Here is a 288,358-nt window from a genome sequence, read left to right on the forward strand (position 1 = left end):
TCTTTTAGACTTGGATCACTTTCTTCTCCCCCCCTCCCCACTGTGCTCACAGTGCTCCCCCAACAAGTTCCTGACCTGCTCCCCCTACTGAGTTCCTGACCTGCTCCCCACCTCTGATCCTCCTTCTCCCCCCCCGATCCTCTCTCCCCTCTCTGATCCTCCCTTTCCCCCTCTGATCCTCTCTCCCCCTCCGATCCTCTCTTCCCCCTCCGATCCTCCCTCTTCCCCTCCAATCCTTTCTCTCCCCCTCCAATCCTCTCTCCTCCCTCCAATCCTCTCTCCCCCTCTGATCTTCTCTCTCCCCTCTCCAATCCTTTCTCCCCACCCCGATCCTCTCTCCCCCTCCGATCCTTCCTCTGATCCTCTCTCCCCCTCCAATCCTCCCTATTCCCCTCCAATCCTTTCTCTCCCCCCCCCTCTGATCTTCTCACCCCCTCCGATCCTTTCTCCCCCTCCGATCCTCTCACTCCCCTCTGATCCTTTCTCTCTCCCTTCCGATCTTCTCTCTCCCCTCTCCAATCCTTTCTCCCCCACCCCGATCCTCTCTCCCCCTCTGATCTTCTCTCTCCCCTCTCCAATCCTTTCTCCCCCACCCCGATCCTCTCTCCCCCTCCGATCCTCCCTCTTCCCCTCCGATCCTTTCTCTCCCCCTCCAATCCTCTCTCCTCCCTCCAATCCTCTCTCCCCCTCCGATCCTCCCTCTTCCCCTCCAATCCTTTCTCTCCCCCCCTCTGATCCTTTCTCTCCCCCTCCGATCTTCTCTCTCCCCTCTCCAATCCTTTCTCCCCCATCCGGATCCTCTCTCCCCCTCTGATCTTCTCTCTCCCCTCTCCAATCCTTTCTCCCCCACCCCGATCCTCTCTCCCCCTCTGATCTTCTCTCTCCCCTCTCCAATCCTTTCTCCCCCATCCCGATCCTCTCTCCCCCTCTGATCTTCTCTCTCCCCTCTCCAATCCTTTCTCCCCCACCCCGATCCTCTCTCCCTCCAATCCTCTTCCCCCCCCCCCACCTCGCTCCCCTCCTCTGATCTCCTTTTCCCCCTCTGATCCTCTCTCTCCCTCTGATCCTCTCTCTCCTCCGATCCTCTCTCCCCCACTCTGAACCCCTTTTCCCCCTCCGATCCTTTCTTTCCCTTCGATCCTCTCTCCTCCCCCTCCGATCATTTCTGAGCTTGTCTGCACAGCGCAGAGGAAAGTGGCAGTGCAGGCTACAGCCGCGGCACCGTTGGGTGCTGCGCATGTGCGACGGGATCGAGTGTGCGTGGGTCATACCCAACGGTCGCCATTGTGCAAATGCAAGTCATGTTGTCGTAAGGACATTGCTCAACATGGATCTCAGAACTGGCTCAAGGAATCCTTCGAGGTTGCAAGTGGAGACTGTTGTGTTAGAAGAACTCCATGAGACTGAGTGCTGTGAGCTAAACTTAGTGTGACCTTAGTCTTCTTTATTACAACTCCAGAGTGCCTAAACAACATGGCAGCCACCCTTTTATACTGGCCCTGCACGTATGTGCAGGTGACCATTAGGACTCCAACAGTCACGTCCTCTGGTGACAAGTATTACATAGTTACATACATAACATCACTCTCCCCCCCACTCCCTCCCCCCTCCAAAAGTCTTCGGTACAAGTTATTTACAAGTTGAGGCGATACGGAGCCCTTCGCTCCCTGGTTGATTGTCTAAGTTCAAACTCTGGCGTGTGTGAGTTGGCCGGACCATTGCTGCACTGCACCGTGGCTGGTCTGACCAGACTGTCAGGAATGGTGGGTTCATCCTCGTGATTGACAGCGAGGTCGATTGCTGGTTGGGTGTGTGTTGGTGGATCGTCGATGGTGATGTCCTCTTCAAGTCATTCCTGGTTGTCAGTAAATTGCAATTTAGTCTGATCTAAATGCTTTCTGCACGTTTGGCCATTTAACAGTTTGATTATAAACACCCTTTTCCCTTCCTTGGCCAAAACAGTGCCAGCAACCCACTTGGGACCATGACCGTAATTCAGGACAAACACAGGGTCGTTAACATCAATGTTACATGAAACAGCCGCGCGATCCTGGTACATGTTCTGCCGGTGTCGCCGGGTTTCCACGTGATCATTAAGATCCGGGTGAACTAGGGAGAGCCTGGTTTTGAGGGCTCTCTTCATTAACAATTCTGCCAGGGGAACCCCGTTGAGCGAGTGGGGCCGTGTCTGGTAACTGAGCAGAATGCAAGACAAGAGGGAGCCATCTGTCACACGTTTGATGCTCTGTTTGATTGTTTGGACTGCCCGCTCTGCTTGACCATTAGACGCGTGCTTAAACGGAGCAGACCTGACATGCTTGATGCCATTGCGGGTCATGAACTCGTTCAATTCCGAGCTGGTGAAACATGGTCCATTGTCGCTGACAAGGACGTCGGGCAAGTCATGGATGGCGATCATGGCCCGGAGGCATGCAATGGTGGCTGTGGATTTGCTGGATGACATGATTACGCATTCAATCCATTTGGAGCAAGCGTCCACAACTACTAAAAACATCTTTCCTAGAAAGGGGCCGGCAAAATCTACGTTGATCCTGGGCCACGGTTTGAAGGGCCATGACCACAGACTCAGTGGAGCCTCCTTTGATGCATTGCTCAGTTGCGAGCAAGTGCTGCACTGATGCACACATGAGTCCAAGTCAATGCCGGGCCACCAACCATGCGACCTGGCAATTGCCTTCATCATGACAATGCCTGGATGGGTACTGTGTAGGTTGCGTATAAACGTTTCCCTGCCTATTTTTGGCAAAACCACGCGATTACCCCATAAGAGACAATCCGACTGGATGGACATTTCACCTTTGCGTCGGTGAAATGGCTTAATTTCATCTTGCATTTCCCCGGGAACGACCGACCAGTTCCCATTTAGGACGCAACTCTTTACTAATGATAGCACAGGATCCTGGTTGGTCCAGGTCCTGATTTGGCGAGCTGTGACAGGTGACCCCTCGCTCTCAAAAGCATCCATGACCAGTTGCAAGTCTGCGGGCTGCACCATTTTAACCCCAGTGGTGGGTAATGGTAGTCGGCTGAGAGCATCGGCACAGTTTTCAGTGCCTGGTCTGTGGTGGATAACACAGTCATAAGCAGATAATGTCAGTGCCTATCTTTGGATGCGGGACGAAGCATTGGTATTTATACCTTTGCTCTTTGAAAACAGCAAAATGAGCGGCCTGTGGTCAGTTTCAAGCTCAAACCGGTCCAAATAGATATTTGTGCATTTTCTTAACCCCATATACACATGTTAACACCTCTTTCTCGACCATACTATAGGCTCTCTCAGCCTTAGACAGACTTCTAGACACGAATGCAACTGGTTGGAGGTTGCCCGATACATTGGCTTGCTGTAACACACAGCCGACCGCATACGATGAGGCGTCACAAGCTAGCACTAAATGTTTACATGGATCATGGTGTACAAGTAACTTATTTGAACATAGCAGGTTCCTGGCCTTCTCAAAGGCTTGTCTTGAGATTTGCCCCAAACCTAGTCGTTACACTTACGTAGCAACATGTACAAAGGCTCTAACAACGTGCTCAACCCGGGTAGAAAGTTACTGAAATAGTTGAGTCCCAGGAACGAACGCAGCTCCATCACATTCTGTGGTCTGGGTGCATTCTTGATGGCCTCTGTCTTTGAGTTCGTGGGCCTGATACCATCTACTGCAATCTTTCTCCCCAAAAATTCGACTTTTGGCTCCAGGAAAACACACTTGGAGCATTTCAGCCTGAGTCCCACTCTGTCTAGGCGACTTAGAAACTCTTCCAGGTTGTGTAGATGTTCGATGGTGTCACGACCAGTGATCAGGATGTCGTCTTGAAATACAACGTTGTGCAGAACAGATTTCAGCAAACTCTCCATGTTTCTCTGGAAAATGGCTGCAGCCGAGCGAATCCTGAAAGGGCACCTATGGTACATGAACAGCCCTTTGTGTGTGTTGATGCACATCAGTCTTTTCGAAGATTCAGCCAGCTCCTGTATCATGTAAGTTATATATGTATATTTGCATTTACTCTGTACAGCCATTAGAGGGCTCATCCCCTGGAATCCCAAGGGATCCCAAAATCCCTTGGGAGCACAGGTATATAAAGAGGCATCACAGGTTTGAGAGGCACTCTAGAGACCTGCAATAAAACACCAAGTTCACACTTTACTTTGAGCTAACAGTGTTCAGTCTGACTCTTTCTCCATACACTACAATTAGCGACGAGATACAGATAGCGAACCCAAAGATGCAGAGAACAGTGGGCATCCTGGAGAAATTTTCGGAGGGAGATGATTGGGAAACTTTTATGGAGCGACTCGACCAATACTTCGTGGCCAATGAGCTAGATGGGGAAGAGAGCGGTGCCAAATGTAGAGAGATCCTCCTCACCATCTGTGGTGCACCGATGTATGGCCTCATGAAGAATCTGCTCACTCCAGCGATACCCACGGAGAAATCATACGATGATTTGTGCACACTGGTCCGAGAGCATTTGAACCCGAAGGAAAGCGTTTTGATGGCGAGGTACCGGTTCTACACCTACAAAAGGTCTGAAGGCCAGGAAGTGGCGAGTTATGTCGCCGAGCTGAGACGCCTTGCAGGGCATCGCGAATTTGAAGGACACTTGGAGCACGTGCTCAGAGACTTTTTCTTACTTGGCATTGGCCACGAAACCATACTTCGCAAGCTTTTGACTGTAGAGACCCCAACCTTGAGTAAGGCCATAGCGATAGCCCAGGCATTCATTGCCACCAGTGACAATACTAAGCAAATCTCTCAGCACACAAGTGCTGCTATAAGTACTTGTATGATGTTGTTTTCGAATCATAACGAACAGGGCAGGTCACACATACCTGCAACTACATATCTGCAGATGTTTCAGAGTCCACCATCAAGGGTGATGAATGCAAGGCCATTAACACCTTGCTGGAACTGCGGGAATGATCATTGTTTCCATTCATGCCGATTCAAAGAGTACGTTTGCAAGGGCTGTGGAACAATGGGACACCTCCAACGAATGTGCAGGCGAGCTGCAAAGCCTGTTAAACCTGCAAATCACCATGTTGCAGAGGAGGACAGATCCACGGAGGATCACTACGAACCAGAGCCTCACATAGAGGAGACAGAGGTACATGGGGTGCACACATTCACCATGAATTGTCCCCCCGATAATGCTGAATGTTGAACTAAATGGATTCCCGGTGTTAATTGAGCTGTACACGGATGCGAGTCAGTCCATCATGGGTAAAAAGACTTTCGAAAGGTTGTGGTGCAACAAGGCCTCAAGGCCAGTCTTAACTCCAGTTCGCACGAGACTAAGAACTTACGCTAAAGAGCTGATTCCTGTAATCCGCAGTGCTACCGTAAAGGTCACCTACGATGGAGCGGTGCACAAACTACCACTCTGGGTGGTACCGGGCGATGGTCCAACGCTGCTTGGCAGGAGCTGGCTGGGAATGATACGCTGGAACTGGGACGATGTCCGAGCGCTATCGCCCGCTGACGACACTTCGCGTGCGCAGATCTTAAAAAATGTCCTTCGTGGTTCGAACCAGGCATCGGGAAATTCCAAGGAGCAAAAGTGCAGATCCACCTAACTCCGGGGGCGCGACCCATCCATCACAAGGCAAGAGCAGTACCGTACATAATGAGAGAAAAGGTAGAGATCGAGCTGGACTGGCTGCAACGAGAGGGCATCATTTCACCGATCGAGTTCAGCAAGTGGGCCAGTCCTATTGTCCCAGTCCTCAAGGGAGACGGCACCGTCAGAATCTGTGGCGATTACAAAGTAACTATCAATCGTTTCTCCTTGCAGGACCAATACCCACTACCAAAAGCCAATGACCTCTTTGCAACGCTGGCGGAAGGAAACACGTTCACGAAGCTGGATCTGACCTCAGCCTACATGATGCAGGAACTGGAGGAATCATCGAAGGCCCTCACCTGCATCAACATGCACAAAGGTCTTTTTTGTTTATAACAGGTACCCGTTTGGAATCTGATCAGCGGCGGCGATATTCAAGAGAAACATGGAAAGTTTACTGAAGTCGGTCCCGAACACTGTGGTCTTCCAGGATGACATCTTGGTCACAGGTCGGGACACAGCCGAGCATCTGCAGAACCTGGAGGAGGTTCTTAGTCGACTCAACCGCATGGAGCTCAGGTTAAAACGCTCGAAGTACGTTTTCCTGGCGCCTGAAGTGGAGTTCCTGGGAAGGAAGATTGCGGCGGACGGCCTCAGGCCCACCAATGCGAGACGGAGGCAATCGAGAACGCACCGAGGCCACAGGAAGTGACGGAGCTGCGGTCGTTTCTGGGACTCTTGAAATAGTTTGGTAACTTCTTACCGGGTCTCAGCACACTGCTAGAACCACTATGAAAAGGGGGCAAATGGGTTTGGGGCAAAAGCCAAGAAAATGCCTTTGTAAAAGCGAGAAAATTGTTATGCTCAAACAAATTGCTTGTGTTGTACGATCCATGTAAAAGTTCGGTACTAGCATGTGATGCATCGTCATATGGTGTCGGGAGTGTATTGCAACAAGCCAATCATTTCGGGAAACTGCAACCAGTTGCTTATGCATCCAGGAGTCTGCCCAAGGCTGAGAGAACCTACAGCATGATTGAAAAAGAAGCGTAGTGTGTGCCTATGGGGTAAAGAAAATGCATCAATATCTTTTTGGGCTAAAATTTGAATTGGAAACTGACCATAAGCCACTTATATCACTGCTTTCTGAGAGTAAAAAGATAAATACCAACGCATCGGCCCACATCCAGAGATGGGCGCTCACGTTGTCCGCATACAACTACGCCATCTGCCACAGACCAGGCTCAGAAAACTGCGCCAATACTCTCAGCAGGGGTGGAAATGGCGCAGCCTGCAGATCTAGCCATGGTTATGGAAGCATTTGAGAGTGAGCAATCACCCATCACTGCCCGGCAGATCAAAATCAGGACAAGCCAGGAACCCTTATTATCTCTAGTCAAAAGCTGTGTGCTTCACGGGAGCTGGTCCAGTGTCCCAGTGGAAATGCAGGAAGAGATAAAGCCGTTCCAGCAGCGCAAAGATGAAAAGTCTATACAGGCAGACTGCCTTCTGTGGGGCAAACGAGTAGTAGTCCCCAAGAAGGACAAAGAGACCTTCATCAATGACCTCCACAGTGCCCACCCAGGCATCATAATGATGAAAGCGATAGCCAGATCCCACGTGTGGTGGCCCGGTATCGATGCGGGCTTAGAGTCCTGCGTTCACAGATGTAATACATGCTTGCAGTTAAGCAATGTACCCAGGGAGGCGCCGCTAAGTTTATGGTCGTGGCCCTCCAAACCGTGGTCTAGGGTACATGTTGACTATGCAGGCCCATTCTTGGGTAAAATGTTCCTTGTGGTTGTGGAAGCGTACTCCAAGTGGATTGAATGTGAAATAACGTCGGCTAGCACGTCCGCTGCCACCACTGAAAGCCTGCGGCACATGTTTGCCACACACGGCTTACCTGATGTCCTGGTGAGCGACAACGGGCCATGTTTCACTAGTGTTGAGTTCAAAGAATTCAAGACCCGCAACGGGATCAAATATGTCGCATCTGCCCCGTTTAAACCAGCGTCCAATGGTCAGGCAGAGAGAGCATTGCAAACCATAAAGCAAGGCTTGAAGAGGGTAACTGAAGGCTCACTGCAGACTCGCCTATCCCGAGTCCTGCTTAGCTACTGCACAAGACCCACTCACTCACTGGGATCCCACCTGCTGAACTGCTCATGAAAAGAGCACTTAAGACAAAGCTCTCGTTAGTTCACCCTGATCTACATGAACAGGTAGAGAGCAGGCGGCTTCAACAAAGTGCATACCATGATAGCGCAAATGTGTCACGCGAGATTGAAATCAATGATCCTGTATTTGTTTTAAATTATGGACAAGGTCACAAGTGGCTTCCCAGCACTGTCGTGGCCAAAGAGGGGAGCAGGGTGTTTCGGGTCAAACTTTCAAATGGACTCATTCACCGGAAACACTTGGACCAAATCAAACTCAGATTCGCGGACTATCCTGAGCAACCCACCTTGGACCCTACCTTTTTTGATCCCCCAACATACACACCAGTGGCAACCGGCATCACGGTTGACCACAAAACAGAACCTATCATCCACAGCAGGCCTGCAGGGCCCAACACACCAGGCAGCCCAGCAAGGCCAGCTGCACAGCAGCTCAGCGAGGGCCCAACAAATGATTCAACAACACCAGCTTTCACACCGAGACGATCAACCAGGGCAAGAAGGGCCCCAGATCGACTCACATTGTAAATAGTTACACTAGTGACTTTGTGGGGAGAGTGTTGCTTTATATGTATACTTGCATTTACTCTGTACAGCCACCAGAGGGCTCATAATCCCTTGGGAACACAGGTATATAAAGAGGCTTCACATTTTGGAGAGACACTCTGGAGGCCTGCAATAAAAGACCAAGGTCACACTTTACTTTGAGCTCACAGTGTTCAGTCTGACTCTTTCTCCATACACTACAATGTAGGCAGAGGTTAGGTCCAACTTGGTGAATGACTTCCCCCCCTAACGTTGCGAACAGGTCATCCACCCTGGACAGCGGATACTGGTCCTATAGTGAGACTCAGTTAATCGTTACCTTGTAGTCTCCGCAGATTCTGACCATGCCATCGCTTTTCAACATTGGAACAATTGGATGGTCCATTCGTTGAACTCGACTGGCGATATGATTCCTTCACGTTGAAGTCTGTCCAGTTCAATATCGACTTTCTCCCTCATCATGAGTGGAACGGCCTGAGCCTTGTGATGGACGGGCCGTGCATCGGGGCCAAATGGATTTGTACCTTGGCGCCTGTGAAGTTGCCGATGCCTGGTTCGAATAGCGAGGGAAACTTGCTCAGCACTGAAGATAGTGCTTAGATGTCATTCCAATTCCATCTAATCTTTTCTAGCCAGCTTCTGCCGGACAGCGTTGGGCCATTGCCTGGAACAATCCACAATGATAGGTCATGCTCAGCTCCATCATACGATACCTTCACTGCTGCACTTCTAATGACTGGTATGAGCTCTTTGGTGTGTGTATGCAGCTTTGCATTAATCGGGCTCAGTTTGGTCCTTTGTGCTTTATTGCCTCACAGTTTCTTGAAAGCCTCTGGTTCATTATTGACGGACTCGCTCCCGTGTCCAACTCTATGGATACTGTAACTCCATTTAATTTGACTTTCAGCATTATAGGAGGGCTCTTGGTGGTGAAGGTATGTACCCCATACACTTCTTCCTCGGATTGAGTTGCCTGTGTTGCGTGATCCACGCCGGATCGATCATCCTCTGCCACGTGGTATGTCGCAGCACGTTTGCACATTCGCTGGAGGTCCACCATCGTTGCGCAGCCTTTACACACGTAGTGCTTGAATCGACATTGATGGGCTCGATGATTACCCCGCAGCGCCAACCTGGTGCTAATGGATTCATATTCACCCCCGATGGCGGACTCTGAGTCATCACAGGTCTTGCAGCTGCAGATGTATAGGCCCTGCCATATGCAGTTCGGCCTGCTAGCAACGTCATTTTATGCACGGTACTTGTCGGTGAGCTTCGATGTTGAGAAGATATCTGTTTGGTGCTATCGTTCATGGCCATGCATGTCTGGGTGATCGCGATGGCCCTGCTCAGGTCTAGGGTTTCGGCAGCCAGCAGCTTTCGAAGAATGACCTCGTGGCTGATGCCCAGCAAAAAAGTCCCGCAGCATTTGCCCCAACGCAGCTCCAAAATCGCACGGTCCCGCAAGGCGTCTCAGGTCGGCGACATAATCCACCATGTCCTGGCCTCCGGAGCGATGGTGCATGTAAAAACGATACCTGGCCATGAGGATACTCTCCTTTGGCTTGAGGTGGTCCCGAACCAGCGTGCACAACTCTGTATATTCCTTCTCTGTTGGTTTTGTCGGTGCGAGCAGATTCTTGACGAGGCCGTATATTTTAGGCTCACAGACGGTGAGGAGAACCGCCCTGCGCTTGACCGCGTTAGTGTCTCCTTCCAACTCGTTGGCCACGAAGTACTGGTCGAGACGCTCGACGAAAGCTTCCCAATCATCACCCTCTACGAATTTCTCTAATATTCCAATGGCAGCCATGGTTGCGTGAAGGTTCCAATTCTGTTAGTCGTCGCCAGTTGTTGTGTATAGAAGAACTCCACTAGGCTGAGTACTGTGAGCTAAACTTAGTATGGCCTTAGTCTTCTTTATTACAACTCCAGAGTGCCTAAACAATATGGCAGCCGACCTTTTGTACTGGCCCTGCATGTGCATGCAGGTGACCATTAGGACTCCAACAGTCGCGCCCTCTTGTGAAAAGTATTACATAGGTACATACATAACAGAGACTTCAGCACAGAGTTCAGATCTGGTGCTCAAAGTAATGTGCATTATTCAAAAGGGACATGAGGTTCCCAGGGTGCAGTGTGCCATTCATGGAACCCGCTGGTCATCCTCTCCAGCTAGCTCCTGTGCCGGCTTCAAAGTGTGTCCCTATTAATTCCCATCCCGCTCCCTAGCACTCCTGGCAGACCCCCAGCGGGAATCTGCAAATCAATATTCAAATTAACCGACCCTGAAAAAAACCCTTGGGGTTAGGAGCAAATTGTCCGCTGGCTCAAGAGCTACCAGGTTGGCAGCAGGCACGGGACATACAGGAAACTGAAAGTGATTGCAGGAAATGCAGAACGAATTAGAAATTCAAGTCAACAAATTGCTGTAAGTGTTGAGCCATTTATTCCAAATTAATGCTGTTTCTTTTGCTTTAGACTCAAACAGTGCTAAACTCTATCAATATATGACGCATGACGCAAGGTCAAGAAAATGGTAGTGTGCAGAAAAGCAAATCACTTTTGTCACAACTAAATTCTGAGAGTTTGAGCCCCATGCTAAATTTCAGGAAGAAGTAATAATGTTCAGCCAGATGGAGCATTATTATGCTACAAAATACAGAATAGCTACAAAAATATGTCTTATTCAGTTAAAATTATAAACTGTGTATCGCCGACCAAACTGTTAGTCTTCATTCATTTTAGCCATTTGTCTGTTTTTTATAGGGCGTACATTATGATTGATGCAATTTTGTAGAAACAGAATACTATTCACATCAGATTCCTCCTGTGCTATTTTAATGCACTCATTGAATAAAGAGAGTTAACATCTGCATTAAAATAGTACAGCGGGGAATTTAGTATGAGCTTGCTACACAAGAACAGCACCACTTGTAATTATTGCATTATAGATTTTTTGCACCCTTTCTTTTCATATCTTTTCATCGATATTACCACCATTGGTGGAAGGCCATAGTATAAAGCAACATTGTGCAGAGTGACACAAAGTGGGCAGAGCTGGTTTCTACAGCCAGCTCCCACACCATTCTCTGTCGACTCCCACACCCTCTCTGCCACCTACCATCATCATCGGAATCGAGGAAGGCTTGTTTCCACTCTAAAATTGAGTTCTCAGGTGACTGAACAGTCCAATACGAGAACCACAGTCCCTGTCACAGGTGGGACAGACAGTCGTTGAGGGAAGGGGTGGGTGGGACAGGTTTGCCGCACGCTCTTTCCGCTGCCTGCGCTTGATTTCTGCATGCTCTCGGTGATGAGACTCAAGGTGCTCAGCGCCCTCCCGGATGCACTTCCTCCACTTAGGACAGGCAGTCTTTGGCCAGGGGCTCCCAGGTGTCGGTGGGGATGTTGCACTTTATCAAGGAGGCTTTGAGGGTGGTCCTTGAAACATTTCCTCCTACCACACCCTCTCTGGCAGCTCCGACGTGCTCTCTGGCAACTCCCACACCCTCTCTGGCAGCTCCGACGTGCTCTCTGGCAACTCCCACACCCTCTCTGCCAGTTCCCTTCGCCCTCTCTGCCAGCTCCGACACCCTCTCTACCAGAGGCCGGCAGATCTCTGCTCAATGGCATCTGGTTTCCAGTGAAATATGAATGTTTGGACTGGGTTGATGGGATTGCAGGCAGTATCATTCAGAAGCACGATGTGAGACATTTGCTTCTAATTGCAGACAACTTAGCACTGCAAATATTTGTGTTGAAGCAACTTTGAGAGCTGTTCAGCACCTAGCAAGTAAGGCTGTCTAGAATTATATACATCCTGTTAAAGTTCTGCATTTGCACATTAATGAAACTCATCCCACTCGATCAACATAAAATGATCATTTATCATGCAAAGTGAACAGACAACAGGGATTTTATCTCTGGAGACAGATGGTGGAATCTGTAGGCAATACTTGAGAGAGAAAAACCTTTCTCACTCTGTGCACACACTGAGGATTACATCAGCAAAGAGTAACCCACCCCCTTCTGTTTTGATTGCTTGCCTACTTCAAGCAAGCAGAGCTTCTTGCCATGATAATCTATTGGACTTGGTTTAAAAACTGCATTAAATGTTTTGTACTAATTTTAGAAAGGGAGGCTGAACTAAACACGTTGGCTAACTTGAAGATATAAACAGCAACAAATAAGTCCAGGTAAGTCTTGTTTATAAAGGCTTAGCAATGTACATCAATTCAGAGGAGCTTCCTATACATCATTTGCATTCTTCACCTTCAGTGTCATTACCCTGTAACTGCTAAAATAGTGTCACTTGATTATAAGTATGTAGCCATAGCTGCTTGTTTACTGAGAACGAGATTGAGACTGGAAGAATGCAACTCGTATCTAGGCCCCAAACATTGTCAAAAAGGTAAGGCTATCATGGCAGACTCCACACACCATGGCCCCGATAATAACTGCGAGGTGGGAAGGGAGGACTTGCGGATGGGAAAACCGGAAAGTATAGGTCCTGCCATTTTTTCAATAGGTTTTCTGGCCACAGCCAGCCAGATTGATAATCTGGAACAAGGCAATTCCGACATGGGGGTTTGTATGAGTAGGATATCGCAGGGGTCCGATCACGTGGACATAAGCTTGGTGGTGTGGGTGTGAGTGTGGGGGGATGCACTCCGGCTCCTCCTGGCCCACAAGCAGTGCTATAAAAGCACTTACCCAATGGATCAGGCCCTTCTCGCCTCCCTTCAGCTGCCAGGTTTTCTGAGGCCCGGGAAAAGCGGCCGACAGGCATTAAAACTAAAAGTTAAATTCAATTTGAGGTGAGCAGCCTCCTTAAAATATTGTAGTGACCGACCCGCCTCCGGAGAGCTGGTTGGTCGCCCACCTCGCAGCCTGCCTCCATTAAAAGTGGACGGGTTGGTGTCGGGTTGCCCATTTTAGCATGTTTAACCTCTGAAACCAATAACATATGATCAGATCATTGAAACTCTCTTACTAGCTGTCATCAGTAAATTATGGAGTGTTGCTTAAGTGAGGAGTTATTATTCTCAGTACACACCGTTATGGTTACCACAGTGCCTGTCCCAGTTTTTTGGAGAAACTTTGATTTTCAATTCCAGATAGATGTAATTCCTTCTCCCACAATCTCCATTGGTTTGAACTCAAGTTACACAAGAGCCCTCTACGACCATACGAACAATGATGGGTAGAAAGAGACTCACTGGTCCATCCATCCTGCCCCACTAAACCACCATATACACTCCCCACCCCACCTGAAAGTTATGTGATCTATCAACAGTGGCGAAAAAGAGACAAAAACACAATTAGCGGGGGGGGGAGGGGGGGGGGGGAAAGAAAATCTGGGAAACTCCAGAGTGTTAGATAAGGAAAGACGGGATGAGGCTCAAGTGGAGCATAAATGCTGACATGGACGAGTTGGGGCAGTTTCTGCAGTACATTTGATGTAATTCGATGTAATTTCTCTCTGGCTGCCTTAGGCGATCAAAAACAGTGCACAAAAGCACTCCTGCACTGATGAATGTTATCACTGGTCATTCTTTGCAGAAGAAAACTTGGAACTTACAGATTTCTACACACTCTGTAAATTAAAGGAGAACACCTTCGTGGTTTTACCAGTTGGTGCTCCAGATCTACCTCATTTTCACCACAACTCTTTGTCTCCTCCTGCCGCTCTTCTCCATCAGCCTCTACCATAGAAATATTCCCATTCAGATACACATTTCCAGCAGCCAACAGACTTTTTTTTTTATTCGTTCCTGGGATGTGGACATCACTGGCAAGGCCAGCATTTATTGCCCATCCCTAATTCACCTTGAGAAGATGGTGGTGAGCTGCCTTCTTGAACCGTTGCAGTCCGTGTGCTAAAGGTACTCCCATAGTGCTGTTAGAGAGAGAGTTCCAGGATTTTGACTCTTTCACTTAATACAATAAGCTGTATTTTATTCTGATATCTTTTTTTCCTGTTTTGACCTTGCAACATGTAAACATTGTTTTTTTTTAATCAAGCTGAACAACTTTTTCAGAAAATTCATACAAGATTTTAAAATATATGCATCAAAGTGTTCGTTCCTCTATGATAAGGTATATATAAAAGTGCTGTTTGGAAATCTCCTGTGAATCGGATGGCCACTTGATTTTTTTTTAATGTAGGTATTCAGTCTCACTTACCTACTTTGTCACTGACTAGCTCTTTGGCAGGTTGATTCATGATGTGCTCATAATAACTAATATAGAAAATCCCATCTTGCAGAGTGGCCTGTTGGCTCAAGCAGTTCAGTATTTGACTCCCAACTGCAAGGTCGAGAGCTTGACGACCAAGGTTGCTTATCCAGCTTAAGCAGTTGAGCGATTTACTCCAAAACATCAAGGTCACAAGTTTGAGTCCCAGGCCTGTGCGTCACTTAAACTCGTTTATCCCAGATGGATGAGATTCATGAGATCTCAGCCTGACACTGTGTGCCCCGGCCTGCTTAAATAATGGTTCCTGCCAGCCAATCATTGGTGCTGATCACAGAAGAGTTCACAGAGCAGGTTGGTCTCACTCTATTAGTTACAGGAGAATATATGGAGGTAAGTAAACTACAAGGAATGAAAAATGAGTAGTACAAAGACAAATGACCACCCAACTGAAAGGAAAGTAAAGCCTATCTTTCTTGTAAGTCCAGAGACTGCTTCCGTGTGTAGAATTTAGCAGAAACAGCTAAACCAGTTGTAGTACTGATGTAGAAAGCAGCTAATCTCTGTTCAAACTTTTCATTTGATCCCTTTTCCTCTTAGGATTTCAGAAATGACCGGAGGCAGCACAGAGTTGAAAAACAGATCGGGGCAGTAATCGGAATCAATGGTGAATGTGTGCCAAGCAGCATTTGAATTATTAAGAAGACATAATGAAAACACACTGCAAGTTGCAGCAGTTTAACCTGTAATGGTAAGTTTCTGTAGAAGGAAAACATGTGAGGATGGGATTGCAATCCTAACTTAATGCATTCATCTTATTTTTTTGTACATCTCCTTATATCTGCTTGTGCCATATACAATTCCTCAGCCATGTGGACAGCTTAACTACCTGTTCCCAGGCCTCTTGCCAACCCCCCTCTCCAATCAAACTAATAAAAGGATGCAAACCTGTTGATTTGTCCTTAGCAGGAATCACCTCATTTCCACTCAGTGCCTCCCTCACCCCCAGTCCGAGAGCACTGATCGGGTTAGAATAGCTGATGTATAAGTCTGGATGTGCAAAACATCCATTATATCAGCACAAAATGGGCAGCTGGGTCAAGAGCATGGATGGAAGTCCCACCTCGTTGAAACCTTGCCCACTTTGTGCCCAATAAAAGTTCCAATTGATGGTGGTGGTGCTGGATGCACCTGTCTCAAACAGGCAGGAGCTACGTTTAAATATTAATCTGGAGAATGTCCATCCTACATGTTATTTTCCTTCATTTTGGTATGCAGGCTCCAGCCATAGATCATGATCGCTATCAAATGGGCGCTCAAGGTTGCTAAGCATTGGTAAGTATACTGGAAGTAATGGAAAGTGATACAAAGATAAGTGTATTTCTGTCATTTCTTAACCATGTTTCCTTTTTTAAAAATCCTGATGGCACTTAAGTTCTCGTGAGCCAATTAGTACAAGTCATTTTTTTTAGGCCCAGCACCATTATTGGTATCAATGGGTTTCCCAATGAGAATTCCCCTATCTGACATATTTGGAAGAACAGAAGGAACAATGGAGGAATGCTAGGCTAGTCAGGCAGCATGAGAGATGCTCTATGCTCACCTACCAATACTACACACTTGTATTTACAAACAGAGGTGAACATACCTCACACTGGCAATGATTAATGCTGTGGAGGCCGATTTGCAAATGAAGCTCAGACAGCAGAACCTATGGACATAGCACCACTATGGTTTGTGAATGATTGACTAACTGCAATGTTGAATGCTTTCCTTGGGTGCACCTCAACCAGAGTATGCCATGCTTTCAGTGGCACCACATGAAGAAAGGCAAGATGACTAAGAGGCAGCATAGCCTGATTGCCTATACCTTCCAAGAGGTCACCAACCATTTCTGATGACACCTACCATTGCCTGGCAGGAATGATACTCTCAGGATCGGGTCAGCAGAGAGATACATGCAATGCTGTGCCATCTAATGCAAGGATACCTGCAGCTCCCATGCAGCATAGGACTGGCACGTCCAGCAACAATAACAGTCAACAGCAGCCTGAAACCTGGTTCCACTTCCTTGCAGTCATTCTGCAATGCTAACCTACAGGGATGGTGCGATGGAGCGGCTCAGAGTATCACCCATCCTGCAACAGCTTCACGCAGTACCACCCGCACTTCAGCACCTATCCAGCAGGGGGTCGGTTGCTGGACTGCTCCATCAGAGCCCTCAGCATCCTGCCCACACCTTTCCCTTTATTTTTGCTTGTCTTTTTTGCCTGTTTTTTCTTAGCACCCTGCTCCTTCAGCCTGAGCAAAGGGCTAATGGTTTGAGATTACTTTTGACATTCTCCATTGCAAAATTGTTTTAAACTTAGTGTAACACACCCCTGTAATAATGTCCATCCCTTTAAATGTTCTTTCACATACAGTTTTTTGCTCCCGGCAATGGAGTGCTTTGTATATCATCCAAATCAATACCCATAACTATGGCGATCAGTTGACGCAGTGAAATTTGAGTCTGTCTTAAACCAACCAACAGCCATTTGGGCCTAAACTATACCAATAGAGGAAACATTTAGACTGTAGACTCTGAAAACACTAGAAAGGAATTAGCAGTGGAGTATCTAACCTGCAACCCATCTCTCCATGGTGCCAGAGGGTAGGGAGGAAAGAGACCTCTGCAACAAATTACATTTTCACTTTTTTCCCCTTTAGCCTTGCATGCTTACATATGTCCAATACATTGGTAGACAATCTCCTGTGGTGCTATACTCGGCATGGAAATAATGATAAGAACCTGTCTGAAATCCATTTCATTAATAAGACTCAGGCTTCTCATTTATTTCTGGATCTTTAACTTTAAACTTAATGGAGGGACAGATAACCCTAGTTACAAGTTCCAAACCATTTACATTTAATCAGCTGTACAATTAAGAAGACACAGGCGGCTAGGAATAAGGGAATACGATTCAGTTTCCATGTTCACAAAGTGCTGCTTTCAACATCTAATCTATGTACGGTGGATGACTGATCTTTGAAAGCACCATATTCTAAGCTCTGAATGGCAAAGTGCGGTCGTTTAACCTGACAATAGCAAATGGGAACAGGAGCGTTCAAATAGTCACATGTAACACAATAACAGCATTTTCAAAGGAGGTCTCAATGAGTCGTCGTGACTATTGTAACACTGCATGACAAAAAAATGTCAAGGTTAAATTTCAGTTTAAAATTGTTGAAAGCATATATTAGCATAGTGTACGATACATACCATTGTTTCAAGTTGTCATCAACATTATTGAAATGCTTCAGATAATATATTTACTATTTAGCATTTGATTTTTGCAATTTTTAAGCATTCAGATTTTACAACTAACGAGCTGTGGAGAGAGGTGGTGTAAGTTTCTGAGTAGCTACTAACACCTACAAACAACAGTGCTGTGTGGTTCAATATGTTTGTTGACTGCGGGTAGAAGCGACCACATTTCTGACATCGCTTCAAAGTCGGAATGAAGTAAATGCCACATCAGGCAGCAGAACAGATGTCATGTGTTCTGAGGGGATGGAGGAAGCTGTCATTCTTTCAGGCAAAGAGCAGGACAGTGGGCAGGTGAGACGACACACACAGGATTCTCAGGTATTCCAGAGGGAGAGTTTACAGAGTCAAAAGATCTTCCCTTGGATTGATGAAGAACAGGAGGTTGAAGCCTTTCAGGAGGGCAATTACAGAACTTATCAAGTGCGAGCAAAGGACTCAAGGGATTCTTCCATATTGATTAAGGATGATGTTACAGTTCTAAATAGAAAGGATTACTCGATGGTTCTCGGACTGAATCTATTTGGCTAGAGTTGAGAAACAGAGGGGGAGCTGTTACTTTGCTGTGAGTTTTTTCATAGAGCTCCAAACAGTGATAAGGAGATAGATGAGCTAATTTGTTGGCACATTTTAAATGCATGTATCAAAAATAGAGTAGTAATATTAGGAAATTGTAATTCCGCGAATATTGACTGGGTAAAACAGTGCTGAGGGTAGGGAAGGAGAGGAATTTCTGATATATTTACAGGGGAACTTTCTCGATCAATATATCTCCAGCCCAACAAGGAAGCAATGTTGGATCTGATTCTGGGAAATTAAGTAGGGCAAATGGAGTGTGTTACAGTAGGAGATCATCAAGCTAATCGTGACCACAACATAATTTGGTTTAAAGTAATTGTGGAAAGTCACCAGAAAATATCAAAGGTAAAAATGTTCAACTGCAGAAGAGCTAATTTCAGTGATTTAGGAAAAGACCTAGCACAGATTGTTCTACGCTGCCGTTAAGATAAGTGGCTAAATCAATGATGGAGATCGGGCATCCAGTCAGCGTTGCACACTCACTGATGTCACGATCTCCATCATGGTGAGCTCCCTGGTGATCGAGGTTACGGGCAGCTCTACCAACACCATTGATATGGCTTGCGGCGCTGGAACTGGTATTAACTGTTGTTACAGCTGTCAACATATCCAAAAATCTATCGACCTCTGTTTTGAATATATTCAACGACTGAACCTCCACAGCCCTCTGGGATAGAGAATTCCAAAGAGTCACCACCCTCTGAGTGAAGAAATTTCTCCTCATTGCAGTCTTAAATAGCTGACCCCTTATTCAGAGGCTGTGACTCCTAATTCGAGACTTCCCAGCCAGAGGAAACATCCTCCCTGCATCTACCCCGTCAAGCCCTGTAAGAATTTTGTATGTTTTAATGAGATCATCTCTCATCCTTCTAAACTCTAGAGAATATAAGCCGAGTGTACTCAATCTCTCCTCATAGGACAATCCCCCCATCCCAGGAATCAGTCTGGTGAACCTTCATTGAACTCCCTCTATGAAGTATATCCTTCCTTAGATATAGAGACCAAAACTGTACACAATACTCCAGGTGCGGTCTCACCAGGGCCCTATATAATTACAGTAAGAAGTCTTTACTCTTATACTCAAATCCTCCTGTAATAAAGGCCAACATACCATTTGCTTTCTTAATTGCTTGCTGTACCTGCATGTTAACTTTCAGTGATTCATGTACAAGGACACCCAGGTCCCTCTGAACACCAACATTTCCCAATCTCTCACCATTTAAAAAATACTCTGCTTTTCTATTTTCCTACCAAAGTGAATAACTTCATATTTCTCCACATTATATTCTATTTACCATGTTCTTGCCTACTCACTTAGCCTGTCTATATCCCCTTGAAGCCTCATTGTATCCTCCTCACAATTTACATTCCCACCTAGCTTTGTATCATCAGCAGATTTGGATATATTACATTTGGTCCCCTCATCCAAATCATTGATATAGATTGTGAATAGCTGAGGCCCAAGCACCGATCCTTGCGGTACTCCACTAGTTACAGCCTGCCAACTTGAAAATTACCCATTTATTCCTACTCTCTGTTTTCTGTCCATTAACCAATCCTCAGTCCATGCAAGTATATTACCCCCAATCCCATGAGCCTTAATTTTGTTTAATAATTTCTTAAATAACTTGTAAATCAAATTATTTTGTTTAATAATTTCTTGGATTATCGAATGCTTTCTGAAAATCACAATGCATCAAATCCACTGGTTCCCCTTTATCTATTCTGTTAGTTGCAACCTCAAAAACACTAAGAGATTTGTCAAACATGATTTCCCTTTCATAAATCTGTGTTGACTCTGCTCTATCCTATTATTTTCTAAGTGCTCTGTTACCATGTCCTTGATAATAGATTCTAGCATTTTCCTTACTACTGATGTCAGGCTAACTGGTATGTAATTCCCAGTTTTCTCTCTCCCTTCTTTCTTAAACAGTGGGTTTACATTTGTTACCTTCCAATCCGTGGGAACCATTTGAGAATCTGTGGAATTTTGGAAGATGACAACCAACGTATCCAATGGGGACCAATGGGGGAATGTGCAATAAGTGGATGGTTTGTTACAGAACTAGAACGTAAGAACATCAGAAATAGGAGCAGGAGTAGGCCATTTGGCCCCTAGACCCTGTTCCGCCATTTAATAAGATCATGGCTGATCTGATCTTCGGCTCAGCTCCACTTCCCATAACCCTTCACTCCCTTATCGCTCAAACATCTGTCTATCTCCACATTAAATATATTCAATGACCCAGACTCCACAGCTCTCTGGGGCAGAGAATTCCATAGATTTACAACCCTCTGAGAGAAGAAATTCCTCCTCATGTCAGTTCTAAATGGGTGACCCCTTATTCTGAAACTGTGGCCCCTAGTTCTAGATTCCCCCACGACGGGAAACATCCTCTCTGCATCTACCTTGTCGAGCCCCCTCAGTATCTTATATGTTTCAATAAGATCACCTTTCATTCTTCTAAACTCCAATGAGTGTAGGCCTAATCTGCTCAACCTTTCTTCATAAGTCAACCCCCTCATCTCAGGAATCAACCTAGTGAACCTTCTCTGAACTGCCTCCAATGCAAATATATCCCTCCTTAAATAAGGAGACCAAAACTGTACGCAGTACTCCAGGTGTGGCCTCACCAATACCCTGTACAGTTGTAGCAGGACTTCCCTGATTTTATACTCCATCCCCCTTTGCAATAAGGTCAGTGCTTTGTGTCAGTGGAATTGGGGGCGGAGGGGCGGGGGGGGGCGGGTGGAGAGTGGGGGTTGGAGAGTGCCTTTGCATGTAATTGTTAAATTAACTGAATCATACAGCTTTAGGGGAATCCCTGACATCCCGGGCAGCAATGTGAGTGGCTGGTGCAGTGTTGAGGGTGCCATTATCATCCTCTGCCTTCTCCTCCCCTTTACTGTATCCACCTGCAGACGATGGGTGCTCTAGCTCCAAACCTTGCTGCTGCGTACTATCATGTAGAGCACAGCACACCACGATCATTCTGAAGACCATGGCTGGCGAGTACTGAAGGGCATCTCCGGATCTGTCCAGACACCTGATGCGCATCTTGAGCATGCTGATCGCTTGCTCAATGACACAGCTGGTGGTCATGTGGTTTTCATTGTACCTCTCTTGGGCTTCAGTCAAGTTTAAAAGGGGTATCCCTGTCTCCTAGCATATACCCCTGAAGTCTGCTTGCAGGTCCGAAGAAGTTGGGGAGCTTGTACTGCCGCAGAATGAAAGCATCGTGACCGCTCCCTGGGAATCTGGCGCACACAGGCATGAACCTTTTCTTGTGGTTGCTCACCTGAACATTGATGGAATGGAATCCCTTGTGGTTTACGAATATTCCTGGTTGATCTGGGGAGGTGCAGATTGCCAGGTGTGTGCAGTTGATCACGCACTGCACCCATGGGAAGCCAGCCAGAGACGCAAACCCAAACCCCAAACTCGTTCTGAGTAATGTCATTACAGGCAAAGTTCACATAATTGCCGGCCCTGGCAAACAATCCATCAGTCAGTCATCTGTCTTATGCATTTATGTGCAGCTGACTGGGAGATCCTTGATATGTCTCCGGAGGTAAAAAGGTGTAAGGCGCTGGTCACTTTCACAGCCATTGGTAATGTGTGGCCATCAGTTCCTTCTAGGAGGCTGTAGATGTCTGCCACTAACTGGTGTGAAAATCTCAGCCTCCGGAGTAGTCCAGGAAGCTGAGCCTCCACCTGTATACCCTGTTAGTAGGTAATGCCTCCTGCGACCTCGATCCCTCCGCTGCTCCCCTCTCTGCTGACCGCCTATAGAGGTCTCGCCACAGCAGACTGTTGCTGCTCCTGATGGTCAGCTTACTCTTTATCCAAGGTTCAATCTAAGGCAGCCATAGTGCCACGCATCCTGATCTTGAATCTCAATAGCTCCAAAGTGCTAAAATTAGCCTTTAAACACAAGCACTCTCAGCAAACCCTTTCCCAGGGGGAGGTAAGAAAGCAGCTGTGAGCACTAAGCAGTTATTGGAGTATTTGCCTGACTTTTGATGAGCCCCATGAAATGCCTTTCAGTCTTCTCGCCTTGGTTTCAATGGCGAGTTTCAGGAAGCCCAGGAAACGCGTGCATCTGCTCTTAAATTTAAATGTCGGTTAAAATAGCGTTGGAACGCACTCACCTAAATCATTAACATGCCTCTCCAGAAGGGGTTACGCGCACGCAGCCAAATGCGCCTGAGTTAAACCCAGAAGTTGGCGCATTGGAGCCGGCTTCTGAACATGTTGACCATTTCACCAAATTTACTCACTCCACCCGCACCAAAACCCATGCGCTCTTCAATGTTAAAATTCACCTCAATGAAGCTTCAGAAAGCACATTATGAATGAGGAGTCTTTACAAAATAGACTTTGTACCATTTGTCCAATAAAGAAAGACTGATCTGCAAAGAGTCACGGAAATGACAAGGAATGACCTTTAAATAAAGTAGATAAAAGCACACCAGATATATAGGTAATTAGTTTCCAGGAGCACTTTATCTGCCTGTCAAGTGCAAGAATGATAGCACAATGCCTGATAACCTCATTTACTTTTAAAGTGACTCGCAATTAGCAAGAAATGCTCCAGGTTGTAAGTGAAAAACTGGGGAACTGGCAGCCATGCCTTCAACTGCCAAGGCCCTAAGCTCTGGAAATGCCTCCCTAAACCTCTCCACTTCTCTACCTCTCTTTCCTCCTTTAAGATGCTCCTTAAACCTACCTCTTTGACCAAGCTTTTGGTCATATGCCCTAATATCTCCTTATGTGGCTCGGTGTCAATTTTTTTTGATAACACTCCTTTGAAGCGCCTTGGGATATAAAGGCACTATATAAATACAAGTTGTTGTTATTGGGAATGGCTAGTAGCTGATATAAGACAATTTACTGAGAAGATAAAAAGAGTGATCCACTTTTGATAAGTGTGTGTCAGCCTACAGAAAACTTAATAAAGTCATATCTAAAACTCTTTCAGTGCAAAATGTCAAACAAATATAGCTACTTAAATTATGTTCACAGGCATTTCATAATCCAGAAATAATGTACTAGACAAGAAATATTTATTGTCCGACTGCTGCTACAAATTGAAAAGTGACATGAGTGATTTATCAAGCCTATTCCAAATATGGATTTCATTGCATTTGGTCAAATGGTTTTCTATTCATTCTAAAAGTTTTCAAAGACATAATTATATTCACATTTTCCACTCCAATGAAAAGACTGCAGGGATACATTTACAAGCCACCAAATAGGCACTTGTCATCTTCAATTTGAGCAGACCATTAGAAATCCAAACAATAGATGAAGTTCTGATTGTTGGCTGAAAAGATTAACGTTGTGTGGATTTTCTTTTCTATTACTATTTAATTCTTGCAATAAATGGTAATATTGAATGTAAAATATCAAACAAGTGCTCCAGGTAAGGTTTAATTTTTCTTTTACCATTCTTCATTTTCTCCATCCTTTTATCCTTTTGCTTTTCTTAACATTTCATTTCTTTCTTTTTTTTACTTCTTTCAGATTCTCTTCCCCCTTTAAGCTTAAACTAAAAGTTTCATGAAAACATTTCTAGCTGGCAACGTTAGGTCAGCAATGGTGTGTCAGAAACACCATTTGTGCCCTGGACAACGTGGACCATTTCCCATACCTCGGGAGCCTCTTATCAACAAGAGCAGACATTGACACCGCGATTCAACACCGCCTCCAGTGCGCCAGAGCAGCCTTCGGCCGCCTGAGGAAAAGAGTGTTTGAAGACCAGGCCCTCAAATCCGCCACCAAGCTCATGGTCTACAGGGCTGTAGTGATACCTGCCCTCCTGTATGGCTCAGAGACATGGACCATGTACAGTAGACACCTTAAGTCGCTGGAGAAATACCACCAACAATGTCTCCGCAAGATCCTACACATCCCCTGGGAGGACAGACGCACCAACGTTAGCGTCCTCAACCAGGCCAACATCCCCAGCATTAAAGCACTGACCACACTTGATCATCTCCACTGGGCAGGTCACATAGTACGCATGCCAGACACCCGAAGCAGCGCTCTACTCGGAACTCCTTCATGGCAAACGAGCCAAAGGTGGGCAGAGGAAATGTTACAAGGTCTCAAAGCCCCCCTGATAAAGTACAACATCCCCACTGACACCTGGGAGTCCCTGGCCAAAGACCAGTGGAGGAAGTGCATTTAGGAGGGTGCTGAGCACCTCAAGTCTCATCACCGTGAGCATGCAGAAATCAAGCGCAGGCAGTGGAAAGAGCGTGCGGCAAACCTGTCCCACCCTTTCCCTCAACGACTGTCCCACTTGTGACAGGGACTGTGGTTCCCGTATTGGACTGTTCAGCCACCGAAGGATTCATTTTTAGAGTGGAAGCAAGTCTTCCTCGATTCTGAGGGACTGCCTATGATGATGATGTCAGAAACAGAAAAGAAACAGTACGCTTAGCAAAATCAGGTTGAGACAAAGACAGACAGACAGACTGACTGACTGACCTGACAGACAGACAGACAGACAGACAAACTGACTGACCTGACAGACAGACTTGGATCTATATAGTGCCTTTCATGGCCACCAGACGTCTCAAAGCAGAATGTAGTCACTGTTATAATGTAGGGAATGAGAGAGGGAAGAAAGGGCATGTCCAGGCATCAAATGGAGTCTGAGCAAGAATGACTAAGGCTCGTCTGAAGCAAATTGAACTGGGAAAAAATTAGATGTAGTCTACCCAAGACCATTGTGTAAAGATCTATCACATGTTTAGGAATCAATCATTTTATTGTGATGTCAGAACAGCAAGAGAAATATCAATATTTGTGTGAATTACAGATTTCTTATTGTTGGCTGTATTAAAGGAGTTTTAGAGGACATATTTTATGTTGTTTTTTTACTCAGAGTTGCGGCAGTGCCAAAACATAGAGGGATCAAAATTCATCGACATACCGCTCACTACCATCTGCTTACCACCCGCTTACTGCCCAAAAAAGCAATTTTGGTGAAAAAACACCTACACACCGCCGGGCGGAAAATTCACCAGTGACATAGCGCCGGGCGGTATATACACCGCCCGTCCATGCAGACCGCCGGCATACCGTCCAAAAGTGCAAAATTCATGACATTCCGCCAACATACCGCCGGAACTGCGTTCCATCCTGGAGAAGGTGCTTTTAAGTGGATCTTAAGTGGGCGGTATGTACACAGAGCTGAGAGGTGTGTTTGATATTACACAGATCTTTATAGTTCTTCACAGTTTGATGTATTTTTAAATGGATTGTAGTATTTTCTAGTGTTGAGCAATAATATAAATGGTCTGCTAAAGCCTTATTTACTCCTTTATTAATTAACTATAATAAACATTTTATTAGTCTCTCACCACTCCCCCCCCCCCCCCAGTCTCTCCCACACCCCAATCTCTCTCTCTCTCTCACCCTGGTCTATCTCTCTCTCTCTCTTACCCCAGTCTTTCTCTCTCTCACCCCACAGTCCCTTCCCCCCACAGCAATCTCTTCTTCCCACACAGCGCTCTCAGGCCAGCAGTCTCTGGCCTCTCCTCGCTGTCTCTCGGGGGGCGGAGTTTGACAGCCGCGTGCGTGCGCATAACTCGGGAGCCAAAAATTCCCGCGTCAAAAGGCCTCCTCCGCTGGACACCACCCGCTGCACTCCGCTCAGCTTACCGCTGAGAAAAGTGCGATGAAATTCCCGCCCACTTGGCCCCAGTGGTACCAAGCTGTAAAAAGTGCCGCACCGCCCGGGGACCGCCGTAAAACGGGCGGACCTTGTGTTTCACCAATTTCAGCCACAGGGAGTGAAATTCATCCTGTTAATTTGACTTAAATTGCCAGTGTAGTACAATACGGAATACTCCACCCCTAACACCTCCCCTCCAACCCCTCCCCCCCTCTGCCCCCCCTCCCCAGCACCCATTAACACCCCCCTCCTGTTTGTAATCTCCATTTTGCACAATAAAGAGTAGAATCAAACTGAACATTAATCCTGTCAAGAGTGCATGGAAGACAGATGGGAGGACAATATATGGGTGACAGCCATGTTCAACCGTCGGTACAAACTCCTTTCCCAGCGCATTGAACGATGAATGTTGTGCATTATCAATGCTTTGAATGTGTTTGTAGTCAGTAATTGGAAGCCAAATTGTAAGTTGTTTGGCAATATACCCCCATTGGCAACTGTAACCAAGGTATAAAAGTATATGTTTTCGCGCAAGTTATAGCAGTTTCCTCTGTTCAATCAATAAAACCCAAAGCATAACCTGCTCCCTTGTGTAAAGCAAGGAGGAACCTTTGGGCTAAAAGCACTGTAAGGTTGAATTTGCAGTTGGATAGAATTACATTTGTTTTACTTTGTGACTTCAACATGTTACAGTGTAGAACAAGTCAATATTAATGGCCCGGATTTTGCGGTTGGTAATGATGGCGAACTGTTAATGTTCGGCATCATTAACCCTCTGAAACTGACTGCACCTTCAGGATTTAGTGCATGCACAGCTAAACATGAAAATCCTGAAGTTGCGATCAGTTATTCACTGCTCCAACACGGGCTGCGCTGTGGAGCTCCCCACAGCCGGCAATCAGTGAAATTATTGGAACTGATGAAAGCATGGGTTTTTCCACGTTAATATCACTGTTAAATATTCCATTAAATGTTGGAATAAAGGTAACTGGGGTTTTAACAATGTATTGACTGCTAAACAACCATTCAGGCCCTGAAAAATTAATTTTTATATTTGTGGCGTGTCAAATTTCTCCATTGTGATAAAAAAAATTACATGAAAAAACGTAAAAATATTTTAACGTTTGTTCATAATATTTCAGCTTCTAACTTATCCCCATGTGAAAGTCCCAATCTTTATTTTGCTCTCTGTAACATGTTTTAAAAATTCTGGATAAAAGCTGCTTTTTATTTCCTGGTTTGCTATCTGTTTGCATTATTCAATGTGATTGGCTATGTAGGCAGCTTATTGATGTCACTGCAGCTCTTTTCTGGGAATTCCTATTACAGAGCACTGCAATCAATTGTACATCGAGAAAGGCAAACGTCTTGCCACAGAGATTGCGAGATCCCTGTGGGCAGTATTTTTCGAGGCCAACGGCGAAAGCATTTGCTTCTTCACTGACTGCAAATTATGGGCCATTATCCTTACGAGAGGTGAGGGGAGGTGAGGTAGAAAGTGTTGAGTCATGATGCTGCAGCCATCAGGAAGTGTGGGACGTGCTTGATTTACCAGTTGATTTTATCCTGCCTGTCAATTCTGAAAGTTTTTAGGGAGAAAGAAATAGAATGATACAGTATGTTGATAGGGTGAGATGGAGTAAGGTGGGAGAAGGCTTGTGTGGAGCATAAACACCGACATTGACCTGTTGAGTCAAATGGCCTGTTTCTGTGCTGTAAATATTATGGACTGGATTTTAGGCTTTTCTGTTTTCGGGGCGGGGCAGAAAGTTACCAGCCAGTGAATAGTTTGCGCTTTGGGAAGGAAGTTTGGGCACCTGGGCCCTGTGTCAGGGGTCGCAGCGTTAAGGAAGACATTGTACACTTTTCATGGCACAAGGATGGCTAACTCGTGAACTAAAGTGCCGGGCCATGTGCGCTCTGAAGAGAGGTCTGGGGGCGGGGGGGGGGGGGGGTGGAATCCTTAAAAAAACACAAAAACATTGCCAAAACTTTGCCCACACCACCACAACACAAATCGCTAAAAAAAAATTAAAGGAACAAACACTCGCACTCACCTTCGGAGTCCTTTACCTTCCTCTGTGCCGCCGGCTATGCTGGACCACACTGATTTCCCAGCGGTCATTGCGGGTGCACTTCCAGGCGGAAGGGTCGGGGAAAAGTCCAGAGACAGAGCGCCGCCGCAAAACTGGACCAGAGGAGCGTGACAGGGCACAGGAGACCTGAACACTGCCTTTTACCCCACTCCGGGACGAAACTTGGATCGCAAAGGACCGGAAAATCCAGCCCTATGTATCCCACTGCACTCAGTGGCAGCGTCATTCATAAATTCGCAACTCTAAACAGGAAGGTATGTCACTTCTTAGTCAAAGAAAAAGATATGGGGCCCGAACTTGCTGGCCTTACCGCCCACTGCCGTTGGCTGCCACCGAGATTTTGGGCGGTCTCCCCACGGCGACAGTTTCCTCGAGGCCTCCCGCCGCAGGAGGGGAGGACCGCTGGGAACCGCCCGCTGACGGCCGCTAGTGCGCAAGGCGCGCAAGTGACCTCCCACCCGCCGAGCTGGCAGTTTGGTGCAGGCGGGAGTCGGCGGCAGCAAGGGGAAGGACTGCTGCGTGAAGGCAGGTCTAACCCCAATAGTAAGTAAGAGACCTGCCAAAAAAAGGGTCGTGAACTTCTTTTATGTATTTTTTTTTAGCAATTTATGTGGATGGGGTCCCCTGAAGGTCTTCCGGTGCTTTTTTTTTTGTGTAAATTTTTATTTTTAGCTGATCCCCCCTCTCCCTGGGCCCGACTCAATCCTCAGCAGCACTTTGGCGAGGAGCGCATTTTCCACCAAGTTTCGGAGCTCCCGCCCGCTGCCGCCCAGATTCACGGCGTAAGTTGTTTCTTGCCGCCGGGCGGTACTGTCATATCTTTTAAAGGAATCTTCCTGGCAAAGTAGCACCAGGTCTCTCGGCAGTCCTTTGGGTGGCACTTGGGCGGGCCTTACCTTTCACCATGTTCGGGCCCCTTGCATTTAAATATTTGTGTGGCACACCTCACCCTGAGTGTCAGTTGTATTCTCCTGATGATAAATGGTTCAGTTTTCTAAGCCTGTACTCATAGCTCAATGATGAAAATCATGAGATCACCCATGTTGCCCTTTAATTATTTCTAGCTCCTCTGTCTTCACCATTGGAGGAATGAAGTAAAATGACTATTGGTCACTTGACTTTCGAACCTTGCCAGCCAATTGCAGATCATTATTGTTGGGAACCATACAGGAATCTGTGACCCAAACTGCCCTGCCCTCACTGCTGGAGAACAATTCAAATATGGCAAAAATGGGATAAAACCTTTATTCCAGATCATTGATCAACACATAATGATTCACTATAGATGTCAAAGTAGCCATCGATAGAGCAAAAATCTAGAGGAGAACAAAAGATTCTCACTGACCCTGTGTTATTATTGAGCATTGTAGTGAGCCAAACGTCTTTGAAATTTCCTGATTAAATTGAACTGGCTCAATCCCCAGCCCAACACAAAAAAACAGTTCAACAGTGCCTGTAAATCTTCCGTCCTCTCAAAATGTCCAACTGTATGACTGAGCCAGTTCAGGGAAAATCTGAACCTAGCAGGGTAGATTGACAACTTGCTGCCTAAGTATAAAACTGGCAGTGTGCATCGAGTGCCTGTTATAGAAACCGACCAATTTATGCCCGAGTGGCAAGCTGAAATTCTACCCCAATTGGAGCTAATGTGGAGTCTTAAGGGTAGGACTTCTGAGCAACAGAGTTTACGTATAGCACTCAACACAGTACTGCAGTACTAATGCCTTTTAAACATTATCCATTTAAAATAATCTGTGTAAAAATAGCACAGATGGAAATCTTTAAGAGTGTATGAAACATTCATATCAGAACTTTGCCAAATCGGAAGCTCTACCCATCACAAAATTTCATGCAGGAAATTCAGCAACGCTTTAATTGCCATAAATTTCTATTTTTACTATTATTATTCATCTAGAACACGGAGCCAGCACTACATCTACTTCCTCCACCATTCAGGACATTGGGTACTTTTCACTTTTTAAATCGAACTGATGATCATTCTTTGATCGTGTCAATCTAATGATATGTTGTGTGGGTGGAGATGTGCTGATTCACATCCAAGTAAATGTTTTTTTATCTGTGAATATATCGGGTGACAGATCAACAGGGCACAGCCGAAAGCAACTATAATGAGGAAAGGCATCGTACAGGTTTGACCCTGGAGAGCACAGAAAGGCTCAAAGTAAATAGTATTGGGATCTCAACAGGCAAATCAAAGATTTCTTACTGTTAAATGCTTTCTCCAGCAACCCTGTTACAATGCCAGTGCATCAACATGTCACTGCATACCAATTATTTTATAAAATAGCACATTCTAACATTTACGTTAAATTTATTGATGAGTTTTACTGGGCAGAGACAAGTAAGGATGGAGGAAATTAACTGCTAAGTCCATAGAGACCTTTTTTTTGACATTATGACCTAGAAATTGGCCTAGTTAGCACCTCCCGGTATCACCTCTGGGGGGCCATGTCGGGGTGCTAACCTGATTGCAACCGGGCATGGCGATAACATCGACTCCTGCCATATTTGGCGGGAGTTTTGCGGCTGCGGTACAGCGTTGCGCCCCGATCTCCTTCTCCCGCAGATTGTGACATCATCACCATGCGCCTCGCCCCGGTAGCACCCCGGACCTGAACTTGGGTTCAGCCACCTTGCAGCTGCACCGGGCAAAAACACCGGCAGCTGCAGGAGGCGTCCATTGGGAGGCCGGGCGCTTCGGGGGCGATACTTAAAGGCGGGGTGGACGAGGTAAGAAAAAACAAATTACCTCCTCTCTTGCAGGGTTTTCTTTGCTCGCGATCGATCTTCCCGGCACTCTGCTTGATTGCCGGGCTAATCGGGCGGGATGGCGGATCATTGTGGAGAAGGTAAATTTGTTTTGCAGAGCCTAGAGTGATGGCCGTTCCCTTTAAGGGAGGGAAGGAGCCTTTCAACGTGGCCGTGCAGCGCTACTCCACTCACCGCTCCGCCCGCTGCCGATTGTGCTCCAGGAAGGAGTGCAAATGTCAAATTTTTTAAAAGTAGATAAGGTTCGCGCCTGGCGCTAATTTCTTCTACTTTCGATAGTTAGTGCCCCAAACAGGGTGCTCCTGAATTTCTCCCCCTGTATAGTTGAACCACCTGATCTCAGTCTGAACAATGGTATGGACCCAGGCTATGGAGGGGGAATAATTAGCCAGATGCCCACTCCTGATCACCATCTAGCTCCTGCTGGAATGGGCATATGAAAGCATGGACCTTACACTAAACATCCATAAGACAAAGGTCCGCCACCAACCTGACCATTAATGGGCAAGTTCGACTTGCTCAAATTGGGGCACTTGATGAGATATTCTAGCAACACAGCACGCCATCTCGAGAGAGGGACCAAAAAAAGTGGTGGATCCAGTATCGTTCTATACAAGCACTGTAGAAGTTCTATAGAAGCCATCGTCAACATCTTCACCGAGGCGTATGAAAGCATGGACCTTACACTAAACATCATAAGACAAAGGTCTGCCACCAACCTGACCCTGCCATACAGCACTGCCCCTGGTCATCAAAATCCACGGTGCGGCCTTGGACAATGTGGATCACTTTCCATACCTCAGGAGCCTACTATCAGCAAACGCAGACATCGATGACAAGGTCCAACACCACCTCCAGTGCGCCAGTGCAGCCTTCGGCCGCCTGAGAAAGAGAGTGTTCAAAGATCAGGCTCTCAAAACTGGCACCAAGCTTATAATCTACAGGGCTGTAGTGATACCTGCATGGCTCAGATCATATACAGTAGATACCTTAAATCGCTGGAGAAATACCACCGATGATGTCTCCACAAGATCCTGCAAATCCACTGGGAGGATAGATGTGCCAACATCAATGTTCTCGATCAGGCCAACATCCCCAACATCGAAGCACTGACCACACTCGACGAACCCCATTGGGCGGGCCACATTGTCCGCATGCCCGACACAAGACTCCCAAAGCAAGCGCTCTACTCTGAACTCCTACACGGCAAGCGATCCCCAGGTGGCAGAGGAAATGTTTCAAGGACACCTTCAAAGCCTCCTTGATAAAGTGCAACATCCCCACCAACACCTGGGAATCCCTGGCCAAAGATCGCCCTAAGTGGAGGAAGAGCATCCGGGAGGGCGCTGAGCACCTCGAGTCTCATCGCTGAGAGCATGCAGAAATCAAATGTCGGCAGCGGAAGGAGCGTGCGGCAAACCAGACTCCCCACCCACCTTTTCCTCCAACGACTGTCTGTCCCACCTGTGACAGGGACGGTAATTCCCGTATTGCACTATACAGTCACCTGAGAACTCACTTTTAGAGTGGAAGCAAGTCTTCCTCGATTTCGAGGGACTGCCTCTGATAATGATAGAAGTACAGTTCTTTACAGGAAATGGCAGCTCTGCTCTTTCATGTTAAGAGAAAATAACGGCAATGTGTGGCCACATCCTGGATGTAATGGGGGAGGCAAAAATTATGCAATGAAAAAAATAGATGAAGATACTATAAAATGCATTTAGTTAAGATAGTGCTCCTAGTTTTATTGAAAGTTGGAAGAAAATATCAAAGACATCACATCAAAGCTGAAGCTCCTTGAAGGGGCAAGCCAAATCCAAATTGATTGCTCTTCCTTAAGGCAAGAAATACAAGTGACAAGTACTTTGAGGATTATTTGAAATTGGTTGCTGCTTTGAGAGTAATTTCAATAGGATATTCTTTATCAAACTTTCAGAGCACGTACAATGGAAAGAAACCTGTAGATGCAAACAGTCACAAGTGCTGTAAGCTCCCTTTCCCATTCAAACGATGATTTCTGCGTGGTGGTAGTGTGAAGACTAACAATATGCCGAAAGCACATTTCAGACGGTCACGGTTGATGTTTGCGCTGCAAACGTGCTTATGCTTATTATGCCGAGTATTAAGACAGCGCAAGATAACTCCACGCAGAAAAGACCAGTGTGCTGGCTACTAGCTATTTAATCATTGCAGCTTTTGCAAAATGTTATTCCTCTTATTCCAGACCCCACATCACCCTATTGATGTTAACCTGAGGCAAGCTGACTCCACAACTGCTGTCAGCCTAGACTGACTTGTCCTCCAAACGTATCTTTGAGCTTGTTAGTATGTACGCCAACACGCTACGAGTGACCTAATCGATGCACTCGGCAAAATTGTCCTCCAACTCTCTAAAAGTTATTTATTCTGCTAACTGCGACATTTTCACAAAACAAGCCACAAGCGACATATGTTGATTAATGTTAAAATCTGCATTTTAGTATCAGATCTGCTAATGCATTCCATTCCTTTTCCCAAATTACTGTGCCTAGAGAAAATCTTTGAAATGCATGGAACGTTAAGATTACAAATCACTGAATACTAATGCATTTCATTGTGTTTTGTATTGGTTTGGCAATGTATTTTCTACTTATTACGAGGGACACAGTTGCAAGCGAATTATCCTAAGTGTTACTGAACATGGCTTGTATCGAATAGTTGACATGTAACTTTAAATAAAAATTGCCTTGAACTTTGCACAATGTATTGGACAATGGAAAAGGTACTGAGCTCTTTGCTGCTAATGCTCTAAATCCATTTACACTCAGTCATGGCTTTTAGAGGGTGAAGAGTAAACAAGCTCTAAGAGCATTATACCTGGTAATTACAATTTTATGATTATTAAGGACAGGGTGATGATTTGGAGAACAGTACTGGTGGTGACAGGATGAGAAATGCTTAAAAGATTTGAATGTATCAATTTATTTACTTTGTTGCATTATTCTGTTGTAGTTGACTTTTTATTCTTTCTTTAACTCCTCTCTTTCCTTGCATGATCATGATCTACCGAGAGACCAGGTAGTGTTCATCTTCTAGATGCCCATTGACCATATCATCCTCTTCCATTTTTTGGCCCTGCATTGTTTCATTTTTAACTGTCCCAATGAAGCCTGTAGGTTTTGCAGTTGGAAGAAATGTGAAAGATAATGCCAAAAACAAGTAAGAACATACTAACATAAGAACATAAAAATTAGGAACAGGAGTAGGCCATCTAGCCCCTCGAGCCTGCTCCGCCATTCAAAAAGATCATGGCTGATCTGGCCGTGGACTCAGCTCCACTTACCCGCCCGCTCCCCATAACCCTTAATTCCCTTATTGGTTAAAAATCTATCTATCTGTGACTTGAATACATTCAATGAGCTAGCCTCAACTGCTTCCTTGGGCAGAGAATTCCACAGATTCACAATGCACAAAAGAGACAGGGCGCATCGTTTACTGTTTCCCCCTATGTTTCTGAGGAGAGAAGTGAGATTTAGCTGAGCAGAATTTGATTTGAATGTTTACTCTGTATGTTCACTTGCTGTCTGTTAAATAAAGCAACTTAATTATTCGTTCCTGGCCTCAACATACCAACTATTTCTCAGTCTGCCTTCGAAAGGTTTGGACAAGTGTATAAGGGCACTTGTGAGACACAAGAACGGAAACTTCGCTGGCCCCTATAGGGGGTGGGATGGTGCGCTGCTCGCTTCAGCCCCCGCATCCCCGATTTCCGTCCTGAGTTAAAATTGGACCTTCTGTGCGGAATGGGATATGGGCAGCAGAGTTTTGGATGAGTTCAAGGTTACAGAGTGTGGGCGGAGAGCATTAGAATAGTTGGGTCTGGAGTAGAAAAAAGACATGAATGTTGGATCCAGCAACAGGTGGGCTGAGGTAGGGGTGGAAGTGGGAAATGTTACAGAGATGGAAGGACATGGTTTTTGTGACAGAGGAGATATTCTATAGGGTTTCACATGACCAGGTCCCTGTTCCCTCATGATGAGAAGCAAGTAATATCAGGAAGTCAAGATGAAGAGAATAGGACATGAATATTGTGATGATATATCAGTTTAAGTATTAGAATTTACAAATGCTCCCTTAGTGTTTCAATGGAACCACTGGCTAGAAGCAGACTAGAGGCACGTGTCTGCAAGATGCGAGTTTGTAAGCAGATGTTGAGCTGTTCAATTTTGTCCAATTATAATGATGTTTAAGCCATTACAAATCTAGTAAATATTCCTTTATCATTTGATTCTGAATCTTTATGAAGAAGAAAATGACAGAATACAATAAATGGTGCTAAATGAAAAGGAAAAGGTGGAAGTGAAGAATTGCTGTCGGTAACTGAAATAAAAGAGGGCCATATGGAATAAAGAAAAAGAAATATGAAAAGTAGATAAGTTGCAATATCTGAGTGACTGGCAACCTTGCAGTAAATGGCAAAAGTTTGAATAATGGTTAGGAAATGTATTTAGCAAGTAGTGGAGCCAATGAAAAAAACAGAGGAAAGCATGCATTTTCCTACATGTTACTGGGGAGAACCACTGGATATTTATAATTCAACTATAAAGGAGGAGAGGGGTCTAAATTCAACATCGCTATACCCGTTTTACTGGCATGGAATAGGCGGAACAATGTCGGATTCAGCAGAGCAGTGGCTCACGCCTGATTTGCACAAATGTTCGACCCGCAGGTAAATTCACCAGGGTCTTCTTTTAGGTAGCACTGGTGCCTGCCTGAAATGAGTACAGGCCACGTTTTAATATTGAACTGAGGGCCCTGTGTCCATTTTCAGGAAATTCGTTACGACCAGTCGGAGAATACGCTGTGAAAGCTCCAACTAGTTTCTCAGGTTCTGCAGTGGCCTAACCAGGGGTCCTTACCGAGGACCTTACTGGAGGCCGAAGTAACTGGAAGGTAGGTTATGTTTTCAAACTTACCTTAAAGTGAGGCAGAAGGAGTAGGAGTGTTTGGGGATGGAAACTGGGTGGAAAGAGGGAGAATATGGCAGGTGGGCAGCTGTGGGTTACGGCAGGATTGTCACAGGAAAATAATGGAGCCCTTTTTTCAGGCAGATGGCCTCACCGCCTGATGCCAGATTTTGGTGCATTTGTTCAGGAAAAACCAAGCCTTTAGATCTCCTAGTTAGTCCCAACTCTGTAGGCCTTCTAGAGTGTCTACACTGGCCTCATTACCTGGGCAAAATGTTTGGTAATGTGCTCAGGATAATGAATAGAAAATTCTGGTCTGTCAATTATACTTGAGCCAGTGGAATTATTCTTATGCCTCCACCAGATTTATTACCAGTTCTCAATAAGTGATAGCCCATCACATCAGATCGTGAACTAGTCTAACCTATTAAGAAAATGTATTAGCTGAACAATGAACAAGCCAATGTATAACAATGGTACAATTTATTTACAGCAAAAATTCTATCTGTTTTCTCAAATGGGATAATAACTAAAGGTCACAAATTTAAAAGCAAACTTCAATCTATATAAACTGTTATATAAAGAGCTCCCCTCCTTCTTGAGTTCTTACAAGCTGTGGGAGCTAGCTATAACCTACCTACCTCTTCCTACAAAGAACTCAGTTTGTTTCATTTAACTGTTTACAACTCGTTCGCTCCTTTTTACAACTCTCAACTTGTTGCCAAAGATACTTGCAAATTTATAACTGCCAGCCTCATTCAAAAATAACTGTAGTGTCCTTACACCTTACTATAGAATCACACGAGGCATGTACTGCAGACAAGGTCACTATGTGACTTGAACCTTTATTCCCAGGACCAAGTAGTGCTGACTCTGAGTGGGACCTTCCTTTATATACCTGGATGACCAGGTGAGGAGTGTCTCCCACAAGTTCACCCCCTGTGGTCAAGGTGTGCATTTCTCAGGTGTATACAGTGTACAGTGTTGTTACATGAAGTTTACAGTTATGTGAAGGTTACAAACATGACATCACCTCCCCCCAACGTCTTTGGGTCAAAGATTGAGTCTTTCAGGCAGTCGACGCTCTCTCATGGAGCGCCACAGTTAGGGCTCTGGTGGTTGAGCCTTGGCATGCGTCTCTGTCGCCTGAGATGATTCTGGCCTGTCCAGGCTGACCGCAGGGACTGTGCATGCTGGTGAATATCCTTGTTGCTCGTTCATTGGCAGTGGTGTGGGTAACATTTCATGATCTTCCTCAGGTTCCTCAGTGTCCATGCCGAACCTTTTCTTTACTTGGTCCAGATGTTTGCGGCATATCTGCCCATTGTTAAGTCTGACCACTATGACCCTATTCCCCCTTTTGCCAATTACAGTACCCTCAAGCCACGTCGGTCCCAAAGCATGATTGAGAACGAATACAGGGTTTTTATGCATCTCCCCACTGAGTTGCAATTATGGCACTCAATTTGGGACTGGCGCTTGCCCTCAACAATGTCTGACAGGGCTGGATGAATGAGGGACAGCAGCGTTTTAAGCGTGCATTTCATGAGTAGTTCCGCGGGCGGGACTCCCGTGAGCGAATGCGGGCGGGTCCTATAGGCCAGCAGAAGGCACGATAGGCGGTACTGAAGGGAGGGTCCTTGAATCCGGAGCATGCCCTGTTTATGATTTGAACCGCACGTTCCACCTCGCCATTGGAAGCCGGCATGAACGATGCCGTCCTGACATGTTTGATATCATTACCCGACATAAACTCCTGGAATTCATAGCTAGTGAAACACGGGCCAGGATGTCCGGCAAGCCGTGGGTCGCAAAGACCGTACACAGACTCTCCACTATGGTGGATGTCATGCATGAATTTAATATGATGCACTCGATCCATTTCGAGTAAGCATCGACAACAATCAGGAACATTTTTCCCATGAACGGGCCCGCGTAGTCTACATGAATACGTGACCATGTCCTGGTGGGCCAGGGCCACAGGCTGAGTGGGGCCTCCCTGGGGGCATTTCCCAGCTGAGCATACGTCGTGCACCTGCGAATCCAGTGTTCCAGGTCTGAGTCAATTCCCGGCCACCATACATGTGATCGGGCAATGGCGTTCATTAGCACGATGCCTGGGTGCTCGCTGTGGAGCTCCCTGATGAATGCTTCCCCTCTTTTCTGGGGCATGACTACCTGGCTTCCCCATAGCAGGCAGTCGGCTTGGATGGAGAGCTCGTCCATCTGTCTGTGAAACGGTCTGATTTCCTCGGGGCACACTCCGTGTGCGGGCGCCCAATCCCCAGTCAGGACACATTTCTTTATCAGGGATAGGAGGGGATCTCCATTGGTCCAGATTTTGATCTGGCGGGCTGTGATGGGAGAGCCTGTGGTGTCGAAAGCCTCAACGGCCATGACCATCTCCATGCTTTGCTCCGACGGCCCTTCAGTGGTCGCCTGCTGAGCGCGCCAGCGCAATTTTCGGTGCCTTGCCGGTGCCGTATGGTGTAGTCATACGCAGCCAGCGTGAGGACCCACCGCTGTATGCGAGCCGACGCATTGGCATTGACAGCCTTGCTGTCGGACAACAGGGATGTTAAAGGCTTGTGGTCCGTTTCTAACTCAAACCTTCTGCCGAATAGGTACTGGTGCATCTTTTTCACCCCGTAGACACATGCGAGTGCTTCCTTTTCAACCATCCCATATCCCCGTTTTGTCTGGGAGAGTGACCTGGAGGCATAAGCCACAGGTTGGAGTTGGCCCTCATCATTACTCTGCTGCAACCAACCCCATAGGATGATGCATCACGCATTAAAACCAGTTTCTTACAGGAGTTGTACAAGGTCAACAGCTTGTTAGAACAAAGCAGGTTCCGCGCCCAATTGAAAGCCCGTTCTTGACCGTCCCCCCAAAACCATTCGCAACTCTTACGCAGGAGCACGTGTAGCGGCTCCAGCAATGTGCTTAAGTTCGGCAGAAAGTTCCAGAAATAGTTCAAGAGTACTAGGAATGACCGCAACTCTGATGTGTTGCCAGGCCTGGGTGCACGACGGATCGCCTCCGTTTTGGATTTGGTAGGCCGGATCCTGTCTGCGGCAACCACCCTGCCCAAAAACTCGACCTCTGGGGCCAAAAACTCACACTTGGACTTCTTTAGTCGCAGGCCTACCCGGTCCAGTCGGCGTAGCACCTCCTCCAGGTTGTGGAGGTGTTCCTCGGTGTCTCGACCCATGATAAGGATGTCATCTTGGAATACGATTGTTTCAAGAATGGATTTAAGCAAGCTTTCCATGTTCCTCTGGAAGATAGCGGCCACTGACCGGATGCCAAACAGACACCTGTTGTAAACAAATAGCCCCTTGTGCGTGGTGATGGTGGTCAGAAGCTTGGGTTTTTCAGCCAGTTCCTGAGTCATGTAGGCTGAAGTGAGGTCCAACTTGGTGAACAGCTTGCCCACTGTCAGCATGGCAAAAAGATCCTCCGCTCTCGGAAGCGGGTATTGGTCCTGTAGTGACACTCAGTTGATGGTGGCCTTGTAGTCGCCACAAATCCTGACCGAGCCATCCGCTTTAAGGACAGGAACGATGGGGCTTGCCCAGTCACTGAATTCAACAGGCGAAATTATGCCCTCTCTGAGCAGCCTGTCCAACTCACTCTCAATTCTCTCACGCATCACATACGGCACGGCTCTGGCTTTCTGGTGCACAGGTCTGGCGTCTGGGGTGATGTGTATCACTACTTTGGCACCCTTAAAAGTCCCAACACCTGGTTGAAAAAGTGACTTGAATTTCTGTAGGACCTGTGAGCATGAACTTCATTCCACAGATGAAATGGCATGCACATCCCCCCATTTCCAGTTCATCTCGGCTAACCAGCTCCTCCCCAAGAGCGCAAGACCATTCCCCGGGACAATCCAGAGTGGCCGCCAGTTCTCCGATCCATCGTGTGTGACCACCAAGTTTGCATTGCCTAGTACTGGGATGATCTCTCTGGTGTACGTCCGTAACTGCGTGTCAATGCGTTCCACTTTGGGCCTGTTAGCTTTGAGTGGCTATAGTTTTTCAAATTGTTGGGCACTCATAAGTGGCTGGCTGGCTCCTGTGTCCAGCTCCATGCATACCGGGATGCCATTTAATAGGAATTTCATCATCATAGGTGGCGTTTTGGTATACATAGAAACATAGAAACATAGAAAATAGGTGCAGGAGTAGGCCATTCGGCCCTTCTAGCCTGCACCGCCATTCAATGAGTTCATGGCTGAACATTCAACTTCAGTACCCCATTCCTGCTTTCTCGCCATACCCCTTGATCCCCCTAGCAGTAAGGACCTCATCTAACTCCTTTTTGAATATATTTAGTGAATTGGCCTCAACAACTTTCTGTGGTAGAGAATTCCACAGGTTCACCACTCTCTGGGTGAAGAAGTTCCTCCGCATCTCGGTCCTAAATGGCTTACCCCTTATCCTTAGACTGTGACCCCTGGTTCTGGACTTCCCCAACATTGGGAACATTCTTCCTGCATCTAACCTGTCTAACCCCGTCAGAATTTTATATGTTTCTATGAGGTCCCCTCTCATTCTTCTGAACTCCAGTGAATACAAGCCCAGTTGATCCAGTCTTTCTTGATAGGTCAGTCCCGCCATCCCGGGAATCAGTCTGGTGAACCTTCGCTGCACTCCCTCAATAGCAAGAATGTCCTTCCTCAGGTTAGGAGACCAAAACTGTACACAATACTCCAGGTGTGGCCTCACCAATGCCCTGTACAACTGTAGCAACACCTCCCTGCCCCTGTACTCAAATCCCCTTGCTATGAAGGCCAACATGCCATTTGCTTTCTTAACCGCCTGCTGCACCTGCATGCCAACCTTCAATGACTGATGTACCATGACACCCAGGTCTCTTTGCACCTCCCCTTTTCCTAATCTGTCACCATTCAGATAATAGTCTGTCTCTCTGTTTTTACCACCAAAGTGGATAACCTCACATTTATCCACATTATACTTCATCTGCCATGCATTTGCCCACTCACCTAACCTATCCAAGTCGCTCTGCAGCCTCACAGCATCCTCCTCGCAGCTCACACTGCCACCCAACTTAGTGTCATCCGCAAATTTGGAGATACTACATTTAATCCCCTCATCTAAATCATTAATGTACAGTGTATACGAGCTATAGATGTCTGCCACATGAACCCGCTGGACTTCAACGTCCATAGTTTTGCCCCAAGCATCAACCTGCCTTGCTGACCCCTCGTCTGGTTCCTCTGCCTCATAAACTAGCCTCGCTACGGGCTTTCTGCACATTCTGGCCAAATGTGCTCTGAAGTTACAGTTTCTACAGATAAATTGGTGAAACCTACAGGTTTTTGCAGCATGTCTGCCACCGCACCTCCAGCATGAGCTGAGATTGTTGTGAACAAAGGAACTGTTACCAGGCATTCCTCTCTGATTGTCTCTTTGATTACACCTGAGCACTCTGTTGGTGAGTGTCAGTGGTCCCATCCCGGGACGCATTGTCCCTTGTGATGGTGTGAATTGCCGATCCCCCTGCCATTGTCTCTGTTGCTAGCCCAGCCTAGAATCTGTTGCTGCCTGGGCAGTGTCGAATTGCCCTTGCCTGCCTGCGGGGTTCTGAGTCGCGTTTACAATGTTAACTCCCTGGTCCCTCGCCACATTGGAACCAGGGCTGTGCGCGTAAATTATCTTGGTCTCCTCTTCCGCTGCCATGAAGGTCTGAGCTATCAACGCTGCCCTTTCCAAAGTCAAGTCCTTGGTCTCAATAAGCTTCCTGAAAATCCCGGCATGACCAATGCCCTCAATAAAGAAATCCCTTAACATCTCCCCCCTGCAGGCGTCTGTGACCTTACAGAGGCTGGCCAAACGCCGAAGGTCCGCAACGAAGTCCGATATGCTTTGTCCCTCCCGACGCCGGTGTGTATAGAACCGGTGTCGGGCCATGTGTATGCTGCTCGCCAGTTTGAGGTGCTCACCGATCAGTGTGCTGAGCTCTTCAAAAGACTTGTCTGCCGGCTTCTCGGGTGCGAGCAGGTCTTTCATCAGTAGATACGCCCTCCGCTTGTCAGCCGCTTCCTCTCCCAGCCAGTCCTTCGTGACAAAGCTCTGCTGGAGCCTCTCAACGAAATCGTCCCAGTCCTCACCAACACAGTACCGTTCCTCTGTGCTACCGGTGGCCATCCTCGTGGGTCGTTGATTCCCGTTTCTCGTCGCCAAATGTAGTGTCCTTACACCTTACTATAGAATCACACGAGGCATGTACTGCAGACAAGGTCACTACATGACCTGAACTTTTATTCCCAGGACCAAGAAGTGCTGACCCTGCACGGGACCTTCCTTTATATACCTGGATGGCCAGGTGAGGAGTGTCTCCCACAAGTTCACCCCCTGTGGTCAAGGTGTGCATTTCTCAGGTGTTACAGTGTACAGTGTTGTTACATGAAGGTTACAGTTATGTGAAGGTTACAAACGTGACAATAACAACCCATCACATGCATAATAGAATAAATCACAAAGCCCATATGTATTTGAAAGTTGTGTGGCGAGACAGTCCCTCAGGCCTGTTACCAGGGAAACTATAACGACAAATTTTGCAACATATGGAATTCTGCGATGTATGTTACAAAGTAGGCTAGGCTTGCAGCTGGCTTTTTAAAACATCGTGTCGTGTTTGTGCCTGATTTAAAATAACAGTTACCAGGCCAAAGCAAAGCAGAACTGTTTCATATTTCTCTCACACACCCTAGGCCAGATATTGCAAATCACAGGGCAGATAAAATCACAAACGTGCTTTGAAAACAAAAATTTACTTGAGGAGGCTGGGGGTGCAAGGATGCAACTGAGAGAGATTGTCTCCTGCCATTAGTCGTCGAATGAATTAGTAATAGCTTTAAACTGGTTAGAGAAACACAAGTGAGAACTGGATTGCAGTGTTGTCATGTATGTATGCTTGGGTTTACTAGCCACCAGGTGGCACCACTGTCGGAGGCCATTGGGCTGTGCGCACATGTGTGCGGCCCAGGTATAAAAGGCCAGCCATCTTGTAATGTAATCACTTTGGGCCCTAATAAAGTAGAGCCAGGTTTGTACCTGTTCGGAGTTTACAGTATTCAGTCTATTGAGTTATTGCATACACAACATTTGGTGACGAGGTAACAAGAACCTTCACATGCAAAAATAAGCATATTTGGAATTCTGGAGTTATTCATGGAGGGAGAAGATTGGGCAGACTTTGTAGCCCGCGTGAACCAGTACTTCGTGGCCAACAAAATGGAGAAAGAGGCAGACGCAGTTCGGCGCTGGGCGGTCCTCCTCACGGTTTGCGGTCTGAAAATCTATGGACTCATAAAGAATCTCCTCTCGCCCTTAAGTCCAATGGACAAGGACTATGAAACATTGTGTGCTCTGCTGCGTGACCATCTCAAACCAGATGAAGGCATCATCATCTCAAGATATCGATTCTATTCGCATGTTCGTTCTGAGGGCCAGGATGTATCAGAATTCGTTGCCGACCTAAGACGTCTAGCTGGACCGTGTAAGTTCAAAACTGCATTGGCAGACATGTTGCGGGACTTCTTTGTAACCAGCATCAACCACGAGGTGATCCTACGTAAGCTACTGGCAGCGGAGACGCTGGATTTGAGCAAGACCATCACGATTGCCCAAACATGCATGACGACGGACAAAAGCTTAAAGCAGATATAATTGAAAAATCAGAACTCGGCAAGTACTGTAAACAAGATAGCATCGTCATTTGGCAGAGCTGCATATGGCAAGGCCTACCCGACTGCATACGCAAAACCTGTGGCTGCTCATCCGCCAACGGGAATCAATCCGATATCACCATATTGGCATTGTGGGGGAAATCATCGGCATCATCAGTGTCGGTTTAAACAGTATATTTGTAAAGGCTGTTCGAGAGTGGGGCATCTCCAGCGCATGTGTCCGCAACTGAGCAAGTGTGCTGCGACACACCACATGGAGGATGATGGCCAGTCTAGCACGGATCCGGATATGCAATCCGAGATACCAGAGGAGGAAGTGTATGGACTGTATTCGTTCCTAACAAAGAGCCAACCGATACTGATTAATGTAAAACGTCATGGTGTGCCGGTATCGATGGAATTGGACGTGGGTGCGAGTCAATCAATAATGAGCCAGAGGACATTCGACAGGCTGTGGGATACTAAGGTTGTGAGACCTAAGCTGAGTCCAGTCAATGCCAAGTTACGTACGTACACTAAAGAATTCATAGCGGTGATTGGCAGTGCAATAATCAAGATGTCGTATGATTTTGCGGTTCATGATTTACCGTTATGGATTGTTCCAGGCAATGGTCCAACGCTGTTCAGCAGGAACTGGTTAGAAAACATCAAATGGAACTGGAACGAGATCAAAGCGTTGTTGTCGGGGGAGGATACTCGATGTGATCAAGTGCTAAGCAAGTTCTACTCGCTGTTTGAACCAGGCATCGGCAATTTCACGGGAGCCAAGGTGCAGATCCACGTGGACTCGGATGCAAGACCCGTCCATCATAAAGCTCGGGCAGTTCCATACATGATGAGGGAGAACGTCAAAATCTAACTGAACAGACTCCAGCATGAAGGGATCATATCACCGATCAAATTTAACGAATGGGCCAGCCCCATTGTTCCCGTGCTGAAATGTGATGGCACTGTCAGGATTTGTGGAGACTACAAGGTTACAATCAACCGAGTTTCAAAACAGGATCAATACCCGTTACCGAAGGCTGATGACCTGTTTACAACGCTCGCCGGGGGGAAGTCGTTCACAAAACTCGATCTGACGTTGGCCTACATGACACAGGAACTAGTCGACACGTCGAAGAAACTTACGTGTATCAACACTCATAAAGGAGTGTTTACCTACAACGGGTGCCCTTTTGGAATTCGCTCGGCTGCAGCCATATTTCAGAGGACCATGGAGAGTCTACTGAAGTCTGTCCCCAGAACCGTCGTGTTCCAAGATGACATCCTGGTCACAGGTCGTGACTCCGCTGAACATCTGAACAATCTGGAAGAGGTTCTACATCATTTGGACAAAGTGGGACTCAGACTGAAACGCTCAAAATGCTTTTTCATGGCACCAGAGGTCGAATTCCTGGGGAGGAAAATTGCTGCTGACTGTATCAGGCCCACGGACGCAAAAACCAAGGCCATCAAGAATGCACCCAAGCCTCAGAATGTGACGGAGCTGCGTTCGTTCCTTGGTCTACTCAACTACTTCGGTAATTTCTTACCTAGATTGAGCACCTTATTAGAGCCACTGCACACGCTGCTAAGAAAAGGCAACAACTGTGTTTAGGGTACATCTCAAGATAGAGCTTTTGAGAAAGCTACTAATCTGCTTTGCTCTAACAAGCTGCTGGTACATTATGATCCATGTAAGCATCTAGTATTAGCCTGTGATGCTTCGTCATATGGAGTTGATTGCGTGCTCCAACAAGCTAATGAGTCAGGAAAATTGCATATGCTTCAAAACATTTGTCAAAGGTGGAAAGAGCCTACAGCATGGCAGAGAAAGAAGCACAAGTCTGTGTGCATGGGGTTAAAATTATGTAACAGTACCTGTTTGATCTTCGGTTTGAACTGAAAACAGATCACAAGCCACTCCTTTCATTGTTTTCAGAAAACAAAGGTATCAATACCAATGCACCGTTCCGCATCCAGAGGTGGGCGCTGACATTATCTGCCTATAATTATGTCATTCACCATAGACCTGCCACTGAGAATTGTGCCAATGCATTGAGCCGTCTGCCATTGCCCACACTGGAGATGGAAGCGCCACAACCGGCAGACCTACTGTTAGTCATGGATGCTTTTGAAAGTGAAGGAACCCCTGTCATGGCCCAACAAGTTAAGAGCTGGATCAGCCAGGACCTGATATTATCGGTTGTGAAACGTTGTATCCTTAGTGGTGATTGGTCTGCCGTACCCAACCAAATGTGTGAGGAGACCAAACTTTATATCCGTCATAAAGATGAACTATCCATTCAATCAGATTGTATGCTGTGGGGTAATCATGTTGTTATGCCCAAGAAAGGCAGAGAGAAATTTGCATGCATCCCGGTATTGTCATGATGAAAGCCATTGCCAGGTCTCATGGATGGTGGCCTGCAATTGACTCTGAGCTGGAATCATGTGTGCATCAGTGCAACACTTGCATGCAGCTTAGTAAAGCACCAGCGGAATCGCCGCTGAGTCTGTGGTCGTGGCCATCTAAACCATGGTCCAGGATCCACATCGACTTTGCAGGTCCCTTCCTGGAAAAGATGTTCTTAGTTGTGGTGGATGGATAGAGTGTACAATGGATTATTCCAATGGATAGAGTGTACAATCATGTTATCCAGCACATCCACAGCTACCATTGAGAGCCTTCGTGTCATGTTTGCTACGCATGGTCTGCCTGACATCGTTGTAAGCAACAACAGATCTTGCTTCACCAGTATGGAGTTTCAAGAGTTCATGAAACTCAATGGTATCAAACATGTGAGGTCAGCACCATTCAAACCCGCATCTAATGGACAAGTAGAGCATGCGATCCAAATCATCAAGCAGAGTGTGAAACGTGAAACTCAAGGTTCACTGCAAACTCGCTTGTCACGCATATTACTTAGTTACAGGACAAGACTCCATACGCTTACCGGGGTCTCCCCTGCTGAACTATTGATGAAGAGAGGTTTCAAGACCAGGCTCTCTCTTGTGCACCCTGACTTGAATGATCATGTTGAATACAGACGTCAAAGTCAGCAAGGGTATCATGATCACGCTACTGTGTCACGCGACATTTCTATCAATGATCCTGTGTATGTACTGAATTATGGTCAAGGTCCTAAATGAATCGCCAGTACTGTTATGGCCAAGGAGGGTAACAGAGTGTTTATCGTTAAGCTCAAGAATGGGCAGACATGCAGGAAACATGTCGATCAGATAAAGCTGTGGCACACAAATGAATCAGAACAGTCTGAGGAAGACACAATCAGTGACCAACCAACCTTCCCATCAGAGGACTCCGCTGTCATCAATGAATCTGAACTTTCAATCACTGACATGGTCACTGAATCTGGACTTACAATCCTTGACGTGGTCATTGCCACTCCCATCAGATCAGCTACCCAGCCCCCAGTCATAACAGACTGAACGTTCACCCAAGGCTGAAGTTGAACTGAGACATTCAACTCAGGAGTGGAATATCTCAATTTGTAAAAAGACCGTTACTAATATCTTAAAGGGAGATAGTGTCATGTATGTATGCTTGGGTTTACTAGCCACCAGGTGGTGCCACTGTCAGAGGTCACTGGGCTGTGCGCACATGTGTGCAGCCCAGGTATAAAAGGCAAGCCATTTTATAAAGTAATCACTTTGGGCCCGAATAAAGTAGAGCCAGGTTTGCACCTGTTCGGAGTTTACAGTATTCAGTCTATTGAGTTATTGCATACTCAACAAGTGTAGACCTACATTGCAGGAGGATAAGGTAAAAGTGGCAGGAAACCCAAAAGCAGACCTACCTCACCATGAAAAGAAAGTGTGCTGTCTTCATTACATACTCTGGGCCCAATTTTGGCCAACCTGTTTTTTTGGCGTACTTACCCTTTATGCGCTGTTTTTGTGTGCTGGAAACAGCACTGGAAAAAAATGGCCTCAGCTTGACCGTTCTAGAGTGCCCTGGCGCGGCGCAGATTAAACAGTGAGGGGGGCGGAGCTACAGCCCTGCGCCGAAATCCGTGCCGGCAGCGCCACGCATGCGTAGTGGATTCAGGTCTGGTGCTCGCACATGTGCAGTAACGCTGAAACTTGCAGCCGTGTCCTGCCTGTGTTGCTGTTTGTATGCAAATTAAGATGCCACGTTCTGTCGCCCCCCCCCCCCCGATGGCCAGCCAGCAGCTCTCTTTCTTGCTCCCCTCCTCCCCGCGCCCCCCCCGCCCCCATCGATGCCGCATTCGGTCGTCACCCCAACCCCTCCCCGAAAGCCAGCCAGCAGCTCTCTCTCTCTCTCTCTCTCTCTCCCTTCCTCTCCCCCCACCACCGATGCCACGTTCGGTCGCTCTGGTTCGCATGCCGCCCCCCAGCCCTGGCCAAAGGGCTTGCCAGTGCGAGCCCAGCCCAGCCTCTCCTCCCCCTCCCTTCCTTCAGTCTCCCGATGCGTCTTTGCCGGCCGCCCCTTTTCCCAGGCCGAGTGGCCTCCCGTACAGGCCGGCCCGCTGCCTTCCCCGGCCGAGTTCAAATCAAGGTAGGATTTACTACAATTCTTTATTTGTTATTCAATTGTTTACCTGAGTTCTTTATTTTTAATGAGTTCTTTAAACTTTTATTTGCAATCTTTGGTGCTTGTCCTTACTAACTTACCTGCGCCGATTTCTTAATTGCCCTTCAGTTTAAGATAGGAGTTGATGCAGTACTTTTATTTGTTACTTTAATTATTTATTTCACTTCTTTATTTTTTATTGAATTGTTATTACTTTTTGTGCTTTGTTTGGTGCTTGGTAGTGCTTGAAATGTTGTTTAGGTGCAGGGTTCCTTCTATTTTTTTATTTTTTATTTATTGATTGCTTATTACTTTGATCTTGGTGCTTTATGTGCAGGGTTGCTTCTATTTTATTTGTTAATTAATTGCTTATTACCTTTCGTGCTTTGTTTGGTGCTTGGTGCTTGAAATGTAGTTTCTTGCACCAATTCCTTAACTGTAAGTAAGGTCTTTCTGTGCGGACAAAAGTGGACACATACGCTGCCCTAAGTTAGTTTAGTACAACTTTTTTCTGGCCAAATTGGCATAAATGGTGTAAGTGGCTGGGAACACCCACTTTTGAAAAAAAACTGACCTAACAAAAAACCTAACTAACTCACTTACACTGGCGCAAATTAAATGGCCATATTTGCAACTTTTAAGATACACCAGAAAAATCAAGTTACACCAAAAAAAACGGTGCACCTCGGGGAAATTTGGGCCCATGGACACTAAATAAATGTTGTCATTTATACTGGTGCCCATAGATGTTCAGGTAATTTTATAACTGAGTGATTATAAATAAGACAGTCCAGTAAAACATGTACTTGCAATACAGACTCAAAGCGGTATGGGACCAAACGATTATGCAGGAGCACAAAGGTCTATTTCAAAAACTGAGTTGTTTGACAGAGATACACTGGATCAGGATTGATCAACAAGTTATAATCTATAATCTAACATTCAATGCAAAATACCATTTGCATTGTGGGAAAAACTAAAAATGGAGCAAGGGAACCAGAGAAGTTTGGAGCACAGAAGGAGGTCATATTGGCCTAACTTGTCTGTGCAGGTTCTTAGCCAGAGTAATCTAAAATAAATCCCACTGGCCTGCTCTCTCCTTAGCCCATTATCTTTCACTGCTTTAACTATTTATTTGTTCCTCCCTTAAACCATGCAACATTCTCTGCTTCAATTACGCTCTGAGGCAAAGTATTCCATGCTCCAACGGCTCTTTACACGGCGAAATGTCTCCTAATCTCGCTTCTTACTTTCTTAATGATAATTTTTAAATCGATTAACCCTCAAAAGTGACTCCCCTACCAAAGGAAATGGATTTTATCTTTTCATCCTATCAAAACCCTTTGTGATTTTAAAAACTTCAATAAATCTTCCCTTAGCCTTGTCGGCTCTAATGGAATTAGTCACTGCTATCATTGTGATGAATCTACACTCCGTGCTCGCTAAGGCTTTAGAGTCCTTTCTATAATGGAGCATCCATCATTGTGCACAGTACTCTAACTGTAGCCTAAGCTTTGCCTCATATAAATTTATTATGACCTCTTTACTCTTTGACTCTATTTATAAAACCCAAATGGCTATTGGCTGCTTTATGATTTTATCTAACTGTACTCACAGTTTCAAAGAATTATGCATTTGCACCTCTCAGTCTTTCTGTTCCTTTATACCTTCAACAACTTTCCGTTGAGCGTATATTCCCATTCTTTGTTTATTCGACTGAATTGCAAAACCTCACATTTCTCTGAGGGCTTAGAAGACTTAAGGGAAAATAGATGAACCAAAGAAAAAGTGAACTCATTCGGAATTTTTTTTTTTTAAATTCGTAGCCAATCTTTCCAATTCTTTGTCAAATCACAAACGCCAGAGGTCACCTTGCACACATCAAGGATCACTCTGCGCCAATGCTCTTAGCCAAAAGGCCAAGAGCCACTGCACCGTTCCTGGAAGTACTGCAATACCAGGTTCGTGCCATGGAGGTGGATGGGTCAGGCCCCCCACACACCTCCGTGGAGGTGAATGGGTCAAGCCACCCCACCCACCTCCTATTTTTCATTAGGAATTGTTGACAAGAGGAATTGTGATGAATTTTCTTTTTTTCCAATGGAAATGAAAGTCGGGAGGTTTCTAGAAATGGCAGCCTATCTGCAGGGTCAGATTAACCCCCAGGCAGAAAGTTGTAAATCTGCTCCAATAGTTCAGGTTTGTAAGGCATGAGTAAATTATAGCAGAGTTTACTAATGGAAAATGTTTTAACAAGTTAGACGTGTCCAGTATTTCTTGCAATTGAAACTGACTGAAGCAAATTTCAACTTATGCAGTTAATGGTCCCGATTCAGCGCGCAATGCGCATGCGCTGAAAATCGGCTTTACCGACCTGTCAAGCTGGAGCTTGACAGATCGTAGACATCTCGGGAGCAAGGACATTTGTACGGGCAAGATTGCAGGATTTACCCATATCTTGCCCAGCAAATGTCCTCAAAAATCTTGTGCCTGAAAAAGCAGGCGCATAGCCTACTTTTACAGGTGTAAGAGTTTAAAAACCTCTAAAAAACATGATTAAAATAAAAATTTAAAAAACATATTTATGTTAAAACCCTGCCCAGAAAACCCTGTTATTTTAAACCCTAACCCTAACTTTTTTTAAAATCGGCAATTTTTTTTCTTTAAATAACAGGTATAACAACTTTAATTTCTATTAGTGTATTGTGTGAGGTGTTTTTAAAATGTTTTATGTAGTGGTTGTGCATTTTGGGGTTTTTCTCATTTATTGTAATAGGAGATTTGTAACTTACGAATCTCCTATTACAATGAATGAAAAAATGCTTACCTGTGATTGGGTGTCCAGGTACATGTGACTCCTGCGCACATTCCTACGAGCACACGCTGCGATGCGCAGGGAGAGGAGGCCTGTGGATCGGGATTTCAAACAGGCGCAACAGTTTCAGGTAAGTGCGCATTTTATGTCTATTATTTAGTGCTTTGCCCACAGGAAGTCCTCGAGAGGAATTTCTGCCCCAATATTTTTCTCGGTCTTGGAACAGAGAAGGCTGAGGGGAGACCTCATTGAGGTGTATAAAATTATGAGGGGCCTAGATATAGTGGATAGAAAGGACCTATTTCCCTTAGCAGAGGGGTCAACAACCAAGGAACATAAATTTAAAGCAATTGGTAGAAGGTTAAGAGGGGATTTGAGGGGAAGTTTCTTCACCCAGAGGGTTGTGGGGGTCTGAAAATCACTGCCTGAAAGGGTGGTAGAGGCAGAAACCCTCACCACATTTAAAAAGTACTTGGATGTGCACTTGAAGTGTCGTAACCTACAGGGTTACGGATCTACAGTTGAAAGTGGGATTAGGCTGGATAGCCTTTAGTTGGCGGCAGAGAGATCATGGGGCGAGGGAGGGGGGAGTGTGGGGAGGGGGGAGTGTGGGGAGGGGGGAGTGTGGGGAGGGGGGAGTGTGGGGAGGGAGGAGAGGGGAGAGTGTGGGGAGGGGGGAGTGTGGGGAGTGGGTGGTGGATCGCGGGGTCAGGCCAGCGAGGAAGGACTTCAATTTGTTCATGTCGGAGCAGCGGGGAATGGTGCCGGATGAGGGAGTCCCGGATAAGGGAGGTTTAACCTGTGCCGGAATTGTAAATAGGTAATAGATGAAATTGTGTAAAAAGGAAGTAAGATTGTAATACCAAAATGCTTATGTAAAGAGATGCTATATTGAAACAATTCCATAGTGAGAGTACCACCTACAGATGTGGTTTTGCAGTTACACTGTTTTAGAGCAGAGGCATTCAAAAATACTTTCCTGTGCATTTGATGGATTTCTGCCTCTGAACAGAATTAAATGAGAAATATTTGTTTTCCAACTGTCACCATTTTGAATTTATGTTCCGTAATGCACATTTGACAGCTTTTGTGATTATTAACACTCTCCTCTGTCTTTCATCATTTCGTGGCTGTCTATTACAATTTTGGATTTTTTTGCTGAACCATTTTCTTGCTCCCCAGTTCCACGCCAATGAGTCCAGTAAGTGGAACTTGTCCCTTAAAATCTGGCAGGTGTACCTTGTTGACAATCTGCCCTTGGGTACATACCCAAAGATTAACAATTGTCCCTACTTTCTGTGATCTGTTCACTGGATTCATCATGATCTGATGCTATTGTAATAAATATTCTCCAAGCTGATGAATACTATGTGTAGAATGAAGCAAATGATATATTTATTTGCAGTTAAAGAGTGGGCCAACTTGCACCTGCCAGCTACCTCGCACTATAGCGCATATGAAGTAGAGCTGCAAACGCTTAAAAGCCACTGGTCACTTTAAAACTGTACTGTGACGAAGGATAGAAATGGCTGCAGCAAGACTGGATGACAAAGAGCACCCTTTCGAGATGCAGCTTTTGAGGTCTTGCTGCGGAAGGTCCTGAAGAGAATTGTAATCCTATTTTTCTTAGAATGAAGGGGCATTCTCTCTGAAGAGTAGCAGTAGAGTAGCCTGAAAGGAGGTAGCAGAAAGGGAGAATGTGCCTCACCTGTGACTAGATCAGGGGAACAGGTTAACAACAACAACAACGTGTATATATATAGCGCCTTTAACATAGTAAAATGTCCCAAGGCGCTTCACAGGAGCGTTATCAAACAAAGTTCGACATTGAGCCTCATATGGAGATACAAAGGCAGATTGCCAAAAGCTTGATCAAAGAGATAAGTTTTAAAGAAGGAGAGGTAATGAGGCAGAGAGATGTAGGGAGGGAATTCCAGAGCTTAGGGCCTTGGCAGATGAAGACACGGCCACTGATGGTTGAGCAATTAAAATCAGGGATGCTCAAGAGAAATGTTCTGGTCTCAGAAAGATTACCATGGTTAGTGTGCTCACAATTTTACAATATTGCAGTTTGATGCCTCTTGAGGCTAAGTTTGGTGGTCAACCTGTATTGCATGCTTCTTCCAATCCTGCCCACTATCACCAGCAGATAGAGCAAGAGGAGCAGTGGAGCACACATAAGTCCTAGTTAGGCAGGGCTGAATTGCAGCTCTCTCAGCTAACACTCAAAGATGGCAGATGGCGTGCAGCTTTGAAAAGGTTTGAAAAGCTTGACACCATGAAATGTACAACAAACTCACTGGGCCAACTTGCAGCTACTTGTTGCAATTACCAACCAGACTTCCTTTTAGACAACAGAGGCTAGACTTTCCCCTGATGATCGCTGGGCTATCGTCCATCTATCGCCCAAATAGGCAGGCTATCGCCCATTTCACCTTAAAATTGGAAAGTTGGGCCGTTACATCGTCCAAAGATCACTGGCCCAACTTTCGGCACACAAGATTTTGACATCGCCGAAGTGATCTCCCACCGCAACTTTCGTCACATTGCCTACACATCGCCAGGCTGATCGCTCGCCGAGAAAATCACCAGAGACTGCTGGAGAAAAGCTGCTCCTGACTGGCACTGTTCGGCAGGACTCGGCACTACGGACGCCATTTTGAGCGTCGGAGGAAGTGAGAGGCTGCTTGAAGAAGGGACATGAGGAGAATTAATTTATGAGTTATTGACTCTTTGGCAATCATCTGCTCACATTTTTATTTATTGAGGATAAATTTAGGGCATTTATAGCAATAGTGATGGGGTCTGTAACTTCTCTACCAGTATTGGTCACTAAGCACATGTTGCAGACTGAAGATGGGAGAAGGTATATTTAAGAAGGCAGACAGCTGCAAAGGAGGAGACCTTACACCCAACGCAGTTACTGGAAAAAGCGATCATACCTGAACTTGTCCGATAACACGTTCCTAGTCACGCAGGTCCGCACCACGCCCATTGTGGCCAAAACCGGAAGTCAAATGATAATCAGGTGGGTGCATTAAAATGCCATAGACAGGGCCACTTAAATTACTTCAGTTTCCCCACACCACATCAGAGACCCCCTGCTCCCAATGCGCCTCCGAGTTAATATCGGAGCCTGTGAGTCAGTAGTGTGAAATACGTTACTTCAAACTAAGGTGAATTTAGGTAATTCTGCGCAATTGTAATTGCAGAACCCAGTAGTTGTACTATTTGTGAATATTTATCCAGTAATTATGTTATCTTTGGATGAGGAGAGTTTGGGGAATAAAGTAATTATAACTACAGCCCTGTACGGCTGTTTATTTCTGGATAATACAAGGGTTGAACAGAGCTGCATTTTATTTTGGCTGCTGAAGAATGGCCCTGAAATTCCGTGGGGTTTCTCCCACCATAATTTCGGCAGGAAATCAGCAGAATCCCCAGAGTAATGGGGTGTTGATGTTTTTCTGTGTGTTCGTCGGAGTTATGGTGAGAAACCAGCAGAACCCCCAGAGTGTTTCAGGGCCAATATCTTCTTAATTAATATTATTCCGGTTGGTTTAATGTGGGACAACCCTAACAACCCAAATATAGCATCATAGATTAAATGCTAGACATTCAATGGTGTTTCCCATACAATGTGGGCTTTGTAACGTTGAGAGTTTTCAGCTATCTTAATGGGGGAGCCAGGCTCAAGGCACACAGGGAACAGTCCTCCACGTAACTTTAGATGAAGACTTTTGGGGATGAGATTGATCTTCAGCGATAGCGTAAAACAGGCGATAGCAAACTGACTAAATGGTAAAGAGAATCGGGCCGGATGTCAAATGGAATACCGTTTCGCTATCATCCATTTTGTTAAATTGCAAAAGACCAATTTCACCCACACAAACTTTCTCCGTGTTGCTTCTCCTTTAATGTTTGTTCCAGATGGGGGAGACAACATATCGCACCAGCAATACTTTAGTGTAGGAATAGGAGGAAAGTTGCCCATAAATGGTCTAGCTGGCCCTTTAATTGCTATGCTGTTTGAGTTGAGTACATTTTTACCACTTTGGGGCTCAAGCAATGTTACATGAGAACATAAGAAATAGGAGCAGGAGTAGGCCATTTGGCCCCTCAAGCCTGCTCAGCCATTTAATAAGATCATGGCTGATCTGATCATGGACTCAGCTCCACTTCCCTGCCTGCTCCCCAAAACCCTTTATTCCCTTATTGCTCAAAAATCTGTCTATCTCCGCCTTAAATATATTCAATGACCCAGCCTCCACAGCTCTCTGGGGAAGAGAATCCCACAGATTTACAACCCTCTGAGAGAAAAAATTCCTCCTCATCTCAGTTTTAAATGGGTGGCCCCTTATTCTAAACCTATGTCCCCTAGTTTTAGTTTTCCCTGTGACTGGAAATATTCTCTCTGCATCCACCTTGTCGAGCCCCCTCATCATCTTATATGTTTTGATAAGATCACCTCTCATTCTTCTGAACTCCAATGAGTATAGGCCCAACCTACCCAACCTATCTTCATAAGTCAACCCCCTCATCTCCGGAATCAACCTAGTGAACCTTCTGTGAACAACCTCCAATGCAAGTATATCCTTCCTTAAATACAGAAACCAAAACTGTACACAGTACTCTAGGTGTGGCCTCACCAATACCCTGTACAGTTGTAGCAGGACTTCTCTGTTTTTATACTGTATCCCCCTTGCAATAAAGGCCAACATTCCATTTGCCTTCCTGATTACTTGCTGTACCTGCATTCTAACTTTTTGTGTTTCATGCACAAGGACCCCCAGGTCCCTCTGTACTGCAGCACTTTGTAATTTTTCTCCATTTAAATTATAATTTGCTTTTCTATATTTTTTGTACCGAAGTGGATAACATCATATTTTCCCACTATATACTCTATCTGCCAAATTTTTGCCCACTCACTTAGCCTGTCTATATCCCTTTGCAGATTTCTTGTGTCCTCCTCGCAATTTGCTTTCCCATCCATCTTTGTATCATCAGCAAACTTGGCTACATTACACTCGGTCCCTTCATCCAAATCATTAATATAGATTGTAAATAGTTGAGGCCCCAGCACCGATCCCTGCAGCACCCCATTTGTTACTGTTTGCCAACCGGAAAAAGACCCATTTATCCCAACTTTCTGTTTTCTGTTAATTAGCCAATCCTCTGTCCATGCTAATATTTTACCCCAACCCCGTGAACTTTTATCTTGTGCAGTAACCTTTTATGTGGCACCTTTTCAAATGCCTTCTAGAAATCCAAATACATCACATCCACTGGTTTCCCCTTATCCATCCTGCTTGTTACATCCTCAAAGAACTTCAGCAAAGTTTCTGCAATTTCACTGTTCCCCATTATTAATTCCCCAGTCTCATCCTCTAAGGGACCAACATTTACTTTAGCCACTCTTTTCCTTTTTATATACCTGTTACTATCTATTTTTATATTTCGCGCTAGTTTGCTTTCATAATCTATGTTCCCTCTCTATATTATTTTTTTAGTCGTTCTTTGTTGGCTTTTAAAAGTTTCTCAATCATCTGGCCTCGCACTAGTCTTGGCCACATTGTATGCCCTTGTTTTGAATTTAATACCATCCCTTATTTCCTTAGTTAGTCACGGATGGTTATCCCTTCTCTTACAGTCTTTCCTTCTCATTGGGACATATTTTTGTTGAGAGTTATAAAATATCTCCTTAAATGTCTGCCACTGCTCATCAACCGTCCCATACTTTAATCTATTTCCCCAATCCACTTTTGCCAACTCTGCCCTCATACCTTTGTAGTCTCCTTTATTTAAGCTTAGGACACTGGTTTGAGATCCAACTTTCTCACCCTCTAATTGAATTTGAACTTCAACCATGTTATGTTCACTCATTCCTAGAGGATCTTTACTAGGTGATCATTTATTAATCCTGTCTCATTACACAGTACCAGATCTAAGATAGCCTGCTCCCTGGTTGGTTCCGCAACATATTGTTCAAGGAAACTAACCCGTATACACTCTATGAATTCAACCTCAAGGCTACCCTGGCCAATTTGTTTTGTCCAATCAATATGAAGGTTAAAATCGCCCATGATTATTGCTGTTCTTTTTTTACAATCCTCCATTATTTCTTGATTTATACTCTGTTCAACAGTGTAGCTACTGTCAGGGGGCCTATAGACTATGCTCACCAGTGACTTTTTCCCCTTATTATTCCTTATCTCCACCCAAACTTAATCATCATCTTGATCTTCTGAGCTAATATCATTTCTCACTAACGCATTGATCTCATCCTTTATTAACAGTTACCCCACCTCCTTTTCCTTTCTGTCTGTCCTTCCGAATTGTCAAATACCCCTGAATATTTAGCTCCCAGCCTTGGTCACCTTGCAACCACATCTCTGTAATGGCTATCAGATCATACCCATTTGTATTTATTTGCTCCGTCAACTCATCTATTTTGTTACAAATGCTGCGTGCATTCAGATAAAGAGCTTTTACATTTTTTTTTACCCTTTTGTCCTGCTTTAGCCCCACTTTCGGCTTTACTTTTATGTTTATGCAGTCTGTCCCTTCCTGGCACGTTCTGGTTTTCATTTCCCCCAGTCCTACTCTGCTCTATTGCCTTCTCCTTATTCTTTGACTTTTTAAATTTCTGCTCACCTGAATCCTCCCCTCCACTAATTAGTTGAAAGCCCTCTCTGCAGCCCTAGTTATTCGATTTGCCAGTACCCTAGTCCCAGCACGGTCTAAGTGGAGTCCATCCCAATGGAACAGCTCCCTTTTACCCTAGAACTGGTGCCAGTGTCCCATGAACCAAAAGCCATTTCTCCCACACCAGTCTTTGAGCCACATGTTTAACTCTCTGATCTTATTTACACTATGCAAATTTGCTCGTGGCTTAGGTAGTAATCCAGAGATTATTACCTTTGTGGTTCTGCTTTTTAATTTGGCTCCTAGCTGCTCATATTCCCTCAGCAGAACCACTATGTTTGTCTACCCATGTCGATGGTACCCATGTGGACCACGACAACTGGATTTTCTTCCTTCCACTCCAAGTTCCTCTCCAGCCCTGAGGAGATGTCATTAACCCTGACACCGGGCAGGTAACAAAGCCTTCCGGACTCATGCTCTCGGCTGCAGAGAACAGTATCTATCCCCCTAATGATACTGTCCTCTACCACTACATTTCTTTTTACTCCCCCCACTTGAATGGCCCCCTGTACCATGGTGCTGTGGTCAGTTTGCTCACCCTCCCTGCAGTCCCTGCTCTCGTCCACACAGGGAGTAAGAGTCTTGAACTTGTTGGACAAGAACAAGGGCCGAGGCTCCTCCATCACTGCATCCTGAGTCCCCATACCTTCCTCACTCATAGTCACACCCTCCTGTCCCTGACCTCGGATCGAATTTGAATTAATTAAACTAATTGGTGTGACTTGTTCCTGGATTGTGGCGTCCAGGTAACTCTCCCTCTCTCTGATGTATCGCAGTGTTTGCAGCTCGGATTCCAGCTCCTCAACACGGAGCTGAATTTCCTCGAGCTGCAGACACTTGCTGCAGATGTGGTCGCCGTGGACCTCAATGATGTCCACCAGCTTCCACATGCTGCAGCAGTGACACACTGCTATCTCTAATGTATTTAATTAATTAGATTTAGTTTTTAATCCCGGCCTCTAATTTAAGGCCCTTAATTTAAAACAAGAAAAGAGAGAGAGAAACTCACCAACCAATCACTTCTCTGCTTCCTGTAACGTCGAATGTTGTCGCTTTGTTCTCCTTTGTCGCCCTCTCTTATACCTGCTCGCACTGCTCCCTGTGAGGGCTAGGCTGCTCGCTCTTTTAACCTCCCGCTGCCCCTCTGGTGTCTCCACACAGGTCGTGGTATCGGTAAGAAATAGAAGCAGGCATAGGCCACACAGCCCCTCGAGCCAGCTTCACCATTCAACAAGACATGCCTGAACTTCTACAACTCCACTGTCTTGCGCTATCTCTATATTCCTTGATTCCCTTAGTGCCCAAGAATCTATTGATCTCAGTCTTGAATATATACACAATGACTGAGCATTCACAGCACTCTGAGGTAGAGAATTCCAAAGATTCCCAACCCTCTGAGTGAAAAGATTTCTCCTCATCTCAGTCCTAAATGGCCGATCCCTTATTCTGAGACTATGATCCTCCAGTTCTGGACTCTCCAGCCAGGAGCCAATGTTGTTCATGTCAGGTGGCATGCAGGATATGAGCCTGGTGCCTCACTCCAAACATTGCTGGCCCCAGCTTCTCAACTGCTGTTTTAAGCCAACAACAACTTCTGGATTCTTGTAATAAAATTTCAAGCAGATATTTGAAGCATTAGATTGCATAACAGAATTCAGAAAGAGCCGCTGAATGGAAGCAAATTCCTGCTTTTTACATCTTAAAAATTAAATCTCAGCACCCTGCTGTTTCTTTTGAAATGAAATCTTTATATCAATTGAATATTGCACCAATTATTACATTGAAAATGCTACATACGGGTATGTCTATTATACAGAAGGACAATACATTTCTGACTGTGGGCATGCAATTGACATTCAAAAGCCCCATCAACTAATCAATGAAATTAACCATTTTGATCTTTGGATCAATAAATGCTGTATGTTCTTTCATTAAACTACAACAAGCAATTAAAATTAAAACAGATTGTTTACCAGTTAAGCAAATGGGGTCTTTTTAGTTAACTCGGAGTGTATTGTTACAGGCACAATGCCCTTCGATTGTCAGCAGGAATACTTCCAGTTCCTGAACCAGCTACTTGGTTTTAATTTTCATCTCCTACATTATGACACCAGAACAAATACTAATCTTACAGCAAGAAAGCAGATCAGATGCCAGGACTGGCTTTATTGCTGTAATATTAGCCATAATGCATGTTTTTAAATGGAAAAAAAACACAGTGGTTCTGCTTACACCATTTCTCTCCATTCTGTCTCTTCTAATTTTATTTAAACCTTACTTTATTGCTGTGTCAAATACTCCATTTTATCTATTCTGATCTTTTTACATCTACAAAAGTAATTCTAAAATTCTGTACTTAACGTTCATGCTCAATCTACAATGCCCTGTCATCCATTTTAGAGGTTGGAGCCGAATCCAAAAAAATGAGCTCTGATTGGCTGAAAACCAGCCCCCAATGCCAGCTAATCAAAGCCAAAGGCACGATCAGGTCAATAGTGAGAGCCACCTCTACGTCTGTTATCTCATCTGACGCCCCAACTGTGGCATTGTACCCTGCTGAGATCATTTCTCAGGGTACCAAAGAGTTAACACCATTATAATCTGGTTCAGAACTGAAAACTATGGATCTACTGTATATATCTATCAGATTCTGCAAAATAAAACAAAAAATTGGTTTTATCGCTGCCATTGGTAGATAATATCTACTCCCTGTACACTTTTTGCTATTCGTGAATGATATTAGCTGATGAATATTTATGCATTCCCATACCTAGTAAGTCAAAACACAGTGAAAAGGATTCTGTGCTGGCTCCTGCTTATTTTTCATTTTTTATGTATTCATTCACGGGATGTGGGCATTCTTGACAAGGTCAACATTTATTGTCCATACCTAATTGCCATTGAGAAGGTGGAGGTGAGCTGTCTTCTTGAACCGCTGCAGTCCATTTGGTGAAGGTACTCCCACAGTGCTGTTAGGGAGGGAGTTCTAGGTTTTTGACTAAGCGATCATGAAGGAACAGCAATATATTTCCAAGTCAAGATGATGAGTGACTTGGAGGGGAAATTGGAGGTGATGGTGTCCCTATGCATTTGCCGACTTTGTCCTAGGTGGTAGATTTTACAGTTTTGGGAGGTGCTGTCGAAGAAGCCTTGGTGAGTTGCTGCAGTGCATCTTGTAGATGGTACACACTGCAGCCACGGTGTGCCAGGAGTGGAGGAAGTGATTGCTTAAGGTGGTGAATGGGGTGTTGATCAAGCAGACTGCTTTGTCCTGGATGTTGTTGAGCTTCTTGAGTGTTGTTGGAGCTGCACTCATCCAGGCAAGTGGAAACTATTCCATCACATTCCTGACTTGTGCCTTGTAGATGGTGGAAAGGCTTTGGGGAGTCAGGAGATGAGTCACTAGCCGCAGAATGTACAGCCTCTGACCTGTTTTTGTAGCCATAGTATTTAAGTTTCTGGTCAATGGTGATCCTCAGGATATTGACGATGGTGGATTTGGCGATGGTAATGCCATTGAGTGTCAAAGGGAGGTCGTTAGACTTTCTTTTGTTGGAGATGATCATTGCCTGGCACGTGTGTGGCGCGAATGTTACTTGCTACTTATCAGCCCAAGCCTGAATGTTGTCCAGGTCTTGCTGCATGCGGGCATGGACTGCTTCATTATCTGAGGAGTTGCGAATGGAACTAAACACTCTGCAATCATCAGCGAACATCCCCACTTCTGACCATATGATAGAGGGTAGGTCTCCAAACTTGAGGAAGGACATTCTTGCTATTGAGGGAGTGCAGCGAAGGTTCACCAGACTGATTCCCGGGATGGCGGGACTGACATGTCAAGAAAGACTGGATCAACTGGGCTTGTATTCACTGGAGTTCAGAAGAATGAGAGGGGATCTCATAGAAACGTTTAAAATTCTGACGGGTTTAGACAGGTTAGATGCAGGAAGAATGTTCCCAATGTTGGGGAAGTCCAGAACCAGGGGTCACAGTCTAAGGATAAGGGGTAAGCCATTTAGGACTGAGATGAGGAGAAACTTCTTCACCCAGAGAGTGGTGAACCTGTAGAATTCTCTACCACAGAAAGTTGTTGAGGCCAATTCACTAAATATATTCAAAAAGGAGTTAGATGTATTCCTTACTACTAGGGGGGTCACGTGGAATGGCGAGAAAGCAGGAATGGGGTACTGAAGTTGCATGTTCAGCCATGAACCCATTGCATGGCGGTGCTGGCTCGAGGGGCCGAATGGCCTACTCCTGCACCTATTTTCTATGTTTCTATGTTTCTATGAAGCAGCTGAAGATGGTTAGTCTTAGGACACTGCCCTGAGGAACTCCTGCAACGATGTCCTGGGGCTGAGATGATTGACCTCCAACAACCATAATTATCTTCTTTTGTGCTAGGTATGACTCCAGCCAGTGCAGAGTTTGCCTCCCGATTCCCATTGACTTCAGTTTTACTAGGGTTCCTTGGTGCCTTACTCGGTCAAATGCTGCTTTGATATCAAGTGCAGTCACACTCAATTCACCTCTGGAATTCAGCTCATTTGTCCATGTTTAGACCAAGACTGCAACACGGTCTGGAGCCCAGTGGCCTTGGCGGAACTTAAATTGTGCATCAGTGAACAGGTTATTTGTGAGTAAGTGCCGCTTGATAGCACTGTCACTGATACCTTCCAACACATTGCTGATGGTTGAGAGTAGGCTGATGGAGTGATGATTGGCCAGATTGGATTTGTCCTGCTTTTACTGGCAGGACATACTTGGACAATTTTCCACTTTTTTGGGTAGATGGCAATGTTGTAACTGTACTGAAAGAGCTTGGCTAGAGGCACAGCTAGTTCTGGAGCATAAGCCTTTATCATTACAGCCGGGATGTTGGCGGGTACCATCGTCTTTGTTTTATCCAATGCGCTCAGCCATTTCTTTATATCGCATGGAGTGAATCAAATTGGCTGAAGACTGACATCCATGATGGTGGGAAACTCAGGAGGAGGCCAAGATGGATCATCCACTCGGCACTTGTGTCTAAAGATGGTTGTGAATGCTTCAGCCTTGAATTTTTCTCTCACGTGCTGGGCTTTGCCATCATTGATGATGGGGATGTTCATGGAGCCTACTCCTCCTCCAGTTAGTTGTTTAATTGTCCATCAGCATTCACCCCTGGATGTGGTAGGACTGCAGAGCTTTGATCTGATTGGCTGGCTTTGCGATCGCTTAGCCCTGCCTATGGCATGTTGCTTCCGATGTTTAGCTTGCATGAAGTCCTGTGTTGCAACTTCCCCAGCTTGGCACCTCACTTACAGGTATACCTCCTGGCATGCTCTTCTACACCCCTGATTGAAGCAGTGTTAATCCGTGGCTTGATGATAATGGTGGAGTGAGGGATTTGCCAGGCCATGAGGTTACAGATTGTGGTGAATACAAATCTGCTGCTGCTGTTGGTCCACAGTGCCACATGGATGCCCAGTTTTGAGCTGCTCTGAATCTATCCAATTTAGCACAGTGATAGTGCCACACAACACAATGGAGAGTGTCCTCAGTGTGAAGACGGGACTTTGTCTCCACAAGTACTGTGCAGTGGTCTCTCCTACCAATACTGTCCTGGACACATGCATCTGCGACAGGTAGATTGGTGAGGATGAGGTCAAGTAGGTTTTTCCTTGTGTCAGCTCTCTCATCATCTGCCACAAGCCCAATGTGGTAGTTATGTCCTTCAGGACTTGGCCAGCTTGATCAGTGGCAGTATTACCAAGCCACGCTTTGTGATGGACATTGAAGTCCCCTACCCAGAGTACATTCCGTGCCCTTACTACACTCAGGGGCCGAAATTTCCCCCAGCGGGAAATTGGGCAGGGCACTTTGAATTAGCCGGAAATTTACCACCCGACAAGAGTCAGAAGAAGAGCCGAAAAATTGGGTTCAGTGAATTTAACACCGCCTCCCAGCGCTTTGGGGCACAGTTTGAGGCGGTGTAGGGGCAGGATTGCGAGGGAGCGGGGCAGTGTCCAGGAGGCACACCAGGTGTACCTGTAAGTGAGGTGCCAACCTAGAGAAGCTGCGACACAGGACTTCCTTTAAGCTAAACATCGGAAGCAGCATGCCAGAGACAGAGCTAAGCGATTCCACAGCCAGCGGATCAGATCAAAGCTCTGCAGTCCTACCACATGTCAGCACAGTGGTGATGACGTGTAGGTGTTTTTCCTTCTACTGTTGCTTGTGACCGGGCGCAACCTCCAGACTATGGTGATTTGAGTTGCTATCATCAATGGACCCCTTTTCTGCTTATACCCAATTACAGCTTAGTGATATGTTTGATACCACCAATAGGTCTGAGACTGCTTATACCCAATTACAGCTTAGTGATATGTTTGATACCACCAATAGGTCTGAGACTGCTTATACCCAATTACAGCTTAGTGATATGTTTGATACCACCAATAGGTCTGAGGCTGCTTATACCCAATCGCAACCTTGACGTTTTGAGGCGTCCTACACCCCGATCTGGTTCTGACCTCAGAATTTAGGTGGCTAATGTGCTTCCCACAATAAAACACTCAGAGATGCAAAAGACAAGAAATGTTCTTGGAAAAGTCAGGGAAGTCCTCCTTTATTAAAACCCAGGTGAGCGTTTAAACAAGGTTAAGTTGCTAAAGACAACACAAAACCAATACACACATAATAAAATTGGTGCGAGCCTGCAAAGTGTGGACCAAGTGAAATACAAGGTCGACGCACTGGCTTGTTGAACCACTTTGAACTAAGGAAAAAAAAAGGTTTATGGGAAGAACGGACACAACGAAATTCTACACATTTAAAATCCTTATACCCACTCTATCACCCACCCCCTCCTTTACACCTAACTAGCCTAAGCTGACAGTTGGGAGAAGACTCCAGGGTGCTGCTCACAGTTTCCTTTGATGGGTATAGAGGGTACCACCTTAAATCGGATTTGCTCCAGTTATCCTCGGAGGTTGTATGGGCTCGCAGTTGTGTTTCTTTTTGGCCGGGTGAGTTGTCGGTGTGGCCTGTTGCCTCCCCCGGTCACCTCGGTCGTCAGTTGTCCAGTCGGTGGGCCTCGGAGCGCGGTCCTGGTGTGCGGCTCGGTTGCTTAGGGCAAGGTTGGGTGATTCGATCCAGGTAAGCTGTCCTTTACAAAATGGGCCGAGTATTCTCCATTGGTCGAGGATTTCCCTGCTTCTGGCCTGGCTCGATTCACTGATTGGCTGGCCCAGGATGCACTTTCCCGGGATTGGCTGACTTCTCAGCCTGCCTGTGGCCCTACGAATTCACATAGTGTCTGGCCACACACATCTTTCCCAACCTGCCTTTCTTCCTGCAGCTTGTCTTGGCCAAAGTTCGATTAAAAGGGTGTATGGGATGATCCCATGCTCTGTTTCCTTGTTACCGGGTGCCTTTTTTTTTGTGTAGTGATACGTCCTTACTATACAGTATAAATGCACACGAGGCCCATGCTTGAGAGAAGGTCAGTCTGTGACCTGTCCTTTATTTCATAGCACTCAAGTGCTGGAAGTAGGTGGAGCTTCCCCTTTTATATCTGAAGGTCTAGGTTAGGAGTGTCTCCCACAAGTTCACCACCTAGTGGTCATTGTTCTCACAGTGTACAACTTAGGTCAGATTATACATGGGTTACAATGCTGATTGAATACATGACATCACCTCCCCCCCAAAGTCTTATTGGGATCACAGGTTGAGTCTCTCTGGTGGTTTACGCTCCCTTGTAGAGCGCCTGAGTTGGGGCTCCGGTTTTGGGCGCTGGCCTGAGTGTCTGCTGTTTGCGGTGCCTCAGGCCAGTCCAGACTGCCCACAGTGACTGGGCTCTCCTCCCTTTGGTTCCTGTGTTCGGTCACCTGTGGAGGAGTGAACTCTATATCGTGTTCTTCCTCTGCTTCTTCTATGGGGTTGCTGAACCTCCTTTTTGTTTGATCCACATGTTTGTGGCAGATTTGTCCATTGGTAAGTTTAACGACCAGAATCCTATTTCCCTCTTTGGCAACCACAGTGCCTGCGAGCCATTTGGGCTCTGCAGCGTAGTTGAGGATAAAAACAGGGTCATTTACATCAATACATCACACCCTCGCATTCCTGTCATGGTAGTCATATTGTGACTGGCGCCTGCTCTCGACAATTTCTTTCATGGTGGGGTGTATAAGGGATAACCGGGTTTTGAGCGTCCTTTTCATTAGCAGCTCTGCGGGTGGAACCCCTGTGAGCGAGTGTGGTCGGGATCTGTAGGCCAACAGGAGGCATGATAAGCGGCATTGTAGGGAACCACCTTGGATTCTGAGCATCCCCTGTTTGATTATCTGCACTGTTCGTTCTGCCTGGCCGTTTGAGGCTGGCTTGAACGGTGCCGTTCTAACATGGTTAATTCCATTGCCTGCCATGAAGTCCTGGAATTCAGTGCTTGTGAAGCACGGGCCATTGTCGCTGACCAAGATTTCCGGTAGACCGTGGGCGGCGAACATTGCCTGTAGACTTTCTACCGTGGCAGAGGATGTGCTTGAATTTAAAATGTCACACTCAATCCATTTGGAGTAGGCGTCTACGACAACCAAAAACATTTTCCCTATGAAAGGACCTGCGTAGTCCACATGGATGCATGACCGAGGCTTGGCGGACCATGGCCAGGGGCTAAGGGGGGCTTCCCTGGGCGCATTGCCCAGCTGGGCACATGTGTTGCTCCTGTGAACACAAAGTTCTAGATCTGCGTCTATCCCTGGCCACCAAACGTGTGACCTGGCAATTGCCTTCATAGTGACAATGCCCGGGTGCCCATTGTGAAGTTCTCTGATGAACACCTCTCTGCCCATCTGGGGCATGACTACGCGGTTTTCCCACAGTAGGCAATCAGCCTGAATCGAGAGTTCATCCTTGCACCTGTGAAATGGTTTAAATTTCTCAGGGCATGCCCTGTACATGGCTGCCCAGTTCCCATTCAGGACACATTTCTTGACTAGAGACAATAGCGGGTCTCTATTTGTCCAGACTTTAATCTGACGGGCTGTCACGGGTGAGCCTTCGCTTCCGAAAGCTTCAACAGCCATGACCATCTCAGCAGCATGCTCGGTAGCCCCCTCAGTGGTGGCTAGTGGGAGCCTGCTGAGTGCATCGGCGCAGTTTTCGGTGCCCGGTCTGTGCCGAATTGTATAGTCATAGGCGGCTAACGTGAATGCCCACCTCTGTATGCGGGCTGATGCGTTTGCATTTATGGCCTTGTTGTCGGCCAAAAGGGACGTTAGGGGTTTGTGATCTGTCTCCAGCTCAAATTTCCTGCCAAACAGGTACTGGTGCATTTTCTTTACCGCATATACACATGCGAGCGCCTCCTTTTCTACCATCTCGTAGCCCCTTTCTGCCTGGGACAGACTTCTGGAGGCATAAGCTACCGGCTGTAACTGACCCTTGGCATTGACATGCTGCAACACACACCCGTCACCATAGGACGACGCAAGTTTCTTACATGGGTCATATAGCATTAACAGATTGTTGGAACATAACAATTTGCGTGCTCTATTAAAAGCTCTTTCCTGGCTGTCCCCCCAGACCCATTCGCGACCTTTGCGTAGGAGCACGTGTAGCGGCTCTAGCAGCGTGCTCAATTTGGGAAGAAAGTTACCAAAATAGTTCAGGAGCCCCAGGAATGAACGCAGCTCCATCGTGTTACGGGGTCTGAGTGCTCTCTGGATCGCTTCCGTCTTGGATGCAGTAGAGCTGATCCCGTCTGCTGCTACCCTCATCCCCAGGAATTCTACCTCTGGAGCTAGGAAGACGCACTTCGCCTTTTTCAGTCACAGCCCTACCCGGTCCAGTCTGCGTAGCACCTCCTCCAGGTTGTGGAGATGTTCTTCAATATCGTAACCCATAATGAGGATGTCGTCCTGAAAAACCACCGTCCCTGGAATCGACTTGAGGAGGCTTTCCATATTTCATTGGAAGATCGCGGCGGCCGAGCGAATCCTGAACGGACATCTGTTGTACTCAAACAGCCCCTTGTGTGTCGTGATGGTGGTCAGCTTCTTCAATTCAGTCGTTAGCTCCTGGGTCATGTAAGCTGAGGTCAGGTCCAATTTTGAAAAAAGTTTTCCACCGGATAGCGTCGCAAAGAGTTCCTCCGCTCTGGTAGCGGGTACTGGTCTTGGAGTGACACCCGATTGATGGTGGCCTTGTAATCGCCACATATCCTGACCGACCCATCCGCCTTGAGCACCGGCACAATCGGGTTCGCCCAGTCACTGAATTCGACTGGCGAGATGATGCCTTCCCTCAGCAGGCGGTCCAATTCGCCTTCTATCTTTTCCCGCATCACGTACAGCACCGCTCTGGCCTTGTGGTGTACTGGCCTGGCGTCTGGGTTTATGTGAATCATTACCTTGGCCCCCATGAAAGTGCCAATGCCGGGTTGAAATAATGAGTCAAATTTGTCCAGGATCTGTGAGCATGATACTCGCTCCACAGAGGAAATTGCATTGACATCGCTCCATTTCCAGTTCATGACAGCAAGCCAACTCCTCCCCAGTAGTGCGGGACCGTCCCCCAGGACAATCCAGAGTGGCAGTCTGTTCTCCGAATCTTTGTGGGTCACGACTACTGTGGCACTGCCTAGCACCGGAATGATCTCCTTTGTATATGTCCGTAGCAGTGCCTCAATCGGAAATATTTTTGGCCTCCTGGTCTTGGACACCCACAACCTTTCGAACTGTTTGATACTCATCAGGGACTGGCTGGCCCCCGTGTCTAGCTCCATTAATACTGGGATGCTATTGAGGAGCACTTTCATCATTATCGGTGCCGTCCTGGTGTATGAACTGTATATGTGCTCCACATGAACTCGCTGTACTTCAGCTTCCAGTGATTTCCCCCAGCATTCATTTCTGCAATTTCTGCAGGTATTTTGCTCACCTCTGCAAACTCCAGCTGAGTGTGTGCCTCCACGCCTCCAGCATGAACTGCTTTTTGAAACAAACGGTCCCTTGCCAGTCCCTGACTGCCCCTGTTATTGCTAGTGGCCATGCTCGCGTGGTTTAAATCCCAGTTTCTTGTCGCCATTGGTACGTCCTTACTACACAGTATAAATGCATACGAGGCCCATGCTTGAGAGAAGGTCAGTCTGTGACCTGTCCTTTATTTCATAGCACTCAAGTGCTGGAAGTGGTTGGAGCTTCCCCTTTTATATCTGAAGGTCTAGGTTAGGAGTGTCTCCCACAAGTTCACCACCTAGTGGTCATTGTTCTCACAGTGTACAACTTAGGTCAGATTATACATGGGTTACAATGCTGGTTGAATACATGACATGTAGCACTGGATTTTCAACCCTTACACTCCCCCATCTTGACACATCTGGAAATAAACGGAATGTGCCAAAGGACTGTAAGAAAATCCTAGGATCTGCCAAGTGTCAGCCTTCCCCAATAATTATCCTCGACTAGGGGCCCGTTTACTCCCAGGTGCACAAACAACATTCTTACTATGTACATTAACCCTGCTTTCTTGCAGGTAAGTTACAAAACAGGCACCTCTTTGTTTTAGTTACATAGAGCTTTCAAACCCAAAATTACACTATGTCGCGTGTTTATTGTGCTTCTTGCACCATGTTTCAAAACACTACAACACACCAACACACATAGTTACTGCACAGAGAATATCCATGGTATGCGAGTCCATGATGTGCTTCATGCCCGGGATAGTTGACAGGGTTGGTCCATCTCCAGGTGCGACTTCTCGGGTTGTTACGGCAGCCAGAGTGTCCTTCTTTGTTTCTGAAAAAGGGAAGAACACCTGGAAACAAAGGGCGTTCTTAATGATCAGATGAGGCTGTCTTGCTGCTGTCTCTGGAATATTACGGAATAGGCCCTCTGAGCCTGCTTAGATTTACAAGCACTGGCTAGAAGGTACAGGACAATAATTAACTGTGCAATAACCAGTGCGTGAGAGGCCATACAGAGCCAAACAGGGATGTCCACCCGGGTACCCCAGTCCCACCTGTATGTTTGCAATCGCGAGGGCTATACTCTTTGTCCTTTGTTCCAGAGTGTAATAATGCTTTTGGCTGAGTTCCACTGCCTTCAACAAGGCGGTGAGTTTCTCAGGGAATAATGGTATAGGATAACCAAAACGGACAGCATACTTCTGCAGGTCACTCGCGTTGTATTGTACCGTGAGGTGAACTGCGGAGGGTTCTGGGATTGGAATGATCCTTTCCTGGGCCACTTGAATTTCCGCCCTGGGTTTAAAGGAAAAACTGCTGTCCGGAATATCACACCACTCACTCGGGCCGTGTCTGTACCGGTGGGCAGCCATGGTGACACAATATGTCCCACTACCTACATATGCTATCTGTGGAGGTATATGGCCAGGTGCCATCACCTCCATCGTGCAATTTATAGGTTCTGCCCCAGCAGTGCTAAATCCGCACTGTGGCCTCCCGAAGGCGTTCAAGTGCTGGGGACACAGGATGACCTGTGCTCCCCGGCTACGGCAACCAGCTAAGTCTGTCCCTGTTATTGCGCGTTCCCACACAATGACATAGAGTGGGACCGTTGCGAAACAGACGTGCAACCCCCCTCGAATGACTCCTATGTTTCCACACGGTACAGGGGTGCTGGTTTGGCGGATGGCCCCATGACTGGCATCCGCAAGACTATGCCCATGATGGTGTGGTTAGATTTCCCGCAATCAACCGGGACAGGGTAGGACTCGGACGTTACCCGGAGTTGACAGGGGCTGAGGGTGCTGCTATAGGGGTGTAGTGCTTCCAGGTGCCTGTTACTGATCCAGGAGGGGACCCGACCTTGCCTAAGGTCCTCCAAGTTACTCCGTCTCTCTCCCAGCCACCAGGCCCCATAGAGTACACACACCTCATTCTGCGCAGCTTGATCGGAGGCCAGCCGGTCCTCCCTGATCAGGGCTTTTATGGTTCGGGCTTGATTCTTTATCTGGGTAATGATTTCTTTAAGGTGTACCGTGATAGCTACCCCCTCATGCAGTGAGGAATCCAATACGTGGTTCTCTTTGCCAAGGATGCTGCGCAGCTGTGATTTTAACCCGTTAATCTGTGGGCCAGCTGCACATCATCCAGGCTGTTCATGACAGAGGCCCCAGTGTTGATCCCCGTAAAAACATCGTTCATGACACCCTTGCGTTGTCTGCCTCTTTCGGTGATGTCTTCCTACCTATACAAGTCTGCTACATTGATGTCCCCAAAGTCCAGCTCGTAAAAGCTCCTGAACATTTCCTTCAGTAGAGCTTGATACAACAACTCGGTTTCTCTGGGACAGAAAGCAGGTAGGTGAACTTCTGTCAGGTTTAAAATTACTGAAGCAACTACATAATGTACTCCCTGGTATACTAACTTAGCTGTCGGTACTAACACCAACCCATTCCCAGGTCCCCTAGTGGTGGACGGACATCCATAACTGTCAATGGGCTTGGGCATGAGCAGGGGTTTCTTCACCTGAGCCAGCAGCTCGGTGGCGTTGACCGGCACCCGAAAGCGAGGGAGCACACAGTCTTCCCTGCTGCGATCCCATTCCATCCCCTTCCCCGAGTCCTTCCACCGTCTGGCAAAGGCAATGGACAAATCTGCTGGGCACACCTGGGCCGACCCCCATAGGCATGTATAGATCCCCTGATCATAGGCCCACCATTTCTCCCAACACACGGTGACCCCCCCCCCCCCCGGTGACCCCGTGATCGTCCGGTAGGCTCCCAATCTGAGCTGCTGTCCTCGATGTCCGCGCTCAGTTTCCTGAGCCACCACCAGCGTCCCAAAGGTATGTCCCTAACACACGTTAAACACACTCTCCTTCCCTCTGTCACCCTAACCTGGGACGTGGCCATCTCGATTTCGGGGTAAGGGATGGAGGCCTCGAGCCCAACCACCCCGGCCATCTCTCCTTGTGGAAGTAGATGGCCTGGCCTTCTGCCTCCATGATCCCTTCCCCCGTGGTCACGATTGGCGCGCTGCCCCCGGAGCACCCGTATGTCAAAGACATCTCGATGTCGAGTTTCTGTCCGGTGCAGGTCCCCAGGTAGGTAAATAACATCACGACGATCCAGAGCATCTTCTGGTACACAAGATTGAACACAGTCTTGCCTGAGACTCCTTCAGGCTCGACTGGAATAACATCACAAAATAAAAACACCATCTCCTCACTTTAAAATCTCCCTAAACTATATACAGAACACCGGGCTATATACAATGCCACCCGTCTCCGGGAGGCCAGGTCAGTCTCTGATACTGACTTGGCTTTGTCGGCCATCTTGCTGACCTTGCCCCAAGAGCCAAACTGACCCCTTTTGTAGGGCTTGCAGGAGGACTTCTTTTAAATGTCCTGCTTCCATTTCTGTGTGTGTCTGGGATCTTTCCCGGGTCTTTCGGTGGTGTCCCTTTTACCGCACAGAGTCTGCCACTCTTGTGCTTCGTTTCTCATCTGACTCTGGGACAGGCGGGAAGGCATCCTAGGCTGCCTCACTCTGGAACTACGCCTAACCAAGGGCGCGGAGTCCCATGTTATGGGCTGCACCCCTTGGTCCTCCTACTGGCCTATCCTTTCCTCTATCTGCCCTGTCGTTATACTGCACAGGACTCCCTTCTCCTGTGCTAAGTCCCTTTCCTGCCTATCAGGCTGTGCCACTTCACTCTGCTGTGTGATGGTCCTACTGTGGCAGTGGACTATTCCGGGTTGTGGGGCTTCGGGGCCGGGGTTGACCCCTGTTACAGCCTCCATATCCACCAGAATGTCCTCTGTCTCCCGTGGGGTTTCTTTACCTGTCGGAGCCTTCCTTTTTCCTGCCCTAGTAGGGTCGAACCGCTTGCATTGGTTTATGTGGTACCACTTTACTCGGCGGGGCAATTGGACTGCATAAACCATAGGGCTTACCTTGTCCACTACACTGTAGGGCCCCATGTACAGTGGCTCGAACACCCCCACCCTGGCGAAGCTGCGGACCATAACCTGGTCGCCTACTTCCCAGTCATGGTGGCTGTGGGGCTCCGGCAGCAGCTTGTTGCTGAAGTGCTGCTTTTCCATGTTGGTGGCTGCCTGCCAGTGAATCTGCTGCAGCTGTTCCAGCAGATTCCTAGCAAAACGGTCCCGGTTAGTTTCCCGAAGTTGCCCTTCTGTGAGGCTCGGCACCAGTAGGTGTACTGGGGTTCTCATGGGCCGCCCGGTCATTATTTCGTGAGGCGAATACCCTGTGCTTTTGGACTGACCGGCCCGGATTCCCATGAGGACTAGGGGCAGGACCTCTACCCATCGATTGGGGAAATTCCCTGTCTCCATGCGGAGTCTTTCTTTTATAGTGCGGTTGAGGCGTTCTACAGGGCCTGAGGACTGGGGGGTTGTAAGCCACATGCCACCGTGCTTTAATCCCCAGTACCTTTAAGGTAGCCTGCATCACCTGGCCGGTGAAGTGATTTCCCCGGTCAGACTGCACAAACTGTGGCAGACCCCATCTTGAGAACACTTCCTGGACCAGGATCTTAGCCATCCCCAATGCAGTAGCTGTTTGGCACAGGAAGGCTTCCATCCATTTGGAGAATACATCCATCAGCACTAAACAGTACTGGTACCCTCCCTGGGTGGTTGTTAGGGGCCCTATATAGTCGATTTGGATCGACTGCCAGGGTCCCTCTACCCGCCTGATGTGTCCCATGGATGCCTTTCTTTGCTGGGGGTCTGGGTTGTTGGCTGCACACAAATCACGGACGTCATTCCGGAGCTTTGGCCACCATGCTGCCTGTTCCACCTTCTGCCAGGTGGACTCTGGCCCGGGGGTGTCCCGCACCTGGACCCTCATGGGCCAGTTGTAGGAACTCCCGCTGGTGTTGTGCTGGAACCACCCATTTATCCCCTTTGAACAGCATCCCTTCCTTGACAGCTATATCTGCGGCACTGTATGGGCTCTCTGCCTCTCCTCCACTTAGGATGGTTGCTATGGCAGCCTTGAGGATGGGGTCCTGCACCTGAACTGTTCTCAGGTCCGGGGCCACTGCTACCCCTGCGCTCCCTTGTTTCCCTGACTTGCCTCTAGTTGCTATCACCCTGCCTTTCTCATACGGGTCCCAGAAGCGACTTGTCTTGATTCCTTCTCTGGCCAGGAGGTCCGCCCGCTGGTTACCCTCTGCATTGGGCTCTGTCTTAGAATGTGCCTTAACCTTGTGGATGTAGACTCCCAATGTTCCCTAGGGCTGCCACTATCCTTACTAGCAGGGGCTTGGTTACTAGGGGTTTCCCATCTGCGGATGTGTACCCCCCGCGTGACCAAATAGCCAGATACTCTGTACACGAGTTGTAAGTAAACATACTGTCCGAACAAATCATGTACGGGGTGGGGAATTCCTCGGGGTGTGTCACCACGTACATCACCACTGACAGTTCAGCCTGCTGGGCGCTCAGGGTGCTGGGGAGTTTAAGCGCCAAGGCTATGCCTGCCTATGGGTCCCAAACTCCGCAACCCATGAATCTTGTAACCGCGCACACTGAACTGGATCCATCGACGTAGATCTTGCGGCCTGTGGGATGTACCCCTGCCCGAAATCCAAAGTCGGTGTCCCAAACTCCTTCTACTGAGCATCTAGGTGGCTCCCCTGCATATGAGGTTAGCTGCGAGCCTGGGCTCGCAGAGGCCCCTGACCCTGATGGCCATTTGGGAGAGGAGGAGGATCCAGCAAGTGATCCTGGCACTGCTGACTGTTCCATCCTTTATTCTCCCATCGAACAACATCTGGGTCGGGATAAGATAGGTGAGGAGTGTGATAGGGGATACTCCTGTGAAAACCTATGCTCTTTTCACAGCCCAGTGAATAGCTAACAGATGTCTTTCACAGTTGGAGTACCCCTTCTCCACCTCTGCAAGGACTCTAGAAGAGTACACCACCGGTCTCAGCTGTCCGTGCCTTTCCTGTAAAAGCACTGCACTCAGACTGTCCCCGCTGGCTGCTACTTCTAAATAGAAATCCTTTCCCCCATCAATAGCCCCCAGTGCAGGTGCCTTCTGCAGGTTCTGTTTCAACTGAAGAAATGCAGCTTGGTAGCCTTGATCCCACTCCCACTCGACCCCTTTGTGTAGGAGCCTGAGTAGAGGTTGCTGCATAATCTTCTATGAAATCTCTGCAGTAGCCTGTGATCCCCAAAAAAGATCTGACTCCGGATACGGCGGTCAGTACCGGGAGTTCCTGCACGGCTTGCCTTCGGGCCTCATCTATACCTCGTTCCCCTGCTCTGAGTGTTAGACCCAGGAATTTTACTTCCTTTAACCCTATCTGGGCCTTCTTGGGGTTGACCTTAAAACTCCCCTCCTTGAGAACAGCCAACAGTTCTGCCAGCAGGGGACCATGCTCTTTACTGTTGTCAGTGAACAGGAGCAGGTCGTCCACATACTGCACCAACTGTTGCGGCTGGCTGAAGCTCTTCAAACAGTTCACCATGCACTGGTGGAAGATGCTTGGACTGTTGTGAAATCCCTGAGGGAGACAGCTCCAAGTATATTGCTGTTCCTTGAAGGTGAACGCAAACTGGTCTTCTCTCCTTACAAGGATAGACCAGAAGCCGTTGGAGATATCGAGCACTGAAAAGGTAGTGGCAGACGCAGGGATTTCCCTGATCAGGTCTGCCACTGCTGCTACTGTGGGAGCACAAGCCGGGATGTTTTTATTGAACACCCGATAGTCCACAGTGGATCTCCATGAGTTGTCGGGTTTCCTAACCGGCCACAGGGGAGAGTTTACATGGGTGGCTATGGGTCTCAACACACCCTGCTCCACCAGCGAGCTCAGTGCTACCTCCAAATCGGCTTCCGCCTCCTTTGGGAAGCTGTACTGCCTTTGAGGACGGGACATGGGATCCCCATCTACCCGGACTTCGACTCCGGTGACTCTCCCACAATCGTGCTTGTGGGTGGCAAATGCTGCGAGACTGGCTTGCACATAGGCCCTGTACTCGGCCGGGGTGTTGCTAACCAGAAGCTCCAAATCGTAACCCCCTTTCGGCTTCACAGTACATAGGGTCCTTTTGTCCTGCACTTTCTCAATAATCATGACTTCGTTATTCTCTCCCGGATCTACTGTTCCTCATAAACAGTGATTTCGTAAATCCACCAGAATCTGGTGGGCTTTTACAAAATCTGCCCCTAGTATCCCCTTGTTAGCCTGTTCCCATCGCATTAGGACGCACTTCTACTTGGTTGTAAGTGCTCCCAACTTGAGGGTCAATGGGATTGAGAAGTACCCTGCCCTCTCGTCTGCTGTGAAGCCGACCAGCTCGTAGGGTACACCGTTAGACAGGGGTGAGAAGGCCGGGTCCTCTGTGTGGACAAGGGTGCTTGAAGCCCCCGTGTCCAACAGGTAATTACCCTGGCTCCCCTCCACCTCCATCTTTACCCATGGTCTTCCCCACGAGTCGTAGTCCAGTGGACACAGGTAGGCGGGCTTGGTGGGGCCGAGTCACAGCTTCTGCTGTAGGGGAGCTGTTGGGATCTCCCTGCCTACAGCTACGTTCACCCGGCCGGAACCTGCCAGCAGCTGCCTGAGGGTTTCCACCGCAGTCTCGAATGCTGCGATGGCCCCAGGTTTCTCGCCGCCTGGGTTCCCCTCCGCGGGTGTTTTCACTTCCTTGGTGTGGTACGGGTTGGTCCGGCAGTTGCTGTGGAAATGGCCCAGCTTGCCGCACCCGTAACATATTCTCCTCTTATCGAAAGGATATCCCCCTTCCTGATGCCACTCTTTCTTGGGGGTTTGATTGGATTGCACCGTGTGTACTCGACCCTTTATGGGTTTTTCAGGCTTCTCCTCCTCCTCCACCCGCCGTGTGGCGGTCAGTCTGCCTATCATAATGTCCTCGGTGAGGTTGGGGTCTGCGGGGATAAACCAGAGGTCTGCCCTTTCCTTTACACTGGGCAGGCTGTTCGCAATTATGGTGCGAAACCAGGCCTCCCTCTGCTCTACCGTGAGATTAACCCTGTCGAGCAGGCCCCCGCAGGCTGCGCTATACACCACCCACAGCCTGTCCACATAGATCTGTGGGGCCTCTCCGGTTAGCTGACGGGCCTTTGTTATCCATTCGAAAGGGCTTCCCTCGTTCCACCCCACAGCTTCCAGGGTGGCCCTTTTCAGAGCCTCCAAGGTACAGCATCCCTCTCGACAAACAGGGGGAAGAGCCTGATAGATTCTTCCATCTTTTGAGAATTGGAGCTTTAACTGCTTCTGCATTATCGCAGGCATTGAGGTCTACTGCCTGCGCTACTTCCAGAAAATGGGCGTACGGGTCTCCTTGCCTAGTCAGCTTGGGGATGTGTGATACCATAGCCTTTAGGGCTTGTACCCCATGCGGGATAATAAACTCGCTGTCGAGCGGTCCCTGGGGTTGCACACCCTGTGGGAGGCCGGACTTTCTCTGCACAGCCGGGCACATTGGTAACCGATGCTGATGTTACTATTGACTCCTCTTGTTCTTCAGGCGTGATCAAACTGACAGACTCGACCCTTTCTACGGGTGCCCCATGCCCTTTTGGCTGGACCGACTCTCCCTGGCCGGTGCCATGCCCTTTTGGCTGGACTGACTCTCCCTGGCCGGTCCCATGCCCTGTGAACTTCTTGGACTGCACCCTCTGTTCCTCCCTGAAGCCTGCCGGACACACTACCGGCGTCTCGGGAGGCGGTCGACTGGCTTCTGCCGTCGGATCCTCCTCCACTCCCCATTCATTGGTTGCCCCCCTGGGCCCCAGCAGACACACTGTCCCCTTTACCTGGGACAGAGCCTGGAGGAGGGATTGGATCCGTTTCTGGCAGGGCGCATGATCTGCCTTCTCACGGCTGATTTCCGTGTTGACTTTATAGGCAACACGCAAATCCTCTAGCTGGCCCTGCAATTCCTGTACTTGCTTCGCATAGGTTATACTTTGTTCCCTATGTTTCTGCTCCGTAGCCCGAGACACTGTAACCTGACTCTGCAGGTACTCCTGGTGGTTACGGAAAGTCTCCTCCAACTGTGCTCCCCTGTTCCTTTCTGCTATCAGCTCCTCTGTGACCTGGGTGCCCGCTGCACTGCTGGCTGCTGAGGTTATCACTGCTTCTTTCAGTTCATCCTGTAACCTCCCCACCTGGAGGTCTAGCTCTCTAACCTGCCTTGTCAAGCAGATTAGCCAGATCGCCTTCTCTATATTCTTGCTACAGGTTGGGCCCGCAGTCCACTGGGCCGCCGCGTCTGCCGGACACGGCGCCCTAGTCAGGTTCTGAACCCAAGCCTTAGAAAAATTAACTTTAGAAAACACATAATCTTCAATTCTTTTCTCCATTTTGGAATGTTCCAGGATCACCTTCTCTGAGGTGGTCAGTTCAATCTCCCACTGAGATCCTACCTGGCTTGCCATTAGTTATAGGGGTTTTTCCTTCTACTGTTGCTTGTGACCGGGCACAACCTTCAGACTATGGTGATTTGAGTTGCTATCACCAGTGGACCCCTTTTCTGCTTATACCCAATTACAGCTTAGTGATATGTTTGATACCACCAATAGGTCTGGGGCTGCTTATACCCAATTACAGCTTTGCGATATGTTTGATACCACCAATAGGTCTGAGGCTGCTTATACCCAATTACAGCTTAGTGATATGTTTGATACCACCAATATGTCTGAGGCTGCTTATACTCAATTACTGCTTAGTGATATGTTTGATACCACCAATAGGTCTGGGGCTGCTTATACCCAATTACAGCTTTGCGATATGTTTGATACCACCAATAGGTCTGAGGCTGCTTATACCCAATTACAGCTTAGTGATATGTTTGATACCACCAATATGTCTGAGGCTGCTTATACCCAATTACTGCTTAATGATATGTTTGATACCACCAATAGGTCTGGGGCTGCTTATACCCAATTACAGCTTTGCGATATGTTTAATACCACCAATAGGTCTGAGGCTGCTTATACCCAATTACAGCTTAGTGATATGTTTGATACCACCAATAGGTCTGAGGCTGCTTATACCCAATCGCAACCTTGACGTTTTGAGGTGTCCTTCACCACTATCTGGTTCAGACCTCAGAATTTAGGTGGATAATGAGCTTCCCACAATAAAACACTCAGAGATGCAAAAGACAAGAAATGTTCTTGGAAAAGTCAGGGAAGTCCTCCTTTATTAAAACCCAGGTGAGCGTTTAAACAAGGCTAAGTTGCTAAAGACAACACAAAACTAATACACACATAATAAAATTGGTGTGAGCCTCCAAAGTGTGGACCATGTAAAATACAAGGTCGACGCACTGGCTTGTTGAACCACTTTGAACTAAGGAAAAATAAAGGTTTATGGGAGGAACGGACAGAACGAAATTCTACACATTTAAAATCCTTATACCCACTCTATCACCCACCCCCTCCTTTACACCTAACTAGCCTAAGCTGACAGTTGGGAGAAGACTCCAGGGTGCTACTCACAGTTTCCTTTGACGGGTATAGTGGGTCCCACCTTAAATCGGATTTGCTCCAGTTATCCTCGGAGGTTGTATGGGCTCGCAGTTGTGTTTCTTTTTGGCCGGGTGAGTTGTCGGTGTGGACTGGGGTGAATGTTGTCTCCCCCGGTCACCTCGGTCGTCAGTTGTCCGGTCGGTGGGCCTCGGAGCGCGGTCCTGGTGTGCGGCTCGGTTGCTTAGGGCAAGGTTGGGCCCCCTTTTCTTTCCCTTGGTTTTCGGTCGCTGGTTCAGCACACGGATGGAGTCTAGGTCCGCTGGTGGCAGTTGTCTTTAGCCGCTCCGAAGTTCTTTAGCCTGGGTCGTTCTTTTGCGAGGCTGAGTCCCTCGCTCTTCCTTCGAGGTGTCGTCAGGTCCCCTTGTTTGTGTTCTTCAAGTGCTGCCAGCTCTCACCTTTATACCTGGTTTGGTTCCGGCCTTTTTCGCGCCCAAACTGATTCAGTATCTCATTGTTTGAGTCGAGGTGGGATGAGGTGTTAAGGTAAAGCATTGTTTCTTGTGCACCTCGGTGCCTGATAGTCTGGCTGGCTATTGTGTCAGGGTCGGGATGCACCAAGGTGTTGGCCATTATGTACATGGGTAATGGGCTGGTGATGGGCCCTTCTCCTTGATTCGATCCAGGTAAGCTGTACTTTACAAAATGGGCCGGGTATTCCCCATTGGTCGAGGATTTCCCTGCTTCTGGCCTGGCTCGATTCACTGATTGGCCGGCCCAGGCTGCACTTTCCTGGGATTGGCTGGCTTCTCAGCCTGCCTGTGGCCCCCGAATTCACATAGTGTCTGGCCACAGACATCCTTCCCAGCCTGCCTTTCTTCCTGCGGCTTGCCTTGGCCAAAGTTCGATTAAAAGGGTGTATGGGATAATCCCATGCTGTTTCCTTGTTACCGGGTGCCTTTTTTTTTGTGTAGCACTGGATTTTCGACCCTTACAGACGTCAGCACGATGCAGGCATGCCGCGTCATGCTAATGCATCACAATGTCCCTCCCCTTCACTTAAAGAGGAAGGATACAGCGAGGCCCACGTGGAGCCCACTGTGCCACTAGGGTGGGTTTTGGCGGGCCAGTGGTCCAGCACCCAAGAGGGGTTACCAGGCTGCCTGTTGGCGGCCCAGCCGAACCAACAGTTGCCATTGTCGGGCCGACTCAGGAGTCAGCCAACAATTAAAATAAATTGCCGGCCGTGGCTGTGCACCCTCCCCTTTAAGGGCAGCAGCACCGCCCAGTCACTGGCAACTTCCCGCCTTGCGAAGCTGTCGGGGGCAGTGACCAGCGGCAGCCGCGCTCCCACGGGGGCAATTTCCCCCCCATGGGGCGGTAAGGGGTCACCGCCGGATGGTAAGGAATCGGCACGCCAGGTGGGATGGAAATACAGGGGCATTACCGTCCCATTCGGACCTTAAAGAAGGGGGCAATTTTCCCCCCTCAGTGTTTCTTCCAAGTAGTGTTCAACATGGAGGAGTATTGATTCATCAGCTGAGGGAGGGTGGTGGGTCGAAATCAGCAGGAGGTTTCCTTGCCCATGTTTGACCTGATGCCATGAGACTTCATGAGTCAATGTTGAGGACACCCTGGGCCACTTCCTCCCAACATTGGCTGAAAGGAATGATTGTGTGAGTACGACTATGTCAGGCTGTTGCTTGCCGAGTCTGTGGGACAGTTCTCCCAACATTGACACAAGTCCCCAGATATTAGTGAAGAAGACTTTGCAGGGTCGACTGGGCTGGTTAAGCCTTTGTCATATCCAAATCCAATGTCTACATCAATGCCAAATAGTCCAAAAGGTTTTATTCTTATTATACTTCTTTGGAGCAGTTTGATACATATGGGTAGCTTGCTAGGCCATTTCAGAGAGCAGTTAAAACTGAACCAGATTGTTGTGGGTCTCGAGTCACATGTAGGCCAGACCAGGAAAAGACAGCAGGCTTCTTCCCTAAAGGACATTAGGACATTTTAAATGGGTTTAAACCTTTGTTAAAATAATGGTCGGAGGACCGTTGTATAAATGTGTTCAGCATTCGCCTGTTAATAGTACTAACAATAATTTCTAGATTTAGGAATTCATTTGTTGTATAATGGAAGTTATTGAAATGGAAAGTGCTGAAGAAGGGGAAAGATTTCCTTTTAATGAGAAAAAAAAGAGTCGGGCACGGGAGATGGCATGTTTTATTAAGGCCATAATGAATAATCCAGCAGGCTCTGTGATAAAATGGGAGACTTTGAGCTAATTACAGCACAAGGCTAAAGTAGGTACTTTCATTAGCCGGTACCTTATTTCATCGTGAACACTTCTGGAATATTTATTATCATCATTAGTCGATACAATCCACATGAAACTGCTTTCAAAATTCAAGACTTGTCTTTGTCCACTCGTCCATTAGTTTGTGTGTTTTCATCTATCTACAGACTTTATTTCATAAACACGTGCCTAAAATTGTGCTAAAGCAGGTATTGCACCCAGGAGTATGAGCATGGAAAGCAACTCTTTCAAAGTCGCTGTGGTTCCAGGCAATTCCTGCAAGACCTTTTGAGAAGAGATTATTGTAACACTCCATCAAATTTATATGATGAGGTGACAGAAAAGAAAAAAAGAGCAACAGTTTCCATAAATCATCAACATGAGCGCCTATAAAAATACTTTATCTACGCATGAATTCTCAGCCATGTACCGCAGCAAATTCACCTCGTTCACAGATCTTCTATCAGCAACCGTCTGGAGGGAGGAATAACAATGGTGCAAGAAAAAGAGAAAATACTTTAAAAATAATTCATTCTGCTCCTTAAATTATGACTTTCTGTGATTAGGTGTTCTTTTTCAGTGCCTTGAGGGGCAATTTTAAGTGAACTCGCTGGCGGGAAACCCATGGGATTGGGTGTACTGCTTGTTTTACAGCCTGCCCAATTTAAATATCAGGTAGGATGTAAAACCAGCAATCCACCTGATTATGTGGGTTTCCGTCCCATGAGTAAGGTTCAAATGACCCCCTTCTGGTCTCTCTGCTCTGTGAAACATTCCTGGCTGAGAGAATAGATAGGCAGGCTGTTCCTAAGGCTCCTAACTCTGGGTGGGTTTAGGGCAAGCGGGTGGCAAGGTTGGAACTTAACCGCTGCTCCAGAAATCAATCCCAGGCTATGATATCCAGGACCTGATCAACATCAGGCCTCCGCTCCACTTCCTGACTGGAACAGACGGAAAATGGCGCAGCCTGGAGGCTGCCAGCAACTCAATGTAGGTGGCGGGATCAGGTTCCAGGACCGTTTCATGGGGGCTGCGTTCAGGAAGGGTGGATTGTTAAGGATCAACTGTTAGTCAATCTCCTTCCTTCTATGGTTCACAATAACACGCTTCGAGTAAGCACGAGACACTTAATGGTGGAACATACGCAACAGACGTTATTCATATACAGCAGAGGTGATCTATCTAACTATATATAGAAATGCTTTCAGTTTCTGCTTCTATCTTTCGAGCCCTCCAAATAACGGTTGAAAACCATGATCCTTTACACATCTTAGCATGCCTACATCAAAGGTACATGTCATAGATAAGATCTCCTGATTTATCTGTTCCTGAATCCTTTGAAAACAGTTGGTTTACATAAACAGTCCTAGTTGCTCACTTCAAAGATACTTCTCACAAACAAGACTTCCTGACTTAACTGTTCTGGAATGCTTTGAGGAATAGATTTATTAACCCTTACTTTTCCATACCATTCGTAATTGACCTCTTTCTGTCTATGTTCATTGTCTATACTCGGTTAAAATTGCAGTTGGGTCCCGATGACAATCAGTACCCAACATGCATATGTAAAAAAGAACCCTGGTAGATTTGGGAGGGTGTTCTTATTGCCTGCTCAGAAGAGCTGGCTAAAGTTGCATATGGCAAGATCCTGAGAGCTCCAGGGCAGGTATGTAACTCAAGGTATTTTAACTGCCTACCGGTAGGGTTAAAATCGTTCCCATGACCTCTGTCATTGTTGCCTCATAATCAGCTCTTTAGGAAGTTGCGAGCATTTTTATCTATGATGTGTTATTTCATTTTTTTTTCTTGTGGAATATTGTCAGGGTTAAACCCAAGGTCAGTTAAAGGAAGGCCTCCTATCTGACCGATAGACATCTTTGCAGGAACACAGACATGATGTAGATTTTCATCTTCAATGCCTGGGCAGTAATCAGGCAGAACAGATCACCCACTCTTTGTAGAACCCATATGATTTTTATTCCATTGAAATCAAGATTACCGCCTAGGTGGTGAAGACGGAAATCTACCCCACAGTGTTTACAGCTTGCTGTCTGGAACAAAAGGTGGTTTGATATGCTGATGTCTGTGGACTGTAGAATCAATAGCATTATTCTGTCCAGCAATATCCCTGATAGTGATGTGCCCTGAATTTACAGATATGAACTTGAAAAGATGCAAGAGTTTAATCTGACCAGCAAACATCCTTTTGTATTTGACGTCCATGGAGGTTTTTTTTAATATGTTTGATGGACAGCTCTCTCATGTTTGGAAGATATTGTTTAACTGTTCTTTAAAGATGCATCTGGGCAGATTTATGCCATTTCTACAGTCAGTCTGAAGCTATTAGGCAAAGGGACAAGTCAGAGATTACACAGTGGCAAAAAAACACGTAAGAGGCAAGGGACACAAGATATGTAATTACTATTTGTATTTAATGCTGTTCAGTGATCAGTTTAATGTTCAATAAATCTATCTGTAGTTTATAGTCTAAGGTCAGTTTTATATTAGTGTGAATGCAAGAGAATCACCTTTGTTTTGGACTTTGTGAGGAAGGTCTCCAGAAACTATACATTCACTATTTAGATTTAATACTGTTCATTTGCCTGTTTAAGTGTCAGATTGGCTCAATTGATAGCACTCTTGTCTCTAATTCAGAAGATTGTTGAAACTATATTAATGTAAGTTCTTTCTATTCCATAATGTTCAATAAATCTATCTAATAGTTTATATAGCCTTTACTATTGTATGATAGACTATATTTTCTGCCTTCTCAAGTTAAGGAAAGCACACATAATAGAGTGTGACAAAAGACAGTGACAGGGATTCTCTGCCTCCTATGCTTGTCACATTATTTAGATATTCTGCAAGTAAAGGTATATTCCAGGTTGTAAGGAGTGCTGGCACGGCGCCTAAACTGGGCCAACGTCCAGCACGCGGCCAATGCCATCGAGTCGCTAAAAACAGCACTGGGCCCTGACTCCGTTAGATGTGTCGAAGAGGCTCAAGCACATGGGGAGATCCCATCTGAACTGGTCTCCGTACGGACGGAATTCCTCATCGGCGCCAAGCCCCGAAACCTCCCTCGGGAGCCGGCGCCTCACAACTTGAGCCTCCTCGGGGAAATCCCCTCTGTGCCTTTCAGTTCTGCGCGGAGGGGTTTCCTGTACGGGCTGCTCTTGCACACTCTCCACCTTGCCGTCCCGACACGCCACGGCGCACCATCTTGCCGTCTGGAGGAGGCGGGGATCCCCAATGGAGTGCACTCTACGCGGGAGTCCTCCCTCTATTTATTGGGGACTTGACCTGGAGGGTGTTGCATGGAGCAGTCCTGTGTGATAAGTTTTTAAGTTGGTTCACGGGCTCCCAGGCCGCCTGCAATTTCTGCGGTCTGGAAGAATCCATGTTCCATGTTTTTATCGAATGTACGAGGTTGCAGCCCCTGTTCCAATATTTAAAGGGGCTGCTCCGCAAATTCTGGTTGCACTTCAGTCCCACACTCCTGATCTTTGGGCACCCTGTGCGGAGGGGAGCTGGCAGGTCGGAAGGCCTCCTCGTAGGACTGCTCCTGGGCATGGCCAAGGGAGCCATCAGTTAGTCCAGGTAGTGGACAGTCGAGAGGGTCGTTCAGCCTGACTGCCTGCCTCTCTTCCGCGGTTACATCCGAGCCAGGGTGTCCCTGGAGATGGAGTACGCGGTGTCCACCGGTACACTCGCGGCCTTCCGTGAGAGGTGGGAGCCGGAGGGATTGGAGTGCATCATCACCCCCGGCAACCAAATTTTAATTTGATGTTTTTGTCTAAAATGTAATTTATTTATTGTGCCAGTTTTAGTGCTCCCCCCCCCCCCGCTTTTAATCAGGGGGCACTTGATTATTTGTTTTCTACAAAATAGTTGTAAGGAGCGTGAGCTTGCTTAGAGGAGTCATCAGTGACACCAAACCCAAGTGGAAACCACGAAAGTAACAAGAAATTAATGACCCATCTTTTGTTTCTTTACTTGTTCCATTACCGCCCACTTGTGCTTCGCACCATCATCCCTTTTGTCGTTTAATTACCTCCACCCTATCACAGACCTTCCCTTTTGTTCTTTCCTCCCCCACCCCCTTTCCCTGCCTCTGTACTTGCTTAAATCCTGCTATATCTCTAACTTTTTCCAATTCTGATGAAAGGACATCGACCTGAAACATTAAATCTGTTTCTCTCTCCACAGCTGCTACCTGACCAGCTGAGTATTTCCAGCATTTTCTGCTTTTATATTGACTTCCAGCATCTGTAGTATTTTGGTTTTGTATTAAGAGGTTTATGAAGGTTACCTGGGATGATTTTCCTTATTGTTTTTTCTACTAACTGCATCAAGAGTTCTGGGAAAGACAAAACAGTCCGCAGAGGGATCCCTGCGACCAGTATCACTGGGCCTGTCTTTTGACACAATCTCACACTACTGACACAAACAATTATTTTAAGAACAGCAAAAATTAAATGGATAAGAGAAACATTTCTAAGGATAAGTAAACATACAAAGCACTCAGCCCCAGATCTACCTTCTCCTTTTAAACAGGAAGTTCAGCCAGTTTTAGTACGGAGGCTCACGCAGAAAACAATGCTGTTTGTACCAAGTGTCACAAATTTTCAAAACAAGTTTGCTCCTCCCTCCCCTACCATATATAAATATGCCTTCACCCTCTCTTAAAAGAAGGGGAATACATATTTTTCTCAACTCTAAAATAATAATTAGGAACTGAATGACACAATTGGAGAGCACAGGGATGGTGGGCGTGTCCATGATAAAACCGTACGATGCACTGACTGAACTGTATCTTGAGTACTGTTTACACTTGTGGTTGCCAATGCACACGTGCAGTTTTGGTCTCCTTATTTAAGGAAGGATATACTTGCATTGGTGGCAGTTCAGAGAAGGTTCACGAGGTTGATTCCTGAGATGAAGGTGTTGTCTTATGAAGAAAGGTTGAGCAGGTTGGGCCTATACTCATAGGAGTTTAGAAAAATGAGAGGTGATTTTTTGAAACGTCTAAGATTCTGAGGGGGCTCAACAGGGTAGATGCTGAGAGGATATTTCCCCTCGTGGGGGTAATTTAGAACTAGGGAGCATAGTTTCAGAATAAGGGGCCGCCTACTTAAAATGAAAATAAGGAGGAATTTCTTCTCTCAGAGGGGTGTGAATCTTTGGAATTCTCTATCCCAGAAAACTATGGAGGCTGGGTCGTTGAATATATTTAAGGTGGAGATAGACAGATTTTTGAACGATAAGGGAGTCAAGGGTTATGAGGACCGGGCGGGGAAGTGGAATTGAGGCCAAGATCAGATCAGCCATGATCTTATTGAATGATAGAACAGGCACAAGAAGCCAAATGGCCGATTTCTGCTTCTATTTTTTATGTTCTTAGGTTCTTATGTTCTAAGGGAAACATTCACCATCAAGGAGACAGTGTAGAAAAATGCCAGGACTAACATCAATCATCTTGCTGAGCAGATTTTTTTTTAAATATACAGTAATTAAGTGCTGTAAAACACACAGCTTAATTACTGTATTAAAGAAAGAATATTAATATCACTAAAACAGGTTCTCTGGTCATTATCACAATGCAGTTTGTGGGACCATGCTGTGCATGAATTGGCTGCCATTGTTCCTACATTACAACAGTGCTTCAAAAGTATTTAATTGGCTGTAAAGTGCTTTGGGACGTCCTGAGGTCATGAAAGGTGTTATATAAATGCAACTCTTTCTTTCTTTTTATATGGAGCCTTATCACACCTTTCAGGTTTTCCCAAAGTGCTGGATAGCCAATAAATTACTTTGTGAAATGCATTTACTAATGTTATGTGGGAAATTAAAAATTTTTGCATGGCAATATCTCACACACAGCAACTGAGATGACTGACCAGCTAATCTCTATTCTCGTGGTGATGGTTGAGGGAGGACTGTTGGCCCGGACACCAGGAAATCTCCCTCCTGTTCTTTTGTTAACACTGCAAGAGCTTTTGTATTCACCCGAACCAATGGAACAGGCAGATAAAGCCTTTGATGGTGAAATTGCAAAAATCAGGCACTGCGGATCCACAGAGCACCTGATCAGGGAATCTGCCGGTTTAAGTGTCAGATTGGCTCAATTGATAGCACTCTTGTCTCTAATTCAGAAGATTGTTGAAACTATATAAATGTAAGTTCTTTCTATTCCATAATTTTCAATAAATCAATCTAATAGTTTATAGCCTAAGTCTGATACACTGTATATTTTCTGCAAATTTGAACCATTGGGTCAGCTCCCTGGGCTCTTTAAACTAGTGAAATGAGGAACAATAATGCAGGCAGCCATATGAATTTTATAGAATCATAGAATATTACAGCACAGAAGGAGGTCGTTCAGCCCATCGTGCCTGTGCCGGCTTGTTGAAAGAGCTATTTGTAATGTTTTGAGCCATCATATTTGTGGGCATTGCACTGGCTGCCATTATAGTCCAGCCAACATGAGAAGAATACTGGACCATTAAAGGTCACCCCACTGAGGTCAGGACCTTCAGGGTTGTCCTCGGGAAAATCACAGAAGAGGACAATATCCCAGAATGCAGTATAATGGGCATATTGCCTGGCAGAAGGAGAAGCTACAGGCTGCAAGGACCCCTATTACAGTAATATCTCTCTCCTCAACGAACAGACAAAAAATACATGGGGAGATTTTACTCTCCTTTGCACCCAGGCAACACTCAGCTTCAAGACGCAAAGCAGAGAAAGAAAGAGTGAACTCCCATTATGCTGGGTCTCCATCCCAGGATTTTGTAGGTCATGTAACTATAAATGATATTTTTGTACTAACCCAGATATAAAAAATACCTAGCACCTTCCCTATGGCAAGCCTATAAAAATGAGGTCGGAGAGGCCTAAAAGGTTCCTCCCAAGGAACAACAAGCAGATGCCAGTTGGAGGGGCCCTTGAAGAAGCATGTTTTACGTCTTCCACCCAGTCTCACTCAGATTGGAGGATCTGAACAACAACAGCTTGCATTTATATAGCGCCTTTAACGTAGGAAAATGTCCCAATGCACTTCAAAGAAGCATCATCAACCTAAATTTGATACCGAGCCATGTAAGGAGATATTAGGACAAGAGGTAAGTTTTAAGGAGCATTTTAAAGGAGAGCAAGGTAGAGAGGTGGAGAGGTTTAGGGAGGGAATTCCAGAGCTTTGAGGCAAAGCAGCTGAAGACACAGCTGTCAATGGTGTCAAGAGGCCAGAATTGGTGGAGCGCTAAGATCTCGGAGGGCTATAGGGCTGGAGGAGGTTAGAACAGGGCATGAGTGCTACCTGTTGCAGCCCACCAGAGGATAAGTGCCTATTTTTGCAGATCATGAAGAAGATCTTCAGGGCTGGAGGCCTCCTGGCTCTGTTGTTTTTTGGGCAGCAGTCTGAAGGCCCCAAAGCTGATGCCCATTACCACTGGTGCAGGATTGAAAAACCCGCAGCAGACCTGGATTTCTGCCCCTGCTCCTGGGGCTGGGCCTGCATTGGGGACACATCATGGTCGTTCCGAACGACAGGAAGTGGAAATACAGATGGTTTCAGGTCACGTCAGGCTAAGCACACTTTGGGTGCACTCTATCGGACTGGTGCCCGGGTGGAGCGGGGCACGGAATGATGAGACATTTTAGGTTATTCACAGATGTGATCAGTGCTGCAATGATTCTGCAAGCCTGAACAATAAACAGATGTGTAGTGAGCTGGAGATGCAGTGGAGGACTGCGTTGAATGAAAATCTTTTTTAAAACAGATTTTTAAGGAAACAGAGGTGTAGTAAAAGTGAACAAGGATAGACACGCTACAAACAATTTTAATTGCTATGTGGCTATTATATTTTTGACTCAATGGATTCAGCCATCTTTGTCCAGAAATGTACAAAAAATTGCTCTTCTAAAATATTAATTACACTCAGTTGCATGCAAGAGGTAGTGAGTCCATAAAATGTTTAATTAATTTTTTTACTAACCCAGTGATAGGTTATACTGAGTACCTCTAATAAAGGTTAGCTATTTTATCATCGTGATGTACTGTACAGTAATACAATGAGGGCTGCTCTCTGCTATTCCAGTGCTTTATGTTCCAGATATTTTTCCCTGAGCAAGGACAACTAGGAAAAGGACAAGAGTGGTAATAAAGGTAAAAGAAAGCTCTTCACTTATTTAAATTAACATAAAAATTGAACTTCATCTGTCAAGTGTCAGCTGTGATTCTCAGGCTAGGCTGATCTTGTATTAAGCTGACGCAAACTATCACCACAAGCCAAGAATTTGTCATGTAATGTTTCTAAGAAAGATGTGAGGGAAAATTCAGCCAGACCGTGTTCCTGGAGGGATGGGCGTGTGATTTGGAGAATCTGGGCTTTAGAGTTAGAAGCTTATCTCTAACTCACGCTCCCATCTAGCAAGGCTCTGCTCTGAGAGTGCAGCCTTGCTGAATTCACCCCACTGTGTAAGCCCCAACCCAATCGGTAATGTGGGGTTGGTTACTGATCCATGCTGATTAAGCCATCCTCAGCTAAAATTGGTGGCAACATGGGTGATACAATTGGCTTCAGCAGCCCTGGGTTAAAGTGGGGGAGGCAGGGCCTGGAATCACCCAGAGTCCCCGTTCCTGATCACTGTAAAGCGTGAGTATGCATGTGTTTGTGTGTGTGTGTGTGTGTGTGTGTGCACTTGAATATGAAATAAGGACAAGATTAGGCTCAACTGTGATGTTCCAACAGTCAAATACCCCAATGATACTCGCTGTCTTATGAAGAACTGTCACTTGGGTGAAATCCTGATGGGTAGCAAATGCCTGTGGATCTCGACCGCAAAATAGATCATCACCTTCTTGAGAGAGGGGATAAACAATGGAGGGGAATAAAAGATATTCAGGTTGATTTTTATGAATTTTCATTCCCAGTGTGAAACATGCACTGGGAGCCATATCAGAAATGTCAGCGCAAAGTTCACTGGGACCTTCAGGAAAACTCTCAGGTGAAATGACCCCCACCCAAATTCTCGATATATGTCCTCCTGCTGTACGAAGCTCTGTGCCATGAGTACAAGTTCCAATTTCTACCCTATGATATAAAACTCCAGTAATAGTTGTTGGGGATCACACAGACAATAGTGCTTTATGGCTTGCATCCCTCAAGAGTGAAAGGCTTACAAATCAACAGCCTCACAGGGATGAGTGACTCACCACAGTTTTTTTCCACAAAGAAAGTAACTGGCGAAATGATGCAACACCATTGTGATGGTCAACTTGTATTGAGATCATTGATAGTGAGAATGTTCACGTCTATTGAAATCAATTTGGATGTTGGTAAAAAGGGTCTGATGGTAAATGATGACTTCAAATAGAAATAAAAATGGGAAGAGTTATAATTGGGCTGCCAATTCGCTGTCACCCGTTCTCTATTAACCCACAAAGTCAAAATCAACTCTGTTGGTTCCCATGCTAATGGGGGGGGGGACGAATTGTGGCGGATAGCAAGCTATGATTAATAATGGTAACGTGAGGAGTTATTCTCAATTACCTTTGAGAATGAGGGCTTATTTGTGTTGACATTCCATCAAGAGATTGACTAAATAGGCATGACAAATTATACTTAACATTATTGGCAAAAGGAATAGACGTGATGACTCAAGTAGCCATTTCTCATTCTATGCTTCCTTATGTTCTGAATTGAGCAAAGCTCTGATTTTTTTCTATTAAACCTAAATGACTTCGATTTGTATTGAAACAGACTTTACATCACATTGAAGCTTATCTCTGGCATTTGGCATCTACAGCACAAAAATAATCTGCAGAAAAAGTAGTCAGTATTATTCATGCATTTGGATTAATAGAAAGTGTAAGCAAACCAATAGATAACTCAAATTACTAAATTTAATGGACACCAATGACTTGTAGTGAAAAAAATATAAAGAGATGCTAAGTTGTAGGAAAATACACAAATCCAATTTAAGTGTCTGCTTCAATTTAATTAAACATTTTAAACAAAAATTACATTTTTTGAAAAATAAATGTAAACATTTTTCAAGGAGCCAGAAATGACACAAACTTATTTTATAAGTTTTTGAATGTTAAAATGATGTTTAAAAAATGTTATTTTAATATTTATTTTAACCTTTACGCTGGTAAAAGAAGGCCTTACACCTGCTTTTACCAGGCGTAAGAGTTTCATGGGCATTCGCTGGGCAGTGGCTGGGCAAATAGCCAAACCCTCCGCCAGCAAATGTCCATTTCCCAGGGAGGCAACAGATCATTGAAGAAGATTCTGGGCAGATCACGAGGGCTGGGTTTTCGTGCATGCGGAATTTGTGAGGCACTTACAGCCGCGTACGCATGCGGACATAGGCCCCGGAAAATCCGGGCCAGGTTTGTATCTGGCTTAAAAAGTTACTCCATCAAGCCTTTGAAGACTAAAGCAACACTGGCAGTTATCCATGTTTTTCAACACACCCAGGGAAATCAGGCATATGGAAAATATTGACCCACTTGGTTATATTGCAAGGGAAATGGTTTGCAACGAAAGAATGATCAATAAACTTATTTGTGGTAAATCACCTTTTAGGACACGAGGCGGGATGCGGTGTGAGGGGACAAAGGTTTTCTGTTCACCCAGCTGCACATTAACTCTGGTTCCACACACAACATGGGGCCACTTTGAAAACCTGGTGCAAGTGAAACAAACACCGACAAATGAGTTTTTATTGCAGTGACAAGAACTTCCCCGCGAACTTCACACAAACGTAGGTTTAGGAGGGTAAAATATGACAAAACCAATACAGTAAGGTCATATTTTAATAAGTACTAATACCATAGACAGGATTTTTTTACTTGACTGGATAAATAAACTCAAGCGCAATGAAAGTTCTAGCTGTTATCCATCACACTCAGACCTGAATCCAATAATTCTAACTGATCCATGAAAATCCCAATATTTGGTGCAAATGGAAAAGTCAGTCTTGTGAATAATAGAGCTCGCTTTCAGAAGGCCCATTTCGTTTTTTTTTGGAGGGGGGGGTGAGGTTGACCCAAAGATTATTTCTGCTACATACATCTGGGAAGCAAGACCTATGGGACTTTTAGTTTAATAACTTGGAAGAGATGGGTGAGACAGTGATTCTCAAGGAACTCTTCAGAAACTTATCTTTGTCTGTTTATTGCAGATTCATCTTTTCTGGTGAATAACTTGAGAAAACATATTGGCCCTGAAATTCCGGCCTCCCCGGGTCTGTACGGAATTTCTATGGACCCGGGAAGGCATTGCAAAAGTCGGTTTTCAGCACACAATGTGCATGCGCTGAAAACCGGCTTTTCCGATCTGTCAAGCTGGAGCTTGACAGATCCTCCACATCTCGGGAGCGAGGACATTTACATGGGCAAAATTGCGGTATTTACCCATATCTTGCCCAGCGGATGTCCTGAAAATTCTTGCATCTGATAAAAGCAGGCGCATAGCCTACTTTTAGGCTATGTAAGAGTTTTAAAACACACAAAAACATCGTAAAATAAAAAAATGTAAACACATATGGTAAGTTTATTTTAAACAATAATTTTTAAAACTTTTTTTAAAATCAGGAAACATAGAAACATAGAAACATAGAAATTAGGTGCAGGAGCAAACAGGCCATTCGGCCCTTCGAGCCTGCACCACCATTCAATAAGATCATGGCTGATCATTCAACCTCAGTACTCATTTCCTGCTTTCTCTCCATATCCCTTGATCCCTTTGGCCGTAAGGGCCATATCTAACTCCCTCTTGAATATATCTAACGAACTGGCCTTTCTGCAGTAGAGAATTCCACAGGTTAACCTCTCTCTGAGTGAAGAAGTTTCTCCTCATCTCAGTTCTAAATGGCTTACCTCTTATTCTTAGACTGTGACCCCCTGGTTCTGGAACTCCCCAGCAACAGGAAAATCCTCATGCCTCTAACCTGTCCAATCCCATCAGAATTTTATATGTTTCTATGAGATCCCCTCTCATTCTTCTAAACTCCAGTGGATACAAGCCCAAAATATATATTTTTTTAAATACATAAATAACTTTAATTTAAATTAATAAAAATATGTTGTGCATTTTTTTCTATCTTTTATTATTGGTTATGTGTGTTTTGGGGGCTTTTTCTCATTCATAATAATGGGAACTCCAACTTACGGAGGGAAGATAGACTATGAAAGTAAACTAGCACAAAATATAAAAACAGATAGCATTTCTAGACCTATAGAAGAGTTTCTATAAAAAGGAAAAGAGTGACTAAAGTAAATGTTGGTCCGTTAGAGGACGAGACCAGGGAATTAGTAATGGGGAACATGGAGATGGCAAAAACTCTGAACAAATATTTTGTATCAGTCTTTACGGTAGAGGACACAAACAATATTCCGACAGTGGATAGTCAAGGGGCTATAGTGGGGGAGGAACTTAACACAATTACAATCACTAAGGAGGTGGTTCTCAGTAAGATAATGGGACTAAAGGCAGATAAATCCCCTGGACCTGATGGCTTGCATCCTGGGGTCTAAAGAGGAGTAGCGGCATGGATTGTGGATGCATTGGTTGTAATTTACCAAAATTCCCTGGATTCTGGGGAGGTCCCAGCAGATTGGAAAACTGCAAATGTAACAACCCTATTTAAAAAAGGAGGCAGACAAAAAGCAGGAAACTATAGACCAGTTAGCCTAACATCTGTGGTTGGGAAAGTATTGGAGTCCATTATTAAAGAAGCACTAGCAGGACATTTGGAAAAGCAAAATTCGGCCAGGCAGAGTCAGCATGGATTTATGATTGGGAAGTCATGTTTGACAAATTTGCTGGTGTTCTTTGAGGATGTAACGAACAGGGTGGATAAAGGGAAACCAGTGGATGTAGTGCATTTGGACTTCCAGAAGGCATTTGACAAGGTGCCACATTAAAGGTTACTGCACAAGATAAAAGTTTACGGGGTTGGGGGTAATATATTAGCATGGATAGAGGATTGACTAAGAGAGAACAGAGAGTCGGGATAAATGGTTCATTCTCTGGTTGGCAACCAGTAACTAGTGGGTTGCCACAGGGATCAGTGCTGGGACACCAACTATTTCCAATCTATATTAACGACTTGGAAGAAGGGACTGAGTGTAACATAGCCAAGTTTTCTAATGATACAAAGATGGGAGGAAAAGCAATGTGTGAGGAGGACACAAAAAATCTGCAAAAGAACATAGACAGGCTAAGTGAGTGGGCAAAAATTTGGCAGATGGAGTATAATGTCGGAAAGTGTGAGGTCATGCACTTTGGTAGAAAAAAATGAAAAGAGCAAGTTATTATTTAAATGGAGAAAGATTGCAAAGTGCCGCAGTACAACGGGACCTGGGGGGACTTGTGCATGAAACACAAAAGAATAGTATGCAGGTACAGCAAGTGATCAGGAAGGCCAATGATATATTGGCCTTTATTGCAAAGGGGATGGAGTATAAAAGCAGGGAAGTCTTTGTTACAGCTATATAAGGTATTGGTGAGGCCACACCTGGAATACTGCATGCAGTTTTGATTTCCATATTTACAAAAGGATATACTTGCTTTGGAGGCAGTTCAGAGAAGGTTCACTAGGTTGATTCCGGGGATGAGGGAGTTGACTTACGAGGAAAGGTTGAGTAGGTTGGGCCTCTACTCATTGGAATTCAGAAGAATGAGAGGTGATCTTTTCAAAACGTATAAGATTATGAGGGGACTTGACAAGGTGGATGCAGAGAGGATGTTTCCACTGATGGGGGAGACTAGAACTAGAGGGCATGATCTTAGAATAAGGGGCCGCCCATTTAAAACAGAGATGAGGAGAAATTTCTTCTTTCAGAGGGTTGTAAATCTGTGGAATTCGCTGCCTCAGAGAGCTGTGGAAGCTGGGACAGTGAATACATTTAAGACAGAAATAGACAGTTTCTTAAACGATAAGGGGATAAGAGGTTATGGGGAGCGGGCGGGGAAGTGGAGCTGAGTCCATGATCAGATCATGATCAGCCATGATCTTATTAAATGGCGGAGCAGATTCGAGGGGTCGTATGGCCTACTCCTGTTCCTATTTCTTATGTTCTTATGGTCTTATACCTGATAGGCTGTGCAGAGCCACGTGACTGCAGCTCCAGGCCTGTGCACGTTTCAAAGTCCACGCGCTGCGACGCGCAGTTCAGGGGAGACCTCCAGACCGGGAACTCGCATGGGTGCAGCAGCTTCAGGTAAGTGCACTTCTTTTTTGTAGAATCCAGTCAAACACCCGCGGGAAGGAGAAACCGGGATTTCTGGGCCATTGATGTGCCACTACATGTACAATACCTTAAGCAAAGCCAGGGTTCTGGTGGTCAACAAACTTGGCCCAGATCAATAAGGCGTGATGAACTCGATAAGCTAGGAGCTACCAGCCTTCAAACTCATTTTCCCCATGACCTTTCCTTCTAGAGCTGAGTATGCTGAGGACACTTTTAGGTGGCCATGCCTGGGACCATAAATAAACCACAAGAATTATCTGATTAAACAGAAATCAGGAAAGGCAAGTAAAGCACGGAACAAGGCAATTAGTGTTGTTCCATTCAAGTGGAATGCTTCAAATTCAGCAATCCTTCATGGAGAAGTAAACAAAGTCTTAGAGCTATAAGGCTGTACTTCTGTTGAGATTAGGAAGACTAATTCCATCTTTATTCTTGGGAATTACAAAGCATGGAATTTCTTTACTGTGCTTTCTTGCTTCTTCAGCATGCCTGCCGTAGGATTGCTGAGGAAGCCTTAGTGTACAAACCTCCAGGTTTCCCAGCTTTGTCCATAGAAATATTCATTCAGTGTCAACAATATCCATTTGATGGACTGAGGAGATGCAAAAATACAACCATACATCATGACTTTAATTATGTACAAAAGCTTCTTGAGAAAAGCATATACAACAAAAAATATGCACCAGTAAAATAAAGTTTTTATAGATGAATAATGTTTGACTACAGGAAGTTGGAACTCAAACTATTTAAATATTGTTCCAATTGTAGTATTTTACAAAATCCATTAAATAACTTTATCCAAAGTTGAATTTTGTTTTACGATGAATTAAATCCATGCCACAAATGAGGCAATTACACTATTGAAATGGAACACACAAAAAACACATTTAATCGCTTTAAGCAAAATTGATTTTCAATTATTCTAAGGATATTCTCAGACCAGGTGCTGTATTATTAAAATGGATATTTTTTGAATTATGATCTTCCTTAACAGCCAAACGCTTTTCCTAATATTTACAATGCCCAGGGCAGATGACTGTTGTCTGTCTGAAAACTCTCAATATCCAGGCAGTGTCCTTTCACAAATGAGCCATCCATGCCAGGGAGCATAGGATCTTCACAGTTCATTATTTATGTGAATCAATACACCATAAAGTGTTGGGAAACCAGATCTACTTCTAAACATCATGTAATAATCAAGGCCCACGTCTCTGAGCCATACAGGAGGGCGGGTATTACTACAGCCCTGCAGACCATGAGCTTGGTGGCAGATTTGAGGGCCTGGTCTTCGAACACTCTTTTCCTCAGGCAGCCAAAGGCTGCACTGGCACACTGGAGGCGGTGTTGAATCTCGTCATCAATATCTGCTCTTGTTGATAACAGGCTCCCGAGGTATGGGAAACGAGCCGTGGATCTTGATGACTGGGGGCCAGTGCTGTGCAGCGAGGACAGGCTGGTGGAGGATCTGTATAGCTCAGCGGCATGGACCATGTACATCTCAAGTCGCTGGAGAAATACCACCACCACCAACGATGTCTCCGCAAGATCCTATAAATCCCCTGGGAGGACAGATGTACCAATATAGAGTCCTCGACCAGGCCAACATCCCCAGCATTGAAGCACTGACCACACTTAATCAGCTCCGCTGGGCAGGCCACATTGTCCCATGTCAGACACGAGACTCCCAAAGCAAGCGCTCTACTCGGAACTCCTTCACAGCAAATGAGCCAAAGGTGGACAGAGGAAACATTACAAGGACACCCTCAAAGCCTCCCTGATAAAGTGCAACATCCCCACCGACACCTGGGAGTCCCTGACCAAAGACTGCCCTAAGTGGAGGAAGTGCATCCAGAACGACACTGAGCACCTCTAGTCTCGTCGCCAAGAGCATGCAGAAAGCAAGCACAGGCAACGGAAAGAGCGTGCGGCAAACTTGTCCCACGCTCCCTTACCCTCAATGATTATTTGTCCCACCTGTGACAGGGACTGTGGCTCTCGTATTGGACTGTTCAGCCACCTAAGGACTCATTTTAAGAGCGGAAGTACATCTTCCTCAATTCCGACGGACTGCCTATGGTGATGATAAATAATCAAGGAGATCTTCAGGAGAAACAGAACCTACCTTTGCAACAAAATGTGAATGTTTGATTTGAGTGTTGCTTTTAAAATCATGTTTAGAAATTACTTTGTGGCAACACTTTACAACATTTTCAAAAGAATGTAAGACATTCATTTGATATCGATACATGCAGTGTTATATGTTAGACATCCTACAGAGATATATGTTGGACATCTTGGGGAGTTAAAAGGTTAATAGTCGAACTTTTGTATGTTAAAGCAACAGGATTTCCGATATACACAGGGCAACATTTATGATATCTTTATACAGCTACACAAGCACACACCCTTCAAGTTGGCTCCTTAACAGGAACTGTCATCATGTAACTTAGCCACATGACCTTTTATTGTTATTACATTGGTAGTTGCATTACATCAGTAGTCCACTATGTGGAGTTCTATTACACTTCTCACTCCTTATTAAAGAAGTAATCATAACAAAACAATTATACATAACTTTCATGGTTATACATAAAAAACGATATGAACTTATTTTTCCATATTTAGAAATCAAACTTAGCCACTGGTTTTCTGTTTCGAAGAGGATACCTTCACTCTTGAACAGAACTTTCCAAACTTGTTGTAGAACTTAGACTCATTCTAGGCTGAGCCTGAGGAGAGTTTTTCTCCAAGGGATGCCCTTGATCTACATTTGGACTCTTTACAACTTCAGATTGATTGTCTGCCTGACTCAGACTCAGACTTAAATTCTAACTTTCTCGTGGACTTGTTTCTAATATATTTAATGTAGGATTTGCTACTGGTACTCTACTTGTAACAAGACTATCTGACTCATCAGAAATAATCAAATCATTCCAATTTTTAACTCCTTCCTCATCTGTAGGTAAAATATGATCAATGTGTACAAACCTAACCTTCCCATGATTAAACAACTTAACCAAATATATGCGAGGGCCACATATCTTCTACTCTTCCTGGTAACCACTTTAAACATTTATGGTGATGGTTCTTCACTCTAACCTCCTGATTCAATTTCACACTTCTCTCTCTTACTCTGCCTCCATCATGACTCTCCTTCTGCCTTAATTGTTTCTCTTCTACTGACTGTTTGGTTTTAACAACGAGAATCTGATTCATGGCTGTCGTTTGAGAAACAACTCTGCTGGTGGTCTACCTGTAGTTGTATGAGGAGTATTATGATAAGTAATCAGAATATTTGCTAGTTTGTGGTCCAACAACAAATGTCGTTTCCTTGGATTTGGATCCAGCATTTGTTTGATGAGGGCACATTTTATAATTTGTACTGTGCGCTCTGCTACACCATTTAAAGCAGGGTAGTATGGTGGAACTTTGGTATGTTTCACACCATATCTGCTCAGAAATTGTGAAAATTTGTCTGAACAAAATTGCGGCCCATTATCGGAAACAATTTCTTCTGGGAGGCCATATGACGAATCCTTGGGTCTTAAGAGAAGTAGCGGCAGGGATTGTGGATGAATTGGTTGTAATTTACCAAAATTTCCTGGATTCTGGGGAGATCCCAGCAGATTGGAAAACTGCAAATGTAACACCCATATTTAAAAAAAGGAGGCAGACAAAAAACAGGAAACTATAGACCAGTTAGCCTAACATCTGTGGTTGGGAAAATGTTGGAGCCCATTATTAAAGAAGCAGCAGCAGGACATTTGGAAAAGCAAAATTCAGTCAGGGGTTATGGGGAGCGGGTAGGGAAGTGGAGATGTGTCCATGATCAGATCAGCCATGATCTTACGGAATGGCAGAGCAGGCTCGAGGGGCCATATGGCCTACTCCTGTTTCTATGTCTTATGTTCTTATGCTCTATGTTCTAATCTTCGCAAATTGTCTCGTGTTTTACTTGTTATTTTGCATACTGGAAGCACCTCTACCCACTTCGAATGATTATCAATCACAATGAACAATTGTTGTCCTTCTAGCTGAGCAAGATCTACATGTGACCTTTACCACATCCTGGGAGGCCATTTCCATGGCTATAATCGTACTGATGGTGGTTTCTTGCTCACCGATTGGCATGTCGTACACTGACTGACGATGTACTCTACCTCTTTATCTAACCCTGGCCACCATAAGTAACTGTGTGCAAAACTCTTGGTCAAGCACATTCCCAGGTGCTGGTCATGAAGATCTCCTAATAATTTGGACCTGAACTTATTTGGGATAACTACTCTTGCACCTCATATGATACAATATTTATCCACTGATAATTCATTCCTACGAACAAAGTGCTGGTCATGAAGATCTCCTAATAATTTGAACCTGAACTTATTTGGGATAACTACTCTTGCACCTCACATGATACAATATTTATCCACTGATAATTCATTCCTACGAACAAAGTATGGATGATTAACTTTTTCCGATACCTGGTTTGGCCAGCCATTTGCTATGTAATCATACACCTTTACATAACTGGGTCATGTTTGGTTGCTCTACCAATCTCTTCAGCTGTGACTGTCAGTTCATCAATGTGTGAAAGTAGAACACTTCTTCCCTATTGGGTGGAACTTGTGAAGGGGATGGCAACCTGGACATAGCATTAGCATTAAGTCATCAGCAATACTTAGATCTACCTTAGAGATAATGTTCTCAATTTCTAGTCTTTTGAGTTCTTGCTCAACTTTCTCTTTGAGTGCGTATGGTATGGGACATGGCTTGCAGTAAACTGGTCTTGCGTCCTTCTGCACTCTGACATTCACCTTGAAGTCTTGGATCAGACTGCCTGTTTCGCGGAACAATTTCAGATACTGCTTGATTATGTCATCTTACAGTGCAAATTTTGTTTCCACACGAAAAATTTCATTCCAATCCAGCTTCAGTGATCCCAACCAATTTCTACCTATTAAGGCAGGCCTGTCTACTGCCAGTACTATGAGAGGCAAGCTCTGAAACTGATCCTTGTATTTCACTGGTATGGTGATACTTCCTACAACAGGGATTTGCTCTCCTGAGTAGCCTCACATCTGTCACTTGTTAGACAGCTATGTCAATGGATATGGCCTACCAATACTCCCAAGAATCTTTGATTTCTCCAGTCAAAAATCTCACAACTTGTTGAGCTATAACGATTTCGGTAACACGCTCACAGATGCACCAGTATTGATTTCCATGAGTATCCTGGTTCCTGCAACATCTACTTGGATGACGATACTTCGTGAATCACTGTTAAATATCCTTGTGCTCCTGATGACGTGTATCTCCAGACCTCCTCATCCTGTTGCTTCTCTTCAATGCTCATCATCATAGGCAGTCTCTCAAAATCGAGGAAGACTTGCTTCCACTCTAAAAGTGAGTTCTCAGGTGACTGTACAGTCCAATACAGGAATTACAGTCTCTGTCACAGGTGTGACAGACAGTCGTTGAAGGAAAGCGTGGGTGGGGAGTCTGGTTTGCCACACGCTCCTTCTGCTTTCTGCGCTTGGTTTCTGCATGCTCTCGGTGACGAGACTCAAGGTGCTCGGCGCCCTCCCAGATGTTCTTCCTCCACTTAGGGCGTTCTTGAGCCAGGGATTCCCAGATGCCGGTGGGGATATTGCACTTTATCAAGGAGGCTTTGAGGGTGTCCTTGAAATGTTTCCTCTGCCCACCTGGGGCTCGCTTGCTGTGTAAGAGTTTCGAGTAGAGCACTTGCTTTGGGAGTCTCGTGTCAGAGGAGTTAAACTAATATGAAAGGGGGAAGGGAACCAATGCAGGGAGACAGAGGAAAACAAAAAGGAGACAAAAGCAAAAGACAGAAAGGAGATGAGTAAAAGTGGAGGGCAGAGAAACCCAAGGCAAAAAACAAAAAGGGCCACTGAATATAAAGGGGCTGCAGGAGGGGTCAAAACTAAAAATCATGGTTTAAAAACTAGTATGAAAACACTCTACCTAAACGCACGCAGCATTCGAAATAAAGTAAATGAGTTGACGGCACAAATTATTACAAATGGGTATGATTTGGTGGCCATTATAGAAACGTGGTTGCAGGGGGGCCAAGACTGGGAATTAAACATACAGGGGTATCTGACAATTCGGAAAGATAGACAAGAAGGGAAAGGAGGTGGGGTACTCTGTTAATAAAGGATGATATTAGGGCAGTTGTGAGAGACGATATTGGCTCTAATGAACAAAATGTTGAATCATTGTGGGTGGAGATTAGAGATAGTAATGGGAAAAAGTCACTGGTGGGCGTAGTTTATACGCCCCCAAATAATAACTTCACGGTGGGGCGGGCAATAATCAAGGGAATAATGGAGGCATGTAAAAAAGGAACGGCAGTAATCATGGGGGATTTTAACCTACATACCGATTGGTCAAATCAAATCGCATGGGGTAGCCTGGCGGAGAAATTCATAGAATGCATACGGGATTGTTTCTTAGAACAGTATGTTACAGAACCTACAAAGGGAGCAAGCTATCTTAGATCTGGTCCTGTGTAATGACACAGGAATAATAAACGATCTCCTGGTAAAAGATCCTCTCGTAATGAGTGATCACAGTATGGTTGAATTAGTAATACAGATTGAGGGTGAGGAAGTAGTGTCTCAAACGAGCGTACTATGCTTAAACAAAGGGGACTACAGTGGGATGAGGGCAGAGTTGGCTAAAGTAGACTGGAAACACAGACTAAACGGTGGCACAATTGAGGAACAGTGGAGGACTTTTAAAGAGCTCTTTCATAGTGCTCAACAAAAATATATTCCAGTGAAAAAGAAGGGCGGTAAGAGAAGGGATAACCAGCCGTGGATAACCAAGGAAATAGGGAGAGTATCAAATGAAAAACCAATGCGTATAACGTGGCCAAGGTTAGTGGGAAAATAGAAGATTGGGAAAATTTTAAACGACAGCAAAGAATGACTAAGAAAGCAATAAAGAAAGGAAGGATAGATTACGAAGGTAAGCTTGCGCAAAACATAAAAACGGAAAGTAAAAGCTTTTACAGATATATAAAACCGAAAAGAGTGACTAAAGTAAATGTTGGTCCCTTAGAAGATGAGAAGGGAGATTTATTAATGGGAAATGTGGAAATGGCTGAGGCCTTAAACAATTATTTTGCTTCGGTCTTCACAGTGGAAGACACAAAAACCATGCCAAAAATTGCTGGTCACAGGAATGTGGGAAGGGAGGACCTTGAGACAATCACTATCATTAGGGGGGTAGTGCTGGATAGGCTAATGGGACTCGAGGTAGACAAGTCCCCTGGTCCTGATGAAATGCATCCCAGGGTATTAAAAGAGATGGCGGAAGTTATAGCAGATGCATTCGTTATAATCTACCAAAATTCTCTGGACTCTGGGGAGGTACCAGCGGATTGGAAAGCAGCAAATGTAACGCCTCTGTTTAAAAAAGGGGGCAGACAAAAGGCAGGTAACTATAGGCCGGTTAGTTTAACATCTGTAGTGGGGAAAATGCTTGAAACTATCATTAAGGAAGAAATAGCGGGACATCTGGATAGGAATAGTGCAATCAAGCAGACGCAGCATTGATTCATGAAGGAGAAATCATGTTTAACTAATTTACTGGAATTTTTTGAGGATATAACGAGTATGGTGGATAGAGGTGTACCGATGGATGTGGTGTATTTAGATTTTCAAAAGGCATTCGATAAGGTGCCACACAAAAGGTTACTGCAGAAGATAAAGGTACGCGGAGTCAGAGGAAATGTATTAGCATGGATAGAGAATTGGCTGGCTAACAGAAAGCAGAGAGTCGGGATAAATGGGTCCTTTTCGGGTTGGAAATCAGTGGTTAGCGGTGTGCCACAGGGATCGGTGCTGGGACCACAACTGTTTACAATATACATAGATGACCTGGAAGAGGGGACAGAGTGTAGTGTAACAAAATTTGCAGATGACACAAAGATTAGTGGGAAAGCGGGTTGTGTAGAGGACACAGAAAGGCTGCAAAGAGATTTAGATAGGTTAAGCGAATGGGCTAAGGTTTGGCAGATGGACTACAATGTCGGAAAGTGTAAGGTCATCCACCTTGGGAAAAAAAACAGTAAAAGGGAATATTATTTGAATGGGGAGAAATTACAACATGCTGCGGTGCAGAGGGACCTGGGGGTCCTTGTGCATGAAACTCTTTTAGAGTCTACCTGCAAAACATAAACATTAAACTGTGCCACCCGACCTGGGTGACACACCAGACATTTACAAAGCCCTTTTTTGCCTTTTTTTGGGGTTTTTTTTGTGTTTTTCTTTTTTTTTTTTTTTTTTTTTTTTGGCACTAAAATCACAATTTTTCCGGTGCCCCCTATAAAAGGGAAGGGGACACTAAAAATATCGGCAATTAAAACAAATTAAACTTTAAAACGTAAAATCAAATTAAAATTTGGTTGCCGGGCGTGATGATGCACTCCAGTCCCTCCGGTGCCCACCTCTCGCGGAAGGCCGCGAGCGTACCGGTGGACACCGCGTGCTCCATCTCCAAGGACACCCTGGACCGGATGTAAGAGCGGAAGAGAGGCAGGCAGTCAGGTTGAACGACCCCCTCGACCGCCCGCTGCCTGGACCGGCTGATGGCACCCTTGGCCGTGCCCAGGAGCAGTCCTACGAGGAGGCCTTCGGACCTACCCGCTCCCCTCCGCACAGGGTGCCCAAAGATCAGGAGAGTGGGACTGAAGTGCAGCCAGAATTTCAGGAGCAGCCCCTTCAAATAATAAAACAGGGGCTGCAACCTTGTGCATTCCATAAAAACATGGAACACGGACTCTTCCAGACCGCAGAAATTGCAGGCGGCCTGGGAGTCCGTGAACCGGCTTAAAAATTTGTTGCACAGCACTGCTCCGTGCACCACCCTCCAGGCCAAGTCCCCGATGAATAGTGGGAGGACCCCTGCGTAGAGTGCCCTCCATCGGGGACCCCCGCCTCCTCCGGACGGCAAGATGGTACGCCATGGCGTGTCCGGACGGCTGGCGAGGATGGCAAAGTTGAGGGTGTGCAGGAGCAGCCCGTACAGGAAACCCCTCCGCGCGGAACTGAAAGGCACGGAGGGGATTTCCCCGAGGCGGCTCAAGTTGTGAGGCGCCGGCCCCCGAGGGAGGTTCCGGGGTTTGGCGCCGATGAGGAATTCCGTCCGGACGGGGGTCAGTTCGGACGGGATCTCCCCACGTGCTTGAGCCTCCTCGATGCACCTAACGGAGTCAGGGCCCAGAGCTGTTTTTAGCGACTCGATGGCATCGGCCGCGTGGCGGACGTTGGCAGAATTTAGGCGCCGCGCTAGCGTGTCTGGCGCCATCCAGCCCGCTCCTCCGCCATCGAGCAGGTCCCTGACCCTGGTCACCTCACCAGCCACAGCCCTCTCTTCCGACCGCCACATAAAACCTCGGCCGTGGAGGTACGGATTCCTGAGCAGCGGTTCCTGCAGGAGCCGCCACTCCAGCCGGCGGAGAGCTGCGCTTGGTGGAGACTTTGTTCCAGACCCTGATGAGTTCCCTGTAAAAGACAGGCAGCTCCCGGAGGGCGGTCCTGGCACCCCCCAAGTTCACAAACAGGAGCTGCGTGTCATAATTGAGGTCGCTCTGCTGGCGGAAGAAATACCTCGCCAGAGCGCACCACCTAGGAGGGGGCTCGACGTAAAGGTATCTCTGCAGGGTCTGAAGACGGAAAGTCGCGAGCTGGGCGCTGACGCACACCAACGACTGACCGCCCTCCTCAAGCGGGAGAATCAAGACCGCGGCAGAGACCCAGTGCTTCCTGTTGTTCCAGAACAAGTCCACCAGCCTCTTCTGTATTTTGGCGACAAACGCAGGGGGAGGGGTCAAAGTGACCAGCCGGTACCACAACATTGCGGCCACCAGCTGGTTTATGACTAGCGCTCGACCCCTGTAGGACAGCACTCGGAGCAGTCCTGTCCAGCGCCCTAGGCGAGCGGCGACCTTGGCCTCCAGCTCCTGCCAGTTCGCCGGCCAGGCTCCCTCGTCGGGGCTAAGGTAGACTCCCAGATAGAGGAGATGGGTCGTGCTCCAGGCAAAAGGCCTGAGCTCCTCCGGCAGGGAGTCCACCCGCCACTGACCCACCAGGAGTCCGGAACATTTCTCCCAGTTGATCCTGGCGGAGGACGCGGCCGAGTAAATCTCTTGGCACTCTCGCATCCTCCGCAGGTCAGCGGGATCCTCTACCGCGAGGAGCACGTCATCGGCGTAAGCCGAGAGGACGACCTCCACGCCCGGCCCTTGCAGAGCCAGTCCCGTCAACCTCGTCCGCAAGAGGCGCAGGAAAGGCTCCACGCAAACGGCGTATAACTGGCCGGACATGGGGCATCCCTGGCGCACCCCTCTCCTAAAGCGAAGGGGCGCCGTCAAGGACCCGTTAACCTTAATCAGACACTCCGCGGCAGCGTACAAAAGTCGGATCCGGGCGACGAAATGCGTCCCGAACCCGAAAGCGCGCAGAGTTCCGAGCAGGTAGTCGTGATCCACCCTGTCGAACGCCTTCTCTTGGTCGAGGGATAGGAAGGCGACCGACAGACCAGCCTCCTGGGAACAATGGATGAGGTCCCGGACCAGATGGATGTTATCGTGGATTGTCCGGCCCGGGACCGTGTAGGACTGGTCGGGGTGGATCGTGTGGTCCAGCACGGCACCAAGGCGAGCAGACATCGCCCTGGCGAAGATTTTGTAGTCCGTGCTGAGGAGGGAGACCGGGCGCCAGTTCTTAAGGAGGCGGAGATCGCCCTTCTTAGGCAGCAGGACGATGACTGCCCTGCGCCAAGAGAGGGGCATCTCCCCGGTTGCCAGACTTTCCCCCAGGACCCGCGCGTAGTCGCTCCCCAGGACGTCCCAGAACGCCCTGTGGAACTCCACGGTCAGCCCGTCCAGCCCCGGGGATTTTCCCCTCGAGAGCCGGTCGAGGGCACCGGTTAGCTCCGCCAGGCTTAGCGGAGCTTCCAGATTTTCGGCGCCCTCCGGGCTGACCTTCGGCAGGTCCTCCCACAAAACTCTACGCGCTTCCTCGCTGGGCGGATCCGGAGAGAACAGAGCCCCGTAATATTCATGGGCCCTGTTGTTGACGCCCTCCGGATCCGAGACGAGAGAGCCGTCGTCGGCCAGCAGCGTCAAGAGCTGCTTACGGACACTCTGCCTTTTTTCCAGCGAGTAGAAGAAGGGGGAGCCGCGGTCCAGATCCCGCAGGAACCGGATCCGCGACCTCACGAACCGACGAGCTGCAGGTCCTTCAGCGCGGCCTTCTTCGCTTCGTACACCGTCCGCAGGGCCGGGTCCTGGATGACTTTAACGAGACGGGCTTCCAGGTCGAGCACCTCTTTTTCTAGGCGCCCGACTCTGGCCGCCCACCTCTTGGTCGACCCCCTCGCGTGCTCTTGACAGAAGACGCGGACGTGAGCCTTGCCCACGTCCCACCATAGCCTCAAGGAGGGGAAGCCCCCCTGCTTCCTTCTCCAGTCGGACCAGAATCGACGGAACGAGTCCCGGAACCGCACGTCCTCCAGCAGCCGGTTGTTAAAGTGCCAGTACGCGGACCCCGTCCTCGCGCGGAGCGAAGTGAGCTCCGCCCACACCAGGTGGTGGTCCGAACACGGCACCGGCCGCATGGAGGCCGCCGCGACGCAGGAAACGTACGCCCGAGACACGTAAAGGCGGTCGACTCTAGACCATCCTACTCCAGGCCTCACCCAAGTAAAGGCGCTGGAGTCGGGGTGGAGATTTCGCCAGACGTCCACCAAGTCGAAGGACCCGACCAGGTCCCTCAACTTCTCCATCGCCGTCATGCACTGCGGGGCACCGGAGCGGTCCCTCGCCTCGAGGGTGCAGTTAAAATCCCCCCCGAGGACAATGCAGTCGCCGACGTCGACGGAGCCAAGAAGAGCGGACACCTCTTCAAAGAAGCGCGTTTGCTTCGGGCCGGGCTGAGGGGCGTACACGTTCACGAGGTGGAGCGGCACGTCCCCCAGGCGAACCGTTACGTGCAGCAAGCGGCCTGGCACGGGCTCCTCGACCCCCAAGATCTCCGGCTGAAAATGCGGGCCCAGCAAGATGGCCACCCCACTAGAAATGGCGGTGAGGTGGCTCATGCGGACCTCTCCTTGCCATTCCAGGAGCCACGTGGCTTCGTCTCCCGGAACGGTGTGGGTTTCTTGCAGGAAGCACACCGCATATTTCCCCTCCCGCAGGAGCGAAAAATTGTCAAATCTACGGCGTGCCCCTCTGCCGCCGTTGATGTTGAGGCTGGCTATGGTTATCTTCATGGCAAAAGCATAGTGCAACCTCTACCTTAACCTATTGTGGGGGAGGGAGCGGAGTCTTTTGTTGAACTCCGCTCCCTCCGCAGCCCAGCGAGGAGTCCCTCGAGCTCGCGCAGCTCAAGGTGTTGCGCCTTTGTCAAGGGCCCGCCCGCGGCCAAGGTTTTAACGGCGGCGTGGACGGACCCCTTGATCAGCTCTGGCTCGGACCATTTTTCCAGGGCCAGTTGGGCTTGGTTGCAGTGACCCCGGCTCTGGGCCAAAAAGTCCCGGAGTTCCTTTGCAGGAATGAGGATGGTCTCGGCGGCGGCCGCGAGCAGATCCACCGCCTCGCTGGCGGTGGTCTCTAGGTCTTCACCCGCGTCCCCCACCGAGTCCCCGTCCTCCTCCGGGAGGTGGCCGCCAGCAGCCGGCCCATCGACCGCACAAGGTACGGCAAATGACCCGGCCGCTCCAACCGGCCCTGGCTCTGCCCCGATCCCACCCCCAGGATCGTCGGCAGAGGAGTCCCCACTGGGCTCTTTTAAAAATGGTGCTGGGTCGGGAAATGACAGCGGAAGGGGTTCCCCCTCCGCCCCAGGAACCGGGGAACAAGGAGAGACCCGGCCATAGGAAATCCCCAGGCTCCCCAAGTGCACCAGCCCCAAAGCAAGGGGCGAGGGTGGGTGTTCCTCCCCCTCCCCGCTGCCACCCCCCGGCCCAGCATCTACAGTTTCATTAAAATCAATCATTTGTGTTTCTGCCGGGTCGAGCGACTCCCGGGGGAAGTTGGGTATTGGCTGGGCGGGCTCAGGTTCGGCCTTTTCGGCCCCGCCCGCCTCAGTCCCCGGGGCGCCCGGCCCGGCGGCAATGCATTCCTCCGCGGTCCCCACGCCCCCCACGACAGGCAGATCTTCCACGCCATCCCCGGGAGGCAGAGGCTGGGCAGCCTCGACTGTCTCACCCTCCCCGGGGACAGACTCCTCCCGCCTACGGCGCTGCTTGGGGGCGCTGGTGAGGAACGCGGGACACGCGGCGGGCACCGACTCCTCCGCGGAGGGATGTTGTTCCCCCTCCGCCTCAACGGAGCGGCGCCTCCTTTTGTTGCTGGAGGTGCGCTGAGGCAGGGAGACCTCCATGTCTGCCGAGGCCTCCCGCTCCGCCCCCCCCTTTTTCTTTTCTTGCCCGCGCCCGGGCCCCTCTGCGGTGTTGTTCAAGGGCTCGGGCACGGGCTCAGGGCACCCCGCGCTCGCCGGTGGCTGGGTTGGGCCGAGCGCGGTGGTCAATCTTTCTGGCGCACTGAGGGGACCCGCCTCTAGATGTTTCTCCTTGTTCCGCGCCTTCTTTCCGTTCGGACGCTCTCCCTCCCCCCCGCCGGAGGCCCCGAAAACAAAGGCCTCCGACGATGCCCGTGCACCTACGGCTCCCGGCACGCGGACGCAACTAGGGGGAGGGGTGGCGGCGGCGCCAGCCTTGGCCGCCTTCGGTGGTTTGGCGGCCTTGAAGGCGGGGCAGTTCTTGCGAACGTGCCCCACCTCCCTGCAGGCATGGCACCGCACGCCGTCCGACGTCCAAAAGACGCGGTAGGCAGTCCCCTCGTGCACCACATTAAAGTTCCCCTCCGTCGTCTCCTCCCGCGCCAGCCGGACAAAGAGCTGGCGGCGGAAGGAGAACACGTGGCGCAGGCTGTTCTCCCTGAGGCCGAGCGGTATGGGGTTGATCTCCGACCTTACCTCCCCCAGTTGGTGTCGGTGAGGGAGGAGGAGCTCAGCGGGAACAAAGGGCGGGACGTTTGAAACGATGACCCTCTGCGCGGTGGCCTCGAGAGGGTCCACCGGCAGGAACGTCCCGCCCACCGTGAGCCCCTTTTCGAGGGCCAGGGACACCGCCCGCTCCGACCCCAGGAAGAAAACAGCCTTCCCAGACATCTTGGAGGCCGCGACAATGGCCGAGGGGCCGACTACCCCAGCCATCGCCCGCACGCACTCCTCAATGCTCATTGTGGGGTGAGTGTAGCTCTTGACGCCGTGTTTTCTGGTAATTAATCTGAAAGGTGGCAGGGCAGCGGGTGGCACAGGAGGTGCCGTGGAAGCGGTTGCCACCTGCGCATACGTCTTCGCTGGCCCTGCCACCGGCGTGGATGGGGTCGCCATCACGGGGTCCCTTTAAGGGCTACACCCACCCCAAAGTCACAGGCCTTAATGGTCTTGATTGGCCTCGTTTGATTTGACTGAGCAGAGGAGCTCTTAACGAGGCACCTCTCCCCTAGTTGGCAATTGGGGAGGGGCCTTGCTCCCTCTGCTCAGTTGTCTTAATTGTTTTATCTTTTTTTTTTAATTTAGGAGGAAGGGGTCTCAGAGAGAGAGGGGAGAAACAGAGAAAGAGAGAGGGGGGTGGGAAGGGGGGGGGGAACTGCGAGGTCAGGTCTCCCCTCGCAGCTGTGGGTGGGTGCAATCCCCAGATGGCAAAAACACAAACACAGTCTTTGGGCTGGTCTTCAGGTGAGGGGAGAAGATGTCTTCACCTGGGGCAGCTAGAGCCACCAGGCACACACTCCCAACGATGTTTAATTAGGTGATGAAATTCTTGAGCCTGGTAGCTCCAGCTATCCCAGGCTAGGCAATTGGGGGGGGGGTTCAATTGTGTGTGGGGCCTAGTTGTAAGCAAGGCCCCCACACACACTTCCACACACACACACCCCCCGCGATGTTCCGGCCCTCAGTGGTCTTCTTTTCTCCCCCCACCGATTCAACAAAGTCTTTTTGGGACTGCACCAACACCCACCTGTAGAATGGTAGAGTCTCCCTCCTTCCACACTGGATGTTTGTTGGTCTTTCCCCCTCTCTCCAACTCCTTGCAGAAATGGTAAAAAGTTGAAATGTTTTCTGCTTCCTCCTCTCCCTCTGGGTGAAAGTTGGTGGTGAAGCCCCTTCCTTCCTTCTCTTCCTGGGCTGGTCTCAGGGCTCTCCAGGCAGGAGCAAAAGTTGATAGCTGCTCTCCTCTCTGCAGCTCAGCTCCAATTGTGCAGGACACGCCTCCACTGCTCTACCATTGGTTCCTTGTGCATGAAACTCTTTTGAGTTTACCTGAAAATAACCATAAACATTAAACCGTGCCACCCGCCTGGGTGACACAGCAGACATTTTCAAGGCCCCTTTCTTTTTTCCTTTTTTTTTGTTTTTTTTTTTGGGGCGCTAAAATCAAATTTTTTCCAGTGCCCCCTATAAAAGGGGAGGGGGACACTAAAAGCACCGGCAATGAAAACAAATTAAACTTTAAAACGTAAAATCAAATTAAAATTTGGATGCCGGGCGTGATGATGCACTCCAGTCCCTCCGGTGCCCACCTCTCGCGGAAGGCCGCGAGCGTACCGGTGGATACCGCGTGCTCCATCTCCAAGGACACCCTGGACCGGATGTAAGAGCGGAAGAGAGGCAGGCAGTCAGGTTGAACGACCCCCTCGACCGCCCGCTGCCTGGACCGGCTGATGGCACCCTTGGCCGTGCCCAGGAGCAGTCCTATGAGGAGGCCTTCGGACCTACCCGCTCCCCTCCGCACAGGGTGCCCAAAGATCAGGAGAGTGGGACTGAAGTGCAGCCAGAATTTCAGGAGCAGCCCCTTCAAATAATAAAACAGGGGCTGCAACCTTGTGCATTCCATAAAAACATGGAACACGGACTCTTCCAGACCGCAGAAATTGCAGGCGGCCTGGGAGTCCGTGAACCGGCTTAAAAATTTGTTGCACGGCACTGCTCCGTGCACCACCCTCCAGGCCAAGTCCCCGATGAATAGTGGGAGGACCCCTGCGTAGAGTGCCCTCCATCGGGGACCCCCGCCTCCTCCGGACGGCAAGATGGTACGCCATGGCGTGTCCGGACGGCCGGCGAGGATGGCAAAGTTGAGGGTGTGCAGGAGCAGCCCGTACAGGAAACCCCTCCGCGCAGAACTGAAAGGCACGGAGGGGATTTCCCCGAGGCGGCTCAAGTTGTGAGGCGCCGGCCCCCGAGGGAGGTTCCGGGGTTTGGCGCCGATGAGGAATTCCGTCCGGACGGGGGTCAGTTCGGACGGGATCTCCCCACGTGCTTGAGCCTCCTCGATGCACCTAACGGAGTCAGGGCCCAGAGCTGTTTTTAGCGACTCGATGGCATCGGCCGCGTGGCGGACGTTGGCAGAATTTAGGCGCCGCGCCAGCGTGTCTGGCGCCATCCAGCCCGCTCCTCCGCCATCGAGCAGGTCCCTGACCCTGGTCACCTCACCAGCCACAGCCCTCTCTTCCGACCGCCACATAAAACCTCGGCCGTGGAGGTACGGATTCCCGAGCAGCGGTTCCTGCAGGACGGCCGCCACTCCAGCCGGCGGAGAGCTGCGCTTGGTGGAGACTTTGTTCCAGACCCTGATGAGTTCCCTGTAAAAGACAGGCAGCTCCCGGAGGGCGGTCCTGGCACCCCCCAAGTTCACAAACAGGAGCTGCGTGTCATAATTGAGGTCGCGCTGCTGGCGGAAGAAATACCTCGCCAGAGCGCACCACCTAGGAGGGGGCTCGACGTAAAGGTATCTCTGCAGGGTCTGAAGACGGAAAGTCGCGAGCTGGGCGCTGACGCACACCAACGACTGACCGCCCTCCTCAAGCGGGAGACTCAAGACCACGGCAGAGACCCAGTGCTTCCTGTTGTTCCAGAAGAAGTCCACCAGCCTCTTCTGTATCTTGGCGACAAACGCAGGGGGAGGGGTCAAAGTGACCAGCCGGTACCACAACATTGCGGCCACCAGCTGGTTTATGACTAGCGCTCGACCCCTGTAGGACAGCACTCGGAGCAGTCCTGTCCAGCGCCCTAGGCGAGCGGCGACCTTGGCCTCCAGCTCCTGCCAGTTCGCCGGCCAGGCTCCCTCGTCGGGGCTAAGGTAGACTCCCAGATAGAGGAGATGGGTCGTGCTCCAGGCAAAAGGCCTGAGCTCCTCCGGCAGGGAGTCCACCCGCCACTGACCCACCAGGAGTCCGGAACATTTCTCCCAGTTGATCCTGGCGGAGGACGCGACCGAGTAAATCTCCTGGCACTCACGCATCACGGGGTCCCTTTAAGGGCAACACCCACCCCAAAGTCACAGGCCTTAATGGTCTTTATTGGCCTCGTATATTAACTGAGCAGAGGAGCCCTTAACGAGGCACCTCTCCCCTAGTTGGCAATTGGGGAGGGGCCTTGCTCCCTCTGCTCAGTTGTCTCAATTGTTTTTTTTTAAATTGATTTGGGAGGAAAAGGGCTCTCAGAGAGAGAGGGGAGAAACGGAGAGTAACGGAGAAAGAGAGAGGGGGGTGGGAAGGGGGGGGGGAACTGCGAGGGCAGGTCTCCCCTCGCAGCTGTGGGTGGGTGCACTCCCCAGATGGCAAAACACAAAAAACACAGTCTTTGGATTGGTCTTCAGGTGGGGGGAGAAGACGTCTTCACCTGGGGCAGCTAGAGCCACCAGGCACACACTCCTAACGATGTTAATAGGGTGATTAAGAAAAATCTTCAGCCTGGTAGCTCCAGCTATCCCAGGCTAGGCAATTGGGGGGGGGGCGGTTCAATTGTGTGTGGGGCCTAGTTGTAAGCAAGGCCCCCACACACACTTCCACACACACACACCCCCCGCGATGTTCCGGCCCTCAGTGGTCTTCTTTTCTCCCCCCACCGATTCAACAAAGTCTTTTTGGGACTGCACCAACACCCACCTGTAGAAATGTAGAGTCTCCCTCCTTCCACACTGGATGATGTTGTTGTTGGTTTTTCCCCCTCTCTCCAACTCTTTGCAGAATGGTAAAAAAAAAAGTTGTTAAAAAGTTTTCTTTTCTCCTCCTCTCCCTCTGGGTGAAAGTTGGTGGTGAAGCCCCTTCCTTCCTTCTCTTCCTGGGCTGTTCTCAGGGCTCTCCAGGCAGGAGCTAAGGTTGATAGCTGCTCTCCTCTCTGCAGCTCAGCTTCAATTGTGCAGGACACGCCTACACTGCTCTACCATTGGTTCCTTGTGCATGAAACTCTTTTAGAGTCTACCTGCAAAACATAAAACATGTATCCGTGCCACCCGACCTGGATGACACACCAGACATTTACAAGGCCCTTTTTTTTCTTTTTTGTTTTCTTTTTGTTTTTTGTTTTTTTTTTTTGTTTTTTTTTTTGGGCACTAAAATCAAATTTTTTCCTTTTTCCAGTGCCCCCTATAAAAGGAGAGGGGGACACTAAAAGCACCGGAAATTAAAACAAATTAAACTTAAAAACGTAAAATCAAATTAAAATTTGGTTGCCGGGCGTGATGATGCACTCCAGTCCCTCCGGTGCCCACCTCTCGCGGAAGGCCGCGAGCGTACCGGTGGACACCGCGTGCTCCATCTCCAAGGACACCCTGGACCGGATGTAAGAGCGGAAGAGAGGCAGGCAGTCAGGTTGAACGACCCCCTCTACCGCCCGCTGCCTGGACCGGCTGATGGCACCCTTGGCCGTGCCCAGGAGCAGTCCTACGAGGAGGCCTTCGGACCTACCCGCTCCCCTCCGCACAGGGTGCCCAAAGATCAGGAGAGTGGGACTGAAGTGCAGCCAGAATTTCAGGAGCAGCCCCTTCAAATAATAAAACAGGGGCTGCAACCTTGTGCATTCCATAAAAACATGGAACACGGACTCTTCCAGACCGCAGAAATTGCAGGCGGCCCGGGAGTCCGTGAACCGGCTTAAAAATTTATTGCACGGCACTGCTCCGTGCACCACCCTCCAGGCCAAGTCCCCGACGAATAGTGGGAGGACCCCTGCGTAGAGTGCCCTCCATCGGGGACCCCCGCCTCCTCCGGACGGCAAGATGGTACGCCATGGCGTGTCCGGACGGCCGGCGCGGATGGCAAAGTTGAGGGTGTGCAGGAGCAGCCCGTACAGGAAACCCCTCCGCGCGGGACTGAAAGGCACGGAGGGGATTTCCCCGAGGCGGCTCAAGTTGTGAGGCGCCGGCCCCCGAGGGAGGTTCCGGGGTTTGGCGGCGATGAGGAATTCCGTCCGGACGGGGGTCAGTTCGGACGGGATCTCCCCACGTGCTTGAGCCTCCTCGATGCACCTAACGGAGTCAGGGCCCAGAGCTGTTTTTAGCGACTCGATGGCATCGGCCGCGTGGCGGACGTTGGCAGAATTTAGGCGCCGCGCCAGCGTGTCTGGCGCCATCCAGCCTGCTCCTCCGCCATCGAGCAGGTCCCTGACCCTGGTCACCTCACCAGCCACAGCCCTCTCTTCCGACCGCCACATAAAACCTCGGCCGTGGAGGTACGGATTCCCGAGCAGCGGTTCCTGCAGGACGGCCGCCACTCCGGCCGGCGGAGAGCTGCGCTTGGTGGAGACTTTGTTCCAGACCCTGATGAGTTCCCTGTAAAAGACAGGCAGCTCCCGGAGGGCGGTCCTGGCACCCCCCAAGTTCACAAACAGGAGCTGCGTGTCATAATTGAGGTCGCGCTGCTGGCGGAAGAAATACCTCGCCAGAGCGCACCACCTAGGAGGGGGCTCGACGTAAAGGTATCTCTGCAGGGTCTGAAGACGGAAAGTCGCGAGCTGGGCGCTGACGCACAACAACGACTGACCGCCCTCCTCAAGCGGGAGACTCAAGACCGCAGCAGAGACCCAGTGCTTCCTGTTGTTCCAGAAGAAGTCCACCAGCTTCTTCTGTATCTTGGCGACAAACGCAGGGGGAGGGGTCAAAGTGACCAGTCGGTACCACAACATTGCGGCCACCAGCTGGTTTATGACTAGCGCTCGACCCCTGTAGGACAGCACTCGGAGCAGTCCTGTCCAGCGCCCTAGGCGAGCGGCGACCTTGGCCTCCAGCTCCTGCCAGTTCGCCGGCCAGGCTCCCTCGTCGGGGCTAAGGTAGACTCCCAGATAGAGGAGATGGGTCGTGCTCCAGGCAAAAGGCCTGAGCTCCTCTGGCAGGGAGTCCACCCGCCACTGACCCACCAGGAGTCCGGAACATTTCTCCCAGTTGATCCTGGCGGAGGACGCGGCCGAGTAAATCTCCTGGCACTCACGCATCCTCCGCAGGTCAGCGGGATCCTCTACCGCGAGGAGCACGTCATCGGCGTAAGCCGAGAGGACGACCTCCACGCCCGGCCCTTGCAGAGCCAGTCCCGTCAACCTCGTCCGCAAGAGGCGCAGGAAAGGCTCCACGCAAACGGCGTATAACTGGCCGGACGTGGGGCATCCCTTGCGCACCCCTCTCCTAAAGTGAAGGGGCGCCGTCAAGGACCCGTTAACCTTAATCAGACACTCCGCGGCGGCGTACAAAAGTCGGATCCGGGCGACGAAATGCGTCCCGAACCCGAAAGCGCGCAGAGTTCCGAGCAGATAGTCGTGATCCACCCTGTCGAACGCCTTCTCTTGGTCGAGGGATAGGAAGGCGACCGACAGACCAGCCTCCTGGGAACAATGGATGAGGTCCCAGACCAGATGGATGTTATCGTGGATTGTCCGGCCCGGGACCGTGTAGGACTGGTTGGGGTGGATCATGTGGTCCAGCACGGCACCAAGGCGAGCAGACATCGCCCTGGCGAAGATTTTGTAGTCCGTGCTGAGGAGGGAGACCGGGCGCCAGTTCTTAAGGAGGCGGAGATCGCCCTTCTTAGGCAGCAGGACGATGACTGCCCTGCGCCAAGAGAGGGGCATCTCCCCGGTCGCCAGACTTTCCCCCAGGACCCGCGCGTAGTCGCCCCCCAGGACGTCCCAGAACGCCCTGTGGAACTCCACGGTCAGCCCGTCCAGCCCCGGGGATTTTCCCCTCGAGAGCCGGTCGAGGGCACCGGTCAGCTCCGCCAGGCTTAGCGGAGCTTCCAGATTTTCGGCGCCCTCCGGGCTGACCTTCGGCAGGTCCTCCCACAAAACTCTACGCGCTTCCTCGCTGGACGGATCCGGAGAGAACAGAGCCCCGTAATATTCACGGGCCCTGTTGTTGACGCCCTCCGGATCCGAGACGAGAGAGCCGTCGTCGGCCAGCAGCGTCAAGAGCTGCTTACGGACAGTCTGCCTTTTTTCCAGCGAGTAGAAGAAGGGGGAGCCGCGGTCCAGATCCCGCAGGAACCGGATCCGCGACCTCACGAACGCGCCTCGGGACCCGACGAGCTGCAGGTCCTTCAGCGCGGCCTTCTTCGCTTCGTACACCGTCCGCAGGGCCGGGTCCTGGATGACTTGACCGAGACGGGCTTCCAGGTCGAGCACCACTTTTTCTAGGCGCCCGACTCTGGCCGCCCGCCTCTTGGTCGACCCCCTCGCGTACTCTTGACAGAAGACGCGGACGTGAGCCTTGCCCACGTCCCACCATAGCCTCAAGGAGGGGAAGCCCCCCTGCTTCCTTCTCCAGTCGGACCAGAATCGACGGAACGAGTCCCGGAACCGCACGTCCTCCAGCAGCCGGTTGTTAAAGTGCCAGTACGCGGACCCCGTCCTCGCGCGGAGCGAAGCGAGCTCCGCCCACACCAGGTGGTGGTCCGAACACGGCACCGGCCGCATGGAGGCCGCCGGGACGCAGGAAACGTACGCCCGAGACACGTAAAGGCGGTCAACTCTAGACCATCCTACTCCAGGCCTCACCCAAGTAAAGGCGCTGGAGTCGGGGTGGAGATTTCGCCAGACGTCCACCAAGTCGAAGGACCCGACCAGGTCCCTCAACTTCTCCATCGCCGTCATGCACTGCGGGGCACCGGAGCGGTCCCTCGCCTTGAGGGTGCAATTAAAATCCCCCCGAGGACAATGCAGTCGCCGACGTCGACGGAGCCAAGAAGAGCGGACACCTCTTCAAAGAAGCGCGTTTGCTGCGGGCCGGGCTGAGGGGCGTACACGTTCACGAGATGGAGCGGCACGTCCCCCAGGCGAACCGTTACGTGCAGCAAGGGGCCTGGCACGGGCTCCTCGACCCCCAAGATCTCCGGCTGAAAATGCGGGCCCAGCAAGATGGCCACCCCACTAGAAATGGCGGTGAGGTGGCTCATGCGGACCTCTCCTTGCCATTCCAGGAGCCACGTGGCTTCGTCTCCCGGAACGGTGTGGGTTTCTTGCAGGAAGCACACCGCATATTTCCCCTCCCGCAGGAGCGAAAAATTGTCAAATCTACGGCGTGCCCCTCTGCCGCCGTTGATGTTGAGCCTGGCTATGGTTATCTTCATGGCAAAAGCATAGTGCAACCTCTACCTAACCTATTGTGGGGGGGGAGTGGAGTCGTTTGTTGACCTCCACTCCTTCAGCAGCCCAGCGAGGAACTTTTTGAGCCGGCGCAGCTCAAGGCCTTGAGCCTTTGATAAGGGTCCGCCCGCGGCCATGGTTTTAGCGGCGGCGCGGACGGACGCGACGAGCAGCCCCGGCTCGGACCATCTTTCCAGGGCCAGACGGGCTTGGTCGCGGCGACCCCGGCACTGGACCAAAAAGTCCCGGAGTTCCTCTGCGGGAATGAGGAGGGTCTCAGTGGCGGCCGCGAGCAGGTCCACCGCCTCACTGGCGATGGACTCGAGATCTTCACCCGCGTCCTCCACCGAGTCCCCGTCCCCCTCCGGGAGGTCGCCGCTAGCAGCCGGCCCGTCGACCGCACGAGGTACGGCAAACGGCCCGGCCGCTCCATCTGGCCCTGGCTCTGCCCCGATCCCACCCCAGGATCGTCGGCAGAGGAGTCCCCACTGGGCTCTTTTAAAATTGGTGCTGGGTCGGGAAGCGACAGCGGAAGGGGTTCCTCCTCCGCCCCAGGAGCCGGGGAACACGGAGAGACCTGGTTCAGAAAATTCTCCAGGTCCACCAAGTCCCTCAGCTCCAAAGTAGGGGGCGAGAGTTGTTGTTCTTCCCCCTCCCCGCTGCTACCCCCCGGCCCAGCGTGTGGATGTATATTTAAATTTTCAGTTTTTGCCGAGTCGAGCAAATCCTGGGGGAAGTTGGGTAATAGCTGGGCGGGCTCAGGTTCGGCCTTTTCGGCCCCGCCCGCCTCGGTCCCCGGGATGCTCGACCCGGCGGCTACGCATTCCTCCGCTGGCCCCACGCCCCCCACGACAGGCAGATCTTCCACGCCCTCCCCAGGAGGCAGCGGCTGGGCAGCCTCGACTGCCTCACCCTCCCCGGGGACAGACTCCTCGCGCCTGCAGCGCAATTTGGGGGCGCTGGTGGGGGACGCGGGACACGCGGCGGGCACCGCCTCCTCCGCGGAGGGATGTTGTTTACCCCTCCGCCTCATTGGGGCGGTGCCTCTTTTTGTTCCTGGGGGTGCGCGAAGGCAGGGAGACCTCCATGTCTGCCGAGGCCTCCCGCTCCGCCCCCCCCTTTTCCTTTTCTTGCCCGCGCCCGGGCCCCTCTGCGGTATTGGTCAAGGGCTCAGGCACGGGCTCAGGGCACCCCGCGCTCGCCGGTGACGGGGTTGGGCTAAGCGCGGTGGTCAAATTTTCTGGCGCACTGAGGGGATCCGCCTCTGGATGTTTTGCCTTCTTCCGCGCCTTCTTTCCGGTCGGACGCTCTCCCTCCCCCCCGCCGGAGGCCGTGAAAACAAAGGCCCCCGGCGATGCCCGCGCACCTACGGCTCCCGGCACGCGGACGCAACTAGGGGGAGGGGTGGCGGCGGCGCCAGCCTTGGCCGCCTTCAGTGGTTTGGCGGCCTTGGAGGCGGGGCAGTTCTTGCGAACGTGCCCCACCTCCCTGCAGGCATGGCACCGCACGCCGTCCGACGTCCAAAAGACGCGGTAGGCAGTCCCCTCGTGCACCACACTAAAATAACCCTCCGTCGTCTCCTCCCGCGCCAGATGGACAAAGAGCTGGCGGCGGAAGGAGAACACGTGGCGCAGGCTGTTCTCCCGGAGGCCAAGCGGTATGGGGTTGATCCCCGACCTTACCTCCCCCAGTTGGTGTAGGTGAGGGAGGAGGAGCTCAGCGGGAACAAAGGGCGGGACGTTCGATATGATGACCCTCTGCGCGGTGGCCTCAAGAGGATCCACCGGCAGGAACGTCCCGCCCACCGTGAGCCCCTTTTCGAGGGCCAGGGACACCGCCCGCTCCGACCCCAGGAAGAACACGGCCTTCCCAGACATCTTGGAGGCTGCGACAATGGCCGAGGGGCAGACTACCCCAGCCATCGCCCGCACGCACTCTTCGATGCTCATTGTGGGGTGAGTGTAGCTCTTGACCCCGTGTTTCTTAGTTATTAGTTTGAATGGTGGCAGGGCAGCAGGTGGCGCAGGAGGCACCGTGGATGTGGATGCCGCCTGCGCATAAGTCCTAGCTGGCCCTGCCACCGGCGTGGATGGGGTCGCCATCACGGGGTCCCTTTAAGGGCTACACCCACCCCAAAGTCACAGGCCTTAATGGTCTTAATTGGCCTCGTTTGATTTGACTGAGCAGAGGAGCCCTTAACGAGGCACCTCTCCCCTAGTTGGCAATTGGGGAGGGGCCTTGCTCCCTCTGCTCAGTTGTCTCAATTGTTTTATCTTTTTTTTTAAATTAGGAGGAAGGGGTCTCAGAGAGAGAGGGGAGAATAACAGAGAAAGAGAGGGGGGGGTGGGAAGGGGGGGGAACTGCGAGGGCAGGTCTCCCCTCGCAGCTGTGGGTGGGTGCAATCCCCAGATGGCAAAAACACAAACACAGTCTTTGGGATGGTCTTCAGGTGAGGGGAGAAGATGTCTTCACCTGGGGCAGCTAGAGCCAACCAGGCACACACTCCCAACGATGTTTAATTAGGTGATGAAATTCTTGAGCCTGGTAGCTCCAGCTATCCCAGGCTAGGCAATTGGGGGGGGGGGGTTCAATTGTGTGTGGGGCCTAGTTGTAAGCAAGGCCCCCACACACACTTCCACACACACACACACCCCGCGATGTTCCGGCCCTCAGTGGTCTTCTTTTCTCCCCCCACCGATACAACAAAGTCTTTTTGGGAATGCACCCACACCCACCTGTAGAAGATGTAGAGTCTCCCTCCTTCCACACTGGATGTTTGTTTTGGTCTTTCCCCCTCTCTCCAACTCTTTGCAGAAATGATAAAGTTGTTCAAAGTTTTCTGTTTCCTCCTCTCCCTCTGGGTGAAAGTTGGTGGTGAAGCCCCTTCCTTCCTTCTCTTCCTGGGCTGTTCTCAGGGCTCTCCAGGCAGGAGCACAGGTTGATAGCTGCTCCTCTCTCTGCAGCTCAGCTCCTACTGAGCAGGACACACCTCCACTGCTCTACCATTGGTTCCTTGTGCATGAAACTCTTTTTGGAGTTTATCTGCAAAACAAAACACATTAAACCGTGCCACCCGACCTGGGTGACACACCAGACATTTACAAGGCCCTTTTTTTCTTTTTTTTGGTTTTTTTTGGGGGGTTTTTTTCTTCTCTTTTTTTGTTTTTTTTTTTGGGCACTAAAATCACAATTTTTCCCCAGTGCCCCCTATAAAAGGGAAGGGGACACTAAAAACACCGGCAATTAAAACAAATTAAACTTTAAAACGTAAAATCAAATTAAAATTTGGTTGCCGGGCGTGATGATGCACTCCAGTCCCTCCGGTGCCCACCTCTCGCGGAAGGCCGCGAGCGTACCGGTGGACACCGCGTGCTCCATCTCCAAGGACACCCTGGACCAGATGTAAGAGCGGAAGAGAGGCAGGCAGTCAGGTTGAACGACCCCCTCGACCGCCCGCTGCCTGGACCGGCTGATGGCACCCTTGGCCGTGCCCAGGAGCAGTCCTACGAGGAGGCCCTCGGACCTACCCGCTCCCCTCTGCACAGGGTGCCCAAAGATCAGGAGAGTGGGACTGAAGTGCAGCCAGAATTTCAGGAGCAGCCCCTTCAAATAATGGAACAGGGGCTGCAATCTCGTGCACTCAATAAAAACATGGAACACGGACTCCTCCAGACCGCAGAAATTGCAGGCGGCCTGGGAGTCCGTGAACCGGCTTAAAAATTTGTTGCACGGCACTGCTCCGTGCACCACCCTCCAGGCCAAGTCCCCGACGAATAGTGGGAGGACCCCTGCGTAGAATGCCCTCCATCGGGGACCCCCGCCTCCTCCGGACGGCAAGATGGTACGCCATGGCGTGTCCGGATGGCAGGCGAGGATGGCAAAGTTGAGAGTGTGCAGGAGCAGCCCGTACAGGAAACCCCTCTGCGCGGAACTGAAAGGCACGGAGGGGATTTCCCCGAGGCGGCTCAAGTTGTGAGGCGCCGGCCCCCGAGGGAGGTTCCGGGGTTTGGCGCCGATGAGGAATTCCGTCCGGACGGGGGTCAGTTCGGACGGGATCTCCCCACGTGCTTGAGCCTCCTCGATGCACCTAACGGAGTCAGGGCCCAGAGCTGTTTTTAGCGACTCGATGGCATCGGCCGCGTGGCGGACGTTGGCAGAATTTAGGCGCCGCGCCAGCGTTTCTGGCGCCATCCAGCCCGCTCCTCCGCCATCGAGCAGGTCCCTGACCCTGGTCACCTCACCAGCCACAGCCCTCTCTTCCGACCGCCACATAAAACCTCGGTCGTGGAGGTACGGATTCCCGAGCAGCGGCTCCTGCAGGACGGCCGCCACTCCAGCCGGCGGAGAGCTGCGCTTGGTGGAGACTTTGTTCCAGACCCTGATGAGTTCCCTGTAAAAGACAGGCAGCTCCCGGAGGGCGGTCCTAGCACCCCCCAAGTTCACAAACAGGAGCTGTGTGTCATAATTGAGGTCGCGCTGCTGGCGGAAGAAATACCTCGCCAGAGCACACCACCTAGGAGGGGGCTCGACGTAAAGGTATCTCTGCAGGGTCTGAAGACGGAAAGTCGCGAGCTGGGCGCTGACGCACACCAACGACTGACCGCCCTCCTCAAGCGGGAGACTCAAGACCGCGGCAGAGACCCAGTGCTTCCTGTTGTTCCAGAAGAAGTCCACCAGCTTCTTCTGTATCTTGGCGACAAACGCAGGGGGAGGAGTCAAAGTGACCAGTCGGTACCACAACATTGCGGCCACCAGCTGGTTTATGACTAGCGCTCGACCCCTGTAGGACAGCACTCGGAGCAGTCCTGTCCAGCGCCCGAGGCGAGCGGCGACCTTGGCCTCCAGCTCCTGCCAGTTCGCCGGCCAGGCTCCCTCGTCGGGGCTAAGGTAGACTCCCAGATAGAGGAGATGGGTCGTGCTCCAGGCAAAAGGCCTGAGCTCCTCCGGCAGGGAATCCACCCGCCACTGACCCACCAGGAGTCCGGAACATTTCTCCCAGTTGATCCTGGCGGAGGACGCGGCCGAGTAAATCTCCTGGCACTCACGCATCCTCCGCAGGTCAGCGGGATCCTCTACCGCGAGGAGCACGTCATCGGCGTAAGCCGAGAGGACGACCTCCACGCCCGGCCCTTGCAGAGCCAGTCCCGTCAACCTCGTCCGCAAGAGGCGCAGGAAAGGCTCCACGCAAACGGCGTATAACTGGCCGGACATGGGGCATCCCTGGCGCACCCCTCTCCTAAAGCGAAGGGGCGCCGTCAAGGACCCGTTAACCTTAATCAGACACTCCGCGGCGGCGTACAAAAGTCGGATCCGGGCGACGAAATGCGTCCCGAACCCGAAAGCGCGCAGAGTTCCGAGCAGATAGTCGTGATCCACCCTGTCGAACGCCTTCTCTTGGTCGAGGGATAAGAAGGCGACTGACAGACCAGCCTCCTGGGAACAATGGATGAGGTCCCGGACCAGATGGATGTTATCGTGGATTGTCCGGCCCGGGACCGTGTAGGACTGGTCGGGGTGGATCATGTGGTCCAGCACGGCACCAAGGCGAGCAGACATCGCCCTGGCGAAGATTTTGTAGTCCGTGCTGAGGAGGGAGACCGGGCGCCAGTTCTTAAGGAGGCGGAGATCGCCCTTCTTAGGCAGCAGGACGATGACTGCCCTGCGCCAAGAGAGGGGCATCTCCCCGGTCGCCAGACTTTCCCCCAGGACCCGCGCGTAGTCGCTCCCCAGGACGTCCCAGAACGCCCTGTGGAACTCCACGGTCAGCCCGTCCAGCCCCGAGGATTTTCCCCTCGAGAGCCGGGCGAGGGCACCGGTCAGCTCCGCCAGGCTTAGCGGAGCTTCCAGATTTTCGGCACCCTCCGGGCTGACCTTCGGCAGGTCCTCCCACAAAACTCTACGCGCTTCCTCGCTGGACGGATCCGGAGAGAACAGAGCCCCGTAATATTCACGGGCCCTGTTGTTGACGCCCTCCGGATCCGAGACGAGAGAGCCGTCGTCGGCCAGCAGCGTCAAGAGCTGCTTACGGACACTCTGCCTTTTTTCCAGCGAGTAGAAGAAGGGGGAGCCGCGGTCCAGATCCCGCAGGAACCGGATCCGCGACCTCACGAACGCGCCTCGGGACCCGACGAGCTGCAGGTCCTTCAGCGCGGCCTTCTTCGCTTCGTACACCGTCCGCAGGGCCGGGTCCTGGACGACTTGACCGAGACGGGATTCCAGGTCGAGCACCTCTTTTTCTAGGCGCCCGACCCTGGCCGCCCGCCTCTTGGTCGACCCCCTCGCGTACTCTTGACAGAAGACGCGGACGTGAGCCTTGCCCACGTTCCACCATAGCCTCAAGGAGGGGAAGCCCCCCTGCTTCCTTCTCCAGTCGGCCCAGAATCGACGGAACGAGTCCTGGAACCGCACGTCCTCCAGCAGCTAGTTGTTAAAGTGCCAGTACGCGGACCCCGTCCTCGCGCGGAGCGAAGCGAGCTCCGCCCACACCAGGTGGTGGTCCGAACACGGCACCGGCCGCATGGAGGCTGCCGGGACGCAGGAAACGTACGCCCGAGACACGTAAAGGCGGTCGACTCTGGACCATCCTACTCCAGACCTCACCCAAGTAAAGGCGCTGGAGTCGGGGTGGAGATTTCGCCAGACGTCCACCAAGTCGAAGGACCCGACCAGGTCCCTCAACTTCTCCATCGCCGTAATGCACTGCGGGGCACCGGAGCGGTCCCTCGCCTCGAGGGTGCAGTTAAAATCCCCCCCGAGGACAATGCAGTCGCCGACGTCGACGGAGCCAAGAAGAGCGGACACCTCTTCAAAGAAGCACGTTTGCTGCGGGCCGGGCTGAGGGGCGTACACGTTCACGAGATGGAGCGGCACGTCCCCCAGGCGAACCGTTACGTGCAGCAAGCGGCCTGGCATGGGCTCCTCGACCCCCAAGATCTCCGGCTGAAAATGCGGGCCCAGCAAGATGGCCACCCCACTAGAAATGGCGGTGAGGTGGCTCATGCGGACCTCTCCTTGCCATTCCAGGAGCCACGTGGCTTCGTCTCCCGGAACGGTGTGGGTTTCTTGCAGGAAGCACACCGCATATTTCCCCTCCCGCAGGAGCGAAAAATTGTCAAATCTACAGCGTGCCCCTCTGCCGCCGTTGATGTTGAGGCTGGCTATGGTTATCTTCATGACTAGAGCATAGTGCAACCTCTACCTAACCTATTGTGGGGGGGGAGTGGAGTCATTTGTTGACCTCCACTCCTTCAGCAGCCCAGCGAGGAACTTTTTGAGCCGGCACAGCTCAAGGCCTTGAGCCTTTGATATGGTTTTAGCGGCGGCGCGGACGGACGCGACGAGCAGCCCCGGCTCGGACCATCTTTCCAGGGCCAGACGGGCTTGGTCGCGGCGACCCCGGCACTGGACCAAAAAGTCCCGGAGTTCCTCTGCGGGAATGAGGAGGGTCTCAGTGGCGGCCGCGAGCAGATCCACCGGCTCACTGGCGATGGACTCGAGATCTTCACCCGCGTCCTCCACCGAGTCCCCGTCCCCCTCCGGGAGGTCGCCGCTAGCAGCCGGCCCGTCGACCGCACGAGGTACGGCAAACGGCCCGGCCGCTCCATCTGGCCCTGGCTCTGCCCCGATCCCACCCCAGGATCGTCGGCAGAGGAGTCCCCACTGGGCTCTTTTAAAATTGGTGCTGGGTCGGGAAGCGACAGCGGAAGGGGTTCCTCCTCCACCCCAGGAGCCGGGGAACACGGAGAGACCTGGTTTAGAAAATTCTCCAGGTCCACCAAGTCCCTCAGCTCCAAAGTAGGGGGCGAGGGTTGTTGTTCTTCCCCCTCCCCGCCGCCTCCCCCCAGCCCAGCGTGTATGGATTCATTAAACTTGTGCATATTTTCAGTTTCTACCGAGTCGAGCAAATCCCGGGGGAAGTTGGGTATTGGCTGGGCGGGCTCAGGTTCGGCCTTTTCGGCCCCGCCCGCCTCAGCCCCCGGGATGCTCGACCCGGCGGCTACGCATTCCTCCGCTGGCCCCACGCCCCCCACGACAGGCAGATCTTCCACGCCATCCCCAGGAGGCAGCGGCTGGGCAGCCTCGACTGCCTCACCCTCCCCGGGGACAGACTCCTCGCGCCTGCAGCGCAATTTGGGGGCGCTGGTGGGGGACGCGGGACACGCGGCGGGCACCGCCTCCTCCGCGGAGGGATGTTGTTCCCCCTCCGCCTCATTGGGGCGGTGCCTCTTTTTGTTCCTGGGGGTGCGCGAAGGCAGGGAGACCTCTATGTCTGCCGAGGCCTCCCGCTCCGCCCCCCCCCTTTTCCTTTTCTTGCCCGTGCCCGGGCCCCTCCGCGGTATTGGTCAAGGGCTCAGGCACGGGCTCCGGGCACCCTGCGCTCGCCGGTGACGGGGTTGGGCTGAGCGCGGTGGTCAAATTTTCTGCCGCACTGAGGGGACCCGCCTCTTGATGTTTTGCCTTCTTCCGCGCCTTCTTTCCGCTCGGACGCTCTCCCTCCCCCCCGCCGGAGGCCCTGAAAACAAAGGCCTCCGACGATGCCTGCGCACCTACGGCTCCCGGCACGCGGACGCAACTAGGGGGAGGGGTGGCGGCGGCGCCAGCCTTGGCCGCCTTCGGTGGTTTGGCGGCCTTGGAGGCGGGGCAGTTCTTACGAACATGCCCCACCTCCCTGCAGGCATGGCACCGCACGCCGTCCGACGTCCAGAAGACGCGGTAGGCAGTCCCCTCGTGCACCACATTAAAATACCCCTCTGTCGTCTCCTCCCGCGCCAGCCGGACAAAGAGCTGGCGGCGGAAGGAGAACACGTGGCGCAGGCTGTTCTCCCTGAGGCCGAGCGGTATGGGGTTGATCCCTGACCTTACCTCCCCCAGTTGGTGTAGGTGAGGGAGGAGGAGCCCAGCGGGAACAAAGGGCGGGACGTTCGACACGATGACCCTCTGCGCAGTGGCCTCGAGAGGATCCACCGGCAGGAACGTCCCGCCCACCGTGAGCCCCTTTTCGAGGGCCAGGCACACCGCCCGCTCCGACCCCAGGAAGAACACAGCCTTCCCAGACATCTTGGAGGCTGCAACAATGGCCGAGGGGCCGACTACCACAGCCATCGCCCGCACGCACTCCTCAATGCTCATTGTGGGGTGAGTGTAGCTCTTGACCCCGTGTTTTTTGGTTATTAGTTTGAATGGTGGCAGGGCAGCAGGTGGCGCAGGAGGCACCGTGGATGTGGATGCCGCCTGCGCATATGTCCTTGCTGGCCCCGCCACCGGCGTGGATGGGGTCGCCATCACGGGGTCCCTTTAAGGGCCACACCCACCCCAAAGTCACAGGCCTTAATGATCTTAATTGGCCTCGTATATTAACTGAGCAGAGGAGCCCTTAATGAGGCACACCTCTCCCCTAGTTGGCAATTGGGGAGGGGCCTTGCTCCCTCTGCTCAGTTGTCTCAATTGTTTTTTTTTATAAAAAATTAGGAGAAAGGGGCCTCAGAGAGAGAGGGGAGAAACAGAGTAACAGAGAAAGAGAGAGGGGGGTGGGAAGGGGGGGGGACTGCGAGGTCAGGTCTCCCCTCGCAGCTGTGGGTGGGTGCAATCCCCAGATGGCAAAAGCACAAACACAGTCTTTGGGATGGTCTTCAGGTGAGGGGAGAAGATGTCTTCACCTGGGACAGCTAGAGCCAACCAGGCACACACTCCCAACGATGTTTAATTAGGTGATTAGGAGAAATTCTTGAGCCTGGTAGCTCCAGCTATCCCAGGCTAGGCAATTGGGGGGGGGGTTCAATTGTGTGTGGGGCCTAGTTGTAAGCAAGGCCCCCACACACCCTTCCACACACACACACCCCCCGCGATGTTCCGGCCCTCAGTGGTCTTCTTTCCTCCCCCCACCGATATAACAAAGTCTTTTTGGGAATGCACCCACACCCACCTGTAGAAGATGTAGAGTCTCCCTCCTTCCACACTGGATGTTTGTTTTGGTCTTTCCCCCTCTCTCCAACTCTTTGCAGAAATGATAAAGTTGTTCAAAGTTTTCTGTTTCCTCCTCTCCCTCTGGGTGAAAGTAGGTGGTGAAGCCCCTTCCTTCCTTCTCTTCCTGGGCTGTTCTCAGGGCTCTCCAGGCAGGAGCACAGGTTGATAGCTGCTCCTCTCTCTGCAGCTCAGCTCCTACTGAGCAGGACATGCCTCCACTGCTCTACCATTGGTTCCTTGTGCATGAAACTCTTTTAGAGTCTACCTGCAAAACATAAACATTAAACTGTGCCACCCGACCTGGGTGACACACCAGACATTTACAAGGCCCTTTTTTCCTTTTTTTGGTTTTTTTTTGTGTTTTTGTTTTTTTTTTTGTTTTTTTTTTGGGCACTAAAATCACAATTTCTCTGGTGCCCCCTATAAAAGGGAAGGGGACACTAAAAGCACCGGCAATTAAAACAAATTAAACTTTAAACCGTAAAATCAAATTAAAATTTGGTTGCCGGGCGTGATGATGCACTCCAGTCCCTCCGGTGCCCACCTCTCGCGGAAGGCCGCGAGCGTACCGGTGGACACCGCGTGCTCCATCTCCAAGGACACCCTGGGCCGGATGTAAGAGCGGAAGAGAGGCAGGCAGTCAGGTTGAACGACCCCCTCGACCGCCCGCTGCCTGGACCGGCTGATGGCACCCTTGGCCGTGCCCAGGAGCAGTCCTACGAGGAGGCTTTCGGACCTACCCGCTCCCCTCCGCACAGGGTGCCCAAAGATCAGGAGAGTGGGACTGAAGTGCAGCCAGAATTTCAGGAGCAGCCCCTTCAAATAATGGAACAGGGGCTGCAACCTTGTGCATTCCATAAAAACATGGAACACGGACTCTTCCAGACCGCAGAAATTGCAGGCGGCCTGGGAGTCCGTGAACCGGCTTAAAAATTTGTTGCACGGCACTGCTCCGTGCACCACCCTCCAGGCCAAGTCCCCGATGAATAGTGGGAGGACCCCTGCGTAGAGTGCCCTCCATCGGGGACCCCCGCCTCCTCCGGACGGCAAGCTGGTACGCCATGGCGTGTCCGGACGGCCGGCGAGGATGGCAAAGTTGAGGGTGTGCAGGAGCAGCCCGTACAGGAAACCCCTCCGCGCGGAACTGAAAGGCACGGAGGGGATTTCCCCGAGGCGGCTCAAGTTGTGAGGCGCCGGTCCCCGAGGGAGGTTCCGGGGTTTGGCGCCGATGAGGAATTCCGTCCGGACGGGGGTCAGTTCGGACGGGATCTCCCCATGTGCTTGAGCCTCCTCGATGCACCTAACGGAGCCAGGGCCCAGAGCTGTTTTTAGCGACTCGATGGCATCGGCCGCGTGGCGGACGTTGGCAGAGTTTAGGCGCCGCGCCAGCGTGTCTGGCGCCATCCAGCCCGCTCCTCCGCCATCGAGCAGGTCCCTGACCCTGGTCACCTCACCAGCCACAGCCCTCTCTTCCGACCGCCACATGAAACCTCGGCCGTGAAGGTACGGATTCCCGAGCTGCGGCTCCTGCAGGACGGCCGCCACTCCAGCCGGCGGAGAGCTGCGCTTGGTGGAGACTTTGTTCCAAACCCTGATGAGTTCCCTGTAAAAGACAGGCAGCTCCCGGAGGGCGGTCCTGGCACCCCCCAAGTTCACAAACAGGAGCTGCGTGTCATAATTGAGGTCGCGCTGCTGGCGGAAGAAATACCTCGCCAGAGCACACCACCTAGGAGGGGGCTCGACGTAAAGGTATCTCTGCAGGGTCTGAAGACGGAAAGTCGCGAGCTGGGCGCTGACGCACACCAACGACTGACCGCCCTCCTCAAGCGGGAGACTCAAGACCGCGGCAGAGACCCAGTGCTTCCTGTTGTTCCAGAAGAAGTCCACCAGCTTCTTCTGTATCTTGGCGACAAACGCAGGGGGAGGGGTCAAAGTGACCAGCCGGTACCACAACATTGCGGCCACCAGCTGGTTTATGACTAGCGCTCGACCCCTGTAGGACAGCACTCGGAGCAGTCCTGTCCAGCGCCCTAGGCGAGCGGCGACCTTGGCCTCCAGCTCCTGCCAGTTCGCCGGCCAGGCTCCCTCGTCGGGGCTAAGGTAGACTCCCAGATAGAGGAGATGGGTCGTGCTCCAGGCAAAAGGCCTGAGCTCCTCCGGCAGGGAGTCCACCCGCCACTGACCCACCAGGAGTCCGGAACATTTCTCCCAGTTGATCCTGGCGGAGGACGCGACCGAGTAAATCTCCTGGCACTCACGCATCCTCCGCAGGTCAGCGGGATCCTCTACCGCGAGGAGCACGTCATCGGCGTAAGCCGAGAGGACGACCTCCACGCCCGGCCCTTGCAGAGCCAGTCCCGTCAACCTCGTCCGCAAGAGGCGCAGGAAAGGCTCCACGCAAACGGCGTATAACTGGCCGGATATGGGGCATCCCTGGCGCACCCCTCTCCTAAAGCGAAGGGGCGCCGTCAAGGACCCGTTAACCTTAATCAGACACTCCGCGGCGGCGTACAAAAGTCGGATCCGGGCGACGAAATGCGTCCCGAACCCGAAAGCGCGCAGAGTTCCGAGCAGATAGTCGTGATCCACCCTGTCGAACGCCTTCTCTTGGTCGAGGGATAAGAAGGCGACTGACAGACCAGCCTCCTGGGAACAATGGATGAGGTCCCGGACCAGATGGATGTTATCGTGGATTGTCCGGCCCGGGACCGTGTAGGACTGGTCGGGGTGGATCATGTGGTCCAGCACGGCACCAAGGCGAGCAGACATCGCCCTGGCGAAGATTTTGTAGTCCGTGCTGAGGAGGGAGACCGGGCGCCAGTTCTTAAGGAGGCGGAGATCGCCCTTCTTAGGCAGCAGGACGATGACTGCCCTGCGCCAAGAGAGGGGCATCTCCCCGGTCGCCAGACTTTCCCCCAGGACCCGCGCGTAGTCGCTCCCCAGGACGTCCCAGAACGCCCTGTGGAACTCCACGGTCAGCCCGTCCAGCCCCGAGGATTTTCCCCTCGAGAGCCGGGCGAGGGCACCGGTCAGCTCCGCCAGGCTTAGCGGAGCTTCCAGATTTTCGGCACCCTCCGGGCTGACCTTCGGCAGGTCCTCCCACAAAACTCTACGCGCTTCCTCGCTGGACGGATCCGGAGAGAACAGAGCCCCGTAATATTCACGGGCCCTGTTGTTGACGCCCTCCGGATCCGAGACGAGAGAGCCGTCGTCGGCCAGCAGCGTCAAGAGCTGCTTACGGACACTCTGCCTTTTTTCCAGCGAGTAGAAGAAGGGGGAGCCGCGGTCCAGATCCCGCAGGAACCGGATCCGCGACCTCACGAACGCGCCTCGGGACCCAACGAGCTGCAGGTCCTTCAGCGCGGCCTTCTTCGCTTCGTACACCGTCCGCAGGGCCGGGTCCTGGACGACTTGACCGAGACGGGATTCCAGGTCGAGCACCTCTTTTTCTAGGCGCCCGACCCTGGCCGCCCGCCTCTTGGTCGACCCCCTCGCGTACTCTTGACAGAAGACGCGGACGTGAGCCTTGCCCACGTCCCACCATAGCCTCAAGGAGGGGAAGCCCCCCTGCTTCCTTCTCCAGTCGGCCCAGAATCGACGGAACGAGTCCTGGAACCGCACGTCCTCCAGCAGCTAGTTGTTAAAGTGCCAGTACGCGGACCCCGTCCTCGCGCGGAGCGAAGCGAGCTCCGCCCACACCAGGTGGTGGTCCGAACACGGCACCGGCCGCATGGAGGCTGCCGGGACGCAGGAAACGTACGCCCGAGACACGTAAAGGCGGTCGACTCTGGACCATCCTACTCCAGACCTCACCCAAGTAAAGGCGCTGGAGTCGGGGTGGAGATTTCGCCAGACGTCCACCAAGTCGAAGGACCCGACCAGGTCCCTCAACTTCTCCATCGCCGTAATGCACTGCGGGGCACCGGAGCGGTCCCTCGCCTCGAGGGTGCAGTTAAAATCCCCCCCGAGGACAATGCAGTCGCCGACGTCGACGGAGCCAAGAAGAGCGGACACCTCTTCAAAGAAGCGCGTTTGCTGCGGGCCGGGCTGAGGGGCGTACACGTTCACGAGATGGAGCGGCACGTCCCCCAGGCGAACCGTTACGTGCAGCAAGCGGCCTGGCATGGGCTCCTCGACCCCCAAGATCTCCGGCTGAAAATGCGGGCCCAGCAAGATGGCCACCCCACTAGAAATGGCGGTGAGGTGGCTCATGCGGACCTCTCCTTGCCATTCCAGGAGCCACGTGGCTTCGTCTCCCGGAACGGTGTGGGTTTCTTGCAGGAAGCACACCGCATATTTCCCCTCCCGCAGGAGCGAAAAATTGTCAAATCTACAGCGTGCCCCTCTGCCGCCGTTGATGTTGAGGCTGGCTATGGTTATCTTCATGACTAGAGCATAGTGCAACCTCTACCTAACCTATTGTGGGGGGGGAGTGGAGTCATTTGTTGACCTCCACTCCTTCAGCAGCCCAGCGAGGAACTTTTTGAGCCGGCACAGCTCAAGGCCTTGAGCCTTTGATATGGTTTTAGCGGCGGCGCGGACGGACGCGACGAGCAGCCCCGGCTCGGACCATCTTTCCAGGGCCAGACGGGCTTGGTCGCGGCGACCCTGGCACTGGACCAAAAAGTCCCGGAGTTCCTCTGCGGGAATGAGGAGGGTCTCAGTGGCGGCCGCGAGCAGATCCACCGCCTCACTGGCGATGGACTCGAGATCTTCACCCGCGTCCTCCACCGAGTCCCCGTCCCCCTCCGGGAGGTCGCCGCTAGCAGCCGGCCCGTCGACCGCACGAGGTACGGCAAACGGCCCGGCCGCTCCATCTGGCCCTGGCTCTGCCCCGATCCCACCCCAGGATCGTCGGCAGAGGAGTCCCCACTGGGCTCTTTTAAAATTGGTGCTGGGTCGGGAAGCGACAGCGGAAGGGGTTCCTCCTCCGCCCCAGGAGCCGGGGAACACGGAGAGACCTGGTTTAGAAAATTCTCCAGGTCCACCAAGTCCCTCAGCTCCAAAGTAGGGGGCGAGGGTTGTTGTTCTTCCCCCTCCCCGCCGCCTCCCCCCAGCCCAGCGTGTATGGATTCATTAAACTTGTGCATATTTTCAGTTTCTACCGAGTCGAGCAAATCCCGGGGGAAGTTGGGTAATAGCTGGGCGGGCTCAGGTTCGGCCTTTTCGGCCCCGCCCGCCTCAGTCCCCGGGACGCTCGACCCGGCGGCTTCACATTCCTCCGCTGGCCCCACGCCCCCCACGACAGGCAGATCTTCCACGCCATCCCCAGGAGGCAGCGGCTGGGCAGCCTCGACTGCCTCACCCTCCCCGGGGACAGACTCCTCGCGCCTGCAGCGCAATTTGGGGGCGCTGGTGGGGGACGCGGGACACGCGGCGGGCACCGCCTCCTCCGCGGAGGGATGTTGTTTACCCCTCCGCCTCATTGGGGCGGTGCCTCTTTTTGTTCCTGGGGGTGCGCGAAGGCAGGGAGACCTCTATGTCTGCCGAGGCCTCCCGCTCCGCCCCCCCCTTTTCCTTTTCTTGCCCGTGCCCGGGCCCCTCCGCGGTATTGGTCAAGGGCTCAGGCACGGGCTCCGGGCACCCCGCGCTCGCCGGTGACGGGGTTGGGCTGAGCGCGGTGGTCAAATTTTCTGGCGCACTGAGGGGACCCGCCTCTTGATGTTTTGCCTTCTTCCGCGCCTTCTTTCCGGTCGGACGCTCTCCCTCCCCCCCGCCGGAGGCCCTGAAAACAAAGGCCTCCGACGATGCCTGCGCACCTACGGCTCCCGGCACGCGGACGCAACTAGGGGGAGGGGTGGCGGCGGCGCCAGCCTTGGCCGCCTTCGGTGGTTTGGCGGCCTTGGAGGCGGGGCAGTTCTTACGAACATGCCCCACCTCCCTGCAGGCATGGCACCGCACGCCGTCCGACGTCCAGAAGACGCGGTAGGCAGTCCCCTCGTGCACCACATTAAAATACCCCTCTGTCGTCTCCTCCCGCGCCAGCCGGACAAAGAGCTGGCGGCGGAAGGAGAACACGTGGCGCAGGCTGTTCTCCCTTAGGCCGAGCGGTATGGGGTTGATCCCTGACCTTACCTCCCCCAGTTGGTGTAGGTGAGGGAGGAGGAGCTCAGCGGGAACAAAGGGTGGGACGTTTGATATGATGACCCTCTGCGCAGTGGCCCCGAGAGGATCCACCGGCAGGAACGTCCCGCCCACCGTGAGCCCCTTTTCGAGGGCCAGGCACACCGCCCGCTCCGACCCCAGGAAGAACACAGCCTTCCCAGACATCTTGGAGGCTGCAACAATGGCCGAGGGGCCGACTACCACAGCCATCGCCCGCACGCACTCCTCAATGCTCATTGTGGGGTGAGTGTAGCTCTTGACCCCGTGTTTTTTGGTTATTAGTTTGAATGGTGGCAGGGCAGCAGGTGGCGCAGGAGGCACCGTGGATGTGGATGCCGCCTGCGCATATGTCCTTGCTGGCCCCGCCACCGGCGTGGATGGGGTCGCCATCACGGGGTCCCTTTAAGGGCCACACCCACCCCAAAGTCACAGGCCTTAATGATCTTAATTGGCCTCGTATATTAACTGAGCAGAGGAGCCCTTAATGAGGCACACCTCTCCCCTAGTTGGCAATTGGGGAGGGGCCTTGCTCCCTCTGCTCAGTTGTCTCAATTGTTTTTTTTTATAAAAAATTAGGAGAAAGGGGCCTCAGAGAGAGAGGGGAGAAACAGAGTAACAGAGAAAGAGAGAGGGGGGTGGGAAGGGGGGGGGACTGCGAGGTCAGGTCTCCCCTCGCAGCTGTGGGTGGGTGCAATCCCCAGATGGCAAAAGCACAAACACAGTCTTTGGGATGGTCTTCAGGTGAGGGGAGAAGATGTCTTCACCTGGGACAGCTAGAGCCAACCAGGCACACACTCCCAACGATGTTTAATTAGGTGATTAGGAGAAATTCTTGAGCCTGGTAGCTCCAGCTATCCCAGGCTAGGCAATTGCGGGGGGGGGGGTTCAATTGTGTGTGGGGCCTAGTTGTAAGCAAGGCCCCCACACACCCTTCCACACACACACACCCCCCGCGATGTTCCGGCCCTCAGTGGTCTTCTTTCCTCCCCCCACCGATATAACAAAGTCTTTTTGGGAATGCACCCACACCCACCTGTAGAAGATGTAGAGTCTCCCTCCTTCCACACTGGATGTTTGTTTTGGTCTTTCCCCCTCTCTCCAACTCTTTGCAGAAATGATAAAGTTGTTCAAAGTTTTCTGTTTCCTCCTCTCCCTCTGGGTGAAAGTAGGTGGTGAAGCCCCTTCCTTCCTTCTCTTCCTGGGCTGTTCTCAGGGCTCTCCAGGCAGGAGCACAGGTTGATAGCTGCTCCTCTCTCTGCAGCTCAGCTCCTACTGAGCAGGACACGCCTCCACTGCTCTACCATTGGTTCCTTGTGCATGAAACTCTTTTAGAGTCTACCTGCAAAACATAAACATTAAACTGTGCCACCCGACCTGGGTGACACACCAGACATTTACAAGGCCCTTTTTTCCTTTTTTTGGTTTTTTTTTGTGTTTTTGTTTTTTTTTTTGTTTTTTTTTTGGGCACTAAAATCACAATTTCTCTGGTGCCCCCTATAAAAGGGAAGGGGACACTAAAAGCACCGGCAATTAAAACAAATTAAACTTTAAACCGTAAAATCAAATTAAAATTTGGTTGCCGGGCGTGATGCTGCACTCCAGTCCCTCCGGTGCCCACCTCTCGCGGAAGGCCGCGAGCGTACCGGTGGACACCGCGTGCTCCATCTCCAAGGACACCCTGGGCCGGATGTAAGAGCGGAAGAGAGGCAGGCAGTCAGGTTGAATGACCCCCTCGACCGCCCGCTGCCTGGACCGGCTGATGGCACCCTTGGCCGTGCCCAGGAGCAGTCCTACGAGGAGGCTTTCGGACCTACCCGCTCCCCTCCGCACAGGGTGCCCAAAGATCAGGAGAGTGGGACTGAAGTGCAGCCAGAATTTCAGGAGCAGCCCCTTCAAATAATGGAACAGGGGCTGCAACCTTGTGCATTCCATAAAAACATGGAACATGGACTCTTCCAGACCGCAGAAATTGCAGGCGGCCTGGGAGTCCGTGAACCGGCTTAAAAATTTGTTGCACGGCACTGCTCCGTGCACCACCCTCCAGGCCAAGTCCCCGATGAATAGTGGGAGGACCCCTGCGTAGAGTGCCCTCCATCGGGGACCCCCGCCTCCTCCGGACGGCAAGCTGGTACGCCATGGCGTGTCCGGACGGCCGGCGAGGATGGCAAAGTTGAGGGTGTGCAGGAGCAGCCCGTACAGGAAACCCCTCCGCGCGGAACTGAAAGGCACGGAGGGGATTTCCCCGAGGCGGCTCAAGTTGTGAGGCGCCGGCCCCCGAGGGAGGTTCCGGGGTTTGGCGCCGATGAGGAATTCCGTCCGGACGGGGGTCAGTTCGGACGGGATCTCCCCATGTGCTTGAGCCTCCTCGATGCACCTAACGGAGCCAGGGCCCAGAGCTGTTTTTAGCGACTCGATGGCATCGGCCGCGTGGCGGACGTTGGCAGAGTTTAGGCGCCGCGCCAGCGTGTCTGGCGCCATCCAGCCCGCTCCTCCGCCATCGAGCAGGTCCCTGACCCTGGTCACCTCACCAGCCACAGCCCTCTCTTCCGACCGCCACATGAAACCTCGGCCGTGGAGGTACGGATTCCCGAGCTGCGGCTCCTGCAGGACGGCCGCCACTCCAGCCGGCGGAGAGCTGCGCTTGGTGGAGACTTTGTTCCAAACCCTGATGAGTTCCCTGTAAAAGACAGGCAGCTCCCGGAGGGCGGTCCTGGCACCCCCCAAGTTCACAAACAGGAGCTGCGTGTCATAATTGAGGTCGCGCTGCTGGCGGAAGAAATACCTCGCCAGAGCACACCACCTAGGACGGGGCTCGACGTAAAGGTATCTCTGCAGGGTCTGAAGACGGAAAGTCGCGAGCTGGGCGCTGACGCACACCAACGACTGACCGCCCTCCTCAAGCGGGAGACTCAAGACCGCGGCAGAGACCCAGTGCTTCCTGTTGTTCCAGAAGAAGTCCACCAGCTTCTTCTGTATCTTGGCGACAAACGCAGGGGGAGGGGTCAAAGTGACCAGCCGGTACCACAACATTGCGGCCACCAGCTGGTTTATGACTAGCGCTCGACCCCTGTAGGACAGCACTCGGAGCAGTCCTGTCCAGCGCCCTAGGCGAGCGGCGACCTTGGCCTCCAGCTCCTGCCAGTTCGCCGGCCAGGCTCCCTCGTCGGGGCTAAGGTAGACTCCCAGATAGAGGAGATGGGTCGTGCTCCAGGCAAAAGGCCTGAGCTCCTCCGGCAGGGAGTCCACCCGCCACTGACCCACCAGGAGTCCGCAACATTTCTCCCAGTTGATCCTGGCGGAGGACGCGGCCGAGTAAATCTCCTGGCACTCACGCATCCTCCGCAGGTCAGCGGGATCCTCTACCGCGAGGAGCACGTCATCGGCGTAAGCCGAGAGGACGACCTCCACGCCCGGCCCTTGCAGAGCCAGTCCCGTCAACCTCGTCCGCAAGAGGCGCAGGAAAGGCTCCACGCAAACGGCGTATAACTGGCCGGATATGGGGCATCCCTGGCGCACCCCTCTCCTAAAGCGAAGGGGCGACGTCAAGGACCCGTTAACCTTAATCAGACACTCCGCGGCGGCGTACAAAAGTCGGATCCGGGCGACGAAATGCGTCCCGAACCCGAAAGCGCGCAGAGTTCCGAGCAGATAGTCGTGATCCACCCTGTCGAACGCCTTCTCTTGGTCGAGGGATAAGAAGGCGACTGACAGACCAGCCTCCTGGGAACAATGGATGAGGTCCCGGACCAGATGGATGTTATCGTGGATTGTCCGGCCCGGGACCGTGTAGGACTGGTCGGGGTGGATCATGTGGTCCAGCACGGCACCAAGGCGAGCAGACATCGCCCTGGCGAAGATTTTGTAGTCCGTGCTGAGGAGGGAGACTGGGCGCCAGTTCTTAAGGAGGCGGAGATCGCCCTTCTTAGGCAGCAGGACGATGACTGCCCTGCGCCAAGAGAGGGGCATCTCCCCGGTCGCCAGACTTTCCCCCAGGACCCGCGCGTAGTCGCTCCCCAGGACGTCCCAGAACGCCCTGTGGAACTCCACGGTCAGCCCGTCCAGCCCCGGGGATTTTCCCCTCGAGAGCCGGTCGAGGGCACCGGTCAGCTCCGCCAGGCTTAGCGGAGCTTCCAGATTTTCGGCGCCCTCCGGGCTGACCTTCGGCAGGTCCTCCCACAAAACTCTACGCGCTTCCTCGCTGGACGGATCCGGAGAGAACAGAGCCCCGTAATATTCACGGGCCCTGTTGTTGACGCCCTCCGGATCCGAGACGAGAGAGCCGTCGTCGGCCAGCAGCGTCAAGAGCTGCTTACGGACACTCTGCCTTTTTTCCAGCGAGTAGAAGAAGGGGGAGCCGCGGTCCAGATCCCGCAGGAACCGGATCCGCGACCTCACGAACGCGCCTCGGGACCCGACGAGCTGCAGGTCCTTCAGCGCGGCCTTCTTCGCTTCGTACACTGTCCGCAGGGCCGGGTCCTGGACGACTTGACCGAGACGGGATTCCAGGTCGAGCACCTCTTTTTCTAGGCGCCCGACTCTGGCCGCCCACCTCTTGGTCGACCCCCTCGCGTACTCTTGACAGAAGACGCGGACGTGAGCCTTGCCCACGTCCCACCATAGCCTCAAGGAGGGGAAGCCCCCCTGCTTCCTTCTCCAGTCGGACCAGAATCGACGGAACGAGTCCTGGAACCGCACGTCCTCCAGCAGCCGGTTGTTAAAGTGCCAGTACGCGGACCCCGTCCTCGCGCGGAGCGAAGCGAGCTCCGCCCACACCAGGTGGTGGTCCGAACACGGCACCGGCTGCATGGAGGCCGCCGGGACGCAGGAAACGTACGCCCGAGACACATAAAGGCGGTCGACTCTAGACCATCCAACTCCAGGCCTCACCCAAGTAAAGGCGCTGGAGTCGGGGTGGAGATTTCACCAGACGTCCACCAAGTCGAAGGACCCGACCAGGTCCCTCAACTTCTCCATCGCCGTCATGCACTGCGGGGCACCGGAGCGGTCCCTCGCCTCGAGGGTGCAGTTAAAATCCCCCCCGAGGACAATGCAGTCGCCGACGTCGACGGAGCCAAGAAGAGCGGACACCTCTTCAAAGAAGCGCGTTTGCTGCGGGCCGGGCTGAGGGGCGTACATGTTCACGAGATGGAGCGGCACGTCCCCCAGGCGAACCGTTACGTGCAGCAAGCGGCCTGGCACGGGCTCCTCGACCCCCAAGATCTCCGGCTGAAAATGCGGGCCCAGCAAGATGGCCACCCCACTAGAAATGGCGGTGAGGTAGCTCATGCGGACCTCTCCTTGCCATTCCAGGAACCACGTGGCTTCGTCTCCCGGAACGGTGTGGGTTTCTTGCAGGAAGCACACCGCATATTTCCCCTCCCGCAGGAGCGAAAAATTGTCAAATCTACGGCGTGCCCCTCTGCCGCCGTTGATGTTGAGGCTGGCTATGGTTATCATCATGGCAAAAGCATAGTGCAACCTCTACCTTAACCTATTGTGGGGGAGGGAGCGGAGTCTTTTGTTGAACTCCGCTCCCTCCGCAGCCCAGCGAGGAACTTTTTGAGCCGGCGCAGCTCAAGGCCTTGAGCCTTTGATAAGGGCCCGCCCGCGGCCATGGTTTTAGCGGCGGCGCGGACGGACGCGACGAGCAGCCCCGGCTCGGACCATCTTTCCAGGGCCAGACGGGCTTGGTCGCGGCGACCCCGGCACTGGACCAAAAAGTCCCCGAGTTCCTCTCCTGGAATGAGGAGGGTCTCAGTGGCGGCCGCGAGCAGATCCACCGCCTCACTGGCGATGGACTCGAGATCTTCACCCGCGTCCTCCACCGAGTCCCCGTCCCCCTCCGGGAGGTCGCCGCTAGCAGCCGGCCCGTCGACCGCACGAGGTACGGCAAACGGCCCAGCCGCTCCATCTGGGCCTGGCTCTGCCCCGATCCCACCCCCAGGATCGTCGGCAGAGGAGTCCCCACTGGGCTCTTTTAAAATTGGTGCTGGGTCGGGAAGCGACAGCGGAAGGGGTTCCCCCTCCTCCCCAGGAACCGGGGAACAGGGAGAGACCTGGTCAAAGTAATGTTCCAGGTCCTCCAATTCCCCCAGCTCCACAGTAGGGGGCGAGGGTTGTTGTTCTTCTCCCTCCCCGCCGCCACCCCCCAGCCCAGCGTGAACGGATTCCATAAAATTGCCATTTTCAGAGTCGAGCAAATCCCGGGGGAAGTTGGGTATTGGCTGGGCGGGCTCAGGTTCAGCCTTTTCAGCCCCGCCCGCCTCAGTCCCCGGGACGCTCGACCCGGCGGCTACGGAATCTTCCGCTGGCCCCACGCCCCCCACGACAGGCAGATCTTCCACGCCCTCCCCAGGAGGCAGCGGCTGGGCAGCCTCGACTGCCTCACCCTCCCCGGGGACAGACTCCTCGCGCCTACAGCGCAATTTGGGGGCGCTGGTGGGGGACGCGGGACACGCGGCGGGCACCGCCTCCTCCGCGGAGGGATGTTGATCCCCCTCCGCCTCATTGGGGCGGTGCCTCCTTTTGTTCCTGGGGGTGCGCGGAGGCAGGGGGACCTCCATGTCTGCCGAGGCCTCCCGCTCCGCACCCCCCCTTTTCCTTATCTTGCCCTCGCCCGAGCCCCTCTGCGGTATTGGTCAAGGGCTCGGGCACGGGCTCAGGGCACCACGCGCTCGCTGGTGACTGGGTTGGGCTGAGCGCGGTGGTCAAACTTTCTGGCGCACTGAGGGGATCCGCCTCGAGATGTTTCGTCTTCTTCCACGCCTTCTTTTCGATCGGACGCTCTCCCTCCCCCCCGCCAGAGGCCGTGAAAACAAAGGCCCCCGACGATGCCCGCGCACCCATGGCTCCCGGCACGCGGACGCAACTAGGGGGAGGGGTGGCGGCGGCGCCAGCCTTGGCCGCCTTCGGTGATTTGGCGGCCTTGGAGGCGGGGCAGTTCTTACGAACGTGCCCCACCTCCCTACAGGCATGGCACCGCACGCCGTCCGACGTCCAGAAGACGCGGTAGGCAGTCCCCTCGTGCACCACATTAAAGTGCCCTTCCGTCATGTCCTCCCGCGCCAGCCGGACAAAGAGCTGGCGGCGGAAGGAGAACACGTGGCGCAGGCTGTTCTCCCTGAGGCCGAGGTATGGGGTTGATCCCCGACCTTACCTCCCCCAGTTGGTGTAGGTGAGGGAGGAGGAGCTCAGCGGAAACAAAGGGCGGGACGTTTGACACGATGACCCTCTGCGCGGTGGCCTCGAGAGGGTCCACCGGCAGGAACGTCCCGCCCACCGTGAGCCCCTTTTCAAGGGCCAGGGACACCGCCCGCTCCGACCCCAGGAAGAACACGGCCTTCCCAGACATCTTGGAGGCTGCGACAATGGCCGAGGGGCCGACTACCCCAGCCATCGCCCGCACGCACTCCTCGATGGTCATTATGGGGTGAGTGTAGCTCTTGACCCCGTGTTTTTTAGTAATAAGTGTAAAAGGTGGCAGGGCAGCGGGTGGCGCAGGAGGTGCCGTGGATGTGGACACCGCCTGCGCATATGTCCTCGCTGGCCCCGCCACCGGCGTGGATGGGGTCGCCATCACGGGGTCCCTTTAAGGGCTACACCCACCCCAAAGTCACAGGCCTTAATGGTCTTGATTGGCCTCGTTTGATTTGACCGAGCAGAGGAGCTCTTAATGAGGCACACCTCTCCCCTAGTTGGCAATTGGGGAGGGGCCTTGCTCCCTCTGCTCAGTTGTCTTAATTGTTTTATCTTTTTTTTTAAATTAGGAGGAAGGGGCCTCAGAGAGAGAGGGGAGAAACAGAGTAACAGAGAAAGAGAGAGGGGGGTGGGAAGAGGTGGGTGGGAAGGAGGGGGGGGAACTGCGAGGGCAGGTCTCCCCTCGCAGCTGTGGGTGGGTGCACTCCCCAGATGGCAAAACACACAAGCACAGTCTTTGGGGTGGTCTTCAGGTGGGGGGAGAAGACGTCTTCACCTGGGGCAGCTAGAGCCACCAGGCACACACTCCCAACGATGTTAATTGGGTGATTAAAAAATCTTCAGCCTGGTAGCTCCAGCTATCCCAGGCTAGGCAAATGTGGGGGGTGGGGGGGCTTCCAATTGTGGGGGGGGCCTAGTTGTAAGCAAGGCCCCCACACACACTACCACACACACACACACACCCCGCGATGTTCCGGCCCTCAGTGGTCTTCTTTCCTCCCCCCACCGATACAACAAAGTCTGTTTGGGAAATGCACCCACACCCACCTGTAGAATTGTAGAGTCTCCCTCCTTCCACACTGGATGATGTTGTTGTTGGTTTTTCCCCCTCTCTCCAACTCTTTGCAGAATGGTAAAAAGATGTACAAAGTTTTCTGTTCTCCTCCTCTCCCTCTGGGTAAAAGTTGGTGGTGAAGCCCCTTCCTTCCTTCTCTTCCTGGGCTGTTCTCAGGGCTCTCCAGGCAGGAGCACAGGTTGATAGCTGCTCCTCTCTCTGCAGCTCAGCTCCTACTGAGCAGGACACGCCTCCATTGCTCTACCATTGGTTCCTTGTGCATGAATCCCAAAATGTTAGTTTGCAGGTGCAGCAGGTAATCAGGAAGGCGAATGGAATGTTGGCCTTCATTGCGAGAGGGATGGAGTACAAAAGCAGGGAGGTACTGCTGCAACTGTATAGTGTATTGGTGAGGCCACACCTGGAGTACTGTGTGCAGTTTTGGTCACCTTACTTAAGGAAGGATATACTAGCTTTGGAGGGGGTACAGAGACGATTCACTAGGCTGATTCTGGAGATGAGGGGGTTATCTTATGATGATACATTGAGTAGACTGGGTCTTTACTCGTTGGAGTTCAGAAGGATGAGGGGTGATCTTATAGAAACATTTAAAATCATGAAAGGGATAGACAAGATAGAGGCAGAGAGGTTGTTTCCACTGGTAGGGGAGACTAGAACTAGGGGGCACAGCCTCAAAATACGGGGGAGCCAATTTAAAACCGAGTTGAGAAGGAATTTCTTCTCCCAGAGGGTTGTGAATCTGTGGAATTCTCTGCCCAAGGAAGCAGTTGGGGCTAGCTCATTGAATGCATTCTAGTCACAGATAGATAGATTTTTAACCAATAAGGGAATTAAGGGTTACGGGGAGCGGGCGGGTAAGTGGAGCTGAGTCCACGGCCAGATCAGCCATGATCTTGTTGAATGGCGGAGCAGGCTCGAGGGGCTAGATGGCCTACTCCTGTTCCTAATTCTTATGTTCTTATTATGTCAAGCTAGGAGACGATGTGGCCCACTCAACGGAGCTGGTCAAGTGTGGTCAGTGCTGGGGATGTTGACCTGATCAAGAACACTGAAGTTGGTGCGTCTATCCTCCCAGTGGATTTGCAAGATCTTGCGGAGGCAGCGCTGGTGGTACTTCTCCAGTGCTTTGATTCTATGTAGTGTCTGACGATATCTACTTTTAGCATTGAAAGTCAGTTCAGCTGGCACGCCTTCACAAGATGCCCTGTTTTCTTGCAGCAGAAACTCTCTGCCTTTACATATGGACAGCTTTGAACAATGTTTTGTCCCAGGCATTGATAGCACAACTTTAATTCACTGTTACCTTGGCCACTTGCTGAGGCATTGGGGCCCAACTGCCTTTTACTTTTAGCCTGCAGGCGATTAACCTTGGTTGTCTGATGACTGGAAATGGTGCAAAATTCTCGGGAATATTGGTCGGCTATATCCATCGACATAGCTGTCTAACAAGCAAAATCAAAAGTCAAGTTAGTACTTGTCAACAACTTCCTTTCAATTGTTTCATTTTTCATCCCACAAACAAAGCGGTCACGCAATGCTCGGTCCTGAAAGTTTCCGAAATGACAGTGAATTTTTAAAGCTACAGTGTACTACATTGATACCCTCATCATGTAATTGATTTTGTGTTCCATAATGCTAACTTTCATCAATTTCCAGAGGCTCAGACTTGGTTAGAATCTCCATCAGTGGCATGTCCTTTGGCTTGATGGGATGAAGCAAATTTTTCAGGGTTTCATACATCTCAGGACCTGCTTCAATCAAGAAAATAACCCATTTCCTTTCTGAAACCACCCAGTTACAGTTTTCATCATCGAGGACTTCAACTATACTATTCGCGGCGAAAAACATTTCTAGCCACTCCACATACGCTCCGAATGTTTCTCAGTCATGATGGATCTCATCCAAGTGCCTTATTATTCCCATATGCATGCCCATCTGTATTCAGTTCAGCCAAGTGTGCTTGAAATTTACCTTGGATTTTTAGCTATTCTATAAAACAACGAACCTCTCAAAGTCTCTGTTAATTAGCAGAATTATCCACCAACAAAAATATCATCGAGGGAATCCTATCCTCATCACCATCTGTGATATCTTCATACAGCTACTCCAGCCCACACCCTACAAGATGGCTCCGTAACAGAAACTCTCATCATGTGACCTTGCCACACGACCTTTTATTGTTATTACATCAGTAGTTTCATTACATCAGTAGTCCACGAGATGGAGCACTATTACAACATTGAAGTCTCGTAAGATGAGAACTGGAGGGTAGCTAATGTAACACCACTTTTTAAAAAAGGAGGGAGCGAGAAAACGGGTAATTATAGACCGAGTAGTCTGATATCAGTAGTGGCGAAAATGTTGGAATCAATTATTAAATATGAAATAGCAGCACATTTGGAAAGCAGTGACAGGATCGGTGCAAGTCAGCATGGATTTATGAAAGGGAAATCATGCTTGACAAATCTTCTAGAATTTTTTGAGGATGTAACTAGTAGAGTGGACCAGTGGATGTGGTGTTTTTGGACTTTCAAAAGGGTTTTGACAAGGTCCCACACAAGAGATTGGTGTGCAAAATTAAAGCACATGATATTGGAGGTAATGTACTGACGTGGATAGAGAACTGGTTGGCAGACAGGAAGCAGAGAGTCGGGATAAACGAGTCCTTTTCAGAATGGCAGTCAGTGACTAGTGGGGTGCCGCAGGGTTCAGTGCTGGGACCCCAGCTATTTACAATATACATCAATGATTTAGATGAAGGAATTGAGTGTAATATCTCCAAGTTTGCAGATGACACTAAGCTGGGTGGTGGTGTGAGCTGTGAGGAGGATGCTAAGAGGCTGCACGGTGACTTGGACAGGTTAGGTGAGTGGGCAAATGCATGGCAAATGCAGTATAATGTGATAAATGTGAGGTTATTCACTTTGGGGGCAAAAACACAAAGGCAGAATATTATCTGAATGGTGACAGATTAGAAAAAGGGGAGGTGCAACAAGACCTGGGTGTCATGGTACATCAGTCATTGAAAGTTGACATGCAGGTACAGCAGGTGGTGAAGAAGGCAAATGGTATTTTGGCCTTCATAGCTAGGGGATTTGAGTATAGGAGCAGGGAGGTCTTAATGCAGTTGTACAGGGCCTTGGTGAGGCCTCACCTGGAATAGTGTGTTCAGTTTTAATCTCCTAATCTGAGGAAGGACATTCTTTCTATTGAGGGGGTGCAGCGAAGGTTCACCAGACTGATTCCTGGGATGGCAGGTCTGACATATGAGGAGAGACTGGATTGACTGGGCCTATATTCACTGGCGTTTAGAAGGATGAGAGGGGATCTCATAGAAACATATAAGATGCTGATGGGACTGGACAGGTTAGATGCAGGAAGAATGTTCCCGATGTTGGGGAAGTTCAGAACCAAGGGACACAGTCTAAGGATAAGGAGTAGCCCGTTTATGACTGAGATGAGGAAAAAATTCTTCAGTCAGTGAGTTGTTAACCTGTGGAATTCTCTACCGCAGAGAGTTGTTGATACCAGTTCATTGGATATATTCAAGAGGGAGTTAGATATGGCCCTTGCGGCTAAAGGGATCAAGGGTTCTGGAGTGAAAGCAGAAAAAGGGTACTGAGGCGAATGATCAGCCATGATCTTATTGAATGGTGGCGCAGGCTCGAAGGGCCGAATGGCCTACTCCTGCACCTATTTTCTATGTTTCTAAAAGGAATGCATTGTCAGGCTTTCCGATATAAACAGGATGACTTTATATTGGGGAGGAGAAGGCATTCCTTGTTTTCTGAAATATACAGTGCTTTTGCAAGAGGATGAATGTTAGGAATGACATCACCCATGAATGGTTAATGTTTAGTTTTAGGGTAATAAACATGGGAAGTCGGTAGCCGTTAGATACAGATAGCAATTGCTCAAAGGTGCTCGAAAATGTTACATCAGGAAGTCTCGTGTAGGGCAAATGGTTCTGAGGTAAACAATTGCAAACTGTTTTCATAGACAGTGTTCAGAGGATTTGGAAAATAGGTATGTAATTTTGACATTTTCCTTTGATGTAGTTAAAATATGGTGTATAAAGGATCATGGTTTTAAACAGTATCTCAGAGTATACTTGATAGATACAGCAACCAAATATCCACTCTCGACATACAGTTAAAGACTGATCACCTTTATTGTGTATCAATAAAGTCTGTTCCGTATACTCCACTATGCAGTCTCATGCTTACTCAAAACGTGTTGTTGTGAACCAGAGGAGATTGGAGGTTGCTTAACATTATGCACATGGGTAACATGTGTACACCATGTAGGGTTACATGCTCAAGGTTGCCGAGTGGGTGAAGGACCTGGGTGGCAAAGATATGAATCTTCAAAAGTTCATGACCAGTGCCACGAGGCTACTATGATAGCAAATAGAGTGTTAGAATGTATTGCAAAGGTGATTAAATACAAAACAAGAAATACTATACTGTTTCTGTACCAAGCCTTGGTTAGACCTCATCTAGAATATTGTGTCCAGTTTTGGTCCTTGTACATGATTGGTAATATCGAGATCCTGGAAAAGATTCAGAGGATGGCCACCAGATCAATGCCTATTTTAAGGGCCCTAGGAACCACACTGGGCTTTTTACTCCAGAAAACCATACACTTTTGTGAAGATTTAATTAAGGTCTTTAAAATAATCAGGCGTAGATTCAGTCTCTATGGTTATTTGAGTAAGATAGGTTCGGAAGGACTAGGGGTCATGCGTGTAAATTCTGTAAGCATTGAACTAGGTTCAATGTCGGGAAGTATTTTTTTTCACAGAGAGTCATCAACCTATGGAACAGTGTAGATTAGCTGAGGGTGGCCAACATAACAACATATTGAAGCTAGATGGGTATTTGGGGATGTGTCTTCCAGTCACCGTGGTCTCCCGGAACCTGTCTGATCACCTCTGAGGCTCAGAAAGGAGGTTTTTTTCCTATATGGACCTATGCTTTGTTTCTTTTTTTTTACATTCCCAGGAATTTGCCTGGATGTTGGTGAATAGGATTATGGGTGGGGAGAGCAGGGGGAGTTACCATGACAGTATAAGACTGGCTCGATGGACCAGCTATAATAAAAACAGGTAATGGTGGAAATGCTCAGCAGGTCAGCCAGTGCCTGTGGAGAGAAACAGAGTTAACGTTTCAGGTCGATGACCTTTTGTCAGAACTGGAGCAGCTGTTCTGTATATTCTCCTTTAGCTCAGCATCATTAGATATTGCCATTTGGAGACCTCGCATCCCCTATGAACAATGGAACACCAGTTAGTAAGTCTGAATTGTTTAGCATGGCCATGCAAAACTATTAACATAGTCAAGGCATGAAGCTTCAACAATGATGACTTGCATTTAATAGTGGAAAAAAATGGCCAAATTGCTTTGCAAAGTCGAAACAAACAAAATCTACACCAAATAAAGGAAGGAGGTAATAGAAGAGGTGAAAGAGGTGGGTTTAAGGAGATTCTTAAAAGAGAAGAGGGATGTGGAGAGGTAGAGGAGTTTAAGGAAGGAATTCCAGAGCATGGGTCCTAAGCAATTGATGGGTGGGACAAAAGGAGGGAGGGCGTGAAGGATGTGCAAGAAGGCCGTTAGAGGAACAGAGAGTTTGTGGGGTGGGGGGGTCACTGGGCTGAAGGAGGTTACAGAGCTGGGGAGGAATGAGCCCATGAAGTGATTTAAAGCCAAGGATGACAATTTTAAGTTTGAGGCATTGCGGGACCGGGAGCCAATATAGGTCAGCAAGGACAGGGATGATGGATGAGCGGAACTTGGTGCAAAAAAGGATATAGGTAGCAGAGTTTTGAGTGAGCTGAAGTTTATGGTGGGTGAAGGATGGGAGGCCGACTAGGAGAACATTGGAATAGTCGAGTCTGGAGGTGACAAAGGCGTGGGTAAGGGTTTTGGCAGCAGATGAGATGAGGGAGAAGTAAAAGCAGGAGATGATTCAGAAGTAGAGTGTCTTTGTGATGGAGAGGATAATGGAGTCAGAAACTCAGTTTATTTTGAATAGGCTGCCAAGGTTGCAAACAATCGTGTTCTGCCTGAGACAGTGGGTGGTTAGGGTAAACACACTAAGGGAGAGGTGGTTAGTAATGCTGATGAAGAAGCAGAGTGAGTCATTTGTCTCACTGCACAGGGCACTATGTTAGAAAACGATCTCTGTAATATAGAAAAGCTTTGTCATGAATTTGGATTTTTGTCTTGTTGAACTTTTGTTATTAAAGAAACAATTGCATCTTTTGAGCCGAGATCAACTTGGTTCAGTGATTTAAAAATTGTTAATGGCCGTATCAGCATAAATAACAGGTGTTTCCTGTGATATTAACAAGCTGATTGTGAGTCCTTTGAAGTTGGAATTGGCTGGTTCACCAGTGTAAATTAGTAATGACTGCACCAATGTAAACAGCAGGGTGCCCTGTATCTGCATGAGCTGATAGCTGTTCTATTCTGAATTGCTTATTAAAAACCTGGCTACCTGGAAAACATGTATATTGAGTGAAACTTTGCAGAGAAAATGGATATTGCAAATAGGTGGTGTGAATTTTATCTAGCTCTCACCATATGCAATATATTACTATTGTATATAGAAATTGTATCGAATATAATATGCTATTGAATATAATATATTGTCTGGGAAACAAGCCATCTCCTGGGCTATTTAGAAACTATGAGTGATTCTTTAATTTCTCAGAAAGGCAACAGTAGAGATTTTGCAGAAGAGTCTGTGAATCAGTTTACACTCCATTTTGCAAACCTAAAAAAGTGTGAGAAATTCTGGTGATTAAATTGGATAGAAATTCCTCTTTCATATCATTCTTTGGCACGTTCTACTGATGGTCCACCATTATGTACTTTCAACGAACTTACCTTTGGAGGAGCAGTTTAGATCAATGCTCAACCTTTACAAATCTCTGGTTCGGCCTCAGCTGGAGTACTGTGTCCAATTCTGGGCACCACACCAGGAAGGAATGTCAAAGCCTTGGAGAGGGTGCAGAGGAGATTTACTAAAATGATGCCAGGGATAAGGGAATTCAGCAAAATGCTTCAGATGTGGGAAATCTGAAATAAAAGCAGAAAATACTGGAAATACTCAGTAGGTCAGACAGCATTGGTGGAGAGAGAAACAGAGTTAGTGGGGCTAAAATTCCGGCCTCACCGGATCCGTAGGTATTCTGTATGGATCCGGCGAGGCCCCACAAAAGACGGTTTTTGGCACGTACTGCGCACGCACCGAAAACCGGCTTTTCCGATCTGTCAAGTTTTGGCTTGACAGATCTTCTGCATCCCTGTAGCCAGGACATTCGCACGGGCGAGATTGGGCTAGTTGCCCATCTCTTGCCCAGCGAATAGAACAAAAGAACATAAGAACATAAGAATTAGGAACAGGAGTAGGCCATCTAGCCCCTCGAGCCTGCTCCGCCATTCAACAAGATCATGGCTGATCTGGCCGTGGACTCAGCTCCACTTACCTGCCCGCTCCCCATAACCCTTAATTCCCTTATTGGTTAAAAATCTATCTATCTGTGATTTGAATACATTCAATGAGCTAGCCTCAACTGATTCCTTGGGCAGAGAATTCCACAGGTTCACAACCCTCTGGGAGAAGAAATTCCTTCTCAACTCGGTTTTAAATTGGCTCCCCCGTATTTTGAGGCTGTGCCCCCTAGTTCTAGTCTCCCCTACCAGTGGAAACAACCTCTCTGCCTCTATCTTGTCTATCTCTTTCATGATTTTAAATGTTTCTATAAGATCACCCCTCATCCTTCTGAACTCCAACGAGTAAAGACCCAGTCTACTCAATCTATCATCATAAGGTAACCCCGTCATCTCTGGAATCAGCCTAGTGAATCGTTTCTGTACCCCTTCCAAAGCTAGTATATCCTTCCTTAAGAAAGGTGACCAAAACTGCACACAGTACTCCAGGTGCGGCCTCACCAATACCCTATAAAGTTGCAGCAACACCTCCCTGCTTTTGTACTCCATCCCTCTTGCAATGAAGGCCAACATTCCATTCGCCTTCCTGATTACCTGCTGCACCTGCAAACTAACTTCTTGGGATTCATGCAAAGGACCCCCAGGTCCCTCTGCACCGCAGCATGTTGTAATTTCTCCCCATTCAAATAATATTCCCTTTTACTGTTTTTTTTTCCCAAGGTGGATGACCTCACATTTTCCGACATTGTATTTCATCTGTCAAACCTTAGCCCATTCGCTTAACCTATCTAAATCACTTTGCAGCCTCTCTGTGTCTTCATCACAATGTCCTTAAAACGCTTGCTGCTGGTACAAGCAAACGCATAGCCTACTTTTACCAGCGGAAGAGTTTAAAAACACATAAAAATAAAAATTAAAAACACAGTTTTATGTTAAAAACCCTTCCACTAAGGTAAGTTCATTTTAAACCCTATTTAAACACTTAAAAAAAAAATCCCTAAAATATATATTTTTTCAAAATCATTTAATGAACTTTAATTTCAATTAATTTGAATTATGTTAGGTGTGTTTTTATTTTTTTTGTTGTGTTTAGTGTGCTTTTTGTCCTCATTTATAGCAATAAGAACTCGTAGATACGGAGTTCTCATAGTCACACGTGACTGCACCTTCTGCGTCTGAACGCGAGGACAGGAGCGCGCTCCACAGCGCGGGAAGAGAAGGCCTCCCCAACGGAATCACAGGCTCCTCCGGGACCAGGTGAATTCATTAAAAATTCTCAGGTCGGAGGCGTTCATCCTGAGCAAGCTTCCGACTGGAATTTCAGGCCCAATATTTCAGGTCGATGACCTTTCGTCAGAACTGGAAGATGTTTGAGATGTAACAGGTTTTCAGCAATTACAGAGGCTGGGAAAGTGGGGGTTGGGGGGGGGGGGGGGGGGGCGGAACGGTCGCGGTGGTAGGAAAGGAAACAACAAAATGGAAGGTTTGTGATAGGGTGGAAGGTAGGAGCACTTAAATGTCAAAAGGGTTGATGGTGTAAGGCAAAAGGAGGTGTTCATGGGACAAGTAAAGAAACAAAAAATGGGTCGAGAGAAGGTGTAAATGCCGACAGCTGATCCATTACCAACAGCTGCTGCCCGAAAAAATGGGTGCAGAGGTTATGATCTAAAATTGTTGACCTCAATGTTGAGTTCAAAAGGCTGCAAAGTACCTAATCGAAAGATGCAAGGCTGTTTCTCGAGCTTCCGTTGAGCTTCATTAGAACAGTGAAGGAGGCCGAGGACAGAGAGGTCAGAGTGGGATGCAGAGATAAAACGGCAAAAGACCGTAAGTTCAGGGGCACACTTGCGACTGAATGGCAGTGTTCCACAAAGCAATCACCCAATCCGCCTTTCATCCTCATCATAGGCAGTCCCTCGTATCTAGGATGACTTGCTTCCAAAAAGGAATGAGTTCACAGGTGTTTCAATGAAGGACCTAATATTCCAGGTCCCGAGCTATATGAAAGCAAACTTGATTAAATGTTCTAGTTCGGTGCGAGAGCAGGAAGTCGCACCGATACAGTCATCAATGTACGGGAAAAAGAGGTGAGTGAGGGGACCTGGGACAATGAATGTTCCATGTATCCCATAAAAAGGCAGGCATAGCTAGCACCCATACGGATTCCCATAGCAACAAACTTTAATTTACAGGAAGTGAGTGGAGTCAAAGGAGAAGTTGTTTAATGTACGTACAAGTTCAGCCAGGCAGAGGAGAGATGGATGGGGACTGGTTGGGAAGAAGCGGAGCATCCTCAGGCTGACTTAGTAGTGGATGGAGGTGTAGACGATTGAATGTCCATGATGATAAGGAGATGGTTAGGGCTAGGAAACTGGAAACTGTTAAAGTGGCGGAGGATGTCTGAGAGTTGCGGATCTAGGTGGGAAGAGACTGGACAAGGGAAGAAAAAAGATTTGAGATAGGAAGAAATAAGTTCCATGGGGCAAGAACAAGTCCTGTTTGTGGATCTTGGGAAGGAGGTAGAAGTGGGCTATGCAGGGTTGGAGGACCTTGAGTTTGGAGGCAGTGGAGGGAAGATCTCCAGAAGAGACCTGAAATGTTAACTGTTTCTCTCTCTCCATAGATGCGGCCTGTCCTGCTGAATATTTGAGAGACTTCAGTTATGTCGAGAGACTAGAGAAGCTGGAAATGAAGTAAAGAAAGTTAAGGGAGATATGATAGATGTTCAAATTATGATGAAGGGTTTTGATAGAATAGTTAGGGAAGGCTGCTACTGGTAGGAGGGTTGGTAACCAGAGGACACAGATTTAAGATAATTGCCAAATAATCCAGAGGAGATTGAGGAGATATGTTCTTATGCAGGGAGTTGTTATGATCTGGAATGCACTAGCTGATCATGTGGTGAAAGCAGATTCAACAGTAACTATCAAAAGGAATCAAAATATTTTTGAAAAGGAAATATTTTCAGGGCTTTGGTGAAAAAGCGGGGAAGTGGGACTAATTGGATATGCTCTTTCAAAGAGTCAGCACAGACATAATGGGCTGAATAGCCTCCTTCTGTGATGCAAGATTCTATGATTTTATAAACTGAAAATATCCACAACTTCATTCATTCAGCTGAAATACCAAGCAATTTGAACAAAGAAAAATATCTTTTGTATTCTTTAGTTGAAAAAAACCTTTGGGATTTTAAAGCTTGTCATTAAACAATGAAGAGAGTAGCTGCATTATTTCACGGTCTAATGTGATCTTTGCTGACAAATTATCATATTGCATTACCCTTTTAGAAGCGATCAAGTCATGCTTGCTGTACACACTGAAACAGTGTAAAACAATTCTAAATTCAGCTTGGAAAGTTTTTTCCGCATTTACAAGCAGTAAATAAATGATTGTAATAATGCATTATAGATTAATGCAATTACTGAGCCTTAAAGGTACCAATTTTACAAAATACACACAGAGCCCAGTGGATTATTAACATAAATTAGAGTAAATTTTGCCTTACTCAGAGCAAATCTCAGCAACAATATAGGATTCAGCACGACCTGATTTAAGGCGGTCACATTTACATCTAATAAATAAATCATGAGACAATGCAATATATATCACTGGAGTCTATAAGGATTTGAATAATATATAGTCTGAAAGCCCAGTGATTTATTTACTAGAAGGGACTCTGACTGGGAAGGTCTTCGAGGACAACAACTACTGCAAGGATAAATGCTGTACAATGTGACAGTCACTCCAATAGGGCCTGTGATATTGTAAAGGCAGTTTATCTTCCAGTATTCGGTGAAAATGATATCCCTGTGAATCGAACTTCCATACATCAGAATGTGAGGATTATTTTTCTGTCATTTTGCACCTCTGACATCAGCCACTCAACTGCTCACTTGTGCCCTTTGACATCCATTATCCATTATGTAAAAATGACAGACAGGAAAAGACCTGCTGGTCCATCCAGCTTGTCCCATACATTATGTGCCTATTCTTCTTTATCAGCAGCCTGTGCAATAATCACCTCCCACAAACATACCCCTAAGCATCTATTATTCTATATGTAGTACCCTGCCCATCAAATGTGCCACTTTCAGGACCTTTTAGACACTGAGTTCTAATGTTAAACAAAACCTTGCAATGGTCAGAAAGCTAGAATACTGATTCATGTGCAAGAATGCCATCTGATAGTAAAGTAAACTCCTTGTACTCTGCCCCAACAATGTGCTTCAGCTTTAATCTCCAAAGAGCACCCCTTATTGTGAGTCATTTTTCCATTTCCTACACCATTCATTCTCTGATCTCTTCAAGGCAGATTTCAAATTAGAGCCATTTTTGTAGTTACGAGATTACTTAAACTCTTGAAAAATCCTTACCGACAGGGAAGACTCATCCAATCAGTCTGGCGTTGGACTTCCAAACAACCAAGGTGAAAGGAAAGTGTGCAATCTACTACCACCACTGAGGCCCTCAACTCTTCTGTTTCAAATAGGTAGTGATGGTGGGAATTCTTCCTTAAAGCCATGTGTTAAAGCAAAAATGTTAAATTTATCCCTTTAATAGTGTGCTATCAGTTAACAGTACTCGTGTCACTCCTCCCCCTCTCCCTAAATAGGATCTAGTAGTATCAGAAACATAAACATTTTCTCAATGAATATCAAGGATGAATTATATATGGCTGGTTGCAGGGTGTTCTGCAGTTTTAGATTATTTACCTGCGGCGGGGGGGGGAGGGGAGGCGGGGGCAGTGAGAAATTTGGGCCATCTTTTCCCAGGAGAAACTATCTGCGAGGTATGGGAGGGTGACCACTGCCTGGGAAACTGCAGCCCACCAAGAGGAGAGAAAATTTGGAAAGAAAGAAGAAAAATGTGTCCGGAGAGGATAATAATCCTGGCTTGTTGTCTGAACTACGGTGGACAAAGTCAACGTTGCCCTTGACCCTGAGGCATTCACAGTTTAGCTCCCACTTGTGGTGTATGAAATGATACAATGAACTCTGTACTGTGAGCCAGTGACTAGGTGTAACCTGGTCAGTCTTTAATGGCTTCCAGAAGTGAAGATACAAAGGTGAAGTTCAGGTTATATATCGGGCCCAGCATGAGTGTACCAATGACCCTAGGACATTCGGCGGTAGTGCCCCCTGTTGGTGGGCAGACCTTATGTACATACATTACACCACTTCTCACCATTTAATATAGAAACACTGATAGATGCAACTGGAACGTGGGTGACCTCAGGTTTTAAATGAACATTTGTGACATCCACACCACACGCTGAAGCCAGTATAGACCTGTACAGATTGAAAGCCAACATTGTCCAATAATGGGATTCTCATCATATGGGTCAGAAATATGCAAGTATGGGCAAAGTCAATGTTGCACTCAATCCCAGTATAGGTCACAGTTTGGCTTTAACAAATAATGGATTCATAAAGATAGGTAAAATATTTTCCTCAAGTTACTTGGTATAACAGTACAACTTGATAATAAATGAACTCATAAACATTTGTACCCTTCACATGTACATAGACTGCTCGCCAAACATTTGTGTTTCATTTCTCTTTTATTTCACATACAAAGAAAAAGCATAAAGTGGATAGAATTTCATTAAAATAATGACACATGTGCTCTTTATATTAAGACAAAAATTGCTTTGTGCTCACCAGAGCTGCAGCAATTGCAGTCTGGTAGAAAATGCTCGGGGCTGTTGAATTATGTAAAGTAAAAGTCTTATTTTCCATTTCAGAGTCTAACAAAAGAATTGCCTGGTTTAAAGGAAATGCTAAACCGCATTGATTATAAATGTCACAGAATCTTGCAAACACTAGTCCAGGAATCCATTTAAGCGATTAAAAAAGATGACATCCATCCTTATTCTAAGAGGCCATTCCCAGGTAACAAGGAACATGAGCAATTTACTTAAATTAAGATCTCCTAAGTGCAGTAACTAGATTAGATTTCTTGGATATAGATATTTTATTCCTCCTGAATGACTGATAGCAGGTTCATCCATACCTTGCGTATGTCCGAAAAACTCAGTAACTATTTAACTTCAAGCTTATCTTACTGGGTGTCATTTTATGAACTGCCACTCGCACCGTGAAGCTTCGCCCATTGGGAGCACTTGGCAGGAATTTAATGTCGGCTCCCCAATGATTTCCCAATATGTATTCTTGGCAGACAAACCTCCTTGCAAGGAGCATGCTTTTAGAAAGTCAGCCTTCATAAGAAGTCCAGTTGCTTGAATGTAGCAATTTTTCTGACATGATTCGATGATTCTGTTAGAGTGCATGGAGTACTCAGTCAGCATCTCACCCAATGGTACTTAAGAACATTAACTCAGAGCCTGATCGAAAACATGCATTTAAAAAAAACTACAGTAATCTAGTCCAGGATTTCCATTTGATAATGATATTTCTGTTTGCATTTAAACGGTAAAGCAATCTTCTGCAGGGTCTTGTTCACACTGTAATGATGGTTAGCTTGCACAATGCAGGCACACCTCATGGGTACTGCACATTATCAGGAAAGGCCATCCATTGTACCGCAACAGCTGAAGTCAAAGAGCGTCAGAGGGACTATGGTTTGTTGTGGGTAAATGATTTCGGGTTCTTGATCTGGCAAATTGAAGCTGCTTACTTTTGCTAGACAGTACAAGTTAAGCTAAGGCAATAGCAGTTTTCCTATTTTGGATATTGATGAGAGCACTAAGTGCTGCTTCTAAGTGTTACTAAATGTCAGCTGTAGTTCAGTGGGTCGCATACTTGCCTCTGAGTCATAAGATTGTAGGTTCAAGTCCCACTCCAGGAACTTGAGTGCATAAATCTAGGCTGACATTCCAGTGCAGTGCTGAGGGAGTGCTGCACTGTTGGAGGTGCCGTTTTTTGGGTGAGATGTTAAACTGCCCTTTCAGGTGGACATAAAAGATCCCGTGGCATTTTTTCAAAGAAGAGCAGGGGCATTATCCCCAGTGTCCTGGCTAATATTTATCCCTCAATTAACATAACAAAAGAAGATTATCTGGTCATTATCACATTGCTCTTTATGGGAGTTTGCTGTGCGCAAATTGGCTGCCCCGTTTCCCACATTACAACAGTGACTACACGCCAAAAGTACTTCATTGGCTGTAAAGTGCTGAGACGTCCGGTGGTCGTGAAAGGCACTATATAAATGCAAGTCTTTCTCTTTTCCAAATCAGACTATACGGTACACTAACATGACTTCAACTTAAGCTTCTAATGAGCAACCCCAGCTGAACCGGTTTAGTACTTCCATATCCCACGCTTTGCTCTTTCTGAACAAAATTTGCTAAATCAGTACCATGTTGTAAGGTCAGCATTCATGCTGCTGCTCAGGTTCCTTTACAGCTGTCGTCCTCTCAGTCTTGGTTGGATTCAAGTCTCAGAGGTGAACAGAATGTGCTAAAACACAGTCATCAATTGCTCAACACAGGGGACGGCTGCAGTTCCAGACTTTTTGCTTTCTGTCCAAGCGATTTCTGCTTTATATTAGTAAGTTTTATTTTATTGCTTTCTGAAGAAATACCTTTGAGGCATTTGTGTTGCATTGCATCAGTCATGAAATAATCAAATTAACAACTGGCATCTGTTCACCAGGCAGAGGCTCCTCATTAATTATGCATGCAAATCAGTTTATAATTAAAATTATATATAACAGCACAAATGTTCCTAACACCCTCTGCTGACTTTAAGCTGAGGCAAGTGCAGCAACATTATTTTGTTCTCAAACAACAAGAATAAAAATCTGTCAGGTTCTTGATTAAAAAAAATTGTCATGTGTGTGTATCTCTAAATAACCAGATTCAGCTTCCTTATGGCACCCAGAACAAGCTTAAAGGCAGACACACGCAAAGGGGTTCTAATTATATCGATCCTTTTTATATTTACTCTGGACTTTGTTGCACAAGTCTTCCAGAAGCTAATGTATTCATACACACTAAGACACTGCTCCATTACTGGCTACTATTCCAGAGAAACAGCTGCCACTTAGTGTCCACAAAGTCATTTTTACTGTCAATCATCTTTGTGTCTGTGTGCTTTACTTATAGTCTCTCCAGTCACCTGAAACTAGAACATGTGAAGCAATTTTCAGCAATGATCCGTGGTTCATGCTAATGGTGAGATTATGGGGCAGTTATATTGCTAGCTTAGATGGCAGTAGCAGACGCCGGATGAATTTCAATTTCAAACCGCAAATAAATGAGTAAATTTGCACCATCAAACTCAGTCTTGCAATTCTCTACTCTGTAACCCTCTGGCTTCACAAACACAAAGAGATTACATAAAGAAAGCAAGAACGCTGATTACAACCAAACATGCACACATTACAACCTGATGCTGATACGTGTTCATTCTGTGAAATAAACACCCCTCCCCGCCCCTCTATAATCTTCAGCTCTGGAATTCAAGATTTAGACCTTGGAAAAGGCGCAGGCAGAAAATTGGACGCCAGCTTACCCGCGTGTATTGATTTTATGTTTGGGTAATAGAACAAGCACCCATTTCAGCATGAAATGCTGGTCACATTGCCTGTGCCTGCCTATGTGTGATTGCATTTACACTCCAGCCGTCACTAGTAGTTTTACTGTATAAAGTCAATTTGTCAATCCTTGCTCTGGTTGAATAGTTAAAGCATTCAGCTTGTTGTCCTCAGATAACGCATTTTTTCCTAATTTTATGTATGTCTCGGGCAAATACAGCTTAAATTTTGAAAAGCATTAAACGTCATTTGACACATATTTGACTGACAGGTCTAATGAGCACCCCATGGGTCTTGTGGGTGATACCAGTGGTATAACATCTTAATCCTGATGATTTCTCAGTCTTTTTGTTCTTCTTAGGCAGTCCCTCGGAGTTGAGGATGACTTGCTTCCACACTAAAAATGAGTTCTCAGGTGACCAATGAGTCCAATGCGGGACCCACAGTCTCTGTCACAGTTGGGGCAGACGGTGGTTGAAGGAAAGGGTGGGTGGGGTGCCTGGGTTGTCTACGCTTGGCTTCAACTTGCTCTCAGCGATGAGACGCGAGGTGCTCATCGCCTTCCTGGATGCTCTTCCTCCACTTAGGGCTGTCTTGGGCCAGGGATTCCCAGGTGTCGGTGGGGATGTTGCTCTTTTTCAAGGAGGCTTTGAGGGTGTCCTTGAAGTATTTCCTCTGCTCCCCTGGGGCTCGCGTGTCGTGTTGAAGCTCCGAGTAGAGCTTTGGTAGTCTCGTGTCGGGCATGTGGCTGATGTGGCCCGTCCAACAGAGCTGATTGAGCGTGTTCAATGCTCCAATGCTGGGGATGTTGGCCTGAGCGAGAACACTGACGTTGGTGCGTCTATCCTCCCAGTGGATTTGCAGGATCTTGCGGAGGCAGCGCTGGTGGTACTTCTCCAGCGTTTTGAGGTGTCTGCTGTACGTAGTCCACTTCTGTGAGTCATATAGGAGGGTGAGTATCACTACTGCCCTGTAGACCATACGTTTGGTGCCAGACTTGAGGTCCTGGTCTTCAAACACTCTCTTCCTCAGGTGACCGAAGGCTGCACTGGCACACTGAAGGCGGTGTTGAACCTCGTCATCGATGTCTGCCCTTGTTGACAGCAGGCTCCCGAGGTATGGAAAATGGTCCACGTTGTCCAAGGCCTTGGCATGGATTTTGATAACCGGGGGGCAGTGCTGTGTGACGGAGTCTCAGTAGCCCTAGTGCGAGACAACCATAACTGTAAACAAAGGACTCATTGCTCCATTTATAGACTATACACTAGCTTCGACTCTGCAGAATACCAACCTTCAAATCCATCCTCAGTAAAGCTACTAATCCCCAATACTAATCCATTTGAGGTTCAGAATCCTTTGATTACCAGCTCTGAGGCCATACCCACTTTCAGCTCCATGCCTCTCCCACTGCATCACTCTTTTATTTTAAGCTTGAATCTCAGTAGTCCTTTCAACCATTTCTATAATGGCACATCATAAATCCAGACACCCCTAATCTTAGATGACCAATAATCCAAAGCCTGTGTGTTCTTCCCACGCGCGCTCAGTCGCTTGCTGCTTAATTCTAGCCAGCAGCAGGAGCACTCACTATAATCACCAGAGGAGGATCAGTGCACCTACAAACTGCTGTGTGCAATATCAGCAGGTGAACGCTGAAGATTTTGAAGCCTCTCATCCGGAGGAAAGCTATCTATGTTTTTATGTTTCTATGTATCAGTAGTGCCACGGAAATAGCGCCCAGTTCTTGCCAGCGGCATGACTGTCGGCATGTTGCCGAGGTCCACGAAATAGGTAGCTAATTTACATATTTAAATTGGAGTACTATCATGTCAATTGGACCCCAATGCCATTTTAGTTGGAAGCGTGCACAGTGCAGGCTCCACCCAGTATCAGCTGACAAGCCAGCTGAAGTGGGGCCAAAGATACACATTTATTTATTCTGTGGGACCAAGACTACATTGTCACACACAATCAGTGACTGTAATCCATGGAATAATGAGAAAGCACCAGAATCCAATATGTGAGAATCTGGGCTAGCCCCAACTGCATCAATCTGTACAGATACATGCTTTTGCAGTGTGCCTTTATACTATATAGATTTAAGGAAAATAAACACTGAGCAAATTCATCTGACATAGGAAAGCCCTTCTCCCACTGCAGCAACTGAAAACATCCCCAAGTATGTACCAAATAATAGGACCTTCTACAGCAGGGGTGGGCAATTATTTGGGCTGGAGGGCCACTTAGCAACTTTTGGGGAGCTGTTGAAGGCCGCCCACCAATGCTCCACCAATCGTGCGGCCCTGCGCAGGCTGCTCCCCCCCCACCTGCCGTTAGAAGAGATACTGCGCATGCGCGGCTGCATAGTGGCCGGCCACGCATCAAATTTAAAGGGTCCATGCGCGAAAAAATTAGAGGGAACATTGCATAAACATAAACATTGCAGAAACATAAATTCAGATAGTAGTCACATGCTATCTTACATACATGTATTCGACAATGCTTAGAAATGAAACAAATCTAAAAGTTGAAAATGTTGTGATACTTTCTGGTCAATTTCTCACCTCATTCATCCTATGCCCCTCTGCAAAGATTATTAATGCCATCCTAATTTGTGCCAGATGAGAACTCCCCTGCCATCGTACTCTGGATACTGGGAGAGGAAAGAAGCAGCATCGATCGCTTTCTTCGGTAAAAGATTTGTAGAGATGAGCAACCATGACTCCACTCTAAAATGGATAGGGCATATTCGAGTACGCAGTGCATTCTGGGTAAGGACATCTGCCATTGGGGCCGAGAATCACAGAATGGATCCTTTTAAGATAGGGCCAAGGAGAATGGCTTTTGCGAATTATTAATTTGAATGAAGTATTACTATGTTTTTTCCTTGGCTGCAGTTCGGCTCTGTCTCTGACCCATGAGAAGTGAAAGTGGATAGACAAATGTGCAGCTGGAGCTCCAGCTTGCGTTCTATTTCTGTCCCATCCAGCGGGCCGGATAGAATGACTTGGCGGACCGGATATGACCCACGGGCCATATTTTGCCTACCACAGGATTACAGCCTTCACAGGCATGGAATTATGGACACCTGCCTTCAAAAGGACATTGATCCACTGGAAAGGAAAGAATCAAACAGGGGTGATTGCAGACTGCTCCAATTTTAACCTGGTGCAGTAATCTCTGGGCTAAAATGGGCTGCAATCTCTCAGGCCCCACCCCCCCAGAGCATGAGGTGATTTTAATGCCCGAGCCTCATTTAAATGCCACCACACTGGCTCCTGCCCAAAGCCGAAGTCCGGATGACATAAAGGCCAGCAGGTAGGAGCAGGAAATCGTTCAACTGCAGGCCATGACAAGGATTCCATTGGCAACATAATTCAGGAAGTGGGGGGGGAGGGGGGGGTCAAGGCCGATTGCTGCTGGTGAAGGGGTGGGAGGGGTGAAGGCTAAGATAAGCAAAGAAGGCCCAAGATATCCATTTTGGGCCAAAAGAAGCACTCTAAATCCTCCAAATCCCTCACCATAAACATCCTGGGGGTCACCATTGACCAAAAACTTAACTGGGCCAGCCACATAATACTGCGGCTAAAAGAGCAGGTCAGAGGCTATGTATTCTGCGGCAAGTGACTCCCCTCCTTAATTCCCAAAATCTTTCTACCATCTAAAAGGCACAAGTCAGAAATGTGATGCAATACTCTCCACTTGCCAGGATCAGAGCAGCTCCAACAACATTCAAGAAGCTTGACACCAGCCAGGACAAAGCAGCCCACTTGATTGGCACCACCTTAAACATTCACTCCCTCCACCATAGTGCACTGTGGCAGCAGTGTGTACCATCTACAACATGCACTGCAGCAACTCGCCAAGGCTTCTTCAACAGCACCTCCCAAACCCGCGATCTCTACCACCTAGGGACATCAGGGAAAAATAGATATAAGTCAAAGCTAAAGACACTGGGCCCGAACTTGCTGGCCTTACTGTCCACTGCCGCCGGCTTCCGCCGAGTTTTTTGGGCGGTCTCCCCACGGTGCCATTTTCGTGGAGGCCTCCCGCCGGCGGGAGAAGAGGACCGCTGGGAACCGCTCGCCGACAGCCGCTAGCGCGCAAGGCGCGTAAGTGACCTGCCCGCTGAGCTGCCAGATTGGTGTGGGCAGGAATCGGTGGCAGCAGGAGGAAGGACTGCTGCGTGAAGGTAGATCTAACCCCAACGGCAAGTAAGAAGACCTGCAAAAAAAGCTTAGTGAACTTCTTTTATTTTTAATTTTTTCAGAGATTTATGTGTATGGGGTCCCCTGAAGGTGTGTTGCAGTGGGGTTTTTTTTGTGAACATTTTTATTTTGATGTGCTCCTCGCTCCCTGGGCCCGACTCAATCCATGGCGGCACTTTGGCGAGGATCGCATTTGCCGCCGAGATTGGAAGCACCCACTCACTACTGCCCAGATTCACGGCAGGTCGTTTTTTTTGCCGCCAGGTGGTCTTTCAAGGACTTTTTCATGAAACTCCCGCCCAAAGTACCATCAGGTATCTCAGCGGTCCTTTGGACGGCACTTGGGCGGAACTTGGCTTCCACCAAGGTCGGGTCCACTATATCTGAATGCGTGAAGCATTCGCAACAAAATAGATTAATTAATAGCGCAGATAGAAATTAATAGGTTTGATCTAATAGCCATTACAGAGACATGGTTGCAAAGTGGCCAAGGTTGAGAACTAAATATTGCAGGATATTTAACATTTAGAAGAGATAGGCAAAATGGAAAAGGAGGAGGGGTAGCCCTGATAATAAAGGATGGGATAAAGATAGTAGAGAGGAAGGATCTTAACCCAGAAAATCAAGAAGTTGAATTAGTTTGGATGGAGCTAAGAATCAACAAGGGGCAGAAAACATTGGTGCGAGTTGTTTATAGCCTACCAAACAGTACTTCTAATGTATGGCAGAGCATAAATCAGGAAATTAGTGGGCAAACCAAACTTGCAGTAATAGTGTGGAGGATAAATTCATGGAATGTATTCAAGATACTTTTCTAGATCAATATGTTGAGGAACCAATTAGGGAACAGGCTATTTTAGATCTAGTATTGTGCAATGAGAATTGGGTTAATTAATAACCTTATAGTAAAGGGGCCTTTAGGGAAGACTGACCATAATATGATAGAATTTTATATTGAATTTGAAAGTGATTGAATTAAATCTGAAAGTAGAGTCTTAAATCTAAACAAAGCAAACTACGTAGGTATGAGGGGCGAGTTGGTTAAGGTAGATTGGGAAATTATATTAAAAGGTATGATGGTAGACAAGCAATGACTAGCATTTAAAGAATTAATACATCATTTAAAACAAATACACATTCGTTTAAGGCACAAAAACCCCACTGGAAAAGTGGTCCAAACATGGCTAACAAGAGAAGTTAAAGATAGTATTAGATCAAAGGAAGAGGCTTATAATGTTGCCAAAAAAGACTAGTAAGCCTGAGGATTGGAAGGATTTTAGAATTCAGCAAAGGAGAACCAATAAATTGATTAAGAAACGGAAAATAGAATATGAGAATAAATTAGCAAGAGACAAAAAATTGTTTGTTTCGATATGTAAAAAGGAAATAATTAGCAAAAGTAAATGTGGGTCCCTTACAGGCTGAGACAGGAGAAATTATAATGGGGAATAAGGAAATGGCAGAGAAATTAAACAAATACTTTGTGTCTGTCTTCAGGAAAGAAGACGCAAAAAACTTCTTGGGAATAGTGGAGAACCAAAGGTCTAGCGAGAATGAAAAAAATTAATATTAGTCAAAAAATAGGACTGAAGAAATTAATGGGACTGAAAGTCGATTAATCCCTTGGACCAGATGGCCTAAATCCTAGGGTTTTGAAAGAGGTGGCTATAGAGATAGTGAATGCATTGGTTGTCATCTTCCAAAATTCCATAGATTCTAGAATGGTTCCCAACGGATTGGAAGGTAGCTAATGTAACTCCGCCATTCAAGAAAGGAGAGAGAGAGAAAACGGGGAACTACAGACCAGTTAGCCTGACATCAGTAGTGGGGAAAATGCTAGAATCTATTATTAAGGATGTGGTAACAGGGCACTTAGAAAATAATAATAGGATTGGGCAGAGTCAACACGGATTTATGAAAGGGAAATCATGTTTGATAAATCTGTTTGAGTTTTTTGATGTTGTAACTATCAGAATAGATGAGGGAGAACCAGTGGATGTGGTGTATTTGTATTTTCATAAGGCATTCAATAAGGTGCCAAACAAGAGATTATTAAACAAAATTAGGGCTCATGGGACAGAGAATAGAAATAAATGGGTCATTTTCAGGTTGGCAGACTGTAACTAGTGGGGTGCCGCAAGGATCAGTGCTTCACAATTCACAATCTATATCAATAATTTGGATGAGGGGGCCACATGTAATATATCCAAGTTTGCTGATGTTACAAAGCTAGGTGGGAATATAAGTTGTGAGGAGGATGCAAAGAGGCTTCAAGGGGACATAGACAGGTCAAGTGAGTGGGCAAGAACATGGAAAATGGAATATAATGTGGAGAAATATGAAGTTATCCACTTTGGTAGGAAAAGTAGAAAAGCAGAGTATTTTTTAAATGGTGAGCGATTTGGAAATATTGGTGTTCAGAGGGACCTGGGTGTCCTTGTACATGAATCACTGAAAGCTAACATGCAGGTACAGCAAGCAATTAAGAAAGCAAATGGTATGTTGGCCTTTATTACAAGAGGATTTGAATATAAGAGTAAATATGTCTTACTACAATTATATAGGCCCTGATGAGACCACAAATGGAGTATTGTGTACAGTTTTGGTCTCCTGACCTAAGGCAGGATATACTTGCCATAGAGAGAGTGCAACAAAGGTTCACCAGACTGATTCCTGGGATGGGGGGGGGGGGAACTGTTCTATGAGGAGAGATTGAATAGACTAGACCTATATTCTCTAGAATTCAGAAGAATAAGAGGTGGTCTCATTGAAAGATACAACATTTTTACTGGGCTTGAAAGGGTAGATGCAGGGAAGATGTTTGCTCTGGCTGGGGAATCTAGAACCAGAGGTGATAGTCTCAGAATAAGGGGTCAGCCATTTAGGACTGAGATGAGGAAAAGTTTCTTCACTCAGAGGGTGGTGCCTAATGGCCTACTCCTGCTTCTATTTCTTATGTTCTTATGTCCTTATGAAGACCCCCGCCCCGCCAGCTGCGGGCAACCTCCACATCCACAAAATCCCGGAAATTAAAATCACGGGAACGCACAGGTTCCGCCCAGCCGCCATTTTAAACCACACCACACCCCAGTGGGCAGGGTTAAAATCGGGGCTTTCGAAGTTGAAAGCACTGGAAATAAAAATCGGGAGGGATGTAAAAGAGGCTGCTGATTCGCTGTCACCAATTTTACACTATCACACAAAGTAAAAACTGCAGAAATAATGGCCCAGAAATGGCGGTCAAAGGCTTCCTGCGGGCGGATGCCTCCGACCGAAATATTTCTTATGACAGTACCTGGTGATCCTGAAGGAACATAATACATCATTAGTCAGTGTACAACATGTCAATTGTTGAGCAAGAAACCACCATCAGTACCATTCCAACCATGGAAATGGTCTCCCAGGTTATGGCAAAGGTTACATGTAGATTTTGCTGAGCTAGAAGGACAGCTTTCATTGTGATTGATAGCTATTCAAAGTGGTTAGAGGTGTTTCCGATGCGGAAAATAATAACAAGTAAAACACTAGATAATTTGCGAAGATTATTTTTTTCACATGGCCTCCCAGAAGAAATTGTGTCTGATAATGGGCCACAATTTTGTCAGAAGAACTTGCACAGTTCATGAGCAAAAATGGTGTGAAATATACCAAAGTTCCACTGTACTAACCTGTTTCAAATGGTGCAGCAGAGTGCACAGTACAAATTATAAAATGTGCCCTCATCAAACAGATATTGGATCCAAATCCAAAGAAATGGCAATTGTCGTTGGACCACAAATTGGCTAATTTTCTGATTACTTATCATAATACTCCTCATACAACTATGGTAGAACACCAGCAGTGTTGTTTCTCAAATGACAGCTACGAACCAGGTTCTCATTGTTAAAGTCAAACTTGGCACAGTCAGTAGAAGAGAAACAATTAAGACAGAAAGAGAATCATGATAGAGGTAAAGTGAGAGAAGTGTGAAATTAAATCAAAAGGTTAGAGTGAAGAACCATCACCATAAATGGTTAAAGTACTTACCAGAAAGAGTAGTGAAGATATGTGGCCCTCGCACATATTTGGTCAAAATGTTTGATCATGGACAGGTTAGGTTTGTTCACATTGATCATATTTTACCGACAGATGTGGAAGGAGTTGAAAGTTGGAATGATTTGATTATTTCTGACAAATCAGATAGTCTTATTACAAGTAGAGTACCAGTAGCAAATACTACATCAGATGTACTAGGAACAAGGGCAAGAGAAAGTCAGAATTTAAGTCTGAGTCCGAGTCAGGCAGACAAACACTCTGACATTGTGAGAGTCCAAATGTAGATCAAGGGCATCCCTTGGAGGAAAACTTTCTTCAGGTTCAGCCTACAGCCTAAGTTCGACACCATGTTTGGAAGGTTCTGTTCGAGAGTGAAGATATCCTCTTCGAAACAGAAAACAAGTGGTTAAGTTTGATTTGTAAATACAGGTGGAGCGTCTGAAATCCGGAAACCTTGGAACAAAGGCCATTCAGGATTTCGGGTATTTCTGGATTTTGGAACGTCAATCCGACATCCCGAATCCGGAAATGCCTGGACCGTGGTAAAGGGGAGGGGGGGGTCCGGCGGAGCTGGGGAGTCCGATGGCGGGAGCAGGGCCTGGGGAGTTCGACGTGCGGCGGAGTCCGGCGTGTTGCGGAGCCTGGGGAGTTCGGTGGGCAGCAGGTCAGGGGTCGGGTGTTCCGGGTCAGGGGTTGGCGGCCAGGAAAAACCTGCGTTGAAGACCTGCAAAAAAGGTAAGTTAACATTTTTATTTTAAATTATTTTTCAGTGATTTAGTAAGTAAGGGTTCTTTGAATGTTTTGTGATTTTTATTTTTTGTTTTTTGGAATTTTTTGGGAGTGTTTTTCCCCCTCCCTAGGACCAACTCGCAGTGGTAATCGGTTTAAAAAAATGTCCAGATTTTGGAACATTTTCCGGATTCCGGACGACCCAGCCATGGATCGGCCCGGTGAGCGGGTTCCGGAATATTCCGAATGTCAGAACTCCAAATTTCGGACGCTCAACCTGTATAGCAAAATAAATCCACGGGCTAGAACCTCCACCTTTTTGTGAATGCTTAACGCCCACTTAACGCCAATTTTACCGCTGAAATGACATATCACGCCCATATATCGGCCATTTTGGCACAAAATGGAAACTGGCGGGTATTTTTGGAAAACTTATTAGCAAGCATTACTTTCCCCATGTACTTAACGGCGGGAAAAAATATTACTGCCCGCCCACTTTTTTTGGGCAGAATCATCAGAATGGGTGAAATCAACGCCCATAATATTGCGCAGCGTTACTTTCCGCACTGATTTAACACCGAGATTCAATATTAACGCCCGCCCACTTTTTTTGTCGTAAAGAGCATATTTACTGAAACTAGCGGCCATGAGATCACCCAGCGTCAATTTCACCATCTTGCACACATATTGCCCACAATATCGCTCGCCCAAAAAAACGCCCAGAAAAAGTGGAACTAACCGGAAATAATCACAGCGTTATGGACGCCATGTTATACATCACATGTCACACCCTTTAAAAGGCTGCTGTGCTTCAACCTCGGCAGAGTTCAAATGTACTCTGCAGGTCATTGGAGTTGATGTGAACATCTCTAAAAACCTCTTGACCATACTGTGACCAATTAGAATTGAATAGGTGCCTTCGTCGGGACCTTCCATGTTTGTGACCAATCGGTGGAAAACAGAGAGCTACTGCAATGGGGCCTGTCCTTTCTCATCCTCTCTTGGTGACCAATTACATGCAGCAGACTCGACATCACCAAAGGAACGCTCCATTGCATTGTGTGCCCAATGTAAGACGTGACAGAATGATGAGGAGGACCAGACATTACACGCCCCGCAAGTACAAGGAGAAGTATTCTTACCTCGGCTGGCCCGACACCACCTGCCTTCGGAGACTGCGCTTCCACAAAGAGGTTATCACTGAGGTATGCCAGTTGATAAGGGCAGATCTGCAGCCAGCCAGCACCATCAGTACTGCACTGTCCGTCGAGGTCAAAATCACCATGGCACTGTCGTTCTACGCCTCGGGTTCTTTTCAGGCCACAGGTGGAGACATTTGCGGACTTTTTCAGCATGCCACACATCACTGCATTAGACAGGTCACTGAAGCCCTGTATGCATGCAGGAGGGACTTGATCAGCTTCCCTATGACCAGGGAGGCACAGAGTGAGAGGGTTCTAGGATTCTCCAGAATTGCAAACTTTCCCAAGGTGCAGGGAGCAATAGACTGTAGGCACATCACGATGCGGGCACCTTTTCAGGATGCAAAGGTTTTCAGGAACCACAAAGGATTCGATTCCCTGAATGTTCACATGGTTGTCAACCACCAGCAAATTATACTGGCAGTGAATGCTCAATTTCCGGGCACCATCCATGATTCTCACATCCTGCGTGAGAGCACTGTATCTGACTTGTTTAACAATCAGCCACAAGGTCAATGCTTGGTGACAAAGGATACGGGCTCGCTACCTGGCTGATGACCTCCCTGCATGACACCCACACCGAAGCCGAGAGGTGATACAACGAGAGCCACAGAGCAACTCGCAATATCGTTGAGAAAACCATTGGAGTGCTGAAGTAGCGCTTTAGATGCCTGGACCACTCAGGAGGCGAGCTCCAATATCACCCTGAGCAGGTAACTCAATTCGTGGTGGTGTGCTCCATGCTGCACAATTTGGCTATCAGGAGGGGACAAGAATTGCCTGATGAGTCTGACAGTCCACCTCATCAAAGAGAGGAAGAGGAGGACGAGGAGGCGGACACTGACATCGGCCCAGATAATTAAGCTGAAGCTGAAGCCATGCCCCCGCCTCCCTGTAGACCGCATGAAAGGGCCTTTGGTGGCATGATAGCTGCAAGAGTCTTATGTCAGGAGCTCATCAATGATTGCTTTGCCTGAAAGAACGTTGGCGTTACTTACAAGGCTGACACACTGCTGGGCCATTGATACATCAATGGTGGGCATCACCTTGGTGAAAGTTAAAGTTTAAGTTGATTGAAGTTAAGTGTAATTATACCCTTTGATGTTAAGGAATCACCAGCATGTAACGGTGCAACTATCTGAGCCAATGCGCAACAAGGTTTTGTTAAATAAAAAACATTTAAACCGAACATTAGTCTGAAATCATCAGTATTTCTGTACAAACCAACCACCCCCCTGCTTCTCCTCCCCACCTCTACCCCTTCCCCTCCTGACTCCAAGCTGCCTGACCGAGGAGCTCCTCAGGCGATGCTTCATTTGGGGAAAATGACGGCCGAAACGCTGCTTGGACGGATACGGAGAGGACGATCCTGATGTATCAATGGCCCAGCAGTGTGTCAGCCTTGTAAGTAATACCAATGTTCTTTCAGGCAAAGCAATCATTGATGAGCTCCTGACATAAGACTCTTGCAGCTATCATGCCACCACAGGACTTTTCATGCGGTCCACAGGGGGGTGGGGGCATGTGCTCTGAGCCAGAAGCAAGATGTTGCTGCTGGCTCTCATTTGTGGTTGGCAATGGGGGTGCGGCACCTTGGGGTGCAGAGCTGCGCTCCGGGACCATGGGAGCCCTCTGCCACCAGTGTTCCTGGCTACCAGCTCCAGGGCCTCCTCCACCCCTTCCATGTTATATCTTATTTGTTGGACAAAAACCCGGTGCCAACTATGTTCTTGGTGCTTAGTAGGCTTTTTGCTGCTGGTGAATCTCCCTCGTGCCTCCCACAACAGCCAGACAAGCACACATCACACCCACACATTCTTTCAGTGCCTCTCAGCTCCCTCTCTGTCTCCTCTTCTGCGTATGTCATGATGACCCTTGAGCTCCTGAATCACAAACATTAGCCATTGCTAAGGATGGCCATACTTTGCGGCAGAAGGTCAGCAAAATTTAACGCCACCGCCCATTTCATATCGTTCGCGGTAATGCCCATTTTCAAAAATGGAGACTAGGTGCTTTGAGAATGGGCGAGAAGCTGGCGATCTGAAAACCCTTTTTTACAGCCCATGCCGGAAATACCGCCCATTATTGGGTAATAAGCACAAAAGTGGAGGTTCTAGCCCCATATCTTTTGTTATGTTTAACAATGCAAGTTATGAATGATGATTCTTTTATTATGTTTACTTCTTCATTAAGGAGGGAGAAGTGTAATATATAGCTCCAAATAGTGGACTACTGCTCCACCTAGTGGACTACTATGGTAATGCAGCCAGTGCTATTTACAATAATAAAAGCATCAGGTGACAGGTCACCTGAGAAGTTCCTGAGTTGAAGCCATCTTGTAAGTGTGTGCTTTGGTGATGTCGTAGAGAAGATATCACACTGAGAAGCACCTTGGGACGTTTCCTTACATTAAAAGCGCAATATAAGTAGAAGTTGTTGTTGATTTGACATGTTGCCCACTGGTTTCTTGCTGTGCCTAGACCTCGTCTGCAAAGCTGAGGTGGGGAACAGCTGATGAGTTAACAGCTTCAAAGCTCCCAGCTGACTTAGATATGTTCCATTATTCACTAGCTTCTCCAAACTGCATTTCCACTACAGATTCAGGATGCTGCAATTCTTTACACAAGTCTCCATCCAGTCTGAGCTCATTCCCTCTCCCAGCATTGGCAGATCGCTTCTGTCATCTCTACTTCACCTGCCATCTATTCCATCAGCATGGGTACCCTTAAAACTATCTCACCTTTGTCGTCAGAATCCCACCATAATCAGCACCAACACCAGCATCACCAGGCACACCAGCAACACCAACAAAAACACCAATCTTCTCCTCAATCATCTCATGCTGCACAGGACACTGGGCATCAGCACCTGCCCACATTGTTGCCATGAGGCCAGGGATTGCCTTATGGCCAGATTTACTTCACTTGATGCTGTATACCTGGCTGCCACATGATGCGCCAGGTTGGCACTACCCCACACCAGCACCATAAAGCATACCTACAATGCCCAAGACATTCCTTTCACACTCATCATTATTGCAGGGGATCCGTTATGTCTCGCTGCAACTCACTAAGCCACTTCCAAAGGTACACAAAAATCTGTCTATGGATGCATGTGTTGAAAATAAAGATTTCAATGTTTGACAGCACATTACCAGAAAATTTACATGAACATTGGCGAAAGCACCCAAGTGCCTACCTTTATGTGTTATTAGTTGGCATGATTGGACTAGGTTGAGGGTGCGTGTGAGGGGTGGCTTGTGAGATGGGGATGTGATAATATAGATAGAGAGAGAGGGGTAGGTGGAGGTGCAAGTTAAGTTGGTGTGAGTAAGGATGTGCAGGAGTAGTATAGGGAAGTCAGAGTGATGGAGATGTGATGAGTGGCACAGCAGGATGAGGTTGAGTGTGGCTTTGCAGTATCTACTGAAATCATTGAAAGGTTTATGCCACTGCAGCCAGGCCCTCCTGAAGACATCCCTGCTTGTGCCATCCTGTACAATGTGCAACCAGGCTGCATCGATCACGTGGAGAGGACTCTTCCACCCATTGGAAGGGAAGAGAACCTCCCTGTGTGCCGTGACCCCTCCATAAGCATAAGGAGGGAATCATGGGAGAACCTGGGTGCAGCCGTGCACCATTGTTCAGTGATTGTCAGTGTTTGCAGCACCTCAATGCTGTAGAACACTGGCAGCACAAATGTCAAAATCAATTTACGCATGGTCCCTTTAAGAAAATCGGTTGATGACGCGGCATAGATGATGCCATTAGATCTGCTTCCTTCAATTGGCCGGGAAACTCGCTGGGCGGGCTTAACAAGCCCAATCATGGGAAAGTCATTTCAGAGGCAGTGCTGGAACCAGCAGTAGGGCCGAGACCCATCACCAACATCGCCCCCATCCATGGACCTGGTAAGGTAGGATAAATCGCAGCCACTGTTAAAATCAATGCATGCAGCCTCATTAAAATATTTAAATGACCAACACGGATTGGTTGCTGGCCATTCGGCCCACCCTCATTAAAACCTGAAGCGGGTGGGTTCAAGACATGTTGAGTTCTTGTTTCAGATTTCTGGCTTTTTAACCTCTCACCCAAATTAAACCCACTCATTTTGGGGGATTAAAATTATCTCAAGATTTCCAATTGGATTTTTCTATGTCAACAATCATGGTGTAGTTACTGACTCTGGGCCCAAGTTTCCACAAGAAAAAAAACGGGCGCCCCTCCGAGCTGGGCGCCCGTTTTTCGCGCCTAAAACGGCGCCTATAAAATACTCGGTATTCTCCACCGACTTACAGGTCCTGTGGCACTCGGCGCAGCCAGCACGAGCTGTGGGGGGGCGGAGCCAGGTCCCGGCACTGAAAACAGTGCCGGGACCTCTGCACATGCGCGCTACAGTCGGCACGCAAGTGCAGTAGCTCCAGGCGCCGAACTGTGTGGGAGGGGCCCGAAGCACGCAGCCCCTAGCCCTGGCCCAATGGCCTCACTGGGGCTGCGTGAATGAGGCTCTTCCCACGGCCAGTTCCTGCTCCCCGCCCGACCAGACCTGACACTCGCCACGACCGAGACCCGACACCCGCTCCCATCCCCGCCCCCCGAGACCCGCTCCCCCACGCCCCGACCAAGACCCGACACCCGCCCCGACCCAAGGCCCGCTCCCCCCCGACCCGACCCGACACCCGCTCCCCCCCCGCCCCGACTCGACACCCGCTCCCCCCCCCGACCCGACACCCGCTCCCCCCCCCGACCCGACACCCGCTCCCCCCCCGACCCGACACCCGCTCCCCCCCCCAGCCGACACCCGCTCCCCCCCCCAGCCGACACCCGCTCCTGCTCCCCGACCCCCCCCCTTTCCCTCCCCCCTCTTTCCCCCCCCCTTTCCCCCCCTCTTTCCCCCCCTCCCCTCCCCTCCCCCTCTCTCTCTCCCTCTCCCCTTCTCTCTCTCCCTCTCTCGCTCATCGGCACGAACAGCTGCAGAATTCTCCCTGGCTGAAGCACTTTCACAGGTAGGAAGATGGTTTATTTAATCTTTTCTTGGCTTATAAATGTTTATTCAGTTTGGATTTATTTGTATAATATTTGTAGAAGTATAAATAAGGATTTATTGTCGAATTTAATGACTTCCCTCCCCTCCCCCCCACCTCGTTCTGGACGCCTAATTTGTAACCTGCGCCTGATTTTTTAATGTGTAGAACAGGTTTTTTCAGTTCTACAAAAATCTTCACTTGCTCCATTCTACTTTAGTTTGGAGTACATTTTCACTGTGGAAACTTTCAAATCAGGCGTCAGTGGCCGGACACGCCCCCTTTTGAAGAAAAAATTCTGTTCTAAACTAGAACTGTTCTACCTGACTAGAACTGCAGAAAAAAAAATGTGGAGAATTGCGATTTCTAAAATAGTCCGTTCTCCACCAGTTGCTCCTAAAAATCAGGCGCGAATCATGTGGAAACTTGGGCCCTTTGACTATTAGGGACACTGTGGAGTGTGATTCTGAAGTCTTTCTTTCAACTCCAATTAAAATCAGTCCTCTTATGATTAGCAACCAACTGTGACCAATACCATGAATAATTTGCTACTATATACTGTATTCCAAAAATCTACAGGGATCATATTTGATCAGATAGGACTCAGAGCAGCTGACATGGATATTTATAGCAGATGATGTCTTTGATCCTTCAACAATCTTCTCACCTTCCCTCCGCCCCCGCCCCCCCCCCCCCCAATCTCCGAAGTTGTTGACTCCTTGCTGAGCATTCCCTGGGCAGCAGGATCTCACAAGCATCCTGTCCAGGTGGCATTATTCATACATGATCCTTAACTGACACATACACGTCTCAAGATAGCAATCAGGTGTGGGAAACTATGCAGGTTTCCCCTCTTTATGTGAGATGTGATCAGGACAATTGTAGCACCCAATCACCTTTTTGGATGAAATCAGTCAACTCAGAACTGACCAGGCTGTGTCTCAACAACTCACTGGATAAATTCACTCATTCATTGAAGGTGGGTGGGTGGGGGAGGTAGATCCTACACCTAAGTAAATTTTAGTAGGAATAGAAAGAAAGAAATACTTACATTTAAATAGCGCCTTTCATGACCACTGGATGTCTCAAAGCGCTTTACAGCCAATGAAGTATTTTTGGAGTGGAATAGCCAAAAGAAACCCATACAAGTTCCTGATATTATTGCTAAGAAAAGGAGTATTGAACTGGTAATAATAACGCAGAGTATATTTTCATGGCGCAGTCAAAATTGAATCACAAAAAATTCAAATGGAAGTGATGAAAGAGAATTCTCTTTGAATACAGGGTAGATTTTGCTTCTTGCAGAGATAGTAAAGAAGACCCATAGAACTGAACTCTATCTCATTTGAATTTTAACAGGTTTTATATTCCACGAAAAGTAGTTCTTGTATCTTTGGTAAGCCATAAAACTTGGACTGCTACTTTACATGTATAATAACGTGTGCAAAAAATTAGCTGCAAAAGATAGATTCCAATTTCTAAAATGGAAAAGTGAGTTATGGCTGAAGGAGAGGTCACCATTCAAAGGATTCTGACATGAAATGAGTAGTGACATAAATTTTAAGAGATTTTTTTCATGTGTTTTATAGCTCCTTAAGATCTAAGATAATGACGTGTCTTTGGAATGCTAATAGGTTGACGAGTCACATCTGTATTCACCAGAGAATGCCAAAGCGATTGACAGTCCTTTTAATATAGGCATTCAAACCTGTTCATCATAAGTTAGCCAAGATCATTTCACAGACTAGATAAAAGGTATTATCCCACTATCACTGTGGTGGCCACAGGAAAGCAATGGAAATGAGAAAGGAAGGTGAAATATAATAATGATTTGCGTTAGGAAAGTTGTTTTTATATGAATGATTCATTTTCAGTTACAAAGTAAAGCAAGCATCTTCCCAGTTTGAATGGCTTATACTGTTTTGTATTTTTTAGATGTCTAGATATAACCTGTGCTGCTGTCTTAAAATCCCAAAGGAAAAATTATAAGTGAGCAGGAAAACGTATTCAATTATCAATGTACAATATTTAAATTCCAAAACATTATTATGCAACTTCAAATATTCAGGACATCATTTTCTGAATTGCGTATAATGCACAGTGCAGTGTGCAATGGCCTTGGAGGAGATGCAATGATCTTTATATAGGTTTCACCATTCAGTCCCTTGTTGGTACTTGTTTGATATCTTAAAGCAAAACCTATTATGTCAAAATCATTCAGATTAATCTTTGTCAGACTGAGCCCATTCTGGCACTGTGCAGGAATTTGAGTCTCAGAAACATTCTGCTCTGTAAAACTTAGCAAAACACAAGAACGGATTAAACAACAAACTGAAAAAAAAACACATCCAACATGACTGCTTTACCCCTCTCTACAAGTGCAATTTAGTGAAAGACAATTACAGGCAATGCTTATAAAGGTAGCAGCTGCCACTGGGCGGCAGGTATGATGGATCACTTCAAAGAGAAAGCGTTCAGTGATTTATAACCCGCTTTCCAATAGAGAAACACAAAAAAATCCTTAACTTCTCCTAGAACTGGCACTAGCCATTCACAGTACTCGGTTTAACAACCAGCAATTGGTATCTCCATTTGGCATCTCACAAGGCCATCGAATGGATAGCCAAATGAGACATCCCATTATAAGCTTCTCCTGTCATACTAAACAGCAAGCACCAGCAGTGCCCACAATGTACATTGCAATGAAGATTATTAACTTCATATAATTTTTTGTATATATTCCAGGTCAATGAATACATGCAAGCCGTGATCCTTACCAACGGATCCATCACAGACCCAGTTCATGTCCAGACCGGGGTCAAGCAGGGCTGCGTCATCGCCCCAACCCTCTTCTCAATCTTCCTCGCTGCCATGCTCCACCTCACAGTTGATAAGCTCCCCACTGGAGTGGAGCTAAACTACAGAACCAGTGGGAAGCTGTTCAATCTTTGCTGTCTCCAGGCCAGGTCCAAGATCACTCTAACCTCCGTCGTCGAGCTACAGTACGCGGACGACGTCTGCGTCTGTGCACACATAGAGACTGAACACCAGGACATAGTCGACATATTTACCAAGGCGTATGAAAGCATGGGCCTTATGCTAAACATTAGTAAGACAAAGGTCCTCCACCAGCCTGTCCTCACCGCACAGCACTGCCCCCCAAACATCAAGATCCATGGCATGGCCCGAGACAACGTGGACCACTTCCCCTATCTCAGGAGCCTCCTATCAACAAGAGCAGGCATTGATGATGAGATCCAACACCGCCTCCAGTGCGCCAGCGCAGCCTTCGGCCAGCTGAGGAAAAGAGTGTTTGAAGATCAGTCCCTCAAAACTGTTGGAAAGCTCATGGTCTACAAAGCCATAGTAGTACCTGCCCTCCTGCATGGCTCAGAGATGTGGACCGTGTACAGTAGACACCTCAAGTCGCTGGAGAAATACCACCAGCGATGTCTCCGCAAGATCCTGCAAATCCCCTGGGAGGACAGATACACAAACATTAGCGTCCTTGTCCAGGCCAACATCCCCAGCATTGAAGCACTGACCACACTTGATCAACTCCGCTGGGCAGGCCACATAGTCCGCATGACAGACACGAGACTCCCAAAGCAAGCGCTCTATTCGGAACTCGACCACGGCAAACGAGCCAAAGGCGGGCAGAGGAAACGTTACAAGGACACCCTCAAATCCTCCCTGATAAAGTACGACATCCCCACTGACACCTGGGAGTCCTTGGCCATAGACCGCCCGAAGTGGAGGAAGTGCATTCGGGAGGGCACTGAGCTCCTCGAGTATCGTCGCCGAGAGCATGCAGAAATCAAGCGTAGGCAGCAGAAGGAGCATGTGGCAAACCAGGCTCCCTGCCCACCCTTCCCTTCAACCACTGTCTGTCCCACCTCATGCTAAGAGCGGAAGCAAGTCTTCCTCGATCCCGAGGGACTGCCTATGATGATGATTAACTTCATATCATTTTTTTGTATAGATTCCAGGTCAATGAATACACTCTTCAGGAGCGTTTTGCTTTAATAGAAACATAGAAACATAGAAGATAGGTGCAGGAGCAGGCCATTCAGCCCTTCTAGCCTGCACCGCCATTCAATGAGTTCATGGCTGAACATGAAACTTCAGTACCCCCTTCCTGCTTTCTCGCCATAACCCTTGATCCCCCGAGTAGTAAGGACTTCATCTAACTCCCTTTTGAATATATTTAGTGAATTGGCCTCAACTACTTTCTGTGGTAGGGAATTCCACAGGTTCACCACTCTCTGGGTGAAGAAGTTTCTCCTCATCTCGGTCCTAAATGGCTTACCCCTTATCCTTAGACTGTGACCCCTGGTTCTGGATTTCCCCAACATTGGGAACATTCTTCCTGCATCCAACCTGTCCAAACCCGTCAGAATTTTAAACGTTTCTATGAGGTCCCCTCTCACTCTTCTGAACTCCAGTGAATACAAGCCCAGTTGATCCAGTCTTTCTTGATAGGTCAGTCCCACCATCCCGGGAATCAGTCTGGTGAATCTTCGCTGCACTCCCTCACTAGCAAGAATGTCCTTCCTCAAGTTAGGAGACCAAAACTGTACACAATACTCCAGGTGTGGCCTCACCAAGGCCCTGTACAACTGTAGTAACACCTCCCTGACCCTGTACTCAAATCCCCTCGCTATGAAGGCCAACATGCCATTTGCTTTCTTAACCGCCTGCTGTACGTATCCCAACCTTCAATGACTGATGTACCATGACACCCAGGTCTCGTTGCACCTTCCCTTTTCCTAATCTGTCACCATTCAGATAAAAGTCTGTCTCTCTGTTTTTACCACCAAAGTGGATAACCTCACATTTATCCACATTATACTTCATCTGCCACGCATTTGCCCACTCACCTAACCTATCCAAGTCACTCTGCAGCATCATAGCATCCTCCTCGCAGCTCACACTGCCACCCAACTTAGTGTCATCCGCAAATTTGGAGATACTACATTTAATCCCCTCGTCTAAATCATTAATGTACAATGTAAACAGCTGGGGCCCCAGCACAGAACCCTGCGGTACCCCACTAGTCACTGCCTGCCATTCTGAAAAGTACCCATTTACTCCTACTCTTTGCTTCCTGTCTGACAACCAGTTCTCAATCCACGTCAGCACACTACCCCCAATCCCATGTGCTTTAACTTTGCACATTAATCTCCTGTGTGGGACCTTGTCGAAAGCCTTCTGAAAGTCCAAATATACCACATCAACTGGTTCTCCTTTGTCCACTTTACTGGAAACATCCTCAAAAAATTCCAGAAGATTTGTCAAGCATGATTTCCCTTTCACAAATCCATGCTGACTTGGACCTATCATGTCACCATTTTCCAAATGCGATGCTATGACATCCTTAATAATTGATTCCATCATTTTACCCACTACTGAGGTCAGGCTGACCGGTCTATAATTCCCTGCTTTCTCTCTCCCTCCTTTTTTAAAAAGTGGGGTTACATTGGCTACCCTCCACTCGATAGGAACTGATCCAGAGTCAATGGAATGTTGGAAAATGACTGTCAATGCATCCGCTATTTCCAAGGCCACCTCCTTAAGTACTCTGGGATGGAGTCCATCAGGCCCTGGGGATTTATCGGCCTTCAATTACATCAATTTCCCCAACACAATTTCCCGACTAATAAAGATTTCCCTCAGTTCCTCCTCCTTACTAGACTCTCTGACCCCTTTTATATCCGGAAGGTTGTTTGTGTCCTTCTTAGTGAATACTGAACCAAAGTACTTGTTCAATTGGTCTGCCATTTCTTTGTTCCCGTTATGACTTCCCCTGATTCTGACTGCAGGGGACCTACGTTTGTCTTTACTAACCTTTTTCTCTTTACATACCTATAGAAACTTTTGCAATCCGCCTTAATGTTCCCTGCAAGCTTCTTCTCGTACTCCATTTTCCCTGCTCTAATCAAACCCTTTGTCCTCCTCTGCTGAGTTCTAAATTTCTCCCAGTCCCCAGGTTCGCTGCTATTTCTGGCCAATTTGTATGCCACTTCCTTGGCTTTAATACTATCCCTGATTTCCCTAGATAGCCACGGTTGAGCCACCTTCCCTTTTTTATTTTTACGCCAGACAGGAATGTACAATTGTTGTAATTCATCCATGCGGTCTCTAAATGTCTGCCATTGCCCATCCACAGTCAACCCCTTAAGTATCATTCGCCAATCTATCTTAGCCAATTCACGCCTCATACCTTCAAAGTTACCCTTCTTTAAGTTCTGGACCATGGTCTCTGAATTAACTGTTTCATTCTCCATCCTAATGCAGAATTCCACCATATTATGGTCACTCTTCCCCAAGGGGCCTCGCACAATGAGATTGCTAATTAATCCTCTCTCATTACACAACACCCAGTCTAAGATGGCCTCCCCCCTAGTTGGTTCCTCAACATATTGGTCTAGAAAACCATCCCTTATGCACTCCAGGAAATCCTCCTCCACCGTATTGCTTCCAGTTTGGCTAGCCCAATCTATGTGCATATTAAAGTCACCCATTATAACTGCTGCACCTTTATTGCATGCACTCCTAATTTCCTGTTTGATGCCCTCCCCAACATCACTACTACTGTTTGGAGGTCTGTACACAACTCCCACTAACGTTTTTTGCCCTTTGGTGTTCTGCAGCTCTACCCATATAGATTCCACATCATCCAAGCTAATGTCTTTCCTAACTATTGCATTAATCTCATCTTTAACCAGCAATGCTACCCCACCTCCTTTTCCTTGTATTCTATCCTTCCTGAATGTTGAATACCCCTGGATGTTGAGTTCCCAGCCCTGATCATCCTGGAGCCACGTCTCCGTAATCCCAATCACATCATATTTGTTAACATCTATTTGCACAGTAAATTCATCCACCTTATTGCGGATACTCCTTGCATTAAGACACAAAGCCTTCAGGCTTGTTTTTTTAACACCCTTTGTCCTTTTAGAATTTTGCTGTACAGTGGCCCTTTTTGTTCTTTGCCTTGGGTTTCTCTGCCCTCCACTTTTCCTCATCTCCTTTCTGTCTTTTGCTTTTGCCTCCTTTTTGTCTCCCTCTGTCTCCCTGCATTGGTTCCCATCCCCCTGCAATATTAGTTTAACTCCTCCCCAACAGCACTAGCAAACACTCCCCCGAGGACATTGGTTCCGGTCCTGCCCAGGTGCAGACCGTCCGGTTTGTACTGGTCCCACCTCCTCCAGAACCGGTTCCAATGCCCCAGGAATTTGAATCCCTCACTGCTGCACCACTGCTCAAGCCACATATTCATCTGCGCTATCCTGCGATTCCTACTCTGACTAGCACGTGGCACTGGTAGCAATCCCGAGATTACTACTTTTGAGGTCCTACTTTTTAATTTAGCTCCTAGCTCTTTAAATTCGTTTCGTAGGACCTCATCCCTTTTTTTACCTATGTCGTTGGCACCAATGTGCACCACAACAACTGGCTGTTCTCCCTCCCATTTCAGAATGTCCTGCACCCGCTCCGAGACATCCTTGACCCTTGCACCAGGGAGGCAACATACCATCCTGGAGTCTCGGTTGCGGCCGCAGAAATGCCTATCTATTCCCCTCACCATCGAATCCCCTATCACTATCACGCTCCCACTCTTTTTCCTGCCCTCCTGTGCAGCAGAGCCAGCCACAGTGCCATGAACTTGGCTGCTGCTGCCCTCCCCTGATGAGTCATCCCCCCCAACAGTACTCAAAGCGGTGTATCTGTTTTGCAGGGGGATGACCACAGGGGACCCCTGCACTATCTTTCTTGCACTGCTCTTCCTGCTGGTCTTCCATTCCCTAGCTGGCTGTGGACCCTTCTCCTGAGGTAAGACCAACTCACTACACGTGATACTCACGTCATTCTCAGCATCGTGGATGCTCCAGAGTGAATCCACCCTCAGCTCCAATTCCGCAACGCGGTCCGTCAGGAGTTCGAGGTGGATACACTTCCCACACACGTAGCCCCCAGGGACACCGGAAGTGTCCCCGAGTTCCCACATGGTACAGGAGGAGCATATCACGTGACCGAGCTCTCCTGCCATGCCTTAACCTTAGATACTCTTAAATTGGTAATAACAATGTTACAGTTCACTTACTGATATAAAAATAAAAAGAAAAGCTACTCACCAATCACCAGCCAATCACTTACCCCATTGGCTGTGACGTCACTTTTTGATTCCTTTCTACTTCTATTTTGCTTTCTCTCCCGCTGTAGCTGCACAAGCACACCTTTTATAGGCCGCTCCGACACTGCTCCCACCTCTCGCCAACTGCCGCTGGTACTCGAGCTCCCGCTGGGCCTTTTATAGGCCGCTCCGACACTGCTCCCACCTCTCGCCAACTGCCGCTGGTACTCGAGCTCCCACTGGGCCTTTTATAGGCCGCTCCGACACTGCTCCCACCTCTCGCCAACTGCCGCTGGTACTCGAGCTCCCACTGGGCCTTTTAAAGGCCGCTCCGACACTGCTCCCACCTCTCGCCAACTGCCACTGGTCCTTGAGCTCCCACTGGGCCTTTTAAAGGCCGCTCCGACGCTGCTCCCACCTCTCGCCAACTGCCGCTGGTACTCGAGCTCCCGCTGGGCCTTTTAAAGGCCGCTCCGACGCTGTTCCCACCTCTCGCCAACTGCCGCTGGTACTCGAGCTCCCGCTGGGCCTTTTAAAGGCCGCTCCGACGCTGCTCCCACCTCTCGCCAACTGCCGCTGGTACTCGAGCTCCCGCTGGGCCTTTTAAAGGCCGCTCCGACGCTGCTCCCACCTCTCGCCAACTGCCGCTGGTACTCGAGCTCCCGCTGGGCCTTTTAAAGGCCGTTCCGACGCTGCTCCCACCTCTCGCCAACTGCCGCTGGTACTCGAGCTCCCGCTGGGCCTTTTAAAGGCCGCTCCGACGCTGCTCCCACCTCTCGCCAACTGCCGCATATAGTGACTCAACAAGCTATAATATATAATGAATACCCAGATAAATTAACATATTGTACAGGTGCAGTTCCCATGAGGCAGATGTTTGGTTGTTTTTTACTCAGCGAGTAGTTCTGGCCAATATCTGTCATTCAAATATCACTGCTCTGGCATTATAAGTGGTCAGTTTGGTACTCATGCTTAATTTTTAATGCCATGACCATGATCCTGTGAAATAAATGTAAAGAGTAGATTGACACTTTAACAGCAATTACTTATTTTCTCGGGGTCTAATGAATCAATGTTTACATTATAAGGAGGGGGCCGTTTGGCCCACCGTACTTTGAAAGAGCAGTTTGTTCCACTCCCTACTCTTTCTCCACACTCTTTTACATTTTTCTTTTAAAAATATTTATACACTTCCTTTTAGTGCATTCTGTTTCCATCACTGTTTCTAGTAGGACAGCTTCTGACCTACAAACACTCTGCACAAAATGAAATTCTCCTAATCTCTTTTGATAATGGGTTTATGTCCTCCAGTATTGGATATCACGGAACGCGTGCAGGCATTCTGAGGAGGAAAGGGGAACAGCCAGAAGCCCTGGTCCATGTTGAAACCAATGACAAAAGAAGAAAAAGGGTTCTGATCCTGCAGTCAGAGTTTCAGGAGCTCAGGAGGAACTTAAATAGCAGGATCTCAAAGGTGGTAATCTCTGGATTCCTCCCAGTGCCATGCCTAGAACCAGGGCTCATAGTCTCAGGATAAGGGATCAGCCATTTAGGACAGAGATGAGGAGAAATTTCTTAATTCAAAGGGTGTGAATCTTTGGAATTCTCTACCCCAAAGGACTGTGGATGCTCAGTCTTTGAGTATATTCCAGACAGAGATCAATAAATTTTCGGATTCTAAGGGAACCAAAGGATACGGGGATAGGGCGGGAAGGTGGAGTTGAGGTGGAAGATCAGCCATGATCTTATTGAATAATGGAGCAGGCTCGAAGCCCTTAATGGCCTATTCCTGCTCCTATTTCTTATGTTCTTATGTTCTTAATGGGAGATCTTCAAAGAGGAGATTGTTTGGGTACAGAAAAGTCAAAATCCCACAAGGGGGAAAGGAAGGACATCCAAAGCTAGAGCTCCCTGGATAACAAATGATACAGGCCTAGAAATTCGTAGCTGCCAGTGCCATCGTACCGTGGGTTAATGGCCGCCGAAAATGATGGTGCCGGTAAGACTGAAAAATTGGCGCTGGGGACTAATAATTATTAGTCCAAAGCAAGGCTGTGATTTTGCAAAGCAGTGTGGGGTCTTAAAAAGGCAATGCATTGTCGTATTCTGAAAAGGGCAATGCCGTCTAAAATGATAAAAATAAAATTAATGTAAATAAATGCAGTTTTCTGCCCTTGCAGCTCAAATGCCTTCTGAAACAAAATTAACATTAAAAAGAATTCCCAAGTGGGAGTCATCAGCTCATCAAGCTGAATTGTGTTCCGCACCTAAAGAAAATGGTAAAAGTGCTTCAGCACGAACACAAATGGCTTAGCAAGCCAGGGAAGGTGCACCCAGGGTCTCGCACACAGCCCTCCAGCTTTGTGCAGTGGGTCAACACTAGATGAAAGATCCTCTACACACAAGGCCCTCCAGAAAGAATGATGTGGGACCAGATCAACAATGTCGTCCCCACCACCTTGCTCCACTGCCCAAAGAAGCTTCAAGACCACTGGTCAAGGTCAGTGAATGCATCATCTAAAGCCATCTCCTACCACCTGCATCACTAGCCTCACACACTTCTCAATGCATGACTACTCCCCCCCCCATCCCAATCACTAACCTACCAATAATCCGTACCGATCACGAGGCACATCTCCCATTCCTAACTTCACCTCCCCCCTTGGAGGAGATGGTGCTGGCCACTCTTGGCGGGGGCATGGCTAAGCCATTGGCCAGCGACGGGGTTGAAAGGATACAAGATGCCGGTATCCTCATACATTATCCTCTTTCTGGTTTGCACCTCTTGATTTCCTGCCCTCCGCTCACCACAACCCCACCCTTGTGCCTTCCTCATGTCACACACCCAAGAAATGCAGCCTGCCCAGCCAGTGGTGGAGGGAGGTGGGGGAGCGGGGGGCGGGGGGCGGTGGTGGAGGATGACGAGGAGGTGGAGAAGAGACACCATCACTCGATTTGACACTCCCAGGCACCAGCATCTCAAGATCGACTAGCAAAGCCATTTGCAGTGTCCCCCATTGAAAGTCAGCAGCCTTCCACCAGCCATGTTGCAGCCACTGGGGTATCACAGTGTGACATCATTAGTATAGGCAAAGGCACACACAAAACAATCACTAAGCAGATGCATAAGGATGATGTTGATTTCTTAATGTCATATTGAATGGATAGATGAATAAAGTTTGATTAGAAAGTTTGTTTGGTGGTGGCTTTTATTTCATCATTGTGGCCAAGAGGGCGCTGTGATGGTCAGTAACAGAGGGAAGGTAAGGTGTGGGACATATGTTGAAAGGGAAAGTGGGATTATGGTCACTGTTACCACAGGCGAATGATTCCATCCCGGCCAGAAAGGGGCTGTCTGGGTTACTTCCTTCCTTCGGCTTCCTCCTCTTCTGTATCTCCCTCTTCCCTCTGTGAGCGGATGCTATAAATCTGAAATAAAAGCATAAAATGCTGGAAATACTCAGCTGATCAGGCAGCATCTTGACCTGAGGCGTGAACTCTGTTTCTCTCTCCACAGGTGTTGCCTGACCTGCTGAGTATTTCCAGCATTTTTTGTTTTTTCAGAGGCTTTCCTTTACCATCTGAGGCCTTACGAGCATTCAGCAGCACTCCCTACACACTTAAAAAACTGTTATCTTGTATTGCACCAAGCCACTAAAATAAAATTTTCAAAATCCAGTCCAAAAGCTTGAAAGCAAACTTACCTGAAAGATGTGTGTGTCCCTTTAAGAGGTGCTGACAGCATCTCTGTCAGTCTGCTGAACTCAGCGCTAAGGCCCAAGTTCGCTGAGGTGACATTAAGTCGGTGTTGCACACCAGCTGACGTCGCCGTTTCTTAATTTACATTTCCAGGGACAGCGCTGCTATTGGCCTCGCCAAAATGGCAGCTGCTGAGTCCCACGCCACACGAGGGCGCCATTTTTATACCGGATCGCAGGCGTGACTCGTAGCAGTAAATGGGCCAACTTCTACACCACAGAGATTAAAATAAGACAGAAAAAGAAGGCTTATGACAAATGTCAGTTTCATAATATAGTAGAGAACCAAGCTTAATATAGAAAGTATAGAGATCTAAGAAAGGGAATAAGAGGGGCAAAGACAGAGTGTGAGAATAGATTAGGCGCTAACATAAAAGGGAACCCAAAAGTCTTTTATAAACCTATAAATAGTAAGACGGGAAGTCTAAGGAAAGATGGGGCTGACTGGGGACTGTAACGGAGATATTCTTGTGTAGGTAGAGGGCATAGCTGAGGTAGGAAATGAATATTTTGCATCTGTCTTCCCTGGAGAAGAGGATTCTACCAATGTAGCAATAAAGGAGGAGGTAGAGCTGTAAAGTCCTTACACAATACCACAAATCCACACGTGGCACATTCTATGGACAAGGTCACTCTGTGACCTGAACCTTTATTCACAGGACCAAGAAGTGATGACCCTGCGTGGGACCTCCCTTTATATACCCGGATGACCAGGTGAGGAGTGTCTCCCACAAGTTCACCCCCTGTGGTCAATGTGTGCATTTCTCAAGTATATGCAGCATTGCAGTGTTGTTACATGAAGGTTACATACATGACATCATCTGCTGCCCCCCCCCCCCACCCCCAATGTCTTATTGCGATCACAGGTTAAGTCTTTCGGGTGGTCTGCGCTCCCTCGTGGAACGCCGCAGTTGGGGCTCTGGCTGTTAAGCCTTGGCCTGCGTGTCTGTCCCCTGTGGTGATTCCAGCCTGTCCGGGCTGACCGCAGGGACTGTGCATGCTGCTGAATGTTCTTGTTGCTCGGTCACTGGAGGTGGTGTGAATACCATCTCATGAGGGAGAGAGAAAACAGGGAATTATAGACCGGTCAGCCTGACCTCAGTAGTGGGTAAAATGATGGAATCAATTATTAAGGATGTCATAGCAGCGCATCTGGAAAATGGTGACATGATAGGTCCAAGTCAGCATGGATTTGTGAAAGGGAAATCATGCTTGACAAATCTTCTGGAATTTTTTGAGGATGTTTCCAGTAAAGTGGACAAAGGAGAACCAGTTGATGTGGTATATTTGGACTTTCAGAAGGCTTTCGACAAGGTCCCACACAAGAGATTAATGTGCAAAGTTAAAGCACATGGGATTGGGGGTAGTGTGCTGACATGGATTGAGAACTGGTTGTCAGACAGGAAGCAAAGAGTAGGAGTAAATGGGTACTTTTCAGAATGGCAGGCAGTGACTAGTGGGGTGCCGCAAGGTTCTGTGCTGGGGCCCCAGCTGTTTACATTGTACATTAATGATTTAGACGAGGGGATTAAATGCAGTATCTCCAAATTTGCGGATGACACTAAGTTGGGTGGCAGTGTGAGCTGCGAGGAGGATGCTATTAGGCTGCAGAGTGACTTGGATAGGTTAGATGAGTGGGCAAATGCATGGCAGATGAAGTATAATGTGGATAAATGTGAGGTTATCCACTTTGGTGGTAAAAACAGAGAGACAGACTATTATCTGAATGGTGACAGATTAGGAAAAGGGAAGGTGCAACGAGACCTGGGTGTCATGGTACATCAGACATTGAAGGTTGGCATGCAGGTACAGCAGGCGGTTAAGAAAGCAAATGGCATGTTGGCCTTCATAGCGAGGGGATTTGAGTACAGGGGCAGGGAGGTGTTGCTACAGTTGTACAGGGCCTTGGTGAGGCCACACCTGGAGTATTGTGTACAGTTTTGGTCTCCTAACTTGAGGAAGGACATTCTTGCTATTGAGGGAGTGCAGCGAAGATTCACCAGACTGATTCCCGGGATGGTGGGACTGACCTATCAAGAAAGACTGTATCAACTGGGCTTGTATTCACTGGAGTTCAGAAGAATGAGAGGGGACCTCATGGAAACGTTTAAAATTCTGATGGGTTTAGACTGGTTAGATGCAGGAAGAATGTTCCCAATGTTGGGGAAGTCCAGAATCAGGGGTCACAGTCTGAGGATAAGGGGTAAGCCATTTAGGACCGAGATGAGGAGAAACTTCTTCACCCAGAGAGTGGTGAACCTGTGGAATTCTCTACCACAGAAAGTAGTTGAGGCCAATTCACTAAATATATTCAAAAGGGAGTTAGATGAAGTCCTTACTAATCGGGGGATCAAGGGGTATGGCGAGAAAACAGGAAGGGGGTACTGAAGTTTCATGTTCAGCCATGAACTCATTGAATGGCGGTGCAGGCTAGAAGGGCTGAATGGCCTGCTCCTGCACCTATTTTCTATGTTTCTATGTTTCTATGATCTTTCTCAGGTTCCTCAGAATCTGTGCTGAACCTTTTTTTTGCTTGGTCCAGATGCTTGGGGCATATCTGCCCATTGTTAAGTTTAACCACGATGACCCTATTCCCCTCTTTGTCTATTACAGTACCTTCAAGCCATTTGGGCCCCAAAGCGTGATTAAGAACAAATACGGGGTCACCATATACATCTCCCCCTTGAATTACGGTCATGGTACTCGTTTTGGGACTGGCGCTTGCCCTCAACAATGTCGGACAGGACTGGATGAATGAGGGACAGCCGAGTTTTGAGTGTTCATTTCATTAGTAGCTCCACAGGCGGGACCCCCGTGAGCGAGTGCGGTCGGGACCTATAGGCCAGCAGGAGGCGCGATAGGCGGCATTGAAGGGAGGGACCTTGAATCCTGAGCATGCCTTGTTTTATGATTTGGACCGCACGTTCCACCTGGCCATTGGAGGCCGCTTGAATGGTGCTGTCCTGACATGGTTGATGCCATTACCCGACAAGAGCTCCCGTAATTCGTAGCTAGTGAAACATGGACCATTATCGCTAACAAGGATGCCCGGCAAACCGTGGGTCGCAAAGACCGCACGTAGACTCTCCACAGTGGTGGATGTCGTGCACGAATTCAAAATGATGCACTCGATCTATTTCGAGTACGCATCAACCACGATGAGAAACATTTTCCCCATGAACGGACCCGCGTAATCTACGTGAATGCGTGACCATGGCCTGGTGGGCAGGGCCACGGGTTGAGCGGGGCCTCCCTGGGGGCAATTCCCAGCTGAGCACACGTCGTGCACCTGCGAACACAGTGTTCCAGGTCTGAATCAATTCCCAGCCACCAAACGTGTGACCGGGCAATGGCCTTCATCAGCCCGATGCCTGGGTGCTCGCTATGGAGTTCCCTGATGAAAGCTTCCCTGCCCCTCTGGGGCCCCATAGTAGGCAGTCGGCTTGGATGGAGAGCTCATCCATCCACCTGTGAAACGGTGTGACCTCCTCAGGGCATGCTCCGTTTGCGGGCGCCCAATCCCCAGTCAGGACACATTTCTTAATCAACAATAGGAGGGGATCTCTGTTGGTCCAGATTTTGATTTGGAGGGCTGTGATGGGGGAGCCTGTGCTGTCAAAGGCATCAACGGCCATGACCATCTCAGCGCTTTGCTCCGCTGCCCCCTCAGTGGTGGCCAGTGGAAGCCTGCTGAGCGCATCAGCGCAGTTTTCAATGCCCGGCCGGTGCCAGATGGTGTAGTCATACGCAGCCAGCGTGAGAGCCCATCGCTGTATGCGAGCTGACGCATTGGCATTGACAGCCTTGCTGTCTGATAACAGGGATGTTAATGGCTTGTGGTCCGTTTCTAATTCGATCCTCCTGCCAAAAAGGTACTGGTGCATCTTTTTCACCCCATAGACACATGCGAGTGCTTCCTTCTCAGCCATCCCATATCCACGTTCAGCTTGAGAGAGTGACCTGGAGGCATAAGCCACAGGTTGGAGTTGCCCCTCAGCATTGCACTGCTGCAACACGCACCCAACCCCATAGGACGATGCATCACATGTCAGAACCAATTTCTTACAGGGGTCGTACAGGGTCAATAACTTATTTGAACAGAGTAGGTTACGCGCCCGATTGAAAGCCCGTTCCTGGCAGTCCCCCCAAAACCAATCACAACCCTTACACAGGAGTACGTGTAGCAGCTCCAGCAATGTGCTTAAGTTCGGCAGAAAGTTCCCGAAATAGTTCAAGAGTCCCAGAAATGAACGCAACTCCGATGTGTTGCAGGGCCTGGGCGCTCCTCAAATCACCTCTGTTTTGGATTAGGTAGGCCGAATCCCGTCTGCAGCAACCCTCCTGCCCAGAAACTCGACTTCGGGAGCCAAAAACACACACTTAGGTTTCTTGAATCACAGGCCTACCCAGTCCAGTCGGCGTAGCACCTCTTCCAGGTTGTGGAGCTGTTCCTCGGTGTCCCGACCCATGATGAGGATATCATCCTGGAATACGATCGTTCCAGGAATGGATTTGAGCAGGCTTTCCATGTTTCTTTGAAAGATCGCAGCCGCTGATCGAATGCCAAACGGGTGGCTGTTGTAAACAAACAGTCCCTTGTGCGTGGTGATTGTGGTCAGTAGTTTGGATTCGTCGGCCAGTTCTTGGGTCATGTAGGCTGAAGTGAGATCCAGCTTGGTGAACAGCTTGCCGCCTGTCAGCGTGGCAAAAAGATCCTCCGCTCACGGAAGCGGGTATTGGTCTTGTAGGGGCACCCGATTGATAGTGGCCTTGTAGTCGCCACAGATCCTGACCGAGCCATCCGCTTTTAGGACGAGAACAATGGGGCTCGCCCAGTCGCTGAATTCAACGGGTGAGATGATGCCCTCTCTCAGCAAATGGTCCAATTCACTTTCAATTTTCTCCCGCATCACATACGGCACAGCTCTGGCTTTGTGGTGCACTGGTCTGGCATCCGGGGTGATGTGAATCACTACTTTGGTACCTTTGAATATCCCGACACCAGGTTGGAATAGCGACTCAAATTGCTGTAGGACCTGTGAGCATGAACTTCGCTCCACAGATGATACTGCATGCACATCCCTCCATTTCCAGTTGATCTCAACTAACCAGCTCCTCCCCAATAGTGTGGGACCATTGCCCGGGACAATCCAGAACAACAGCCGGTTCACTGATCCATTGTGTGTGACAGCTAACGTTGCACTGCCTAGCACTGGAATGATTTCTTTGGTGTACGTCCATAATTGAGTCTCAATGCATTCTAGTTTGGGTCTGCTGGCTTTGAGTGGCCATAGCTTTTCAAATTGTTGAACGCTCATGAGTGACTGGCTGGCCCCTGTGTCCAGCTCCATGCGTACCGGAATGCTGTTTAATAGGATCTTCATCATCATAGGTGGCATTTTCGTATATGAACTGTAAATGTTTGCCACATGAACCCGCTGAACTTCAGCATCTATTGATTTGCCCCACACGTCATTCTGCCTTGCAGACCCCTCTTCTGGTCCATCTGCCTCATAATTTAGCTTCCTGCACATTCTGATTAAATGGCCACTGAGGTTACAATTTCTGCAGGCGAACTGTTGAAACCTGCAAGTTCTAGCAGCATGTCTGCCCCCACACCTTCAGCATGAACTGAGATTCCCATTGTTGTGAACAAAAGAGCTGTTACCAGGCATTCCTTGCTGATTGTCCCTTTGACTGCTCTTGAGCACCATGTTAGTGGGTGTCAGCGGCCCAATCCCAAAACGCATTGTCCACTGGGATGGCGTAAATGTCCATTCAGCCTGTCATTGTCTGTGTTGAAAACCTGTTCTAGGGTCTACTGCTGCCTGGGGTGTGTCGAACTGCCCTTGCCTGCCTGCTGGGCTCTGAGTCGCATTTATGATATTAACCCCCTGATCCAGGGTTGCGTGCATATATTACCTTGGTTTCCTCCTCCCCCGCCATAAAAGTCTGAGCCAGCAACACCGCCGCTTCCAAGGTCAAGTCCTTGGTCTCAATTAACTTTCTGAAAATCCCGGCATGACCGATGCCCTCAATAAAGAAATCCCTTAGCATCTCCCCCCTGCAGGCGTCTGTGAACTTACAGAGGCTGGCCAAGCGCCAGAGGTCTGCAACGAAGTCCGGTATGCTCTGTCCTTCCTGATGTCGGTGGGTATAAAATCTGTGTCGGGCCATGTGTATGCTGCTCGCCAGTTTGAGGTGCTCACTAATTAGCTTGCTGAGCTCTTCAAAGGTTTTGTCCGCCGGCTTCCCGGGTGCTAGCAGGTCTTTCATGAGCGCGTAAGTCTTAGATCCACAACTGGTCAGTAGGTGAGCCCTTCGCTTGTCGGCCGCTGCATCTCCCAGTCAGTCCTTTGTGACAAAACTCTGCTGAAGCCTCTCAATGAAATCATCCCAGTCCTCACCAACACAGTACCGTTCCTCTGTGCTACCGGTGACCATTCTCGTGGGTCACTGATTCCCGTTTCTCGTCGCCAATGTAAAGTCCTTACACAATACCACAAATCCACACGAGGCACATTCTATAGACAAGGTCACTTTGTGACCTGCATCTTTATTCACAGTACCAAGAAGTAATGACTCTCCCTTTATATACCTGGATGACCAGGTGAGGAGTGTCTCCCACAAGTTCACCCCCTGTGGTCAATGTGTGCCTTTCTCAAGTATATACAGTATTGCAGTGTTGTTACATGAAGGTTACATACGTGATAGTAGCGATATTGGATTGGATAAAAATAGATAAAAAGGAGGTACTTAAAAATTTGGCGGTCCTCAAAGTAGAAAAATTCCTCGGTCCAGATGGGATGCATTCCAGGTTATTGAGGGGTGTAAGGCTTAAACTGCAGAGGCCCTGGCCACAATCTTCCAATCCTCCTTAGATATGGGGTTGGTGCCAGAGGACTGGAGGATTGCCATTGTTACAGCCCTGTTTAAAGAAACGAAGAGGAATAAATCCGGCAACTACAGGCCAGTCAGCCTAATGTTGTTCATGGGGAACCATTTAAAGACAGTAACCCGGCATAAAATTAATTGGCACTTGGGAAAATATGGGCTAATAAATCAAAGTCAGTACAGATTTGTTAAAGGCAAATCATATTTGACGATATTGATTGAGTCCTTTGATGAAGTAACAGAGAGAGTTGATGAGGGCAATATGGTTGATGATGTGTATATAGACATTCGAAAGGCATTTCACAAAGTACCACATAATAGACTTGTTAGCAAAATTAAAGCCCATGAGATTCTTCTTCTTCTTAGGCGGTCCCTCGAATTGAGGATGACTTGCTTCCACGCCAAAAAGGGATGCGTTCGATGAGTTCACAGGTGTTTCAATGAAGGATCTGATATTCCAGGTCCCGAACTGCATATTGAAGGGTGGAAGATGCCTGTGCGTGGATTTTTATAACGTGTGGTGGTCGTTGCACACCAGCCACCACACGGGCTTGACAGAGCTAGGTCTTGGTCCAGTGGCAAGGATTAACCAAGACAACTGGAGACCATGGGATTAAAGGGATGGTGGCAGTGTGGATATGAAATTGGCTAAGGGACAGAAAGCAGAGAGTAGTGGTCAACAGTTGTTTTTCCAATTGGGGTGGGGTGGGAGGGGGGAGTGTGCAGTGGTGCCCCCCAGGGGTCAGTATTAGGAGCACTGCTCTTTTTAATACATATTATTAACCTGTACTTGGGTATACAGGGCATAATTTCAAAGCTTGCAGATGACATGAATCTCTGACATGTAGTAAACTATGTGGAGGATATTAACAGACTTCTGGAGAACATTGACAGACTGGTGAACTGGTAAAGAAGATGAAATTTAATGCAGAAAAGTGTGAGGTGGTACATTTTGATAGGAAGAATGAGGACAAGCAATATTAACAAAATGATACAATTTTAAAGAGGGTGCAGGAACAGAGAGATTTGGGGATGTAGTACATAAACCTTTGAAGGTGGCAGGACAAATTGAGAAGACTGTTAAAAAAGCAGATGGGATCCTTGGCTTTATAAACAGCAGCATGGGGGGACTTTTAACATGGAGCTGTGTGTGGGTTTAGGTGTGGGTGGGTCAGTTGAAGTGACCAGAAATGGAGACGGAACAAGATGCAGATGAATCCAAGGAAGAGGAGGAGGAAGATGACGATGCCAATGCAGCGCAGCCGCTCACAATCATGCATGGGTCGCCAAGGGTGCCTTTATTTACCCCTTAGTTACCATCACAGGATTAATGTAAGAACCACGTCCAATGCCCCCTAATGCCACTAATACAAAGCAGTCCTACAAACAGCCAAGCACCCATTGCACATGCCCCCATTGGTGCTCATCAATTCATATCTTCCCATTCATGGCCAAGCAACTGGAAAGGCAACTTACTACCCAGCAAGCAGAACAGAAACTTCACAACATAACATTTTCTCGCACACCCTTGTGCAACTACAAAGCTTTATTCTTCCTTTTCCTACAAGTTCTACAAGGTGCAACCCCTGTGGCTTCCCTGCTCTGACTGCTGATATGCTCTTGGCCAATGACCTCTGGGTTTTGGAGCCTATGATGGCTCCACCTGTACCTGTGCAGGGGCAGACTCGGCCATCGGAAGAGGAGGCAACGTGTGGGGCACTGACTGAGCGATGGCAACAGGTGAGAACTGGGAGTGCTATGAGCGGAGTCCCCTTTCACTATCATCCCTCTCGTGAGGCAAGCTGAACTTCATTACTACTATTCTGCTGGACAGCAGCTTGGTGCAGATCAGTGACATTTTGTAAGGCCAAGGCTAAGATGTCTGTCACCCTATTTAAGGCACCAGACATGTTGGCAAACAGAGTCGGCACAGCCAACTCCCAGTTCATCCAACTTCCATCTTTGCATTGGCTTTTTAAATAGTCGAGTTGAGATCGCGTCACATGGGTCCTCATCACACCCGCTGCCATGCATGAGATCGCCAAACCCAGAAGTAAAATTATAGTGAGCTGCCTGCGTTAAAATACCACAGACAGACACGCTGAATTTCCTGAATTACCCACGTGATATCAGAACCCCCCCCGCCATATTATCAGGGCCATAGAGTACAAAAGCAAGGACATTATGCTAAACCTTTATAAATCACTGGTTAACTCCCAGCTGGGGCATTGTGGCCAATTCTGGGCATCCTTTAAGAAGGATGTCAAGGCCTTAAAGATGGTGCAAAGGAGATTTACAAAAATGTTACCAGGTGTGTGGAACTTCAGTTACCTGGAGGGGCTGGAAAAGCTGGAGCTGCTCTCCTTAGAGCAGAGAAGGTTAAGGTGAGAACTAATAAAAGTGTTCAAAATCATGAAGGGTTTTGACAGAGAAAATAAGGAGAACCTGTTTCCATTGGCAGAAGGGTCAGTAATCAAAGAACATAGATTTAAGATAATTGTCAAAAGAACCAGAGCTGAGTTGAGGAGATAAAAACAGAAAATGCTGGAAATCATCATCGGCATAAACAGTCCCTCGAAATCGAGGAAGACTTGCTTCCACTCTAAAAGTGAGTTCTCAGGTAGCTATACAGTCCAATATGGGAATTACAGTCTCTGTCACAGATGGGGCAGATAGTGGTGGAAGGAAAGGGTGGGTGGGGAGCCTGGTTTGCCGCACACTCCTTCCACTGTCTGCGCTTGTTTTCTGCACGCTCTCGGCAACAAGGCTCAAGGTGCTCAGTGCCCTCCCGGATGCTCTTCCTCCATTTAGGGCGGTCTTTGGCTAGGGATTCCCAGGTGTCGGTGGGGATATTGCACTTTATCAAGGAGGCTTTGAGTGTGTCTTTGAAATGTTTCCTCTGCCCACCTGGGGCTCGCTTGCCGTGAAGGAGTTCCGAATAGAGCGCTTGCTTCGGGAGTCTCGTGTCAGGCATGTGGATGATGTGGAGCTGGTCGAGCGTGGTCAGTGCTTCAATGCTGGGATGTTGGCCTGAGCGAGAACACTGACGTTGGTGCGTCTATCCTCCCAGTGGATTTGCAGGATCTTGCGGAGGCAGCGCTGGTGGTACCTCTCCAGCGCTTTGAGATGTCTGCCATATATATAGTCCACGTCTCTGAGCCATATCGGATGACAGGTATCATTACTGCTCTGTAGACCATAAGCTTGGTGCCAGATTTAAGGTCCTGGTCTTCAAACACTCTTTCTCTCAGGCGACCAAAGGTTGCGCTGCACACTGGAGGTGGTGTTGGACCTCGTCATCGATGTCGGCCCTTGCTGACATTGTCCAAGGCCACGCCATGGATTTTGATAATCGAGGCGCAATGCTGTGTGGCAGGGTCAGGTTGGTGGAGGACCTTTGTCTTACTGATATTTAGTGTAAGGCCTATGTTTTCGTACACCTCGGTGAAGGTGTTGACAATGGCTTGGAGTTCGGCCTCTGAGTGTGCGCAGACGCAAGCGTCATTCAGGTACTGTTGTTCGATGACAGAGGATGGGACGATCTTGGATTTAGCCTGGAGGCGGCAACAGTTGAACAGGTCCCATTGGTTCTATAATTTAGTTCCACTCCAGCGGGGAGCTTGTTGAGAGTGAGATGGAGCATTGCAGCAAGGAAGATCTAGAAGAGCGTTGGTGCGATGACACAGCCCTGTTTGACCCCGGTCCGGACATAGATTGGGTCTGTGGTGGATCCGTTGATCAGGATCACGGCTTGCATGTAATCGTGGAGCAGGTGGAGGATGGTGACAAACTTTCGGGGAAATACCCAGCAGGTCAGACACCATCTATAGAGAGAGAAACAGAGTTGACGTTTCAGAGATGAGGGGGAAAAAAAATTACGCAACGACTTGGTGTGATCATGAATGCACGGCCTGAAGGATGGGGGAAGCAGATTTAATAGTAACTTTCAAAAGGAAATTAGATAAATACTTGAAGGGAAAAATTGTGTAGGGCCGTAAGAAAAGAGCAGGGCAGTGGGACTAATTGGATGGCTCAATGAAAGGGCCGGCACAGGCAGGATGGTCCGAATGGCCTCCTTTGGGCTATATCATTCTCTGATTTTATGATACTGACACACAGAATGGAAATGAATCCAATTTTTGTGGTTGTCACTTCCTTTTCTTTTTCTAGGTGGGGATGTATTGTTAACTTGCAACATTCATTATGCTGAAGCATTCAAACATTGGTCTCCACTGAGGAATTAACATCACAGCTGTTAGTGCTTAATAAATGCTGGTGGGGATCGCAATGATGGATGTCAATGCTGACATTGCCAAGATGGAGTTTTCAAGTGGCAGGGGTCCATTCTGAGCCCAGATGGGTATCAAAGCCTTGTTAATTTTACCAAAGCTTCAAAGCTGCAGAACTTCATTACAATGCTAATTCTCTTTCTGTTGTGAAAACTGATACTTATTAGTTGGAAATATAATTTCAGCTCGAGTCGTTAGGAAAGCTTTTCATCTGTTTTAGAAAAATATGCAATTAGGTTTCAAAAAGCTTTCACTGACCTTCAGTATAATCTTTGCTTTCATTTTAAGAATAGTTGCGCGTTTAGAAAAATCCATGTTGATCTTTATTATAATTCCTGTTTTCATTTTGCCTCAATTAAAAAGTTCTATATTCACTCAATCTATAAAATGCCTTTGTTTGACCATAACAGATACAAACTCTTCAAGAATGTAACCTGGAGACCCTGGTGCAATTGTATTGTATTGTTACAGCCCCCTTGCATGTGCAGGCACTTCAAAGTGTTGCTTCAAGATACCTACCATATGCTCACAGACGATCCTGCTTGCTGCATTGGCCGTGTTGGATCTGCATTCACCTGCTGTGTTGGCACAAGACAGTCATGAGCCAAGGTAGAAGAGGCTAGGCTTGTTTTTCTGGGAGTAATCTTTCCCATCATGTTTCTCCTTCAAATAACCCAACTGCTGTCTTTAAAATAAGGGAATCGTGCCTATTGCCTGGGAAGTGATCCTGCATCGATGGTCACTGGCCAACTACACATTGATGAAGCGGAAGTTCCTGCTGATGATGGATGCCATGGAATTGTGTGTGGGGGGGCCCAGATACCCATTTGAGTTCAGCAGCAAAAACAACAACTTGTATTTATATAGCACCTTTAATGTAGTAAAATGTCCCAAGGTGCTTCATAGGAGCAAAAAATTTGAAGGAGGAGAAATTAGGGCAGATGCTTGGTCAAAGAGGTAGGTTTTAAGGAGCATCTTAAAGGAGGAAAGAGAGGTAGAAAGGCAAAGAGGTTTAGAGAGGGAGTTCCAGCAACAGAAGGTACTGCCACCAATGGTTGAGTGATTATAATCAGGGATGCTCAGGAGGGCAGAATTAGAGGAGCACAGATATCTCGGGGGGTTGGGGACTGGAGGAGATTACAGAGACAGGGAGGGGCGAGGCCAAGGAGGGATTTGAAAATAAGGATGAGAATTTTGAAATTGAAGTGTTGCTTAACCAGGAACCAATGTACCGTACGAGCACAGGGTTAATGGGTGAACAGGACTTGGTGCGAGTTAGGGCACAGTTAGTTTTGGATGACCTCAAGTTTACTTAGGGTAGAACGTGGGAGGCTAGCCAGGAGTGCATTGGAACAGTCAAGTCTAGAGATAACAAAGGCATGATTCCATCAATAATGCCCTGGGAATTCTGCAATAAGCAATGTGCCAAAATTGCAATGCCCTCTCACACTATTGATAGCTTTTTATGGAGAAAGTAATGAAGGTGTTTGACCTGGTGAAGAAGGCATGACCTTCTTGATGCATCTTGATGCAAGTGTCAGTGTTCGCTCAGAGGTAGCACTCTCACCTCTGAGTCAAAAGGTCATGGGTTCAAGCCCCACTCCACAGACTTGAGCACATAATCTCGGCTGATACTTCAGTGCAGTACGGAGGGAGTGTTGCACTGTCAGAGTGCTGCCTCTCAGATGAGACTTTAAAAGGATCTCTTTAAAAGAGACTTTAAATCTGACTGCTCAGGTGAACATAAAAGATCCCGTTGCAGTATTTGAAGCACAGCAAGAGGGCCAAATATTTATCTCTCAACCAATATCAATAACACAGATTATGTGGGCGCCTATCTCATTGCTGTGCACAAACTGACTGCCTCATTTGGCTACATTACAACAGTGACTACACTTTGAAAGTATGTCATTGGCTATGAAATGCTTTAAGCCATCTTTAGGACGAGACAGGTCTTTTCTTCTTCTATTTGTACACTGTGGATTAGCCAATCTTGTAGATGCTTCCTGAGGTAGCTTGGAAGGTTCAATGACCATCGTAGCTACCAGCAGTGCTGTCTCTAAGGTGGAGGTTGTCCGCAAGTTAGATTCCAGCATTTGGCACAGCTCAGTCACTGCCATCCTGGTGAAGTGGATGCTGTTGCCCTTGGACTTTCCCAAGTGCATGTGTTTAGGTCTGTAGCCATGGACGTGTGAGTAATAGTTGGTGCTGGAAACTGAGCTCTGATGCAAGTGAACCTATCTTACAGGTCTCTGCTCATCCTCCTCCTGCTTCCAAAAAACTCAGTAACCAGAAGCATCCATAGCAATTCCCACATTTGAGGGGCTGAAATTCAACAACTTACCGCCCAATTATCACCCAATTATCATCCAAGTACCACCCAGAAATACAAGTTTCATTAAAAAAAACACATTTACCGCCCAGAGGTAAATTCCACAGTCATTACCACTGGGCGGTATTTGATACTGTCCGTCCATACATTACCACCCAAAATGAAAGTTTCATCATGAAGATCCGTTTACCACCGGTCCTTAATACCATCCTGAAAAAGCAGGTCTTACTGGATCTTAAGTGGGTGGTATGGATACAGATCTGACAGGTATAATTGTTTTACAGAAGTGTGGTATGTTTGATATTATACAGACCTTTATAGTTGTCCACAGTTTGATGTATTTTTAAATGGATTGATTTTCTAGTATTTTCTAATGTTAGCCAATAATGCAGTTTGAATAGCAATATAACCACTGAGTTATAGCCCCAGAAGTTTCTCACCATCCCTTGCCTGCTCCACAACGACATGCAAGCCGTCATCTTGACCAATAGATCCACCACAGACCCAAACCACGTCTGGACTGGGGTTAAGCAGGACTGCATCATCACACTAACGCTCTTCTCGATCTTCCTTGCTGCAATGCTCCATCTCACTCTCAACAAGCTCCCCGCTGGAGATGAACTAAACTACAGAACCAATGGGAACCTGTTCAACCTTCATCACCTTCAGGCCAGATCCTCTGCCATCGAACTACAGTACGCGGACGACGATTGCGTCTGCAAACATTCAGAGGCCGAACTCCAAGCTATCATCAACAAAAGTGGTGGATCCAGTATTGTTCTATAGAAGTACTGTAGAAGTTCAATAGAAGCCATCGTCAACATCTTCACCGAGGTGTGCGAAAGCATGGGCATTACGCTAAACATCCGTAAGAGAAAGATCCTCCACCAACCTGACCCCACCACACAGCACTGCCTCCCGGTCATCAAAATTTACGGCCATTTTCCATACCTCAGGAGCCTACGATCAGCAAGGGCAGACATCGATGACGAGGTCCAACACCGCCTTCAGTGTGCCAGCCCAGCCTTCAGTTGCCTGAGGAAGAGAGTGTTTGAAGACCAGGACCTCAAATCTGGCACCAAGCTTATGGTCTACAGGGCAGGAGTGATACCCGCCCTCCTATATGGCTCAGAGATGTGGACCATATACAGTAGACACCTCAAAGCGCTGGAGAAGTTCCACCGGTGCTGCCTCCACAACATCCTGCAAATCCACTGGGAGGATAGATGCACCAACGTCAGTGTTCTCGCTCAGGCCAACATCCCCAGCATTGAAGCACTGACCACCCTCGACCAGCTCCGTTGAGCGGGCCACATAGTCCACATGCCCGACACAAGACTCCCAAAGCAAGCTCTCGACTCGGAGCTCCTACACGGCAAGCGAGCCCCAGGTGGGCAGAGGAAACATTTCAAGGACACCCTCAAAGCCTCCTTGGTAAAGTGCAACATCCCCACCAGCACCTGGGAATCCCTGGCCCAAGACTGCCCTAAGTGGAGGAAGAGCATCCGGGAGGGTGCTGAGCACCTCGGGTCTCGTCGCCTGGAGCATGCAGAAATCAAGCGCAAACAGCGGAAGAAGCGTGCGGCAAACCAGACTCCCCACCCACCCTTTCTTTCAACCATTGTCTGCCCCACCTATTATAGAGACTGTAATTCCCGTATTGGACTGTACAGTCACCTGAGAACTCCCAGTCCCTCCCCCCACCAATAATCTCTCCCCCACACCCCCCAGTCTCTCTCACCCCAGTCTTTCCCACCACCCCAGTCTCTCTCACCCCAATCTCTCCCACCCCCCAGTCACTCTCACCCCAGTCTCTCCCACCCCCCAGTCTCTGCCCCCCCATCTCTCTCCCCCCTAGTCTCTCTCACCCCGCAATCTCTCTCACCCACCAGTCTCTCTCACCTCCCAGTCTCTCTCACCCCAGTCTCTCCCACCCCCAGTCCCTCCCCCCCCCCACCATCTCTCTCACCACCCAGTCTCTCTCACCCATCAGTCTCTCCCACCCCCAGTCTCTCCCCCCATCTCTCTCACTCCTCCCCCCTAGTCTCTCTCACCCACCAGTCTCTCTCACCCCAGCCTCTCCTACCCCAGTCTCTCTCCTCCGCCGTCTCTCTCACCACCCAGTCTCTCTCACCCCAATCTCTCCCACCCCCCAGTCTCTCTCACCCCAGTCTCTCCCACCCCCCAGTCTCTGCCCCCCCATCTCTCTCCCCCCTAGTCTATCTCACCCCGCAATCTCTCTCACCCACCAGTCTCTCTCACCTCCCAGTCTCTCTCACCCCAGTCTCTCCCACCCCCAGTCCCTCCCCCCCGCCACCATCTCTCTCACCACCCAGTCTCTCTCACCCATCAGTCTCTCCCACCCCCAGTCTCTCCCCCCATCTCTCTCACTCCTCCCCCCTAGTCTCTCTCACCCACCAGTCTCTCTCACCCCAGCCTCTCCTACCCCAGTCTCTCTCCTCCGCCGTCTCTCTCACCACCCAGTCTCTCTCACCCACCAGTCTCTCTCACCTCCCAGTCTCTCTCACCCCAGTCTCTCTCACTCCCCCAGTCTGTCACCCCAGTCTCTCTCACCCCTCCCCCCTAGTCTCTCTCACCCACCAGTCTCTCTCACCCCCCAGTCTCTCTCACCTCAGTCTCTCCCACCCCCCAGTCTTTCCCCCCCATATCTCTCACCCCTTCCCTCCATAGTCTCTCCCACCCACCAGTCTCTCTCACCCCCCAGTCTCTCTCCATGCCCCAGTCTCTCCTCCATTCAATATCTCCTCCAGTCTCTCCCCCCACCAGTCTCTCCCCACCGTCTCTCTCACCTCCCCCCTCCGTCTCTCTCAGTCCCCCCCGTCTCTCTCACCTCCCCAGTCTCTCACCCCCCCGTCTCTCTCACCCTCCCGTCTCTATCCTCCCACAAGTCTCTCCTCCCTTCAGTCTCTCCTCCCCCCAGTCTCTGCCGCCCCAGTCTCTCCCCCAGTCTCTATCACACCCCCACCCCCGTCTCCCTCATCCCAGTCCCTCACCCACCAGTCTCTCTCACCGCCCCACCCCAGTTTCTCTCACTGCCCCCCCATTCTCTCTTACCCCTCAGTCTCTCTCACACCCTACAGCGATCTTACCCCCCCCCCCATAGCGATCCTTCCCCCACACAGTGATCTCTCTCCCCCACAATGTGATCTCCCCACCCCCAGCAATCTCTCCCACCCCCCGCCACAGCAATTCCCCCCCCACAGCGATCTCTCCCTCTCCCCCACAGCGATTCCCCCCCACAGCGATCTCACGTTCCCCACCCCCACAGTGATCTCTCCCTCCCCCCCCCCACAGCGATCCCCCCCCACAACGATCTCAGTTTCCCCCCCCCACAGCAATCTCTCCCTCCTCCACACAGCGATTCCCCCCCACAGCGATCTAACGTTCCCCCCCCCACAGCGATCTCTCCCCCCCCCCCCCCACCACAGCAATCTCACTTCCCCCCCCTTACAGCGATCTCACTATTCCCCCTCCCCCACAGAGATCTCTCCCCGCCCCAGCACAGTGGTCTCATTCTCCCCCCGTCTCCACATCGATCTCTTCCCCCCCCCACCATAGCGATCTCCCCCACATAGATCTCTTCCCCCTCCCCACAGCGATCTCTCCCCTCACCCACAGTGATCTCACTCTCCCCCCCACCACCCCTCCCCCCCCACAGTGACCTCACCCTCACCCAGCTCCACAGCAATCTTTCCCCACCCCCCAGTGATCTCTCACCCCCCCGAGCAATCTCACTCTCTCCCCCCTCCCACAGTGACCTCACTCTCACCCACCCCCACAGTAATCTCTCCCCCGCCCCCATTGATCTCTCACCCCCACAGCGATCTCACTCTCTCCCCCGACCCCCCACAGTCACCTCACTCTCACCCACCCCCACAGCGATCTCACTCTCTGCCCCCTTCCAGCGATCTCACTCTCCCCCCACCACAGCAATCTCTCACCGCCGTCCCCACAACCCCCCACCCTACCCCAGCGATCTCACTCTCTCCCCCCCATCATGTATTCAACCAGCATTGTAAGCCATGTATAATCTGACCTAAGTTGTACACTGAGAGAACAATGACCACTAGGTGGAAGACACTCCTAACCTGGACCTTCAGGTATAAAAGGGAAGCTCCACCCACCTTCATCACTTGAGTGCTAAGGAATAAAGGACAGGTCACAGACTGACCTTCTCTCAAGCATGGGCCTCGTGTGCATTTATACTGTATAGTAAGGACGTATCAATGGCGACGAGAAACTGGGATTTAAACCATGTGAGCATGGCCACTAGCAGAACAGATGAGAGGTACTGTGTTAAGGAATGGTTGGGACAGAGATTCAACATTGTTAAAGCAGCACACAGTTCCCCAGGCAGACAAGGGCAATCGGGCATGCCCCAACATGTAATCGAACCCAGAGGGGGAGTTCGACAGAGACAATGGCAAGCTGAACGGTGATTCACACCATTGCAAGGGACAATGCGACCAGTAATGGGGCCATCAACACCTGTTAATGGCGCATTCAAGGACAGTCACAGGGGCAGTCAGGGACGATCGACTGGCAAGGGACCTTTTGTTTCAAACAACAGCTGATGTTGGAGGCGTGGAGGCACACACTCAGCCGGAGTTTGCAGAGATGAGCAAAATACCTGCAAAAATTGCAGAAGTGAACGCTGGGGGAAATCGCTGGAAGCTGAAGTTCAGTGAGTTCATGTGGAGCACATATACAGTTCATACACCAGGACGCCACGGATAATGATGAAAATGCTCCTCAATGGCATCCCAGTATCAATGGAGCTAGACACGGGGGCCAGCCAGTCCCTGGTGGGTATCAAACAGTTTGAAAAGTTGTGGGCGTCCAAGGCCAGGAGGCCAAAATTATCGCCGATTGACGCACAGCTACAAACTTACACAAAGCAGATCTTTCCGGTGCTAGGCAGCGCCACGGTAGTCATGATCCACAAAGATTCGGAGAACAGGTTGCCACTCTGGATTGTCCCAGGGGACGGTCCCGCACTACTGGGGAGGAGTTGACTTGCTGTCATGAACTGGAAATGGAGCGATGTCAATGCAATTTCCCCTGTGGAACGAGTATCATGCTCACAGATCCTGGACAAATTTGACTCATTAGTTCAACCCGGCATCGGCACTTTCATGGGGGCCAAGGTAGTGATTCACATAAACCCAGATGCCAGGCCAGTATACCACAAGGCCAGAGCGGTGCCGTACGTGATGCGGGAAAAGATAGAAGGCGAATTGGACCGCCTGCTGAGGGAAGGCATCACCTCGCCAGTCGAATTCAGTGACTGGGCGAGCCCGATCGTGCCGGTCTCAAGGCAGATGGGTCGGTCAGGATATGTGGTGATTACAAGGCCACCATCAATCGGATGTCACTCCAAGACCAATACCCGCTACCGAGAGCGGAGGGCCTCTTTGCGACGCTATCCGGTGGCAAACCTTTTTCAAAATTGGACCTGACCTCAGCTTACATGACCCAGAAGCTGGCGAGTGAGTCGAAGAAGCTGACCACCATCACGACACACAAGGGGTTGTTTGAGTACAACAAATGTCCGTTCGGGATTCGCTCGGCCGCCGCGATCTTCCAACGAAATATGGAAAGCCTCCTCAAGTCGATTCCAGGGACAGTGGTTTTTCAGGACAACATCCTCATCACGGGTTACGATACTGAAGAACATCTCCACAACCTGGAGGAGGTGCTACGCAGACTGGACCGGGTAGGGCTGCGACTGAAAAAGGCGAAGTGCGTCTTCCTAGCTCCAGAAGTAGAATTCCTGGGGATGAGGGTAGCAGCAGACGGGATCAGCCCTACTGCGTCCAAGACGGAAGCAATCCAGAGAGCACCCAGACCCCGTAACACGACGGAGCTGCGTTCGTTCCTGGGGCTTCCGATCTATTTTGGTAACTTTCTTCCCAAATTGAGCACGCTGCTAGAGCCGCTACACATGCTCCTACACAAAGGTCGTGAATGGGTCTGGGGGGACAGCCAGGAAAGGGCTTTTAATAGAGCATGCAATTTATATGTTCCAACACTCGGTTAACACCATACGACCCATGTAAGAAACTTGTGTTAACGTGCGATGCGTCGTCCTATGGTGTGTGTGTTGCAGCATGTCATTGCCAAGGGTCAGTTACAGCCGGTAGATTATGCCTCCAGAAGTCTGTCCCAGGCAGAAAGGGGCTACGAGATGGTAGAAAAGGAGGTGCTCGCATGTGTATATGCGGTAAAGAAAATGCACCAGTACCTGTTTGGCAGGAAATTTGAGCTGGAGACAGATCACAAACCTCAAACAACAAGGCCATAAATGCAAACGCATCAGCCCGCATACAGAGGTGGGCACTCAAGTTAGCCGCCAATGACTACACAATTCGGCACAGACCGGGCACCGAAAACTGCGCCGATGCACTCAGCAGGCTCCCACTAGCCACCACTGAGGAGGCAACCGAGCATGCTGCTGAGATGGTCATGGCTGTTGAAGATTTCGGGAGCGAAGGCTCACCCGTGACAGCCCGTCAGATTAAAGTCTGGACAAATAGAGACCCGCTATTGTCTCTAGTCAAGAAATGTATCCTGAATGGGTGCTGGGCAGCCACGTACAGGGCATGCCCTGAGAAATTTAAACCATTTCACAGGCGCATGGAAGAACTCTCGATTCAGGCTGATTGCCTACTGTGGGGAAACCGCGTAGTCATGCCCCAGATGGGCAGAGAGGTGTTCATCAGAGAACTCCACAATGGGCACCCAGGCATTGTCACGATGAAGGCAAATGCCAGGTCACACGTTTGGTGGCCAGGGATAGACGCAGATCTGGAACTTTGTATTCGCAGGTGCAACACGTGTGCCCAGCTGGGCAATGCTCCCAGGGAAGCCCCCCTTAGCCCCTGGCCATGGCCCGCCAAGCCTTGGTCACGCATCCATGTGGACTACGCAGTCCTTTCATGGGAAAAATTTTTTTGGTTGTAGTAGACGCCTACTCCAAATGGATCGAGTGTGTCATTTTAAATTCAAGCACAGCCTCTGCCACGGTAGAAAGTCTACGGGCAATGTTCGCCGCCCACGGTCTACCGGACGTCTTGGTCAGCGACAATGGCCCGTGCTTCACAAGCACTGAATTCCAGGACTTCATGGCAGGCAATGGAATTAACCATGTTAGAACGGCACCGTTCAAGCCGGCCTCAAACGGCCAGGCAGAACGAGCAGTGCAGATAATCAAATAGGGGATGCTCAGAATCCAAGGGGGTTCCCTACAAACCCGCTTATGATGCCTCCTGTTGGCCTATAGATCCCGACCACACTCGCTCACAGGGGTTCCACCTGCAGAGCTGCTAATGAAAAGGACGCTCAAAACCCGGTTATCCCTTATACACCCCACCATGAAAGAAATTGTCGAGAGCAGGCGCCAGTCACAATATCACTACCATGACAGGAATGTGAGGGCGCGATGTATTGATGTAAATGATCCTGTTTTTGTCCTCAACTATGCTGCAGGACCCTAATGGCTCGCAGGCACTGTGATTGCCAAAGAGGGAAATAGGATTCTGATAGTTAAACTTACCAATGGACAAATCTGCCGCAAACACGTGGATCAAACAAAAAGGAGGTTCAGCAACCCCATAGAAGAAGCAGAGGAAGAACACGATGTAGAGTTCACTCCACCGCAGGTGATCGAACACCAGAACCAAAGGGAGGAGAGCCCAATCACTGTGGGCAGTCCGGATAGGCCTGAGGCACCGCAAACAGCAGACACTCAGGCCAGGACCCAACAACTGGAGCCCCAACTCAGGCGCTCTACAAGGGAGCGTAAACCACCAGAGAGACTTAACCTGTGATCCCAATAAGACTTTTGGGGGGAGGTGATGTCATGTATTCAACCAGCATTGTAACCCATGTATAAACTGACCTAAGTTGTACACCGTGAGAACACTGACCACTAGGTGGGAGACACTCCTAACCTGGACCTTCAGGTATAAAAAGGGAAGCTCCACCTACCTTCATCACTTGAGTGCTAAGGAATAAAGGACAGGTCACAGACTGACCTTCTCTCAAGCATGGGCCTCGTGTGCATTTATACTGTGTAGTAAGGACCTATCACCCCCCCACAGTGACCTCATTCTCATGCACCCCCTCAGCGATCTCTTCCCCCCCCCCCCACCCCGCAGCGATCTCAGGCCGGCAGTCTCTGGCCTCTCGTCGGTGCCTCTCAGGGGGGCAGAGCTTGACAGCCGCGCATGCGCACAACTCGGGAGCCAAAGATTCCCGAGTTAAAAGGCCTCCTCTGCCGCACACCGCCCGCTGCACTCCGCTCCCGCTATCACCGAGAAAAGCGGGATGAATCTCCCGCCCACTCGGCCCCAGCGGTACCGGGCAGTTAAAAAATCACACATCGCCCGGGGACCGCTAAAAAACTGGTTTCACCAAATTCGGGCCCTCAGAGTTTAGACTGTTGCAACCAAAAATACAGCTTGCTGAAAACAATAACATCGCTGTCACTCCTTCTTATCAAGATTCGTTTTGTTATTTAAATGAAGCTCTCAAAGGTTCTGTACAAGAGCACTTCAGCCCTTTTTAAGAGGCCAATCAGAAATTTGAGTTTAGCGTAATTCAGGGATCTGGCAAAATGGATCCTCGCCAAATTTCCAGCACGCCTGAATTACGCTGGCAGGATTTCCTGATTTCCTGCCAGTCAGAAAATCAAATCTTATATGTGCTATAGTGTCACTTAGTTTATGGCACCACCACTATAAGTTGTACATTCTTACAGAATGATGGGGGAGACTTTCCTGGTTCTGCATCTTGGATCGTCTGAGAGGAAGTTCAGGGCAGGGAGAATCCTACCCCAGTAAGAGCCCATCTGATTTTCTGTACATTTAAATCAATGCATAGAAAGGCGGACATACTCCATTGTGAGCATGCAGTGCTCCCCTCTATGTGCTGCACCCAGGCGATCTAATACACTCAAGTGCAATAACAGAAACATCTGCCTCAATGTCTTGATGCAGGATGCAATTGTTAGCAGATTACAGGTGTTGTTCTGGATCACGGAGCCAGAACCTGATCTCAGTACACTGTGATAGAAGGACACAATCACTGCAGAATAGATACAATATAAATTATCTTTCAGTTGATAAATGAGTAAATGTCCAATATAATGGTTAGCCAAGCGAAACATTCCAATTTACCATTATCCAGGAGCCCTGATCCAAACAAATTCCCCATTTAATATTATGTAGCAAACTAGTTACGTTTTATCTGGATTTATATGCGTTCAATTATTCTAATCGGGAGAGTCTATTATAACTTGTAATTCCATTATAAGTATGAACAGACTGGGTGTGTATAAAAGCTCAAAGATTGTCAATGTTTTCATGTTCGCCAGGCATCCAGGCTAACCTTTTTCACCAACATTCAATTCACTGTTCATTTTCAATTTCAATTTCAATTAGCAATAAACAACTTGCTTAAAGCTTTTGTAAGAAATAATTTATGTTATTTGTGATTTTTGAACAAACACACAAAACAAATCCATTACTAGCCACAGTTATTAGGTGGCACAGTGCAAACAGGATAAGCCGCTCTGCTTTGTATAAGGTTAGTTTGACAGTATTTGGTACAATTCATGCCGCTTATGAACATTCTGGGGTGTGGGTAGAAGACTCAATCGTAGCGATGCTGCAAAGCTAATTTTGGCCCATCTCTTCTTAGTCCCCTGCCTTGCAGCAGTGATAGAGGTTACTATTGGGTTGGGATGCTTTTTGATGCTCCCCTTTACCTGCCCCAATATAATGGTAAGTGCTGCAGGGAATAGAACATGGCCAGGGTGATCTCCTGGACTAGTTTCGATCGCCTGGATGGGTCAGAGAGGAATTTTCCCAGATTTTTTTCTCCCTAAATTGACCTGGGTTTTTATCTGGTTTTTGCCTCTCCCAGGAGATCACATGGCTCCGTTTGGGGTGGACTGTAGATATTTTTAGTATAAGGGGTGTTGCAGTGGTGTGGGGTGTACTGGTTGGGCTGGGTGCTCTTTGCCTGTCCGTCATTGTTCATGGGTTTGTATGTAACCTTAAGGGCTGCTGACGAAAGGCCTTGCATCTCTTTGTCGGCCGGCGCAGACACGATGGGCCGAAATGGCCTCCTTCTGCGCTGTAAATTTCTATGTTTCTAAGTTTAACTTACATGCAAATATCCTCTCCCGCTACTCAGATGGGATTTTATGTCCGAGTTACAACCACTTTGTGGTTTTCCTCGGGTGGACGAGCTGGAGTTTGGGCAGAGGCCTGTACCACAGGTTGCCCACCTGTCTTTACACATGAACCAATCTCTGACAACACTTTCACCAGACACCAGAAGTCCCTGCACAAATATGGATGGGTGTGTGGTGTATTCCAATAAGGCGGTAAGATCATGTCAATGTAAAAGATCATAAGGAACTATTGGAAAAAGAGTAGGGAGTTCTCCCAGTGTCCTGTTCAAGATTCCTCCCTCAACCAACACCACCAAAAACCAGATTACCTGGTCATTTATCTCATTTGCAGCTTGTTAGACCTTGTGTGCAAATTGTCTGCTTCATTTGCCTAAGTAACAACAGTGACAGCTTTTCAAAAATAATCCATTATTTTAAGTACTTTGAATGTCTGAGGAGATGAAAGTAAGGTTTTAATTAATGTTATTTAAAGTAGATTTTAATTATCTTTAAGGTTTTGTAATTTTTGTAAAGTTTTTTTGAAGGTTTTCCTTAAGATTTTTAACATTTTAATTAATTTTTATGTGTTTTGAAAGTATCTGCATGGATTTTTAAATGAGCTTTAAATTTTAAGGTTGTGGATTGGGTCTCGGAAACCAACAGGGTCTCCCTTGAACCTCCTTTTTAACTCTGCTTTGAGGAGGAAGAGGAGGATCAGGAGGCCACTGCTGAACAGATACCGTGTTGGCCTCCAGCCCTTGTCTGTTGGTACTCACACCTCTGTCTTCAGAAGCAGGTGAGCTACTTCACTGTGATCCTCAGCAATGCATCTTCATGACATTCTGCCTCATTGCTCTAAGTTATTCTACATGTAACCTGTAATGTATGCACTTGCGACAATGCTCACAGGTTTGTTGAGCTGTTGAATTGGAAGGGGCTGAGCCAGTCATGTTATGTTCACAAAACTCAACAAAACCCCAGCCAGTTGGGTTCGGGGGATCCACGATGAGGCAGGTGGTTGTGAGCCTTGTGGATGAACTGGTAATGTGTAGTGCGATTGTTAAATCTTTGCTAATAAACCAATTAGTTCTTAATAGCAAAGTGTTGCGATGAATTCTTAAGCAAAGAACCCATGAAGCAAATATATTAGATAACCCATCTGTTACAAAACATCACCCTGACAACAAATATGACCCTCTAACTGTATAAGACCATTGTGGCTCCACCTGGTGCCTCCTCTGGTGTGGCCATTTAACCTTCGCCTACTGCTTCAGACTCCAGGATGGTATGTTGCCTCCCTGGTGCAAGGGTCAAGGATGTCTCGGAGCGGGTGCAGGGCATTCTGAAAAGGGAGGGTGAATAGCCAGTTGTCTTGGTGCATATAGGTACCAACGATATCGGTAAAAAAACAGGATGAGGTCCTACAAGACGAATTTAGGGAGCTAGGAGCTAAATTAAAAATTAGGACCTCAAAAGTAGTAATCTCAGGATTTCTACCAGTGCCATGTGCTAGTCAGAGTAGGAATCGCAGGATAGCTCAGATGAATACGTGGCATGAGGAATGGTGCAGAAGGGAGGGATTCAAATTCCTGGGACATTGGAACCAGTTCTGGGGAAGGTGGGACTAGTACAAACCGGACGGTCTGCACCTGGGCAGGACCGGAACCAATGTCCTAGGGGGAGTGTTTGCTAGTGATGTTGGGGAGGAGTTAAACTAATATGGCAGGAGGATGGGAACCTATGCAGGGAGACAGAGGGAAGTGGAATGGGGGCAGAAGCAAAAGATAGAAAGAAGAAAAGTAAAAGTGGAGGGCAGAGAAACCTAAGGCCAAAAAAAAAAACGGCCACATTACAGCAAACTCCTAAAGGCTCTGTGCCTAAATGCGAGAAGTATTCGGAATAAGGTGGACAAATTAACTGCGCAGATAGCAGTTAATGGGTATGATGTAATTAGCATCACGGAGACATGGCTCCAGGGTGACCAAGGCTGGGAACTCAACATCCAGGGGTATTCAAACAATTAGGAAAAATAGACAGAAAGGAAAGGGAGGTGGGGTGGCATTGCTAGTTAAAGAAAAAATTAATGCAATAGTAAGAAAGGACATTAGCTTGGATGATGTGGAATCGGTATGGGTGGAGCTACGGAATACCAAAGGGCAGAAAACGCTAGTGGGAGCTGTGTACAGACCACCAAACAGTAGTAGTGAGGTTGAGGATAGCATCAAACAAGAAATTAGGGATGCATGCAATAAAGGTACAGCAGTTATCATGGGTGACTTTAATCTACATATTGATTGGGCTAACCAAACTGGTAACAATGCGTGGAGGAGGATTTCCTGAAGTGTATTAGGGATGGTTTTCGAGACGAATATGTCGAGGAACCAACTAGGGAGCTGGCCATCCTAGACTGGGTGATTGTAATGAGAAAGGACTACTTAGCAATCTAGTTGTGCGAGGCCCCTCGGGGAAGAGTGACCATAATATGGTAGAATTCTTTATTAAGATGGAGAGTGACACAGTTAATTCAGAAACTAAGGTCCTGAACTTAAGGAAAGGTAACTTCGATGGTTTGAGGCGTGAATTGGCTAGAATAGACTGGCAAATGATACTTAAAGGGTTAATGGTGGATAGGCAATGGCAAACATTTAAAAATCACATGGATGAACTTCAGCAATTGTACATCCCTGTATGGAGTAAAAATATAACAGGGAAGGTGGCTCAACCGTGGCTAACAAGGGAAATTAAGGATAGTGTTAAATCCAAGGAAGAGGCATATAAATTGGCCAGAAAAAGCAGCAAACCTGAGGACTGGGAGAAATTTAGAATTCAGCCGAGGACAAAGGGTTTAATTAAGAGGGAGAAAATAAATTACTAGAAGAAGCTTGCCGGGAACATAAAAAGTGACTGCAAAAGCTTCTATACATATGTGAAGAGAAAAGAAATTAGTGAAGACAAATGTAGGTCCCTTGCAGTCGGATTCAGGTGAATTTATAATGGGGAACAAAGAAATGGCAGACCAATTGAGCAAATACTTTGGTTCTGTCTTCACAAAGGAAGACATAAATAACCTTCCAGAAGTACTAGACGACCGAGGGTCTAGTGAGAAGGAGGAACTGAAGGATATCCTTATCAGGTGGGAAATTGTGTTCGGGAAATTGATGGGATTGAAGGCCAATAAATCCCCGGGGCCTGATAGTCTGCATCCCAGAGTACTTAAGGAAGTGGCTCTAGAAATAGTGGATGCATTGGTGATCATTTTCCAACAGTCTATCAACTCTGGGTCAGTTCCTATGGACTGGAGGGTAGTTAATGTAACACCACTTTTTAAAAAGGGAGGGAGAGAGAAAGCGGTTAATTATAGACTGGTTAGCCTGACATCAGCAGTGAGGAAAATGTTGGAATCAATTATTAAAGATGAAATAGCAGCGCATTTGGAAAGCAGTGACAGGATCGGTCCAAATCAGCATGCATTTATGAAGGGGAAATCATGCTTGACAAATCTTCTGGAATTTTTTGAGGATGTAACTAGTAGAGTGGACAAGGGAGAACCAGTGGATGTGGTGTATTTGGACTTTCAAAAGGCTTTTGACAAGGTCCCACACAAGAGATCGGTGTGCAAAATCAAAGCACATGGTATTGGGGGTAATATACTGACATGGATAGAGAACTGGTTGGCAGACAGGAAGCAGAGAGTCGGGATAAACGGGTCCTTTTCAGAATGGCAAGCAGTGACTAGTGGAGTGCCGCAGAGCTCAGTGCTAGGACCCCAGCTCTTTATAATATATATCAATGATTTAGATGAAGGAATTGAGTGTAATATCTCCAAGTTTGCAGATGACACTAAACTGGGTGGCGGTGTGAGCTGTGAGGGGGACGCTAAGAGGCTGCAGGGTGACTTGGACAGGTTAGGTGAGTGGGCAAATGCATGGCAGATGCAGTATAATGTGGATAAATGTGAGGTTATCCACTGTGGGGGCAAAAACGTGAAGACAGAATATTATCTGAATGGCGGCAGATTAGGAAAAGGGGAGGTGCAAAGAGACCTGGGTGTCATGGTTCATCAGTCATTGAAAGTTGGCATACAGGTACAGCAGGCAGTGAAGAAGGCAAATGGCCTGTTGGCCTTCATAGCTAGGGGATTTGAGTATAGGAGCAGGGAGGTCTTACTGCAGTTGTACAAGGCCTTGGTGAGGCCTCACCTGGAATATTGTGTCCATTTTGGTCTCCTAATATGAGGAAGGACGTTCTTGCTAATGAGGGAGTGCAGCGAAGGTTCACCAGACTGATTCCCGGGATGGCTGGACTGACATATGAGGAGAGACTGGATCAACTGGGTCTTTATACATTGGAGTTTAGAAGGATGAGAGGGGATCTCATAGAAACATATAAGATTCTGACGGAACGGGACAGGTTAGATGCGGATAAAATCTTCCCGATGTTGAGGAAGTCCAGAAGCACGGGATACAGTCTTAGGATAAGGGGTAAGCCATTTAGGACTGAGATGAGGAGAAACTTCTTCACTCAGAAAGTTGTTAACCTGTGGAATTCCCTGCCGCAGAGAGTTGTTGATGCCAGTTCATTGGATATATTCAAGAGGGATTTAGATATGGCCCTTACGGCTAAGGGGATCAAGGGGTATGGAGAGATAGCAGGAAAGGGGTACTGAGGGAATGATCAGCCATGATCTTATTGAATGGTGGTGCAGGCTTGAAGGACCAAATGGCCTACTCCTGCATCTATTTTCTATGTTTCTATGTTTACTGCTTCGCCTACAGTGGCAGGTGGTTCTAAAGTGATTGTGGCAGAAAATTGGACTTGCTCTCATGGAAAACCCCGACGGGTTTAAAGAACTGTTCAATACATTTCCACCGATAAGGAAAATGCACTTTACTGCCATAGCACTACTGGAAGCTAGCCATTGGGGCTGATATTCAACAGCTCACCCTGCTCGCTGCTGCCCACTCCCCCCGACATTCCTCATGAAGATCTGCCCTGTGCCACTTTGGGGGTGGCCTGCAGCGGGCGGGAGGGGAGAGCCGCCAGGAACCGCCCGCTGACGTCAGCGGGCGGCCGAGTGTCGCAACTGAGCTCCCAACCGCTGAGCTCTCAGATTCCTGCGGGCAGGAGGCGGCAGAACGGGAATGGGCCGCTGGCTGCAGGCTGGTCTGTACCCGACATTAAGTCTGAGGAACCTGAAAAAAAGGTAAGTGAACATTTTTTTAAAATTTTCAACAGTGACTTACCTGTATGGGGTCCCCTGAAGGTCTTCCGAAGGTTTTTGTATTTTTTATTTGTGATTTTTTTTTTTCAGGCCTTCGACCCTCCGTGGGCCTGACACTTTGGGTGGCACTTGGGCGGGCAGAGACCTTGCTGAAAATTGGCCCCAAAGTGTCATTTCACTTATGTCCAGCAATGGAAGGCATGGCAGAGGGGGTTTAAAATCTAAATATCCCTTCCCAGTGAGTGTAATCGATTGTGGGGTATCGATCTGTTGATCCCACTGTCAAATGTTCCCAAGAAACAAAGGAGTCGCTTTTAACCTAACCCGCCCATTGGCAAACTGGCGAGATCGGATGCAACACTAGCTTTACATCCGCCCGATTTTGTTCTCCATTGAAGTCAATAGAGAGTACTATTGGGCGGGGTGTAAAACCGGCATTACATTTGATCCCATGGGCTTCCCACCTGGAAAGTTAAATTAAAATTATCCCAAAAGAAACCCCATGCTTCCGTCTGCCTGAGTGGCAGTTTCAAACTGAGTGCCAGGTTCCAAGGTCCTGTAGCATCCGCAATTTTCGGCCATCCCCCATTGCAGGCAGAACCGCCATCAGGAGGCCCCCAAAAGGATTTGTGCCCTTGGATTTTCACCAGAGTGATCAGCGGGACTCAGATCTGAATGTTAGTCCCAATCCTCCCTCCACACACCATAGCAACAGTGTTCCTAACGGTGGGAAATACATCATTTACATGCCATTAGAATACGCTTGTCCATATTTGGATGTATGGAACATCCAATGTCACTTGCGGCATGAAATTCCGAAATCGGTATGCAGTGAAATGCAGAGGATTGGCTCTCTAGCCACTGAAGCTACACTGGGGAACCAGGGAACTCCAGGGGAAAACTGGCCATCACAGTCCTTGGCACAGATATGCTTATGCGAATGTTCTGTGAAAGTATATGAACTGTTCCAAGTCACAGATCTAAGTAAAGAATGGGTAGTTAAGATATCTATCGTACTGGAAATTAAGACACATATATTTTTCAAGTTCTAAGAGGGTGGCATTCCTCTATGCAATAAAGGCAACTCACATGTTAACGTGCAGTAATTTGAACCTAAAAATTACAGGTGACAATATTAACGGACAACTGTTTATTGTGTTCATGCAATAGTCATCAGCAATATTCCCTGTAAAATCTTTTTTTTTGGTGCGCGGCCCATTCAAATTAATATTCATTTGCGGTTTTTGCCATTGGAACGCCATGGAGCCAGCTGCAAGGGACCTGCAGAGCACTGCACGGCCGCGCAGCTTAAAGGGAACATTGGTCGTCAGTCTCCTATTTTAACCTGTTTTTTCTAAATGCCCCCACTTTAATAATGGACAGGAGGAAGTCATCTTCTTAGGCCATCCCCCGGAGTCAAGGATGAATTGCTTCCACACTATTATGATTTCTAAGGTAACTGATGAGACCAATGCGGGATCTACAGTCTCTGTCACAGGTAGGGCAGGTAGTGGTTGGCAGGACAAGTGGGTGTGGTGCTTGAGTTGTCATACGCTCATTCCTTTGTTTGTACTTGTGCATTAAGCATTCATCTGCTATAACTTTCTCCTGTCTGTAATTTCTAGTCTTTAATACATAACAAAAACTGTAAAAAAAAAATTGCCCACAGCCCTAATATTCCTGTGGAGAATAATTTTGTTTTAATGTCCTTTATTCCACAGATGCAACATTTAGGACTTTTGGCTTGTTAAGCCCCATTTATTGGCAAATGTGTAAATGTATTTATGCTTCAGTTCGCACAACATTAATGGTGCCTGCATTAAAGCAGCAGAGAGAATCAGCAGAGGTCCTACATGGAGCAAAATGGGAGGTATCGTGCGGAGCAATCCAACTGCTTCAGTCTATGCAGCAGCAAAGGTGCAGAATATGTTGGAGGAAGAGGAGAAGCAGCGGGGAAGTCCGAGGCTATAGAAACATAGAAACATAGAAAATAGCTGCAGGAGTAGGCTATTCGGCCCTTCGAGCCTGCACCGCCATTCAATAAGATCATGGCTGATCATTAACCTCAATACCCCTTTCCTGCTTTCTCTCACTGCCCCTTGATCCCTTTAGCCATAAGGGCCATATCGAACTCCCTCTTGAATATATCCAATGAACCGGCATCAACAACTCTCTGCGGTAGGGAATTCCACAGGTTAACAACTTTCTGAATGAAGAAGTTTCTCCTCATCTCAGTCCTAAATGGCTTACCCATTATCCTTAGACTGTATCCTCTGGTTCTGGACTTCCCCAACATCGGGAACATTCTTCCTGCATCCAGTCCCATCAGAATTTTATATGTTTCTATGAGATCCCCTCTCATCCTTCTAAACTCCAGTGAATACAGGCCCAGTCGATCCAGTCTTTCCAAATATGTCAGTCCTGCCATCCCGGGAATCAGTCTGGTGAACCTTCGCTGCACACCCTCAATAGCAAGAACGTCCTTCCTCAGATTAGGAGACCAAAACTGAACACAATATTCCAGGTGAGGCCTCACCAAGACGTTGTACAACTGCAGTAAGACCTCCCTGCTCCTATACTCAAATCCCCTAGCTATGAAGGCCAACATACCATTTGCTTTCTTCACCGCCTGCTGTACCTGCATGCCAATTTTCAATGACTGATGTACCAATACACCCAGGTCTCATTGCACCTTCCCTTTTCCTAATCTGCCGCTATTCAGATAATATTCTGCCTTTGTGTTTTTGTCCCTAAAGTGGATAACCTCACATTTATCCACATTATACTGCATCTGCCATGCATTTTCCCACTCATCTAACCTGTCCAAGTCACCCATCAGCTTCTTAGCATCCTCCTCACATCTCACACCGCCACCCAGCTTAGTGTCATCAGCAAACTTGGAGATATTACACTCAATTCCTTCATCTAAATCATTAATGTATATTGTAAATATCTGGGGTCCCAGCACTGAGCCCTGCGACACCGCACTAGTCACTGCCTGTCATGCTGAAAAGGACCCATTTATCCCGACTCTCTGCTTCCTGTCTGCCAACCAGTTCTCTATCCACGTCAGTATATTACCCCCAATACCACGTGCTTTAATTTTGCACACCAATCTCTTGTGTGGGACCTTGTCAAAAGCCTTTTAAAAGTCCAAATACACCACATCCACTGGTTATCCCTTGTCCACTCTACTAGTTGCATCCTCAAAAAATTCCAGAAGATTTGTCAAGCATGATTTCCCTTTCATAAATCCATGCTGACTTGGACCGTCACTGCTTTCAATCCATCACTGCTTTCCAAATGCGCTGCTATTTCAGCTTTACTAATTGATTCCAACATTTTCCCCACTACTGATGTCAGGCTAACCAGTCTATAATTCTCTCCCTCCTTTTTTAAAAAGTGGTGTTACATTAGCTACCCTCCAGTCCATAGGAACTGATCCAGAGTCGATAGACTGTTGGAAAATGATCACCAAAGGTTTACTATTATTCCACACATTGCATCGACCACAGGCAACAGAAACTACTTGGACTTCACTGTGTGAGACAACCAAACCTCATCAATGAAGCCATAAATAAATTTTGCCATCTTCTGGAAGCAAGCCTGCAACCAAGGAGTAACATCAGCACTGCACTGCCAGGAATAGAAAAATTAACAACAATCAACCAATGTACGAATAATGATAGTCATGTAACCCCCTCACCTCCCAGCTTTATTCCACCCAGTCTACTAGTTCTTAGCCACCTTCGTTACTTCTCTTTGTGTTGCATATGCAGCATAACTTTGGGTTACGTATAATAAGGTGCACAAGGCAATTAGTCTGACATCTGTAACTTATTTGATAGATCTATTCGATATTTATTTATATATTTTAAAAATCAGCCTATGCTTTTCCACGTTTATCCTCATTGCTCACTTTAGTGTTTGTTTTTGAGATCAGATACTTTTTCCTGATATTTTGCCAGCTTCTCCGGGCACCTGATCACATGCTTACGACCAAGGTGATGGCTTTGTCCTGCGGGTTTAATATTTTCTGCTCCACACAGTACAGATACAGTTGTCTGTGCTCTCATTGCTGATGTTGTAGAAATATGCAGCACAGATAGGAGGCCGTTCAGCCCATCGTGCCTGCGATCTGCAGGTCTTCATCTGTACATTGACGCTTAGCCCAGAAACACCACAGTGTGCTGCTTGTGCAGTCTATGTGGCTGTTCAGCTAGCTAAGCAAAATCATTGCAAGTGCTTTCAAATTGGCTACTCAGTCATGCATTACTTTTAGTTGACCCTAAGGCACACAAGCACAGTTATGTTATGCACTAAAAAAATGGGCAAGTAATTTAAATCCTATTTAACCATCTAAGCATCATAAGCTCGAAGGACAGGGAGAGATTGTAAGACGTATGGAGATTGCAATAACCAGAGGTGCATGACTGAGAAAAGCTGACTGTGGCTTTTTACATTTTCATTTTGTTTTCCTGCTTTTTACTTCCATCAGCGAGATTACCAATGGAAATAAAAATCAGGAGAGATGTATAGCGGGCAGCTGATCTAATCTCACCTGTTTTACATTGTCGCCCAAAGTCACAATTACCCCCAAAGGGTGATCGATAGGTGGAGTAGGTTTCTGTGTACAGGGTTTAGGTGCGAACCCTGGAATCATTCAGGAAACAATTGGGGAGGACTGCAGGGTCCTTCTGGATGGATGAGCAAAGATGAACTGAATGGCCCCGGCTCCCAAATGATCTGTATTTACCTAGTGGCCTTGTGCATGTGGTCTCACAGAACTACACAAATATTTGACAGTTTCTAGTGCTCATTTTGTCTACTTACTGAAGAAAAGAAGTCAACACACAGGACAAGGAAAGTGCCACACATAATAACAAGGGGAACGTAGGGCGAGGCAGCATCCTCCTGCACCCACCAAGAGGAAAAGAAAGACTTGCATTTATATAGCACCTTTCACAACCTCAGGACATCCCAAAGTGCTTTACAGCCAATGAAGTAAAGTCAGTGTTTTAATGTGGAAATGCGGCAACCAATTTGTGCAGTGCAAGCTCCCACAAATAGAAATGTAATCTGTTTTTGATATGTTGATTGAGGGAAAAATATTGGCCAGGACACTGGGGATAACTCCCCTGCTCTTCTTTGAAATAGTGCCATGAGATCTTTTATGTCCATCTGAGAGAGAAGACGGGGTATTGGTTTAACATCTCATCTGAAAGACAGCATCTCCGACAGTGCAGCGCTCCCTCAGCACTGCACTGGAGTGTCAGCCGAGATTTTTGTGCTCAAGTTATCGGCCTTCAATCCCATCAATTTCCCGGCAAGCTTCTTCTCGTACTCTATTTTCCCCCTCTTAATTAAACCCTTTGTCCTCCTCTGCTGAATTCTAAATTTCTCCCAGTCCTCAGGTTTGCTGCTTTTTCTGGCCAATTTATATGCCTCTTCCTTGGATTTAACACTATCCTTAATTTCCCTTGTTAATCACGGTTGAGCCACCTTCCCCGTTTTATTTTTACTCCAGACAGGGGTGTAAAAACTGACTGCAAAAGCTTCTATAGATATGTGAAGAGAAAAAGATTAGTGAAGACAAACGTAGGTCCCTTGCAGTCGGATACAGGTGAATTTATAATGAGGAACAAAGAAATGGCAGACCAATTCAGCAAATACTTTGGTTCTGTCTTCACGAAGGAAGACACAAATAACCTTCCGGAAGTACTAGGGGACCGAGGATCTAGTGAGAAGGAGGAACTGAAGGATATCCTTATAAGGCGGGAAATTGTGTGAGGGAAATTAATGGGATTTAAGGCCGATAAATCCCCGGGGCCTGATAGTCTGCATCTCAGAGTACTTAAGGAAATGGCCCTAGAAATAGTGGATACATTGGTGATCATTTTCCAACAGTCTATCGACTCTGGATCAGTTCCTATGGACAGGAGGGTAGCTAATGTAACACCACTTTTTAAAAAGGGAGGGAGAGAGAAAGCGGGTAATTATCGACCGGTTAGCCTGACATCAGTAGTGGGGAAAATGTTGGAATCAATTATTAAGGATGAAATAGCAGCGCATTTGGAAAACAGTGACAGGATCGGTCCAAGTCAGCACGGATTTATAAAGGGAACACATACTTGACAAATCTTCTGGAATTTTTTGAGGATGTAACTAGTAGAGTGGACAAGGGAGAACCAGTGGATGTGGTGTATTTAGATTTTCAAAAGGCTTTTGACAAGGTCCCGCACAAGAGATTGGTGTGCAAAATCAAAGCACATGGTATTGGGGGTAATATACTGACGTGGATAGAGAACTGTTGGCAGACAGGAAGCAGAGAGTCGGGATAAACGGGTCCTTTTCAGAATGGCAGACAATGACTAGTGGAGTGCCACAGGGCTCAGTGCTGGGACCCCAGCTCTTTACAATATACATCAATAATTTAGATGAAGGAATTGAGGGTAATATCTCCAAGTTTGCGGATGACACTAAACTGGGTGACGGTGTGAGCTGTGAGGGGGACGCTAAGAGGCTGCAGGGTGACTTCGACAGGTTAGGTGAGTGGGCAAATGCATGGCAGATGCAGTACAATGTGGATAAATGTGAGGTTATCCACTTTGGAGGCAAAAACGCGAAGACAGAATGTTATCTGAATGGCGGCAGATTAGGAAAAGGGGAGGTGCAACAAGACCTGGGTGCCATGGTTCATCAGACATTGAAAGTTGGCATACAGGTACAGCAGGCGGTGAAGGAGACAAATGGTATTTTGGCCTTCATAGCTAGGGAATTTGAATATAGGAGCAGGGAGGTCTTACTGCAGTTGTACAGGGCTTTGGTGAGGCCTCACCTGGAATATTATGTTCAGTTTTGTTCTCCTAATCTGAGGAAGGACGTTCTTGCTATTGAGGGAGTGCAGCGAAGGTTCACCAGACTGATTCCCGGGATGGCTGGGCTGACATATGAGGAGAGACGGGATCAACTGGGCCTTCATACATTGGAGTTTAGAAGGATGAGAGGGAATCTCATAGAAACATATAAGATTCTGACGGGGCAGGTTAGATGCGGGTAGAATGTTCCTGATGTTGGGGAAGTCCAGAACCAGGGGACACAGGCTTAGGATAAGGGGTGGGCCATTTCGATGAGGAGAAACTTCTTCACTCAGATAGTTGTTAACCTGTGGAATTCCCGGCCGCAGAGAGTTGTTGATGCCAGTTCATTGGATATATTCAAGAGGGAGTTAGATAGAAAAATAGAAACATAATGATACATCCTTACTACACAGAATAAATGCACACGAGGCCCATGCTTGAGAGAAGGTCAGTCTGTGACCTGTCCTTTATTCCTTAGCACTCAAGTGATGAAGGTGTGTGGAGCTTCCCCTTTTATACCTGAAGGTCCAGGTTAGGAGTGTCTCCCATCTAGTGATCAGTGTTCTCACGGTGTACAACTTAGGTCAGTTTATACATGGGTTACAATGCTGGTTGAATACATGACATCACCTCCCCCCCCAAAGTCTTATTGGGATCACAGGTTGAGTCTCTCTGATGGTTTACGCTCCCTTGTAGAGCGCCTGAGTTGGGGCTCCGGTTGCAGTGCCTCAGGCCTTTCCGGACTGCCCACAGTGACTGGGCTCTCCTCCCTTTGGTTCCGGTGTTCGGTCACCTGTGGTGGAGTGAACTCTATATCGTGTTCTTCCTCTGCTTCTTCGATGGGGTTGCTGAGCCTCATTTATGTTTGATCCACATGTTTGCGGCAAATTTGTCCATTGGTAAGTTTAACTACCAGAATCCTATTTCAACCACAGTGCCTGCGAGCCATTTGGGCCCTGCAGCGTAGTTGAGGACAAAAACAGGATCATTTACATCAATACATCGCGCCCTCGCATTCCTGTCATGGTAGTGATATTGTGACTGGCGCCTGCTCTCGACAATTTCTTTCATGGTGGGGTGTATAAGGGATAATCGGGTTTTGAGCGTCCTTTTCATTAGTAGCTCTGCGGGTGGAACCCCTGTGAGCGAGTGTGGTCGGGATCTGTAGGCCAACAGGAGACGTGATAAGCGGGTTTGTAGGGAACCCCCTTGGAATCTGAGCATCCCCTGATTGATTATCTGCACTGCTCGTTCCGCCTGGCCGTTTGAGGCCGGCTTGAATGGTGCCGTTCTAACATGGTTAATTCCATTGCCTGCCATGAAGTCCTGGAATTCAGTGCTTGTGAAGCACCGGCCATTGTCGCTGACCAAGATGTCCGGTAGACCGTGGGCGGCGAACATTGCCCGTAGACTTACTACCGTAGCAGAGGATGTGCTTGAATTTAAAATGTCACACTCGATCCATTTGGAGTAGGCGTCTACTACAACCAAAAACATTTTCCCCATGAAAGGACCTGCATAGTCCACATGGATGCGTGACCAAGGCTTGGCGGGCCATGGCCAGGGGCTAAGGGGGGCTTCCCTGGGCGCATGGCCCAGCTGGGCACACGTGTTGCACCTGCGAACACAAAGTTCCAGATCTGCGTCTATCCCTGGCTACCAAACGTGTGACCTGGCAATTGCCTTCATCGTGACAATGCCTGGGTGCCCATTGTGGAGTTCTCTGATGAACACCTCTTTGCCCATCTGGGTCATGACTACGCGGTTTCCTCACAGTAGGCAATCGGCCTGAATCGAGAGTTCATCCTTGCGCCTGTGAAATGGTTTAAATTTCTCAGGGCATGCCCTGTACGTGGCTGCCCAGTCCCCATTCAGGACACATTTCTTGACTAGAGACAATAGCGGGTCTCTATTTGTCCAGACTTTAATCTGACGGGCTGTCACGGATGAGCCTTCGCTTCCGAAAGCTTCAACAGCCATGACCATCTCAGCACCATGCTCGGTAGCCCCCTCAGTGGTGGCTAGTGAGAGCCTGCTGAGTGCATCGGCGCAGTTTTCGATACCCGGTCTGTGCCGAATTGTGTAGTCATAGGCAGCTAACGTGAGTGCCCACCTCTGTATGCGGGCCGATGCGTTTGCATTTATGGCCTTGTTGTCGGCCAAAAAGGACGTTAGGGGTTTGTGATCTGTCTCCAGCTCAAATTTCCTGCCAAACAGGTACTGGTGCATTTTCTTTACCGCATATACACATGCGAGCGTCTCCTTTTCTACCGTCCCGTAGCCCCTTTCTGCCTGGGACAGACTCCTGGAGGCATAAGCTACCGGCTGTAACTGACCCTTGGCATTGACATGCTGCAACACACACCCGACACCATAGGACGACGCATCGCACGTTAACACAAGTTTCTTACATGGGTCATATAGCGTTAACAGATTGTTGGAACATAACAAATTGCGTGCTCTATTAAAAGCCCTTTCCTGGCTGTCCCCCCCCAGACCCATTCGCGACCTTTGCGTAGGAGCACGTGTAGTGGCTCGAGCAGCGTGCTCAATTTGGGAAGAAAGTTACCAAAATAGTTCAGGAGCCCCAGGAACGAACGCAGCTCCGTCGTGTTACGGGGTCTGGGTGCTCTCTGGATCGCTCCCGTCTTGGATGCAGTAGGGCTGATCCCGTCTGCTGCTACCCTCATCCCCAGGAATTCTACCTCTGGAGCTAGGAAGACGCACTTCGCCTTTTTCAGTCGCAGACCTACCCGGTCCAGTCTGCGTAGCACCTCCTCCAGGTTGTGGAGGTGTTCTTCAGTATCGTAACCCGTAATGAGGATGTCGTCCTGAAAAACCACCGTCCCTGGAATCGACTTGAGGAGGCTTTCCATATTTCGTTGGAAGATCGCGGCGGCCGAGCGAATCCCGAACGGACATCTGTTGTACTCAAACAACCCATTGTGTGTCGTGATGGTGGTCAGCTTCTTCGACTCACTCGCCAGCTCCTGGGTCATATAAGCTGAGGTCAGGTCCAATTTTGAAAAAAGTTTGCCACTGGATAGCGTTGCAAAGAGGTCCTCCGCTCTCGGTAGTGGGTACTGGTCTTGGAGTGACACCAGATTGATGGTGGCCTTGTAATCGCCACATATCCTGACCGACCCATCCGCCTTGAGCACCGGCACAATCGGGCTCGCCCAGTCACTGAATTCGACTGGCGAGATGATGCCTTCCCTCAACAGGCGGTCCAATTCGCCTTCTATCTTTTCCCGCATCACGTACGGCACCGCTCTGGCCTTGTGGTGTACTGCTCTGGCGTCCGAGTTTATGTGAATCACTACCTTGGCCCCCATAAAAGTGCCAATGCCGGGTTGAAATAATGAGTCAAATTTGTCCAGGACCTGTGAGCATGATACTCGCTCCACAGAGGAAATTGCATTGACATCGCCCCATTTCCAGTTCATGACAGCAAGCCAACTCCTCCCCAGTAGTGCGGGACCGTCCCCTGGGACAATCCAGAGTGGCAACCTGTTCTCCGAATCTTTGTGGGTCACGACTACCGTGGCTCTGCCTAGCACCGGAATGATCTGCTTTGTGTAAGTCCGTAGCTGTGCGTCAATCGATAATTTTGGCCTCCTGGCTTGGATGCCCACAACTTTTCGAACTGTTTGATACCCATCAGGGACTGGCTGGCACCTGTGTCTAACTCCATTGATACTGGGATGCCATTGAGGAGCAATTTCATCATTATCGGTGGCGTCCTGGTGTATGAACTGTATACGTGCTCCACATGAACTCGCTGAACTTCAGCTTCCAGCGATTTCCCCCAGTGTCCATTTCTGCAATTTCTGCAGGTATTTTGCTCATCTCTGCAAACTCCGGCTGAATGTATGCCTCCATGCCTCCAGCATGAGTTGCGGTTTGAAACAAAAGGTCCCTTGCCAGTCGATCATCCCTGACTGCCCCTGTTATTGTCCTTGAGTGCACCATTAACAGGTGTTGATGGCCCCATTACTGGCCGCATTGTCCCTTGCAATGGCGTGAATCGCTGTTCAGCTTGCCATTGTCTCTGTCGAACTCCCCCTCTGGGTTCGACTACATGTTGGGGCATGCCTGACTGCCCTTGTCTGCCTGGAGAACTGTGTGCTGCTTTAACAATGTTCAATCTCTCTCCCAACCATTCCTTAACACAGTACCTCTCGTCTGTTCTGCTACTGGCCATGCTCGCGTGGTTTAAATCCCAGTTTCTTGTCGCCATTGATACGTCCTTACTACACAGTATAAATGCACACGAGGCCCATGCTTGAGAGAAGGTCAGTCTGTGACCTGTCCTTTATTCCTTAGCACTCAAGTGATGAAGGTGGGTCGAGCTTCTCCTTTTATACCTGAAGGTCCAGGTTAGGAGTGTCTCCCACCCACTGGTCAGTGTTCTCACGGTGTACAACTTAGGTCAGTTTATACATGGGTTACAATGCTGGTTGAATACATGACACATAGAAACATAGAAAATAGGTGCAGGAGTAGGCCATTCAGCCCTTCAAGCCTGCATCACCATTCAATGAGTTCATGGCTGAACATGCAACTTCAGTACCCCATTCCTGCTTTCTCGCCATACCCCTTGATCCTCCTAGTAGTAAGGACTACATCTAACTCCTTTTTGAATATATTTAGTGAATTGGCCTCAACAACTTTCTGTGGTAGAGAATTCCACAGGTTCACCACTAAATGGCTTACCCCTTATCCTTAGACTGTGACCCCTGGTTCTGGACTTCCCCAACATTGGGAACATTCTTCCTGCATCTAACCTGTCTAACCCCGTCAGAATTTTAAACGTTTCTATGAGATCCCCTCTCATTCTTCTGAACACCAGTGAATACAAGCCCAGTAATCCACTCTTTTTTCATATGTCAGTCCCGCCATCCCGGGAATCAGTCTGGTGAACCTTCGCTGCACTCCCTCAATAGCAAGAATGTCCTTCCTCAAGTTAGGAGACCAAAACTGTACACAATACTCCAGGTGTGGCCTCACCAAGGCCCTGTACAACTGTAGTAACACCCCCCTGCCCCTGTACTCAAATCCCCTCGCTATGAAGGCCAACGTGCCATTTGCTTTCTTAACCACCTGCTGTACCTGCATGCCAACCTTCAATGACTGATCTACCATGACACCCAGGTCTCGTTGCACCTCCCCTTTTCCTAATCTGTCACCATTCAGATAATAGTCTGTCTCTCTGTTTTTACCACCAAAGTGGATAACCTCACATTTATCCACATTTTACTTCATCTGCCATGAATTTGCCCACTCACCTAACCTATCCAAGTCACTCTGCAACTTCATAGCATCCTCCTCGCAGCTCACACTGCCACCCAACTTAGTGTCATCCGCAAATTTGGAGATACTACATTTAATCCCCTCGTCTAAATCATTAATGTACAATGTAAACAGCTGGGGCCCCAGCACAGAACCCTGCGGTACCCCACTAGTCACTGCCTGCCATTCTGAAAAGTACCCATTTACTCCTACTCTTTGCTTCCTGTCTGCCAACCAGTTCTCAATCCACATCAGCACACTACCCCCAATCCCATGTGCTTTAACTTTGCACATTAATCTCTTGTGTGGGACCTTGTCGAAAGCCTTCTGAAAGTCCAAATACACCACATCAGCTGGTTCCCCCTTGTCCACTCTACTGGAAACACCCTCAAAAAATTCCAGAAGATTTGTCAAGCTTGATTTCCCTTTCACAAATCCATGCTGACTTGGACCTATCATGTCACCTCTTTCCAAATGCGCTGCGATGACATCCTTAATAATTGATTCCATCATTTTACCCACTACCGATGTCAGGCTGACCGGTCTATAATTCCCTGTTTTCTCTCTCCCTCCTTTTTTAAAAAGTGGAGTTACATTGGCTACCCTCCACTCCATAGGAACTGATCCAGAGTCTATGGAATGTTGTAAAATGACTGTCAATGCATCCACTATTTCCAATGCCACCTCCTTAAGTACTCTAGGATGCAGACCATCAGGCCCTGGGGATTTATCGGCCTTCAATCCCATCAATTTCCCCAACACAATTTCCCGACTAATAAGGATTTCTCTCAGTTCCTCCTTCTTACTAGACCCTCAGACCCCTTTTATATCCAGAAGGTTGTTTGTGTCCTCCTTAGTGAATACCGAACCAAAGTACTTGTTCAATAGGTCTGCCATTTCTTTGTTCCCCGTTATGACTTCCCCTGATTCTGACTGCAGGGGACCTACATTTGTCTTTGCTAACCTTTTTCTCTTTACATATCTATAGAAGCTTTTGCAGTCTGTTTTAATGTTCCCTGCAAGCTTCCTCTCGTACTCTATTTTCCCTGCCCTAATCAAACCCTTTGTCCTCCTCTGCTGCGTTCTAAATTTCTCTCAGTCCCCGGATTCGCTGCTATTTCTGGCCAATTTGTATGCCACTTCCTTGGCTTTAATACTATCCCTGATTTACCTTGATAGCCACGGTTGAGCCACCTTTCCTTTTTTATTTTTACGCCAGACAGGGATGTACAATTCTTGTATTTCATCCATGCAGTCTCTAAATGTCTGCCATTGCCTATCCACTGTCAACCCCTTAAGTATCATTCGCCAATCTATCCTAGCCAATTCATGCCTCATACCTTCAAAGTTACCCTTCTTTAAGTTCTGGACCATGGTCTCGGAATTAACTGTTTCATTCTTCATCCTAATGTAGAATTCCACCATATTATGGTCACTCTTCCCCAAGGGGCCTCGCACAACGAGATTGCTAATGAATCCTCTCTCATTACACAACACCCAGCCTAAGATGGCCTCCCCCCTAGTTGGTTCCTCGATATATTGGTCTAGAAAACCATCCCTATGCACTCCAGGAAATCCTCCTCCACCGTATTGTTTCCAGTTTGGTTGGCCCAATCTATATGCATATTAAAATCACCCATGATAACTGCTGCACCTTTATTGCATGCATGCCTAATTTCCTGTTTGATGCCCTTCCCAACATCACTACTACTGTTTGGAGGTCTGTACACAACTCCCACTAGCGTTTTCTGCCCTTTGGTATTCCGTAGCTCCACCCAGACTGATTCCACATCATCCAAGCTAATGTCTTTCCTTACAATTGCATTAATTTCCTCTTTAACCAGCAACACCACCCTGCCTCCATTTCCTTTCTGTCTATCCTTCCTAAATGTTGACTACCCTTGGATGTTGAGTTCCCAGCCTTGGTCACCCTGGAGCCATGTCTCCGTGATGCCAACCACATCGCTTCCGTTAACTGCTATCTGCACAATTAATTCGTCCATCTTATTCCGAATACTCCTCGCATTGAGGCACAGAGCCTTCAGGCTTGCCTTTTTAACACACTTTGAACCTTTAGAATTTTGCTGTAAAGTGGCCCTTTTTGTTTTTTGCCTTGGGTTTCTCTGCCCTCCACTTTTACTCTTCTCCTTTCTGTCTTTTGCTTCTGTCTCCATTTTGTTTCCCTCTGTCTCCCTGCATTGGTTCCCATCCCCTTGCCATATTAGTTTAACTCCTCCCCAACAGCACTAGCAAACACTCCCCCTAGGACATTGGTTCCGGTCCTGCCCAGATGCAGACCGTCCGGTTTGTACTGGTCCCACCTCCCCCAGAACCGGTTCCAATGTCCCAGGAATTTGAATCCCTCTCTGCTGCACCACTGCTCAAGCCAAGTATTCATCTGAGCTATCCTGCGATTCCTACTCTGACTAGCACATGGCACTGGTATCAATCCTGAGATTACTACTTTTGAGGTCCTACTTTTTAATTTAACTCCTAGCTCTCTAAATTCGTCTCGTAGGACCTCATCCCGTTTTTTACCTGTGTCGTTGGTACCTATATGCACCACGACAACTGGCTGTTCACCCTCCCTTTTCAGAACATCCTGCACCCACTCCAAGACATCCTTGACCCTTGCACCAGGGAGGCAACATACCATCCTGGAGTCTCGGTTGAGGCCGCAGAAACACCTATCTATTCCGCTTACAATCGAATCCCCTATCACTATTGCTCTCCCACTCTTTTTCCTCCCCTCCTGTAGAGCAGAGCCCGCCACGGTGCCATGAACCTGGCTGCTGCTGCTCTCCCCTGATGAATCATCCCCCTCAACAGTACCCAAAGCGGTGTATCTGTTTTGCAGGGGGATGACAGCAGGGGATCCTTGCACTACCTTCCTTGCACTGCTCTTCCTGCTGGTCTTCCATTCCCTATCTGGCTGTGTACCCGTTACCTGCGGTAAGACCAACTCACTAAATGTGCTATTCACATCATTCTCAGCATCATGCATGCTCCACAGTGAATCCACCCACAGCTCCAGTTCCGCAACGCGGTTCATCAGGAGCTGGAGGTGGATACACTTCCTGCACACATAGTCGTCAGGGACACCGGAGGCGTCCCTGATTTCCCACATAGTACAGGAGGAGCATAACACGTGTCCGAGCTCTCCTGCCATGACTTAACCCCTAGGTTAACTTAATTTGGCAATCACAATGGCCCTTACGGCTAAAGGGATCAAGGGGTATGGAGAGAAAGCAGGAAACGAGTACTGAGGGAATGATCAGCAATAATCATATTGAATGGTGGTACCGGCTCGAAGGGCCGAATGACCTACTCCTGCACCTATTTTCTATGTTTCTATGTTTCTAAGTCTCTGGAGTGGGACTTGAACCCACACCCTGCTGACTCAGAGGTGAGAATGCTACCCACTGAGCCACAGCTGACATTCTACAGCTAGCCTACATCAACAGCTTCTTCAAATAAAATTGTTAACATCCAACCAAACAGTTTGAAAAAGTTTTCATTAGCATTCATTCTAATTGTGGTTCAAGACTTTGCTGAGTCTAAATCCATTGTCCTATTTTAAATGAAGTATCCCCTCAGTTGACATTTGCTATCTATTTTGTGCTATCGATTATTATAGAACCTGCTGTTGGATACTAAGACCAATCTGATTTCAATTTTACCTGACTATATATATATATATATATATATATATATACATATATACACAAACTCATTTGTGTCGTGTCAAGCTATACTGATAACATTGACTGTTATGTGACTATTTTAACTGTGTAAAAAGTACAGAACTTAATACCTGCAAAATTGTCCTGTCCAAAAACAAATCGCAAAGTGCCCACAATACTAAAGTACATAAACATGGGGCCTGGTTCTGCAGTCAGCTGCTCTCCGCGCCAAATGGCGTTTTCAGGAAGTGCTGGACAGAAAGTCAGATTCTGCAGGCCCGCAATATCGCTGCCAGCACTCCTGCGAGCGATCCTATGAGTTAATGTATCCTTGCACTTGGCTGGGACTGTAGTGTGCAGGGGACTGTTATAATGCCCATCTGCAACAGACTATTATGACCAACTGGCGATGATCCTCCATGAGGCGGTTGAGGGGGAGGGAGGTGGCTGTATTTGGGGTTGAGCTGGTTCCAAGATTACATGCCTGTTGATGGAATACTGGAACCAAGTTCACCCACTGTGATGGACTGTGTAGCTGTGACACCTGAGCCTGGCAGGTCCCTCGTACTCCAGGTTGATGATTGAACAACCAGCCTAGACCAAGGGGACTTACAGGAGTAGATCTACTACTGAGAAGCAGGGCTCTTCCTTTTTGGCTCCAGGTAACCCTGCAAGCCAATGCCCTAATGGGTAATGTGGTCTTGGCTGGACTAATAGCTGCAAGCTCACAATGTTCTGCACTGGTACACTACACGCCTTTAGTACTCTGAGCACACCTGGGAGAGGGGAGGGCAAACAGGGACTCTACCTGCAAGGATTTCTCAGAAGAGTGGGATCTACCTGTAGTGATCGCCACTTCTAGTGCTCATGTGGATAATTCTCCCTCCTTAAACCCCTCCATATTTTGTCTCTACCTATGAAAACCTTCTGAAAACCCATCTTTCTGACCAAGCTTTTGGTCACCCTCTCCTATCTCCCTCCATGGCTCAGCATACATTCCCTGATCTATTCTATTTGTGCAATGTCTTGGGATGTTCTTACATTAAAGGCACTAGATATATATATACATATAATATATGTGTGTGTGTGTGTGTGTGTGTGTGTGTGTGTGTGTGTGTGTGTGCAGGACGTACAACTCACTGAGAAATGCTCAGCTACCAAAAATACCTCAAATATTGTTTATCATTATCCAACAACAAGCCAGCTTTAAAGGAATCTCCCAAGCAGACCAGGCCCATGTCTAACAGATGCACTCAGTCTATATGGACGAAGAGCGTGCTTAGTTGGAGCCTCACCTGCAGTCACGAAATGTGGCGTGGCCCTAAGACTATAATTTAAATATTTAAAAGAAAAGTGATGCAGCCCCCAGCAAGGCCTGCTTTATACCATTAGTCAGCAAAATTCTTGCAAAAATTTGACATGTTTATTTCTTATTAGGGCTCACGTGGTAACCCTTTCACCTCTCAGTCAGGAAATCTTGGATTTATGTCCCACACCAGAGACTTGAACACATAATCTACGCTGATACTCCAGTGCAGTACTGAGGGAGTGTTGCACTGTTGGACATGCTGTCTTTTGGATGAGGCTTTCTAAGATCAATGTAAATGATCCCATGGCACGATTCGAAAAAGAGCAGGGGAGTTATCATAGAAACATAGAAACATAGAAAATAGGAGCAGTAGTAGGCCATTCGGCCCTTCGAGCCTGCACCGCCATTCAATATGATCATGGCTGATCCTCTATCTCAATACCATACCCTTGCTTTCTCCCCATACCCCTTGATGACTTTTGTGTCTAGAAATCTATCTATCTCCCTCTTTAATATATTCAGTGACTTGGCCTCCACAGCCTTCTGTGATAGAGAATTCCACAGGTTCACCACCCTGAGTGAAAAAAAATTCTCCTCATCTCAGTCCTAAATTTCCTACCCTGTATCCCGAGACTGTGACCCCTTGTTCTAGACTTCCCAGCCAGGGGAAACATCCTCCCCGCATCCAGTCTATCCAACCCTGTCAGAATTTTATACGTTTCAATGAGATCCCCTCTCAATCTTCTAAACTCTAGTGAATACAGGCCTAGTCGACCCAATCTCTCCTCGTATGACAGTCCTGCCATCCCAGGAATCAGTCTGGTGAACCTTCGCTGCACTCCCTCTATGGCAAGTATATCCTTTCTTAGGTAAGGAGAGCAAAACTGCACACAATACTCCAGGTGCGGTCTCACCAAGGCCTTGTATAACTGTAGTAAGACATCCTTGCTCCTGTACTCAAATCCTCTTGCAATGAAGGCCAACATACCATTTGCCTTCCTAACTGCTTGCTGCACCTGCATGTTTGCTTTCAATGACTGGTGTACAAGGACACTCAGGTCCCGCTGTACATCAACACTTCCCAAGCCATCACCATTTAAATAATACTTTGTCATTATGCTTTTCCTCACATTTATCCACATTATACTGCAGCTGCGGTGTGTTTGCCCACTCACTCAACCTATCTAAATCGCCCTACAGTGTCTTTGCATCCTCCTCACAATCCCACCTAGTTTTGTGTTGTCAGCAAACTTGGAATTATTACATTTGGTTCCCTCATCCAAATTATTTATATATATTGTGAATAGCTGGGCCCCAAGCACTGATCCCTGTGGTACCCCACTAGTCACTGCCCGCCACCCCGAAAAAGACCCGTTTATTCCTACTCTCTGTTTCCTGTCAGTTAACAATTTTCAATCCATGCCAATACATTACCCCCAATCCTATGTACTTTCATTTTGCAGACTAACCTCTTATGTGGGACTTTATCAAAGGCCTTCTGAAAATCCAACTACACTATATCCACTGGTTCTCCCTTATCTATTTTATCAGTTACATCTTCAAAAAACTCCAGGAGGTTTGTCAAACATGATTTTCTTTTCATAAATCCATGTTGACTTTGTTTAATCCCGTTGATATTATTTAAGTGTGCCGTTATCACATCCTTTATAATAGACTCCAGCATTTTCCCTACTACTGATGTCAGTAACCTGGCCAATAGTTATCCTTCAACCAATATCACTAAAAGCAAATTATCTGGTCATTATCTCATTGCTGTTTGTGGGAGCTTGCTGTGCGCAAATTGATTGCCGCGTTTCCTACATTACAATAGTGACTACACTTCAAACATATTTAATTGGCTGTAAAGTGCTTTGGGACGTCCAGCGGTTGTGAAGGGTGCTACATTAATGGAAGTCTTTCTTCTTCTTGTAGAGGTTTCCAGACTGACCTGGGCATTGTGACATAAGTTCACCAATCCTGCAATCCCAGCATGGAGCCACATTCAGAGGGCGTGCGCATCGGAGAAACCCTGCTTGGTAACGAATCCTATCTCCAGCCTGCTCTCCAATCGAGCACAGCACCCCCTCCACCCCCGCCCTCTCCACCCCACCCCAACTGGGAGTACAGAATCGGTGAATTTACTCCTATAATTAGCAAAATCATGAGTGTAAAGTCCTTACACAATACCACAAATCCACACGAGGCACATTCTATGGTCAAGGTCACTCCATGACCTGAACCTTTATTCACAGGACCAAGAAGTAATGACCCTGCGTGGGACCTCCCTTTATATACCTGGATGACCAGGTGAGGAGTGTCTCCCACAAGTTCACCCCCTGTGGTCAAGGTGTGCATTTCTTACGTATATACAGTATTGCAGTGTTGTTACCTTAAGGTTACATACATGACATCACCTCACCCCAAGATCTTATTGGGATCATAGCTTAAGTCTCTCGGGTGGTCTGCCCTCTCTTGTGGAGCGCTGTTGTTGGGGCTCTGGTTGTTGAGCCTTGGCCTGCGTGTCTGTCCCCTGTGGTGATTCCGGCCTGTCCGGGCTGACCACAGGGACTGTGCGTGCTGCTGAATGTTCTTGTTGCTCGTTCACTGGCGGTGGTGTGAATACCATCTCATGATCTTCCTCAGGTCCATGCTGAACCTTTTTTTTACTTGGTCCAGATGCTTGGGGCATATCTGCCCATTGTTAAGTTTAACCACTAAGACCCTATTCCCCTCTTTGTGTATTACAGTACCCTCAAGCCATTTGGGCCCCAAAGCGCGATTGAGAACAAATATGGGATCATCAATTTCTATACATCTCCCCCTTGAATTTCTGTCATGGTACTCGTTTTGGGACTAGCGCTTTCCCTCAACAATGTCGGGCAGGACTGGATGAATGAGGGACAGCCGAGTTTTGAGTGTTCATTTCATGAGTAGCTCCGCGGGCGGGACCCCCGTGAGCGAGTGCGGTCGGGACCTATAGGCCAGCAGGAGGCGCGATAGGTGGTATTGAAGGAAGGGTCCTTGATTCCGGAGCATGCCTCGCTGTATAATTTGGACCGCACGTTCCGCCTGGCCATTGGAGGCTGGCTTGAACGGTGCTGTCCTGACATGGTTAATGCCATTACCTGACATGAACTCCCGGAATTCGTAGCTTGTGAAACATGGGCCATTATCACTAACAAGGATGTCCGGCAAGCCGTGGGTAGCAAAGACCGCACGTAGACTCTCCACAGTGGTGGATGTCATGCATGAATTCAAAATGATGCACTCGATCCATTTCGAGTACGCATCAACCACAATGAGAAACATTTTTCCCATGAACAGGCTCACGTACTCTATGTGAATACGTGACCATGGCCTGGTGGGCCAGGGCCACGGGCTGAGCGGGGCCTCCCTGGGGCATTAGCTAGCTGGGCACACGTCATGCACCTGCGAACACAGTGTTCCAGGTCTGAATCAATTCCCGGCCATTACACATGTGACCAGGCAATGGCCTTCATCAGCACGATGCCTGGGCACTCTCTGTGGAGTTCCCTAATGAATGCTTCCCTGCCCCACTGGAGCATGACTACCCGGCTGCCCTATAGTAGGCAGTCGGCTTGGATGGAGAGTTCATCCATCCGTCTGTGAAATGGTCTGACCTCCTCAGGACATGCTCCGTGTGCGGGCGCCCAATCCCCAGTCAGGACACATTTCTTAATCGAGGATAGGAGGGGATCTCTGTTGGTCCAGATTTTGATCTGGCAGGCTGTGACAGGAGAGCCTGCGCTGTCAAAGGCATCGACAGCCTCAGCGCTTTGCTCCGCTGCCCCCTCAGTGATGGCCAGTGGAAGCCTGCTGAGTGCGTCAGTGCAATTTTCGGTGCCGGGCCGGTGCAGGATGGTGTAGTCATACGCAACGAGCGTGAGAGCCCATCGCTGTATGCGAGCTGATGCATTGGCATTGAAAGCCTTGCTGTCTGATAGCAGGGATGTTACCGGCTTGTGGTCCATTTCTAATTCGAACCTCCTGCCAAAAAGGTACTGATGCATCTTTTTCATTCCATAGACACATGCCAGTGCTTCATTCTCAACCATCCCATATCCCCGTTCAGCTTGAGAGAGCGACCTGGAGGCATAAGCCACAGATTGTAGTTGGCCCTCAGCGTTACCCTGCTGCAACACGCACCCAACCCCATAGGATGATGCATCACATGTCAGAACCAATTTCTTACGGGGGTTGTATAGGGTCAACAACTTATTTGAACAAAGTAGGTTCCACGCCCGATTGAAAGCCCGCTCCTGACAGTCCCCCCAAAACCAATCGCAACCCTTATGCAGGAGCACGTGTAGCGGCTCCAACAATGTGCTCAGAAAGTTCCCGAAATAGTTCAAGAGCCCCAGAAATGAACACAACTCCGATGTGTTGCAGGGCCTGGGCACTCGTCGAATCGCCTCTGTTTTGGATTCGGTAGGCCGAATTCCGCCTGCAGCAACCCTCCTGCCCTGAAACTCGACCTCGGGAGCCAAAAACACACACTTAGACTTCTTGAGTCGCAGGCCTACCTGGTCCAGTCGGCGTAGCACCTCCTCCAGGTTGTGGAGGTGTTCCTCGGTGTCACGACCGATAATGAGGATGTCATCCTGGAATACGATTGTTCCAGGAATGGATTTGAGTAGGCTTTCCATGTCTCTTTGAAAAATCACGGCCGCTGATCGAATGCCAAACGGACACCTGTTGTAAACAAACAGTCCCTTGTGCTTGGTGATGGTGGTCAGTAGCTTAGATTCGCCGGCCAGTTCTTGGTTCATGTAGGCTGAAGTGAGGTCCAACTTGGTGAACAGCTTGCCGCCTGCCAGCTTGGCAAAAAGGACCTCCGCTCTCGGGAGCGGGTATTGGTCTTGTAGAGACACCCGGTTGATAGTGGCCTTATAATCGCCACAGATCCTGACCGAGCCATCCGCTTTTAGGACGAGAACGATGGGGCTCGCCCAGTCGCTGAATTCAACGGGCGCGATGATGCCCTCTCTCAGCAACCGGTCCAACTCGCTCTCAATTTTCTCCCGCATCACATACAGCACAGCTCTGGCTTTGTGGTGCACTGGTCAGGCGTCCGGGGTGATGCATATTACTAGTTTGGTACCTTTGAATGTCCCGACGCTAGGTTGAAATAGTGACTCAAATTGCTGTAGAACCTGTGAGCATGAACTTCGCTCCACAGATGACATGGCGTGCACATCCCCCCATTTCCAGTTCATCTCAACTAACCAGCTCCTCCCCAACAGTGCGGGACCATTGCCCAGGACAATCCAGAGCGACAGCCGGTTCACCGATCCATTGTGTGTGACCGCCAACATTGCACTGCCTAGCACTGGAATGATTTATTTGGTGTACGTCCGTAATTGCATCTCAATGCATTCGAATTTGGGTCTGCTGGCTTTGTGTGGCCACAGCTTTTCGAATTGTTGAACACTCATGAGTGACTGGCTGGCCCCCGTGTCTAGCTCTATGTGTACAGAGATGCCATTTAATAGGACTTTCATCATCATAGGTGGTGTTTTGGTATTTGAACTGTGAATGTTTGCCACATGAACCCGCTGAACTTCAGCGTCCATTGATTTGCCCCAAACGTCATCCAGCCTCACAGACCCCTCATCTGGTTCATCCACCTCGTATATTAGCCTGGTTACAGGCTTTCTGCATATTCTGGCTAAATGGCCACTGAGGTTACAATTTCTGCAGACGAACTGTTGAAACCTGCAAGTCCTGGCAGCATGTCTGCCCCGACACCTTCAGCATGAACTGAGATTCCCATTGTTGTGAACAAAGGAGCTGTTACAAGGCATTCCTCGCTGATTGTCCCTTTGACTGCTCTTGAGCACCCTGTTAGTGGGTGTCAATGGCCCCAACCCGGGCTGCATTGTCCACTGGGGGGCTGTAAATATCCATTCAGCCTGCCATTGTCTCTGTTGGAGACTTACTCTTGGGTCTATTGCTGCCTGGGGTGTGTCGAACTGCCCTTGTCTGCCTGCGGGGCTCTGTGTCGCCTTTATGATATTGACTCCCTGATCCATCGCCATCGTTGGAGGCAGAATTGCGCGCGTATATTATCTTGGTTTTCTCCTCCCCCGCCATAAAAGTCTGAGCCAGCAACGCCGCCGCTTCCAAGGTCAAGTCCTTGGTCTCAATTAGCTTTCTGAAAATCCCAGCATGACCGATGCCTTCAATAAAGAAATCCCTTAGCATCTCCCCCCTGCAGGCATCTGTGAATGTACAGAGGCTGGCCAAGCGCTGGTGGTCCGCAACAAAATCCGGTATGCTCTGTCCTTCCTGACGTCGGTGGGTATAGAATCTGTGTCGGGCCACGTGAACGCTGCTTGCTGGTTTGAGGTGCTCGCCGATTAGTTTGCTGAGCTCTTCAAAGGTTTTGTCCGCCGGCTTCTCGGGTGCTAGCAGGTCTTTCATGAGCATGTAAGTCTTAGGTCCACAGCTGGTCAGCAGATGAGCCCTTTGCTTGTCGGCCGCTGCGTCTCCAAGCCAGTCCTTCGTGACAAAACTCTGCTGGAGCCTCTCAATGAAATCGTCCCAGTCCTCACCAACACAGTACCGTTCCTCTGTGCTGCCGGTGGCCATTCTCGTGGGTCATTGATTCCCGTTTCTTGTCGTCAATGTAAAGTCTTTACACAATACCACAAATCCACATGAGGCACATTCTATGGTCAAGGTCACTCCATGATTTGAACCTTTATTCACAGGACCAAGAAGTAATGACCCTATGTGGGACCTCCCTTTATATACCTGGATGACCAGGTGAGGAGTGTCTCCCACAAGTTCGCCCCCTGTGGTCAAGGTATGCATTTCTTACGTATATACAGCATTGCAGTGTTGTTACATAAAGGTTACATGCATGACAATGAGGAGTCTAGACACAGTAGATAGAGAGAAACTGTTCCCATTGGCAGAAGGGTCGAGAACCAGAGGATACAGATTTAAGGTGATTGGCAGAAGAACCAACGGCGATTTGAGGAGAAACCTTTTTACGCAGCGAGTGGTCAGGATCTGGAATGCACTGCCTGAAACGGCGATGGAGGCAGATTCAATCGTGGCTTTCAAAAGGGAATTGGCTAAGTACCTGAAGAAAAAGAAATTGCAGGACTATGGGGAAAGGGTGGGCAGAGAGCCAGCATAGGCTCGACAGGCCAAATGGCCTCCTTCTGTGCAGCAACCATACTATGATTCTATGATCTTCTTGTGATGTCGCAATCATGCAACCTGGCCGCCTGCATGGCGACAGTCACCGTACTCCAAAAGTAATTCACTTTTGTGAAGTGCTTTTAGTATTTCAACAACATGATGGGGCACTATATATAAATACACTTCTTTCTATTAACTCCCAAAGTCCTTGGAACGAGTCCTTGTTCCATTTCTCATGTCTTGCAGCAACATGTTGAAATACCAAACAGGAATTTTGTTACATCTTTCAATCAATTACCTCATCGTGTTAATACTGTGAAAATGCTCCTAATGGACTGCCATTCTAAAACCAACCTCTTTAGTACAGAGTGTGGGGTCACATGTCAATTTGCAGCTTGATTTTGTGTGTGTCTGTTTTAGAGAGATTACACAAGGGGCCATTATTCAGAACTGAGACCAACAATGTTATTCTGGCAAAAATTTTAACATGAAGCAGTGCAAGTGAAAACATATAGCATAGCAAGATAAGCTCTCTTGTGCAAGATGCTGAAAATGGTAACTTGCTGCAAGGTATACCCAAAAATATTAAGGTCTGCTGGTATTATATGGTAAAGAAAAAGAAAATAAACATTCTTGAGGGATAGCAATCGGCTTGCAGCAACAGTCTGAAATTAATCTTCCAGCCTTTGAATCACTGATGGAATTGTCCTTATCATTGACCTTTAGTGGTTCAAAAGCAGCGCTATCATCCATGCTCACAGCTTGCATGCAAGATCCAGCTTAGAAATGAAATTTGATCCCTGAGGTAAAGAACTGAGAGTCAATATTTACAATATAGAAATCATCCAAAGTTTCAGGGAAAAGAAATGCAAGACTTAATCTGAAACTCGTGTGCCATTTCCTCTGAATTCCAGCATTTGGTGCAGTCCCAGTAAATTCCACAATCCACTTGGCTACAGGTGGAGTGTTAAACTTTTGCAGGGTTCTACAGCTGAAATCTTTTCTGAGGCAATGGTACAAGTCAAAAATATGGCTTGTGTCTTGGAGCTTCAATAATGACCATTCAATGACTCAGAAAATCTACAGACTTGTGCCATTCTCCTCACATGCATATTTCTGTGTAAAATCCAAAGTGCCTATTATAATGCATGTAAATATATGTTCATTAATGGCAAACAGTGCATTAATCAATCCAACAGATTACAAAAATATTCCTGTTTTTTTAAAAATTCGTTCATAGGATGTGGGCGTCGCTGGAAAGGCCAGCATTTTTTTCCTATCCCTAATTACTCTCGGGAAGGTGGTGGTGAGCCGCCTTCTTGAACCGCTGCAGTCCTTGTGGTGAAGGTACTCCCACAGTGCTGTTAGGGAGGGAGTTCCAGAATTCTGACCCAGCAACGATGAAGGAACGGTGATATGTTTCCAAGTCAGGACGTTGTGTAACTTAGAGAGAAACTTGCAGGTGATGGTGGTCCCATGGCCCTGCTGCCTTTGTCCTTCATGGTGGTAGAGCTCGGGGGTTTGGGAGGTGCTGCCGAAGAAGCCGTGCTGAGTTGCTGCAGTGCATCTTACAGAGGATACACACCATAGCCTCAATGCGCCGGTGCTGGAGGGAATAAATGTTGAAGGTGGTGGATGGGGTGCCAATCACGCGGGCTGCTTTGTCCTGGATGGTGTCGAGCTTCTTGAGTGTTGATGGAGCTGCACTCATCCAGGCAAGTGGAGAGTATTCCATCACACTCCTGACTTGTGCCTTGTAAATGGTGAAAAGGCTTTGGGGAGACACTCGCTGCAGAATACCCAGCCTCTGACTCGCTGTTGTTGCCACAGTAGTTTTGTGGCTGGTCCAGTTAATTTTCTGGTCAATGGTGACCCCCCAGGATGTTGATAGTGGGGGATTCAGCGATGGTAATGCCGTGGAATATCAAGGGGAGGTGGTTAGACTCTCACGTGTTGGAGATAGTCATTGCCTGGCACTTGTGTGGCGCAAATGTTACTTGCTACTTATCAGCCCAAGTCTGAATGTTGTCCAGACCTTGCTGCATGCGGGTATGGACTGCTCCATTATCTGAGGAGTTGCGAATGGAACTGAACACTGTGTAATCATCAAGAAACATCCCCACTTCTGACCTTATGATGGAGGGAAGGTCAGTAATGAAGCAGCTGATGATGGTTGGGTCTAGGACACTGCCCTGAGGAACTCCTGCAGCGAAGTCCTGGGGCTGAGATGATTGAACTCCAACAACCACAACCATCTTCCTTTGTGTTAGGTATGACTCCATTACATGTAATGTAGTTTTAGGGCTCGGTGATCCACAGTAAACTGTTAATTGTTAACCATTCCTTTTGAACAATTTAGCACCATATGATAGGATTTTACGGCCTTGTATTTTGATCATCTCCAAAGATTAAGCATAACGTAAAAAAATGTGAGGACAGGAATGTAATATTCTACATCGTTCCATTAATCTTCTTCAATCACGATTATGTAGATGCTGTCAGCACAAGAATTCTGCTTAAAGTCCCTGCTGGACACGGAGAATGCTGGTGAAGCACAACAGTTCACCCAGTCTCTCAGAGACACAGGAGGTTAACAGTGAGTTTTCATCACAACAGACATTTTGGATGCTGGCTCGTTTCTGGTGAGTTCTGGTTGCTTGGCTGCCTTCAATTCTCGCTTTTCTCGGTCTTCTTACTGATTGGACTGTTATTCATTTTGTCCAGATTCAGCTGAATTGCAGCTGTCGGCTGTGTACAGTGGCAGACAGATGTGCAATGTCACTGACCAAACCACACAGCTAGGAAAATGCAGCATGGTTTAATGACATTTTGCTTCAAACTTAAGTGATGTGTGTTGATGAAGGGATTAAGTGCAATTAAACTGACATTTACAAACATCAATGTTAGAACGCCCCCAGGGAAAATGTCTGTTGAAACTAGCCTGTATTATTAGGTCAGGAGCAATGCTGTTCAAACCCCTTGGCGCCGATATTTTCGGGGAGGTAGCAACATTCCCTCTAAGCCACGTGGCCACGCAGCTCGCATGGGACCGGCTTTTTCAATGTTAAGTTTGCACCTGTGAATGAGCAGCCCCTTAAAGGGACCATGCACCCAAAAAAAAATGATTGGTGGTGGGGGGAGGGTATTGGAAGGTGGGGATGGTGTGGGGGAGGCTGAAAATGGTCGAAGAACCCGGCAGGATCTCATTAACATTTTTTAGCTCCGTTTCCAGCCTGGCCAGTGTGGGAGGGAGCACCGGTGACAGAAGGTTGCAGCCGGGGTCTCTTGGGAACTGCCCTCTGCCTTCCAGAGGGAGCAGAGACAGGCCACAATCAGGGCTGGAGAAGACTGATGGCTACCTCGAGAGGCCTGGTGGGAGCACTCCTCCTCCTCCTGGCCCACAGAGTAGCGAAAAAGTACTTACCTCGTGGAGCCGGCGCTCCAGCCTCCCTTTCACTGCCGAGTTTTCTGACCTCTGGGAAACGCGTGCAGCGGCAGTCAATTTTAAATCAGGCTCCCAATCGCACTGTAGGAGCCCAATTTAAATATGTTTATTAAAAAGAAAAAAAGAATTGCATTTACATAGCCCCTTTCAAGACCACAGGATATCCCAAAGTGCTTTACAGCCAATGCAGTACATTTGAAGTGTAGTCATTGTTGTAATGTAGGAAACGCAACAGCCAATTGGTACACAGCAAGCTTCCACAAACAGCAATGTGACAATGACCAGGTAATCTGTTTTTGTTATGTTGATTGAGGGATAAATATTGGCCCAGGACAACGGGGAGAACATAGAAACATAGAAACATAGAAACATAGAAAATAGGTGCAGGAGTAGGCCATTCGGCCCTTCTAGCCTGCACCGCCATTCAATGAGTTCATGGCTGAACATTCAACTTCAGTACCCCATTCCTGCTTTCTCGCCATACCCCTTGATCCCCCTAGTAGTAAGGACCTCATCTAACTCCTTTTTGAATATATTTAGTGAATTGGCCTCAACAACTTTCTGTGGTAGAGAATTCCACAGGTTCACCACTCTCTGGGTGAAGAAGTTCCTCCGCATCTCGGTCCTAAATGGCTTACCCCTTATCCTTAGACTGTGACCTCTGGTTCTGGACTTCCCCAACATTGGAAACATTCTTCCTGCATCTAACCTGTCTAACCCCGTCAGAATTTTAAATGTTTCGATGAGGTCCCCTCTCATTCTTCTGAACTCCAGTGAATACAAGCCCAGTTGATCCAGTCTTTCTTGATAGGTCAGTCCCGCCATCCCGGGAATCAGTCTGGTGAACCTTCGCTGCACTCCCTCAATAGCAAGAATGTCCTTCCTCAGGTTAGGAGACCAAAACTGTACACAATACTCCAGGTGTGGCCTCACCAATGCCCTGTACAACTGCAGCAACACCTCCATGCCCCTGTACTCAAATCCCCTTGCTATGAAGGCCAACATGCCATTTGCTTTCTTAACCGCCTGCTGCACCTGCATGCCAACCTTCAATGACTGATGTACCATGACACCCAGGTCTCTTTGCACCTCCCCTTTTCCTAATCTGTCACCATTCAGATAATAGTCTGTCTCTCTGTTTTTACCACCAAAGTGGATAACCTCACATTTATCCACATTATACTTCATCTGCCATGCATTTGCCCACTCACCTAACCTATCCAAGTCGCTCTGCAGCCTCACAGCATCCTCCTCGCAGCTCACACTGCCACCCAACTTAGTGTCATCCGCAAATTTGGAGATACTACATTTAATCCCCTCATCTAAATCATTAATGTACAGTGTAAACAGCTGGGGCCCCAGTACAGAACCTTGCGGTACCCCACTAGTCACTGCCTGCCATTCTGAAAAGTACCCATTTACTCCTACTCTTTGCTTCCTGTCTGACAACCAGTTCTCAATCCATGTCAGTACACTACCCCCAATCCCATGTGCTCTAACTTTGCACATCAATCTCTTGTGTGGGACCTTGTCGAACGCCTTCTGAAAGTCCAAATATACCACATCAACTGGTTCTCCCTTGTCCACTCTACTGGAAACATCCTCAAAAAATTCCAGAAGATTTGTCAAGCTTGATTTCCCTTTCACAAATCCATGCTGACTTGGACCTATCATGTCACCTCTTTCCAAATGCACTGCTATGACATCCTTAATAATTGATTCCATCATTTTACCCACTACCGATGTCAGGCTGACCGGTCTATAATTCCCTGTTTTCTCTCTCCCTCCTTTTTTAAAAAGTGGGGTTACATTGGCTACCCTCCACTCTATAGGAACTGATCCAGAGTCAATGGAATGTTGGAAAATGACTGTCAACGCATCCACTATTTCCAAGGCCACCTCCTTAAGTACTCTGGGATGCAGTCCATCAGGCCCTGGGGATTTATCGGCCTTCAATCCCATCAATTTCCCCAACACAATTTCCCAGCTAATAAGGATTTCCCTCAGTTCCTCCTCTTTACTAGACCCCCCGACCCCTTTTATAACCGGAAGGTTGTTTGTGTCCTCCTTAGTGAATACCGAACCAAAGTACTTGTTCAATAGGTCTGCCATTTCTTTGTTCCCCGTTATGACTTCCCCTGATTCTGACTGCAGGGGACCTATGTTTGTCTTTACTAACCTTTTTCTCTTTACATATCTATAGAAGCTTTTGCAGTCTGTTTTAATGTTCCCTGCAAGCTTCTTCTCATACTCCATTTTCCCTGCCCTAATCAAACCCTTTGTCCTCCTCTGCTGAGTTCTAAATTTCTCCCAGTCCCCAGGTTCGCTGCTATTTCTGGCCAATTTGTATGCCACTTCCTTGGCTTTAATACTATCCCTGATTTCCCTTGATAGCCACGGTTGAGCCACCTTCCCTTTTTTATTTTTATGCCAGACAGGAATGTACAATTGTTGTAGTTCATCCATGCGGTCTCTAAATGTCTGCCATTGCCCATCCACAGTCAACCCCTTAAGTATCATTCGCCAATCCATCCCAGCCAATTCACGCCTCATACCTTCAAAGTTAGCCTTCTTTAAGTTCTGGACCATGGTCTCTGAATTAACTGTTTCATTCTCCATCCCAATGCAGAATTCCACCATATTATGGTTACTCTTCCCCAAGGGAATTAATCCTCTCTCATTACATAACACCCAGTCTAAGATGGCCTCCCCCCTAGTTGGTTCCTCGACATATTGGTCTAAAAAACCATCCCTTATGCACTCCAGGAAATCCTCTTCCACCGTATTGCTTCCAGTTTGGTTAGCCCAATCTATGTGCATATTAAAGTCACCCATTATAACTGCTGCACCTTTATTGCACGCACCCCTAATTTCATGTTTGATGCCCTCCCCAACATCACTACTACTGTTTGGAGGTCTGTACACAACTCCCACTAACGTTTTTTGCCCTTTGGTGTTCTGCAGCTCTACCCATATAGATTCCACATCATCCAAGCTAATGTCCTTCCTAACTATTGCCTTAATCTCCTCCTTAACCAGCAATGCTACCCCACCTCCTTTTCCTTTTATTTTATCCTTCCTGAATGTTGAATACCCCTGGATGTTGAGTTCCCAGCCTTGATCATCCTGGAGCCACGTCTCCGTAATCCCAAACACATCATATTTGTTAACATCTATTTGCACAGTTAATTCATCCACCTTATTGCGGATACTCCTTGCATTAAGACACAAAGCCTTTAGGCTTGTTTTTTTAACACCCTCTGTCCTTTTAGAATTTTGCTGTACAATGGCCCTTTTTATTCTTTGCCTTGGGTTTCTCTGCCCTCCACTTTTCCTCATCTCCTTTCTGTCTTTTGCTTTTGCCTCCTTTTTGTTTCCCTCTATCTCCCTGCATTGGTTCCCATCCCCCTGCCATATTAGTTTAACTCCTCCCCAACAGCACTAGCAAACACTCCCCCGAGGACATTGGTTCCGATTCTGCCCAGGTGCAGACCGTCCGGATTGTACTGGTCCCACCTCCCCCAGAACCGGTTCCAATGCCCCAGGAATTTGAATCCCTCCCTGCTGCACCATTGCTCAAGCCACGTATTCATCTGAGCTATCCTGCGATTCCTACTCTGACTAGCACGTGGCACTGGTAGCAATCCCGAGATTACTACTTTTGAGGTCCTACTTTTTAATTTAGCTCCTAGCTCCTTAAATTCATTTCGTAGGACCTCATCCCTTTTTTTACCTATGTTGTTGGTACCAACGTGCACCACGACAACTGGCTGTTCTCCCTCCCTTTTTAGAATGTCCTGCACCCGCTCTGAGACATCCTTGACCCTTGCACCAGGGAGGCAACATACCATCCTGGAGTCTCGGTTGCGGCCGCAGAAACGCCTATCTATTCCCCTTACAATTGAATCCCCTATCACTATCGCTCGCCCACTCTTTTTCCTGCCCTCCTGTGCAACAGAGCCAGCCACGGTGCCATGAACTTGGCTGCTGCTGCCCTCTCCTGATGAGTCATACCCCTCAACAGCACTCAAAGCAGTGTATCTGTTTTGCAGTGGGATGACCACAGGGGACCCCTGCACTACCTTCCTTGCACTACTCTTCCTGCTGGTCTTCCATTCCCTCGCTGGCTGTGGACCCTTCTCCTGCGGTAAGACCAACTCGCTACACGTGATACTCACGTCATTCTCAGCATCGTGGATGCTCCAGAGTGAATCCACCCTCAGCTCCAACTCCGCAACGCGGACCGTCAGGAGCCGGAGGTGGACACACTTCCCGCACATGTAGTCGTCAGGGACACTGGTGTTGTCCCCGTGTTCCCACATGGTACAGGAGGAGCATATCACGTGACCGAGCTGTCCTGCCATGACTTAACCCTTAGATACACTTAAATTGGCGACAACAATGTTAAAAGTTACTGACTAATAAAGAAAAAGAAAAACTACTCACCAATCAGCAGCCAATCACTTACCACGTTGGCTGTGACGTCACCTTTTGATTTCTTTCTACTTCTTTTTTGCCTTCTCTCAGCTGGAGCTGCACCGGTACGTGTCTCTCAACACTCCCGTCTCTCTCAACACTCCCGTCTCTCTCAACTCCCGCCTCTCTCGACGCTCTCCGGACTGCTGAGCCTTTTATAGGCCGCTGTCTCTCTCAACTCCCGCCTCTCTCGACGCTCCCCGGACTGCTGAGCCTTTTATAGGCCGCTGCCTCTCCCGACTCCCGCCTCCCTCGACGCTCCCCGGACTGCTGAGCCTTTTATAGGCCGCTGCCTCTCTCGACTCCCGCCTCCCTCGACGCTCCCCGGACTGCTGAGCCTTTTATAGGCCGCTGCCTCTCTCGACTCCCGCCTCTCTCGACGCTCCCCGGACTGCTGAGCCTTTTATAGGCCGCTGCCTCTCCCGACTCCCGCCTCTCTCGACGCTCCCCGGACTGCTGAGCCTTTTATAGGCCGCTGCCTCTCTCGACTCTCCCCGGACTGCTGAGCCTTTTATAGGCCGCTGCCTCTCTCGACTCCCGCCTCTCTCGACGCTCCCCGGACTGCTGAGCCTTTTATAGGCCGCTGCCTCTCTCGACTCCCGCCTCCCTCGACGCTCCCCGGACTGCTGAGCCTTTTATAGGCCGCGGCCTCTCCCGACTCCCGCCTCCCTCGACGCTCCCCGGACTGCTGAGCCTTTTATAGGCCGCTGCCTCTCCCGACTCCCGCCTCTCTCGACGCTCCCCGGACTGCTGAGCCTTTTATAGGCCGCTGCCTCTCTCGACTCTCCCCGGACTGCTGAGCCTTTTATAGGCCGCTGCCTCTCTCGACTCCCGCCTCTCTCGATGCTCCCCGGACTGCTGAGCCTTTTATAGGCCGCTGCCTCTCTCGACTCCCGCCTCTCTCGATGCTCCCCGGACTGCTGAGCCTTTTATAGGCCGCTGCCTCTCTCGACTCCCGACTCCCGCCCCTGCTCTTCTTCAAAATATTGTCATGGGATATTTTACGTCCTCGAGAGAGAGAGCAGACAGGGCCTCAGCTTAACGTCTCATCTGAAAGACGCACCTCCGACAGTGCAGCATTCGCTCAGTACTGCAATGGAATGTCAGCCTAGTTTTTTCTGCTCAAGACTCTGGAGTGGGACTTTAACCCACAATTTTTTGACTCAGAGGCAAGAGTGCTCATCATCATAGGCAGTCCCTCGGAATCGAGGAAGCCTTGCTTCCACTCTAAAAATGAGTCCTTAGGTGGCTGAACAGTCCAATACGAGAACCACAGTCCCTGTTACAGGTGGGACAGATAGTCTTTGAGAGTGGGTGGGACAGGTTTACCGCACGCTCTTTCCACTGCCTGCGCTTGATTTCTGCACGCTCTCGGCAGCTGACTCCACGGCGGGACACTCTGATACCCGCCGTCGTAGAAAGGCGATGGACGCACCCGTGGCAAGTGGGGACGCGCTCCCATTATTTAACTCTTTAACCACCATCTCCCCCACAGCCCTCTGTCACCCATCATGGGGGGTTAATATCGAAGCCTATGTCTAAGAAGTTTGTGCCATTTTTGTTGTTACATTGACCCTCATGTTTGATTTTAGGGGATGATCACCCAATACTTTTGAAAGTTGAAAACTGGATACCAAAAGTAGGATATTCAAAAGCTGTATTTAAAATTTACTTGTAAAATAATTCCCGATGGCTTTGGCACACTGCACTTGTGTACATAGGAAGAGGAGCAGGCTATTCAGCCCCTGTAGCCTGTTCCACCATTCAAAAAAATCTTGATTGATCTGTATCCTAACTACATCCACCTGCCTTTGCTGCATAGCCTTTTATACCCTGATCTAGTAGAAATCTATCGATATCAGAACTAACATTATTAATTGAGCTAGCATCTATTGCTCTTTGTGGAAGAGAGTTCCACACTTCTACCTCCCTTTGCCTGAAGGAGTGAATCCTAACTTCTCTGCAGAGTATGTCAGCTGTGGCTCAGTGGGGAGCGCCCTTGCCTCTGAGTCAGAAGGTTGTGGGTTCAAGTCCCAATCCAGGGACTTGAGCGAAAAACCTAGGCTGACACTCCAGTGCGGTGCTGAGGGAGCGCTGCACTGTTGGGGGTGCCATCTTTCGGATGAGACGTTAAACCAAGGCCCCGTCTGCAGTCTCAAGTTGGTCAATATTTATCCCTCAATCAACATAACAAAAACAGATTATCTGGTCATTATTACATTGCTGTTTGTGGGAGCGTGCTTGTGTGCAAATTAGCTGCTGTGTTTCCTACATTACAACAGTGACTCTACTCCAAAAGTACTCTATTGACTGTAAAGCACTTTGAGACGTCTGGTGGTCGTGAAAGGCGCTATATAAATCCAAGTCTTTCTTTCTTTGAATGCCCTGGCTCTGATATTAAGGTTATGGCCTTTTGTCCTGGACTCGGCCACCAACAGAAAAAGTTTCTCTCTATCCACCCTATCAATTTTTTTCAAAATACTATAAACCTCATTCAAATCACCCCTTAACCTTCTATATTCCAGAGAATATAAGTCTAGTGTATGTAATCTCCTCATAATCTAACCCTTGGAGCTCTGCGGCACTTATTTTAAATGCACAGAAAACCACGCAGGAGCTTCCCCCCCCCCCCAACCCTCCCATCCTTCGGCCCATTCATCGCCACCCTCTCCTCCCATCCTCGAGCCCCGCCCCCCCCCCCCCCACCCCCACCAGCACTACCACCACCTGCCCCATCCTCAGGCCCACCCACTTCACCCATGTCCCATTTTGGACTGGGTAGAACATGGCTGTCCTATTTTCCTCATCCAGCCCATTGTTGGCACTATGCTCATCGCTCCTTTTAATCTAGCACAATTCCCCTGTGTACCTGCTTCTGGAACCATGGCATAACAGTATTATGTGTTTATAGGAAAAGGCTTAAAATATTGGGGTGTTTTTTTACAACTGGTTAAAAACATTTTATTCCACTACAGTTTTGTCCAATCCATCCTCAAATTCTATTAATATTTTGTTATCGCCTATTGTTACAGTAATCTCTCTGGTACCAAAGTCATATTAAAGCATTAGGGAATAGCTTCACAGTTAATTTCTATATCCCACCTTAAAAAGGTGCTATTACATTTATTTACTGCTTTGTACTCTGTGTGGGTTTCCCTATATGTAAGAAATATAAACAGATAATTAGTTTAGAGGAACAGTTGGATGAACAGTTAAATATCATTTATATCAAACATTAACTTATCTAACTGTCTGCTCCTCTCTGCTTTACACCGATTACAGGTCTGACCCACGGGAGCCTGTTCCTCCCCGATTCTACCACTGGCTCCATGCGTTCATACATTCCTCTAATTTGTGAAAAGAGAAAATGCAGATTAATGTTTCCAGTCGAGATTGCTAACCTAACTTTTCTAATTCCAACTATTTCTGTATTTAGTTCAGATTTACGGGATTTGCATTTTTTTCTTTTTAACTCCTCTAACTTCACTTTAGAACACCCAGCGTACGATATTCACTTAATATTTTTAGTAAATATTTGACGTAAATTGTGTAAGAATTTTGGAAGTTCCAAAGAAAACAGAGTGCTCATACAATTGAACAATACATTGCTCTACACTGTGTTCAGAATGGTTTTGAGCCTGTGATTCTATCTGAACCCAATGGGCAGAGTATTGGTATATTAACGTACACCGCACAAGGAAACAAGAGGTGGGCCTCGACTCTAACTTCCCCACCTGCCAAGTTTCAGTGGTTCTACAGGATCGATGCGAGGTTGAGGATCAATGGGTCTCTGTAGGATGAGAGGAAACTTGGGGGGTTAAATTGGGACACTTAGCGCCCTTTTTTTAGGCGCTACATGGCCACATAAGATTTTAAAATGGGGTCCAAGCTGTGCGCGTGCACTTCTGATGGCAAGTGCATAGGACACCATCTTGGTAAAGGGGTTTGCGCACGCGCGCACCTTATGACCCCCGGCAGCATGCAGAGCAATGAGATCATCACATGAATCAGTGTGCAATGCTGATTTGAAGCCACCGCTGACACTTTGGAACTCACACTTCAGCCAACACCTTGTCTCAAGTTTACACAGCAGAACACAACATTAAATGACATGAATAACAGCCCCTTGCCCCGACCACCACCAGTGTTATTTAAAGGGATCATGAAGTATTCGAGGTTAGTTGCTGGATTCTTTATTCTGGATGCTGGTGCAATTGTATGTATATTTGGAGGTTTCCTATACTTGGCTAAATTTTCAGTATTTTACAGGGAGTAGTCTGGCTGATCTCACAGTCCTTTTTGTGTCATTTAAAATATTGTGCTGAAAGAAGTTGCTTCCAGCCATGGGTGCCCTGCTAGGGCTTCCTCTGGGAGCTCAGCATGACTGGGGCAATGAAGAGAGGTCATGGGGAGCCGCTAGAAAAGGGAGGAGGGGAAGGAGGGCTCTCACCGAGAGGCTATATTCACGGAAGGTCTTTAGGGAGCAATTCTCTTTACTCAATTTCTGCGACGCCCAATGCTTGAGACGTCTTCACTGCACAAAAGAGGTTGTGACTGAAATTTGTCATCTGCTGCAGCCACAACTGCAACTTCAAAGCAGGGCAAGTACAGTATTGCCTGTGGCTGTCAAGGTGACAGTGGCTCTTAACGTTTATGCATCTGGCTCCTTTCAGGTGGCTGCTGGAGATATAAGCAACATCTTGCAGTTTGCAGTGCACTGCTGCATAAGGGAAATGACTGAGGTTCTCTATGCAATGAGAAACACATGCATCTCATTCCCTCTTGCCAGAGACAAGCAGGAGGAGTGAGCACAGGGTTTTACATGGATTGCAGGCTTCCACACGGGTGCCATTGACTGCACACAATGGGGGTGTATGGAAGTGGAGGGGAAGCCCAAAAGCCCAGGTTGGTTTTGTGGAGCCTCCTGCTCCTCACGGCTCCACAGCAATAAAGAGGAACTTACCTGTGGGATCCTCTGATACCAGCTGATACTGGCCAGACTGTGCTCAGCGCACGCTCCGCCCTGTTCATAGGACCCTGATTAGCATTTTAATTAGCCGACTGCCTGACTCAGTGATATTCGCATCCTAGCAATTCAGTCAAGGTTCGTCCTGCTATTTTTAAACTTGAGCAACGGACATTAACAAAACCCAAATCTTGCACAAACAGTGAAGTAGCACAACCTGATGCAAAGTACAAGCTGACAAGTGGATGACTAAAAGCAGACCCTTCCTGCCCTCCAAGACTTTTGCCTCTTACTTGTAACTATCAATATTTGGCCCTGCAAATGAATTCTTTGTTTTACTTTGTATTGAAACTAGAAGCCTATTTTCATTTCCAACATGCCTGGGGAATGCTCACATCCCAGATGCAAAGGAGAGAAAATGCATGCTCCTATCTGGCGCCTAAATAGGAAAACAACAACAACTTGTCTTTATATAGCACCTTTCGCATAGTAAAACATCCCAAGGGGTTTCACAAGAGTCAAACAAAATTTGATACCGAACCACAAAAAGAGCAATTTGGATAGGTGACCAAAAACTTGGTCAAAGACGTAAGTTTTAAGGAGCATCTTAAAGGAGGAAAGAGCGGTAGAGACGGAGAGGTTTAGGGAGGGAGTTCCAGAGTTTAGGGCCTTGCAGCTGAAGACACGGGCACCGATGCTGGAGCACTGAAAATCGGGGATCTGCAATAGGGCAGAATTAGAGGAGCGCACAGATCTCGAACCTACCATAGGGCCAAACTTTCCCAGGTTCACTATGTTCAGCAAAAAACAGAAATGATTAAAAAGTGGTGTAACATTGATAGAAAGCACGAATACGCTGATTGTCACTGTGTAGCTCACATGAGAGGATTCTTCCATCCAAAACTGGGCAACTGAACATCAGCTAAAAATCAGGGAAAAGCCACTTATTACTAAGGCTACGACTGCAGAGTCAAGAGAAGTGAATATGTAGGGCCTTGTTAACTTGGGCTTTTCTTAATTGTTGCAAAGGTAGGTAAGGGATTGTGATATATTCACAGAGCACAGCACACACAGCTCCTAACATGGCAGGCAGCTCTCTCGGAAGCCTCCGGAATCTGCCTGGTTCTGTTTATTATTAACTCTGCAGTGCAGTACACAATACATCCAGATCTACAGTGTGGAACTACAAACATTACAAGCTTACAGACATTACACTTCTCCCTCCTTAATGAAGAAGTTATTATAACAAACATCATACATAACTTTCATGTTTATACATAACACAGGATATAAACTTTTTTTTTCCATATTTACAAATTTAACTTTACTACTTGTTTTCTGTTTCGAAGAGGATACCTTCGCTCTCGAACAGAACCTTCCAAACATGGTGTCGATTTCACACTCATTCGAGGCTCATCCTGAGGAACGTTTTCCTCCATGGGATTTCCTTGATTTTCATTTGAACTTACTCTAACTTCAAGCTCTTTGTTTTCCTGGCTCGGACTCAGACTTTCATTCTGATTCTCTCCTGGATTTGTTTCCAGTACATTGGATTTAGGATTTGCTACTGGTGTATCAAAACTATCTGATGTGTCAGAAATAATTGAATCATTCCCACCTTCAACTCCTTCCATGTCTGTAGGTAAAATATGATCAATATGAACAAACTTAACCTGTCCATTATCAAACATCTTTACCAAATATATGCAAGGACCACATATCTTCACCACTCTTCCTGGTAACCACTTTAACCATTTATGGTGATAGTTCTTCACTCTCACCTTCTGGTTTAATTTCACACTTCTCTCTTTTACTCTACCTCTATCATGATTCTCTGTCTTACGTTCCAACACAGCCCGGTTCTGGACTGCATTGTCTGGAACTTCGATTATGTTATTTGCAGTGAAATACATTTCTAGCCGATCCACATACGCTTTAAAACATTCCCGGTCGTGTCTATATTCCCCCAAATGTCCAATTACACTGCCATTTTAATCTCTAGCTGTTCACACCGTGTGCTGTATTTTACCTCGGATTTTGTAGCTTTTTTCCAAAGACAGAAACTTCTCTCTGTCGGCTGGCTGAATCCTTCACCAACAAAATTTAAGCTTTAAAACATCCAAAAAATCCCATCTCATCGCCAAATGTGATGTATTCACAGAACACAGCACACACAGCTCCTAACATGGCAGGCAGCTCTCTTGGAAGCCTCCGGAATCTGCCTGGTTCTGTTTATTATTAACTCTGCAGTGCAGTACACAATACGTCCACATCCACAGTAAGGGTTTGAAGCTGAGGGTGAGGAGTTTAAAATCGATGCGATGAGGGGTAGGGAGCAGTGGTCATCAAGGGTCGGAGTGATAGTTGATCAAGATTTTGTACAGAATAGGAGACATGCAGGTAGTTCTGGATGAGTGTTTGTGTAGGAGTGGGTGGTAGGAGGCGGGTAAAGGGGAGTATTGGAGAAAACAAGTTGAGAAGTAATAAACACAAAGATAAGGGACAAATCCTTATTCAGGGCATGCACTGTTAGGTAAGTTACATTTTTTCAATGTATACCTGCACTTTCAAAGATTATATAAAACTATAATCATTATAAATGCTCTCTGCAATACAGCAAATTAGAAGCTATATTCAACTTAAAAGCTCAAATAAACACAGTCCTCAGAGTTTCAAATCCTAAGCTCTTCTGCTTCTTCAATGTAACTTGTGGTTTTATCATAATGATTAGCATTTGTAAGGATTATATTTAAGGATCAGATGGATTGTACAATGTACTGCTGTTCAATGCATAGTAATTATGCTCTTTATGCTTTCTTTGCATTTCAATTTACCACTGATACTAAATTAAACCATCCAATGGAATATACAAAGTAATAAAGCAAATTAATGAGTTTAAACATTTAAAATGAACTACCCACCTGTTTTAAGTACACGGCATTATATTTAATGTGAAAGCAGGAAAGGGGTACTGAGGTGAATGATCAGCCATGATCTTATTGAATGGGGGTGCAGGCTCGAAGGGCTGAATGGCCTACTCCTGCACCTATTTTCTAATAACTTAAAGGCCTTTTTATATTGGCTTTCAGTTATGGCTGAGCAATACCACATTTTTATTATTAAGAACATAAGAACATAAGAAATAGGAGCAGGATTGGCCATACAGCCCCTTGAGCCTGCTCCACCCTTCAGTAAGATCATGGCTGATCATCGACCTCAACTCCACTTTCCCGCCCAATCGCCATATCCCTTGATTCCCCTAGACTCCAAAAATCTATCTATCTCAGCCTTGAATATATTCAGAGACTCAGCATCCTCTGAGGCAGAGAATTCCAAAGGTTCACAACTCTCTGAGTGAAGAAATTCCTCCTCATCTCAGTCTTAAAATGGCGTACCCATTATCCTGAGACTGTGCCTCCTAGATCTAGTCACTCCAACCAGAGGGAAACAACCTCTCAGCATCTACCCTGTCAAAACACTTCACAATCTTGTATATTTCAATGAGATCAACTCTCATTCTCCTAAACACCAGAGAGTATAGACCCATTCTACACAATCTCTCATCATAAGACACCCTTCTGATCCCAGGAATCAATCTAGTGAATCTCCATTGCACCACCTCCAAGGCAAGCATATCCTTCCTTAGATAAGCAGACCAAAACTGTGCACAGTACTCAAGGTTTGGTCTCACCAAGGCCCTGTACAATTGTAGCAAGACTTCCTTACTCTTATATGCCAACCGCCTTGCAATAAAGGACAACTACTCATTGCCTCTTCTCACCTGTAGGCACATTGGAAAATTGAGAACTGGTCTGCTGTACATGCACAAAACAAAATGCATTTCTATTTTCAAATCTTCAATTTAAAAGAAAATTGGAGTTGTGCCTTGGAACAAATGCTGATTGCAGATTGCCCAGTGTGTAGTGTGTGCTTCTGTCATGACATAATTTACCATCACAATGCCAGCACACTGGCTTAATGAACAACAGCAACTTACAGTTATATAGCACCTTTAACATAGGAAAACATCCCAAAGCGCTTCATAGACAAAAAATGACACCAAGCCAAAGAACATTAGGAGAGGTGACCAAATGCTTGGTCAAAGAGGTAGGTTTTAAGCAGTGCCTTAAAGGAGAGAGGGCTGGAGAGGTTTAGGGAGGGAATTCCAGAGCTTAGGACCTAGATGGCTGAAGACACAGCCACCAATGGTGGAGCAAACGAAGTGGGAGATACACAAGAGGCCAGAGCTGGAGGAACGCAGAGTTAACAAATTGGGAGATGTTGGTCGTGTGAAGACCAGTGCTGTATTGTATGTGCCTGTGAGTATGCTCACAGGTTTGTAGAGCTGTTGAGTTGGGAGTGGCTTAGCCAGTCACATGATGTTCACAAGACTCAATAAAATCCCAGCCAGTTGGGTTCGAGGGATCCACGGCGAGGCAGATGGTTGTGAGCCTAGTGGATGAATTGGTGATGTGTAGTGTGATTGTTAAACCTTTTGCTAATAAACCAATTAGTTCTTAATAGCAATGTGATGCTATGAATTCTTAAGCAAAGAACCCATGAAGCAAATACATTACAAAATGGCGCCAAAGATGGGAATTTCTTCATGAAGACATTTTTGGTGGAATTGCCTTTTATGAGAAGGCAAATGCAAGTGGAACACAGCAAGAAGCAAATACATTACAGGTGCACTTACATTTCCAGCGTCATCAACTGTGTAAGAGCCATGAGTCGACATTAGTGAGGTAAAGGAAAACTCCCTGAAGGAAGATTGTACATCATAAGTCATGTTTCAGGGCGCATAGGTTTGATGTTTTAATGAACATATTCTTTAAAAAGAAGAATGAAAAGAGGGACAATAAACTGCAGCCAAGAAATTAATGTTGGTAAGGATAGTGAATGAATGCTCAAAGTGTTCATATGACATTCCTCTATCTGCTGCTTTAGCAGAGACAGTAACCCATTTAAAATAAGTATTCACCCGTTATCATCACCCACAGTAATTTCTCAGCTTACATTTCTACACTGTGGGGGATCATCATGCCTGGGCTAAAGAACCTGAAAATAATAGCCCTGAATTTGCGGTCAGCATGAAGGCAAACCATCAGCGTTCGGCCTCATACCATCTTTGATACTGACCACAAGTTCGGGATTTCCTCATGCGCTTACACATGCATTAAATCCTGATCTTGCGATCTGTCAAGCTATGACTACACAGAGACTTTGTTGTGTTTTTTACCTCCTGATAGAAATCAACTTGCTGGCGAAAAGCTGGGCAAACTGCCCAAAGTAACGACAATTTCAATTTCTAAGTTTAAGCAGGCGCAAGGTGTCTGCTGCACAGCGTAAGGGGACCGGAAGAAAGGTTTTTTTATCAGGAATGAAGTTCGAACACACAGTTGAATATATTTTTGTAGAATCATTTATTTATTTAACGTTTCTTGAAGTATCATTGAGCTTTCTCAAAAATAATCCAGAAGGACAAACTGCACAATGGGAAAATCAGACATTTTTACTTAATTGTATATATAGCATTCACAATTTTACATAATATACATGTAATTAAACTATTTTCCAATACCCTTTCTAGTAATCTCACATGAATGTTGCCCAGGCATTAAGGGCCATAAATTGCGGCCTCTCCAGGTGCGTACGATGTGCACACGTGCCCGAAGAGGCCTCGCAAGTGCCAGTTCTCGGCGCACAATGCGCATCCACCAAAAACCAGCACCTGCGCACTGTCAAAATGTCTTTTCACACATCGCCGCATCCCCGGGAGAAGGGCAGAGATTTGGGCTATTTGCCCAACTCTTGCCCAGCGAATGTCCTTCAAACTCTTACGCCTGATAAAAGCAAACATAAGGCCTTCTTTTACCAGCGTAAGAGTTATAAAAGATAGACAAATGAAATTTATCAATAATTTTTATATTAAAAACCCTGTCCATTAAGTTAAGTTTATATTTACCCCTATTAAAACACAAAAAAATTCAAAAAAATATTTTTTTGTCTAAAACATTCAATGTCAATTAATTTTAATTTAAAATGTTTGTGTTTTTGGGAGAATCCCCATTCACAGAAATTGTGATATCCGTACAAACGGAGATCGCCATTACTGTGAATGGGGATACTCCATTTTTATTGGTTGGTCTGGCCCACATGATCCCAGGCGGCACATACACTCTTGAAATACATGGGCCCAAAGGCTGGACTGCGAATAGAGGCCTCAGATCGCAAGTCTACATTCCTCCGGGACCACCAGGTACTATCGTAAAAAACATTTTGGTCAGCGGCATCCGCCCGCAGGAAGCCTCCGACTGCAATTTCTGGGCCAAAGTGTTGGCATGCCAGGCTTTAAAAGGCCTGTAATTTGCAGTGCTGCTGTGTCTAAAAGTCCCAGATCAGGGATTATGATAGGAAAACAAGACTGCCTTGATCAAATAGATGACATTGTGCTGCTTTATTTCTGCCATCAGAATCAGCTGCTGGCTGAAGCTAAACACAGATGAACTTGTCTTGAAACAAATTTTTGAAGAGCTCGCTTTATGATTCAATGTGAAAATTAGCGGTTAATGTCTGTTAAGTACATTCGTTTGGAGGGGAAAGTGAGAAAAATGTCAGGTAGTTTGAAACAGGGTCATTTAGATCAAATTTGAACTTAGATGCAAGTTTCAATGAAGGAGGAAGATATGAAAGGTTTATTGCGAATGTGACCATTAAAGCTGTTGAGACCCAAATCAATAGCTTATAGGTTAAGAATGAGGAAGTAAAAGAACCATCGCCCCACATGATCCTAGGTTCAAATACGGACAATGGTGCGCTCCTGGGCTCTGTTGGGGTCTCGGGGGGGGAGGCTGTGCTGAGCGCTTTAAAGGAAGTTCTCGTGGAGAGATCGCATGAGGTAGGTGCAGATTTACTTGAAAATGAAATAAATACACTAATAATTAATAAAACTATGTCAAAAGATAAGTAACGCGATGCATTCTGGAAAATGAAATAAAAACAATAATAAGTAATCTCACATGAATGTTGCCCAGACATTAAAGGCCATAAATTGCGGCCTCTCCAGGTGCGTACGATGTGCACACGTGCCCGAAGAGGCCTCGCAAGTGCCAGTTCTCGGCGCACAATGCGCATCCACCAAAAACCAGCACCTGCGCACTGTCAAAATGTCTTTTCACACATCGCACGCATCCCCGGGAGAAGGGCAGAGATTTGGGCTATTTGCCCAACTCTTGCCCAGCGAATGTCCTTCAAACTCTTACGCCTGGTAAAAGCAAGCATAAAGCCTGCTTTTACCAGCGTAAGAGTTATAAAAGAGAGAAAAATGAAATTTATCAATAATTTTTATATTAAAAACCCTGGTCATTAAGGTATGTTGGCGACATACTCTTTAACTTCACCACTGACTGCAAATACAGGCCCAATTTTCTGAAGACAAACAGCACCTACAGGAACGAAAAACGTTTCTGAATAATCTGACCTGAAGAAGGTGATTGTCAGCAACACACTACAGCATCTCATTCATTGCATGGAACTGTAATTTAGGCCCGGGATATAGCTGCTGCGAAAATGGTGCTCGGGCCACAGGGCAGTGCTCGCTCCTGCAGCCCAGGCACTGCTGTCTGCTCCGTCCCCTGTTTTAGCCCATCAGACCCTGCTGATATAATAGCATTCTGGAGGAGTCATGGGGAATTTGTTTCCGATGTTTCTATGTACATTTAAAGAAAAACCTCTTGTTACATATGTGGCAAATAACTTTCTAATTGCCTTAAGCTCGTACGTTTAATTTTCGTGGCACATGCAGTTTGGAAAAGTCTGCTATGATTGGTAGATTTAGGATTTATCCAATTCAGTGCATATGAGTCAATGGCTTTTCACTTAAATTTACACAGGTCATTTCAAGCAACCTCCCCATATAATTGATGGCTATAACAGGAGCACATCGACAGTTATTTTGTTACTGCTCTTTTTAGTACACCTGCACATCTCTCTCACACACTCTGGGCCCGAAATTCAGCATCACTGGAAAGCTGGTGCTCCTCCCACTTTTTTTAGGGCCATTAGCGCTGAAATCTTTGGGGGGCTGGGCCACCCCATATTCAGCTCCAAAGGTGGAAACATGGGGCTAACGAAATTCACCGTCCCCAAAGGGAAGGTTACCGCGGAGTTTGGGCTGTCAACCAGAAAAATCGATCAGCTGCTGCGGTCGGGTACTTTTCCCTCCCCGAGCCATATTCAGCTCCGGGAGGATTTCAGTGGTGTTCACTTCCGCTGGAAATGGCGTGGTGAAGCCACAGTAAAGGAAGGTTTCCAGCGGAGAGGGAAGCAGAGTGCCGGCCGCTGGAACGGGACTACCACAGCGAAATTCACCGAAGAAAAGGTAGGACTTTTCCCGGCAGTGCCCCCGCGAGGTTTTCGATGTGGTGCTCAAACGCAACACCACTCGGGCCCTTTGGTAGGTAAAAAGTATTATTACTTATTATTGTTTTTATTTCATTTTCCAGCATGGATCTGCAGTATTTATCTTTTGATATAGTTTTATTAATTATTAGTGTTTTTATTTCATTTTCCAGCATGTGCAGTATTTATCTCTTGATATAGTTTTATTAATTGTTTTGGCTCCATTAAATCTGCTGAGTGCTGCTCAGAGGTTTGCACACACCCCTGTACTTCTGTACAACTTTCAGGTCTAACTCTTTAGTGGAGTCCTGTGGGCTACAGAGACCTGCTTGGCAGAGTTCACCCTGAGGATGGGAGGATTGTTAGGAGGGTGACACCTGGTACACCTGCTCAGACGCAGAGCGGCACGCAGGAGAAGGCGTCGCTGTCAGCACTGTGCAGAGAGGCAGCGGGCAAGGGAGGTAGCAGCCATGATTCGTTCATCCTGCGCCAGACCTGTGTGCCCACCATCTTCACCAGCCCAAATCAGGATTGCGGTTGGCTGTTTGGGGACAAGGGGTATCCCCTGTCCACTTGGCTGCTCATTCCACTGTGGAATTCCAGGACACCGCCAGAGCATGCATACAATGATGCTCATTGTGCCACCAGGTGCATCATCGAGCAGTGCATAGGCATCCTTAAGCAGAGGTTCCGGTGCCTGGACCGCCCTGGTGGCACCTTGCAGTACTCGCCTCAACGGGTCTCCATAATCGTCGTGGTCCGCTGCATGCTGCACAACCTGGCCATCATGAGGGGACAGCCGCTGGAGGTCAAGGAGAAGGAGGAGGAGGAGGCGCAGGAGGAGGAGTAGGAGGAGGATCCCCGTCGCCCCAGAGCTAGGAGGCATCGATCCATCACCACCCTGGAAGGGCTGGGTGCAGACTGGCCAGCACCCTCCTGGGAGGGTGCGTCCTCACATATATAGAGGTGCCTGACACCTCCCCTGCAATCTCCCTCCATGCAGTATGTACTGCTTGTCTGCCAGGTCTCCCCACATTAGGAAACAGTATTATTCTTCTGTCCTCTGCACCATCCATCAGTGTCTCCAGCTCCATATCAGTGAACCTGTTGGCTCTCCTTGCATCTCTCACACCAGCCGTCCTTCCAAACTCCTTCCCAGCTCAGGCCCTTGCTGCAAACCCTGGCATGCTGAATTGCTCAGTGGTAATAACACTCAAATTAAGACAGCCACACCGCTGAAAAATCCACTTTGGAAGGGTTCATTAGCACTGGAACCCAGTTGTTCCCTTTTGGAACTGAATATGGGGTAGTCCAGCCACAAAAAAACTTCCGCGCTAATGGCCCCAAATAGGTGGGGAGAGCACCAGCTTTCCAGCGGTCCTGAATTTCGGGCCCATTTTATTCACTACAGAACTGATTTCATCAAAGTCCGACCAATGCTGCAGATATCAAATAATCAGCCTATTAATATTATGTTTAGAAAATAATTATTTTCTCAGTCAACTAAAAGTCTGAACTCTGTTAAAACAAACTACAGCACTTGAGCTTACAGCTCCTGCTTTATCCACATTTTCTTTATATTCTAGATTGAGCTCAAATATATTCTGCCTTATAGTTCCTGCCATGATTCCTTCATGGCTAGTGATACAAAATGCACTCTGATTAAAATGAATACATTTTATAATACTTGTTAAAGTTTAACATGGAGGGACAATAAACTCAAAACATTTTAACCAGAACACCCCTTCCATACTTGAATAATGGTACATTCTTGCTAGGATTGACTACTTTTAATTTAACCCTTTTACTGATATTCATGTTTTGTATTCTCTCAGATACACAGTAATAAAAAATAATCAACCAGATCACAAAATAAAAAACAACGGCAACATTTCAAGTGCATAATTTCACCCGTCACATGTGCCTATTAGTTGCAGTTAAATGATGACATTGGGTAGAAACCAAGATAAACAAGACTCACCTGGGAGGAGAGAAGCTGATAACCCACAAGAGAATTAACAAGGTGAGCACCACTCATGAGTATTGGCCACACTAGCCATTTTGAAATGTGATTAAAGTCATATCGTGCCTGTCTAACATGGGCCCCTCATATTTTAGACATCGCATTTCAAAATATTAAAAGTATTTAAAAAAGACATAGAAAACACCAGTTATTTCATACACGTTTCTTCTGATGCGGAGATGGGAATTTACAAGTAATTGTCAATCTGTAAACATCTCTCATCAACAGCAATTAATCTCCGGTTCACCTCAGGTTTGCTTATTTGCAGCAAATTAAACTTTGTGGCGTTAAAGAAATAGAGAAGAGTGAAACACACCTCTAACTTAGCAGAATAATACATTATGCATGAGCTGGTAGAACAGACCCATTGTTACACAGCAGCATATTCTCCAACTTACTGCGAGTAAAGCCACAGGAAATCTCTGAGCAGTAGGAACAATATTGTAATACTTCTTTGTGTCTCTAGTCTGGGCCAGGTTTCCACCACGTTGGTATCGTCATGTGACCAAGTTCAGATGGACTTTTGGAAACAATTGGGTTTTATTTTCGTTCTGTACAGACTTGCCATACTGGGACGTTATACTATGCAAGTTGACTGGGAATAATTACAGGAGCGCCTTGATTCCAACTGCACTCGTCCACTACCCGCCAATCTTGGTATCTAACAGCTATCAATCACAGCAGTTCAACAATAACTCATTGCGAAGCTCTTTGAAATGTGCTATAAAAATTCAAATCTTTCTTTCAATAGAGTTAGTGAGCAGCTGATTTGTTTTTGGGTTGAGGGAGGAATGGTAATGAAAACATGACATACAGTGATTGGGGTGTTTCGGAGGTGTCATCCCAGCTTAACAGTTAGTCGGGCATTCACATGTTATAGAAGTCATCTGTACTGGCTTTGTTTGGAAACAAGAGCCTCTGCCTGCACCAGTCTTCTGTCAAAGGGAGGGATGTCCATCTCTGCCTGCAGGAGCAGGCATGTGGGTACCGGCCAGCGGGCACAGAGCATCCGTCGTGCAACCTGACCTGCCTGGCATCTCTCTCTCTTGGTCCTTTCATTCTTGAAAACACATCAGACAAGGAATCCCATTGCAAAATCCATTAGTGGGGGGAGAGGAAGGTAACAATAAAGTTGAAGCAAACGCTCATGGGAACCCATGTGCCAGCAGAAAATAATAAAGTAAAAGGTTAAGAAATTGCTGAAATACATTTACCTTAACAGTGCCGCGTCCTTTAAATGAACATGCTTAACATTACTTAGCAACCCAGTTCACAAATGTTATAAGAATCTATGTTCTGCAGGACATCAGCAAATGGCATGCAGGATGTCCTTGCCCTTAAATTAATATTAAAATGAAGTTTCCCAACTGTTTTCACAGGGTCCTTCCACCGTCTTCCAGCAATGATGACAGAAAATGAGGCAGGTCCTAAAGTGGACGGAGATCCAGCAGACCAAAGCCCCGGTCCATTTTCCAATCGGGGCTGCCCAAGCTATGTCAATTAAAGAGGCTCAGAATACCTAGGCTAGTGGCTTCTGACTCAGAAGCAGACTCTGACTTGTAAGCTTAAGGTGCACATAGCACCGCCATGATTCAAATGGATCAGCTCCATCATACCGGTAAAACTCCAGCAGCATCATGAATAATATTTACACATCTACAATTTATATAATTGAACTAAACATTGATGGCATTGCTTACCTTCTGCCTTGTGTTTGTGCCGAGAGCTATATCTGTGCCCCTCTGGTACGAGTCACTATATTTAATGTGTAAATCAGACAACCATAGACCAAACATTCCCCACCTTGGCCATATTTTCCTCCAATTTTCGTGCTGCATCTCTTATAGTTCCATGGGTGCCAGCCACATTTTAGTACTTTACCTAAGTGTCCATTCCTCATGTGTCAGTTAGCTCAGTAAAGTATTCAGCTGTGCGAGGAAGCATAGCAACTGAGCTTGATCCTGTTCCCACCTACTGTCAACACACCTGCATTTTCTAGGAGGGGCAGTTGGATAAAGGGAGGAATTGAGAACCTCGGCTGATTTATTTTCCCTTCCCTTGTCCAGAGGTAAAGGGGACACCTGCTGCCCCTCCGTCTCAGATCAGTTAACTCAGTACAGAACGAGGAATCGAACCTGGGATCTTCTTGGTCTGTATAACTCATGAGCACAAGAACATAAGAATTAGGAGCAGCAGTAGACCATATGGCCCCTTGAGCCTGCTCCTCTGTCTAATAGGATCATGACTGAGTTTTGACCTCAACTCCACTTTAACGTCCGACCTCCATATCCCTCGATTCCCCTGGAGTCCAAAACTCTATCGATCTTAGCCTTGAATATACTCAATGATTCAGCATCCACAGCCCTTTGGGATAGAGAATTACAAAGATTCACAACCCTCTGAGTGAAGAAATTCCTCCTCACCTCAGTTTTAAATGGACAGTCCCTTATCCTGAGACTATGCCCCTTAGTTCTGGACTCTCCAGCCAGGGGAAACAACCTCTCAGCATCTAACCTGTCACGACCTCTCAGAATCTTATACATTTCAATGAGATCACCTCTCATTCTTCTAAACTCAGCCCAATCTATTCAATCTCGCCTCATAGGACAACCCTCGTGTCCCACGAATCAGTCTAGTGAACCTTCGTAGCACCGCCTCAAAGGCCTGTATATCCATCCTCAAAGAAGGAGAACAACTCTCCATAGTGCTCCAGGTGTAGTCGTGCCTTTAGCAGGTGAGCCTTCAGTAGTCTTTAGTGACCATTTTGAAGTCTAACACTATGAAAAACAGCTGACAAACTGCAGCATATAAAGTACATTTTCTGAGGCCCTGTTCCACTAGCAGAGAATCACATGCAGACAGTGTATAATGGAAAATCACAGCTGCATTTTCCATTCATGGACAGAAAATCATATTAAGGTTTTCCAATAAGTGCTTATTGGTAAATGGGCTGTCCAGTCTACATTAAAGATGTGACTCTTGTACCACTTGCGTGCAAGGCTCCATTGGTGTTACAAGGTGTTGAGAAACTTATCTTTATAACAGTGATGTTAATCTACCTGAACTCAAGAAAACCTTCCAATTTTATCCATATTTCAGCAACTTTCTTTAAAAAAAAACGTGTATAGGTTATTATGGTTTTACACTAAACTAACTGAGTGATGAGGTAGCCGAACTGATCAGAAAGAATGATGATTCTGCAAATGTCAAGGAGAGATCCAGTCAATAAAATAGATTTTTATAAAGAACTACTTCAAATAGAAAAAAAGTACAGATAGGTTCTGGACCTCAGATGACTGAAGTTTCACTGACTTAAAGTATAGCTCCTTTAATTGAGTTTATTTAATTCAAGTACTTTTTAACAATAAGAACAAATAGATCCTTGTCCTGGTCTGTATTCCTCGGTCCACTACTTTAATGTTGGTGTTTTTTTATATTTTAAATGATGGTATTTCTGCACCTTTCTTTTTTAAAACTGTGAATATTATACACGTTTACAATTCCCTGGAGGTTTCATCACATGACTTCCCGCCTCCACTATTGGTCGCCCAACACGTCCATCCTCGCAGCACACCACCTTCCCACAGCCAATCGAGAGGTGAACAGACTTGTCATTACCCGACTGGATGATTCTCAACTTCAGTCAAGCAACCCTTTTTCCCATCTCCAATGTTTTTTTTTATGACTAATAAGTGAATGTGTTCAAAGAAAATGAAAAACAAAACACAGTTTTGTTTTATGCACCGATGATTTTTCTCCAGGAATGCTCACAGCGGTGCCCTGGAGATTGGTCTTAATTTCCTGGAAACTCCAGGACAATCCAGGAGGGTTGGCAACCCTATAACACGTTCAGTATTAAACTGATATTTTAAATAACATTTTGGTTCTTTGTTAGTGTGCCGTTGTGGTTTGAACACCCATTGTGTAAAGCTGATTTCTTGGAGTAACGTACTCTCTGTAGCCAATGATAGAGGTATTAATTTTATAAGCACTTGTTGGCATGAGCTATCAACTGGTATTGTGCTTTGTTAGGGATATCTCCTCACAATGCAGATCATTTGGGTTTTTTAATTCCCATCAACATAAAATCCCCTCGTGGAAAATGTTCAGACAATCATGCATAAGTGCAATTGTACTAAATAATGAGTATTTGAAAAGTTCTGAGAAAGTCTCATAAAACTGAAATTGGTGTTGATTTTCAATGTACCACCCAGGTACGTAAAGCTGATAATGTCGATCGGCCGCCTGTTATAGAAATAGTCCAATTTTCATTTCCAACTAAACCAATAAAAATTAAAATGAGGCGGTTTCTGTAATGGGCAGCTGAACTACAACAAGTTGAAAATCTGCCACCAGATCTGTACAAAGCAGGCGGTTTTAAAATTCTTACTGAGTGTTGCAATTTCCAAGTGTTTACAATATAATTTTTCCCTCTCAGCGATTTCAGTCATTCCCCTAAGCGAGCTCTGTACTATCAATCATTTGTCAACTCATACTTAAGAGGACATGAGAGTAGATAGATCACCTAGAATTGCCGGCATGAGCTTGAATGGAACAGCTGTCATAGAAATAAGTGAAATATTATTTCACCAGAATGAAGTCACCTTGGCTCACTCTCACAATAGGTGGCAGATCTTCCTGCATTCTCTTGCACCACTGTCACATCTCATAGGTACTAAATCCTACAAGGATGTCCTAGTGTCCACAAGCAGGATTGCTCTCCCTTTCCCCCACTTATCCTCTTGTTTCATTCTTATAAAAACTCTTTTAATCTTCACTTGACACCAATAAATCACAATTTCTTTTTACCTTTTCACTTACTCTTTCAGGTGATGGCTTGTGATTCAGAACTTGGCCTTTGTAAGATTTGGATCACAGGCCACAGACAGATTACCCAAAAAGCATTAGAAATTATAAGGCGTTTTATTAAGGAGCGGTAGTTCAAATATAGTCAAATACAACACATAATCAGGATAGACATAGTAGACATATAACCATGAGAAGCAGCTGGTACCGGTCCCAATCGGACAAATGGCTGGTGTGCGTGAACAGCTCTTCTCTGCTAAAAAGCTCCCTACGTTTTTCTTTTATTCTCTTTTTAGGGATGGGCCTGGGGTAGAATGTTAACAGTAGGTTCCCCTTAAAACTAGGTAGCCAATGGTACGTTGAGTTCTTTGTCTTAACTCTTAGGTGAAACCTCTCCCCAAGGGCTCTCATGGTTTTGTTCACATGTCTTTCCTGCATATACTTTCTGAAGGCTCATCCATCTGAATTTCCTACTGTCTCCCCCGTGCTTATCCTCTCAAGGTTGGTCAAATCAAAGATACAGTCAACAACCTTTCTAGCACACAAACAGCAGACAGCTAGCCTGGAAACAAGGTCACCGCCACTGTGCAGAATGTTATAACATCCGTGGAGAATCAAAAACATAAGCAATTCGTGGCCTGTGTGGCGATTTCCACCGCGGAGCAGAAAGGGAGCGGCACAGAGTGCTGAGGGATCAGCACACACAGCGATAATCAACTGGACACGGTGATGCCAGGACAGCGTCCTCCAAACCTCCTGGGCAATTTCCCGAGAGGTGGTAGCGCCCCCCCCTCCCCTGGGCAAAAACGCCATTGCACCCCGTTAGCGGCCCCCGGTGGTGCTAGTGCGGCTATAAAAAGTGTCAATTTCGCCCCCTGAGTGTCTATCCAGTTATTCTAACACCAGCCTGAAGAGACTTTTTTGTTATTTCTTCCAATTCACGATTTCTTACATCTTTCACCTCGGTTTCTCAATTTAAAAACAGTCGATTCCCATCTTTAACATAGACTAGGCACCAATCACCCTAAAATGATGCAATTGCTCATTAAGTGTGCATTGTTTTAATCCTTTCCGAAACCTTTGATGATTTGGTGGCAAATTATGTTAATTGGATTTTATGCTCACCATTGACATTGCACTATATTTGCACTGAAAATTGCTAGAATGTCGATCCAGTAATGGCACAGTGATATCAATGTCGCATCTGGGACCTCATGATTATCTTACTCAATGGCTTATTTCCTTCATCAATGAAAAAAAGGGATTGACAAAGAAACAGAATGATGCCATTGCTCACCCGGCACGTTACCAATGTACCTTTCAATCACCCAGCCTATTCTTAGAACATCCTCCCCCCATTCCCAGTGTATCCCATTTCTTCCCCATCCCACTCCATTCCTGGCTCATCTGCCTCATTTCCAATGCTTGCCCAGCTCGTTCCCAATGCTCGGGCACCTCTGGAACCCCGCACCTACCTTATCATTCCCTCCCAACATCTATTCAGGAAATTCAATGTGGTCCAAATTCCTGAATACACAGGACATAGTGAGCAGTAGTGAGAAATGATATTGACTCAGAAGATCAAGATGTAGTATCAGTTTGGGTGGAGATAAGAAATAATAAGGGAAAGAAGTCACTGGTAGAAGCTCCCTCACAGTAGCTACACTGTAGGACAGAGTATAAATCAAGAAATAATGGAGGCTTGTAAGAAAGGTATGGCAATAATCATGAGCAATTTTAATCTTCTTATTAATTGGACAAATCAAATTGGCAAAGGTAGCCTTGAGGAAGAGTTCATAGTGTGCCTTTGAGATGGTTTCTTAGAACAATACATTGTGGAACCAATCAGGGAGCAGACTATTTTAGATCTGGTAATGTGTAATGAGACTGGATTAATGAATGATAGTAAAGGATCCTCTTGGGAAGAGTGATCATAGCAAGGTAGAATTTCAAATTTAGTTTGAGGGTGAGAAAGTTAGGTTTCAATCTAAAGGCAATTACAAAGGTATGAAGGCAGAGTTGGCTAATGTAGGCTTGGAAAATAGATTAAAGGGTAAGATGGTAGATGAACAGTGGCAGACATTTAAGGAGATATTCTATAACTCTCAGCAAAGATATATTCCAGTGAGAAAGAAAGAGTCTAAGACAAAGATGAACCATCCGTGGCTAACTAAGGAAATTAAGGATGGCATCAAATTGTAAACAAAGGCATACAATGTTGTGAAGATTAGTGATTAAAAATAATAAAAAGAGAGAAGATAGATTATGAGAGTAAACTAGCAAGAAATATAAAAACAGACAGTAAGAGCTTCTACAGGTATATAAAAAGGAAGAGAGTAGCTAAAGTAAACGTTGGTCCCTTAGAGGATGAAACTGTGGAATTAATATTGGCAAACAGGGAAATGGGAGAGACTTTGAACAAATATTTTGTATCGGTCTTCACGATGGAAGACACTAAAAGCATCCCAATAATTGATAATCAAGGGGCTATTGGGAGTGGGGAACTTAAAACAATCACTACTACTAGAGAAAAAGTACTAGGCAAACTAATGGGACTAAAAGTGGACAAGTCCCTGGACCTGATGGCATGTATCGTAGGGTCTTAAAAGAAGTGGCTGCAGAGATAGTGGATGCATTGGTTGTAATCTACCAAAATTCCCTGGATTCTGGAGATTGGAAAATGGCAAATGTAATGCCCTTATTTAAGAAAGGAGGGAGACAGAAAGCAGCAAACTATAAACCAGTTAGTAAAGGAGCCTCTTGGGAAGATGCTGGAGTCCATTATTAAGGAAGCAGGACATTTAGAAAATCATAATACAATCAAGCAGAGTCAGCATGGTTTTACAAAAAGGGAATTATGTTTGACAAATTTGCTGGAGTTCTTTGAGGATGTAACGAGCAGGGTAGATAAAGGGGAACCAGTAGACGTGGTGTATTTGAAATTCCAGAAGGCATTCGATAAGGTGCCACATAAAAGGTTACTGCACAAGATAAGAGCTCACAGGGTTGGGGGTAATAGAGAATTCGCTAACTCACAGAAAACAGAGAGTCAGGAAAAATGGGTCATTTTCAGGTCGGCAAACTGTAACTAGTGGGGTGCCACAGGGATCAGTGCTGGGGCCTCAACTATTTACAATCTATATTAATGATTTGGATGAAGGGGCCAAGTGTAATGTAGCCAAATTTGTTGATGATACAAAGATAGGTGGGAAAGCAAGTTGTAAGGAGGACACAAATAATTTGAAAAGGGATATAGATAGGCTAAGTGAGTGGACAAAAAATTGCAGATGGAGTATAATGTGGGAAAATATGAGGTTATCCACTTTGACAGAAATAATAGAAAAACAAATTATAATTTAAATGGAGAAAAATTGCAAAGTGCTGCAGTACAGAGGGATCTGGAGGTCCTTGTACATAAAACACAAATAGTTAGCATGCAGGTACAGCAAGTAATTAGGAAGGCAAATGGAATGTTAGCCTTTATTGCAAGGGGGATAGAATATAAAAGTAGGGAACTCCTGAAACAACTGAAACAAGGCATTAGTGAGACCCCACCTGGAGTATTGCATACAGTTTTGGTCTCTTTATTTAAGGAAGGATATACTTGCATTGGAGGCAGTTCAGAGAAGGTTCACTAGGTTGATTCCTGAGATGAAGGAGTTGTCTTATAAAGAAAGGTTGAGCAGGTTAGGCCTATATTCATTGGAGTTTAGAAGAATGAGAAGTGATCTTATTGAAAGGTATAAGATTCTGAGGGGGCTTGACAAGGTAGGTGCAGAGAGGATGTTTCCCCTCGTGGAGGAGTCTCAGAATAAAGAATAAAGGGTTGCCCATTTAAAACGGACATGAGGAGAAATTTCTTCAGAGAGTGGTAAATCTATGGAATTCTCTGCCCCAGAGAGCAGTGGAGGCTGGGTCATTGAATATATTTAAGGTGGAGATAGACAGATTTTTGAGCGATAAGGGAGTGAAGGATATGGGGAGCGGGCAGGGAAGTGGAATTGAGGCCAAGATCAGATCAGCCATGATCTTATTGAATGGCAGAGCAGGCACGAGGGGCTAAATGGCCTACACCTGCTCCTATTTCTTATGTTCTTATAATCGGCAAGAGGTCCCTCGTGGGTTCTCCCAATCGGTGGCTGTATCTTCGGCAGAATTCACTGGAAAACTGATTTACACATCTATCTGGGGTTTCCACCGGAGTTATGCCGGCTGATTAGAAGAATCCCAATGGAAATCTTTACTCATACTTCATTCTTTTTAAAGGATTTTAAAATTCTCATCGTTGTTTTAAAATCCCGCCATGGCCTCAACCCTCCCTTTCTCTGTAAACCTTTCCAGCCCCACAACCCTCCGAGATCTCTGCGCTCTTCCAATTCTGGCCTCTTGCACATTCTCGATTTTAATCATTCTACCATTGGTGGCAGTGCTTTCAGCTGTCTAAGCCATAAGCTCTGGAATTCCATCCCCAAACCTCTCAGCCTTTCTTGTAAGAATATTGGGCATAGGAGTAAAATGGACATCTCTTGATTGGCCATATTAACCATTCTGCATTGCAAATTATTCAAAGTGATAAAGTTTAAACCTAAAAACTGTGGATGCAAATCAGAAATTAATCACATCCTGAGATGATTGACCAATAAGGATATGCTAATATTGGTGATTAGTCAGGACAGTGGAAAAGCAGGAACTTGCAAACAGGTCGTGCCATTCCACATTGTGTACGGAAGGCATCCCATGTTCTTCTGCGAGGTGTTAATATCAAAGATTAGCCAGAACAATTGAGGGCCAAAAACTGGCAGATAGTCCATGAGGGTCCTGACGTTCCAGGTCCTGAACTTCATTTTGAAGGGTGGAAGATGCCTGTGCGCGAGTTCTTTTAACGTGGGGTGGCCATTGCATACCGGCTACCACACGGGCTTAACAGAGCAAGGTCTTGGTCCAGTGGCAAGGGGTCCAAGATGACTGGAGACCAAGCACTGCTGTATGAGCCTAGTTGCCTACAGCGAGATGCGAGCCGTAAGCTCGGTGCTGAGCAGCGCCCTTCGGTGAGGTGATGAGAAAACTGAGGCCTGGCTGAGGGCAGGCATTGGGATGGTCAGAGGTCCATTTTGTGGAAGGAGGAGAGGTGAAATAGGTCAGAGTGACCACAGTGGCACAGTGGTAGATAGATTATCAGCTATGTCACATTGACAGTATGGGATATGTTTAAGACCTCTCATGTTCTTTTGAAAGGTCAGGCAGGAAGCAACAGTTTAAATTGATTAGTAGTTAGTTAGATAGGATGCCCATTATCCGTTGAACGGAGATGAACTTGGGAAGGTGTTAACCTCAGTTTTGATGGTTCACGGGTTGAGACAGATATGGCACTATAGTGATTGACTCTCCAGGAGGGAAAACAACCAGGGAGAAACCTGATTAGTGCAGTAAAGTTTCTTCATTCTCAGGGTTTAAAAGCAGAGCCATGTTTGCACGAAAAGTTGTAGATTCAAAACGAGGAGCAAAGTCCATAGGGAGAGAGAAGAGTCAAGGCAAAGGAGGAAGGTGCAACGTGACATAGAAACATAGAAACATAGAAAATAGATGCAGGAGTGGGCCATTTGGCCCTTCGAGCCTGCACCACCATTCAATAAGATCATGGCTAATCATTCACCTCAGTACCCCTTTCCTGCTTTCTCTCCATATCCCTTGATCCCTTTAGCCATAAGGGCTATATCTAACTCCCTCTTGAATATATCCAATGAACTGGCATCAACAACTTTCTGCGGTAGGGAATTCCACAGGTTAACAACTCCCTGAGTAAAGAAGTTTCTCCTCATCTAAGTCCTAAATGGCCTACCCCTTATCCTTAGTGTGTCCCCTGGTTCTGGACTTCCCCAACATTGGGAACATTCTTCCTGCATCTAACTGTCCAGTCCCATCAGAATTTTATGTGTTTCTATGAGATCCCCTCTCATCTTTCTAAACTTCAGTGAATACAGACCCAGTCGATCCAGTCTCACCTCATATGTCAGTCCTACCATCCCGGGAATCAGTCTGGTGAACCTTCGCTGCACTCCTTCAATAGCAAGAACGTCCTTCCTCAGATTAGGAGACCAAAACTGAACACAATATTCCAGGTGAGGCCTCACCAAGGCCCTGTACAAATGCAGTAAGACCTCCCTGCTCCTATACTCAAATCCCCTAGCTATGAAGGCCAACATACCATTTGCCTTCTTCACCGCCTGTTGTACCTGCATGCCAACTTTCAATGACTGATGTACCAATACACCCAGGTCTCGTTGCACCTCCACTTTTCCTAATTTGCCACCATTCAGATAATATTCTGCCTTCGCGTTTTTGCCCCCAAAGTGGATAACCTCACATTTTTCCACATTATACTGCATCTGCCTTGCATTTGCCCACTCACCTAACCTGTTCAAGTCACCCTGCAGCCTCTTAGCATCCACCTCACAGCTTACACCGCCACCCAGCTTAGTGTCATCTGCAAATTTAGAGATATTACACTCAATTCCTTCATCTAAATCATTGATGTATATTGTAAAGAGCTGGGGTCCCAGCACTGAGCCCTGTGGCACCCCACTAGTCACTATCTGCCATTCTGAAAAGGACCCGTTTATCCCGACTCTCTGCTTCCTGTCTGCCAACCAGTTCTCGATCCACGTCAGTACATTACCCCCAATACCATGTGCTTTAATTTTGCACACCAATCTCTTGTGTGGGACCTGGTCAAAAGCCTTTTGAAAGTCCAGATACACCACATCCACTGGTTCTCCCTTGTCCACTCTACTAGTTACATCCTCAAAAAATTCCAGAAGATTTGTCAAGCATGATTTCCCTTTCATAAATCCATGCTGACTTGGACCGATCCTGTCACTGCTTTCCAAATGCACTGCTATTTCATCTTTAATAATTGATTCCAACATTTTCCCCACTACTGATCTCAGGCTAACCGGTCTATAATTACCCATTTTCTCTCTCCCTCCTTTTTAAAAAGTGGTGTTACATTAGCTACCCTCCAGTCCATAGGAACTGATCCAGAGTTGATAGACTGTTGGAAAATGATCACCAATGCATCCACTATTGCTAGGGCCACTTCCTTAAGTACTCTGAGATGCAGACTATCAGGCCCCGGGGATTTATCGGCCTTCAATCCCATCAATTTCCCGAACACAATTTCCTGCCTAATAAGGATTTCCTTCAGTTCCTCCTTCTCGCTAGACCCTCGGTGCCCTAGTATTTCTGGAAGATTATTTGTGTCTTCCTTAGTGAAGACAGAACCAAAGTATTTGTTCAACTGGTCTGCCATTTCTTTGTTCCCCATTATAAATTCACCTGAATCTGACTACAAGGGACCTACGTTTGTCTTCACTAATCTTTTTCTCTTCATATATCTATTGAAGCTTTTGCAGTCAGTTTTTATGTTCCCAGCAAGCTTCCTCTCATACTTTATTTTCTCCCTCCGAATTAAACCCTTTGTCCTCCTCTGCTGAATTATAAATTTCTCCCAGTCCTCAGGTTTGCTGCTTTTTCTGGTCAATTTATATGCCTCTTCCTTGAATTTAACATTATCCTTAATTTCCCTTGTTAGCCTCGGTTGAGCCACCTTCCCCGTTTTATTTTTACTCCAGACAGGGATGTGCAATTGTTGAAGTTCATCCATGTGATCTTTAAATCTCTGCCATTGCCTATCCACCATCAACCCTTCAAGTATCATTTGCCAGTCTATACTAGCCAATTCACGTCTTATACCACCGAAGATACCTTTCCTTAAGTTCAGGACCTTAGTCTCTGAATTAACTGTGTCACTCTCCATCTTAATAAAGAATTCTACCATATTATGGTCGCTCTTCCCCAAGGGGTCTTGCACAACAAGATTGCTAATTAGTCCTCTCTCATTACACATCACCCAGTCTAGGATGGCCAGCCCTCTAGTTGGTTCCTCAACATATTGGTCTAGAAAACCATCCCTAATACACTCCAAGAAGTCCTCCTCCATCATATTGCTACCAGTTTGGTTAGCCCAATCTATATGTAGATTAAGTTCGCCCATGATAACTGCTGTACCTTTATTGCACGCAGGGGAGGAAAGCATTTGTGAATGGGACACTGGACTCTACCCAGAGTGTAGCGGTAAACAGTAAATTCAGATTATTCATACTAATTTAGGATATTCCGGTACCTATTTAATAAAATAATCTTCATTCTAATATCAATTGCTCTGTTCTGTTAACTATCTCTTAAATACTTGCATTTATTAATCTTTTACTTGTGGACAATAAAGAATCACTATAGATATATTGGTATCAGTCCTGACCCATTTGACTTTTTCTACACAAATTACACTCTGAGGGCTCAATTTTCCCCAAAGCTATTTTTTGGTGTACTTGAAGAGCTATGCCCATTTTTTGGGGGCCCAAGTACGTCAAAAAAAATGTTCTACATTTCCCCATTTGATTTCTTCATTTTGCCACAGCCTAACCTATCCTTTAGTTTTGGGGGTGGAGCCTTGATCTGCGCCAAAAAGATCGAGTTGGCACGGTACCCAGGGACACAATGCGGGTTGAGGCTGCAAAGTGAAACATACAGCCAGCTCGTAACACATTAAAATACATTACAGCAACTTAAAAACATATTAAAATACATTGCATCAACTTAAAAACACATTAAAATACATTGCATCCACTTAAAAGCACACTAAAATACATTGCAGCAACTTAAAAACACATTAAAATACATTGCAGCAACTTACCTCCAATTATTAAAGTGAGGATTGGCACTCCTGATGCGGGTGCCAATCCCCACCCCTATCCCAGGCCGAAGGGCCTCTTGGTCCGCTCCCCCACCCTTAGCCCCGAGTGGCTTACCGGTCTGCATCCCCCGCCCGCCCTAGCCCGCTCGCTCCCCCTCTCTTGCTGCTGCTATCCAGCATCGCATCAGCTGCACTTACCTGTGGCAATTTCCTTACCTGCACCAATTTCCTTAACTCTCCAGAAGGTTTTTCTGCAGAGGTCATATACGCCGGCCTAAGAAGAACTGGAGTAACTCTCAGCTGGCCAAACTTCCCTAAGTGGCCAGAATTGACCTGGTGGCAGGTTATGGTACCTTTGGCTGAAAAAAAAGTACCTAAAAAGATCGTAACTAACTGAGTTACGCTGGTGCAAATTGATCGGGGAAACTGGATTTTTAACTTAGGCCAAAAAAAGCGGCCTGCTCAAAAAAAACAGCGCAAATCATTGGGGAAAATTGAGCCCTTAATCACTCAACTTAAGGCACTCCTTGAAATCTAACTCTTTGATCAAGCTTTTGGTCAGCTGTCCTAATATCTCCTTATGTGGCTTGGTGTCAAATGTTGGTTGATAATGCTCCTGTGATGTACTTTGGGACATTTTACTATAGTGCAGGCGCTGTATAAATGCAAGTTGTTATTGTTGATGGGACTCAAATTATTTTAAAATTGTATTAAAATTATCTTTCAACAGTAAATTCAGTTTATTCACAGTAACTTAGAATATTCTGGTACCTATTTAATAAAATAATCTTCTTCCTGAATATATTGCTGACTATTCTGGAGCAACATGAATCAGGCATTTGTTCTGATGCAGTGTCACAACTGATGCAGAAAGTTAATTTTCACTTCCAGATGCTGACTGACTGAGTATATCATGCATGTCTAAGATTCTTTTTATTTTTTTTCTACTAATTTAAGCTGTGGCCCCCTAGACTAATAAATAGCATCCAAAAGATATTCTGTTCACTGAATGGGTCAGCTTACAAAAAAGCATGTGGAGAGGTTCAGGGTGGGAATTCCAAAGCATAGTGCCTAGACAGCTGAAGGCATGGCCACCGATAGTGGAGTGATTAAAATTGGGGATGCGCAAGAGACCAGAATTGGAGGAGGGCAGAAATCTCAGAGGGTTGATTAACTGGAGGAGGTTACAGAGATAGGAAGGGGCGAGGCCATGGAGGAATTTGAAAAAAAGGAGGAGAATTTTAAAATCGAGGCGTTGCTGGACTGGGCAATAATGTAGGTCACCGAGCACAGGGTCATACTGGTCTGCAGTAAACAATCAGGCAGGCAAAGTAATGATAAACCTGTGTTCATATACCATGAAATATACAGAATGGATGCAGAATAAAGCTCAAAATGGTTCTCCAGATGGATATCTTTGAAGCTTCTTCATTAACATTCCTGTCATGTTAAATTAATTTGCATCTACTCATCTGAGTATAACCTTTACAGGGAAGACAGAGATTAAGAATTAGTCCTATGCTTCCCTTCACTTCATAATTTTTTTAACTTGTCAAAAATGGTGACAGGTGAATCCTTCTCTTTCTGAGTAATATTGGCGAGCTGTAGCATTAAATGAAATCTACAGTGGAAGGAAGCTTATATAACCAGGAAGAAGGCATTTTATTTCATCGATTGTCGCTGAGCTCTCTTTGAAATTAAAGGAGACAGGGATTGAAGGAGTTGCACCCAAGAAATATGCAATCTTTGGGCTGCGCACGTGACTACTCAGCTTTATTTTCTACCTGCAATTTAAAGGAGTTCTCCACGTGAATTCCCATTGGAGAGGTTTAAAGGTTGGAAACTACTTGTCTGGCTACTTTCAGTTTGTGTGTGGTTATACAAAGTTACTGAACTCAACAACGATTCCATCTCTGAGCCGGGAGCAGCGTGAGTCCGTTGGTGAGGCCTATAAAAGGTCAGGAGGTGCGTGGAGAGCCGTTGCTGAGCCGGGAGCAGTGTGAGTCCATTGGTGAGGCCTATAAAAGGTCGGGAGGTGCGTGGAGAGCCGTTGCTGAGCCGGGAGCAGTGTGAGTCCATTGGTGAGGCCTATAAAAGGTCAGGAGGTGTGTGGAGCAGTGTACTTGTGCAGCTACAGGGAGAAGGCAAAAAAGAAGTAGAAAGAAACAGAAAGGTGACGTCACAGCCAAGGGGGTAAGTGATGGGCTGGTGATTGGTGAGTAGTTTTTCTTTTTTCTCTTCGATAACAGTGAGTAAACTTTAGCATTGTTGTTGCCAATTTAAGTGCATCCAAGGGTTAAGTCATGGCAGGAGAGCTCGGTCACGTGATATGCTCCTCCTGTACCATGTGGGAACTCAGGGACACTTCCGGTGTCCCTGACGACTACATGTGCGGGAAGTGTATCCGCCTCCAGTGTTATGTATCTTACATTATTATATATAACTGTATCCCAACATGCTATACATGACTGCAATAAGATATGACCTGTAACCACCAGCATACCTTATCACCAGGGGTGCACTTGCAAGAGACAGGTATATAAGCACAGGTCTCAGGCAAGTGCAGCATTCCAGAGCTGTGAAATAAAAGGTGCAGGTCCAGAGTGACCTTGACTTCACTACATGCCTCGTGTGAATCTGTACTGAGGGGACAGGACTTTACAGTGGCGACGGGTTACGGGATTACAGAATCCACAGAATGGCGAACAACGGATCAGATGAAAAGTACAATGCAGGAGACAATTGGGAGGATTTTATAGAAAGGCTCCAGCAAAGCTTTGTAACCAAAGACTGGTTAGGCGACAATAAGGCAGACAAGAGAAGAGCCCGTCTCTTGACCAGCTGTGGCTCAAAAACATACGCTTTAATGAAGGATCTGTTGGCACCTGAGAAACCAGCAAGCAAGTCATTTGAAGAATTGAGCACACTGGTAAGAGACTACTTGAAGCCAGCGAGCAGCCTACACATGGCCAGGCACAGGTTCTACAACTACAGACACTGTGTGGGCCAGAGCATACCCAACTTCGTGGCGGAACTTCGGAGGTTGGCTAATTTATGTGAGTTCTCTGATGAACTGAGGGGAGAAATGCTGAGAGACTTTTTCATTGAAGGAATAGGCCACGCAGGCAAATTCTGAAAGCTCATAGAGACCAAGAACCTGACCTTAGAGGCAGCAGCACTGGTTGCAGACATTCTTGGTAGGGGAAGAAGAAATGAGGTTGATTTACAATGCAGGTACGACAACTAACAAAATAATGGAACAAGGAGTTCACAGCATTAGAAAAGCTGCTATCCCCACACACAGACAAAACCGGCAGAACAGGCTTTCGACAGCAAGCAGTGGCAACAGAAGCCATCAAGGGCCACAGGAACGGCCGTTCACACCTCATCAACCCACAATGCGAGCAATCAACTACAAACTGAGAGAAGCTCAAGAGAGATCAGCCAGACGCAGCTCATTCTTTGCAAGCAGTCTGTGCTGGAGGTGTGGGGGTGGGCACTCATCAAGGGAATGTCAATTTCAGCAGGCTGTTTGCAGGAACTGTGAATATTCAGGGCATCTGGCCCGCATGTGCAAAAAAACGGCAGCTCGGCTGGTATACGAATTGGATGCGTCGGAAAGCGGACCAGAAGACGGTGGGGACAGTACCTGGGACACCGATGGACAGCGGGTCAACGCGATTAATGGCCGCTGCTCCTACGACAGGACGCCTCCTATAATGATGAGAGTCCTACTCAACGGGATATCTGTCAACATGGAGCTGGATACAGGAGCGAGTCAATCTCTCATGGGTGCTCAACAATTTGAACAACTGTGGCCGCATAAAAGAGACAGAGCAAAACTCACAAGGGTCGACAGCAAACTAAGAACCTATACCAAATAAATCGTACCAGTCCTCGGCAGCACCATGCTCTCTGTCACACACAAAGGGACAGTGAACCGACTTCCCCTGTGGATTGTCCCCGGAGACCCCCCAGCACTGCTGGGGAGAAGCTGGCTGGCAAAACTAAACTGGAAATGGAATGATGTCCATGCCATGTCAGTAGAGGAACGGACCTCCTGCTCAACAGTTATAAAGCAATTTGAACATCTCTTTCAGCCAGGTGTGGGCACTTTCAAAGGGGCCAAAGTCAAAATCTACATCACACAGGATGCTAGACCGGTCCATCACAAGGCCAGAGCTGTACCCTATATGATGAGGGAAAAGATTGAACACGAACTAGACAGGCTTCTGCGGGAAGGCATTATATCACCTGTGGAATTTAGCGACTGGGCAAGTCCTATCGTCCCAGTCATGAAGCCTGATGGATCCGTATGAATCTGTGGGGACTACAAATCTACCATAAACACAGTCTCCCTACAGGACCAGTACCCGCTGCCCAGAGCGGAGGAATTATTTGCCATATTGGCTGGAGGTAAACTTTTCTCAAAATTAGACCTCACATCTGCGTATATGACACAAGAATTGACCGAGGAATCCAAGCTACTCACCACCATCAACACATATCGAGGCCTTTTCATGTACAATCGATGTCCATTCGGCATGAGGTCGGCAGCTGCCATATTCCAGCGCAATATGGAGAGTCTGCTCAAGTCCATCACGGGGACGGTTGTATTTCAAGAGGATATACTTATCACGGGCAGGGGCACTGACTCCCATCTCCGTAATTTGGAGGAAGTACTAAAGCGGTTGGATCAGGTATGCCTACGAGTCAAGAAATCCAAGTGCCTGTTTCTCGCACCCGAGGTTGAATTTTTGGGCAGAAGGATTGCCGCTGATGGAATCCGCCCAACAGAGTCCAAAACAGAAGCAATTCGCCTGGCACCCAGGCCCCGGAATGTTTCAGAACTGCGCGCCTTTCTCGGGCTACTCAGTTACTTTGGGAACTTAATGCAGAACTTAAGTACATTGCTGGAGCCTCTCCACGTGCTACTCAGGAAGGGGTGCGATTGGTTTTGGTGGGACGCCCAGGAACGTGCCTTCAATAAGGCACGCAACCTTCTGTGTTCCAACAGTCTTTTGACTTTCTTTGACCCAGGTAAAAAGCTAGTTCTCACATGCGATGCGTCAGCGTATGGGGTCAGGTGCGTTTTGCAACATGTCAATAGTGCGGGCAAATTACAACCCATAGCTTATGCCTCCAGGTCACTTTCGCGGGTGGAGCGTGGGTACGGAATGGTAGAGAAGGAGGCACTCGCGTGCGTGCACGGTGTCAAAAAGATGCACCAATACATTTTCGGGGCCAAATACGCGTTAGAAACCGACCACAAGCCCTTCACGTCCCTCCTATCCGAGAGCAAGGCAATAAACGCCAACGCCTCGCTGCGAATTCAACGGTGGGCACTCATGCTGGCATCCTACGACTATATCATAAGGCACAGACCAGGCACAGACAACTGTGCCGACGCGCTCAGCAGGCTACCCCTGGTGACCACGGAAGGGTCTGACGAACAGGACTGTGAGATAGTCATGGCAATCAATGCCTTTGAGTCCACAGGTTCGCCCATGACGGCTCACCAAATCAGAGCCTGGACGGCCAGCGACCCCACGTTATCCTTAGTAAAAAGATGTGTCCTAACCGGTGACTGGGCAGAGGCTCGCGATGCCTGCCCCGAGGAATTAAAACCCTTTCACAGGCGCATGCATGAGCTATCACTACAAGCCTGATGTGGGGCAGCCGAGTAGTCATGCCTCTGCGAGGCAGAGAGGCATTTGTCCGGGAGCTCCACCGAGAGCACCCGGGGATCGTTCTCATGAAGGCCGTAGCCAGATCCCATGTCTGGTGGCCTGGTATTGACGCGGACTTGGAGCTCTGCGTCCGAAGGTGCACCATTTGTGCCCAACTCAGCAATTCCCCCAGGGAGGCTCCACTGAGCCCCTGGCCCTGGCCTACCAATCCATGGTCGCGGGTGCACGTAGACTATATGGGCCCATTCATGGGCAAAATGTTCCTCGTAGTTGTAGATGCATTTTCAAAGTGGATCGAATGCACCATTTTAAACTCGAGCACAACCTCCACCACTGTGGAGAGGCTCGCAACCATGTTTGCAACGCACGGAATCCCTGACATATTAGTCAGTGACAATGGTCCGTGCTTCACCAGCGCAGAATTCCAAGACTTTATAATTGACCACAGCATAAATCACGTCAAGACGGCACCGTTCAAGCCGGCCTCCAACGGCCAGGCGGAGAGAGCAGTGCAAATCATTAAACAAGGCATGCTTAAAATCCAAGGTCCCACGCTGCAGGGTCGCCTGTCGCGACTGCTGTTGGCATACAGATCTCATCCGCACTCACTGACTGGGATCCCCCCCGCGCAACTGTTGATGAAAAGGACTTTAAAAACAAGGCTCTCATTAATCCTCCTAGACATGCACGAAATCATTGAGGCAAAGCGCCGTAAGCTGACTGAGTACCATGACAGAAATTCGAGGGGGAGATGGAATGAGATAGGGGACAAAGTGTTTGTACTAAACTATGGCAGGGGTCCCAAATGGCTTGCAGGGACAGTAATGGGCAAGGAAGGAAACAGGCTACTGGTAGTACAAATGCACAATGGCAAAACCTGCCGGAGGCATGTAGACCAAGTCAAAAGAAGATTTACCGACAGCACTGCGGAACCAGAGGCAGACTACAATGTGGAACTCGCACCACACCTGGTGGACAGACAGAGGGAACAACCTGAGGAAACAGACAGCCCAGGCGAGTCAACAAAAATCACACTAATCAAAACAGATAGCCCAGGCAAGATATCAGCAACCACACCCAAAGAAAAACAGACACCAAGGCAAACAACTGAACCACAACTCAGACGCTCCACGCGAGAGCGTAGACCAGCTGAGAGACTGAACTTATAAAGACAATAAGACCTTGGGGGAGGGTGATGTCAGGTATCTTACATTATTATATATAACTGTATCCCAACATGCTATACATGACTGTAATAAGATATGACCTGTAACCACCAGCATACCTTACCACTGGGGGTGCACTTGCAAGAGACAGGTATATAAGCACAGGTCTCAGGCAAGTGCAGCATTCCAGAGTTGTGAAATAAAAGGTTCAGGTCCAGAGTGACCTTGACTTCACTACATGCCTCATGTGAATCTGTACTGAGGGGACAGGATTTTACATCCAGATCCTGACGGTCCACGTTGCGGAATTGGAGCTGAGGGTGGATTCACTCTGGAGCATCCATGATGCTGAGAATGATGTGAGTAGCACGTGTAGCGAGTTGGTCTTACTGCAGGTGAAGGGTCCACAGCCAGCTAGGGAATGGAAGACCAGCAGGAACAGCAGTGCAAGGAAGGTAGTGCAGGGGTCCCCGGAGGTCATCCCCCTACAAAACAGATACACCATTTTGAGGACTGTTGAGGGGGATGACTCATCAGGGGAGGGCAGCAGCAGCCAAGTTCATGGCACCGTGGCTGGCTCTGCTGCACAGGAGGGCAGGAAATAGAGTGGGAGAGCGATAGTGATAGGGGATTCGATTGTCAGGGGAATAGATAGGCGTTTCTGCGGCTGCAACCGAGACTCCAGGATGGTATGTTGCCTCCCTGGTGCAAGGGTCAGGGATGTCTTGGAGTGGGTGCAGGACATTCTGAAAAGGGAGGGTGACCAGCCAATTGCCATGGTGCACATTGGTACCAGCGACATAGGTAAAAAAAAAAAGGGATGAGGTCCTACGAGACGAATTTAAGGAGCTAGGAGCTAAATTTAAATGTCGGACCTCAAAAGTAGTAATCTCGGGATTGCTACCAGTGCCACGTGCTAGTCAGAGTAGGAATTGCAGGATAGCTCAGATGAATACGTGGCTTGAGCTGTGGTGCAGCAGGGAGGGATTCAAATTCCTGGGGCATTGGAACCGGTTCTGGGGGAGGTGGGACTAGTACAAACCAGATGGTCTGCACCTGGGCAGGACCGGAACCAATGTCCTAGGGGGAGTGTTTGCTAGTGCTGTTGGGGAGGAGTTAAACTAATATGTCAGGGGGATGGGAACCAATGCAGGCAGACAGAGGGAAACAAAAAGGAGACAAAAGCAAAAGACAGAAAGGAGATGAGTAAAAGTGGAGGGCAGAGAAACCCAAGGCAAAAAACAAAAAGGGCCACTTAATATAAAGGGGCGGCAGGAGGGGTCAAAACTAAAAATCATGGTTTAAAAACTAGTATTAAAACACTCGACCTAAACGCACGCAGCATTCGAAATAAAGTAAATGAGTTGACGGCACAAATCATTACAAATGGGTATGATTTGGTGGCCATTACAGAAACGTGGTTGCAGGGTGGCCAAGTCTGGAAATTAAACATACAGGGGTATCTGACAATTCAGAAAGATAGACAAGAAGGGAAAGAAGGTGGGGTAGCTCTGTTAATAAAGGATGATTTCAGGGCAGTTGTGAGAGACGATGTTGGCTCTAATGAACAAAATGTTGAATCATTGTGGGTGGAGATTAGAGATAGTAAAGGGAAAAAATCATTGGTGGGCGTAGTTCATAGGCCCCCAAATAATAACTTCACGGTGGGGCGAGCAATAATCAAGGGAATAATGGAGGCATGTGAAAAAGGAACGGCTGTAATCATGGGGGATTTTAACCTACATATCGATTGGTCAAATCAAATCGCACGGGATAGCCTGGAGGAGGAATTCATAGAATGCATACGGGATTGTTTCTTAGAACAGTATGTTACAGAACCTACAAGGGAGCAAGCTATCTCAGATCTGGTCCTGTGTAATGAGACAGGAATAATAAATGATCTCCTAGTAAAAGATCCTCTCGGAATGAGTGATCACAGTATGGTTGAATTTGTAATACAGATTGAGGGTGAGGAAGTAGTGTCTCAAACGAGCGTACTATGCTTAAGTAAAGGGGACTACAGTGGGATGAGGGCAGAGTTGGCTAAAGTAGACTGGAAACAAAGACTAAACGGTGGCACAATTGAGGAACAGTGGAGGACTTTTAAGGAGCTCTTTCATAGTGCTCAACAAAAATATATTCCAGTGAAAAAGAAGGGCGGTAAGAGAAGGGATAACCAGCTGTGGATAACCAAGGAAATAAAGGAGAGTATCAAATTAAAAACCAATGCGTATAAGGTGGCCAAGCTTAGTGGGAAACTAGGAGATTGGGAAAATTTTAAACAACAGCAAAGAATGACTAAAAAAGCAATAAAGAAAGGAAAGATAGATTACGAAGGTAAACTTGCGCAAAACATAAAAACAGATAGTAAAAGCTTTTACAGATATATAAAATGGAAAAGAGTGACTGAAGTAAAATGTTGGTCCCTTAGAAGATGAGAAGGGGGATTTAATAATGGGAAATGTGGAAATGGCTGAGACCTTAAACAATTATTTTGCTTCCATCTTCACAGTGGAAGACACAAAAACCATGCCAAAAATTGCTGGTCACATGAATGTGGGAAGGGAGGACCTTGAGACAATCACTATCACAAGGTGGGTAGTGCTGGACAGGCTAATGGGACTCAAGGTAGACAAGTCCCCTGGTCCTGATGAAATGCATCCCAGGGTATTAAAAGAGATGGCGGAAGTTATAGCAGATGCATTCGTTATAATCTACCAAAATTCTCTGGACTCTGGGGAGGTATCAGCAGATTGGAAAACAGCTAATGTAACGTCTCTGTTTAAAAAAGGGGGCAGACAAAAGGCAGGTAACTATAGGCCGGTTAGTTTAACATCTGTAGTGGGGAAAATGCTTGAAACTATCATTAAGGAAGAAATAGCGGGACATCTAGATAGGAATAGTGCAATCAAGCAGACGCAGCATGGATTCATGAAGGGAAAATCATGTTTAACTAATTTACTGGAATTCTTTGAGGATATGAAGAGCATGGTGGATAGAGGTGTACCGATGGATGTGGTGTATTTAGATTTCCAAAAGGCATTCGATAATGTGCCACACAAAAGGTTACTGCAGAAGATAAAGGTACACGGAGTCAGAGGAAATGTATTAGCATGGATAGAGAATTGGCTGGCTAACAGAAAGCAGAGAGTCGGGATAAATGGGTCCTTTTCGGGTTGGAAATCGGTGGTTAGTGGTGTGCCACAGGGATCGGTGCTGGGACCACAACTGTTTACAATATACATAGATGACCTGGAAGAGGGGAGAGAATGTAGTGTAACAAAATTCGCAGATGACACAAAGATTAATGGGAAAGCGGGTTGTGTACAGGACACAGAGGCTGCAAAGAGATTTAGATAGGTTAAGCGAATGGGCTAAGGTTTGGCAGATGGAATACAATGTCGGAAAGTGTGAGATCATCCACCTTGGGAAAAAAAACAGTAAAAGGGAATATTATTTGAATGGGGAGAAATTACAACATGCTGCGGTGCAGAGGAACCTGGGGGTCCTTGTGCATGAATCCCAAAAAGTTAGTGTGCAGGTGCAGCAGGTAATCAGGAAGGCGAATGGAATGTTGGCCTTCATTGCGAGAGGGATGGAGTACAAAAGCAGGGAGGTCCTGCTGCAGCTTTATAGGGTATTGGTGAGGCCGCACCTGGAGTACTGCGTGCAGTTTTGGTGACCTTACTTAAGGAAGGATATACTAGCTTTGGAGAGGGTACAGAGACGATTCACTTGGCTGATTCCGGAGATGAGGGGGTTACCTTATGATGATAGATTGAGTAGACTGGATCTTTACTCGTTGGAGTTCAGAAGGATGAGGGGTGATCTTATAGAAACATTTAAAATAATGAAAGGGATAAGACAAGAAAGAGGCAGAGAGGTTGTTTTCACTGGTCGGGGAGACTAGAACTAGGGCGCACAGTCTCAAGATACGGGGGAGCCAATTTAAAACCGAGTTGAGAAGGAATTTCTTCTCCCAGAGGGTTGTGAATCTGTGGAATTCTCTGCCCAAGGAAGCAGTTGAGGCTAGCTCATTGAATGTATTCAAGTCACAGATAGATAGATTTTTAACCAATAAGGGAATTAAGGGTTACGGGGAGCGGGCACGTAAGTAGAGCTGAGTCCACGGCCAGATCAGCCATGATCTTGTTGAATGGCGGAGAAGGCTTGAGGGGCTAGATGGCCTACTCCTGTTCCTAATTCTTATGCTCTTATGTTCTTATGTTCTCAGCTTCTTAAAGCAATGCTGTCAGCAATCACATTGCACCTTCCTCCCGTTAATAGTCTGAGACGTTATGGGGTTTATTGCAAAGCAGCATCATAACTTTGTATCTAAAAAGGATAGAACAAAGTACTTAATAAATGGTTAAAATCTATAAACACGATGGTTCAGGTACATAGATCATTAAAAAGTCATGAACAGATACAGAAAATAATCAAAACAGCCAATGGAATACTTGCCTTTATATCTAGAGGATTAGAATACAAGAGGGTAGAAGTAATGCTATACAAAGCCCTGGTTAGACCACACCTGGAGCACTGTGTGCAGTTCTGGGCACCACATCTTGGGAAGGATATATTGGCCTTGGAGGGAGTGCAGCATAGGTTTACCTGATACCTGAACTCCAAGGGTTAAATTATGAAGAGAGCGTACACTAACTACGATTGTGTTCCCTGGAATTTAGAAGGCTAAGGGGTGATTTGATCGAAGTTTTCAGGATATTAAGGGGACCAGATAGAATAGATAGAGAGAAACTATTTCCGCAGGTTGGTGAGTCTAGGTCAGCAGGGCATAGTCTAAACATTAGAACCAGACCTTTCAGGAGTGAAATTAGGAAACACTTCTAAACGCAAAGGGGTATAGAAGTTTGGAACTCTCTTCGCAAACATCAATTGTTAATTTTAAATCTGAGATTGATGGATTTTTGTTAACCAAAGTTATTAAGGGATATGGGGTAAAGGCAGGTATATGGAGTTAGGTCACAGATCAGTCACGATCTCATTGAATGGTGGAACAGGCTCGAGGGGCTAAATGGGCTACTACTGTTCTGATCTTCCCATAAGCTGTGTTCATAACTGATAATAATAGTCCCTTTCTACGTTATAGGCATGGCCCCTCGTTTTTTATGTTCAAGGAAAAATGAACAGTAAAAATAGTGGAATATTATGTAATAAACCAGCAGGACTGGGTACTTGTAGTTGTATTTTGCATTCAGGAAGAAATACTGATGATATCACATGAGTCAGATCACATCAAATCATGAATGCCAATGGTTGTGAATCTGTAAAGCATGCACTCCCATATTCTGCCACCAGGGAGCACATCCCATGAAGTCCCAAGGGATCCCTGCATCCCTTGGGAGCACCGTATATAAGCCGGCCCCCTAAAGGCCGTTCCTTACTCTGGAGTGTCTTAATAAAGACTGAGGTCACTGTTACTTTAACCTCCCTGTGTGCAGTCTCATCTGTGTTAGGAACACAATAACTGGCGATGAGTACACAAATCCAACGCAAAGATGCAGCAAACTGTGGGCATCCTGGAGAAGTTCTCGGAGGGCGAGGACTGGGAAGCCTATATCGAATGACTATACCAGTACTTTGTAGCCAATGAGCTGGACGGAGAAGGAAGTGCTGCAAAAAGGAGAGCGGTCCTCCTCACGGTCTGCGGAACACCGACCTACAGCCTCATGAAGAATTTTCTGCTTCCGGTGAAACCCACAGATAAGTTGTATGAGGAGCTGTGTACACTGGTTCGGGAGCATCTTAACCCGAGGGAGAGCGTGCTGATGGCGAGGTATCGGTTCTACACGTGCCAGCAATCTGAAGGTCAGGAAGTGGCAAGCTACGTCGCCAAGCT

Source organism: Pristiophorus japonicus, chromosome 8 (assembly GCF_044704955.1).
Source record: "Pristiophorus japonicus isolate sPriJap1 chromosome 8, sPriJap1.hap1, whole genome shotgun sequence".
NCBI classification, from domain to species: domain Eukaryota; kingdom Metazoa; phylum Chordata; class Chondrichthyes; family Pristiophoridae; genus Pristiophorus; species Pristiophorus japonicus.